Source organism: Symphodus melops (genome assembly GCF_947650265.1).
Source record: "Symphodus melops genome assembly, chromosome: 7".
NCBI classification, from domain to species: domain Eukaryota; kingdom Metazoa; phylum Chordata; class Actinopteri; order Labriformes; family Labridae; genus Symphodus; species Symphodus melops.
In genome coordinates this window covers 10,308,243-10,594,826 of record NC_136697.1, presented here as the reverse complement: position 1 = coordinate 10,594,826, position 286,584 = coordinate 10,308,243, and the positions used below count along the sequence as shown (strand labels likewise).

Here is a 286,584-nt window from a genome sequence, read left to right as displayed (position 1 = left end):
TTTTAGAGAAATGCCAAACACACATGAACTTTCACAAGCCAAAGCGTTGATCATTCGGTCTGCCCAACATGTAGCCTTTAAGGAGGAATTGAAATGTCTTGAAGAAGGTAGACAGACATTCAGGAAGGGAAACCCACTTAAGAAACTCAATCCAGCTGTGGATAAAGATGGTCTGCTGCATGTCGGAGGTCGTCTCTCCTCCGCTGACCTGACAGAAGAAGAAAAGCATCCACTGATTATTCCACACGGCCATCATATTGCTACATTACTCGTGAGATATTTCCGTGAACAAGTGGCTCACCAAGGTCGACACCTTACTGAGGGAGCTATCCGAGGGGCTGGATACTGGATAATCGGAGGCAAACGTTTGGTGTCTTCTGTCATCCACAAGTGTGTTACCTGCCGCAAATTGAGAGGTAGGCTGGAGGACCAGAAAATGGCAGATCTGCCTGCGGACAGGCTTACTCCTGAGCCACCGTTCACTACTGTTGGCATTGATGTCTTCGGGCCATGGACCATCATGACACGGCGCACAAGAGGAGGAAGTGCGGAGAGCAAACGCTGGGCCGTGCTTTTTACGTGCATGTCAACCAGAGCAGTGCACATCGAACTGATTGAAACTATGTCAACTGATAGCTTTATTAATGCTCTAAGGAGGTTTTTCTCAATTCGTGGTCCAGCAAAACTTCTGCGGTCAGACAGAGGAACTAACTTTGTAGGAGCTTGTAAAGACTTGGGTATAAACACAGATGGCACAGTAATCAGGAAGTACCTCCAAGAGAAAGGATGCTCCTGGGTGTTTAATCCTCCTCATGCTTCCCACATGGGTGGATCCTGGGAGCGGCTTATTGGGGTTGCCAGGCGCATTCTGGACGCAATGCTGCTACAAGCAGGAACAACACGACTCACACATGAAGTCCTGAGCACCTTCATGGCGGAGGTGACAGCGATCATGAACGCAAGACCCCTTGTGCCCATATCCACTGACCCAGATAGTCCTGCAATACTCACACCAGCGATGCTTCTTACTCAGAAGATGAGTGCTATTTCAGCCCCCTCTGGAAACTTTGGCTCGGCGCAGTTGTATGGAAAGCAGTGGAAGCAGGTGCAATGTCTTGCTGACACATTCTGGAAGAGATGGAAGGGAGAGTATCTGTCTACTCTACAGAGCCGCAGGAAGTGGACAAAAGATAAGCCAAATGTAAAAGAAGGTGATGTTGTCTTATTGAAAGACAGCCAGGCCCACAGGAATGAATGGCCAATGGGTCTGGTTGTGAAGGCCTTGCCAAGCAGAGACAAGAGGGTTCGCAAAGTGGAGGTGCGGACTGTGAAAGATGGGACAGCCAAGTTGTTTCTAAGGCCGGTGTCCGAGATTGTAGTCCTTCTTTCTGAGACTCAACAAAAGGACTTGTGTTGATGTTATTGCCAGAGAACGTTCCCCTTTAAATTTGATTGTATCTGTTTTGCCATGTGTTTGTGGTGATATAATGTCATTATATCAAGCGGGGAGTGTGCTGTCCTTAAAGTTAATCAGGACATAATTATAATTAATAAGTTAAATAAGTTAGTTAAAAGTGGATTAAAAAGTTAAAAGTAAGCTATTGTCAGTTGGGATTTAAAAATAGCATCGGAGTGAGTACTCTGTGTTTTTTGTTTCGTTTTTAGAAATAGCGACAGAGTGAGCGCTCTTACCACTGTTTGTTTTGTCGGCCTATCTTTGACGTAACTTCGTTTTCTTGCTAGTTAACTAAGTCTCTGTGTCGAGCACAAACAGACAACAGAATTCATGGAGTTGCTACTGTTTTTGTGATACGCTTTTGCCTTGGAGAACATTTGTCTGTAAGTAAATATGTACATGAGCACAATGTTTGTTAAGTAGTAAAATTGTGTTTTATGTTGGTAGAAATTTTGCATTCAGTCGAGTACACGTGTGATACTTACCTTATGTGCTGTACCGTATGTGAATATGTCAGTGCTTGAATACTTACGTATTTTATTTTCTCTGTAATGTTTCAGTTTTACAAAAAAGAACCATAACGGTCAAGACTCAGTAAAGGACAGGAAAAGCAAGCCCTGTGTGTTTATTGAAGACCTACTGGATGTTAACTAGCTGTCTAGCTACGCACAAGTTCACGCGCTGTGAGGGCAGCATAATATGCAATGGGTTTAGTCCACTAGTGGAGAAGGCAGACCAGCAACGAGCGTACAGAGTTCATGATGCGTTAGAGCCTTGAGACTAGTAAAGAACGTCAATGCTTCTTGGTATACTTTATCCAGAGATTAAGGCATTGAGAAGATGCATGCAAATATATAATATCACTGTAGTTGCACAAAGTCATAAAAGTGACATCAATGGGTTTTTCTTGCAGCAGTAACAGTAATTGAGAAACCTGATTCATATCTGGGAAAAAAAATCAGGATGCTTAATATACAAATACAAACACAAAAACTCCTCAATTAAGAATCCAAGGTACATAAAATCATTGTCTGGATGTTACGTCAGGGAAAACTTTGAAGAACCTGCGATATGCACATTTTTAAAAATCCAGGACATAAGCGCTGCCTTACTGTACCTGTACCTAAACACACAAAAAAAAAAACACTTTCTGCAAATGCCAATTCTTTTTTTTTTTTCACTCTGTGGGCTTTTGCAGAGCTTTTTATCACTGCCCTGGACTGATAACAATACAGCGCCAACATCACATTGGCATAATGCCGTGAATGCAGTTAGAAACGACAAAACATGTGCTGTCCTTGGATAACAGGATTCTTTACGAAAACACCAATCAGGCTTTGATGGCGGAAGCATAAAGGTGCTTTGTGATTTTCTACGTAGGAAACATTTCCTTTAACAGCGAAGTTTATATATTCTTGTTACACAAAGGTTCACAAGGACAGCATGGCATTGCATAACAGACAATCATTCATCTTTCAAAGCTGCAACTTAATGTGGCTGGCAGTTCAATTTGACAGAATTACCACTCAATATTCACAGGACAAGCAGGACAACGTTTAGCAGCAGTGTGCCCTGGAAATAGCCTCATCAGCAATGGGATTGGCCCAAAGCCTTTTCTTTAAAATTACAAAACAAACTGTTAAAGGGTTGACTTTAAGTTACATTTGGGCCAGTGTTTTAAAAAGATCACTGGCCCCATTATTGTACACTGGCCCATTACTTTTGATTTTTATAAAACAGTCAATAATTTACTCTTGATATGAAGAAAATTAACCAATCTTGTGAAAAAGTAATATATGTAAAATCTTGTTACGACCCTTCCACCAAGCTACTTGTTTGCTGTCTGTCTATCTGTCGGTCTTATTGATGGGGTCGTGTCCTGGCTGCAGGATTATCAGCAGGATCAGCTCAGCTGCACCATGGGCCTGGTGAACTCTGTCTGCAAAGATCTGCTGGTCGCCCTCATTGACACTGACTCACCAGCCCTGATTTAATGGCTCTCTGACTCTGGTTCTTGTTCTGACTAGTGATGCACCCATCTGATCCTGGTATCAGATATCGGTCCGATCCTGAGCCAAAAAGGTGTATTGGGAATCGGTGACAATGTGCCGATCTTCAAAAATTAGCTATTCAATAGAGCTTTGTGTTGCTGCTACGAGCCCCTACTACATCATCATCAGTGTGCCCACAGCTTGAGCAAGAAGGAGAGCTAATCGGTGCTAACATAGCATGGAAAAGGCTACAATCAAAGGCTCCAAGTAGTTTGGAGATATTTTACACCAACAACAACAAAACAAAGATTCGCAAGATAATACGATTTATGTGGCTTAAAAGTCAATGTAAACTTTATAAACACAAAAAAAACACACATTTGGCCATTTTTCTGAACAGTCAAAACCTTTTGTTTTATTCTGAAAATAAACCAGAGGTTTCCATGTTGTTTCAGTGTCTGACTTCCCATCCCACTTGTACTTTGCAGTGTTAAAATAATGCATCATGCTCGGGGACCTTGCGTATCTGCTCCAGAAGGCTCCGGACTGCCAGAGCTGAGACGCAGCACAGCAGAAACACGCACTAAGCTGGATTGGTGCATCCATACTTCTGACTCTGGTTCTGGCGTTCTTTCATATCCTGTTGGAGAGTGTTGGTTTTCTCAACATCTGGCCCAGACTGTAAATCCTGGAGTCAACAGAAATATAACAAACAATTTTGCTCACCTCTCAGGTTTTTACAAGAAGGTCAAAACCATGGGGCAGAACATTGTGTTTTTGGTTTTGTATTGCCTGAATTATCTCATCACCTCTATGACTGCGGTCCCCTCACGTAGCAGGATGCTCTGGCAATGGTGGAACAGGGACAGAGATTTTGATATCAAAGCTTCACACATTGAGATACCGAGGAGAGATTTTTTGCCATGATGCTCTCAGTAGATAACAGGTCTGCCTGTCAATAAAATCTGAAAATCAGTAGTCATTCATTTATCACTAAACCTGTGTCTCAGCTGCAGATGAGTCTGTGGAGGTGCTGTTGAGCTCCATCAATCTGTAAAGCTTGTCATCGCATAACCATTACACAGGATCTGAAATATATTTGTCATAAAATGTCCTATCTACTCTTGTAATTCTGGATCATTAAAGTCAATTGTTGAAAAACTACCAGTTTTTCCTATAGGATTAATGGCATCTCTAAAGTTTGTAGGCTGGAAACCTTCTACAACATGGCCTTTTACATCACCCTCAGACCCCTTAGTGGTGTTACGAAAACTGCAGCGTCATCATCCTCAAATGGTCTTTTATGGAGCTACATATTGTGGTGTTTCAGGTGTCTCTTCTTTTAGCTTTGCAGTCACACCATTCCTCTTCCCAATATTTACAGCCTCACCGTCAGTGACCACCTCTTTCCAGTTATCCAGACCTGTTTGCTCAAACACAGTAATTAAATGGTAAAACTGTATGACACTTTATTAAAGCACATTTTTGAACTGGCTTACCTGACTATTCTGCAGAAAGCATCATCTGCATGTTTAAATTCCTCACAACCAACAAAGGACTGAACCGGTCCTCTCTACTCATTAAAACCAAACTTGCAAAAACAACCTTCTTCTCAAGGTTTCTACAGTAGTATGGCCCTGTCAATCATTTCTTCATGTCTGAAAGGAGTTGCTCCCTCTCTCCATTATAAATATCAATACTGAATCTGAAGGGATACGAGTGAATTTCATTAAAATTGGAGAAATTGTATAACATGATTTATTTGTGGTTCTTACCTCACATATGCTTTATCGGACAAGTAATAGTTAATGCAATAATGCAATGGTGCATTTTGTTTCCCAGTCCTACTGTGGCTGCAGGGGATGGAATAAAATCCTTTTAGAGACAACAGACTCTACCACTGAGCCACAGCTGCCCCCTGTAGATGTGTCCGTGGGCAGGACAATTTACCCCAAATTCCTCCAGCAAAAGCGTGTGGATGTGTATGAATGGGAATAGTTATGGACTCTTTACACATCACTCCCATCAGTGTGTGAATGAGTAGGTTTGACCTGTGGTGATAAAACCCTATTACTGCAAGATTTGCGCAGAAGACACATTTTGACCCTTTCTTCCGTTGTATTCCCCGTTGCTAGTTTCTCCCTATTATCTCCCCAGTTCCTCTCTCTAAACTCAGCTAGTGTCTCTCTCTCTCTCATTCTGTCTGGATTGCTTTACCGCTCACTCACTATGCACTCCACGACAGCAGGAGAAGAGGAGAGATGTCAGAGCATTCATATCCGTGCAGAAAGCAAAAACAAAATCAGTCTCTTTTGATTGTTCCAAGACAGAAGGTAGGTAAGAAATTAGACCCTCAAGTAATATAAAGAATGTTGATTAATGACATTGTTTCTTCACGATTGCTGGCTGCTATTGCAACTGACAGGGCCCTGGTAATGTGCTGTGCGCGCGCTGGTTTTCGTAGCATTATGTCGTAATGAACCCGATTTTTCGTGAATTACCACTGTGTTATTCATCAGCAGGCCTTAGCTTGGAGGGTTCTGGTTTTTTCTCATATAATGCCAGTGGTGGACAAACTGATTAACTCAATTCCAGCAAAAGGGCTTCAGCACCGTTGAAGACGTTATTGGATGAGCTCGATGCTGGAGACCTAATTCTCCTCGCTGATGTCCGGTGGTTTAGTCGTGACAAAGGGCTGCAGGGTTTTGTTGATTTGCTGCCAGAGATAAAGACTTTTCTGTTTACAAGGGACGATGAGCACAACAACCGTCCGATGATGAATGGCTACTAGACCTGGCGTTTCTGACGGACCTAAAGGCAAAACTGAACACACTAGACAACAAGCTCCAGGGTAAAGGCTGACACCTGCCGAACATAATAAGCACAGAGATAGCATTCAAGGCCAAGCTTGGTGCTTGGCCCGCACATCTAAAAAATGGGACGCTGAACCTGGATAAATGTCAGAGGCCATCAAAGACAATGATGCTTTTCACCCTGAGCAATACTGTGCTCACCTGGACAAAGTGGCAAAAGAACTCACTCAGTGTTTTGGTGAGTTAGATGTCATGAAACATATTGCTGCATTCGTCTTAAACCTCTTCCTACCCATTGATATAGAACAGGTACAGTAGCAGCCAAATTTCAACATTTAGTATTTTCTTTGCCAAGTGGAGTTGCATGTGAACTAACAGTGAATGTCTACTTTGGACCCACTTACCTCTGTGAAATGTCTTTTTCACAAATGAAAATAATTAAAGAAAAGTACAGGAGCTGCCTAACTGAAAGACACATCACTGACTGCATCAGAGTAGCTCTCTGTAGCTATGAGTCCAGGCTCTATGCAGACAGTGTTCAGTCACAGCCGTCCCACTGAGTTGAATGAGTAGCACGACTGCAACAGTTTTTCCTTCTGATTTTGTCAAAAGTGATGCTGCATAAGATGGGACACATAACTGTACTCATCTTAATTGCACTTACTGAAAATTGTGCAGCACATTTTACTGTTCTATTTTCTAAAATGCGAAAGGTAAATGTGACTTGCATGAAGCTTCAATTGATAAGCAAAACATTCACATTAAAGGCACTTGTAGACCTGCGAGAGGTCACCAACTACAGGAAACCCTCCCCCCGCCCTGTAGGTAAGAATAGACTGGCTGAGGGCTTGGAACAGGTTTTCACAGGTGAGGCTGGGGAGCATCACATCCAGCACCCAGACAATTAGCACTGGCGCCATCCAGGGGTGTCTTCCCTGCCCACTGCTCTTCTCCCTCTATACCAATGACCGCATCTCAGGGGACCCTTCGCCATGACCACCATCATTGGTCTCATCCAGGACGGTGTCTGTTCTGTGCACCTTCATCACTGTGTGGTTCGGATCTGCAACCGAACTGGACAGACAGACTGCAACAGATAATCAGGACTGTAGAAAAGTTCATTCGTGTTGACCTTCCCCCAATCCACGACTTATACTGGTCCAGGGTCAGGAAATGGGCAGGTAGCATCACTGCGTACCACTCACACCCTGGACACAAACTGTTCAAGCTCTTCCCCTCTGACAGACGTTACAGATCACTGTATGCCAAAACAAACCGTCATAAGAACCGTTTCTTCCCCCAGGCTGCCATTCTGATGAATGCTGAACAGAGAGTGTCAGACCTGTCGCTGTGAAATAACTCTGGAACTGAACTGTAAATTTACATATACGTATATTATTTAATTTAAATTATCATCTACGCTCATTCTATAGTATGTAAATACTGTAAATATAACTACTTCACGTTTACTTCATCATCCTTTTGCAAAACTCACCACTGCACTATTATCTTATTTAGTCTTGAGCATATTAGTCTTTAATTACTTTTTTATATTTTATTTATTTTAGTTTTTTAGTTAGTTTCAGGATTGTTATTATTTAATGTTTACATTGTACAGAGAGAGCACATTCTACAGAAGTTAAATTCCTTGTGTGTTGAACATACCTGGCCAATAAAGATGATTCTGATTTTGTCATGAAAGTGGAAAATGCGCCATATGCCTTTATTTTTGTTTTGCTAACTTTTCTTGGTGGAAACAATTTGAAAGTTGGACTAAAGCATTGAATTTAATTTAAATGCAATAAATAAAAGGCCTCAAATTGGAAGTGCAGTCTGGCCTGTTTTTTTTTCCCCTGAATGCTTCAATAGGTAGACGTTGTCTTTCACCAAGGCTGAGGTCAGAGATCGTGGGCTTAAAAAGGTTGGTGACCACTGTTTTAAGACTAAATTAGATTAAAATCTAAAGATACGATAAGAATCAGTCAGTGAATGACACATTTACAGTAATGAGACTGCAATTCTGCTTTTTCTACAACAAGAAGTACTTTCATTAAACCTTGGTCAACAAAGTTCTTGATAGACTTGATATATTCTGACAGGCATGAAAAGATTATTGATGTATGTCTTAATCTGTTGTGTTGGTCCCTTAATGCTCCACTTTTAGACCTGGCATTGTCAGGGTTAATTACTGTATTCAGCTCTTAAACTCAGGTGACAGTTTGGTCTATGAGTTTCGTTAATGTAATAAAATATTAACAGCGTGGGAATTTCCCTGCCAAGGTTGCACCCAACTGCAGAATAGCCTGCATTAAGCTGCTACAGTATATACTGGTAGCTGCTGCAATGCTGATTAACATATTCAACCATTTTTTCTCATGAGGAAAAGGGAGCCACACTATGATCATGATTAAATGAACACCACAGTACTGCATGGTGTGTAAAAAAAAACACAAATGTGAAGATGTCAATTGCTAAAACGACTACAAATGATCTTTTCATAGTTCAAACATAGTTTCATAGTTTATTTTCAAGCCACACAAGCAGATCTTTACTCTCCCTCTCTAAGTGTTCTTGTGTTCATGTCAAAGTGTGTTGCCATGGAAGTCCTTTTTTGAGATAGTGAAATACCATTTCCAGGGGAATTATGTTAATTATAAGTCTAAATCTTGGCTCTCTTGGTGTTAACTACTAAATGTGTGTGTGGGTAAGCAAGAACACATAGCACAACTTCTGCATTGTTTCTCGTACATTTTTAATTTTCTATCGTGTAGTGTAGAATAGACACAGAGAGTGAGACATGACCCCTCCCCATAACAACCAGCTCACACACTACCACTTTCAAAATCAATCAAACCTGCTGTGACCAAGTGGTGTTCATGATAAATACACAACCTTACCATTTCTGCTTTATTCAGACTGACTTTAGAGAACCATTAGCTGTAAAAAATGCAAACTGTTCATTCTGCAACTGTTAGTCCACGCCTTCCTTTTGACATATGTCATTCAAATGCCCCTGTATGAGATAGGTACATTGACAAGCTTGAGGCACACTTAGCTTTTAATGACTTTTAATGGAATTCAACATGGAGGCAATATAAGGTAATTTCCCTATGTGAAGTCAATGATTATCTGCAAATAACCCCCCCCCCCCCCACTAAGTCTTCTCTCAAGAAATTATTTTTGAATCACTGTATATCATCGTTGTATATAAATTGAAAAAAAGGTATCTTCTTATTAAAACTAATAAAAACATTGATAGTTTATTATTCTACATTAAAAACAAACAACACAATCTTTCTGAAATGTGTGTTTTCCCCTTTTTATGGTATTTGTAAAAACACAGTCAGTTTGATTAATACAATAATAGATCAGGCATTTGTAGACCGAGGAAATGTTAGGAACAAAATCCATTTAAAAGGGAAAATAAGTGAGTCAGCTTCCTTTGTGTGCGTGCCACAGTGATTTATGTTGAGGTTGCACTGTCTCTGTAATTATCCACAAGTACGGGCCAAGCCTCGTAATAGGATTGATTTACTCAGAAAGTGGCTGATGGGGATTAACTGAGAAGAAGTGACAAAAATGGAAGGTTATTATGCCACAGGAAGATAATTGCCCTACCTGGTATTATAGAAATCCTAGAGTAAATCCAAGACTAAGGAAGGAAATAAAACTCCAATTAGACGAAAGTGAAGTATGGCACCATCCTCCAAACTCTCCCTCGAACTTGTATACAACAGATGGATGGATGGATGGATGAATGGACTACAATTTTTAAGCAGATAGATAGATGTAAATGATCATGAATGGATGGGCTATATGGGGATATTTCCCATATATATAATATAATTGAGTGTCTTTAAGCTGTCTGAAGACAGACGTTACTCTTAGGACAATGGGACATTAAACTTGGGAGACATGCTTCCAGCATCAAAGTAAGCTATATTCAAAACACATTTAATTTTCCAAGAGGATCATCTTACATGTAAAGACTGGTCTTAAATGCGTCGTTTGTTGTATTACATTTTACCAAGTATCAAGACGAAGGTTAGGATAAAAGCCTCCGCAATACACTCTACACAATAATTGTACTTGACACAAAAAGCACACCAACAAACTTCAACAACCAGAACTACGTTTTACTTTTTGCGCAACACATAACACACATTTTGTACTCCACAGCCACAGTCTTCACCTACAGTCTCTAAAAGTACTATGGGAGGTAGAGCCTTCCGCTATCAGGTGCTGCTCCTCTGGAATCGTCTACCAGTCGGGGTCTGGGAGGCAGACCCATTAGGTACTTTTAAGAATAGACTTAAAACTTTTCTTTTTGATAAATCTTATAGTTAGGGCTGGCTTAGGACCAGCTCATAGTTATGCTGCTATAGGCCTAGACTACCTGGGGAACTGGCACCAGGAACTTTTATCGCTCTCTCTCCCTCTTTCTCTGCTTTCATATCTTATTACTGCTTGTCACTATCTTTATATTCAAGTTACTAACCTCTCCTTTTTCTGGGAGCTCCTGAGCTCTCTTAGGTTCCTTGGGACTGTTGATGAGGATGGCCTGCCCAAACAACCACCCGCCCCCACCATCCTATCCTATCCTACCCTTCTTTCTGCATCTTGTCCCATCTCCCCCATCCCATTTTCAAGCCTAGCACAGTTTAGCAGACGGCTGTTCCGTCATGAGCCCGGGTCTGCTGAAGATCTCTGCCTGTTAAAAGTACGTTTTTTCTTGCCTCGCTGTGACGGATTAAGCTGGGCTCTTGTAATATAGCCATAAGTAAGTTCCTTTACCTGCTTTATGTAAACATAACAATGAGCATGGTCTTGTTACCTGCTCTTTTGTTAATGTTAACAGACAAACAGTAAGGTCCTTTACCTACTTTTTGTAAAGTGTCTCGAGATAACGCCCGTTATGAATTGACGCTATACAAATAAAGATTGATTGATTGACAGTCATTCTTAGGAAATACTTACATTTTGTGAAGTATCAAACTTATTAGTGCCACAAAGGAGAGAGGTTCATGTTTACTTTAAAGGGATACTTCACCCATTTGCATTAAGCTTTGTATCATTAGAAATATGGTAGTAGTGTTGAATGGTTGTCAATCCAGCCCTCATTTTGCCCAGAGTCTAAAAGTTTTCTCCATATGGGGCAAAAATCATCATATGGCATCATGTAAAGAATTTTAGGCTGGCAGGGAAGAACTACAAGTCTAGTTTCTCATGTTTTCATCCACTGAAGCTACAGAAATATATTCTTACCTCGGGTGTCGGTTTCCTCTGCTGCCGTATCCACCTGCAGCCAATGTAAACATTGCATCGCGTCCAAATGTCTAATCGGCAAGTGGTGAAAACTTACTTCTTGTCCTTTTTCGGATTAAACAACCGGTACAAAACAATAATTCACCATTTCGAAAGAAAAACAAAGAAAGTACGTTCAGAAGTCTTACTGGATCTGCAAACAAGTTAGCTTATAGCTTGTAGCCTAAAGGCTCGCTCTGGTGTTCAGTGGGATCAGTGAGAGTGGCCTGCGGCGCTCTGCATTCTGGAGTAGTAGTATTTGACTCAAATCAGTTTAAAATAGATTTTCCTTTTTTTTCGGTCAAGAAGGCACCAAAAAAATAAAATAAAATAAAATAAAAAATCACATTTCTACTACATATATGACCCAATTTCACTACAGATTCATGTTTCAATACGTGAAGTATCGCTTTAAGAAATAAGGGTTATCCTGTTATAATACATGGTTTCCCCTTATTCTTGCATAATAAGTGGGGGATGTATTCAACGGTGTGTTTAATATGATTTACTGGTACCGAGGTATTTGGTTTTTTTATTGCGACTGCCCTTATCCATGCCATCTTTAAGCGAGTTAATCTGTTTGCTACAACCGTATAATCAATGACTAGTGAATGTGATGTGAAAGGGTAACTAGTTTTGCGAAACCAATCGAAAAGTGTTAAACCTTTTCTGACAGTATACTACTTTTACGAGTTCACACACACACACGCACTGCTCCCACCAACTCTTACATACAGTGGTTTTTAAGCAAACTGGCTCCGACAAGCAAAGTGAACAATAACAAAAAAAAAGAGTACAAGTTAAATCATGGCTGGGGAAGAACGTCAAACATCTCTGAAGCTGAGGTGCACATTAAAACTTTTCAAAGAGGACATGGTAGCTGCCCACTAGCACACTTTAATCCAAATATTACAGCAGGAGGGACTGAACAGCACCTATGGAACCCCCTATTTAAGAGCTGTAATATCCACTTCTGGCAGTATTTCTTTCATGGTGATACAGTTGAGGATACTAATACGTAACATGTCTGTATATGTGCAGCCACTCGGTGCCACATTCCTGACAACTGAATTAAAAGGTGTATGACAGTAAGTCTCCTTTTTTTTTTAACACAGAAGCAGCACAGAGCTGCCAATTTAAAGCAAAAACATTTCACAAAAATCTGATATTTAATTAAGCACAAGAAATCCCAACGATACAGCATACTGAGTTCTCCTGACTCTCATTAACTTTAAGCACATAAAAGCAGTGTAAAGCAGCACAGTAAAGGATTCATTAAAAGTTATGTATTTTAAATGGATGCACTGGCTACGTATCAATCTGAATCTGAGGAACCAAAGCATCCAGCATGTGGCCAAAATCCAACTGGTGCAACTTATTACAAAGACAGCATCCTTCACTGCTGACTGGATGTCCAAATACAGATGTTACTTTAGGAGGTTTGACAGTCAAATCTTTGCATATTTGCATTTTTTGGGTGCTGCCTCATTATTGTTGCTTCATTTAAAGTGGCACTGTTTTCAAAACGTAAATGCACCTCTGTGCTTCAGAACTGTTTTGCATTTATGTCATGATCTAGTTTTGACTTCCTGTCTTGTCAGTCATGTTTTCTCCAGTGTTTCCCTGTGTTTAAGTGTTTTCTGATTTATATTTAGTCCGAGTCTTTAGTGTGTTCTTTGTCTTTAGTGTTTCCCTGTATCCTTGTGTCCTTCTATGTTGTAAGTTTGTTTCCTGTGTTACTTGTCTTTTACGGTTCTTAGTTTGGTGTTAATGTTTCTTAGACTAGTTTTAAGTGTTTCCTTTGTGATATCTTGTTTTAGTTTTAGTGTCAAGTTTTACTTCGTACTTGTCCTCAGTTTTCTGGTCTTGTGTTCTTTGTTCCTTGTGTTTCCTGTCTGATTGCCCTAATTGTCCTCACCAGTCTCAGCTGAATCATTAGTCTCGCCTGAGTCTGATTATCCTTCGTCTATTTAGTCTGTCTTTGTTACCCTTTGTGTCAGTCCGTTGCAGTTTGTCGGCGTTGTTTGTTGGTTGTAGTTTGCCTGTAGTCAGTCTGTAAGTTTCTTGTCTTGTTTGAGCCTGTTGGTCGTTTCCTTTTGATCCCTCGAAGCTTTTGGACATTCTGGATTATTATTTGAGTCAGTTTGTTTTTGTTTTTTGTGTTAATAAATTAGCTCCTTTTTGTTTTACCTGCAATTGGATTCTCCCTCCCTGTTGTCTGCCCGCACTCGTGACAGAAAAAACTGACCACACTGTGGACCCAGTTACATATAACCTCACATGCATTAAACAATGACTTTAAAAGGACAGATGAGGAAAGAGTGGCAGCTCTTTCTGAGGCTCAAAAGGAGATAAACTCGAGGCTGAAGCATATGCTTCCCGAATGGACAAAAGTATTTTTTGATCCCCGAGTTTTTGCCTCTGAGTCAAGTCATCCACAGCAGCCTAAGCTTCAGTCCAGGCCTCAACTTGAGCCTCGGCCCAGAACTCAACCAAGGCCTCAGCCCAGGTTCTGCCTGTTCCTGGCTCTCCGAGGGAGGTTCTGCCCACTCTGGTGCTTCCATGGAAAGTTCCGCCGGCTACTGGCCCCTCATTGGTGGTCCGGCTGGCTCCTGGGCTTTATATAATGGATGTCATGCTGATATCTAAGAAGGATTCATGACAAGAATTCAACCTTTGTATGTCCTAAAGTTTGAAAAATACAACAATGACGCGTCAGGGTCCTGTTCACAGGGACGTGATTCCTTTGCATAACAACCCACTCACTACACATTTACTAGCTTGATACACAACTACTTTTTTACTTAAAACAAACAGATCCGCAAATGAATTAGAGAGGTCCCTAATTAGAGCTTAATGACTTCCTGGATCTTGATGCTGCCTGTTGGGTGGTCCTAGAATCCACATTGACCATTATAATCTGATAACACCACATCATGCCTTATTCCTCACACATTACCATACACACACAGTTTGGAACAGTTTCAATGTTATGTTTTTATCACCTTCACATTACAAAAAACAGACAAAGCCAAAATTTAACAAATAAACTGCTGAAGATGTTAATTTACTGCCATTCAAACAGAGACAGCTGAGTTTCGAATTGTGCTTTAGATGTTCTAAATACAAAGGTCGCCTTGCCTTTGTCTTAATTGCCTTGCCTGTTGTTCAGCGACACCTCTAGAGGAATGAACCTGCACACCAGATGGTGGTATCCGCGCTCACTGCAAGGCCGCCACCTAATGCTCATGCAAACAAGTGAGAAGATGATGCTTAGACTCCCTGCTGAGTTTGCAAAGTGGAAACGAAGCAGGTCACTTTGACAGTGGGGTTTCTGTCTTTTCCGTCTTAAAATCGGCAATGTTGTCACTGGATACCAGTTTAAAACCTTCACTGCTGTGCAGTAGCTAAGAAAGTTGGATGAAAGGCAAAAACAAGAAACAGCTATCATCCCTTGAAACTTCAGGGCACAAAAAAACAACAGTAACTTTTACCGAGTTTCTACACAGTAAGGAGGAAAAGTAGGAGCATTTAGTTTAGCTCACATACTCATCTAATGCTCAGCCTGCAGTAGAGAAGTATCTGGGATTAACAGAGGGCCTTACCTGATGGAGCAGAAGTCTTCCACATTATGAGTCCTCTTTGAGATTTTTAGGATGCCTATGAAGTGGGCTGAAAAGGCAAGAAATGTATGCTAGGGTTTGAATTGGACTTGTCCAGTCAGCAATGTATTCCTAAAGGTATTTAAGACTAACAGCACTAAAGGAAATTGGGTCTTTCACTCATAGGTTTCACACAGGTTGTCTCTGTGCTATAAGACTTGTTTTACATCTCAGGGATATCCCCATGTAATCAGGATGTACTACATCTATGTAGTGAGAGATAAATAAAAAAAATGTTAAAGCGTTAAAAAGCATGATCCTTGTGGAAAAAAAAAAATTTGTAGAGTCCAGTTAAAGGGTAGAAATGCAGACTCAAGTAAAGGTTAATTGAAGTTACAATCTTAAATCTGTTGTCTGAACTGGTATGCAGAAAACTATGCCTTGTCTGTAGCGAGGTCTTTGTTCTCCAATCTTTTTTCTCCAAAGCCGTTCACTCCAATCAGTGAACGGCATGCTTTTTGTTCAATAAAATACTCACGGACAGAAAGCTAAACATGTTATTGTTGAAAAGGTCACCTCCTTCTGCAGTTGGGGGGGAAGGAGTTGCACTCTGTAGTTTTAATTGTAGACTGCTGCCCAATAATTCAGTGAAGCTGGCAGAAGTGTATGCTCCTCCACCTCTACTTGTCAAAATACACTGACATATTTTCTGTGCAAATCAATAAAAGGGGCCTCTAAATCAAGTGAGAGAAGTATGAAGGCTGAATACGCACAAAGTTCCAAATCATAAGGTAAGGCCTGGGGGATGGGTGGGCATTGAAGTCTAACACTAAATAAACTATAGGTAGGTAATTTGGTACTTTGTACCTACAGTGGGTATGGAAAGAAAGGAGAAAGTTGCACAAAGTCAAGTATCGCTGCAGCCCTCCACCAGTCGGGGCTTTATGGCAGTGTGACCCAACGGAAGCCTCTCCTCAGTGCAAGACATGAAAGCCTGCATAGAGTTTTTCAAAAAAACATATGAAAGACTTCCAGACTATGACAAAGATGATTCTCTGGTCTGATGAGACCAAAAATGAACTTTTTGGCATTAATTCTAAGCTGTTTGTGTGGAGAAAAAAAGGCACTGCTCATCATCTGCCCAATACAATCCCAACAGTGAAACATGGTGGTGGCAGCATCATGCTATGGGGGTGTTTTTCAGCTGCAGGGACAGGACGACTGGTTGCAATTGAAGAAGAGATGATAAGTACAGAGATATGATGGAAGATAACCTCTTCCAAAGTACTCAGGACCTCAGACTGGGCTGAAGGTTCTGAAAAAACTTCTGTCATTTTCTGTCTTTCACCAGATTTGTAAACAGGAACAACAATAGCAGTCTGCAGAGTGTGAGGGACTATACCTGCATGCAGTGACCGGTTTATCCTTTGAGTGACAGAGGGAATTAAATAATCCTTTAATTGGTTTAAGACAAACTATCAATTCCCCAAGTGTTTTTAAAATCCAGAGCTTTTGATTCATTAGTTAAACTTGTGGGGTCTTCTGTTTCCACACTTCACTCCAGATGTGCCTGTTAGTACACAGATTCAGAAAACTCTTTCAAGTGGTTTTAATTCTCCTCTCAAAAGTGTACAAATATGAGCATATACAGGCTTAGAAATGTGAAATGGATAAATCAAAAGAGCAAAGAAATTGTTGTTAGCCTTCCCGAGCTGTTACTTTTAGCTTTATTTTAGAGATTGTTCTAGGGCTGCATTTCCAATGTTCATTAAGTGCCATGAGGTGTCATTAAAACAGGGCAAAGTTTGATTCTAGACCTGATCTAGATCTCAGCTTGTACTCTGCCTGTTATTTCGTTAAAGGGCATGCTGTATCATTAAACTTTGATGTTTTGTCCTACCACTTTTTGAAGTGTTATTTTAAGTTGTTTAAAGTCAAAATGACTATTCAGATACCCGCGTACTTAAGTTCACTCAAAGTGTTTTATTAAGTTGTTTAAACTTAAAATTACAATTCAGATCTACTGAATTTCACTATGTCATCAAAAAGGAAGGAGCAGAGGATCCCTCAGATGGCGTGGGCATTATAGGTTTTGACAGACCTAGAGATGTTAGAAATGCATTTATAATGCTGTTTGGATTGATGTATTATTTTATTCTTTTAACTTCAGGTACCTTAAAGACCGAAAATACACATTTGAAGCTCTGCAAAAGGTAGTGATGGAGTTGGATGGGAGCAAGCTCTCAACAAAGGTGCAGGTGCTGAAAAACAGACTGTTCAAATGAACATTGCATCTCAAATTTTGAACTAAGACCTGGAACTTTTGCATCTCTACAGTACTGATGCACCTGTATGACAATTGTTTTTGTAGTTAAAGGATATTGCACAAGTAGTTGCCCTTGTTCTTCTAGAGTTAGTTGCCTGTTGAGTTTTTTTCTAAATTGAGGACACAATTGGTTATAAGCATCTAAATTAAACAATTTGAGATGCACAACATTAGCATATGAATTGTGCAGTGGCTTGTGATTGTAATGCACTCCAAAGATTGTTTTCAAATGTGAAAGCTGTTAAATGTTGAACTTACAATCAACTTTGTTGACTTAATAGGTGAAGTTGTATTCCTGTTGTAATGTTATTTTCACCTGCCATAACTATATGTTGTATTACCGTTTTAAGTGCTGTGGTGTTGAGATAACCAGGTTGTGTAAATGAAATGATTATTAAATTCTGTTAAACTTAAGTGACTGTGTTATTTTGTATTTATAACTCACTGAAGTTAGCTGAAGATAACATAACAATGTTGCTTAGAAGAAACCTAACCACATTATGTTCTTTACTCAATGCATTTGTGCTATAAATACTTAACTCTATTTAGTCATAATTAATAACTTTAATCATTTATCATATACTCAACTGAGTTTTGTGGAACCTGTTGACAAAACTGTATTAAACAGTCCCTCCAGGACATTGCAGACTTTTGGGGCATTCAGAGTAAGCTTCCATTTCTCAACGTCACTTCTACAAAACGTGAAGCAGGGCGCCAGGCTTGTTTGTGTGTACCGGTAAGGAGGTAGAATTGCTCTTAAACGTAGTTTTGGAATATAGACTGGTGTAGTTTTGAGTCCTAAAACCAGGAAGTGAGTTAGCATTTTAGCAACATGGGTTCCTAACTCTAAAAGTCAATGGGGATTTTGAATGGGTTTGTGTTTAGACGCCTGAAATAAGGTCTGTGGTTAACACAAGCTGAAGAGATGTTGACATTTTGTTAGACGAGGAAAAACTACGTTACCTAAGACCCCACTTGTGACTTTTAAAGTTTTTACGCAAACTTTAAACGGTGGTTGCTAACGAGTAGCTAACTGAAACTACAGTGGTTGTCACAGACATTAAACGTCATCACGCCGGGAACTCTCCCTAATCCTCCTTACAGCCTCTAGTCATGTTTTTCAGTGCTCTTGCAAATATTAGGTTAATAAACAACTTATTAAGCTAATGTTTAGCTATCTTGTCAAATCCACTGATTAGATCGATGAAGCATAACGGTTGTGACGTCATTATAAATCGACCACGGTGTAGTTTGCTAGCGCATAACGTTAGCTTTTTACTTCTCTCGACTTCAAACTTCAAATAAATGATGTTCATCTATAAAGATTATCCCGCTAAACAAAACAACAACGCACAGAGCTTATTTTCTGCAATGATCCAAAATCCAATGCAAAAATCCCATAGACAAATTTACGTAGGAACCACTGGCGCCATTTTTTCGGGTTGGCCTACAAAAATACGTCATTACTATACCAGTCTATAAAGTCAACAAGACACAAGAAACCTTTTTTTTGGGAGTCTTGCCAAAGCAAGTTCATGGACATATTGATGCTGTTTTTGGAGCAGTATCTTAAGGAGACCTCCAATGAGTTTCCCAATGGAAAGCTAGCGCGGGCTACCCTGACCACAAAAATTAAGGCAATCAGTGCCAAATATCGCCTGGCTGTTGACATCAGATGCAGGAGCGGGTATAGCAGAGTCATTCTTCTTTATTTTGAGTTGTGTGAACAAATATGTGGTGGTTCCCCTGCCACTACAACCATGTCGTGTGGCATCGAAACAAATGACTTGGATGATAACCTCCCTGTTCCCTCGCCTTCTACGTCCAGCCACGGAGCCATCCAGCACTGTGTCAGACACTGAGGAGAGCAGTGTGACAATGCAGTAAAACAGAGGAGAGACCTGCATCAGGCGTGTATTTACAGTGAGAAATTGTTATAATTTTTGGCAGTTTAGCTTAGCAGTGTATGTAAAAAAAAAAAAACAGTGACTAATTTCTTTCTTTTTTTATAAAGGCTAAACTGAAGGGACACTGGCATGAACGTTTGAAGAGAAAGCTGCCAGCTGAGACCCAGTGGCTTAATGCACTTGAAGAGGACCAACGCGTAAAGAATTTTTTTTTTTAGACTTTTTGGAAACATCATAGAAACAAGCAGCTAATAATTTTGCTAAAATTACAAATATACTTAGCATGCTCACTACATCCATTGCTGAAGGCTTTTCTCTTTTAAGACAAGTCATGCAGCCTCCTGCACAACCTTCACATTACATACCATACGAAGCACGAGGGCATAATTGGTAGTGCGTCTGAACCAAAACCGGCGTTGGTGTCTTCGACAGAGAACCTGCCTCGGGTGTGGAATGGCAAGGTGGCGGACAATAACCATCCTCAACGTTGTCCTTAGCCTGTGTTCTTGAACATGGAGCAATATCTGGGCTTGTAAAAACAAGCCAGAAAAAAGCGCATGGGCAAAAAACAGCGCCAAAAACGTTGTGAGGGCATCCATACTGTTTCCGAATGTAAACACAGGTCGCACATGTGACGTAAAAACACGCCATTTTGTCTCAGGCAGTGACGTTTTGAAACGCAAAACCCCGGCTATTGACGTCCACAAGCAAACACATAAACAGAGAATTTGGTTGGAGGTTTTGAAAAGCTTCGTTTTTGATGCCGCAAATCTGCGTTTTCGTGTAGATGAGAGGCCAAAATGAAAAAAATCTTTGTTTTGTGAGAAACCCGGCTACGTGTGGACGGGACCTTTGATGTGATTGAGTGATATTTTAACCTGAGCAGAGTGATTTACTTTATGAAGCAATGATTCTTCTGTCTCCCTCAGTGACATCTCCCTCTCACATACGCACATGAGCACACACTCACTGTCAATTTTGTGTGCCCGCGCCGAGCTCTTTCCTCTTTTCACGAGGCGCTGTTGACTTCACAGGTTGCTCTTTTCAGAATGTCTGATATTCCCTGTATTTTATATCTCTCTCCTAACTATAAACTACTCAGATCTACTCATGTACTGAAGTTCATTTGAAGTGTTATCTTAAGTTGTTTAAACTCAACATTACTCTTCTACTCATGCCCTCATGGATATTTAAATTGCACTTCTTGAAGAAAACCTTACTTTCACCGGGAAAGGTGTTGTTACTTCAACTTCACTGCCTATTAAAAGTTTACCCAAGTTTGTCGCAGAAAATTTAATTCTAATACACAACAAAAAAGTATTCCAAACGTTAAAATGTTTATTAACAATTATTACTAAATATTTGCTGCAGAGGGTCACAACACACCCGTAACACCTCGATTTCCAGCACTTTAAATCCAATGCCACACATAGAAGTTCTGGTGTGTGAATGTAGAGGAATCATTGTGTACCAGTCAAAACAGAGATTACGTTTTTGTGTTTTAGTTATCTTCCTTTGAGAACACAATTTTAAATCTAAAAAAATTTCCAAACCATGAGATGAATTCCCTAAACAGCCTTGATGGTGAGAAAAAAAACCAAAAAAAAAAACATTTTCGGTTGTTTATCACACTTCACTGCTTCAGTTATCCCTCTGGACGGCGATGGCTGTAATGTAATGTTTACAACAGACAATGTTCTCAGTTTTTCCCTTGTGCCCTGTGATGCTCATTTCATCAACGTACCCTCTGTACCTTCTCCACCTCTGTCTTCCAGTCTCTGAGTTTTTTTCCCTCTTGGCCCGGTAAACTGCCTCCAATTTCTCATCAACGGACACAATTGTGCTCAGATATTAGATTGGGCTACCCCAAATTACTGCAGCTGCATTGCGAGACACAGTGGTGTAGGGAAAACACAGAACCAGTGGGAAAGGGGTGAGCTCTAAGGCTGAAGGGGAGAAATTCCCAGGGAAAACAGATGGCATCCCATACATCATTAATCTAGAGTAGGGATGACAGCTAGGCTAAATTGGAAAGGCAGGGGACCTTTATTCGGTCTACATCAGCCACCCATCCTTTTTTTTTTCATTCACCTTTTTCTGTCTTCATCTGTCCTTTATGAGCCTTAATCCTCCATTTCCTTGCCCTTTCCCTCATCCAATTTATCGTTGCTTGTTTTTAATTTACATTAAAAAAAAATCTTTTTCCCTCAGAAGGTCCATTCCATTAACAATAATATGGTGTCCCATTTTGCTTTTGAAAAACTCCACGTGTACCATTTCAGAAAAAAAGAAAACATGAAATGCTTTGCATAGTTGGAATGCGACCACATCCTTCCCAAGTGAAGAACATTTTCTTATTTCTGTTGATCACTGTAATGTCTAACACATCGCAGAATTCTGGCTAGGAGTCAATAAAGGGATGGAGTCAATTTTGTGCAACCCGTACGAAATACAATGCCTTTGTCCAGCATTGTCAAAGTAAGGGGTACATAGACTTAACTTTGTGTAGTGCTTAGTCCTCTGACAGCGCTTTTACACAGCAGGTCACACCTACACATTCACACATTGTTTGTTGTATGAACTAAACGGGCCTGTACTACGAAGCAGGATTTGGGGTTAGCGAGGTAATTTAAGCGGGTTTTCAATCCTATGAAGGTCGTTCACTTCTTATCAGGGAATCGCCATGGTAACTTCAGGTGCACACTTAAGCTGCTCCAGAGCAGGTTATGTTGGAGATAAAAGATGAACCTGTAAAAATCTCAGCCCACTGAGCAAGCAGATCTTTTTGATCATGGAGCCCCCGGAGCTGATCGAGATGGGAGGACACTTCATGTGATCAGCATGATTTTGCATTATAGTCCATGAAGTTAATGATTAGTTTACAGTGATAAACAATTATGTTTATTTAGTGTCATCCACATTCACAGCAAAAAACAAGTTAATATAGTCAGTTTGAAGGTGAACTAACGATGGGAGGAAAATACAAGTTTGCACATTAGTTGACCTACTGACTGATTTTTTTTCCCTGTAGGTTATCTATTTGTGCTTCCTGCATTTGTTCCTGCAGTGTTTCAACTTTAGTATTTTGGAGCTGGCAGTTCGATCTTAAATGTCTGTATATTATTAATATAGCTGGTTCAGAGTTTGTTAGGTATAATGATCTGCCAATGGGCAGACTCAGTGATGATTGTGATGGGTTAAATGAAGCTAACTGTGAACATGCTCTCTGAAACTCTGGGTCTACCTATCAAGTTGAGAACCAGCTTCATTTGACTGTTAAGCACGATCTCTTATGTTTGGATAAGTGAATCCAGATAACCCAAAGAGACCCTAGGTATGTGGATTTAACTCACTTCGTTGTACAGGCCCCTGGTAACAAATGAGTTTCCCCGCTGGGGATCAATAAAGTGCTCTAATCTAATTAATGTAGAGGTGACTATGTAAAGTAACCATCAGAAAAAACTATGCACATTCATACACGATGGACGAAGCTTGGGGTTAAGTGTCTTGCCAAAGGACATGTCACACGTGGATGTAGGCACATTGGACCTTGTGATTAAGAGACTACCGACTCTTCCAACTGAGCCACAGCTGCTCCTAGAAAACATAGTCAAGCGGATGTGTAGTTATTCAATTGTTAAGTGAGGAGGACATTCTGCATGATCCTCAATTGATACTCTCAATTGTTTTATCAACTTTATTGGGGTCATTTTGTTTGATTAGATTAAGCGTTCTTTTTTTTTTTTTTTTGAGCGGGACATTCATTGCAGGAGTAAATGTCAATCCTGAATTGGGGCTATCAAAGTTCATATACAAATACTGTCAGTTAGATCCAATCCTCATCTACAATAAATCTTTCTGCATGAATGTCATGTGAGCGGCACACTTCCATCCTTTGTTTCTTTTGGCCCTTGAGCCTGGGCCGATGACGAAGACATGCAGATCTTAATCGACACATAAGTGCTGGCTGTTTGATGGATTAACACAGGGATTTTAGGAGACCCTTGAACCTGAGGTCCTTCATCATCCAGACATCCTTTCTCCTGACCAAGGAAACACCATCTCCCACAGTGTGTCAGTGGTGGTCATGATGGTGTTGATGGCTGACTGTGCTGATGGTGAATGATCTTTTTCTAATTGTATGAAATCCTAAAAGTTCACTCTGCTGATAGTATCTATACATGATGTATCATGAGCGACGTGCTGTATTTGGACAAATAGGGTTCGTCCTGCAAATGTCCATAATGTGTTTGAATTCAGGACAACACAATGCGTGAACGTTATCTTGGAGCAGAGAAGAGAACAAGATTTCACTCGAACCTTTAATACCACTGAGCAGAGGATGGGAAAGCGTAAAGCTCAGAACACGGTCACAGATTTTGTAATGACCCAATAATGTATCAATTACACACTGACATGTTCTCTCTTGCCTGATAATGGATGACGAAGGCATGTGTTGTGCCATTTTTCCAGGGTCTTTTTGAGGTCGCTCTGAATTAATTAAGAAAACAAATGGTTAATTTTATGCTCTGTTTACCTCTGAAATGAGGATGTGTTAATGCTGTTGTGCTTCAGCGAGTTCGTTAAAATGCTTTTGATAGACGTGCCATTTAGCTTACATCGTGGAAAGATCAAACAGTCAAAACATAGCAAATTAATTTAAATGAAATTAATTTATCTCAGGCTGTGTCAAGTGTGTGCTGGGGTGTGAATATACATTCCTGTGCGTCTAACTAGTATGTTAAGGTGTGTTCAGAACAAAAGGGGAAGGACATTTTTCATGTAAAGACCATTAAACATACAATGTGCAGAAATGTTAGTCTAAAAGATCTTTTAGAGCCCAAACAAAAAATAAATGATATAGGGGTTTTCTTTTACCCTTCAGATGTTTTAGGAGACCTATGGTGTATAGATGAAAGAGGTTTCACATTTTTTATTTTTAGGGAAATGTGATATTGCAACATTGGGCCTAGTTGGTAGCAGAATTTCTTTATTTCTACTCAAATTGTCTGATTAAATGCATTAAACAAACTTTTTTAAACTCAGATTGAATTTGCTTTTCTAACTCCCTGCAAACACTTTGACACCTATGGGTGGGGGTTGTGTTAGACTCTGACACTGGCATATAAGAGGAAGGAGTAGGATTGTAGCTCTGCCTCTAAAGTTAAGCTTTCATATCGATAACGCATGGAAGCATCAGCTGTGGTTGGTGACTTGATTTCTTAAAAAAGAACATTGTTAATACATTAACTGAGGAAAAACAGTGTTACTCGTGAAAACTTGGATAATGAATCTCACTATAGCCACATTTCCAGAAAAAGATGAGTGAGTCTAATTTTTAAATTAAACATTTTTTCTCATACAGTCCATGGACTAAGCGATATACAGTCTGGTAGGAGCCTACAGAAGCATGGACGTCTTCTCTTCACCTCCTCCCGCCAAAATACCCCCGCAGGCCCTTACATATTGTGCCAGTGACATGAATTTAAGCTGCAGTCTTACAAGGTAGGGATTAGCAAACCAAAACACACTTAACTGACTGATAAAACAGCTCAAAAGATTCCTCGGGTCATTACAGCCCCCAGCTGATCTGTGTCCATGCAGACAGTTATGGGGAGGCGAACTACTTTCATGTTCGTGTTCATTACATTTTACTTTCGCCATTTCAACTCTTCTTAGCTTTTCGGTTAAACATTGTAGTAGAATCATTTGTTAACCAATCATGGCATAAAACTCATTTTTGTTTGCAATAGATAATAAATGAAAAGTTCTCAGGAATGTGTACATTTAAAATCAAATCAACATAATAGGAACTTACAATAGTAACAGAAAAATGTTGAATGTAAGAACGGGGAGCTGTCATGACACCCATTTTTTATTTAGTCAGGTTACAACCCTGAAACTCGCAGTAGAGAATTCCTCTTTTGTTCATTCATGTATTAACCTTATGCAGTACATGGGTTAGAATGTGTGTTTATGACTTAATCAGAGAAATATTGCTGCTGCTCTAAACACTTGACTGTGACTGTTCAGATATTGATGAGGTCCACAGACCATTGGATACTAGAGTTTGTCCCAGTGAATGGGTTCTTTAAAGAGCATATTGCAGGTTAAAAAAAAAGGTGTAAATTAACACTTCATGTTGTCTGATAAAGGCTGTAGAATAAGTACATCAATTTTCTGTATGTTCTTCAACACATAAGTGCTCTAATTTAGAGGAGAAAGTGGCTGTTTTTAGCTGTTTAGAACTCGCTTTTTTTTCAACAACGCGTCATATGACTTAACATAAGGGAGTCGTGTTCTGTTACTCTGCTTTGATGGGCTTTATGCATGCGTGTATGAATGAATGAATGAAGCCTTTTTTGCCCCTGGGGGAACTTGTCTTGCACCGAGAGCATGAAACACTTTACAAACAAACATTTAGAAGGCAGCACAAAAGAATTAAAGCACAAAAAAACAGGCTAAAACATGACATGATTAAAGAGGAGTAATGATACGTGGTAGTGAGTGAGAACAGATCCCTCCCTGCAGCACACACTCTTCACTGCAATAGTTTGTAATTTGCGCGGCGCACATTTTGGTGCACAGTGTAAGTGGACTGATTATTCATAGTGTGTTTTGGTGAATTATTCCCTCAACCTCAGAAACGATCGAACAGACACGTTGAATATTTTGTCATCAGGCGCAAAAGCGTTTCCTTATTAATGATTTAAATCTCTGGGTGTTTAACATCAAATATTATATACGCAGACAAGCGTTTAATGATTTGATCTGCTGGAATCCTCTGTTATATTCTGTAGTTTGCGCGTAATAGACACCGGACAGTCTGTTTTAATATATGTAGTCATACGATTTATTATAAATCCAACTCTGTTGCAAGAGAGCGTGTGTGTGTGTGTGTGTGCGCAGTGGGGAAAGACGGAACGCGCAGTTTGGAAACAAACAGAAACACAAGCTTTATGTCTGTCGGTCGTCTATCCCATTAAAATGTTAAACTTTTTGTAGTAGCGTAATATATGTGCACGCATTAAACTGTGGAGTGTGTGCGCTGTTGTGCATGTTTGTGTGGATTACGTTCAGTGGACGTGTGCTGTGAACTCACATCAGGAGCATCCGGCACCATACACTGTATTTTCTATAACAACGTGAGCACTGGGCTGCATCAGGAATAAAAAATAAAGATATAGTGCTGCATTTGCACAGGCCGTGTAATCGGGTTCTATGTCTCTCTCTCTCACGCACAGCGCGGCACCGTAATACGTTGTACAGATTTGCCGTTTTTATGAGCAACTCCCATACAATGTAAAGGTGAATGATCGGCACTTGCACCTTCTACAAATAGTTTTTTAATTGATTGAATGTGATTACAAACTTTATATATGCTGATGTGAACACAGCACTCGCCCATATATCACGAGCTGACACCTGTCACTCAGCAGGACGCCTGCTCCGGGTCTCTACTCACACCACATCTTCACTTCTCTCCTGAGGCCGTTATTCCTCTAATCCTGCCTGTTTCTGCTCTCTATCACATCTAACAGGTTCATAATAGTAAGCCAGCGGACCATTATATGTAAAGGAATACATATTTTCTTCCTCTTTATTGACGGGAGTGACACTCTGATCCATGATTTTCAACAGATGGGGATTCAGCGGGACTCCCTCATGTTACGTCACAGCCGAATGCGGAAGTAACGTACTAAAACGTCTCCAGGAGACCCTGTGGGTTATTAATTTCTGAATTTCTTTAAAAACAGTATTGTTAACGTATTTTCCTATGATTAGTTAAGTTTTGTCTTTAACCTGCAATATGCTCTTTAAATGAATGTGGCAGACCATTTTAGTAAGATAAGCGAATAGCATCTTGAGCTGTTTCTAAAGACTGGAATCTTATCTGCAGCTAAATAGCAGGACCTGAAACTCCTTCAAACAACATCCCTTAAAGTCTACACAATTCTTTCCATTTAACAACTTGCTGACTTCTCTTTGCAGATGTTTGAAATCTTCTTCAACGGAGACAGATCTGTTCAGTGCTATGATTGCAGGCGCTGAAGTTGTGGACATTTCCAGGGGCAAAATTGTCTACAGGAATTGTGAAGAGTTATTTAGTCCCTCTCTGCAGAGGGAATCAGCCATGCTGTTTGTTTGATTTCTATCTGAAATGAAGGACAACTTGTTCTGTGGCTAAGTGTTTTTTTTCTCTGTGTAATATTAATAAAAGCTCTAACTGTGAAAGGATGCACAATCTTCAAACTATTGGATACACTGTACTTGACCTGGGATTTCATGGCAACAATTTTTGTCAAATGATGCCAAACTTGACATTTTTTTTCAACCTCAAACAAAACTCTTATCGTAGCCTCCCTGAAATGTACATCAATCTTTCAGTCAGACGTTAAGTATATTTTGTCTAGAATAAAGGGACTGATAATGATCTAAAACTGCTTTACTACTAATTTCCAGACAACGGTGCTGTCGCTGCCACTAAGGTTAATGCTGCTGTTTCCACATACAGGCACCACATTCCTTCTCTGCAACAAGCCAGAGGCGCTATTTCACTTTACTCTGCTTCTGATATGCAGAAGTGTATTTGTGGAAAAGCTTTCTGCAAGTTATCCCTAAATTCCACCAGATCAGTGCGCATTGCGTGTCCTCTCCGGTGTATTATGGCTCCTTGCTCCCTTGTCCGTCAGCAGCAACGAGAGCACAGCCAGTCAGCTGGAGTGCCAGTCAGATTCACTCGCAAGAAAATACCATGTATGTGGTATAAAACTCTATGTAACCCTTATTAACACATAAACAAACACGTATACCGGGTGTAATCAATAGGCCGCATCCGGGCCTCCTAATTGTGGCCAGTAAACTGTTATTCCTTCAATATGTGTTTTGGTTGGGTCAGATGGGTGCGTGTTTACCGGGACTTGTCTCCATCACAACATTATTACCCAGATAGCCTGTTACTGGGTCACCCGCTGCAGTGAGTGCAATTTTTAACTTTCACTTTCGTTGACATTTTGCCAGCTGTATGAGTACTAAATTGCATGATCACTCCAAATAAAAGATGTTAGTGGGAGGCCAATGAATGTACAGTATTTTAGCGTTATAGCAGATCAATTTGAATATAACAAAAAGAAAGGGAGAAGAGTATGACAGGGAGAGAAGCGCACTGGAGAGGAGGAGCTGGAGGAGAGAAAAGGGAAACATACATGTTCTATTATGCAGACATACATTCATGATTGGACAAAATTGCAAGGTTGGTTGGTGGTTGAATTTGCGTGAATTGTTGTGATCGCGACTTCCTGGAGGGACTGCACTGTGCATTTCATTGTCTGACTTCCTGTGATATTCTAGCTTGACGCGAATCTGCGGCAGCCTAGCGCACTCTGATATTGCATAGGGACTGCAGTATCACGCCCTTGAGACGCGCCCAATGTGTGAAAGAGAGAATGGCACTGAACTACGGTGTGGTGCGCTGACGGACCACGGCGCACACAGAGTAAGCCAGTGTGGGAATTGGAGAGAAGTGGAACAAAGGTCAAAAGTTAAACGTTTGCTGTGCCCATGGCCAAATAATGTATTTATTCACCAATGTGTTTGTTGTATTTGTTGTTATGTTGTATTCAAATAATGACCTATGACCGAGAATTCACATATCGCCTTGTTAAAATAATTACCTCAGTCATTTCAAGTTTGGGGCGGGGGGGGGGGATTCCCCTCTGCTGTCTGATGGTTTGTTAGACAGCTGGGGGCGGCTCTGTAGGACTGTGTCCCAGATGTGGGGAAAGTTAGAATGCTTCTTCATCCCGGTTTACAGTCCTTGGTGCACGTTTACTAATTTTCCCTCTTGCAGTGGTCCGAAATGGCTGATTTCAGATTCTCCTGCATTGCTTTCATTCTTGAGTCATCAGTAGCCTTTCATTCTTGAATTCTTGAATTTATTTTTAGTGATGCAAATAAAGGGGTTTAATGTGCGCAAAAAAAAACATGGGTTGGATTTGATACAAGTGGCGGGATGGAACACACTGTTAGGTGTATTAAGACAGGACAAGACAAACACACTACAGGCAGATCCGACTTTGATGTAATGTCCTTAACACAAGTCAAAGTGAGGCTGAGATGTGTTTGTAGCCTCCACATGCCTGTGTGACCTCCCTACAACGCCTGGGCATGCTCCTGATGAGGGGGCGGATTTGTCTCCTGAGGGATCTGCTCCCAGACCTGAACTAAAGCATCCGCCCACTCCTGGACAGTCTGTGGTGCATTGTGGTGTTGGTGGATGGAGCGACACAGGATGTCCCAGATGTGCTCAATTGGATTCAGGTCTGGGGAACAGGTGGGCCATTCCATAGTATCAATCCCATAATCTTGCAGGAACTGCTGACACACTCCAGCCACATGAGGTCGAGCATTGTCTTGCACTAGGAGGAACCCAGGGCCAACCGGGGTCTAAGGATCTCATCTCGGTACCTAATGTCAGTCAGGCTACCTCGAGTGAGAACATGGAGGGCTGTGCGGCCACCCAAAGAAATGCCACCCCACACCTTTACTGACCCACCGTCAAACCAGTCATTTTGGAGGATGTTGCAGGCAGCAGAACGTTCTCCACGGCGTCTCCAGACTGTCACGCCTGTCACATGTGCTCAGCGTGAACCTGCTTTCATCTGTGAAAAGCACAGGGCACCATTGGCGAATTTGCCAATCTTGGTGTTCTCTGGCAAATGGGCTGTAAGCCAACACCCACCTGTGGACGTCGGGCCTTCATACCACCCTCATGGAGTCTGTTTCTGACTGTTTGAGCAGACATGCACATTTGTGGCCTGCTGTAGGTCATTTTGCAGGGCTCTGGCAGTGCTCCTCCTGTTCCTCCTCCGTCAAAGGCGGAGGTAGCGGTCCTGCTGCTGGGTTGTTGCCCTCCTACGGCCTCCTCCACGTCTCCTGATGTACTGACCTGTCTCCTGGTAGCGCCTCCATGCTCTTGACACTACGCTGACAGACACGGCAAACCTTCTTGCCACAGCTTGCATCGATGTGCCATCCTGGTTGAGCTGCACTACCTGAGCCACTTGTGTCGGTTGAAGACTCCATCTCATGCTACCATGAGAGTGAAAGCACCACTAGCATTCAAAAGCAAGCAAAACATCAGCCAGAAAGCATCAGAACTGAGAAGTGGTCTGGGGTCACCACCTGCAGAACCACAACTTTGTTGGAGGTGTCTTGGTAATTGCCATTAATTTTCACCTCAACAGCATGTGAAATTGATTGTCAATCAGTATTGCTTCCAAAGTGGACAGTTTGATTTCACAAAAGAAGGGTACTGCTACATTTGGTACATTTGGAATTACATTGTGTTGTTTAAGTGTTCCCTTTATTTTATTGAGCAGTTTATATATATGGTTCTGTATTTCTTGAAATATCACACCTCCCTTTTTCGCTGCTTCAGGAAAAACATAATTCTTTGGAAAACACTGTATTTTACAGACTTAATGTATTTGAAATCTCTGAAAATGTTGTCTCATACCTTTGTCACATCTAGTTTTAGTTCTACAGCAACCATATACTAAAATGTGATTATGGTATGCTCATGAAGTCTCTGTTGGATGTTTCCCTCCACTGAATGACCTTCCAAACTGAGGTGGACACACCCCCCCTAAAAAGAAGCAGAAAGGGGAGTGGACCTCATGGCAAAGATTTGATTAACAGCCCTCTCAACTGACTGGTTGCATCAGGCACACACCAAAATACTGTAGCTAAATGTATGCACAATCATGGCAATGCCACCTGTAAACCTGCAGCATCAGATATTTTAAACACTTCATGTTCATTTTTCAACTTTAGTTCAGTTGAGTTCAGTTTAAAAAACCCAATCAAGACATGACTTGAGTGAATTGGACAGCAGGGAAATCAATGTGCTGTCCCTGAATAAAGGGGTTCTGTGGTTGTTGCAAGTGTAGAAAGAAAGACTTGTCATTTTCAGACATCAATGTCATTTCCCAAGTCCCCGAGGTTGAAAGCTTCAGGTGATAGAAAAGGCCAGGACTGAAGGATGGATGATTAAACGTGAACAAGTTGCATGGTAAGGTTTGAATGATAGTTCTATCTACTAATAGAAAATATATTGTCTTCTGAGAAACAAATCTATGCACCTTTCTTAAAGATTCAAGTCATGTATGAACTAAGGCAACAATTAAATGTTGAGTGAAATTTAACATAATTAGTTACCTACTAATGCTTTTCCAGCCCAACTGTTTTTTCTTCTAGAAAACATTTTACAAGCTTACTTATGGACAGAAAGTGATGCTAGGGTTGAGGGAGAGAGAGACATTTATATTAAAACTGCTGGTACTGCACAATAAAATATCAAATTACACTGATGCATTTGTTTTGTTCTCATATCACATATCCTACATTGAAAAAACTTTAAAAATGACCCTGTGTGAAGCATTTTCCCTTTACAAAAAAAAGACTGCCCTGTGGTAGATCTTTCAAACAAAACCAAAGCCCATTTCTTGTTTGTCAAGTGGTACAATGGGTATAGTGGTATAGGGGTCAAATGCTCTGCAGCTGATAAAACGACAAACATTTAGTAAAACACGCTGCACATTCAAAAGCAAATGCAAACTCACAAAACAGATCCGAAGACACAAACATGCTGCAAAAAGGTAAAACAACTGCATAAGCGCTGCAAGTACAGAAACTAAACTTAATTCAAAAACACACATTCAGCTGGTGGCGCAGTGGCACTGCACTCATCTCCATGCATCGGAGCTCTGTCCTCGCTCATGTCCGGCCTACGGCGGTCCCTCAGGCAGAAATTGTGGAGAATGGCACAACAAGCGACCACCTCCACAGAGAACACAGGGCTCACTTCCACAGCCTTAAAAAAAATGGATCACCACCTAGTTGTCATTATGCCAAAGGCCTGCTCAATAACGGAACAGGCCCTTGCATGGTGTCTGTTAAACCTGGCTGCCACTGCACCTCTCACAGACTCCCTGTATGGTGTAATGACGGTGACTGGATTATCCCCCATCACCCAAAAGGCTATAACCTTCAGGTGGGTAAAAGCTGTGGACATACAGAGGGCTATTTTTTAAAACCCTCGAGTCGTGGACTGACCCCGGGTAACTAATTAAAACATCCAGAAACTGAGTGGTATAGAGACTTTCTGATGAACCGCCAGAGGTTGTGCTCCATCTGATGTTGGCAGATTAATACACAGACTGGTGTATAGGTCCTAAAGTTAATGTTCTTCTTTGAAGTGGATTACTTCTGTCTATAGAGCATATTAATTAAGTGTTGAGATGATGAACTTAAAGTCTGGATATTCATCTACAAAGACACAGGAGTATACTAGTTTGTTGTAGTTGTATTCAAATTCCTGAATACTAAAACTGCCAAAATACATGTTCCATTTCTTTATAATATTAAATTATCCTACAGATTTACTCTATCATCTGCAAAACTCTACTTGAAGTGCTTTCTATTGGGATGCAACCAAAACTGCTCACAAATGTTGTTCATATAAACTGAAACATTAAACGTTACCCTGTCTAAATTAATTTGCCTTTTATGGGGTGAATATTTTGCCCACAGGATGCTTCATTTAAATGTCTTATGTCACTGGAATTAAAAACAACAATTTGTTTTCCGGTAATGGTCAAAAGGTACTTTAAAGTCTCACAGTCAAAACTGCCTTAGTTTGGGCACCCACATGTCAGAACATTTGTTTGTGCAGACTAACCAAAAAACCTACAATAATGAACCATGATTTCCTTTCAGAAAATTGTGCATTGGGTTCATTCATTTATTTAATTATAAAGATGATTAGCCTCAGCATCTCACAGAACATTGGCTTCATTTAATCACATGAATGTAGTCTGACACCCCCCAAGACTCCTGATTTGCATTTTCATAGGAGTTAGAATGAAATATCCTTTCAGATCTCATTGTGTGTCACATAATGGCAGAGGCTAATTGAAGCCCATGTCCACTAATTCCTTTTGATTAGACATTAGAAGAAGGCGTGTTAATTGAGAATGTAATGGTCTGAAGAAAACACCTGACAAACTGCCACACAGGGAAGAACTGGATCAATAAGCCATCTACATACTGATCAAAGTAAGGCAATAAACATGGCCATATTTTCCCCTTCCACGTCACTGTAAATCAGGAATGCCTCACAAGGGTCAATCACTATGTTGCCACAGTCACACTACATGATCATATAGCACTACATCACTACATTTATGTTGACTGTTTTCACATAGACTGTAAATAAGAACATGTTTTATATTTAACATTTGGTTAATTATCATCAATCATGAACATGTTGGGGTGTTTTTTTAATATTTAAATCAGCTACAGGACAGGTTGTACCTTTTCACTGTTATCTGTCCCTTTTAGTCAACCTTATAGAGCCCTCCCATGTTGTCCTCTGGGGTGCTGAATGACTGGCACCGTGAGTGTTATAAATGAACTGGGAAATTGGAAGTAAATAAAAGCTGGGTGCATGTCATTCGTCTGTTCTATCACCATGCAGTGGAGGGTGGATGCCCGTGGAGCTGAAATATGGAGCTGTCAGACAGAGGCACACAGTAGTGGAGAGAGGACACAGTGACCCAGCCGGGGAGTGAGGTGGAGATGCGGCTGCTGTATGCCTTAATGTCTGTGCTTTTATCCCAGTCTGAATTAAACAGCACCTTGGTCACTCTGTGCAACATACAGCCGCCACAGCTTAAGAAACAGAGATAGGACTGTTGAAAGAAACCCCATCAACAGTCGGCCCAAGAAATAATGTCTCAGTACCCGCACAGTTTAATTGAAATGAATAATGAAAGGATGGAGTAAACCTGCTGACTGCAACCACCTTACAAAAGCTGGCGACTCCTTTAAAGTAGCATCCTGTAGCAAATAAATCACCAGTTTGATGTCTTATAGGTATAAGGCATGGGCCATACTCTTGTAGAAGGTGATGGTTAGCATCTTTTCAAGATTCAGCTCCCCTAAACAAAAACAAGTTACATAAAAAAAGGGGGAGCTGATAATACGAATTTCTGTGTATTCGTTCAGTTTGGGTACACTGTAAAGAAATTATCTTGTTGTCAGCAGAGTACAATCTATTCTGAGTAGCTTTGACCATACTTGAAGAAACAAATATTATACGGAATGTCTCTGGAACAAAATGTATAGACTCAGCTAGCAGTGTAATATTGTTCTAAATAGATGCTTGACATTCAAAGAGTAAAGGTAATATGATTTTCCATACCATGTATAGAGGAATCTAAAGCTGGAAGGAATTTGTGATGTATGTTGTGTGCTGTATTTAACATATGCACAGAGATCATTAAACATGTCTGTTCTACAACTTACACAAGTCTCAGTGCTCTCTGTCGGACCCCCAAATGGGTTATGTCATGGAATTTCTATAATTCCTCAGTTAATGTGTAATGTTAATTCACTGTTGCTGATGTCAGTCAGAGCTCAGCTTTATCTAGACACCAAGGACAGTCGTCGGCTCTTCCTGATATCTGTGAGGATGTCTGGGAGAGTTGTTGTTCGCTCCAGGGTTCTTGACGTCGTAGATTAATCTAGCTGGGTCAATGTGGCATGACCCTGATAATGGTAAAGTCTTTTCAATATATGCAGAGTCTTTGGAAGTGTCTGGCAGTTATGTTTGAGCATGGCACTGAACCACAAGTGTAATGTTTGAATCATGTCTCCTGCAGTATTCATCTGATGTATAAGCTTTCATCAATGTGAGCCATCTGAGTCTAAGGAGTCTCATTGTGTGGAGTCAACTCTTGATAATTTCCTCGACAGGTTATGCCGTCTTCTATGATCCAGTCTGTTTTATAGATTCAGCATCAGCATTTGGCTAAACCCCTTACAAGTTTAACATGTCAATCATTCACTCTGACTGTATGTCCTCAAATTTAACTTTCCCCTTTTTTAACAAACTGCACTGTGCACTTCTCAGACACGAGGTCAGAAAAGGGGTTTAAAATAACTAAGTGTGGGGAATGACATTTGCCTTCTTTATCCACTTTCCTTGTGTTTTAGTCAAACTTGCTCTAATAATTGAAGCAGTAATATTAAAAATCTATTCTTAATATACTTAACATTGTATTATGCTTGGCCAACGAAACAGTTTTATGTGTCTGTTATTTCTATAGAGTCAATCTCAGAACGCTTCAGCTATCACCTTGTATTATTGTCATGATGTGATTATGTCTAAGGGAGCCCTTTTTTCAGGGCTGAATCCAGAAGCATTTCACAAGATCTGTTTCAGAGACCAGGTTTAGAGCAAACTCTGACTGTTAGCCCTGAAATCAGGGAGACTGAGAATTTCCGTTTCAGTCAGGGAGGTCATTCAATCATGCATGTAGTGCGGGCCTATGATAGAAAACACAGGGGGTGGGGGTTGTTCAGCTGCGACACGAGGAGGGAGGAGACGAGTGTGATAGGTAGAGAAGCGCACTGAATGGGACAAGCTGGGGGAGAGAGACGCAACCCGGTAAAAAGGAAATCCTCAGTTAAAAATGTAATGTTGGCGAGAAGAGGGAAATAGTAAGACATGACGTCGTAGAGCCTGTGAATGTTCAGTTATGTTAGTTTAATCATGTTTTTTTTTTTTTTTTGAGCCTATGTCTCCTCCTAACTCTAATAACAGCACACCGTCAGTAGCTTAGATAGCATGTTTGTTTGCAGGTGGTATCAAGCTTGCACAAGTTTTAATACATGCAAACCTTTAGTAAATCAACACATTGCAACGTATCGCACAAGGAAAAGAATGTTCCTTTTTTCTAATATTATTTAGCCCTAGATAGCGTACCTTCAAAGCATCGCCTGTAATAAGTCAGTGGTAAAATGTTTTAATTTCTTCTCTCACAAAAAGGCCATGTTATTCTACACTTTAAACTGGGGCCACAGTTCTCTGTTCCTGATCTGAATCATACATTAAACTGGACAACACAGTGATCTCTGCATGAATCACTGCAGCACCTGAGTAAGCCTTTCTGTGCTTAAACTGTTAAGAGTTGTTACATTATCTCAATTATTCACTGGTCTTTCTTCTTTGAGATAGCCTGTACAAGTTGTAATAGCTGTATAATATAGATTATATTGCCATACCGATGTTTTTACTTATAGCGGACCAAGGGACAGAGCTGTGTTCAGACGTGATCTTGTGATAACATTTAGTCATATCAATCCATAGACAGAAGTTTGGCACATTTAATATTTAATCTGTCAGAGGTAATACTTCTCTGAAACTGTGGACATAGTGAACTATATCATGAGGGAAATAAACTCCTGACTACTCTGTTGTATAATATCCTCAGCCTGCATATGGTAAATTTTAAAATGTAAATTACATTGTTCATTATTATGTTAATGATAAAAGGTGTGATCACGAAAACAAATTTAAAGACTGTATAGCTATGGCACACAGTTTGCTTGGCTATAAGCTTTTTTCCATGTTTTATATACCTATGTTTGCAAATTGTCACTCCTGAATCAAAAAATTAATTGGGTTTTTTTTCACTGCTAAATATTCACCAGTTTATTTGAAGAGCCGAGCAGCTAACTTTAAGCTTCATCTGAATAAATCAAAATAAATCTTCAACCCAGGCCTCCAACAGAAAGTTCAAATGTAGGCAGGTAGTGTGAGAAAGAACTTTTTACATAAAATACAGTATGTGGTCTCATGTTTTGCAATACGTTCAGAGTTCTGCAGTATAGATTTAGTGAAATCTCATATTTAAATGATGATGACATTGTGGATTCTTTTTCAGCCTAACATTGACATCATAAAGAAGATGTTTTGTTCAGGTTTTGCTTGTGTTTTGATGTGAGTTCCTGACTGCCATGAGACCGTACCCTTAATGAGCGTCTGGACATGCTTCACACACATAATGAAGCTCATTTTCAAGTTTAGCACGTTCTGAGCCGATGGTTCGTAACACAAGCCAGCGGTCTGGAAGGAATGTAAGTGGATGCTGAGAGAAGAGTGTTTAATTCATCTCCTAATCAGAGCAATGGCTTAATCAATATATAGAACTGCTGAAATCAGGTAATAAAACAGTCTTCTGCAGTGCAACTAGCAAAGGGATTAATCAATACCGAGGTCCAATGAGTCAATGAAAGCTCCAGCTCCAGTCTGTGTGTGTTTGTGTGTGCAGTAGCTGAAACTGCTTTGCCATGTTATATAGTATGTGTTTCTGATTGCTTCACTGCTACTAGCAATGCATATTTGCAGGTTGAATAATTGCTGTTAGGAAGAATTACAGAGGACTTTGAAATTAAAAAAAACGTGAATTAGAGAAAGCAGGACCTATGAAGCAGGTTGAGTTATCGGTTGTGCTGAATGGCCAATAAAGAAAACTAAAGCTTCATCTGTGTTTGTGTGTCCGTGCATGACCGTGTCAGCTGTGCAAAATCTGTGCGAGTGTCTGTGCAAAGTATAGATTGCGCAGGGGCACACTGTGGCCAGGCGATAACAGCGATGAATGGCCCCGCTGAGTATCTAATGAAGCATTAGTGACAGACTGAGGGAGGACACTCTTCGCCTCCTCTGCAGCCGATGTACTCTTACCCATTTTTCATCCAGTATGTAGGTGGGGACTGGACTGATAAAGGGATAAATAGAGGTGTACAGAACAGCATGGAGGAGATGCTTTTGACGAGCTCTCACCTTAAGGCGGTGGAATGTCAGCTCAGCAAAAGCACGGAAAGCCTGCAAAAATGTGGCAACTCATTTATTATGTTCGTTAGCAAGGAGTGTTTGCTGAATATGCAAAGTGCAGGATGTCCGCATTTATCAGGAGGGTCATTATTAGGTGTCGGATGTGTGTAAGAATAGCGGTTATTGAAAAAGCATACAAGTATGTCACAAGCTGGTACAGCAGTAATGAAATATTGCAGTTAGGTCTAGTCAAACTAACAGTCTGAGGATGTGAGGATGGAGCAGTCTTTTCCTCCTCCATCATGTCAGACAAGAGTAAAAGTAAAAGAAAGCGGCAGACCCCAGTCATTTTTGCTGATACAGTGAGAAAAAAACTGAAACTCCAAATCACTGAAAGGTGCTTTGCAGTTGCTGTTATTTGTGTAACCTCTGGAATATTATCACATAAGAAATCTTAAAACATGTGTTATTGACTTGAGCTTGTATAGTGCTTTTCTGGTCTTCTGACTACTCAAAAGTGCATTCACACCGCAGGTCACATTTACTGCTTTGTAAAGTGACCACATCAGTATTAACATATACCATTCATACACATTCACACGCCACCGTTGAGGCAGCCGGAGCAATTTTGGGGTGTTAAGTGCAAGGACATATCGGACATGTGGCTGCAGGTGATGGGGTTCGAACGCCCAACATTCCAATTGAAAGACAACCGACTCAACCATTTAAGCCAAAACCGCCCGAACCATGCTGTACTAATATTTCCAAAAGAAAGTTTAATGTCATGTACACACATTAATACAGGTTTGTCTTTTCCAGCAACACTTACATAACACTACAGATATCTGTGTGAATATAAAATGAGTTCTACATCTACATCTCCAAACTTGCTGATGGTTTGCCATTTTATCCCCTTCACATATAAAATCAACATCCTGGAGATCATGTTCTTTGGGTTTTCGGTACTCTACCGACTCAATTAAGTCAAGTCTCTCTCTCTTTTTGACTTTGAAGTTGTGGCTAGAAATAGAATAGAATTGTTTTCCCGCTTTTTTGACAACCTCTTCATTTTCCACCTGCTCCTCCTTCTCTCCTGCTTCACCTCCTCAGATTCTCCTCCAGCATGCACAACAGTCAGTTCAAATGAGTAACGGCGTTCTGTTTCTGCTGGATCGACATACGTTACCAAACGATCCATCAAGCCACCGACAGCTCGCCCGATGCTTTCTCAAGAGAAAGAGCCCATACACATGTGCAAAACACATACACTCAATCCAAATTCCCATCAGCCATTTTGAGTTACCTTACCCAGCATTACTCTTGCAGGGTTGGGACTGAGGGAGAGAGCAGGCTGGATAGAAAGCTGTGAGTTGAACTGTAACATTTCTTGGATAGGGAAGCTGAAGTTAAAATGTATCTGTTGGAGATGCTGTTACTCCGAGAAAAGATGTGGGAGCTGTAGCTATTTTTTTCCTAAACCGGGAAAGAAAATCTGGATGTTTAATTCCTGGTTGACTCCAACAGTTCCACATTAGTGACTCTTATAAAAGCTGGAGATAAACACAAATGAGATTTTGTGACAACCCCTGGTGTTTAAAAAAAAATGCAAAAACTGCATTCATCAAGCGTCCACTAAAGGCTGTTTGCAAGAACTAAATAATGCCTAAAGAGTGTGAAATGCTGATTTTGGCAGTATAAACAAACTTGCTCACAGTGTGGACGAAATAAAAGATTTCACACTCTTTAGCTTACAGCTGTGTGGAGGATGAATTCAAACAACTCACCCGTTTTTATGATGTGAAGCCTTAAAGTTATACGGTGTGGTTGCTTTAAGTGATGGATGGATCCTGCTGGCTTGTCTGCTCAATGTCAACAGAGACACTGAACTAAAATACACAGCTGTTTGTGTTTTTGATGGCATAACATGGCTTTCTCTGTGATTTATGGCACAGATTGACCATCCATGAAGTCAAAGCTTTTTGGGTAAATTAAATCCTTGCATTATTCTTTTAATATTTTTGTACCAAGTTGCAGGTCTGCCTGTGCTCGCCATATCTTGTCAGCTTGTCCAGGGTTTGTCCTACCTTCACTTTCTTTTTGGCCCTTGGCTAGCATTCAGGATTATGGTTGCAGAGATTACGGTGGACCGGTGGTTGACCTGCCGTCCTGTTCACAGGCATACTAAATAAGCAGCCAGTCCACTGTTCCAAAAGCTCTCTTAACGTCTCTATTCACATCGATCGTAAAATAATGATGGGAAAATAATAAGTCTTATTTCAGGCTATCTACAGACACAGTAAGTCCCAGCTTTCCTCCCTGCATTTGTTGCTGTGTTGATTTCAGAGTTATGTTTTGAATTGTTCAGATTTTTCAAACAACATAGTTTGCTTTTAGTTTGTAAAAATATGATGCTCTGCTGACAGCAGCTGTCCGTGTTCATAGCTGCTCCACACTTTCAATGAACATATAAATACAGGCTTTACCCATCATGTTCATAAACCAGCTTTGTGTGACTGCTTTGAATGATGTCCTCTAAAGTTGTCACAATTGTTACGACAGCCCCACCACTCCTTCACAAATCATTCACTACTTACATTAGTAAAGTCAATGTGGTGTATCATACAGTGCACGTTGCATTAGTGAATCATCTGGTATGATTTGGTCTCGGCCTTACACAATGATTGACATCATGAAATGTTCTGGACACAGCATGAAAAAGATAAGTTTTTCTTTATTATGAGTGATAAATCAGATTCAACATTAAGAAATGTATTTATGCAAAACTAATTTTCCCAGTTTTCGGTGCATGGGACATTTATTTTTGACACCATGAAACTGATAATGATTGATTGATTTTCTTTTACAAGTATTGAATGGAACTTAACATTCTTGCATCCTGATAATCCTTCTCCTTTAATAGTGAAGCCAAATAACCGGAGTATGGTGAACCATGTCTCCAGCTTTTGATAATGTCCACTCATTCTAAACAGTGAAAAGGCTTAAAGTTGTCTGAACCACTGACCCAGTAAAAATTGAAAGTTGTACTTCATTCATTTCTCTAACTCACAACCTTGCCAACCATTTCAGTCTAGGGAAGAGAAAATGATTGACTGTTATGTCTCTACTTTCTACACTTACTCACTAATGTGCAGAGCTCCTCCAGGCTTTTCTTTTCATCGTTTGTTCAATCTCCCCCTCAAGCACTTTCACCAAGTGTTACCACAGAGAGCTATTTCAGCTCAATAGCCCACAATGTGCTTTTTCAAGATCCTTTTCGTTTAATTTCTTCCTTACCCCCACTCTTTAAAGTATAATAGATCACATCTTCCAAAGCCTCGGAGCCCAAAGCGAGTGTCAATAGTATCAACCCTCACTCACCTCTGTGCTTCTCTGGGCTTCAGAGTATTTATCTAAAGTGTTTCATGTATACAGTGTCATAAAGAAGGTGCTTCAGAGATACTAGAGTATCTCAAAGTGGCCATTAAATTTAACCTTAATCTGCAAAATGAATGGACTGGAAAAACATACTTAGCAATAAAAGAGAAAAGCAGACTATTGTCATGATTTGGTTCTGTTAGTGTCCTCCTACTTTTCTCCATGTCTGTCTGCTCCTCCTGTGTCTCCTCCCCGGTCTGTAAGAAGCGGCAGGTGTGGCTTCCAGGTGCTTCCACTCTACTCATCAACGCCAGTATATAAACCAGGTCTCGACACTCGGTCCCCTCTGGATTATTGACTTCACCAGTGCTGAATAGTATCTCGATCCTCGCGTTACTCGAGTGATTATTCGATGTCTGATTATATCCGTACTTACCTTTCTCGTGTTTTGTCTCCCTGCTCGTCAGCACTCAACAAGACTCACCTGTTTACCTGCTTACCCGTCTGCCTGCTGCTGCTCTTCAGCCCCAGCCTTAACTTCACGTGTGTTGGGGTCCAAACTCTATACACAGTGTGTGTATCGTAACAACAATTGTTCTTTGTGATGCAGGTTACACTACACTTCTTTACTTAAGTGTAATGTTCCTCAAAAGGCAAATAATCTAAGAATTTGAAAAAGTGGAATTGGCAGTATGTCAAGGCCCTTTAACAAGCAAGAGTTATAAAAGAGGAAGATTTTTTGCACAGTTGTCAAGAGATAACACTGTCTCCTGAAATAATATTTGAAATTGATACAAATTGATTACTTATTGATCATTTTCTCTTGGGTCTGTGTTTGTTGTTTTTGCATGGAGGTGCTGAGTTTGTGTATTACATTTAGAAATTATACATTTTACTCTACATCAGACTTTCAATCAGAATAACATGTTCAGCATGATGAGCGATTCAAGGGCTTCCTTAATTTTATGAGCAGATACTGATTTACTTTGAAAAAATATATACATTTTAAGTAGAAATAATCACTGCCTGCCTTATGTTTGATGCCACAAATGTTGTTTGATGCAATAATTCCAAGAAATAACAAAACAGTCCTGACTTCCAGTCTATTGTCTTTTTTTTCAAGATATTTACACAACTTACGGTCAAATGTTCCTCCTTTTAGAAAAGTCTCAAAACTTGTGTGAATTTTTTGGTCCTAAATCCATTCTGATCCTGTATTTGATCATGTCTATAAACCCCTCTATTTCAGCCCTGATTAGAACAGGCTGTTTCTGTGCCTGTAGCTTTGAATGTAAATGAGCTGTCTGACCACACCCCTTGGGTGGTTCTAGCTTTCTAGCACCATGACCTATTGTTTACGGTGAGAAGGTAGACTCAGAGGGCCAAAACACCTCGCTGTGGCTATGTCACCCATCTGAAGGAGGGGTTACTGCCCTTTGTGATGTCATGAAGGGCAACGATATTTTCTGATAGTGGAGCAGATAAGACGGAGAGAGTGGACTTTTCTCATATTTGGGAGGTTTATAGACAGCCTATATACAAATATTAGAGTTATAAATCATTGATAAAGTGTGTTTTAAATAATGTGAGCTTTAAGTAAAAAACGATGGAAGTTCTAAGGAACATTGGAGCTTTAATTTCCACGTTTAAGTTTCACAATTTTGACAGTTTGTAACAGACTCAGTGCTGTTCTTTCTTTAGCATATTTTAGCCAGGACTGAAGGTATAACATAGTGTATATTCTGAAAATATACATTTAATGTCTTTATCAAGATAAATCTAACAAAGAAATCGAACAAAACATTTTTTGACTACACTTGAATTAAAAACTGTGTTTACTGAACTGTTCATTCTCAAACACTGAAGAATGCAGCGGACTCAGACACAGTTGAAAAATTAAAAATGGATAGAGTTCTTGTTTTTGACGCATGCTCTTTCATATTTCTGAAGACTAACACATGTGTCACAAAGGAACAAAAGTGTTACTGATTAAAAGCTGAATGAAGCGGAAGAGATCTAGTGTTTTAGACATTTCACATCCTATTTTGACAACATCAAATGCACATTCTTCACTTCCTCAACGGTAAGGTAACATTACTTTTCTTCTTTCCTCAGAATTATTACCACTCTTGATATGAAACACTCAGCCCTGCTGCAATTAAATAACAATCAAACAGAGGGAAATGAAATGTTGTGAGTGATGCAGAACTTGAATCACTTTGACAAAGCAAAACTAATGATTTATGGTGAGATATATCATGTCGCTCTGGCAATTTTAGTGTAAGAAATTGCTAACCCCCTCACTCCTCTCCAGCTCCTGCATCAACTATGGTCCCTTTTGAAAAACACGATGGTGATGAGCGAAAAGCCAAAACAAGGTTCAATAAAGGCCAAAATGAGTTACTGTGCAATGCCAATGTCCACCTACAGTGTATGTTCTTATGGCAACGGTTGTTTTTTTCCTAAGCAGGAGTTGCAATGCTTGAAGCATCATGAGTCCCACACAAAGTTGGATTTAGGCTACAAAATCTGTAAGCAGGGAACAGATGGTGGTTTCAGTTGAATGTTAACAGAATAAAAACACCTCTCCTCGTGTATTAATCCATTGGTTCCCAGGCTGATCTCAGAGGGGGCACGAGATTCAGTTGTCAAAATTTGATTTGCACAAATTAAATAAAATCATATTAAAACATTACTGGGAATATTATACAAATTTCTTTTGGTAAGAAATAAAGTATGTAGGCATAATCTGATATGATTTTATCAATGAAAACTATTCAAATGTATGTTAATTTTGTCACACTTTTTGGGTTGTTTTTTTTTGGGGGGGGGGCTAAGCTTTTCTTAGATACAAGAGTGTGTTTGGATTCGGGGGGCTACAAGGAAAAAGGTTGGGAACGACTGCATTTATCGATTGTCGATGTTTAAAAAAAAACTAAAAACAAACCTTTGTCCTTATCTTTAATCGAGTACCAAAAGGGAATAATTATAGAGTGGCAAAGTCCCACCTTTTTATTTCCGGTACAGCTAGAATTAATTATTTTCTGGTCCCGTTTGAATTGTACCATGAATTTCACATATGTTGTTTCTGGTTTTTAAAGATACATTTTCATGCAAAAAAAACAAAAAAAAACGATGATTCATCACGAAGAAGTTTGACAATGGTGGGTTTTGTGTGAGGCCAGTTTGTGAACAACAGCTCTTCGGTGCTCTCGATGCCAATGTTGTACATCACCGATGGTACCACTTGGTACGCTGGTGGTACAGATGTGGCGATTTCTCTGCTCTACCGCTTTCTTCCAAGGGGAGGATAATTGCATAGAGAGAGTTGAAAACCATTTCAAGTCAGGGCATGTGGAGAGTAGAGTTAGATCGGCACTGTGAATTGCTGTGAGAAAGCGTGATGACATCACATACACAACATGTAGTCTTTTTCATTGTGTACAGCTTTAAATTAAACAATTGCAAAATAAATGGTCACACTCTTGATGTGAAAAATTACCATTTAAATCCACAAACAACATATTGCTAATTCAGGGCAAATACTGAGACCAGCAGATAATAATATTATCTGTAATGAGACCCATATAGTTTCTGCGATCTCAGAGGTCCCATGAGAGTCAAACGGAAGTGGAGTTTGCCACTATACTATGACATTATATACATTTAAACTGTGAACACCAAACAAATGTATAATAATAATACAAATTAAGAATGAATTGAATTGCATTGTCTTTATTGTCATTGTACCAGTCCCACGAAATTTGCAGTACAATCCTTTAAAATGCAGAAATTAAGAACATTTACTCATTATTGTGAAATCAAATAAAAACCAGACAGTATTTTTTTTCTCAATATTTAACATTCTAGAGACATAAATCATGTTTCTGAAGACAGGGGGGATTACTTCCTTTTTGTTATCTCTTCCATTAAACTCCTCTCCTTTATCAAATACTTTTTTTGTTTCTATGAGCCCATCCTAATGGCATGTCCTCTTAGTGCTCAATTAAAGGGTGGATTACTTAGTGATCCCCAGCTCCTGATGTCAGTTTGCTCCTACTACTACAGCAGCAGAGCACAAACGTGTGATTGGAGCAGTCTTGAGCAGTTGGGCGCACACCCAGCCTATCAGGCTATGCCGTACGTGTTTGAATACTGTGTGTGAATTGACATTGTTATGTGTTATGTAAACAGTGTTGGACGAGCTTCTTGTGACATGTATTGCGCTAAGCTAAAGCTTTACTACTCTAAAGCTTGTAAAAATGTTATGTTTAGGAGCTCTGTAGAAAAAAAGTCAAGGAAGAAACTTTAAAGTCCAGATAAATAATTAAACATCACGAAGTGTATTACAGGCTCATTTTGATCCTCTTTCATTCTTCTTAGCAGATACTCTTTATTTTGCACAAAGAATACATTAAAGATTACTCCGTCTCAAGATGTTCTTCAGAAATCAGGCAACTAATTTGCATTCAGTTTGTATTAAAATGTGGTTACTGGACCATTCACCACCTAATCCTGAGTGTGCAGGATACTGACACTGCGAGAGCAGTTTCAAATTATTTAGGTAAAAAGATATTTCTTGTTTCTTCATCGTCACAGTCACTCTTCAAACGAAGCACTCAGCTCATAGTGCAATTAAGTAGGTACAAGTCAGAGGGAAGTGAAACGTTTTTGACTGATGCTATTGTTAAGATTGCAGATCCTGACAAACACTGACAAAGGCAGATTAAGGATTCCTGTTGGGATTTATTTTTCCGTTTTAGTCATTTTTAAATCGGTTTTTAAATGACTTTTCATGTGTGAAACATGGAAGAGAATATGTTCTCCTTTCAGCCCTGCTTCCTCTCAGTGTGTTGAAATGTTTGAAGATGCCTGCTCAGTCATTGTTGCTGTTTCTTTACTCGTGCCTTGTCCTGCTGCCTTTAATGTCAGATCCTGGCAGTAAAATAAGCATTTCTGTACATAATCCTCTTTGTTTGTGAAAATCAAAGATGGTCTTCAAGAAGATAACTGTTTTGTTTCTTTATTTGAGCCTTTATTCTCCTCTTGAGTTAATGAGTTGTCATATTCTTTCCAGAGCAGACTGCCAAACAGCTTTATTGTGCCATGTTGGCTGTGATGTTAGTAAAGTTCTCTTCCATTGTTGTTCTCCAAGTTGCTGTTCTGAATTTTTTTTCCTCCATTTCTTTCTTTGTTGTGCTCCTCAGTTTCACAGGCCTTTGTTTTTGCCAAAGTGTCTTTGTTTGTTCAAAGCAGACTGTTGCTGATTTTCCTTGCATGTTACAGCATTTTACACATTGTTACTCATTTGCATTTCTCCGTGTACTCCGTCTCTGTTCTCCATTTTCTTTAGTCAAGAGATTTGTGTAGAGAGGACCGATGTCTCTTGAGGTGATTTGTGTTAAAAAGGAAAGAAAGAAATGTAAATTCTGTCATAAACACACCTAATTTAAATGTTCTCACCATTAGCTCTCTTATGAGCTTTATTAGTTTGTCTTTAATACTAATACTACTCACTTTTTTTTCTTTTTTTTCAATTACTGTAAAAACCTTCAGTGAATTTTACAAGCATGGCATTTGTACTTATTTTATCACTCGTGCCTCCTTTAAAAAGTCTTTTGTGTCTCCTGTTGGTCCTTTTCTACATGTCTTCAAAAAGGGTTTAAGGTCAGCTTCCTACTCTGTATGTGTGATTTTTTTTTGCATCCACAGAATGTAAGCACCGTAGATAAAGATAAAGACTCCATACACTGTCTTTAAACCTCAGTGACACCAGGGTCGAAGACAACTCTTCTGCTTGTGCTGGCTTTAGAGATGAAAGGACATGTAAAAATGTCATCCATATTGTATTGATGTCACATCGCTTCAAACAGTTATTTGGCACATATGGTCTATCATACAATCAAAGATCAAATTAGTGAGTTCTTTCATTTGTTCATCAAAAATACTTATGTCGTACACAGTTTGAAACCGATGAAGGCCTGTCTCAAATTGACGCCTAACTCGATACGAGGCTTCCAGATAAAGGCAGGTATATTTCACTGAAGTCAATGAAAGCCTGTGCTACTCAATTCAACGTGACAATACTAATGATGGGCACTATGCAACATGCCTTTTATGAGGTGTTGATGCACTTCTCTTTAGTTCTGATGTCTTCATTTAGTTTGCTTACAGCTCTGTATGGACGCACTTCATCAACCCTTGATCACCCCTCATTCAGATTTGTGAGTAGAATCCAACCTGTTGATATTTGGAATACTTTGAAGCTTGTTGAAGAGGTGCATAAAAAAGATATTTTCACGTATATACTGAGCGTTTGTGTGAGTCCCTCTGTGGCCTGCATTGAACCTCTGCCTTCCCCTCAGACATTGTAAGCACTTTTGTCAAATGTGTTTGTATTCTGTTCAGACACATCTTCAGTCAACCTGGAGGGAAGTTTTTTTTTGTCATGATTCCATCCAGGTCAGAGTCTACATAGTATAAATTAAGCCTGGATACACTTTAAAAACAATACAAGGTCAATGAAGGTTGAATGTGTACAGTTCTTATTTATGGACAATTTATTCACTCACATCCACTTTAAACAGATAAAAATATATTTAAAAAAAGGCTGCCTAAAAGGTCATTCTCACTTGGCTTAGAACTTGGGCACAGATGTCTGTTTTTTTTATTTTATGAATAATAATGATGATGATCTTATCCATCATCAGGTCCTATGATTGACATGTGGTAACGGATGTGGAGAGGCTTTAGTCCCACACAAATACAACCATTTTCTTCAATGTGAGTTAACAACGTTACACGTGTTAACTTGTATGTGTTGCTGCGTCCTACTGTCATTATTAGCTGTTTTTGAGAAGACCTCAGCTCTAAGCCTGTTGAGAGTGTGCCAAAGCCAGTCCTATGTAGACTGACTTTGCTACAGTCAAGCAAAATGAACACATAGTGCTGATATGATATCGTTGTTAACTTCTAAATCCTTTCATATGTACAGTAGCTAACAGGTGTTCAGAGTTCAAATTTCATTTTAAATTGATTTGTTTCTTCATATTCCCAGCCTTGTTTCACCTTTGACTTGAAGAACTCTATGACCTTAGATCTCTCCACCAGTCACAGCGGCCTTTACTGACTTTCTTTGAGAGGAAAAAAAGACGCCATTAATCTCCCGTCTTACCTGTCAGCCTCACAGAGGGCTGTTTGTGATGAAGCCAATATGACCAACAAACTCTCCCTGTCTCCTAGGAGCGCATGTTTCTGCTGCGGCAGCTCCGACTTGTCCTCCTGAATTAGGACAGCGACTTTCATAAAACTCTTCGACAGTTTTCACACACTCACAGTCGCGCTGTGCTTTTGGGTTCATTTAGAAGGTGACAGATAGACACCTCTCTGTGGGTTTCCAAAATCCTCAATAGAAAAGAAAAAACTAACATAAGGTTTTAAACCGCAGTATTAACTTTTAAATATTACAGTCACAGGGCTCGGGTTGGTTCCTGCAGGATCAGATATGAAGGAAATAAAAGAACAACAGCGACTTTTTTAATTACACTGGCAGGTCTCCAGCACCACCCAGCCAGAGGCTTCACCTGAAACACTGCCTGAATAATTTAAATCATGTTAAGTTGAAGATATCAGATATCCTTATATGAACTCTTTGATTCTCTCGCAGAACCCAGACAGCAACATCAAGTGGACAAACTGGCACAGCCTTGACCGCAGTTGCCAAGAAACTCTGATAGCCGCAAGTTCAGTGTGTGGCGGTTTGTTTGTGAAGCCTTAATCTTCTTATGGTTACCATGATAAACAGAAACTGAAGTTTCTGTTTATCCCCTTTTTTCACTTTACTTAAGCCAGCAGTAATCACTTTAAACAACACAGGTTAGGGCAAACAAATCATTATGGAAAAGAAAGAATTATATACAAACAAATGTGAGAAAAAATGGCGTAGGTTACTAAAGGAGCCATAAGGAAAGACATTACCTGCCACAGGGGAACTGTACAAAAGGTTAGAGAGGAGGGACCAAAGTTAATTTATCGGAAGTACCACAAGACAGTCATTTTCAATTAAATTGTGTGCAACTGAGAGATAAGATACAATACTACTTTAATGATCCCCAAGGGGGGAAATTCGGGAGTTGCAGCAGCAATACAGAAATCAAAAAGTCAAAACCGAAAAGAATAGTAACATAAATACAATTACGAAAAAAATAGTAGTAGAAGATATGAACAGAAGATTGTACATAATGGGGTGAACTTAACAGGACTATGAAGAACAAGGACAGAGAACAGTGAGATATGAAGTTACATTGCCAATATATGAAGAGTTCATTTGCAAAACAGTTGACAGCCGTTTTGAAAAACACTGGGAGTTTTGATTAGCACTTTAAACAAAGCTATTATGTGATCTAAAATCTTCTTTTTTTCTGGTGCAAAAAGCCAATACAGTCCAGGGAACTCAGTTAAAGCAGCACAAGTTCCCTCTGAATGATAATAACTGAACAAAAGAAAAAGGAAAAAAAGAAGTTTTATGACACTTTTTAAAACAAAATATAAAATGTTTAACCCTGCATTCTCAGAATATTCTGAGGCCTAATACAGATTCATGAATACCTGAATCTATATTATATGACTGTCGCGTGTGCTTCTTGACAAGTAGTCAGGTGCAATCTCAGTGTGAATTATTTTTTGGTTTTTTTTCTGATTTTATTGGACAGACGCTGGATGAGAGCTGAAGTGAGGAAAATGTGTGAAATGATTGCAGCAGGGCCGGGGTTTTTTGTTTTGTTTGTTTGTTGGTTTTTTACGTGGATAACATTGAGCTGGCATCTTCACACTGTGACCTCTGGTGCGCTCCGGGATGGTTTGCTGCTGAGTGTGAAGCTGCAAGGGATGAAGGTCGCCTCCTCAAAGTCTGCCAAAAACAGAGATTGCCTCTTTCAAGTTGGGAGTGACAGATTGCCAAAGTTAAGGAGTTCCAATATTTGAAGGTTTTGTTTATGAGTGAGGCTAAGATGGAGTGTGAGAGCAATGGGTGAATTGGTGTGTTGTCAGTTATAATGCATACACTTAAGAAGACCAATAAGGAGGACGTTGAGCCTTGAACCTTAGATTTGATAAGTTGGTCTACACTCCAAACTTCACAAGGTCAGCAGGTTTTGGAAAACAAAACAATTACGACAATCTGGTCTAGCCTTCCTGATATTCGGCGCATTATAGGATCATTTTAGTTTGCATCATTATGTTAGTAATAATGTTATTCAGAAGATGAATGCTTTTTAGTTGAAAGCAACTGAAAACATTCTATAATCTGACGCTAACATTAGCTTACATACTAACAGAAACTAAAACTGACAGTTAAAATCTCACCACCGGTTCTCACTAAAGAATAGAGCTGACTCTCTCAACTGGACTTGTTTAGTCGACAACCTTTTTTTCCCCCATTCCAGAACAACAGTTCATCAGGTTGTTGCTTCAGTTCAGTGTCAGTTGTGTTTATGTCCCACTGCCTCCTCATCCAATAACCTGAGATCATCCAAGAGAATGTAATAGACTCCAAGCTGAAACTAATCTGAATAGTAGTAAGTGGTGTGCCTTTTTTTAAATCTTGAATTTAGTACATTTTAAGTGCAAGATGCACACCTTTTCAAAGCAATTCAGATGAAGCTAAGAAGAAAGATATACAACCAGATTAAATCAAAGTAGAATTACTGCACTTCTGTGTTGAAAACAGTCAACTGGTGGTTCTGCCATCTGATCCAGATGCAACCCAAATACAAACCATTGGATGTGCTAGAGAGCAGAGTAAGGTCTAAAGTCCCTTTTACACAGCTTCTTCAAGAAAAACTGTTGAGCTTTGCTATTAGTTTAAAAGGTTTAGATTGTTGGGTGAAGATCTATGGATAGGAAAAGAGGTGAACATGATGTCTGTTAACCAGCAGAGCTGTTGGCCCAGAACAGAACTTTGTGTGAGATTTCCAATGTATGATTACACTCGGGCTGTTTGAAAACACACTGGGACACTATAGTTGGAGGTCGGTGTTAGGTTCACTTGTCAAAGAATCAGAGTATTGTTAGCCTTGTTACTGCACTGATGCTGACTTTCTATTGAAAAACAGGCAAAGGGGAAGACAATGGGACAGAGCCTGAAAACAAAACAGGTGTGGATGAAAAAATCTATCTATCTATCTATCTATCTATCTATCTATCTATCTATCTATCTATCTATCTATCTATCTATCTATCTATCTATCTATCTATCTATCTATCTATCTATCTATCTATCTATCTATCTATCTATCTATCTATCTATAAAAAATGATATTTTACTAAAATTAACTAACAATACCATATTACGAAATTGTACATTGACTAAAGCAGCATGAACTACTTGCCACTTCAAAATCTCCACTCCTCGAGGCAGGGCTGGTTGGTTTTTCAGCCTAAAGGCAAAATATAGCCTCTGTGTTGTAATCCCCATTGTGAGCTGATTTTGATGGCTACTTGAATATGATGGGTTACATAGGAAATGCACAGACTGATGCAAGAATGTGTGGGTCAACAGGGGCCCACAACTTCTCCTTGCCTTCAGGGCCCCTGCAGGTTAATCCACAAAAATACAGGAAAACAAAGGAGCAAGAAATCCACGCATCCAATTCTCTCTGCTCCGTGTGCTCACTGTATCTGCAGAAGATCTCAGTCATGAGCAGAGTACAAAACGAAACAGACAGATCCTGCCATTAAAGAAATCCTGCAGATAATAGAACAGGCTCTGCAAGTAATGAGCTCCCGTCTCCTGTGCTGTCCTGAGTCTTATACCTTCAAATGGGGTCATGTTTACCCTGTTCATGAGGACAGACCATATTAACTCCCATAGGGTACTCACAATGTCATGAGTCAGATTTTTCTGACAGCTTTGTGTTCACGAGTTTTAACATGTTTGATGGCATTACCAGAAATGGCACATCTCGTGGACATTGAAACATTGACATCCAGGAGGAGCACAATCATTCTTTTTTGTGTCCATGTTGCTTTTACTTAACAACAGGGTTCCCATACCACATGAACGCAACAGCTGCCCTGTACACAACTTTACAGCATGACTTCACAACTTTATGAGTTTCATTGAAAGGCAGCATATGCCACTGCCAAGCCTGTGACTTTCAAACACAAATGTAAGAATCCAAGCAGACATTATCCTTTATGCCGAGTTGATAACATTCTGGAGTGACTGTTAGTTCATTTAAATGACTGAGAGAGGGGGAGCTGATAAGTTTCACACTTCTCCTTTGCTGACATAATCCATCAAACTTAGAGGTGTGGCATACCAAGATGCTGATTAGACAGCGTGATTATTGCATATAGGTGTGCCGGGCTCATCACAAGAAAAGTCCACTCTAAAATCTGCAGGGTTTTTTTCACACAGCACAATGCCAAAGATGCTTCAAGTTTTGAGGGAGCGTGTGATTGGTCGGTTGACTGCAGGGATGTCCTACAGAGCTGTTGCCTGAGTCAAATTACCAAAACATCTCTGCACAAACTGTAAGAAACTGTCTCAGGAAAGGTTGTGTGCATGCTGGGGGTCGTGACCTGACAGCAGTTGGTCGTTATCGACTTGAGTGAGCAATTGCTCACCTTCAATGGCAACTGGCAATTTGGAGAAGTGTTTTATTCACGGATGAATATTGGTTTCCACTGAACTGGGCAGATGAAAAAAAAAAAAATTCAACTATGAGCATGAAGCGGCCCATGTTAGTCAGGTGGTCATGATATGGGCATGTGGGCTGTATTAAAAGTGCATTTTAATAAGCATTTTGTCAATCAAATCAAATATCTATTAAAATATCTCCTTGAAAAAACTATCACTTTAACTTTACACAACACATACAGTATAAACCTTCAGGTTAAGGCTGAAGAATTGACTTGAATTGAATTGACTTAATCAATCATTTACTTGCACTTCAATAAAACAGGAAAATTTTGATTCAACATTTAAATCCTGAGACAAAATCTGTATTATAATATCTTATACATAAATATACATGCCTTGGTTCTTAATCATATAACACCACACACAATTGTGGCTTAAATTAGTTGTTTTCAAAGGGGGTTCTGTATGAGTTTCTGCACTTCCCGATTGAGAAAAAAACCCACAGCAAGCTGGAAGGTGTCTTACATAATACACAAAATAAGAACTCACCGCTGAGTGCCAATTCATCTAATTGTTTTCCTGTCTTTGACAATCAAACAATGTTGTCCTGCTGTGCCAGCATGACTTGGATGCGTTAAGAGGAAGTGAGCTTGTGAACCGGATGTTTTTGATAAGTATGGTTGAACTCTGTTTGGGTAATAGATTTAAGCAGACTTCAGGTGAGGTTATGGAATGTTAAGAAAAATAGAAAAGTTAATAAAATAAAACTAGAAACAATTGATCATAGTTCATGTTTACAGAGGTCACCCAAGTGCACAGAATAAAATACCGTAGAGAGCTTGATCTTAATTCCATTCTTTAACCTGCAATGCACAGATGCTTGGTCGTAGTGGTAAGGCAATAATAAATCATAAGCATTGTATTCCATGGGTCTTGAAGAGATATCAATGTTGGTTTCTATTATAGTCAGTGGAAGTCTTATCAGACTGTTTATCTTTATGTGTTTAAGATTTATCTTGGTTCTTTTTGTCTGAGTAATATGAGAAAGTTTGAGTGATGACTTGCAAGAAAGAAGCCACATGTCAGACTTAAACAATAACATTGTTATAATGTCTCACACTATAACAATGAATTGGCTGCTTGGACGAGCAATTAAAAGACATAATGCAACCTGACATTGTTCCCCAAGAAGAACAATCTGGATGGTATTGACAAAATTCTGATATTGAAACAGCCAAAGTAAACAGCACATTATGTTTAGCTTTAAAATGAGGCCTGATTCTGAATCATTTCCTGATAGATACATGTGATGTGATGATAGTATTCAGATTTTAGGAGCATTCTTTGGAAACGTGCAGTAAAGTGAGACCTAAGGCCTCTTGCTTATTCACAGTTAGCTCAGCCAAAGATTTGCAAGTCTGAAAAGAAATGGCAGCAAGCCCAACTAGTTTTATGTTTTGCATTACCTTTTATATGGTTAAGATTAGCATATAAGCCATTTACAGGTTTATACCACACCCACACTGGTGCCTTTAAATCTCCTTTAAGTTTCTTGTATGTATCATATTCTTGATTCTTGTGTGAATTACAGAAATAAATGAAGACATTTTAAACATTATGAAAGACTTGAGGATTAACAGGTTATTCAGTGCAAATATCCTAATTCAGACCTTTCTGAGCAGATGAAAGGTTTGTTGTGTTAATTGGAGCGTGCACTGCTGCATGTAAACATAAATATTTATTAAATATATTTTCATTAACCATGCAATCAGCTTAGTGTGGTCTTTTTTTAAATTGAGGGCAACAGTGAATTAAATTGTCATGTAAACATAATCTTAAAGTAGTTTCTCATCTCTCAGTCACAGGGTTTATTCTCTCTCCTGCAGCACGGAGACTTCACATGTGCTCCTCTTGTACAGAAGTGTGCTCGCCTCTTCGGCCCTCCAAAGATGAAAAGACAGCCTTGAAATTGGCAACAGGTACAGTATGTAATTGAGAGATGGTCTGTCGACCTGTGTTAGCCCTATGATGGACATGTGACATCGCCCAGAGAGTTCATATACTTTCATGCCCATTGTGTGCTGTGGCTGGACTTTGTTCCTGAAGAGACACACAAAGGTTGTGTGCATGTCTCTCTCTCTCTCTCTCTCTCTCTCTATATATATATATATATATATACACACACACACACACACACACACACACACACACACAGACACACAGATGTATACATATATACATACATACATATATACATGTTTTTATGAACAATTGTGAACCAAATAACGGCCTCCTACTATAGTGTCCCAGTGTGTGTGTATATATATATACATACATACATACATACATACATACATATATACATATATATATACAGACTGGCTATAGTCCCACAATTCCTTGCGTCTGCATTTGAGGACTACAGCCTCCATACATGGCGATGCGCGCACTAACCACTGCACCACCAGAGGTGAACTCTTAAAGTAGTTACACTATATTCCTTTTATTTTAATTCCAATCTTGTGGTAATCAGGATTATTTCACCGCTATAGACACAGGTAAGAAAGTAAGAGTAAGAGTTTATCAAGCTTCTATGAGGTTTATCATTAACTGTGTGAGCCCGGATCCATCATTGTGAACTTTATTCCCGAGTGGGAATTTCTTGTCCACCAGGAGGCTGGGACACTGGTGCACTTTAATTTACAAGGCCATGCTCGGGCGCCTCCCCTCCTCCATCTGCAACCTAATCACACAGAGAAGTGTGGATTCTTACAGTTTAAGGATCAGCTGTTCCTTTCGGTTCCATTTGCCCACACAGAACTGGGGAAAAGGGTCTTTGTCCTTTCGGCTCTCTGTATGTTGTGAGTGTAACTTCTGCAGGACTCCCTTGAAAAAGAGGTTTTTAACCTGCATAAATAAAGGTTAAACAAAACAATAAAAAAACAAGTGAATGTTTTATAGATGAGCTTTTAGTAGTCCATTTTCTGAACATTATGTAGTTCAACCACGGCAGACCCACATCATTAACCTCCGCCGCCGTCGCATTATTATGTCGCCTAGTGAAAATGCGAAATTGTCAGATGACAAAAACAACGTGAAAGCATTTCCTTAAGTCCTTCATGAATTCTCCTTATACCTTTCCTTGACCCCACAGGATTCAGGTAAAGTGCATAGTGAAAGATGATTGGATCTGCAGAGTGCTTGTTGTACCTTTAAGAAAATGCTCAAGACCCAGCTCTTTCATGAACACCTACTCACTTTATAGTATTGATGATGATGATGATGATGATGAAGATGCTGATGGATTTAGTTTAAGCTGATGACATTTCGGTTATGTTTTTGATGCTGATTAGAATGCTCTAGATGTGCTTTGTATCTGTGCTCCGCCTGTCACCACAAAGCGGCAACCTCCAGTCTTAAAAAAATGAAGCTAATGCAGAAGTGCAAAATCCTGCAGTTTGTCGAGTGTCTGCTTGAGGGGAGCTCCAAGGAACACAGGAAGTCACATGCACATGACTGGCATGTGACAGCATATCAATGTTCAGCCTGGTGCTAAAAACAATAGATAGGTTTGATCAGTAATTGTAATCACTGGCACACAGGGGGAGATTTTTTGTTTTTTAAAAAAGGAGGTCTGTTTCGTTTTTATGAACGATACTTATTATCCATAGTTAGGTACATAGCTGACAGGTGGGCAGATAGATAGATAGATGGATAGATGGATAGATAGATAGATAGATAGATAGATAGATAGATAGATAGATAGATAGATAGATAGATAGATAGATAGATAGATAGATAGATAGATAGATAGATAGATAGATAGATAGATAGATAGATAGATAGATACTTTATTGATCCCGAGGGAAATTCAAGCATGATGTAAAGGTTGATGTAAAGGTTCAACAAGAGGCATAAAAACCCGCCTCTGTTTTTCTAGCTCTCAGCCTGTCGTTAGGTTGACTGAAAGTTAGGCATTCAGCATGGCAGCTGCTGCCGATGAGCCTCTGGAGCCCACTGCAGCATCATATGGCTGACGTCACTTTGGCCTCGTCCATTGATATTTACTGTCTATGGTCATCTGATGTTGTTTAGTCCTTTCTAGTTCTTTGCTTGGTTGTACTCTTTGGATAAAAGTGTCTGATAAATGAATTGTAGAGTATTCTATCCTTTACCCTCCAGCTGAACTGAAACAACCTAAGAGACAGTCGACAACAATCCCCTGCTACATCCCCTCTGCCCTCACAACACAGGCTGTGGGGGGGAATAAAGGCTGTGTCTTTCTTTAAATAAAGGCCCCTCGAGATGTGTGATTCTTGTAGCTCCTGCAGTTGATGATCACATATAGGTGTCAGGAGGAGACACTTTTTGGGGATTTATACGCCTGTCATCTGTCAGACGCGGACGAGCTGAGACTGGGTGAGGACACAATGTTGTTTAAAACTGTCGAGCTTGTTTGTTCTCAGTGGTTCGAGACAGGAATTATATTTCATGATACCCAGACAGACATGAACATAAATAAAGATACATACTCTCAGAGCTTGAAACCCATACACTTCTGTTCACACCTTTTATGGCATTACAAGAATATATCCAAAATTAACAACAGCAATAAAACATATTCAACATATCGACTTACATTTTATAGACATCACGGAAAAGTCTGCATCTACAGGCACTCATTTAATCTTTAGTGAACAGATGAAGTAAAATAAGCTTCCTGACTTATAACTTTCTTTCAAAGGTCAGAGTTTTTGGACACAAGAATGAGTAGCTACTTGATATATGCTTAAAATAACTTACTTACAATATCTCATTCATCAGGTCTGATATTCAGTAAATCCCTACTTGTTGTATTAAAGGGACGTACTCAAATAGAAATCTTAAGCAGAAACTCTTATACACATCCAACAGACATAGGGGAAAACTATTCATTGGGATTCATGATTCTGTTCGCCTCACGAATGAAAGTTTCTGCCCTCTTGTTGGATCTCTGTTCTAGACTTCACCAAATCCTGAGGAACTGTTTCTGTGCCAATTTGTTCTACCGCTAATTGCTGACTTGTTCTGTCTGCCGCCTGCAGGCTGGTAACTAGGCTATATTTATTTGGTTTTTATGTATATTTTTATTAATAAATGGAAGTTCTATATTCGAAATTATGGTATGCTGTAAACTGTCCGGACTTGCCCAGTCATTTAGCAAAATTATATTTTACAATTTATGTGAACAGTTTCATCCAGTTTTAGATTATTCAGTTTTCCAATACTGCTTTGAGGATGTTAGATAATAAACTCGAAGTGTTGAAATAAAATGTCACCTTTCAGGGTTTGAAGCAATTGTTTAAAAGGTGACTAGAAAAGATGAATGTAAAGCCGATGTATCACAATGTGTGGATTTGCTAAGGTATGAGTTAATGTGGACACTGTCCTGAAAAGATAAAACATGAGCTTGAAAACTGTTTTTCAGGCTTATTGTATCATGTAAAAGGTGCAAGGAATAACAACCTTATTTTAGTCTGTTGTTGGTAGCCTTACAGGGAGACAAATATTCAGGTTAAAACATTGACTATTTTTTTTGGCTCTAGTATCAATAAAGTTACATAATTCAAACATGATAATGAAAATATATACTGACATTGGGTTTTAAAATTCATATGCACTATAGGGAGAATCAAATTAAAAGACCAACCTCGCTCCAAGTTTGTGTGCCCTTCTCTGTCTGACATTAGGACAGTGAGGAAAAAACACTGTTTCAATGAGCGCTCTCAAGGATGCTCCAGATATTTTGAAGGTCAGTTGATGGAAGGCCTTGAAAATCAATGTGTGCTGGTTAAATTTCCCCCGGGTGATGCTTGGGAGTGCTGCTCATCAAGTAACTAACAACCACAGGGCCAGAATGTATATCACAGAATTACTTTGAGAAAATGTGAGTACCCTTAAGTGTCCGTGTTGCCCAAAAGTGCTCCAGTAATGATTATACAGTGAGAGAGTGTGGAACGAGCTGGATTTACCTGCAGGCCTTCATACAAAGGAGCTGGATGAAACACTGACAAGTGACGGTCAAAGGAACAAATCTCAAAGTCAAGAAGCTGCTCAGGCTTAGGTGTCTAAATATTAGTCCTGAGTCCCTCCTGTACCAACATTTATATTTTTATTTATTAAGATGTTACTTCTTGCTGAATCCTAAAAAAAAATTGTTTTCTATTTTTATTTTTCATGCCATAGTGCAGAAGAATTTTGATAATGTCATTTTCAACAGAAATACGTCCTAAACATGAAAGGGGGTTTCAAGAGAGTAGACTGGGGGTAGCATGGGGGTTGTGTGGTCCACTAGGTCTGTTTGTCAACTCTGGGTGCCATTCAAAGTCCTAACTCTGATTGGCTGTAGCCTTTTGAGAGGCAGGAATTATGTTAAATCAACTTTTTGAGAACACGTTAGTAAATTTGATGGAGAGCCTTTTTGGACATTTTCTTAAGAACAACTTGTACTGTATGCAACACAACGTGCAACATCATCTAACTTACAATCATAAGTTTTTAATCAATAGTAAGTATTTTAATCAGGATTGACTCTTTGTTGGCTTTTTGAATAGTCTGCTGACCCACCAGAGAGCCCTTTCTCATAGCAACTATTGTTGGGCTACAATGGCTGGGCTACTTGTGGTTAGACAAACTTTCATCTGTCTTTTCAGAGCTTCACATGGAACAAGTGCCCTTAATATTGTTACTGTAAAACGGTAAAAGATGTGCTTTTGATATCTGCAAGAGAAACTCAAGGTAGCCCAATTGTAATCCGGGAGTATTTTTCATCCTGTTCCCTCAACCTAAGTTTATTTATGAAAAATGCCTCTTTGGATTTTACTCGATGGATGACCACATAGGCAATTCAACCCATCGACAAACACAGTATCTGCTGCATGTTCGAGTGTCAGTGGACTGCTGCCTGATGTTGTATTGAATTCTTGTGACAGTGCACAGGGAATATTCAGAGATTTACAACACACTGCAACATCAGCTGCTGCTGCTTAATTTTGTGGAGATGAAAGGTTGACAAGTGAGACCTGACATTAAGATTTAATTGAAAATGTAAAAGACAGGCCATTCTTGGAGAGATATGGGGACCAAGATAGAAAAACCATGTTTGAGACTGAACTGCATCTACATAAACAAGAAATTGAAGCTAAAAAAGAAAACAAATAGAAATCTCAAGCAAAATCCAAAACCCACTCCATGAGGCAGTCAATGAAAGTATGGTACTATTGTAGATGTGTTTGTCTTTTTATATTCCCAACAGTAGTTTATCCCATAAACAAATGTACCTGTGACATAATAATAATGTGTCAGACAAATTGATACATTAATCCAATGCCCCTGTGTCAGCTGTTACTGATGAGTCTCATGAAGCTATGCCGCAACTGAGACTGCGATTCACACGGAGCTGTGGATTGCATTTGTGCTATTTGTCTCCCCTCTGTTTACAGAAAAAACATCAGACCAGAAAAACTTTCACAAGGGTTAAATCAGCATATTACTTCACATGGGCAGGGGACCCATTGAATGTGGATACCCAGAGAAAGGGGATACAGTTATTGTATACAAAGGCTCCTTAATTGAGAAAGCTGTTGGGTTACTTTGGTCTCAAATTGAACTTTACTACATTTAACAAATCAAAACAGAAAGAATATTAACACCCAGAGTACGCGTTGGAAGGGCTTTGGCAAACATAAAGATGATGGTTTCTTCCTGAAATTATTTCATGAATCCCAAACCCCAGGCTTGATTTTATGAATTAAATATAGTTTGTTGTCTTTATGTTATCAAACTTTCAAACACACATATTGAAGAAATAGTTGATTTTCCCTGTTAGCTTAGGCCACTGCCAAGAGGGTAACTCTCTTCTCCAAAAGTCATGTCCAAAGGTGGTAGGTTAACAATTTAGAATATTGGACAATCTGACATGCACTTCAGCAGGATTAAGTTGTGTCTCATCTGTCAGCTTGAAATGTTTCCTGGGAATGTATATGCAGACATTTACTCAGTAGTATCTAACTCATTTAATCAACGTACTTCAGAGTGCTCCTCTTCTGCCACAAGTGTAAAAACACATCCGTCACACATTCACAAGTAAAAACTAAGAGCAGCCAGAGATCTATTGTGTGCATGATTCAAACCACGTGCTAACACAGCAGACTCAAACAAGCAGAACAGATACAGTAAGATGAACTAGTCCCAATGTACAGTTAGGTCCGTAAATATTTGGACACTGACACAAGTTTTGTTATTTTGGCTCTGTACGCCATCACAATGGATTTGAAATGAAACAACCAAGATGCAATTTAAGTTCAGAATTTATTTCAGGGGTTGAACAAAAGTATCATACTGTAAATTGACATACTGTAATCATAAATAAAATGTTCATTCTTAATATTTGGTTGAGAATCCTTTGCAAGCAATGACTGCTTGAAGTCTGGAACCCATGGACATTACCAAATGCTGGGTTTCCTCCTTTATAAAGATTTGCCAGGCCTTTAATGCAGTTTTCTTCAGTTGTTGTTTGTTACTGCTTTAAGTTTTGTCTTCAGCAAGTGAAATGCATGCTCGATCAGGTTGAGATCATGTGATTGACTTGGCCATTGCAGAATATTCCACTTCTTTGCCTTTACTCCTTGGTTGCTTTCACAGTATGTTTTGGGTCATTGTCCATCTGTAAAGTGATGCGCCGTCCAATCAACTTTGCTGAATTTGGCTGAATCTGAGCAGAAAATATGTTCCTATACAGTTCAGAATTTATCCGGCTGCTTCCGTCTTCTGTCACATCATCAATAAACATTAGCGACCTAGTACCATTGGAAGCGGTCACACTGCCTCCACCGTGTTTTTCAGATGATGTGGTATGCTTCGGATCATGAGCCGCTCCAAGCCTTCTCCATACTTTTCTCTTCCTATCATTCTGGTACAGGTTGATCTTAGTTTCATCTGTCCACAGAATGCTGTTCCAGAACTGGGCCGGCTTTTTGAGATTTTTTTGATTTTTTTGCAAAGTCTAATCTGGCCTTTCTATTCTTGAGGCTAAGCCACACCTGTCATGAAACAGCTTTTGAGTCAATTGTCCAATTACTTTTGGTCCCTTGAAAAAAAAGGGGGGTACATATTAAAGAGCTGTTATTCCCAAACCCTTACTCCAATTTAGATGTTAATACCCTCAAATTAAAGCCGAGAGACTGCACTTTCAACTCATTATTCATTATTCATTAGTAGTTTCAACATATTTTGGGAAACAACCAAAATAACAAAACTTGTGTCAGTGTCAAAATATTTAACAAACTGTATAAATGATGCGAGGACAGCTAACGCTAACTGACATTATTAGTGTGACATCAGTTAGATTTTAAACAATTTTAACACAAGTTTAGAGATGTTGAGTCCTTGTATTTATTTATTCAAGTTTTAAAAAGAATCAAATTAATTTAATATCACTAAAAATCAATTCACAGTGTGTTTTCAACTGCTACAAATGGGAGGGAACCCAGAGCCCAGACATTTTGTCTAACCTAACAACAATAACCAAGAAACGTGAGGCTTGACAAAGGGTTGATTGTGTGGATAAGAATATCCAAAGGCCAGCCGCAGGAGGTCTGTTTAAAAAAGGGTTAAATCCTGTGTTTCATTAATTTAGCCTACAATTTATGTTCAATTTAACTATCATAGGTCTCTCTCTGAGGTCATTCTCTTTCTGAGTTTCTCTCAATGCAGTGTTCCCTCTCTCTTGATTGTCTCTATCTAGCTATCTCGTTTTCCCTCTCCCTCCCTCCCTACCTCACTTCCTGTCCTGTCCACTCTGTACTGGATAAATGAAAAAACATCAAGAAGATATCAAGATAAACATAAAAGTAGTCTGAGGTAGACAAGAAAATAAGAGTCATCCATCAAAGGCCCCGGCTACTTACACAACATGTCACAGAAAGCCTCTGGGTGCTTCACACGCTGCCCGGCTCTCTTAAATTCAGGACACTGAACCGGATCGCTCACATCAGATAGCCGGACAACAAGCCTGAGAGAGAAAAAAAGGCTCATGTGAACATTGCTGACCAGTCAAATCATTCAGAGATACATTAGAGGGGAAATAAAGTCTTCATATCAGACCTCTTGAATCTACATCATCCTTCTTTCTCCAGGTTTCCTCTGACACATGTGACGTCAGACGTTATCGCTTTTTCAAACCATCAGGCCAACACTCCATTGTGTATGAAAATTGTAAGATCACTTCATTGCTATGTCACAGATAAGCCCTTGTTTATACAGTTTTGTCCTCCATATTAAGGTTCACCACTGTTCCTATAAACTCCTCACAAATGAGACCTTGTCCACGACTTAATCTCACTTTTCGCCACTCATAAATCTCACTTTGTTCTGTGTAAAGCTACAATGTGCTTCATCCTGTCGCTGCATTATTCACTGGAAACATGTAATGGCACCCAACGTGACAAAAAAAGACCACTCTCCTATTTCTCACATTTTAATTCAAGGACAATGACACAAATCAATTAAGAGGGTAATGATGCAGTAAATTAAGTGTGATACCTGTGAATTCAGTGTGAAACAAGGAGGTCATTAAAGAGGATGACTTTGCCCCAAGCATCTCACTGTCATATTTATGAATCTTTTTATTTCAAGTCAATACTTCATCACGAGGCAGTGTAAATAGTAATCCTGTGAACAAGATTAATGTTAAGCTTCAGGAACCGGTGATGAACTTCAGTTCTGGTTAAATTACATACTTATAGTGCTGCAAAAGATACAAAGCAATAGCTTCATCTGCATGAGGCTGTCTGTTCCCAGGAAACAAATTACACTTGGCTGTGATTAAAAATGCCTCCAAATGAATCAAATGAATGCAGGGTTGTATGTCTTGCCAATAAAGAGACTAAAATAGAAAAGGGGTTAAAAGGAAGTTTTTAGAAAAGCCTAGTTCCTGTGTTTTACTATCACTGATAAAATCCAGAGGCTTAGGCTCTATGGTACATCTCAGAAACTCGTTTTTCAAAACAAAGGTCATGTACATTTAAAAGATTGTGTTACTCCTGTTTACTTTGGCTCGATAGTCATAATAAATATATGAAGGCCCTACGTCATGCTTGAACTGCCTACTACTTATTGGGGAAAATAAAAACAATCCTCAATACCTGTTCAAATGCATAGCTCTATTGAGCAATGTATTCCTTTAGCTCTCAGCAGTAATGATGCTTTCTCTTAGCAAGCAACACTATATTAGATATGATCAATTAAATAAAGGCTATTGACCTATATCTAAACCACCATGTGTGTGTGTGTGTGTGTGTGTGTGTCTGTGTGTGATTAAAAGTATATATATATATATATATATATATATATATATATATATATATATGTACTTTTAATCACACACACACACACACATATATATATATATATATATATCATTAAAGATGGCTCCATGTCCAATTGTGTTATATATATATATATATATATATATATATATATATCACACACACACACACACACACACACACACACACACACACACACACACACACACACACACACACTAGTCTAGTTTAACTACAATCCATCATCACTGTCTTCATTTGTATCTGTCTCTCTGCTCTCTGATGTTCCTCCCACAGAGTACATGTGACTGTTAAAGCACTAGAGCATCTCCATGCTTGGGATGACGTCTTTGCAGCATATACCTTGTCTTCTCTGTCCATGTTTTATGTGGAGTATGCTGTTGAGTGTGTCCTGTCCCATTCTGTTCCCCACTTTGGACTTGATGAGGGCACATTTGTGAAAACATTCGTTCCACATCAGCATTGCTTAAAGACGTTGAAAGCAACAACAGAGCAAAGACAGAAAGTTCTTTGAAAGTCTGGTCTCCACTGCTGTCTTTGTAATTGAGCACCCAAAATACCCCAAGTGTCCTTGTTTGTCCATGCGTCATATGTAACAGCCTGATACTGTGTGTAAAGAGCTACAAGATTGCCGGAGTAAGGTTTCAGAACTGACAATGATCTGAGCTGTTGTTTTGCTTGTGACAGAATGACAGTTGGGCTGAACACACAAAGATTTCCATATCTGGATGTTAACCGGAAGTCTCTGTTGTACTTGTCTGTATGCTTCAACCAAGACGTCAAGACACTTGCTCATCATATTTCTCTCAGCTGTACTCTAATTTTGAAGGTGTGCCCATAACAAGCTGTTTTAACATATGGGTAACAACAGTCTGCTGTGTCTGTTGGCCTGTTAAACTGATTGCAAGCCGTTGTTCCCTGATGCAGGGATTTTATGAGGCCTCGCCACTGTTGAGATGAGGGAGTGAAAGAAAAGAAGCAGTTTGAATGGATTGCCCCCGTCCTGCAGTGTGTGCTGATCCTGTTGAATTCTTGCAGAAATGGCATGAGAAACAGCAGGTACAGTTTGTTCATGGGATCACTGTAAATCTGGTGCAGCATTTCAGCGTCATAACATTTTTGGTGATCTTTGCTTAGCTGAAAGTGAAGCTTTAGTTCATCCCACTCCTAGAGTATGTGCGAACAGCAGTCATGGATGGAAAGCCACTGTGTACCTTAACAAGCATCAAAGGAACTTCACCAGGATTGACAAGGCTGTAGAGCTTTGCATACTCACAGCAGCGAAGGGCACTGTGTAAAAACTAGTGTTTAAGGTTGCATGGGAGTGTCTCCACTGCCTTACTTACACACAGCTGTATTGAAAACACACATCAGCAACTAAATATTATGTTTTTTCTGGAGCAGGTGTGTAAACAGAATTCTTACTCCCCACCATAACACTGCAGCCATCTGTACCTAATCCAATGCAATGTTTGATATACAGTGCAATACTCTGTAGAAAACAGGCTAGAGTGGAGATAAAAACCTCTGCTGTTTCACCATCCGAGCTAATCAGCCCCAAAAGGTTGACACAATTTTGATCAGTTTAACGCTGAAGTACCAGATTACTATGAGGGGTGAAAGTAACAAAAATGAAGTGATAAAAATGGGTGTGATGAAATTGTACACAACCTGATAAATTGAGTGTTAAAAGTGGATGTGAAGTGAAATGATCAAGCTATGTGATGACTTTTAACTTGATTAGATTAAAAAAAGTGGTGTTATGTGATTAGTCTGCAGTATTTATCATTCACAGAACAAATGTGTATTTTATCATTCAAGGAAAGTTACTATAGGGGTTAAATTAATCGACGAAAATGGACGTGATGAAATACAACGTGAAGGGAAAAATGGAGTGATAAATTTGAATCTAACATGAAGTGACATGTGATGAAATATTGCGCAAAGTGAAAAATGCTGCAATGTGAAATTACGAGTGATAATGCAACATCATCGTTTGCAGCACAGAATTTGTGTCAATCAAAAGCCAAAAGCCATACCCACAGCAACCCAAGACCAAAGATATTTGCAAGCAACTTTACAGAAAAACAAGTCACTTATAACAAGCGGACTTGGTAACACTGGTGGGGATGTATCCTGCCTGATCTGGAGAGCCAGGGCCAGGGCTGGCAAAATCATGTAAATTGCGATCATGATTTGTGTAAAAGATTATCAGTTTGTTAAAACTTCATTTCATTTAGTGAAGAGAGCTGATGACTTATTGAGGACTTGAAATTCAAGGTTAGGACTTTTGACTCGACTAGGGACTTGCCTGTCTTTAACTGTGACTCGACTCGAGACTTGCCCGTCATCACTCGGGACTTGACTCGGGATGCAAGACCAAACACTTGAGACTTACTTGTGACTTGCACACAATGACTTTGTCACACCTCTGGGAGTAGTGCACCTGACAATGATTTAACTTCTTTGAGAAGTTTGAGACAGCACTATGGCACTCGGGGGTCCAATGGTAGGAGATCTTCAGACTGGTCAAGTTTGTCAGGGGGAGCTGAGCTTGAGCAAAATTTCGGTTGCCAGCCATCCCCAAAAACTGTATGAGCTTCCTGCAAGTGGTAGGCACAGGGAAGTTTACAATGGCCTCTACCTTGACAGCCACAGTTAGCACCTTACACTGTCCAACCACTTTTCCCCACTGTGACCTCCAGTGCTTCTAAGGAGCTATTGCTAGGTTTGGCTATGCCATGCTCTGCCAGAGCAAAGCGCATTTCTCTGAATTAGCTCTGTAAGCGTGATTTTTTACAGGTTATGCATCACCCATTTCCATGTCATGCCCTAACACATTTGTCTTAGAGGGAACATCAGAAAAAATACACTAATACTAGACTAATAAAGACGTTAAATCAGCCATTTCTTTTGGGCCTAGATGAGGCGTCATTTGCACAGATTCTGTGTGGTCATCATCATGCAGTGTTTTTCGAACTCACCACAGTACACTCCACTTGGGTGCTGTATGGCTTAATCATATTTACATGAAACAACCTTTTTTCAACGTGCGCTCTACGGTAGAGACTTCGTAATCTAGGCTTCCAACCTTCCCTTCGATTGTGTAAGGTTTTTTGGTCACACCACACTTTCACTTTTCCCGTGTATTTAACAGTGACTTTAGCAATGTTAGATTTTCTTGGGTTGACAGTTTGGTTAGCTGTTTTAACCTTTAAACACCGCTCTGACATGCTTGAGGTTGGTCAGACAAGGATTCGCTGAATACTACGACATCATCAATATAAGCCTCTGCATTGTAGAGACCTTGCATAGCTTTGTGCATTAGCCATCGGAAATGGCAACAGTATTCCTTAAATCAAATGGCATTCTCAGATATTCAAAGAATCCATCTGGAATCCCAAATGCAGATCATGGTTTTTGTTAGACCGACAGAAACTTAACAACTGGGGACTCGTTAAGGATCTGTAATGCTTTCTTTGTTTGTGTTGATCGTTTATGGTATTGTCGAATATGCTGATAGCAGCACCAACACATGGAATTTCAGTTGGAGTCATTTGTTTAAAAAAAAAAAACACAAAATGGGAGACCGTTCACACTCGTAGAAAAGTGGAGTGGAGTCCCCATAGCCACCAACTAATACTACTAAAAGACAGTAGACGAACTAAAGAAAGTGGCCTCAAACCACAAGTGGAATCACTTGGCACAAAGTGTAAAATCCTCTAACAAAAATCTACCCTTTTTAAGCCCTCTGTCCATCCTCTTCCCCAGCACTTAAGCCTCTTGTTGGCTCTCTGTTTGAAGCAGTTTACAGGCCCTTATACTGTGACTGAAAAAGTATCTGACCTTAACTATTTCATTGCAACACCAGGACAGAAACAATCAAAACAACTGTGCCATGTACATTTGCTGAAACTGTACTACACGTGTGAGCCAGTTCCTGGAGTGTGTATTCGATGATGATGTGATAATGTGTGCCCTGCAAGACTGATGCATGTTGTCTGGTCGTTTAAAAAATTTGGAGTCCCTCCTTAAGCTGGACAGTATTTTGTCTCATTCGTCTGAATCGAAACGCAGCGAGTTGTCAGAGCTTGTGTGTTGTCTGGCGATGCACTGATTTGTACTCACCTGATGGAACATGACATTGATGTTCATAACGTGCCACCTATTAAACAGAGATTTTTTTGTATGTCACCTGAGAAACGTAAAAATCTTGACTCTGAAATTGAGTACATGTACTCAGTACTTTTTCCAGATGGGCGTCTCCTTGCATGCTGGTTCAAAAGCCGGACAAGAAGCCCAGGTTTAACACGGATTTCAGACAGGTTAATTGGATAAGTCACAAACTCTGATTTGTTTCCATTATCCCGAATGGATGGCTGTGTTGACCAGGTTGGCTCTGCAAAATGTGTAAGCAAATTTGATTTACTTAAGGGATATTGGCAGGAGCCACTGTCCAGGTGCGCACAAGAAGTCTCTGTGTTTGTGCTAGGTTTGTACTCTTACAAAGTGATAAGTGATGAACTGTACAATTTTGTAAGTATTTTGTCCTTATATTGATATAAACCTGTGTTTCATTTCCAGCCTTAAAACCCAACCCATTGGATAAAACTACAGTCTACTTAATGTGCCAAAGAATGCAGCACTTGAATCTCTAGAAAGGTTATTGGTTTCCTGGAAAGGTTCCTATTTAGCTGTCCAGTTCCATTTCAGCTGTAAGCCTTTGCATGACTTCATTTCTTCACTATCTATGATATCTGTTTCTTTTTCTCGAGGGCAAAGTGTAAGAAATTGTGTAGAATAAAAGTTTATGAGGAATGCAACGAAAGGGAGTTTCACTAATTGGACAAATCCTGGGACAGACAGGTCAGGATAATGAGCATAAAGAAAAAGAAGAGACAGAGGCAGGCTGTTCGCATCGTGACTCTCTGGCAATGGACAAAAGGCTGCAGCCCCTGGCAGGAGAGGATCTTGGCAAATATTCAGAGGACCTTTTGACCTCCACTTTGTTGTACTCTCAACTGAACAGAGCTTCTCTCACCATTTTATACACATTTAAATTTCTGTTAGGTAACACCTGGATTAGTCAAGTCTTGCATCATAACGCACCCAGAGCCCTGATGATAATTAAATTGACTTTCAGCTGACATGGAGCAGAAATCCTGCTTCCAGTCATGTGAGGATAACCTGGCTGGTTGCCATGTTGACCCAGTGAATCACAAGAGGCTGAGCAAAAGCCCATATAGCCATGCAGGGCTCACCAGCCCAGCACATGCTTGAATGTATCTCAGCACACTTTGGACCTCTAATCCACAGACTACACAGTGATAATCCTAAAACCACAGCAAGGACCTTCAGCTCCATTCATCACTGCCAGGTTCGAGACTACAAGTCATTAGTTAAAAGCAGTTCGCCCTCAGCGAACAACACAAGCTGTGGACAGTCGGACTGCTGTGTGTGATAGGACAGGAACTGAAAACTAGAAGAAGGGCTGTTGTAAACCGCTCTATTGTCCCCCTTTCTCCCCATAGACTGGAATACTGATGACGTATTTTTGTAGGCCAACCCGGAAGTACGCCGGTGGTTCCTACGAGAATTTGCCTATGGGATTTTTTCACTGAATTTTGGATCATTGCAGAAAATAAGCTCTGTGTCAAAGACTCGTTTCTGATGCGTTGCTGTTTTGTTCAGCTGGATAATCTTTACAGATTAACACCATTATATGAAGTTTGAAGAGTAAATGCACCTGAGAGAAGTAAAAAGCTAACGTTACGCTACAAGCAAACTACACCACGGTTGGTTGATTATGACGTCACAATCATTATGCTTCATTGATCTAATCAGAGGTTTTGATAGGCTAGTGAAACTGTAGCTTAACAAGTTGTTTATATTAACCTAATATTTACAAGAGCACTGAAAAACATGACAAGAGGCCGTGAGGCGGATTAGTGAGAGAGTTTCCGGGGTGATGACATTTAATGTCTGCATCAATCACTGTAGTCTCAGTTAGCTACTTGCTAGCAACCGCCGTTGTAAGTGTACCGCGTAAAAACTTTAAATTTCAAATGTGGGGGTTTTAGCTAACATAGTTTATCTCTTATTAACAAAACGTCAACATCCCTTAAGCTTGTGTTAATCACAGACCTTATTTCAGGCGTCTAACAACAAACTCATTCAAAATCCCCATTGACTTTTTCCTGTGCCAGTCTATTTAGTAGCCAATTAAACCAGACCCTAACCCTATTATACTGTATTTCTTATAGTGATTGTGACGATTTCTGCTGCTCATCAAAACAAAATGACTCATTCATTCATTCATTTACTATAAAATGCTTCCATATAATGTTGTGGGAGAATAGGGCTTACAGTGAAAATAAATGTAGGAACTCAAGTCCTCATTTTGAAAATGTTCTAGAAATGAGGGGACATAGGGTTTTGTTTGAGAAAAATCTTAGAAATTTGGAACTGTGGGAATATAGGGCCTAATTTTTAGAAAATTCTTAGAAATGTGGGACCATAAGGGCTGACCCTCTCTGATCAATAATCAATAATGCAACAGAAAATGTGTTACATTCTATGATGACCAAGTTCAGTTTTCTTTACTCAATGAAGACATTCCATCACGCCAAAGTTTTTGTTATAAGGATTTTCTCGTGACATAAGACAACTGAGTGTATGTTTTTTTAACTCAAATTCTTGGGAAAACACTTGTTAACACCTCTGACAAGTCCAAAAATGATCATATTGAACATTGCAATACAATATTTATTGATGGTGTCTTCACTTGACAAAATCAATCAATCAAATCAAATCAATCAAAAATCAATCAAATAAACTTTATTTATCCGTTAGGAACTTCGTTGCAGGGAAAGCGCCAGTACAGAAACACAAGAGACAACACACAACATTCACACATTAAAATTCTGATGGTCATGAAGTCCCTAATAAATAGCTTAAAAAAAGAAAACAACAAAACAAAAGTAGGCAATCTTAAAATAAAATGTACACATTTGGTGAGTTCCGTATTATTATTATTATAAAATTCATAACTCAAAAAAGAAACAAATTTTTCAACAAGCTTTCTTCACAAAGTCCTAACTTGTATCGCATAACTTCATTCCACACGTGTTGGCTTCATTGATGAAAACATTACCATACCATATTGATTACTGCTTGACCACCGAGCTCTGCATTTTCATGCTGCAGGGTTCACTAACAGTCACTTAACAGTCATATTTTGAGGTGTAAGGCCAACGTTGTTGCCACCACAGCATTATTAGGAAATCACTTTAGTAAGATTCACTCATCATTTTCCAGGAACCATTGTAGAAACCACGCTGTTGCTACAGCAGCATCTAAATCCGTTGATCACTTCCAGCAAAGACAAGATATCGATTATAGAGCAAGCCATGCAATCTTGTGTAATTAAATGTCTAACATAATTACTTAAGATACAGGTCAGAATCATTCAGGATCAATTAATCAACCTTTCCTTTATTTGTCTCGTTGCACAAAAAAATGTTGGTGTGTAAGCTCATTCAGGCTCCCACCCACTAAGCTATTCTGTTTCATGCTGCTGACATGAAAAAGCCGCCATAGAAAGAATGAAGATATATGGCTTCTATTAGCTGTTGTGATTTGTGGTAATACATCAAAGAAAAAAAAGAAGTGTGGCATTTTGAATAAGGAGCAGCCAAAGGTGACATTATTTAACTACAGTGATCATTAAATGAGGTGGAAGCTGCACTTTTTCTTCCCGCCCGAGTGAGCAATGGTCCTGCAAGCCCCCTCTTTACTTTTCTTCTCTTTCGCTATAATTAATTACCTTGAGTAAATTGGACAGAAAAGGGTTGTTAGGATATGACACAGGAGCTTCCTGTCTGTCATTAGAAGTCTTAAGGTTCTTTGACTGAAGATTTAATGAAAAAAACAAACTCAACCAATCCGTGAGTGGATAATAACCACACAAAAAAGTAATCTGCTGACATTGCTTCATTCAGTCTTTGTTTGTATAAAAGGTGAAATAACATAAATATGGAGTATGTATTTTCTATTCATATAATCTTTTACTGAGCTTTAGTGCAAAGTGGGAGATAACGTATATGAACAGTACTGTATGTTTGATATTCATCCTCTTGGTCACAGGCAGTACTATAATTGTTTGTGTTGTGACTGATATTGAAACCTCTGTTTGTAACATCCGTTTATTTTGGCATGTAATTAAACATGTTTAAAAAATCTTTCTCTTAAAAAGATTTAGAGTCACAACAGTTACATATAAACAACATTAAATCTGATGTTTTAATAAAGTATAAATAAAAACGTCATTGTTCTTAATCTTCATGAATAGGCTGAAACATTTTAAGAAAATATTGAAAGTGTTTCCACTAGACTTGGCCATTTACAAAGCTATACATATACTGAGTCCTGGTTAGACCTTTTCTAACTCCGATACTCATGTAATACTTCCATTCTGTTGGCTAAAATGAATTGGTTGAAATTGTCAATCATTCATTGATTTTCCTTTTGTCAGTTACTGTAAAGAACCTGTAAAGGGTTTTTTTTTTACTGGTTGGCTGTTTGTGTGTTGCAGGTGCCAGTAGGTGTGGCAGGGTCATCATGGCAGGGTCATCGTCCGAGAAAGAGATGGAGAGACTGCTCCTCATCTCTTTAAACTTTAAATTGATGTATTTTCTTACATATAAATAAATGGGAATGTATTTCTGAGAGGAACTCCTCATCTCTTCAACTTATTGTTCATGGTTTTGAGCCGGCCGTGAGAGTGCATCTAATACAGTCTATCAATATTGATACTTCAGTGATACTTGTGGTAATCTTGCATTGTGTGAATGGCAGAGTCTTCTGACTTATTCTCAGTCAGGTAAGATCATATTTCCATTACATCATTTAAAAAAACTAAGAATATGTCAGTTCAGGTAGGCTTTATTTTTGGCTTTATTTTTGGCAGAAAAACAGTAGGAAACAGGACGGTATACATTTCATTCTGACAGGATCAAAGATTGTTGCAGGAGTGTGGACATCTCTGCTACAGTGTAACGTGTGCTGTCAGAAGGCATGCCAGGTTCCCAAAGTTTTTCAAAAGTTCTACTCAGAGAAGAAAAAGGCCAAAAACTATGACTGAGGTTCAAAAATGAATAATTCAATATTTGTTTATTGTTTATCTGTTTATTGCTGCGTTCCTGCTAAAACTTATTAAGGTTTGATCATAGACAACATTGAGCATCTGTGCATTAAGACAGGACATTTGTCCTTGTCAAATACAAACAGGGGCTTTGTATGTCAACATCTGGATGGCACTCTGTGGCTTGAAGTCACAAAGTCCAAAAACAGTTTACACAAGTAGTTTTCTCCGATAAATCTCAGTCTGCAACTCTTAAACTCTGAGGCTCTGAGAGCCTTTTGGATGGATGGATGGATGGATGGATGGATGGATGGATGGATGGATGGATGGATGGATGGATGGATGGATGGATGGATGGATGGATGGATGGATGGATGGATGGATGGATGGATGGATGGATGGATAGATAGATAGATAGATAGATAGATAGATAGATAGATAGATAGATAGATAGATAGATAGATAGATAGATAGATAGATAGATAGATAGATAGATAGATAGATAGATAGATAGATAGATAGATAGATAGATAGATAGATAGATAGTGAGATGTACAATGACAGCCAATGGAGAGGCCTGAAGTTGGTATATTTGCAGATCTGTACATGTACTTGTGGATCTGTGTGAGCATTGGTGGATCTGTGCACGGATTTTCAAATAGTTTTGCCACAATAACAGCTTCATACATGTCCCTTTGCAGCATGTCACCCCTCACTCTCTCCTCACAACAGTTCCTGTCTCTCTACAGTTGTCTTATCTATTCACAAAGGCAAAAATGGACATAGAGCTACATTTATTGTAAAGGTATTGAAGTAGGTTTTCCTTAAAGACACAGTAGAGGTCACCATGCAATTAAAGCTGAGCACAAGCAGGGATGTCTTCGGCAGGCAGCTGCTGACTGGATTTGTTATGAGGACCTGTAGGGAAAAGAAAGCGTTGGGCAGAGTAATTTATTCCTCACAATGATGCCCTTTTTATTTATTCAGCAGTGTGTCGAGGATAAAGAACTAAGCTGCTCACTCCTCAGGTCTCTGGTTAAAGGATGAACTGCAAGGGAAAAGATATGAAGACATTGTTTAACAGAGAGGTTTTCTCTTGTTGCAAAATCCAGGTATAAGTCATTCATCCTGTGGCTTTTCTTTAGCTGTTTTTAGTTGTATCTTTCTTTAACAGAAAGGCAATACAGATGCAAAACAACACAACCTACATTGCACATTACCCATATTGCACAAGACACAGCATGAGGGATAAAAAATAATATACGAGCAGGATCCTTTTGTATTGGGTTTAACCACCATAAAGAGTTATGACAAGAGAACTGTCACAATTAGATCTTGACGTCACAGTTTTAAAAATGTCAAATGCTTCATCTCTTACCTTCTCTGGTCACTGTCCTGTGTGGCCAGATCTTGTAATCGATTATTTAAGTTAATTCAGAAATTGTTAAACTTGTGTAAACAAAATAGACTGTTGTTTTGTCAGCTCCTCACCTGTTTCGGACCCTAAGACAGCGTTGGCGTCATAATAATAATAAATTAGAGTTATGTAGCGCTTTTCTAAATACTGAAAGATGCTATCACAGGAAATAACAAAACCAAAGCAAAACTTGTGAGAACAACACTGGCACATTGCACTCGTCCAATCTCTCAGAGAGTCTGAAGCGGATTCATATTTCACAACATTTGAGCTCATTGCTGATACACTACACTGGGCAATGAATGTGTGGCCTCTCTTGCTGCAGTGTAAACTAGTAGGAAAGGCACAGGAAGTCTGCAATTCACTAAAAGTCTTTATTTTGCAACGATGTAAAAACTACTACCCAGCGTTTGCCAGAGAAAAATCCACCCTTTTTGATAAATGATACCAGGCTATATGGTTACAACCTTTTACTATCAGTGTAAATGTATGTTAAGAGCTTATTGAGTAACATGGAAGCTATCAGGATTTTTCTTTTACCAAAAATGTCTTTCACACAATTCCATTAAAGATATATTTTATCTTGCCTGACTAAAATTCTCAGCTCAAGAAATCGTTCCATGGAGTTAGGAATAATGGCTCAGGTAGTATAGGCTTGCTGGGTGATAAGGTTCACACAATTAGCACCACCATGCACATATGGTGGCTACTGGCTACGGGCAAGTGGCTACTCTCTCTAAATGATGGCCTGTACCTCTAAATATTTACCATCATCGTTTGCAACTCTATCACAAGCGTGGCCGCGTAAACCCGTGATGGGCAAATTGAGTAGCAGCAATACGTCCTTTACCATCCTGAGATTTTCTCCAGTGATCTACGAAACCTCGTACAGACCAATAACATATCCCCATACAATCAAATCATGGTCATCTTTTCCACACTGATATTTAAAGTGCCATCTTTCAATATGAACAACTGCAAATGGACAAGTGATCAAATGTTGTCAGCAATGTCCCTACCATTGGAGGTGTTTAACAGGGTAAGGAATTCCTCCTGATGTGTAAACATCCTTTGTGCTTGCTAGCCACCTGGCAAGGCACGAGTTTACCTCTGCTTTGTAATTAAGCAGTTGATCAAGATGTCCCTCTCTTGAGTCATGGCCCCTGAGAGCAAACCCGCATTCCCAAAAACTGCATGGCACCAATTATTGTTAAGATACAGGTCCTAGCTTCCTCTTGCTGAAACTGGCTAATTGACATTGATCAGTTTTCATACAGACAGGTAGTCAATGCTTTCTGTGAGACAAACTTTTCATTTCAAATTAAACACTCAGTGGCCTTTCTCCAGTTCTCAAAAACTGCTGAATAAATGCAGGTTGTGTATTCTTTGTAACAGGAAAAACAAACCAGGGTTAAAATGGAGCCATGGATTTTGGAATCTGTTCCTGTTGGTTTTTACTTTCCTGCTAACTGGTTAAAATGTTTTTAGGATCTGATGTTTTGGATTAGTTGCTGGAAATGTTTGACTAGAGACTGCTGATTCTCTGTCCTACGCACAACACAGCAGTAAAATCAATTAGATGATTTTAAAAACAAACAGGTACTCAAACAAGTTTCAAGCTAAAAAAAAAGACAGAAGAAGATACATAAATAAACACATACAATACATATTTCAATATAGCCAACCAATATGTTTGAATCCCTCTGTAAAAAAGTTATTTTTCAGTAAACTTGACTGAAAATGAGTCTGTTATCACAGACTTGTGCAAATTAGGCAATGGCATCCTTTGGTGACTTTTAGGACAGCCAATAGCTACTTTCCATACTGAGGAGTTGGCTACACTGTGTGATGGTTCTCATTTTCAAAAACGGGGACCGGAGGGTGTGCTCACCGTGTCAAAATTCTCAGGATGCTAGAAAGGAGGCTCTGTCAAGTTCAGATACAGCAACAACAATGTGGATTTAGTCCTGGCTGTGGGTCAGTGGACCAGCTCTTTACCCTCACAGGGCTTATTGGGGGGCCTGGGAATTTGCTCATCCATTCTACATTTGTGTCGTGGACTTGGACAAGGCTCAGGACCGTGTCCCTCGGTCCCTGTATAACCAAAGACCTACAGGGTTTTTCCCTTGTCACCAGCTCTGTTTGTGATTTTCATGAACAGGCGCTCAAATACCTCTTACCAACAAATATTTGTTTGGGGGGGAGGTGTTATGACCCTGTGTCATATTTTTGTTTCAATCATGTTTATGGTAAAAGCCTGTCTCCTCCTCTGCAGCGTATGGGAGTGTGTCTATAGGTGGATCAGGTGGTGATGCAGAAGCTGCAGAATGGAGGGAGCAAAAAGAATTGCTGCGACCAGATTGACCAAATCTTGATAAGCTCTTCATATGAGCAATGTGTCGTGTATGCACACTCACAGCCAGATGGCACCTTAGGTTTCAACATGAGCTCCAACTGCAATTAGTGTTTGTAACAGGAAATGGATAAAGAGTACACTGTAAAAAAAAAAAAAAAAAGATTTAAGATGTTATTTACATTGACTGGTGTGTCAAGTGACAGGGACATTGATGTTTGGTTCAGGTCATCAACATGGATTATTGGGGAAAATTGCACAGGAGAGGAAATTCACATCAGCTATCTAGACATACGGCCTCTCCATCTCCCCAAACTAGCATCGTGGGAGTGATGTAGTGATGTAGTGGACAACAGAGAGGGAGCCGATCAACGAGGGAAAATTTGAAAAGAAAGCAAACCTAGACACAAGGGACAGCTGCCACCCCCTCCTCCTCTGTCTCCTCTCCTCTTTTGTCTTCCTCACCTCCTTTCACATGCACATTTGTTCTGCACAGCTCCCTGCTCAGGGGAAATCAACACTTAATTTAATTGAGCATTCAGCCATTTTTAAGCATCAAAACTACAGATTTGATTACCAGTGTCTCATTTCAACATTGTGACTCCTTGCATCCAAATTACTCGCAGAGAAAACATTTTGTCTCTTTATCTACGTCTGAGCTGTACAGAAAGACAGCATATTCAACACCCCCTCAATGTAGCTAATGGTTGGTAGAAATTTAAAAGGACAGATTAATATAAGCACTGTGCATTAAGTCTTTAATAAAAAAAATTATGAAGACCCCAGATGAAAAATCTAGGTTTTTTGAGCGCTTAATGGCTTTACTTGCCTGATTACATCAGCTTGCTCACCTTTTCTTTGTACCTTCACAATAGTCATAAACAGAAACGATCCTTTCAGTCTCTCTTCTGACACCATCTTGACCTTCATCCTGACAGTGATCGTGACATTGGCTAATCAGAGGTCAGGGAGCGCTTCAAATGTAGCTCTAAACTGCAAGAGTGTTGTTGTTCTGGTAAGTATTTCTCACAAACAAATGGGCTTCATCAGACTACTGTGGTGGAAGCCTTTAATTTGGCATCAAGCCTTCATGCTAATCCATCCCACTCTGAATAAGACTGCTGGAGCTGCAGCTTTACAATTAACATTTGTCATTTGTCAAATGAACAGAAACGCACAGGCGAGATAATTATTTAGTACTTTATTTCTATTTCTATCAGTGGCCTTGGTTCAGCCTTGCCTGGGTATAAATTACAGAGGTACAATAATGCCAGCAGGGCCAATGATTCTTTAGTGGAGTGCAGTGTATCATCATTATGACCTACACAGACTCCTGGCTCGCTAACATCAATAAGTTGCCAAGGCCTTTCTAAAGATATATTCTCTTAACAGTTTGTGTTTCTCACCAAGAAATATGTTACATTAATAACAAGAAGGGGTGGAAAGAAGCCGGTCCAGGTAAAGGCAAATAAAAGGACCAAGGGAAGAGCTGGATAACTTTGTTCTCCAGTAAACATGGAGGGGGAAAAAACATGTGAGAAAGCACGAAGTCAGAGAACAGCTGCTCAAGAGCCATGAAGTACGGTCACAGTTCTCAGCAGAACTTTTGACTTACCCTTAAAATAAACGGTTTGATGATTTAACCTTAAATCAAATCTTTTATGTTTTACAATCTGTCATTTCTAAAATCTCTTCAATCTTGTTGAATGGTGCTGAAGGATAAAGCCAAAACACTCTGACCCATAAAACACATGAAACATTGCAGACCAGCTGTAAAACTTCAATCACCCTCTGTTTGCTGATGATCAAACAGGTGTAAGTGGGAGTGATCTGCCGACTGACTGCACATTTTACAGCTCATCTAGGTTTATTTATGTAGTGATTTCAGGCATTGTAGGCATTTTGTGCCTTTGTTACAGTGGTGGGATAGTGGATGGAGATGGAAATCAGGGAGAGAGAGAGAGTGGGGAATGACATGCAGGAAGGGAGACATTGGCCGGACGTGAACCCGGGCCGCCAACGTGAGGACGATAGCCTTGATCCATGGGGACGTGTGCACTGACCACCCAAAACCCAGAACTCGCGTGCGCCCAAAATAATCTATATTTACAAAAATTATTGTACACACATCTGCTCATAAGGTTTCTCATAAATGAAAGAAGGTTTCCAGTGCTAGATCACAATGTCAACTGGAAGTCCGATGAAGGAAATAAACTTTCGGACCCAGAAATGGAGGTTCTTGTGAATGAAGTGAGGTTAAGCAGGAGGGTCATAAAAATCTGAGAAAAACACCACTTTGCTTGTGCATTCACGCAGTCCCCCTGCTGTGCCACAACTTCCACCTTGATTACACACAAGTATCTGAAGTTTGTGATTTCTCCATATATTTTCAGAGTGCTCTCCTCATTCTATAATATGAGTAATCAGAAGTTTGATCTCTGAACACATTTTAAATGTTATGCACATTTAATTGCGGCAAACTCTGCACTAAAGATTGGGATATATGATGATTGTGTGAGAGAAGCTCTGACTTCATTTCAATCAGGAGAGATAAGAGATGTTAAGAAAATTATGTATTACAATTAATAATGTGGAAATGTGACTTGACAGAAAGTCTTTGGCACTTGGACTCTATGGGGGGGTTGATGTGTTTGGAAAGTGAAATTCTGAGCGTCACTAGAATAAATCCCCCCATGGAGTCCATGAAGGACCTCAGGCAGAGAAAGTATCATATTTAAAAGGGGAGCAGAACGATGATAGGCTGAAAATAAGGGAAGAATGCCATGCCATTGGTTAGCCGCTGACGAGCTAGCTGCTCACCTAATGACAGCCCAAAACTGACAGCTTGAGAATGACAGCAAGTTAGTGTGAGAGAAAAAAAGAAAGGGTGAATGAGAACGACCTGATCGTGAATCACTTACTGCCTTCCAGACTGAACTTGTGCTGGAGCTTCATTTAAGCCACCGCATGTCTCTGTGTGCTAAGTCTTTATGTAAGCTTAAAATCACACTTGATGATGAAAGCACAATTGTAGAACATAGTCATAAAAAAGTGGTGGCGTTATGGTTTTTTGTGTTAGTCTACTTTGGATCTTAATATCAGTGGTCATGTAAGGGTAAAGTTGTCCTCTGAGCTTCCTCTGGTATAATAAAGGTGAGCCAGCGCTGATGAAGTATGCCTTTGCGTTGAAATATTTATATATTGAAAGTTACTTACTTTCAATATAAAAGTTACTTACTTAAGGGAACGGCCCTTGTGTGACAATTGTGTGAATGAATGAAACTGTCTGTTTTAATGTCGATGATGACGTGGATCTGTCAGTAAAGTTTGATATTTATTCAAATAAAATGTGAAAGACATCAACGTACGATCAGGTTTAAATTCACTACTTTACTGTTTGTCGCAAATTTCTCATGCCTCAAGAATGTAAGTCACGGTCAGTTTGCCTTTACAGTTTTTTTCTTTTGATCACAAACTTTGCAAGCGAACTGGCAGGCCCCACTTTCTACATGTGTGACTCGCATTCCCTAATACACTACTCTGTATCTGACATTAAAGATGTCCTTTTCTGTCATGCCTCCTCTGCTGCTGCTCTTACACTACATTTAACCATTTTTAGTTTTCCTGTTCGCAGCTACATTTTACATTGGTCCCTGTTTAAAAACTAAAGTTGGGAAAGACCCGTTGGTGAGGCTGCAAACTCATTGCCTGTGTAGCACATAATTACACTTCTCCAAAAGTAAAACCTTCCAATAGTCACACTGAGCAACTTGGAGCCCAAAGTGCTGTAACTGTTTGAAACAATAACGGGCTTGCAGAGCAATTATCCTCCAGCTAATTGGCCATTGTACTCAGAAGGCTAATTGGTCCAGTCTAAAGTCACTCCCAGCTGACTGAGGATCTCTTAGCTATTTATTGTTATTAAGCATTAACATTTACAGTCCGGCTGTTGGGGACAATGGTGTGGCATTTTCAGCTCCATTAACGTACCTCTGCGGAAGATGAGCACAGGACTTTTTTCGAATGACTTAAACACTTATCTCTCTGCTTGGAGTGGAATTACTTTATCGCTACTCATTGAGTTTTAGGTGGATCAACCTGTAATAGAAATAGATTTTACACTACATTTGATGCTCTTATCCCTGTACTTCTTAGATAACAGTAAAATGATATCAATGAAAGAAGATAGAAGTTTCCGTATGGCTATACAAGCTGGCGACCTGTGCACAAGACTGTGCATGGAAGACAAAAACTACTGCTGTTGTTGTCCAACATTTATTAAAAACAAAATACACTCGACCTTCTTATGGACCCTTCAAAAGGTCGAGAAAATGCCACTTCCCTGACCTGCAATTAATCACACTTATACTGCCTTATACTCAGGAGGTACCACACAGCAAGTGTGGCTCCCCTGTGTGTGTGTAGGTGTAGGTGTGTGTGTGTGTGTGTGTGTGTGTGTGTTATTAACTTTAACACACACGCAGGTAGTGCTTTGGTGGCTTTGCGGCTTACCTTTCCGGTGATAACGACACCATCCTACAGGCTCTACTTGGTGAGGAGATGACAACATGCAGGCGGATGCACCTATCGTGTTCTAGATTGTTGACTGTGTGACTGGAAGATCACAGTATGTGTGCCTACCACACTGCATGTCATAAAGAGTGCTCAGCGCCAATGGGGCCCAACTGGGGACTGTCCAGTCTCTGTTCTTCTTCACCCTCTCTATACACCAATAACCTCACAGACATTACTGAGTGTTTCCACCTTCAGAAGATTTCTGACAACTCTGCTGTAGTTGGATGCATCAGCAAGGATGAGGAGGCTGAGGACAGGGCAGTGATGTTTAACTTTGTCAAATGGTGGGAGCGCAACCATCTCCAGCTCAACGTGGCAAAGACCAAGGAACTGATTGCTGATCTGAGAAAGAAAAATGTGCCGATGACCCCTGTTTCTATCCGGGGCTCAGTGTGGATATTGTGGAGGACTACGAGTACTTGGGAGTGTACTTTGATAATAAACTGGACTTGTCCAGAAATACTGAGGCTGTCTATAAGAAAGGCCTCTACTCCCTGAGGTCCTTTAACATCAGAAGGAGTCTGTGGTGGTCAGTGCTACCCTGTTCACTGTTGGTACCCTCTGCGGGCTGAACGTAGCAGACTCCAACAGGCTTAACAAACTGATTCCAAGAGCCAGCAACGCTTTGGGGGTGGAGCTGGACTCTTGGTGGTCCCAGAGAGGAGGATGCTGTCAAAGTTGTGTGACATCTTGGACAATGTCTCCAAGCCACTCCGCGACATGCCGGTCAGATACAGGAGCACTTTTAAGTGCTAGACTGATTACTCCCACGATGCACCACAAAGCACCACTGGTCATTCCTGCCTGTGGCCATAAAACGCTATAATTCCTCCCTTTGAGAGAGTTATATACTCAGTATACAGAACATTCACCAGAGGCTGAACAGAGGCTATAGTGTGTACTGGAGTGGCAGTGGGATCGAATTTGACCTCAACCCTTTGCTGAATGCCATTCCCGACTCTCCTCCCAACACGTCTCTCTTCAGCTATCCAATCCAATAAAGGCTAAAAGGCTTAAAAAATAACATTTTTAAAAATGTATTATTTAATTAACATTTTATTTGATGTACATAATTTATGTTTTTGTTTTTTTTTAATTTACAATATTTTTGCAGAAAGATAAACTATCCAATTTGTCCAGGATTATTCCCCAGTGTGAGTGAGGTGATAAGAGCTGTGAGAAAGTCTTCAAAATCCTACAACACCCTTTGAGAACTTCTGATTTCTTAGCCTTACTGTTGACATCTGTTTTCATGAAAATTATATTTACAGATAGTCAAACATCTTTGTAGATTTGTAATTCGTTCATGCTTCAATCTGCCTTTTATTTCTTTAGCTCATAAAACATTGAGGATTCTTAGTCTGCCCTCAAGCCAAATACCATGATATCTTGTGAAAAGCGTTTTGTTAATAGCTTTTTTACTACCTGGTTGAAGCACTAATTTCTTCTCTGGATGCAAGCCAGACAGTAATTTACTCATGAATACGTGATCAGCTCATTCACGGATCACAATGGCACACGTGGAAACTTTCTCAGTAGGTCTGACCACTAACTAACAGCACTCCCCTGTGGTGAGTGTGTACTGTTACAGTTACTGAAAGTTTATATGACAGCATTATTGTTTTCCTTTTTCAGCCTTTATCCTTTTCTATGTGTCTTTGCAATGTGTTGGCACATTTTTTTTTTTTGTCTCCCATATACGCTATCCGGACTAAGAGAAATGCAAAAAAATGAAATAACAATAAGTTTAAATCAGGTCATATTTGAAAGGTCATGAACTCATCTGCAGTTCATTTCACAGTAATTATGCAGTGTAGCTGATGTAATTTATTATCCTGAGAGGTATTTTCTAAACATCTTGACCTGTGTCAAACTCACTGGACATTTATGTGTTTTTATTCAGCAGGCCACTTAAAACATGCACATACACATATACATACACGTAAGTTTAGGCAATTCACAGTGCTTCACAGACATAAAAACAGAAAAACAGAGCTTAAGGAAAGAATGCAACAGAAATTAAAAAAAAGAAGAAGAAAAAAAATAAAAATGTAATAAAACATGGCAAAAGAAAGATCATACATCGAACATAAGAATAGTCAAGGTTCAGTGTGTTTTTCGTATTTGTGCCACATTGCTGCAGAGTAGTCAGGATCTGAATACTTCATGTTTATTTTTAATGGAAAATCTTTTTTCCCGAAGCTTTTAATGTATTTATACAATTGTACAAATGTATCTTGTGTCTTGACTATTTATCCATAATAATAAAAAAAAAAAACAATGATGAAGGATTTAAATCAAAAACCCACATTGACTTTATGAGCCATAAGCAAAAGCGCAAGCCACAAAAACACTGAGATAATATTGGCATATGTTTTTAGAAACAAATTCAAAGAAACCACAGACTCAGAGCAAACATTACATACTGTAAATAAGAACAGTGTTGACAGCTGGGCTGTCAAAACGCAACCAAATTCCTTCATATTTATGTTTTACCAAACATTGAAACTAGTTTGTTTCTAACTTTGGCAGTTTCATTGTTTGGTTGCACCGTGGAGATAAAGGTTCATCTGAACTCGTAGTTCACATGTGAACCAAATCCTTTGTTCTTCACTTTGGACTTCAGATTCATGCTTTTCTACCTTTTCCTTAAGGGAAACATTGTCTGTATGTTTATGACAAGTGTGTGAAACAAACCAAAGCAGTAACATACCATGCAGGAATGTATAATTATTTCTTAGAAGGATGAGATGTATTTCCTACATCAGCAGGAGTTTTACAGTAAATTCTGTCGGAGTTACTGAGATATTCCCCTTTTGCCCACGAGACAGCTCAAAACCATTGCTCTCCATCATTCTTTAAACCCTGATAGGCTTGATCACTGTCACCTTATATAACAACCAATATATCGCCACAACAGATGATTGATGGATCCCATCGCTCCTGACTTCGATTCTTCGGTTCTCTTCGTACAGCGTAGGCCAAAGGTCATCTTCGTCTACTCTTACCTTCTCCTTGTTTAGTTTCTTCTCTCCTGAGGATTTTTACAACATCTTGTCACATGTTGAACCTCAATCAGCCGCTCATCAGTCAGGTTGTGTGCGACGCTGGGCAGTCCCTGTGTCCCATGGCCCCTTTTGCTAGCAGTGTCCTTGGGGAACTTGGGGAACCGTGCTGATGACCTGCCATACTATATTTATCGCTGTCACACATTTATTTATGGTTCCCTCGGATCCGAGTGAGCCAGCTGTGGGCTCAGCTATTAGCCCTGTTTCTCTATTCACCACTGCTCCCTTCTGCTCTTCAATTAGCCCGTGTCTTTTTATCTCACCCTTTGTACATGTTGTTGTTCTTTCACCTGCTCTTTCTTTGTCATCTCCTTCAACTTTCCTGTGACCCCTTACACCCCGGCAACATCACCTTCCCCTCCCTGCTCTTCCTCTCCCGTGGTCTCAGCCAGGGGGGGTTACATCAAAGTGACCGATCTCTCCTCAATCTAAACTCTACTTTGAAGACGGGTGGGGCTTTGGTTGACTTTGTAAAACTTTTGATGAATGACAGAGCTGATGGCTGCTACCTCACATGGTTCGTCATTGAGAAGTGATGTTTATTAGCAGCCTCTAGATGATAAGATTTGAGTACACAGTCGTACATAAGGAATAACACTTGTTTATTTATGGATGCAGGAGGGATTGGCAGTCTAAGACTGTGTTGTACATTTGGTGATTCATATATACCAGCTCCACGGTGAACCTGGAGGCGAGCCTTAGCTGCTTTGTGTTACAGCAGGCATGGGCAGCAAAACCTCTCTTAAAGATTTATTTGATTTGGTTTGTTTATATATGGACATAACATCGGTGCTATAACATGTAACCATGCACAAGTCTCAAATTTGTTTATAGCGAGATGCCAATTGAAGGCTTTCTTGATTCCAAAAGATACTGACTTTTTAAAGAAGAATAACATTAAACATTGAGAGCACTGTTTGTGGTGATTTTCAGCCTGTAACCTGTTCAGTGACAGTTAGGCTAGAGAGGCAGCACTATAAAAAATTAAGGAAAATGCTTTTCTCTTTGACCCAGAGGAAGTGTAAACATTTCTGCAACATTTTGGTTAGTAGTTAATGGCTAATTTGAATTAGTGAGAAGAGCATTGCTAACATTAGAAAAGTTCTTTCTTGGGGGAAAAAAAAAGATTTAACAGGATGGACAATATAATTTAAAAACAATTACAATGCCAATTCAATCTATTTTATCATAATGTACAGTAATATCCTATATCCTGCTCTCAGCCTCATTACTCACACAGATGGGGACTAATCTCCAAACACGTGGCACATTTATCATCCTTTTCTTTACTTGTAGAATAAACAAGTTTTCACAGTTCAGCTCATGTAAGAGAGTGGCATGAGCCACAATGGATTTAATGAGTAATGACAAAAGAACAATTAAAAAAGATAAAGAAATACCAACTACAAATATATAATCAAATGTAACACTGATGATAAATAATTATGAATGAGGTCTGAATATGATCAATGAAAAAAAAGAAAAAAACCTCCTATAGGTTACACTGCAGTACAGTATGTTAGCGGTGGCTACATGTCATTGCATGCTGACCATGTTGCCATTGAAACCAAGGGAGTGGTAGAACACCAACATGATGAGGATGAAACATACATGAGGTTAATGCATAATGTGTAAAGTCCCTGTCAATAGGCAATATTCATGTTGCTGAAAGTAGCACTGGACTCTCACTGGGCGCCTTGATATAGAGCAATAAAACTAATCAGACAATGTTTGACTTGAAAAAATAAAAGAGAGAAGACAAGGCATAGAGCACATGTTGTACTTTACTCTGTATGTAACTTAATTAAAACAATTAAATAACCTGCCTGTCCCAATACTATAGAATCAATCTGATTGGTTAAAGTTTTGTTGTGCAAAAATAGAGGTGATCATCACAGTTTTCAGGAAACTCCTAGTTTGAAAGGTGCAAAGGGTATCTGAAGTTAAAAAAAAAATAGATTACTTATTTGTTGTCATGGACGTGACACCTGACCAACCTTTAGCAAGCATGCTCATGCGTACTGTCATTGCCCATGATTGAGGATTAATTTCTATGACGAGTAATTCTACTAAAATGAAGAAAGCATCATGCACCTATTTGTTTACATTGTGCCTCCCAGTTTAGCAAGTGTTATGAGTGACAGAGCTGCGATTATGACTTCACAACCAGTATAATTATTTGACTAGACCTCGGCCTCTATGACACAGACGCTGCAGGCGCTGGAAAGGGAGTCTTGGCTGCAGACCTATCAAGATGACGAGTTCACTATCTGTCTTTTTTAACATCAAGAAATAGCATTTGAATGCACCACACTAAGTGGACTTTCGTTATCAGCTTTGATTTAAGAGCTGAGTATAAACACACTCTACTTAAATCAGGCAACTGGGATCATATTATTACAACGGGCCTGAGCCTCTGAGATGTGTTAAAACAGTTGGATCGTTTAAATCAGGGCTCAGAATGTTTCTGTTTACTGTGGCGAGTAAAACTACCACGTCTGTTATTAGGAACTATTTCCTGCTTTGCTTTGTTTTGCTTTACTTACTGGTTTTTAATAGAAACACAGTCACTAATCAATAACTGTTTTAACTATTTTATCTGAATATTATTTCCATTAGCTCCTGCTTATTGTTTTACATTTTATTTTGTGTTTGTGTGTACATACACTATATACATATACATTATATGCCTGCATGTGCACACTTTTTTCGCCTGTGCATGGTCACACGTTTGTGTATGTGTGTCCATATACTGTATTTGCACATTTGACTGTGCACACCTGTCTAGTTTGTGTAAATGGTGTTTGCATTATGAAATGTGTTTTATGTCTGTGTAAAGCACTTTGTATTGCCTGGTGTCAGTGCAATGTAACTTGCCTTGCCTAACACAAATACTACTTTGTAATTGACATACAGTAAATAGTTGAAAAAGCTTCTATGACTAAAAACTCAAAAGTGTTCTGACATTACTTTGTCTCAGCACATCATTTTCTTTGACAGTCAGAAAAGATAAATGAGATAAACAAAGTCTTTATAATCTCAGGTCACACCATTCCTTAAACGAATGGGTCCATTCGGAGTCATAGATCACATAATGAAGTGAAGCAAAGTTAATTGTGTTTGCTGCTATGCAAGTGATGAAGCCGTAATAGAAACCGGAGACTGTTGCAAATTGGTTTGTAATGAGAGCGGCGCTCTGCCATCTCTCTATGCCCTCTGATAATAATGTATACGAGGACCAATGAAGCCATTCAGGCACACAGTGTGGTGATCTCTGCAAACAGAGCTGCTGATGCATCGAACAGAAACGTCTCAGGTGTTGAGCTATGATTAAATGAAAATAAAGGAATCTGAGGGGAGATTTTGAATAAGTCATTAGACATTCACTAGAGTATAAAGAAGATAAAGCGGTTCCAAGTCTGAGCGAGGCCAATGCTGACCAGTGAAAAAGTACAAAAGAGGGTTTTTTTTCTGCTGTACATGGCGCAGTAAACTTTCCACACAGCAAAGCAGCAAAGCATTTACAATGACACTTTGCTTATATTCATGCCAAACCTTTAGATAATACATACATGGGAAGATTTAATCTGGATAACTCTGGATATCAACGGTTTACAAACTTATTCATTTAATGAACAAAACAAAAACAAACACTTTCTAAGGTTCTCAGATGGGATTTCAGATGTTGCACAATATTGAACTATTATTCGAGCATAAAGACAGGAGCAATATTGACTTTCATTAAAGCAGACATTCAGTTTGTGAAGTAAATATTGGAGCAACACCTAAATATGTAGATTGGTTCCGTCTACAGAAATGGTAAACGCTTTTATATTCTCAGTGGTATTAAGAATTGTGTGATGTTTATTTGTCGAGGCTTTCACATTTTGGTCGCACAAATTTTTGCCAATACTTCAATATGATTTTGCTAAAAGTTATTTAAATGGTGATCTCATAAAAAACTGAAAAGCCAATTTATAGAAAAAAATATATGCTCCAGGTTATTTATCAGAGGTGTCATCATTGATACCTGTTCACACAGGAAACTGGCACAGTAAAAATTCACAGCTCTTCATCAGGGAATATTTATCTTTAAAACGAGATGGACTTTTTTGTTGAGCTAATGTTGCTAATAGGTTGTCTTTTAAAAGTCTCTCAGTGGAAACTGAGGTTTAACAGGCGATCAGACAAACATCAGAACTGGGGTTTGTGTGTTTGTCGTAGTGCTACCCTTCCAGATGTGCTCAAGTGGCTCAGTGCAGTAAAGGGATCATTATTTCATAGGTTATTCATCAAGATATTCTTCCTCTTAATGTGAAATACTTTTTTTAAATCATTGAGTGTTAAACAAGTGGCAGCATCTGGTGTTGAAAAATGAAGCTACTATGGAAGTGCAATAAAATCTGGTTTATCATAAGGCTTGATCCAAGACACTCAGAAGTCACATATACAAACCTCAACTTTCAAAAAACTATTTTATTATACAGCAGAAATGAACATGTTTATAACATGGTAAAAAAAAAATATATATATATTTCTTTCTAGGGTGTATATCTCAAAAAAACAACAGCAGGGTGTGTGTGTGTGTGTGTGTGTGTGTGTGTGTGTGTGTGTGTGTGTGTGTGTGTGTGTGTGTGCATGCGTGCGTTCATGCGTGTGCGTGTCTACAAGCAGAGCTGTAAGGCATTAAAAATAATCACACAGAAAAATGTCCTTTTTTCTCTGGTCTTGTTTGCTTTTGTAGCTCATAAAGAGGGAAAAATATTTATTTTCATCCATTTCATAACCAGCTCAAAACTCTTCACAGGAGCTTTAATAGTTGTAACGGGGGAAATAAATGTTCATTTTATCTGTTGTAGAGGCACAGGTGGGGCTCTATGACTTGACACTGGTTTAGAGGGCTGATGAAGAAGAGGACTCACAAGCTCAGCGTGGAGCTGTGCAAGCAGGAAAGCTGCTGACGTTTCCCATCTCAGAGGCCAAATCAATGTCATCACACAAACAGCAAAATGCTGAAGTACTTTGACATTTTGAACCCACAATTTAACTGCTTTTATCATGCTGATGTCATCAATCAGCAGCTCTTTTCAATTATCATCAATCATATGTATACACTGTGTATTGGCTCTAGAATGGGCCCAAAATCATAACACGGGTCAACTCTATTTGGATTTTGTCCAGCAGTCTGCTTTTGTTTAGACTACATTTTACACATGACGTGTACAGTAATAGGTTTTTAATCTGATGGAGGGAAAATGCACACATCAACAGAACTAGATTCAAGGACAGATTGCTCACCGTCGCCATCGTTTGGCCAGAGCAGGAGCTGCAGATGAACTCAAGTACCTCATTATTAATGTGGTGTCTGTGTGAATGGATGCAGACACCCACACACCTGATGAGTCATTGACAAAGTGCAGTCGGCTCCCATTGCACATTACATTTCCCAAAGCTGTCAAACTAACCCTCGCCCCCCTGAATAATTACACTTTAATTTAGCAAAATCACTAAATGCATAATACAGCAGGAAGTATTCCCAAGGCACACAGTAATTAAAAAGCAACACAGTAAGTAAAAGTCAAGCAAGACTTGTGGTATAATATTTTATTCTCATATTTCATGGAATACAAAGTCCCCCCCCCCCCCCCCATCCCCCCCGCCCAAAAAAAAAAAAAAAATTGTGCACATCAGATGTGGTGGAAACTTTTCAAGGACAAAGAAAAGAATAGTCAAGAGACAAAGGAAGTTGCTTCATGGGTGAAGAAGTGTATGTCTGCAGTTTAATGTATAAAAAGTATACCCTCTCCGCATGAATGGAGCCTTTAAAAAAAGTAGCCACATCTGGCTAGAGTCAGTTGATAAAAAGGGCTGCAGCCACGACAGCTGAACAAACGATGAAACTAAACATGAGTTTCCTTTTTGAAAATATAAATCTTCTTTCCATTGATTTGTTTTTTTTTGTTCCATTATGACTACAAGGAGGTAATCAATCGTGAGCAACAATAATTTAGTTTTACATGACTGGGAGTTCAGTCACTTTTCTACTCTTTCACACAATCTCTTGCTAAGCTGCACAAAAGGAATGAATTACTTTCCCCCGTCAGAGTTGGGAGAAAAAGAAAAAGTTGACAACTATACAAAGAAAGAAAGACAAAGAGCAGAAGGGAATCAGAGAAACAGAGCCAGCAGGGCTACAAATGGATATAACCTCATATCTAACAGCAGCCAATCTAGGTCCAATAATCTAGGCTTTTTTCAAAATGGCTTTGAAACATCTGGGGTGGATCTAGCCACAAACGCCTCAGTGAATTTGAATCACTGCAGAGATTCCCACGAGCTGGGACAAAATAAGTGAATTACATCAGCGTGTTTTCAGACAGGTCTGGAGCAAGGTCTTCGCTAATCTCTTGACATGAAAAAAACCAACCAGCACAAAGACTCGCTGGTCTGGAAAAACCACGGACAGGTATAGTGAATAAAAAATAACATTAGTAACATCACTGCCATTGAATCCATACATTTCAATGCATGAAAAAGTCTGTTTCAGAAGATCGGCGAGCGAACGAGTCTGTTCAAACAGCCACCGAAAAAGAACAAAATATGTCACACTGATTATTATGAGATGGTTTTGTTTACGATGATTTTCCCAAGAATTAATTGTAAAATTTTCCTGACCACTAAACATCAAGAAACACACCAGAAAACAAAGTTAACCCAATACGATACACACAATCCAAGGTTCACAGTCCGAGAAGGTGCTGTTTGAAAAGAGCCTCAGGTCCTCTGTGTCCACCGGGTAAAGTGTCCGTCTCGGTGAACTGACAGTTCCACCTTTCAGAGAGTATGTGGTGGACACTGGAAAAACAAATTCTTGAAAAAAAAAATAGAAATGAAAAAAAAAAAGGACAGAAAAAAAAAGACGTTCAGGATGATGGAGCTTCACCTCTTCAGCAGCTGACTCGTTTATTTCTAAAAGCTCGTTCAGAGAGTAAACAGGTCATAGCAGACGCTGTCCATGTTTATTCCTCCCTTTATTCTAGCGCTTTTTCAATCCATCCATCCCAGTCCTTTCTTCAGCGGTCTGCTCCTCACACCATGTACGAGTTCTGGTTCTTCAGCTTGTCCAGCTCTTTGCTCTGCTGCCTCAGAAACAGGATTCTATAGATGAAAAAAAAAAAAAGAAAAAAAAAAAGGTTTCTCAATGTGGCCTGTCCTGCTTGGTTATTGTGCATATCTGACATTATGTGATAACATGTCCCTCACCTCTGTTCCCTCAGTGTGGCCTGAATCTCACACACTCGGACCAGGGAGCGCAGGTTTTTCATCTCTGTGCAGATCTCCGACATGTACAAGCTGCCCATGTTGTGGATGTCCTCACGCAACCGAGCAGCCTGGTGGACAAATGAGGTACGAGAGTGTCTTGTTGATTCATGCATATTGCTTTTTTCCCCTCCAACAAACATTCAGTTACTTCAGAAATGAGAGGAAACATTTCTCTCACTGAGTGTGTGAACAGATTAAAGGTACAGTACTGAGAATTACATATGTTTACATTAACATATCTAACTTGAATTAAAAATGGACTAAACACACCTTATGTATAGTTTTTAGTTCTTACAGTACTTACATCAGCTCACATATTTCTAAACGTTATCAAAGCCAGAGAAATCTGTAGTTTTATAGCTGTAACAGGATGCGTCTTGTAGACATGAAATGTTGATCGTTGTCAAGGAAACAGAGGATGTTACGTCAGAAACCACTGCAAAAGCTAGAAAGCTTATGAGGGTAGAAAGATGAAAGGTAAGAGTTTGTGCTCGCTGCCCCTGAACCAATCAAGACACTGAAAAAACTACATTCAAGGACGGAATTAAAAAACAAAAAAACCCAAAACAAAACAGGCCTTTGAGATTCATCCATGCTTTACTACAAGAGGTTAGACAAGTGTAGAGTTTGCCCTGAAGATGGCGCCAGAGGAACGACTCTGTTGATCTGATCATTTCTAAACTAGACGCCTCAATGAAACCTGGACATGAGAATACTGGTACACCTGCTGGGACATCCCAACCTGCTCTGGAACACGTTAAGCCTCTGTGTGGGACTCTACCTGTTTCTCAGTGTTCTCTGAAGGCCATCCTTGGATATGTCTGATGAGGTTCTCGTCGAAATGAGCCGCCAGGGTGGGGGTGTAGGAGCCAGGGGTGTCGCCCGGTGATTGGCTGGTGCTGCTGGAAGAGACATGGGGCAACGTAGCACCAGGTAGGGATGAACCCAGACACAGAAGCTCCTGGCTGCTGGAGGGAGGAAACGGATAAGAGTACATTTGGTTTGAATCAAACGTTACCTCAGACTCCCTCATAGTTTGACATAGAAGACCCTGTTGTATATTATTTAAACTTAATCCTTTATCTGCCCCCTTTGTATCAACACAAACACTGCTCATCATATTGCATTCAGTCTGTGTGAATAACAAAACTCCTCTCTGTATTTTACAGATGTGTTTTTAAATGTGAAAACTGTAACAAACATTGGACAGCTCTGTCTCTGTGCACCTGCACAGCGTGTTCGATTGCTACTCCCAACATGGACTCAAACGATAAAGAGCCCAGCAGATTGCCCACCGTTACACGCTCTGCATACATAAAGGCTATTTGTGGGAAACACTTTCATGGATTTTATCGGGTTGGATGAAAAAAAAAAAAGACATCTTGTCAATTCAGATGCCTGATTTTAACACTGCCAGGTGCACAATGTAATCTACTTCCAGTCCAGAGAGAAACAACTAAGTGGACAGAGTAAGGTTCTGTGTTGTGATGAGTCAAACTCAAAACGTTTCAAAACGTCCATTCGTTAAGATAATTCTCTCTGCAGAATAATGATGCTCCTTGCATAACCGGCCCGCATGGACACCTTTTGGGTCACGTGTTGAGGTCTCTAAAATGTTCATGTGTGACTGTGATGTGATTACAATGCTACTTTCTGTTTGTTTGTTTTACTTCCGAAAATCTCTCCGTCGAGCGCCGCAGCACCATAACACGATAAGAAACCACAGAGGGACAGCAATGTGACGCCGCTGTGGGGATTAGTCAGAGTAATGGGGAAACTTTTTTTAACAGCACTTGCTGCAGAATCTGAATGTTAGAAATGTAATCTAGAGAGTATTCTGTTATCTTGCTTAAGTACATGAGATTCACTTTTTAGCGGTTAGCTTGAAATCCTGTGAGGAACTTTGTTTTTTTTTTTCTGCCATCAAGCTAATATCAAGTGTTAACGAAATGTCTTCGACTTCTACCTTCTCTGCTGGAGAGTTCTGGGGTCTTCTGGACGCTTCTCTGCAGCCTGAGACAGGGGGGCTGATCCTTTCCCTGAAGACATGCTGCCCTGAAGAGGAAAGACGAGCATCAGATTAAAACACAACATCAACATGTTACAGTCAAGAAAACTCTGAAGGAGGAGAACAAAGCTGTGAGACGGTGGAAGAGGAAACTGTTCCCTTTCCCCCCCCCCCCTTTTTGGTTCTGGTCGGACTCACCCTTGTTTGTGAGGATGTGACGCTGCCTTGGTGCCCACCCATGGTGGGTTTCTGGTTGCTCTGTGGCGTGCCGTTCCGGGGCGAGACGTACGGTCGCGGTGACGATGCATCTGATGTCAGAGAGACGGGGGACTGACTGGAGTGCTGGGCTGAGAGAGGAGAACAAGAAGATTAGCACAATGTTTGTCCCCTATTGGATTTATTTGACCTTTATCGGGTTTAAAAAAAACAGAACTTAACCCTTGATTCATTGTAAGAGTTGATCACAAAAGTCCTGCGATAAATCATGCTAGGAGTTCACATCAGCACACTCTGCACATCTGTACGACAGATTCACAGCAGAGACGCAGAATAAAAGGTTTTTAAACTATGCTTTATTTAGATCAGACTGTTATTTCTTATTGCTCTTATGTTGAACTAAATCCACTGTTCTGAAAATCTCCACTCCGTGTGCACATGTGAAGGACAACCTGACCTCTGTAAAGACTTCTGCTAGTGAAGACAGTGTTTGCCTTTTGTAATAACAGAGAACAGGTGAAAGTTTGAGGCACGACAGCGGCGGAGAGAGTGAGCCAGCGGAACAGGAGACATGATGTCAGATTTATGGACAGCTTTGACCCTGCTCATCTTCGAGTCAGGCTTGAAGAGCATCGAGGAGAGACGCACAGTCAATGTGAACCTCTACTTTCACAGGACTCTCACGGACTTGAAGAGAAGACCTCTGTGGAGAGTTCGGCTCTTGTTTAAGTAAACAACAACCAAACTCCTCAGAGGTAAAGAGTGAGAGAAACTTGTGGTTTTCGTTGTCAACTTTAGATCCTTCTGATGGGATTCTTCTAACAGTTGACTTTTTGACTGAAGCTGGTGACAACAGGTTAGGTTTTACCATTTTTCAAGGACAGGGAGAGCAGGAACCTGGGGGGGGGGGGGGGGGGGGGGGGGGGGGGGGAAGAGATACACGTTTAAATGAGTGTTTGTAGCAGATGGTGAGAAACAGCGAGGGGGCCGTACCTTGGTTGGAGTGCTGAGCAGCTGAGAGCAGAGCAGTGATGTTGAAAGCAGGTCCAGCAGTGAGGAGCTTATGAAGCACAGACCGCAAGGAAGCTTGGGTGACAGCAGCTGCCAAGACTGGAGGGAGGAAAGAGGAAAAGTGTACACACAGACACACACACAAACACACACACGGGTGAGTTAGCAAGGACACAGGTGAGTGGCACAAACACAATCACATGGGTTGGTCAGAAGATACAGTGAAGATCAGAATCCCATCAGATCTTTTCTGGAGCTACATGAGATAAACGTCGAACGTCACACGTTAATAACACACTCCGATTGGAAAGAAATCCCCCACGGGACATTTCTTGCTACTCACGTGATCAACTACAGCGTGAACATTACATACCATATTGGCCTGATCGCAAAGACGACCTTCATGCTACACCGCTGCCGAGAAGTTTCACTGAGATAAGATGTGAAAAGAAAACCTCGCCCTTTTCTCTGCACTTACTCTCAAGAAAGTGAAACATCCAATCGGTCTGACTCTTTACAGCGAGCATGTTAGCATTTATCGTGACAGCAGTAACCTCTCTGCTTGAGACGGATGGTTTAAACCTCCTTGGGTTTCTGCACACAAAACATCTGCTCAGAGCCTTTAGAAAAGGCTGTAGGTTGGTTTGTTTTTTTAATGTAAACATTAACCTTTCTAATATATCTTCTCTGAGAATCAAAATCCTACGGAAACAGAATTTATATCGTAGCTTCAATAACCATACATAAGATCAAAGCCTGTGTCGTCCTCTGAGCTGCACGGCAGAGGAGACAAAACCATCCGAAGATCGAAGGATGGACTCAGTCTGAGTTGGTCTGTCGGATTTGCCAATCAGTGTGCAAGAGCATACTGCCACCTGCTGTATGGGACTGTGTACTACTCAGGCAATGAAGGGTGTTACTGAAGTGAGCACAGACCGGCAGGGGAGAAATACCAAACTATCGTACCTCATGTGAAAACACCGTTAAAGACGCTATACATCGTGAACACACATAAGGGCAAAAATATGAACACTATGAGGGTGTTATAGTGGCTCTTCATTCAAAACATCTCTCTATAGTATTTTTATATAAAACATTTATAAAACCCAAACAGAGCCCAACGTTTCCTCGGAGATAATACAGGGTGTGCTGATGCCGTTGAGGGATGAGTAAGAATCATTTGAATGTTCAGTGATTTCTGACTGAATGGTTCATGAGATTCATCTCTTCTTAAAATAGATTCTATTATTTTTACAGCACCTGCTTTGAATGGGGTTCTCCTGCCAGACAGTGGCCGTTTGTTTAACCGCCATTAATTAAACAGAAGAAGAGGAAAACGTTAGCGTCAGTCTTCACAAACAGGAGATACAGACTGAGACGGTGCTGACAAACACCTCGGCTTCCTCTCCCTCCCTCTCAGTCGTTCGACCAATCGCACGCTTTACCCCGCAAGTCCGATACGAGGCGGTGAGACGACGGAGCGCTCAGGTACAGCTGCACTGACTTCTCATCTGAATTATATGTTGTGCATTTCTTTCTATCCAGATTGTTGATTCCGTTGTTCAGTTCGCGGGCCGATATGAGACAGAGACCCGACACATTTCTTGTGTGTTACACAGACAGACGTTACGAATGTGAACGGGCTGCGTAAACGTCATCGATGTTTACCGTGAAAATGTCTCTTGTGATTGGGAGAAAAAAAAAAGGTGCCTACCCCTCGACTACGGAGACCACAGTGCTCTATCTTCTGTCAACTCACCCTCGTTGAGTTTAGCCATGTCCATGCTGCCGTTGTTCATCTGCAGTGTGGCCTGCAGCGCCGGGAGCAGCTGGTGTAGGAGGGCCGGGTCCTGCAGCAGTGCCGTTGACGGGGACTGGAGAGACGGAGGCCCCTGTCCTGAGGCGGAGGAGGAAGAGGAGGAAGACATGGTGGAGGGGGTGGAACCTAGAGCAGCAGAGGCAGAGTTGATGCTCTGAGAAGTAGAGGAAGAGGAGGAATGGCCGGAGTTGGATGCAGTGGACTGGTCCGCCGATGTGGTCTCTGTGGAGAAGAGGCGGAGCCGACAACACAGCATTAAGAAACGCTGCACGTCACAAACAGGGCTTTAAATGAACACACGCAGACCGGCCAAGTGCGGGTAAACATTTACTTTGGCGGGTTACTCGCCATTTATGCAGGTGATGAATGAAATTAACGAATATCCGTCCCGTTTTGTTCACAGCCACTTCCCCCTGAGCTCACCTGTTGTTATAACTAAAACGAGAATTCACCTCGGCCTAGGCTACGTTACGAGACGGAGGGAGGTGAAGAGATTGGCGAGGTCCGGACCGCAACTTCCTCCTTTAGTACGGACAGCAGCTTACATCGGCTACATTGTTTTCTTTGCCAGCCACTTGAAGTGTTTTCAGACAGCTGCTCTTTCTCCTCTCGTTCAGCAGGCAGGTGAGAGTCAGTCACCATGGTGACTGTGCGTCTGTCAATCAACGATGTACCGCCCCTCTATGCATAAAACTCTTTCAGTAAAACTTATTTGATCACAGTTGGTCTGGAGTATGGTTGATTATATGAAACAACTCCAGAACAGGAGTTGACGTGTTTTCAAATGAATGCATCACTGTATAAAAATGTACATGATGAACACTCAATTAGATTTGGATTTTAAGGGCAGAAAGTGGAAAACAAATCACAAATCACAAGATGTGCATAAATGGATCAGCATGTAGAGAAAGACATTTCTAGTTTTCGTCCAGAGATGAGAGAGGAGGGGAACAGAAGGAGAAAATGAGGAAACTTTTCATTTTAAATGGCTGTGAGTGGCTCGTATTTGACCAACACAAACCTTTGGCTGGTGGAAAATGTGTTCGGCTGGTAACTGTACAAATCTACGAGCCATGTTGGCTGCTGAATTTAAACTCCCTGGTCATGAACTCTTGAGGATCATTTTGTGTGAAAGACGGATGTAGTCAGTTCAATTTTTAAATGATCTGTAGCTTAAATGTTTATCCCAAGGTTTTTTATTTTATTTTATTTTTTAAAAAGGAAGGCAGTTTTTTTATTTACTTGTCGTGGCTTTGTCCTGCAAGGCCTCTTGTCTGTAGTCCATGTCCCTGGGGAAGCTGTTCGCCGCCATCTTGACTGGGTCTTTCTGTCGTTGCTCCCTGAAACCGAAGAAACAAAAAGAGCAACGGTGAGGTTGTGTGCAGGATGCATTTGAAGCGTGCGCACTCAGATAATAGCATTCTGTAGAAGGAGGTGCACTGCCTGCACTGAGGATGTATGACTAAGCACGAGGCAGATGGTTTTTCTGTGCATCTTTATTGATACATCATGTAAGCGGTCTTACCTCTCCAACAGGTCCTTGGGCTTCTCCCATTGAGAGACCTCAGTTCTACAGTTGTAGTAGTACTTCTTCCCAGAGGAGCTGATGTGTTCTGTCCAGTCATCTGCCGGGTCCTGGTGCAGACAGAGAGAGAGGGATGAGACACGAGATGTTAAGGGTTTGAAGTGAAACTCTGATGAGTCAAAGAAGAAGTCTGACGAAGCCGACGGCCGACTTTATAATCTCGGGGATGAGGTAAAAAGTTCAAATATAAACCTATTACAAAGAGTTTGTCAACGGTTATGCAACAGTCCCAATTTAAAACCCAGACCTCTAAATGACTTTAGAAAGCAGAACATTAGTGAAGAAGAGGATACTAGAATACCTCTTAAAGCTACCACACACTGACCAAGCTTTTACATTTGACTGGAAGACATGTATCCTCCTATAATAGCTCACATGCACGTACAGCACAGGACGGGACGAGTAAAGAGGCTGGAGAGACAGCGCTGAGTGAAGGGGGACGTAAAGACCAACAGAAAATAAAGTCCTTCACACATCATTCAGTGTAAAGTCTAATTTATACTTCCGCGTTGCGTCGACGCCGTAGCTACAAGGTTGTAGTGGACCCCATACACGGACCCTACGCAGTGGCCCTATGCACACCTCCAAAAACTCCAGACTACGTGTCGACGCGAACCGCAAGGACTGTGATTGGTCCGCTCAGAACGTCATTTCCAGCAGTTACTTTTCTGGTCACAACAGAAATATTAAAAGGCTGTATACGGCGAAGAAATTTAAAAGTAGCAAAAGTGCATTTCTTCATCCAGGTTCCTCAGCGAGCTAACGAGTGTGTTATCAGCCTCGGTTGGTTTAGTTGTCAGACAGACCACCGCCACAAACGTCTCTTTCGTCGCCACTGCCCTCTAGCAGCTTGGCGGTGAATTACAGAGCAACGCGTTCACTCGATGCAAAACTATGAACGCTCAATGACGGCGTCAGGTTTACACCGAGGGCACGGCGTTGACGTGACGCAGAAGTATAAACTAGGCTTAAGTCTGCCATCCTTTAGAGAGGAAACATCCCTCACTTTCCACTCTCCATAATGGAGAAGGTGTTTCCTGTCTGTACCCGAGCTGGTCTGTTTAATATTAATGATCATGTATACACTGATAATTGCTGTTCTCCTCTCTACCACTGGACAAAGTGGACATTAGTCTACAACGCAGATTTAGGAGAGGGGGCACATTGTGTCTCACTTTGTCTCTCCATGAAGCAAACACTAGAGGGCGCTATTTAAGATAAATATGGGCGGGTAAATGACAGTAGATTACAGCTGCGTACGAATGGAGATTCGCTTCACAGCATCAAGAGATCATCTTCACTCTAAACTCATCCTGCAGCTCAACTGTATCACGTCTCGCTTTCTGTTCGGCTGGATGGAAGGAAAAGCCCGGGGCTCTCATTTAATGAACCTCGTGGGCTGGCTGGCGTACGCCGCTTCACATGCAAAGTGTCTGACGATAAACAGAGCTGACTTTAAAAATGTGCGCCGCGGTCAGCAGACTCTGAACCCTGCCTCGCAAACATTCAATTACACAAAATATCAATGCGGCTTTTTCCATTTCATGTTCAACTCTAACCTCTTAATATGAAAAAATATATACGCTTCTACGTTTAAATACAAGTCTGCAATAAAGTTTTTTAGTATTGTCTCAGATTTAATCAGCCGAGCACAGACGGACTCATTAACTTCATCGCTTGATGTAGGAATCCAAAGTAACAACAAAAGACAGAAACATTGGCCGACCAGAGCAAACTTGATCTTAACTGCTTCATTCATAATTGGATTTTTATCCAACGGTTACGGCTGTAACCTTCCCGCTGTTACAGCCTGTCAGTTACAGGCCCCCTTCACATCTGTCAGTGATAATAATGTCCTCTGTCTTGATGCCTGGATGTCTTGGTCTTGTCCCAGTCTTGGAGCTCTCTGGTCTCGATTAGTGTGGTCTTGACTGCAGCACTTTCTTCGTCTCTTACTCTGCTTGTGGCCCAATTCATCCCTTTAGATGGATTGTGATTAATAAGAGGTTTATAATTGAATTCTTTTTTCGGCATGCCATTTTAACGTTTGTATACTTTTCGTATAGAATGGAAACACTGTTTACTTTTATGGTACAGGTTCGCAGAGTCAAGCTGCCGCAGTAACCACAACTGGACTTCTCTTCCTCAGGCCTCGTGTCCACCCTGTGTCGCAACCACACTCCCTCCAACCTGTTTGCATGACGCGCTCGTTCGCTGAGAAGAAGAGCGCTACAAGTCCGCCCCGTCTCTATGGCAACAGTGTGTTGACAACGGCCGCTGTATAACCGACACATCTCTGCTACTTTTGACTTCACGTTTTATATTTGAGATTGCTTTCCTTCCCCCGGCAGACACGGAGCATAGAGGATACGGATACCAGACTCGACCTGCAGGAGGCTAAACTACGGGGAATATAAACGGCAGAGCGTGTTTTTTTTTTGTTTGTTTTTTTAAAAGGCGCTGGGCTCTGCGCTTTTCATCCAGATGGCTGCTTTCTGCTGCAAACGCTCTCTACCCATTAAAAATAAACAGAAAAAAGACGCTGGTGCTGAGAGAAAAACTCAGAGGACACGTGGCGTTAGTCATCATCATTGCTTTGTTTGTAAAACGTCAGCGATAACATCAACTGGACCAGCGCTAAACTGCAACAATGCGTCATTTTTTCCTCTTGGTAAAGAATCTAAATAACCAGTTTGAAGGGACGAATTCATCCTCAGTCTATCCCTCTGCTGGCTTCTCTTCCTCAAATTGATTTCATTTCACATTTGAAAGGAGAGCTGCACATTTTTCAGCTGATAGTAGATTTGGTAAATGCTGCCCCACGATTTCAAGGTATTCTGAGTATGTGATTGTGCATATGACTTTCCATTGATTGTTGTTTAATTCCCCCGTCATGATCATGAGTTTCCTGTATACACACTTAATACGATTGGAATGCAAGTATGTGCTAAAGCAAGTTCACGCAACATTACCCGTCTTCATCGTGTGAATAAACCGCTGACGGTCAGTCATCCTGCTTCTCGTCTTCATACTCAATCCAACTTGCAAAACACGAATCAATAAATGATCAACTCTCCATAACGAGGAGGTTTGAATCCGATCCGACAAGCTTCTCCGTGCAGCGAGCATGTTACATGAATACGATGCTTTTAATCCCTCCCTGGTGTTCAGACAGAAATGTCAGCACATGGAGAGAGCGCACGTCATACTACGATCCAAAGTAGTGTGACAGCAAATTGTAGAGGAAAGATCAGTGTGGACAACATCTTACCCTGTCTGCAGGCTTGCTCTGAGTGGCATGGGAGTCTGAGCCGTGGTGAGAGCTGTTGTTGTGCGAGTTCTCCTGAGGAGAGCCGCTGGTCCCTGCAACAAAGCCATCGATGAAGTGACAGGATATACACAGTGTCCTGTTTGTTTACCTTTCAGTAGTAATAGCCGTCATGTGACCAGATGAAGAAACTTAATTCTGCTCTCAATAACAGTTTATAGGTCGAGGTTTGACTTTTGCACCCATATCTGATAAGGGTGAGTGATTTCATAACCTAAAAAATCACAGAGGGTGCCAAAATTCTCGAGAAAAATAAGTCTCCAAAGGAAACTTGACACGCTGATATTCATCAAAACCACACGGTGAGTTAACTATATGATCCAATGTAAGCTAAAGCTAGGAACCATGATTTCACCTGCAGCCACACGTATCTGATGTTTTACTCTTTTTTTTGTATATGCAGGATCATTGAGAAGCCTTCTCCGTGTGCTAGGCCTTCAAGATTAAACCTAATAATACACACATGCGTATGACCACCAGATCTGGACTTACCATTTTTTCCTCTGACAGTGTGAGAGGTTTTTGCCTTGCCGTGTCCTGCTCCGTCTCCGTGCCTGCTGACAGGACTTTCGTCTGAGCGCCGCAGCATCTTGTAAGGCGGTGTTGGGTCAGAAGAGCTATCACGCACCTTGTCATACCGGTGAAGGCTGCTGGACTGGCTCTTTGGCTGAGACTTATGGGTCTGGGTAAAAGAACACATGGAGAGACCCCTTAAGAATTAAGAGAAGCTTTCTCTCTCATATGCAGATAAAACTTAGATTAACTTATCAGATGAAATATAGTGCACTTTTCACTGATGACGATGAGTGCATTCAGCACTGAGTCAAATAACAGACAGAAAATAACTGATAAGGGCACAGATAAAGTACAGCTCGGAGATGAGTGGCTGAATGTAACATCTGATGACTCATTCCTCAGAGACGATGGATTCACAAAGATTACGTCATGACATTTTGCGTCCAAAGAAACAAATCAGCACCCCTGATGTATCATTATGCAGCTTCCACTTACTCTTATTAGTAACTAATTAACTGTATATAAGTGTTCAAATACGCCATTTTGCATTTCAAGTATCTTTTGTACAAACTTGTGAACTGTGTTGATCAGAACTTTATTATGGTTAGATAATCATCACATTGTGGAATTTTTGTGTGAAGAATGATTAAACAGCCATTGGTTGGCGTATTGGTTGGATGGACATAATTCGGAAGTTGTATAGGGGAACTCTAACTCTAGGTTTACTGATCATGTCAAGTCTAATCTGTACCAGCACAACGTGATTTTAAGAGTAAATGAACCTCTCTCTACGAGGGCATTTTACAACCTACCATATTCTCTAAGATACTTTCATTAATATGTAGGTGTGTAGTATTGTTGTTAGATATTGGATATTTTTAGTTTTAAATTGTTCTATTCCATGTTATTATGTTGTTTTAGACTTTAAAGGTGCAGTATGCAGATTTGGTCGTGAAACAATTCTATGCTATAGTTTCTGAACTAAAAACAGAAATGTTTTTCAGATGAAAAAATGGGTCCTTGAACTCTGGAGCTACAAAAGCCACCAGGAGAGTTACAGTTTCACTGTTGCCGCCCCTTCACCATCATTTCTCCTGTAGTATTATTTTATCTTCCAAGTATTTCAGGGTGCACATGTTCCTCTGAGGACAGTCTGTGTAGAGAGTTATAAACATACATCACAGAATCTGTACATTTCTCTTACGATCTCATTTCTCCATCAAATCTACTAAGTGCACCTTTAACTAAAGTTGGATTAAAGAGACCAAACTCATCCAAAAATAGTTTAACACACACTTTTTATTTGTATATAAACAGTACCACACAAAGACTACTCCCTGACTGTGTGACAGTTATGACAGGTGACTGTTTACAGGTGTATCGTGACTTACCTGATAGGATTGCGAATCCCTTCTGTCGTTGCACCTTTAGGGACAAACACACACATCGTTAGTATTTCACCTTTTTTTTTCAACCGTCGCAACACACTTTAGGTACATCTCAGCTAATTAGCCGTTAGCTAAGTTAGCTTTATTTTCCTGCTTAGCAACCACTAATATGTCGTTATGTCGCTGTAATGAATAGTAAGTGATGTTTTAAACATAAACAAAACAATCTCCTAGTTTGTGCAGGGTTTTATAGAAACTTTTAGTAAGCTAACGATTCGGCTAGCTACAGGGGAATAAAAAAGGAGAATCGCAGGCTAATAATGTCAGGCTGTTAACGCTAGCTGGTAGCATTTAAAAGCTAACGGAGAGACGTAAACTCATCAGCCGACAGACGAAGTCAACAGTACGCATAAAACACTTCTCAATGTTAAGGTTTATGATTAAATTACCCATCGCTGACTCTTGCTGGTTTCCTTGCATACATCACCATCAAGGCCGAGGTGATGTATGTATGTGTTTGAGGGGGAACCGTGGCCTCCTGTCTGTCTGTCTGCTCTCTCACTTCTCTTTTCTTCAGCTTCCTGATGTCTTACTCTCAGTCTCTGCGGACCGACACACACCTACAAGCCGAGCACCGAGCACCAGCACTGCATAGCGGGTGGTCTTTATCACAAAACCACCCTCAGCGCATCGTCTGACATGTAGTTACGGTATGCGCGCTCGGCTCGGTCGGTGTAGCTCAGCGGTAAGCAGCAGCAGAGTTTAAGGAGGAAACGGAGGAGACGAACTCAGCAGTGATGTTTAGATAGAAAAAGTGGAAGTTCCGGTTGAACCTTTCAAAGTAAAAGAGCGATCGTTACGATCAGAAGAATTAAACCGATTAGTGTTTGAGTTCAGACGAGGTTTCAAATTGCTCTAAATGTCTATTGATGTAATTACACGTTTCTATATCAAAAAAGGGAGGACCAATATCAGTTGAACACATTACTCATAAGGTTGGCTTTCTGAATGAATGGTGGATTCATGTTTGTTTTCTCTAAGTGATATCACAAAGAATGATCAATTATCGGTGTAGCAGTGTGCAGCAGCCCCACTCTGACACCTGTCTACTAATGCATGTCCACAGCTCCTGTTTGTGCATGCGTGTGATTCGGGCCTATTTATGTGAAAAGCATGTCTCACAATAACGTAGAATTTCCCCCTCGGGGATTAATAATAACAATTAAACATTTCCATTGTCCCAGAGATAGAAATGTGCTTCAAACTTTGTCTGCTGCCATTATTTGATTGTATCAGATCCTTGTGCTTTATTTGATCCCACGTTCCCCATTTGGAACTACTAATCCGTTAACATCGATATAAGCAGTCACTTAATCAAAGAAATTAACAACATATTTGAAAAATAGCACACATAACATTCAAGAAACAGTAACCATATATTTTTATGTTTTTCTTTTTTTTTTACGATAATATCTTTTGAATACGCCAAAGCATACGACGAATACAGTATGAGATTTAATTTGGAGGTTAACTCTACACTCTTATTTTGAAGTTAATAGCTTCATTACCGGTTTCGCTGTCTCTGGATCACGTGACGCATCTGAAAAACGCTGGTCGTTGTTACGACAGACTCCTCCTCCGTATTCACATCTCGTTGGCTGACTTTTACAAGGGACACACCCACGCTCTGCTCTGCTGTTTCTGACCCAATGGTTAAAACTGAATAGTCATATCATATTCTCTACATAAATAGTTTTCCCTCTAGTTACGTGCTGTCATCTCCTCATACTATTTCACGAGGCAGGACAGAAGTCCCTTTGGTCAGTGGGCCTTCTAAACAGGTGAAGCATTTGATGCAAATAAATTCTTAACGATTTCCCCCTCAGATGGGTCAAAGGACAGGATCATACAGAACAGCTTCTTTGGTAAGTGTAGTGTTAACGCTGTCTCATTAAAATTAGATTAGATAACCATCTTTATCGAAAACACAACGCTGTACAAGTTACTATGAAAGAGCATAACACAAAACAACAACCATAATACACATCAAATAATGCCTTCAGCCAATGATGGAAGATACAATAATGTGATATGATACAACCACTTTATTTTATTTTTTTTACTTTTTTTTGTGATAGATCATGAACATCACTAAAACTTGTAATTGGTCTTTTGTAGTAAAAATAAAATAAAACCAATAGGATAGAACTGTTGACCTCAGATACAGCCCATTAAATCTGTGTGAATGTAGTATTAGTGGTAAGTGAATTGGTTCAGCTAACATTACACCCATAACTTTTGAGTGCTGTATTGATTGTCTGCTGGCTTGATTTGGGTCAGCCCCGAATCATATTGACTAAATAAAACCGACAGACCAAGCCCCTACAATCTAAACGGTTGTTTCTTTCTATTTATAAGTGGATGTTTGATAGCAGCTCATATTAAGCTGGAGACATTAAGTGGTATGGCCTGGCTGAACGTGGCATAAGGGACCTTGTGTGGTGAGTGTAGTTTAAGTTGTTTTACATTTTTCCACTCTTGAATGTTCCTTTCTCATGATCTGTACCTCAGTATACAGTTGTTACAGCTGTTACCAAACGTGCTATTGTTTTAACAAAATATCTTAATTTATTAGTGCGTTCATGGTTACCTGTTTCTAAAGCTTGAACATAAAAGTCTGCATATTTGCACGTTTATTATACAATGATCTTATTTATAAAATAAAAAAGACAAAAGGTAAAATACACACTTTGTGTAGGACATCTGGTATTTATCCTTCAGTGAGTCATGTTTTTTTTTTTTTTTTTTGCCATTTAAAGTCAGCAATGAGCCATTAATCCTGCAGATACGTTAAAGTCTAGTGTCATCAAAAAAAAGCCCGTCATAAGCCTGAGTATCATTGATCATTTATTGATTTATTCAATTTGTTACTGACATGGCATAGAGGTTAATATTCAAATAGCTTCTTCTGCTAGGAGCTTTTGTGTAAAAGCATATGTGCGTACAGTTCACATACACAACAACAGACCACCAACAACAACATGTACATGTAAAACAGTGTGTGTTGCAATATCTCATTCCAGCAGTAGGTGGCAGTAATATCTCATAAGAAGCTGCACAACACATTTTTCTCCTATCGCTATCGCACCGTTGTTTCTTATTTCTGTCTGATACAAACAAAGTCAGTATCAAGAAAATAAAGATAATTTCTAGTATGGAATTTGTCCAATTTTTGATCAGTTTTTTTAGATCAATGACGAAGCTGTGCTGAATGAAAACACATGCATACCTCAAAAATATATTTTTGGTGAATACATGAAGTTTAACTTGTCACTTCCCTTATCCCCAGAGTGGATCAAATATAGCCTACTACCAAACTGGAGCATGAAGTCATGATACTCATAACGGGGGTCTTTTAAAGGCCCCCCTTTCCGCTTTCATCACACCTTCAGTTTAGCCTTTGACTTCTCTCTTCAGGTTCTTGACCTCCTACCCTTGCAAACAGACTCTGTAAATCACTAACAGGTGCATGTGGAGCTGTTTGTGTCTGTGGGGATGTGTGTGTGTGTGTGTGTGTGTGTGTGTGTGTGTGTGTTTTTAAGTGCGTGTGTTCCCTGTGTCTCCTCTTCCAGGACGGTGCATTCTATGCTCATGAGTGATGTCTGAACCAGAGTTTCTCTCAGACAGAGAGGACGACTATAAGTTTCTCCACAGCATGCTGATGGAGAAGAAGCTCCACCTGCTCTTTAAGGTCAACACACATTTGATGATTTCATGTGATATATTTATGAAAATCACTAAAAAACAAAAGTCTGCAGGTAGGATGTGTACAAAGATGGTTTCATATTATAATTATTCAAATGTAATTATTATATTATAATTATATAATATAAAGAGTTTTAAAAAACATTTAAAATACTCCATAACCGGATAAGCCAGTAAAAGGTAAAATACAGAGAAAATACAAATGTAATAAAAGTAAGATTACAAGAATGCTTTATGTGAAAGTGAATCCCTGTCAGAATAACACTATTGATTCTAACTATTTACAGTTAATACATTAATAATGCATTCACATGCAAGTGGTCGCAGCTCAAGATTGACCTCATTTAAACTGCTGTATCATATTCACTTCCTGTTAGTTATACTTATAACATGGTGCATATTCTAAAGGATGATTTAATTGTTAATAATTACAAAAAACAGTTACATCAACATTAATGAAAGTAATAAATTCATTAATTAGTTTAGTCAATATATGGAGTTTATGCTTTAAAAAAAAAAGTAGGCTACATAAAAGACGTTGTACCTGATTTGGAGCAAGTATTTGAAACAATTGCATTCTATTAAATTAAACGGATGTTGCCAGCAGCAGCAATAGCAGAAGTAGCTGATTTTGGATAAATCGTCAACGTAAAGTTGAAAGGGTATTTTTACTGCTTTAAACAACGTTACTGTTATTGGCTTCTTCTTCAACTTGGCAGATCCATGAGCGTTTGAAGCGCTTTGAGGAGCGAAGCCCAGTACCCGTCCAGGAGAACGCAGCGAGTCTGGCCTCAGATGTAAGAGACGCCCTCCAAACGTCTTTTACAGAAAGACGCAGACAGTTTGACAGCAGGGGAAGCAGGGAAATGTTTTTGTTTTTTTGTCATTTAAAGTGATTCTTCAGATATACTGATGACTTTCCTGTCATACAGAATCACAAGTGGAACATACATCCTGTCTCATGTGATGAAATTTTCACTCAAATCTCTATTACAGTTTGAAAGGCAGCGTTTCAGAGCAGATACCATTTTGTATGTGTGTGCCAGGAGTAAGTCACAGACAGTATAGCCGAGCAAAGGTTGCTAAAATCATTTAGTGTATAGTCCGCACGCTTAGCTTCAGATCTAAGATGAAGTGACAGTAGAGAGTACTCCCACTGATGCTGCAACTCTAGACCAGTCACTGTTCCCCTTAGATATGCATCATATTCATTTACCAGTCTTCATCATTTCTGTTAGCAACCATTGCTCCATTATTTCCATTTTATCCCACTGACTTCTTTCTAGCATTATTGTACTATATTTATTTCTGGATTTTTCCCCCCCCTCGTAATCCTGGGCCATGTGTTAAAGAAACATGTTCTTCTTACATTTTTCCCTTACTCTCTGCTTCCATCCTTTCACCAAAAGTCCCTCTCCCATTTCACATTTCTTTCCCTTAACTCTCCAGTTTTCCTCCTGTTGCACTCTTCTGTCCTCTGACTTTATCCAGTGTCAGGCCTATTCAAATAACAGAAGGGTCAGATTTGACAACGAGTGAGGTGCCAAGGGTTAATTGAATTATCAGTGTCAAACTGAAAAAGCTATAAATACAAACGTGTCACGACCTGACCGATATGAGGTTTTTGGGACGGATACAACATCAATATTAGCAGGAGAAAAAATATGGAGATATGTATGATATCGAAATATCGGCCGATATCTTTCTTTGATAAAACCCAAACTTGATAGACAGACAGACAGACAGACAGACAGACAGACAGACAGACAGACAGACAGACAGACAGACAGACAGACAGACAGACAGACAGACAGACAGACAGACAGACAGACAGATAGATAGATAGAAAGTTTTTACATGTTTACAACTGCAACCGATGACTTTTCTTTTTCAGAGCACATGAATTATTATTTACTGTCAGGTTTATTTACAATTTCAACCAAAATCTTAAAAAGTGTATCTAGAGGAAATTACCTACTCTACCATTAATGTTGCTCTCTAACAAGTTTTTGTAAGTTTGACTTTCCCAAATAGTCTTTCTTTTTAACACTATCGATTGTGATGAATTGCCTAAAAACTTTTTTTTTTTTTTTTACTAAACCATGTATGATCAAATTTGTGTTCTCTATAGCTGTGTTTAGACCATGAGAAGTTATCTCTCTCAATAGAAGAAAGCTTCATAATTATTATTTTTTGTATGTCTTCTTCTCAATTCTATTTTGTAATATTTAGGGCTAGATTGAGGTTGTTAAATGATCTGTTTTAGTCAGTGGCTGCCAATTGGATAGGTTAACCATTTGTATTGTTACTCTTGCCATGTTCCCATAGTGTCTATTCACCCCTCTCCTCTCCATCTCTTTACCCTCTCCTCCTTTGCTCTAGATTTGGTTTGACAGCAACTCTCCGCCTGGCTTAAATCATCAGGACCCGCTGTTAGGGCCAAACCATGCGTCTGTTTCCTCTCAGAGAGGCTTCTGTTTGCTCACAGTGGAAACTAATGACCTTCATGCATTGTGTCTCTGGAGTGTGCCTCCACATCTTGAAGCAGTAGAAGTCATTACAGTTATCTGCTTGACAAGATGGGCGACTACGCACACAGTCCCTCTGCCTCTTCGCTTTCTGTCGATGGTCAGGGCTGCTCTGTTTTAGCTGTCGCCGCAGTTGTCGTGTAGGCTTGAACATTAGGGAGTATTTTTTTTCCAACAGTGACTTAATGACAAAAACCAAAGAAAGTAACATGTGAAGTGAAAAGCATGATAAGGTGAAGAAGTAGTTATAGAAATAAAGACAGTAATGTTAACATGCCCCGTCAAATTTGACTCTTGTCTATGTCTGCTTGTTTCTCTGTATTCGCTGTTCTACAGTAACCTCACCCAGACCATGATATAAATGTTTTCCTCTAATTATCAAAAATCTAACCATCACTCATTTCCTCTGCTTCCAGTTGGTGGATGAGCTGTTACACCAGAGTTGCAGAGATGAAGCCAAAGAACTGGTTGACCTTGTTTCTAAACCCCATTTTATGGTGAAAAGTATTTTCTTTCATGTTGATGTTATGTTGTAGAAAATTTGAGCAGCTCAAGAATCCAAATGACAAAAAAAAAAAAAATTAAGGATGATTTGCTATCAAAAATGATCATACGTTTTAATTGAATTCGTTACAAATGTGGCAGACGAAGTAGCCTGATATTTTTATGTGGCATCTTCGGACATTTAATTAAACTATCCAGTAAGTCTGTTATCCTGATTTTGGTCAATCTAATGTGTACAATCAATCACAGAGCTAGCTTTGTACTCTGCTCCTGTTTTCAGCTTTTATTCAACAGTAAGAAATTCCACACCCACTTAAATGTGGTATCAATACTGTCATCCAACATCTCTTGGCAACTGAATACATCATAATATTTCAAAATATGCATTACTTCTTAATCCATTTAATATTACTACACAAACACAATCTCCTGTCTGTGATGATACTGTTAGACTGAGCCTTGTTGGGTTTTGTGACATTGAAGCAGATCACTTAATTGCTGTTCACGTGGATCATTGTTTGCTTCCTTGTACTTCAGTGCCTCAGCAGATCATTATAGTATAAGAAAACACCTGATGAATGGTGTGGTAACATGTTTAGTCACTCTTATAGAAATAGCTAACACTAGAGCAGTAATTTCAGCTGCTAATTCTCCTGCTGTCATGCTCCATCGGAGCTGTTCTGAAGCTGTTAAGACGCCCGAGCACATTAAATGTCTCGTAGTATTCTGTTTCCTACATTCTGCTCTTATATGGGTCACACAAAGTGACAAATTCGTTCAACTGTAAATTGGATTCAACTTGATTTCACCTCATCATTCTGCCTGCTGAGGGGTGCTGACATCTTTTAACCACACTGGCACTGAAGCTAATCTACTCCCTAGCTATGTTTATTAGTGTTCACTCATGTAGAGGCCGAGACTCCTCAATGCATTTTTCCTTTTTTCTGATCTGCTGACAGTTATATTTCAGACACACACACACACACACACACACACACACACACAGCGTAGAGTTTTCCAGTGAGCTGCAGAAGTCGTAGCGTTTCATAATGAGGAGCTGAGGCCCTCCGAGAACTAACAAGTTTGTTTAAACATTTTAATGACCAGTTTGTTCTTGGCTTAAATGCAGGAGCTCACACATACTTTTTAAGGCTCAAGGTTTAATATTCTGTAAATTAATGTTTGTTTTTTTAGAAAATCTGTCTCTGAAAGTGGCCAGAGACACATTTCTCACGCGTTGGCAGTTTCTAAGCAGATCCACTGTTGACGGACCCGGGATAACAAGTAGACTAACTGACGGATGGATTGGCTGATTGTTAAAATTAAGCTGATGAGCAGATGTTCCAGTCCCTCGTCTCCTTCTTTCTTATTACAGTAAATTCACTTTTATTGGATTTGCACTCTTGTCCAGAAAAGGACTGATCCAGAATATTGTTTTTCTGCAAACAAACTTGGAGTTTTGACTCTGCCAAAGTTAACAAATACTGAACTTAAATGAACTGTCCGGGCATTGATAGTCAGTCATATATCACTTGACAGTCCTACTTTGGAGAGGTATATTTTTTCCAGACGTGTGATGTTTGTGTCGAGCCAGTGTGACTGCAGACAGGCCGAGTTAGGAGGGGGTTGCTTTCAGGTGGCCCACAGGCTGGCAGTACTTTGAAAATTAAATTAAATTTGGCATTTTTGTACGGGCAAAAAGTAAGTCTTTGACCATAAAGAAAGTACTGCTTTGGATTAAAATGCTTTAGTGAATGCAGGCCCACCAAATGTTTTACTATTTAATCATTTTTACAATGTCAACCAGGATTTTAGGCTTAAAACCTAAAATGTGGCTTGTAAACGTGCATCTGTTGAAAGATAAATGTTGTTATTTTGTGAGCTCCATGAAGACAAGACACAGATACGTGATCAGACTGTTAAAAAGATTACTCTAGTATTTGATCGTAATACCTTTTTTTTTTTTAGGAGGATACACTCTCCAATGCCAAATCTTTCCCCAAAGACTCCTTAATGCTAATTGTTGTAATTCCTTTTTTCATGTACAGAGTGTCCTGTTTGTCCATGACGCTGTAGCTCAGAGAGACTTTGAGCCTACTCTGCCACCCATACCTGATGACGTCCTGGACAGCGACGAAGATACAGTCAAAATTGTCAGTCTGGTCAAAACCAAAGAACCTCTGGTCAGTGAAAACAATCTCACACTTCGACTGCAAAGGCATTTTTTTAATGTTATTGCCTGTATGGCTAACATCAAAAGCTGCACAATTTACAAAATACACTTCTTTGACTTCTTACTGAGTGTTGAGTAGATCGGCACACTTTCACTGTGATTTCTGATCAGGGTTAAAGCTTACATGAGGTTATCTTAGCATTACTAATGACCCATAGACTGTATAAAACAGTCTCATTGATGTCACCCATAAGTTTCTGAAGCGCACTTTTGAAGCCCATTGATGCCGGTCACAATTTTGTAATTGCTTAACAAAACTTTTGATCAAATAAGATACAGGCAACGAGCTGGACATTAGGCGGGCCCTCGCCTCCTAGGAAACAGCTACAACCTGTTCCTTAAGTCATACCAGTGACACCCCTAATTATTCACAACTCTTAGCTTTCATCAAAACTAAGGAGTTGTGAAAAATAGTGTGTCTTGCTGAAGACGTGAACTGTTCATGCCAAATGAATATATCGAAGCAAGCTGCAAACATGTTTATTTCAACTTTAAAAATTTAAATATTAAAAATGGGTGTGCTTCTGACTTTTGGAGCTAGCCTCAAGTCAACACTCAAGGAACTGCACTATTTCTCACTTCCACATAGGCTTCAGTTTTCATAATTGGTGGACCCCTAGCCTGGCTATGATGGTTATTGGGTTCAAACAAAGATAACATGTTCTATCTTGTATAACATGCAATCATTGGAGCCGTTCATACACATTCATTTATTTATTTTTTCTTTTGAGCGAGGCAGAGGAAAACAGGGAAACATATTTCCCTCATTTCAAATCATTTCGCTGAACTACGATAATGATCTGCCAACTTCTGTCGTATTTTTATCAGTGTACATGCAATCAAACTTCTCTTCTATCTAAATCTCACCAAATCTGATGAACAGCAATAATTTTCCGAATCATAAACTACGTCATAAAGTTAAAACCTCTCATGTAGAAAGCCTATAAAACTGGGATAAATCTTTGCAAAACATTTTTTTTGCCATTGTCACACATCTTAACTCAGCTTTACAAACTATGACACGAACTTAAAATATTTTTTCACTCTGTCCATCAGAACAACTGACATGGCTCTGTAAATAGGAACAACTGTACTGCATGTCGGCCTGTTTCTAATAGGTTCTGTGTAACAACTTACACAAATGTAGTTATTTCAGTGAAGATTACCGTGAAATAAGGCAACTGCATTCACAGTATATGTGCAATTTGTCCTGCCACAACATCTGACCAGCACAGGCAGTTCAAAGCAGAAAACCTACCCTGAGGTTTCTCTAGCGACTGGATTAATGTCATGTTGTCAAGCAGCGTGACTGCTAAAGATGTGAATGCCAAGGTGTAGCAGGTCTGCAGCTCTTGGACTGGATCTGTTCCTGCAGCAGCCTGGATCCCCTTTGTGTCTGGACTGCTGCTCACTTTCCTTAACCAGGAATTTACAGAGTCAATTCTTCCACATCTTTGTTGCCATATATCTGTTGTGACACACCGCATCATTTCAGAATGGTGTGTGCGTATGTTTTTTGCACTGCGTTCAAATGAATTGGAATAACATCCCAGGATATGCTAAGATATCCCTAAATCTCACGGTCCCTTATCAAACCTAGTATACTTGATACTACCTGACTTTTCTGCCTGATTCCACCTTAATCCAGGCCATTGTCCTTTATATCTGGGATTTCCTGGATCAACAGAAACTAGACTGGAAACTAATCAGAGCACAAAGGTTACAAACGATCGCCAAATATGCTAAATCCTTCGATTTTCTATTTTAGTAACAAAAAAAACGTTTGACAAAGCTTTTGTATCTGCATGTGGATCAAGGTATCCATAAAATACGTAAAGTGACAGACAGCTGTGAGATGCATGTGCCAGATTGTTTTCCACTAAAGCCGGTCCAGCAGTTTATTAGAAAATATCAGAAATAATCAAAAATGCATTCACACACAGTTAAAATTCGTTTTAAAAATTCCTGGAGGAACATCAAAAAGTAAGCACTCATTTCTTTGCATGTGACCTCAGTTTTCCACCAAATTGAACTGAAATGCTTGAGATACTGTATCTTACTGACAAAGCGACCATCATATCCCTCGCAGCAAGTTGACTGATTCATAAAATATGATCTTAATAAAATAGAAGCATCATTTATCCATGATGGAGTATTTTCGACAGTGTATACTGTATGTGTGTATGTATATGTGTTTTAGCTTTGAAGGGGGATTGTGCATGAGGACCAATAATAGAGAACATACTTTTGTATTGATCCCAACACTAGATTGGACGGGGGACTGACCTTTTTCTGACATGCTCTCTTTGATTGATCCAACATGTTCTAGTTTTCCAGACAACAGAGTTACACCCGAGCGTGCGCTGATTGTAGCCATCTCCATAAGATGCTCTTTCCATTGCGATTTGCTTCACATCAATAACATCTGTTGAACATAATGCTGATTTGGGTAACCTTTTCCAGCGCTTTGTGTTTTACATGAAGGCAGTTGGCTGAATGTGTCCGTGCTGATACAATAAGCTTCCCCTGGACTCAAGTGACTCTGAATATATCTGGACTGTAATGAAATCAACATGTTATTATGTTACTGCCCAAAAATTCCCCTCTTGTTTGTGTGTTTGTCTTTCTATCTCTTATTCAATAATCTCTAACCCCAAGGGGGCAACCATTAAACGGGACAGAGCCACTGGGGCTATTGTTGTGGCGAGGATTATGAGAGGAGGTGCTGCTGATAAAAGCGGTGAGCTGAAAAAGTGCTGCATGAAAGTCGCATCCATTCCTGTGCCTTTGAATAAAATTGTACTAATGTGTGCATAACAGATTTGTTTTTATTTTATTTACATTTGTATTCCCAACATTTTTAAGGCCTGATCCATGAAGGAGATGAGCTGAAAGAAGTAAATGGAGTCTCGCTGGAGCACAAAAAGCCAAAGGAAGTCCTTCCTCTTCTGGTCAGTCTCACCTCCATAGCTTACCTGATTGAGTGTCTGTTCCTTTTTTCTCTTCTCTTCTCCTTCTCCTCTTGTCTTGTGTCTTATAGTCTCTTCTTTTCTCTTCTTATTTCTTCCCTTGGCTATGTTTCTGACTTCAATGTAATCGTATCAAGGATTATGTTGGCAGTATTTTATAACTTCAATTGTCAGCAAATACAGAACGTCCAGCCAATCTTTCAATTTTGGAGAATGTTCCTCACTTTTATTCTGCTGCATTCACACATCAGCTCACCCCGACTTCATGCAGAAAATGTTGCTCAGAAGCTGCATTAAAAAATAAGGGGGTGAAAAATGTGGCTGTTTGCATTCCTGACTAGTTCAGAAACTGCTTCGGGCTTTTGTGTGTGTGTGAATACGGCGTCCTGTAAAGCTATAACCATGCACTTTGCTTAGGTTAGCATAAAGACAGAGAGAGTGCAACAGAGAGAAAGAATATACCAAGAGTGTTTCTTTCTTTTTAACCTTTAGCACTACAAGTTTTGTTGTGATTAATTATTAAAGTGGCTGGTAGGCTGCTGTTATTATGTTGGTACCAAACAAAGGTAGACATTTCCCCGTGCTCTCCATCTTTACATCATATCATTGCTATCTAACTTCACATTTAAACTATACAGGTATCACACTTCTCACCCAATTATCTCCAAGAAAATAAAAAAGATTGGAACTGAATTATTCCCCAAAGCTTCAGACTTCTCCTTGTGTTGTTCTTGTGCAGGATTGTTCTCAAGGTGAAGTGAAGTTCGTAATCATTCCAGCCTCATCCAGCAGAGAAATGTCCCCTCATAAGAAGAAGGTACAGTAAGGCATGCATAATCTGTGACGTGTGTATTTTAATATGAGCAAGCAACACTGCAGCATGTGCCCACATGGTTTCAGTAAAAGGGGATAAAATCAGTGGTATTTTGCATGTTTGGTTTTTATTCTGTATCTTTGCTACAATGCTGCCAATGCAGCATGATGTCAGGGAGTACATTTACATCAGATCAGTCAAATGAGACACATACAGTACTTTTATAATATCAAAGAAAAACTGATCATTTTACACTTCTCACATGTTTGACTGCAGACACTCAACAATAACAATCTATTCACCTTATGCTGAATCACTGAACTAACAGAATCCTCTTTTGTTTAGATTTCTGGGCCACTATCATCACATACATGAAGTGGATGTCCAAGACATTCGAAACAATCAGTGCAGGGAGAATTTTTAAAGGATCATGATAAATGATTGTCTTTCATCATGGTCATATTTCAAACGTCTACACTCACATGTGCTTAAATGCATCTCTAGATGAGTTCTCTAGCTGCAGAACAGAAAGACACAGACAAAACATGGATTGTCTTTGTCAACTTCTAGTCATCTTTTAAGGCTAAAACTATACAAAATATTTTTTCCTTAGGTGTACTTGCGGCCTCTTTTTGATTATGATCCTCTTGGGGATCCTGCAGTTCCCTGTAAAGACGCAGCATTAGCCTTTAAAAGAGGCGACGTCCTCCAGATTGTCAGCATGGAGGACGACACCTGGTGGCAGGCCTGTCATGTCGGAGGCAGCAGCACTCAAGCAGGACTCATCCCCTCCAAGCAGCTTCATGAAAGGTTGCACGTCTTGCTCTTCTATAAAATCTTTATGACATAATGTCTGAATGCTATTTAGATGTCTTGTGTTTTTTTTGCGCAGGAGAGTTGCACTACAGCGACCTAAAGCTCTGTTCAAGCCTCGACGAGTCAAACCCCAAGGTGATGAGCCAACGCTGTTCCATAAAATCAGTACATGAAAGGAATAAAACCTTTTAACACTTTCCAATAAACACATTTGTGGTCCGTTAGTGCTGAGCTGAGAGGTGACAGGTCACGTCTCAAGATCAGGGTCATGGTTGAGCTCTACTGCTCTGCTGTTGCACTCACCACATTTGTTTTCTCCACATGCTGCACAGATGAGGGAGAAGGTAATGTTTGTCTGGGTTAATTTGCTCTGGAACACTCACCTTCAGCATAATTCTAATAACATGAAAGACATGTACGTTTTTGTGTTTTGGTTGTTAAAGATTTACAGAGGTGTATTATCTAAAAACAATAACAGTATTTCCTCAAATGCATCATGTTTTGTCATCATCATGTTTAGATATAAATAGTTTTATTGTAGTTTGAGCGCATTATTTTCGAACTGTCCTCTCATGTTCTTACTTTATTTTTTGTTTTCCAGTAATGGAGGATGTAGACTACAGAGCAATAACGGGGATCCACATTGGTGAGATGCTGAACTTGTTAAACATCAGTTTCACTGATACTGGGAAATACTGTAGATCGGTGAAAGTAAAATTCTATTTGGACATAACTGCTCAAAGCATTGATCTTTAGGAAACTGTAGTTTATTTCAAGTTTAAATATTGATGAACCAGGTTTTATGTTGATAGTTTTGTGGTTTTTAGATTTATGGGAGAAAACGCAAACAGCAAATGTGGTTTTAGTCTTCACAGTGTTCTGTTGGTCTTGATCTCATGGATTGGATATGATGTATATCAGCAGTGTAGGATGTTCATATGGTTTATATGGGTGTATGCATTTCAGACTGATTATTAAAGGGTACTTTACATCTGTTCACAGGGTCATTACATATTTTATCAGTTCAGTCTAGGCTTTAATTAACATGCATTTCATTTTATCTCAGGCCAGTTTCCAGCTCACGACATGGTTCAGACTCTGTGTTACCTCATTGTCTGGCATAAACTTATTGATGCTGCGTGACCAAACGACTTCATGTAGAGCACTCAAGAGAGAGAGAGAGAGAGAGAGAGAGTGTGTGTGTGTGTGTGTGTGTGTGTGTGTGTGTGTGTCTGTGTGTCTGTGTGTAGATAAACCAGACAAAGCATTGTGAAGCACTTTCTTGTTGTGAGTTAGATGACGACCACCTCCTGCTAAATAGCTAGAGCTGCCACAGCTAGCATAATGCATTTGTCCCCTGTAAAACAAAATGTATTGTTATTACACTCTTTTTTTAATGAACAAGCCATAAACAGTGATAGCCATCTTTTTTTGCCACAGCCATAACTGTTTTCTTCTGCTTGCAAGGCTTTGCACTAAACTAACCTGTAGTTTATAATTTGAAAACCCCTGTGGATTACAACAAAAAATCAAACATTTTTCTTGTCTGTCGCAAACCCCACTCATTCCAATTTTCTTCTTAAGTGTTTTATAAGACAAGCCAAACAAATCAAGAGCTAATCAGCTCTTAAAGCCACAAATAATGAAATACAAAAAAGTCAAATTCAGATTTAATCTCTCTGTGTTAGTGACTTAATTTCACTCTAAAAAAATATATCCCACCATCAAAATCTTTTCAATGTACCACAAGCTAACAATTCTCATGTGTGCATTTGACTATTTTCAGAATTATTAAGCTTGTTTTAGGTTTGAATGTTTCTGTCAAAAATTGTTGGTTGATTTTAATGAAGTCCATTGGACTTAAAGAAGAGCTTACAATAAAATCAATCTCCTTCAATTACTACCCTAAATATATATACCATGAGGTTAAAGACAATCTAAATTTTCATCATCACCAATGAAGAAAAGACAGAGTGGAATCAATTCAATAGTTGTTTTTCCACTGTTGAACTATTTCTTCTGATGTTAACACTGAATCATTAGGTGCCTCATAAATGCCCTAAAGATCTTGGTGAATTTGTGGAGGATTTATGATACTTCTAAGAACCAAGGGTTTGGTTCTGTATCTTATAATCTTGACAAGAAAAGCTCTGTCGCAATTTTTGCTGCATGTCATCCTCTCATTTCAGTCTTATCTCTTGTCTACCCGTTATGTATTTAATCCATGGAAGAAAGAAATCTCATGTAGCCTTGCCAACAAAAGTACAGCTTTTATGGATGAGAGCGATGACAGAGGAGGAATTCATTGCCAAAATTACTTAAGATTGACAGCTTTTTTTCTCTAGATAATAGGAGAGGATTTTTTCTTGTCTTACATTGGTTAGTGTATTACCTTTTACATTAAGAGTAAAATCATCAGTAAACTCTAATGTAAACATAAGTTTTTAATCTTCAATCATATGGCCGTATTCCTAAAACTAAGCGTGGAGAGGAAATTAACAGATTTGCTTACAAAATGAAATGGCAGCTGACGTCAATGAAAGCCTGGCAGCATCACTTAGCAGCAGTTAACTTCATAAAAGAGAGCAAGCCTGCCAAGCCAGGCCAGACCGCAGTCGCATGGCAGACGATTGCTGTCAGACAGCCTTCAAGCATTGCGAGACAGACTGTATTGTCATCTCTTAACAGGGTTTTGTGTTGCTTATTGTAGTTTTTGGGTGTTGATGGTTTCTTAAATGATGCTGTAATCTTTTATTCTGCCTCTCTTTTCAATTGCAGCACTCAATTCTTTCTGTTATAGTAAGTGGTGCTTTTTAAAATGGTTTCAAGTGTTGCACTTTCAGTCATGTTAAAAGGACATTGATCATGGAATTACATGAATTGCTGAGTAACTTAAGCCACAAATGTCTATTGCTGGAGCACATGAGTGGCATATGCTGTTCTGGTCCCCTCTCGCCGCAGCATATGTCCTCATCTGTGCTGTGTCGGGCCTGGTCCACTCATGTGCCTTGGCATATAACGCATATGAGAGGCATACACCGTTCTGGTCCTCGTGTGCAGCGGCGTATCCTGCATATGAGTATAATATGGCGTTCTTGTCCACTCTTGCTGTGTCAGGCCTGGTCCACTCATTTGCTGAAGCATATGGCGCTCATATTTGTTATGTACTGGGGCATATGCCAAATATGAGTGAACAATGCGATTTGGGTCCGCTGATGTACAGTGTCAGGCCGGCACATGCCCCAGCATATGCAACATACAGTATAAGTGGCATATGCTGGCACATATTATTATTATTATTATACCCTCATGAAAAGTTTTGTTTGTAAATGACTATGTTAAGCCCCTCAAATAACTTATTATATTGTTGGTGAATGACGTGTAAGATGACGTGTACACAGACCTTTGAACTTGGAAGCATAATATTTCCAGTGTCTTCGGATAGTCCACATAAATATTCAGGGGGATATGAGCAAATGTGTCTGAATGGCTGGTGCTAATTTAGAAGTAGTGACTTCCTTGTCAACAGGTGGGGCTGTGACTAAAAAATTAATTTTAATCGTGGATGTACTCAGGGCGGGCCCCGTATCTTGCATGACCAATTTGGTGATGATAGATTACTGTATGTTAGAGTTACAACAATCATTTCATTGGCGGCGTGCCAAAACGTTATCAAACTTTGAGCTCATCACAGTCATGTACTGTGGTGAAACATTGTGGTTCGCACACTTTTAAATCTTGAACTTGTCTACTTTTCTTTGATACCAGACTTGAATTGTTCAGATGATCACCCTCAGACAAGTGCCTTCAAAGAGGGAAGAAAAAAGCCAAAAAATGACTTTGACTGTACGTAGCACACTTCCTGCCCATTTAGTATGGGCATTGTGTTGTTTCTTTCTCATCAAGCTACAAATGGCTCACCACTTTTTGTGCATGTAAGTTAACGACACCCTGAGTGACATTTTGGGGCGCTGTGGATCCATTCAGCGACGGCCATGCACTGAACCTCTTTCATATGTAAAATTTATATAAGGCTGAATTTTGGGTAAAGCTTGGTGAGTTTTTGTGCATGTTAAAGCCCCCAAATAAGCAATTAATTGTGGAGAAGGAGAATAATAACTCCTTCAGTTTCAATAGGTTCCTCACTCTGAGGTTGGTGCTCGGGCCTAAAAATGATGTTATTGCCAAGTTATTGGTCACTGTAAGGATAATCTGTATTGGCTTAAAAATAGTAGAATCTGTAGACCCATACATATTCTGGTTTCTAATAGTTCAATTGGTGGTCACTACAAACTGGTCTATTACCTTGACCTTCTGTCTACACTGAAAGCCCTTAAAAGTTGGTGGCTTATAGCAGAGGTTACATCATCTGATGTTTTGTGAAATTAAAAACACTTGGATAAGTCAGGCAATGCAGTTTAATGAATGTTGTCCCTGCAGTGGTTTTAACAGTTTCTAAAAATGAAAAGCCTCATCGTGTTTGTCCAAGTGAGAGACATGACCAAGTACAAATGGGTTTGAGTCAGAGACAAGACTGAGATATTTAAGTGGTCTTGAGACGCAGGCAAATCTTCAGTGCTTCATAAGCCAATGGTAGGCCGGATATTCTGTTGAAATGCAAAGATGCAGGTTTAATTTAAGACTATTAATGACAGGAAACTTTGGTTTATACGCAAAAAACTTGACTGGTTCTTTGTTTTCAGCTGGTTTAAGAAGAAGCTTTCGGCTCGGGAGAAAGAGCAGCTGGGTCAGAGAAGCAGCACGGGCCAAGAGGTGGAGCACAGGTGTACACAGCACATTTACTGCCCCTACCTATATAGAGGTGATCCCACACTACAGAGACCCCACGGACAGACACCGATTGGTTGTTCTGGTTGGTATGTATGAGCTGGACTCAAAGAAAACAAAACAAGTTCACCATCTTGTGAGGAAAATTTTGCTTTGGAGTACTATTCAAAAAGTTTAGTTTGACAGGTTTCTTTGCTGTCAGCCAGTCCAATATATAACATTTTTAAGAAAATGCTTTTTTGTGGTCAGTTATATCCTGTTTAATGTTATCCCACTGCTTTGCTTTGCCCTCAAAATCAAAACAGTGATGACCCTATTCATTAAAGGACAACATTATTGAAGCTGCAGTTGATCAAAAGGAAAAATAAGTATTGCATAGATGAAGATTTATGCTTCAACTCTTCAGTACATGAACAATTATTTCCCATCAGAACCACGTAAACACTGTCAAAAAACTCAAAGGCAGAATATATTATGTTCTCTTATGTTACTTTGTGGCCCACCCCAAATTCAGTTCTCTGCCAACCCTGCAGACCTGTATTTTGGGCTAAAGCTATCCCCATGGAGTTTTACATTTAGCCTGTTTAATGTCAGATTATGATGCAACTGTTGATCACCTGTGACTGAGGGTTAATGAAGAAAGAAAAGAGAAGAAAAGAAGAGATGTAAGACAAGGGAAAGATAGTAAAACTGAAGGCTGAAGGGGAGAGACACGTTAAACTGAAGAGGTGTTAAACAAGTCCAGATAGAATAGAGATGAATGATAGACGAATGGAGCGAAAGGGACGGATGGATTATGAATAAGATCCCTAATAATGTCAGCCAAGTTCTCCATCATCAAACTAGAACAGTAAAGACAGCCTGGATTTACATGTAAACCTCCTTAATTGCTTTTGAGCTCACCCCGACTCTGCAATACATTTTACTATCTGCTGTAAAGGCTCTTCATTGACTGAAGTTCATTATTAACAACAGTCAGCTTATTAATGATGAGAGCTAGAGACAGGGAAACTGTGGGTTGCTATAGCAGGACCTGCTAGATAGTGTATGACCATGAAGGTTAGAAATGTAACCTTCATCTGGACTTTAAAGCTCCTGTGAGGAGTTGTAAGCTGCTTATGAAACAAACTCAAATGAATACTGATGCCTCATAATGACCTACTGTACAAAAGCAAAAGAGAACATCAGCATAAAGACTGACCACTTCTTAATTGCCGTAAAGGTTCCTACTGTAGAAACCTTAATTTACACTTTTGCACAGCAAATGTTGACAGTGAGTGATACAGTTGACTACATTTATTGACTCTTTCTAACACATTTACAGGACACAATTACTTTGTCTACAGGGATGCCACGATCAACACAAAGGAAAAGTTTCTCAAAGGAGCTTTAAATTAAAAAAAAAGAATTATTGGTGGTAGTGACCTCTCTAAGGCAAACAAACTGAGTAAATGTAAAAACTTTAAAAGTTGCCAAAGAGCCCTTCTCTCTTTTCTCAGTTCTGTGGAGCAGCTGTGGAATTCATCAGCAGTGTTAAAGTGCAGAGTCCATAAACTTGATATTTTGTAATGTATTGAGCTTATGCAACGCTATGATGGAAAAGGCAGGTATGTAAGGAATCCTACTTTGGGACGGTGCTCCATTAGAGTCTGATGCGATCTCATAGTGCACAAATCTGAAAATCCCATATCCTACAAAGTATTCAAGTGTGTATATTGTTGCTCCATCCTGTGCATCCTACACTTAATGACACTGATACTGCATGTGTGGCTTTGCAGATGTCACATTTAGATGTGATGCTATGGAAAAAAAAAATTCAGACTGAAATCACGCCAAAATCAGACCTCAGTCTGACTCTCTTTCACTTCTTCTTCTCAAATGATAAAGACAGACGTGTCACCAGATCGCTAAGCCTATTCGATGTTAGACTTGTCGTGAGGAAAACATTAGTGATTTTGATCTTGGTCTCCAGGGCCTAGCGGCGTTGGCGTAAGTGAACTGAAAAGGAGGCTGCTGATATCCGACCCTGACCACTATGGCGTCACAGTGCCGTGTAAGACAGACATCCAAAACCCTCACCTTTACCTCTTGCCCCCAGTAATGGTTTCTCCTCATTGAAATCTGTGTCAGTCCCCTGTGTTTCTCTTTTTCAGACAGCACACGTGAGAAGAGGAGGCAGGAGAAAGATGGGGTGGATTATCATTTTGTATCCATTCACATGTTTGAAGAGGATATTCTCAATCAAAGGTGCTGTTTTTTAAGGTTTCCATTCCCAGGATGTTAAAAATAGTCCCACTGGTGCTTTGTTCACAAACTCTTCCTCTCTAGCCATTTATGAGGGTAATGTCCTCCCTTTCTGGTAATGTCTGAGTACCATTTCTTGCTGTCTCTCTCTCTTTCCTGTCGGTTTCTGTTTCTCTCTTCCAGGTTTATAGAGTATGGGAGACACAAAGGACACTACTATGGCACTAGTCTAGACTCTGTGCACAGAGTGATGGCTGAGGGCAAGGTGTGCCTTCTGGATTTGCACCCTAGTGTAAGTATTATTTCATCAGAGATGCTAATTAAATTTGTTTTATGTAGCCAACTAAATTTGGATTACTTTTTTCCAATGACATTTTTGAGCCAAAATTATTCATGTGTTCCTGGTAAATCATTCAAACAGGTTCTTACAAAGCTCAAGGTCTCTATGAAACGTAATAGTTTTTATCAAATGACTTGTGGATGATTAAATAAGAAAAAAAACAACGTTTCAGAGGGCCTGCGTGTCACCACTGGAGTCTTAGGTTCCTGGCAGCAGGGTTTCCAATTGACCTAGCGCTCCATCAAGCACGGAATTGGCAGTAGTGCATGGTGGGGAGACAGTGTAGGATCTCAGGCTTCATCCGAGTTTGTTGAAGTGCCTGAGTAAGGGTGGAAAGCATTGACTTTTACATGTGGTACACCCTTAGAATTAAGGTCCACACTTACAAATAAGGCCTGTTGACTTAATGGCATTTTAACACTGTAATGAAGCTCAGCATAAACTATACCTTCAACAAAGACTGTCGTCAGCCGTCAGGATTTGCAAGTGTAGAGTTGACAGATTAGGCCTAACGTTGTTTGTCAATGTAAATCAGACAATCTTTGTTGTTAAATGTTGTTAAACGCATGATTAAAAGTTGAAATTGAATTGGTTGAAATTTCAACCACTGACTTGGATCTGATTCTGCAAAATTCATTTTTTTTTCCTGTCCAAACGTTCTGAACCCATTTGAATTAAACCTGGATATGGTTTGTTCAGCAGTCTAAACAAGGCCCATGTGTAATCAAAGAGGCACATACTGTTCTTTTCCCTCCTCAGGTCAGTGCAGGGCGAAATCAATGTAGAAAGGGAAACAACAGGAAGAACAATAAAATAACAAACATACTGTATCATGTCTGTGGTCTTTGTTGATCTGTTGCATATGACAGCCTGCACATTATTAGACAGCATGGAAAGTAATCCCTCATGGTTTAAATTGTTTTAATCAATTTAACCAGTCTTCAACATTCCTCCGTCAATTTCAATATTTAAGATTATTTAAAATAATGAAAGAATAAGTGAAGACCAAGTCATCTGATTGGACAAAATGCATTCCATGAGTGCTGAGATAAAGAATAACAACACAAGGTCCATTCACCATGTGCATCACCAGGTGTTCTGAATACTGCTTATTACCATTTCACCTGTTGGCCTTTATCTTTAATGAAAAAGCAGATACCTCCAGCTCAAACAGGCCACCAAAGCATGACTGATTAATCAATTAAACCACATGTGTTCAGAACTGGTTTCTCTTGGTTGAGTCCAATGACAAAATGATGAATGATATTAATGCTTTTTTTCTATCATATGCTGCATGTAAAACTTTTCAAAAGCAGTATCACACTGAAGGTTGAATAGTAACAATGACTAATAATTGGTCATTGTTTTTGGTTTTCATTGGTTTGTGCTTTTCTGTTGACATGTGACTGTTGTTGTTGTTTTGTTGAATTTGATGATGTTTTTTTATGGTGGCAGCTAAATGTGTGCAGCATTTGGTCCCAAGAAGAATTCCTCCAAAGGGATAAGAAATTGTATCCCCTCATATCATATTGAATTGTATTTTTTTTTATTTTTGTGTTATTGTATTTTAGCATGAAAGGTCATTCAAGTTTTTTCTTCACAATATTGTAATGTAATTCTAGTAGATCCACAAAATCAACAGATGTCAAAGACCAATTATGATTCTGTTTTGTGATCTTCTTTAAATGTGTTTTTGCCTTTAATGTTTGCAACTATTTAGAAAACTTATTGTACCAAAAATGATTACTACTTACTCTTGATGTTTGGGGTGTCAGATAGCCGAGCGTTTATGCCACATGTAAAATGGCTGTGGCTTCAAAAGAACTCTGATACCAGACTTTACTGCAAAAAGAACTCTATTAACTCCTCCTATAACTTTTTTCTTTGCCACAATAGAAAATAAAGCGCGTGTACATGTCGGAATTCAAACCCTACGTGGTGTTTGTGAAGCCCCCGCACATCGAGGAGCTGCGCCTCACCCGAAGGAGAGCTAAGTTCATCAGTGACGAAGAGAGCAACTCAGTGAGGATCCTCTCAGTAAGAGAAACCTGAACGCAACACACATCTGACACAAGTTCATGTGTGAAGTCAGGTGCTTGTTCCATGTCTTGTAACATGCAGGGCGGAGTGAGGTAAAACTCCCTTACTCATGCCCACACCTTACCTTACACATGGTTGACCCTGTGGTTTGCATTTAAGAGACATTTAAGAGACAGGGGAGTTACAAGCTGCTCGGTGGGTGGCTTCTTGTTCCATAACTTAACGGGAGTGAGTGAGGTGTTCAGGTGTCTCCAAACAAGCACAATTTGTTTGATGGTCGACATATTTCAGACATAACAAAAAGATGCCAGATAACTCTCATAATCCCCATCTGGCTTCCCTCTCACTTTTTGACCCTTACTGCGCATGTTGCCCTTATTAAACCCATCAGGTCACACACCTGGTTTGCAGCCTGGATGGAGTTTGCCCACTGCTAAATACCACAGCCCTGAGATATTTCGAGCATATCTTACAGGGCTGTGCTTTCAACCCATACTACAGCTGTTGTAAAAAAAAGTCCTGCTCTCCGTGACTGACTCCTTGAGCATGTAACAACATTTTATGCCTCAGTATTTACAGTTGAACGGTCATGTGGATCCGTCCCATGTTGTGTTACGATACAGTATGTGCAGATTATGGAGAAAAGACTACTCAGGAGATTTTTCTGTCAGCATATGGTGAGACTGGTGAGACTTCAGCTGCAGTATTTGTTAAGCCCCTTTCATGCACTGCACTCCTGAACATTTCCTTATCCCATCACTGGCGCGGTGCAAACAAAAATGTGTTCTTTTAAAGTCATGGAGAGTTGATGTTTGAACACAGCCGGTGATAGTCGGGAACACAAATGGGCAGGACAATGAAGGGCACGGTTAGCTCTGGTACATAACGTCGTAATACAAAACATACGTGATCATGAAGCTTGCTCAGTTCACAAGACAGGCAGATTTTTTCTTTTTTTTGAAAAGGACGTGTGGTTTGTAGTAATTTTGATACATCCATCACACTCCGGGATTTCTTGAAAAGAGAAACATGGTATTGATTATACTTCATGTAGATGTTTGGCGCATGTGTTGGTGCCGTGTGCTGACTTTGGGGGTCAATCATGTTTGGGCACGGTACAGATTATCTCGTGTGAGCGCACCCTTTCATGCACCGCCCCCTTCCCAATCAGAACCGAGTATTTCATCTGTGCTTTTGAGTTAGGAGAACGTACAAATCTCACACTGTAAGTTTAAGTTTAAATTTTAAAGTCTACATCTGACACTTTTAGGACAGAGACGTGATGTAAAAAAAAAAAAATTAGCCGAAGTGGTAGATTAAGCTAAAGTGTCTGTTATTCAACAACATAATGACCTTTGATATGAAAATGAAGCATTGGCATTACATGGATAGAGGTTGCATTAGTCCTGAATGTATATTTTACTCAACACACTAATCAGATTATAAAATCAGGTTGATTGACATAGTGGGACCTAAATGTAGCATCATGTTTCTAAGTTTTGTTTATCCTGGTTTTCTCGTGTCACAGGAGGAGGATTTCGAGGACATGATTAACTCAGCTGAAACCATGGAGAGCCAGTGCGGTCACTTGTTTGACAAAGTGATTGTCAACGGTGATATCGCTGTGGCGTTAAGAGAGCTGAAGGCCGACCTGAAGAGGATGGAGGAGGCAGACATCCAGTGGATTCCTGCAGAGTGGATTTGCCCCTCTTCTCCAACAAAAGCACGGAGAAGTTGCAGCCATTTGGGTGGCTGGGTTTGAATTTTCTAACCACAAAAGAAAAAAGAAGAAGAAAAAAAAAAAAAACGAGCAAAAGAACAAAAAGAATTGTCTTAATTTCTCCTCATAAACATTGAATTTCTATAATTTTTTTTTGCCATTTGTAATTAAGTCCTGCAACTACCACAGTTTTCCATAGTGTCTACCAGTATGTATAGAATTTGCCAAACAGAATCCATCTCTCCCTCCGTTTGTCTTAGCGCCAGTTTTTCTGTTGGCATCAGGCTGAAATAACGTTGACTCGCAGGATGGAGGAGACGAAAAAAAGTAGGAAAAAAAGGAAACTCTCCAGAGTTTGTGGCTGAGTGTAATCGTCCCCTGCCAAGTCGCAAACATCAGCATGTAATTATTCTGACAGCTGCTGCACTTCAATTAACTGTAATGTACACCAGAGAAATATTATTAGTAGCAGCCAGGGAGACATGCTGCCAACAACAAGCTGAACAAAATAAGGACAGACAGAAGATAAAAGTCCATTAAAGTCTGTGCAGGAAAAAGGAGGAATGCCTGTTTGTTGGCTGCATGTTTCAGGATTGTCCACAGCAGGGGGCGGGGGGGTTTTCAGGTTCCCTTCGGACAGATAAAATGTTATCAAGTTTAATCTCAGGTGCCATTCCAATCAGGGCTGGAAATGTACTTTTTCACCTTCCTGCCACTGTGGCAGGTGGATTAAAAAATTAACCAGCCATTCATTTTATTTTTACAAACTAATGTAATGACGTATAATATTATAATGACTTTTATAGTGTGTATATTCCCATGTTAATGTGTGACGACACCATCCACCCCTCTCAAAAAGAAGCTGTTTTCGAAATCAAAGAGTAAACGAAATCTGAAATGCTGCAAGAGTCAGTTCTTTATTAAAAGGCTTGATCTATCCCACTAACATGACTGAGCTCACAAATATGTACGTGTGTCTTTGTTTAGCAAATGGTTTAATGGTTCATCGTTGTCCATGCGTTTGATCACAGAGGTACAGTAGTTAAAACAGCATTTTAATAATGCACTATTTTGAGTTTTGACTTTCCGCATGTTGAAACCCCATGTCATGCAGATGGTGCCCTTTTTATTTTCTCCACCCATTTCCTTCAAACAGCCCGAGTACGCTACTGCACTAGCTGCTTAATCACATTTTTTCTTAACTGCATTCCTGTACACGCATGGTGTTTCCTTCCTCTTTTTGGACGCTGAGCTCAATTGGGTGTGAAGGAGTGTTAATGTGTCTATCATGTTGTGTTTGGGGTGGAGGGGGGCAGCATGATGTGGGGAGACAGTAATAGCTATCCAGGGATTTTTGGCCTTTGCAGACGTATGGAGAGAAAGTTACGACGGAACATAAAAGCTTACTGTTAAAGCATGTTGAGGCTCTACACAGTCTATTAGGCTGCAGGGATAAACAGCATGCCCTAGTTTGTTTTATTATACTTTAACATGCGTACTGTCAGTGTCAAACATAACTGCATACTCAAAGAAGACAGAAGAATAAATGGATGAGTGGAGATGCAATCATTAGTGTGTCTACATGTTTCCATGTGCAATAAAACATAAGAAACCAGACAGTCAGGACGGCAGTCGCACTTCTGCCAGGCCCGAAGCTCGAGCTCTGCCAAAGCGTGGCAGTTTAATTTCATCACACCGCTGAGAATCTGCAGGCACCATCTGAGATCATAACCATGCCTTTTAAGACACCGGAGTGGTCCAATGAAAACCCGCCATTTTATGTTCGCTGCAGCTCCCGCTTCAAACATTACACAGAAGTATGATGTCAATTGGTCTCGGATAATTTGGCTCACTCGTGTAGCCGTCTATCTCAAGTATGTGAAAATAAATATGAGTGATGTTAAACCATATCTTCATCTTTCCATGAGAAATTCATAACTTTTAAACAATCCTGGCAGTAAACCACACGCTGACAGTATATGTGAGGTACATATACAGACCTAAAGAAGGAAGCGGAAAGGTCTACAGCTCATTTTAGAGAACAGTTCATTAAAAAGTCCTGAATTAATCCAGTTGAATCCAGACTATACATTTATTAAGGAAATAACACAGTCTTATAACAAATACAAAGTTCAGTTGATTCCACATTAAATGTTCTCTTGCTCAACTTAATCCCCTCCTGAGTTTTGTTGAAGAGCTTTAGAAGTCATAGGACGAGACGAATGACTCAACAAAATGACTGTTGGGAACCAAAACGACTTACTTAGTTCAGGACACTGTGTAGTTTATCATTGAATGTGTCTGTTTTTGTTTACTGTGAGGGAATGAGCTTTTTTAAGTGAGCATGTTTCGAACATTTTTAAGTTTAATTAGAAGAACGAGATAACAACCAAAAAAGTCCTTTTTGTTGTCTTCTGTTTGACGGATACAGTCGGGTCCTTTAAACGGCACTTTGTTTTGAGTAGCAAAGTGAATGTGCAAAGTCATTTTTAAGACAAGACCAACATTTTAACACCTTGCAGATGTGTTATAGTTTTAAAGTGTGAATAAAAACATTTGATTCATCCTTGTGTTATCTGTGAACATCATTTGTTTCAGCTGTCACTCACATCTTTACTCTTCTTTGAGCTCTGTTTTGGTCCTCACCAACTCCTGAGGAAAGTGTCTCCTAGGTTGACAAATGTTTATCTGTCTTTGATTAACGTCATGAACTGTTTCAGTTTGTTGTGGGGTTTGTCATAATTAGCAGTCATTTTTAGATCTTTAAATGTGTATATAAAGTATTTGTATATAAATATGGGTATATAATAAAATGTGCAGTTGGATTTAGATAAAGGATGCTAAAATACTTGTCAGGGTTAAGTATAGAGATGTGTCAGTACACTCATACATACGAAAATTAAGCAGTTGAGCAGTTACACCCCATATTGAGGCTATAGTCCTCATCGCAGTGTTTGTGGGTTTGCATCTTATCTCGACTTTTTTTCATTTTTTTTTCATTTTCACGCCTTTATTATAGAGGAAGGACAGAGAATTGACATGGAAATCAGGGGGTGTGGATCGACATGTGGAGCTGGGGGGGGGGGGGGGGGGGGGGGCGCCCACGTGAGGACTGTGGCCTCGATGCATGGGGACCTGCATGCTAACCACCACTGCGCCACCAGCTGTGCTATCTTAAATGTGGCAAAGAAGGCTGAAAAAATAACTCTTTAAAAGATTACCTCTTTTATCCTTTTTTAACATTCAAATGTAAAAGTTAACCTTTTAAACCTCCAAACTCCTGACGCTCCTTTGTGTTGAGACTACCTCTATGGGGTCACACTGTAATCTGTTCATTTAGAGCAAAAGTGTTTTAACATTATTTAACATTAAAGGATGAAGTTCTACATTTGGCTAAAGCTTCCCTTTTGCAATTAATTCTTCGAACACACACTTTGTCAGAGACTTGGCTCTTTAGATGAGCATGGAGTTAACAAACCTTCAGGAGCCACACACACTCACACACACACACACACACGGATCAATCCAAACAATAAGAGATATATACCATCTCTGTTTTTTAAAGCTCTCTTGGCTGCAGAAGGAGGGTGTGTTTCAGCTAATATCAACAGTTGAGTCGGTGAACGAATCACAGAGGGACCGGAATAAATGGTGTGTGATAGCATGTAGCATTCTCCTACTGCTGCGGAGGAATGTGAGAGAGGAATTTACTGCACCTAACGGGGATGCTTCTGCTCCATGTGTTTTTCAGCTTTGAAATTGTAGAAACCCAACCTCTGTTCTGATACAGCTGAGTTATGAACAGAGGAGAGCGTTATGAAGACCTTTAATATGTTTAACCACTGAATAAGCGCTGCTCCAACTTCAGCAGTCCCCTTCAATAGTTTTAACTCTCTCCAAGAACAATGCATGCATGTGTTTGCTTAAAAAGGCTTGAGTTATTGTGCAAGGCAAAGCAATTACTGAAGATCCAAATAGATGACAAGGGAAGACATGCATTGATGACGGTTAAGTTAAATCAGTCCTCTAAATAATGGGCCCAGTGCCCGCATGCTGTCATGCAGAAAATGACGATGCTAAGCTTCTGTCAAACCTAATTTTTTCTAAAAGATCACATTGACAAATATTAGCATTAAGGCTGGATTATCCAAGCTTAAACTGCACATAGAAAAAAAAGCACGATTCTGACACTTGAATGCACGATGACACACTTTCTGCTTCCTAAATCTGTGAAATACACGAGCAAGGATCTATTTCATTTTCCAGTTTTTTTTGGACTTTATAATGAGCCAATTTGTATAAAAAAACATTTCAGCTCAACAGGACTCAGAGCCTAACGTATAAGGCACAGTTTGGTGGTTTTAATGGTTATTAGCAACCATGTCATTACACCCATAAATTTCCAGAATCCCCCCAGTAAAACATGTATGATTTGCTGACACGATTTTTGGTAAAACCACTAAAGAAATGTATAAAATATGACACTTCTAAGCACAGACTATGGAAACACCAGACAAAACTCCTTACGAGTAAATCTGTCGACCACATTCGCTGATGTTCCTACATGTGCAGGATTTTTAAGAAGCAGGAAAGGGGTGCGACAGAAGCGGCTGCCCTGCATGTTTTTCCTCACAAAGCTCTCGGAATAAGTGATTGGATGTTGGAAGAGCCAATAGGGGGAGAAGCAGCAGGTTATTTGAACTCTCCTCACATAGCCCAACAGAACCAGACAACATCCTCTGACTTTCTAACATTATTCTCCCGTAAGAGCACAAGGATCACTTCTTTAACCCTTTTCTTTTTTTTAATACTTCAAATAAGAAAAAGAAAAAAAAAACATTTCAATAAATTCATCCAGGATGGGAACCTGCTGCTTCTATTTACATCTGGTTGGAGTCTACAGATGCACCTGTTGATTGAAGAAAACTCCCTGTGTTAAAAAATGGACAAAGGTGCTGCGATGGAGTCTTGCACTCTGCTACATTTAAAGGACGAAAGGAGAGCCGAGGAGAGGAACAGACTGAGTTGTGTCGACGTAGCTCAGAGCAGTTTGACAGAGGAACAGAACACAGATCTGCTGCGATGCAACAACACCTCTGAAGACAACTCCACGACCAATTACAGAAGATATGGGTATGCAAACACTTTCTTTATTGTTTTATGACAAGATCAAAACGGATTCTGTAATGTGTAAGAGTTGTAATTTTGCTCCTAAAGGAAGTTTCAAGGTTGATAGATTTAATTAACAAATCAGTGATGCTTTCAGAAAACGGCCAACTCAAAACAGACTTACACAACATCAGTATTTAGCACAAAGAGATGAAAATACAGACATCTTTCTTGTTCTTTTTTTGAGAAATAAACCATTCTGATGTTTGTTTTTTTATCTTAGAGATGTGATTCAACAGTCTATTGCAGTTTTAAACATTTTATTAATAGAGATAATTTAACACAGTCTCAGCAGATGGCTGTTCAACATGATTTCAGGTTTCAGAGTTCAGGTTTTGTTTTTTTTATTCTTACTTGCTAAAGTGTTTTGCACATGGTGGAATGATGTTGGATCTCTGTAGATAACATGAGTAGAGTCCAGATCTGCTTCTATGTCTCTTGATGACATTTTTTGTAGATTTGATAAGGTAACTTCTGATAACTCCAGGTCTCGCATGGGTGGGGTCAAAGTCCGCCACAAGAGGCAGGTGCTGCAAGACATGGCCCGACCTCTGAAACATTGGCTGTACAAACACCGGGACAACCCCTACCCCACCAAGACTGAGAAGGTGCTGCTGGCTCTGGGCTCACATATGACTTTAGTACAGGTAAGAGCAGGCTTAGAAGATGAAACAACAGTGATTGCAGCTACATGTTCATGTTGAGTTTAGTGCGTTCCATAACAAGGTGCATCTGTGCAGGTGTCAAACTGGTTCGCAAATGCACGGCGCAGGCTGAAGAACACAGTGAGACAGCCAGACCTGAGCTGGGCACTCAGGATCAAACTTTACAATAAATACATCCAGGGAAATGCTGAGAGGCTGAGCGTGTGCAGTGATGAAAGTCACTCAGATGGTAAGGCTACACTATATCATCCCACCTCCTTCTTCTTTTATTTGATGGAAATGGAAAGAGAGTAACTATTATCTTTATCATAATTTATAAGTTCCTTTCCAAACGTTTTGTTTCCTTTTTTTGCAGATGAAGATTGTCCCTTAGAAGCTCCCATCAGCCAATCAGATTTTGGCAGAATATCATCCCACAAGAGTGCACTCCAGAAACATGGCAGCGTCCTCGCTATGGCGGACTCTGCCAGCAGTTACGACAGTGTCTCACCTCCATCCAAGTACAAGAGCAGTTTACTGAACCGGTACCTGAACGACAGCCTGCGACACATGATGGCAGTGAAGTCTGATGGCGTCACCTCAACCCACAGGGGGAGGAGCCACTCTGAGTCGTTCAGCTCCAACGACTGTGACCGAGATGTTGTTTCTCCGGCGTCGTCATACGAAACAGAGGCCAACTTTGTCTACCACATGGGTGAGACAGTTTTTTGTTGTTGTTGTTGTTGTTTTTAATCTCTATACAGGATAATATCACTCATCAGCACAACTTTTTCACAAAATATTATCACATGTTTAGGAATGCTTGTAATTAAGACTGATATTATGTACTAAATCAAAGCAACTTATGTAAGTAAGCACAACATCAAAGGTAGATGTGGAGGAAAGCGCCCTCAGTGCACAGCAACCATCAAAGCTTGTGCCTTGCTAATTGCAGATTTATGTTGAGTTTGAGTTAAAATGACACTTTAACCACCCTCCGTCCCCTTGATTCCTTTTAAACACACCAGTGTACCGTTAAATAAGAACAGACTGTACAGAAATGTTCACATGGCTCCTCAGAGTTCAATGACTTTAATAAATCTCTGGCATTTCACTGAAAGTCAGCAGCGATATATTCAATTATAAAGTTACAGCTAAACTTGACACCTGGGTGCCCTTTCAGTCCTAAAGGGAAACCAGCAAACTGACAACCCTCAAATCTACTCAGGTACAGGAGCCAAACCTTTACAAACATTACTAATAAAGACCAATGCAAACGCTAAAATCCCTCATTTTAAAATTGGATGGAGCTTGTGCTGGCTGCCGCTGCACACCACAAATATCATTTCCATCTACGAGAATGTGCCATTTGTTCCGCTTCAGCTTCTTGCCGTGGTGGAAATGTCCAGTACAGTCTCAAGGACAATTACAGAACGTCTGAGACTTTATTCTTCCCGGGGTGAGAAGAAGAAATCTCAGCCAAACGTAGAAATGGACCAGTCTGTCAGTACAACGCTGAGGATGCCTCGTAGAGCGGGTGTCAAAGCTGCCACTCAGCTGTGAGGAAACACAGAGCAAGAGGTCTAATATCCCTCTGAGGCAGTGGCTTTCCTTCCTTCACTCTTGTGTGCTTTGGCAGGCGGAGACTCCCAAGTGTAACCCTGGAACTCCAAATCAATCTGCATTTACATTATGTCATAAGACCTGTGAAAAGATTTTTGAAACTGATTCTACTCTTTAGCCTAACAAATACATTTCACAAATCTAGCACATCTTTTCAGCCAAACATAAAACTTTGAGGGGCTTTTTATCAGTACTTTTAAAGGCTGTGACGAGGCATCTTAATCAGTATATCTGTTTGAGTCAGTCCACACTGAGTCTATCAGACACACACTTTACACTCAGTTTTCACAAACTATGAAATATGGGCGTAGTCTCAATGACGTCACCCTTTTGTTTCTCATGAGGCATTATGAACCCCAACAATGGTGCTCACTGTATTGTAAAAGCCGACTCTACGTAACATTTGGTCAATCTACTAACAGCAAAGAGGTGGAGCTGAGGTAGGTCTTCAGTGTGGCCACCTGTTGTCATTCAAAATGGTTCAATTATAAAAATTAGGCAGTAAACATCCTTTTCATCTGGGTTTAATCTTGTGCTGGTCGACAGACTGGGATCACCTTTTCAAACTTTAAATAGGCTTATATTTTATGTTTTAGAAAATAGTCAATGTGTAACAAAAAATAATTAAATGGTGATTGTATAAATAAATAATGATAAAATAAGGATTATCATTGATTAAATTCTTTATAAGAAATTCTATGACTGTTTTGGACAGCTTGTTTGCTGAATTTAAGAGTGGAAAGAGCTAAAAAGACTGATACCACTATTGCACCAGCTAATCTGAAACTATTGGCTTAATATTTCAAATGAAAACTGAGGGGCTACCAGCTTGTTGGTTCTACAATAAAGATGATTTAACTACTTTGAATATTTAGTTTATTAAACACCTAAAATAACTGTGTTGTCCATTTAGAAAGTTCAAAAGAGAAGTTGTCGCTTTGCTGGGGGTCACTGTACCGTATGTCACCATCTTTTTGTTAGCTGGGTTCAGTTTCTTTCCTTGAACTTAATGAGTGAAATATAACATTGATATTTGCTTCTTAGAAGTACCTGTGTGATTATACCTCGTTCTTTATTTTCAATGGAGCAAAGCTAGCTGTTTTTCTGCCTTTAGCTTTTATGCTAGGCTGATTGAAAAGTCATTAGCTTCAGGCCTGTATTCAGGATGCAGCCATGGGGTATCAATGGTATCAATCTTGGCATCTTTCTTACAAAGAAAGCAAATACTCACATTTCCCAAAATATTACACTCTTTCTTCAAACATACTATTACTCTCTCACTTGAAATTATTTTTTTTGGAGAAGCTGGAGGTTTTTTGATGTCATCATTATTCTGTATGTGGGCAGCTGACAGTGTCGAGATGTTTGTTCTAATATTTAATGTCTCCCCTCTGGTCATATTAAGGGTGTTTGTGACCTACAGCGGCTCCTTAGTGGAGGTGAGGTGGAAAGTCAAGCTGCCAAATTCATGACAGGCACTGACACCATTAACACGTTTATACTTCGCCCGCGAGACGACTTAAACAGTCACTAAAACTCAAGAGATGGATGAATAAGTGATGCCACGACACAGTGTTTTTACAAGAAAACACAAGACATATCAGTCTGAATCCCACAGACAGTAAAAGTCTAGTGGAATAATACGTGTTAGTTATATTACAGCTCAATGTTCAGAAATTTGGGGCGGTTTGCACCTAACACTTTTCCTGCATCCCCTTCTGAATTTTCTCTGAAAGACTAGAGAGCCATAAATGTGACCAGAGCTGCCTTTTACGGAGCTGTGAAAAACAGATCTGGCTCTCTGCATTTTCCGCCAGTGTGTTTCAAATGAAAACATGTATGCTTAAAGGAGACTCTCTTATTCACAAACATAAACCCCTATCAAGCATATGAACTGTTCAATTATTTTCTGACACATACTGTATCTGAAAAGGTCTAAACCACGGACTTTAGGTAATAAGGGTATATGAACCCCTGTAAATGATGTAACACCATACTAGTGTACATAAGTCAAGGTTTTGTGGCATATCCTTGGTATTAAAAAGAGTCTAGATATTACCATCAGCTTAAACCTACCAATAGCCGCATTGTCCAAGTCTCATTTGTGTCCAATTACACTTTCAGTCATTGTTTTAGAAGGAAATGTCACGATTAAACGACTTTCATCTCTTTCCATAAAAAGCAGATTTAGACCATGTTACATGTGGATGTCAAACAGCGGCGATTATTTATTGTTCTGATGATAAAGCTGAGATATTCTGCTCACAAAGTTGTGTTAGCAGGGATTATATCAGTATTATTCGAAAGCTACCCCTGTCATTGAAACTTGCTGAATCTCTTTGAAAAAAATCAAAGTAAGCTTCACTTCAAAATGTACACTTTTACAAAAAGATAGGTTTTAGGAGGGAGGGACTGGCATAGCAAAAAGACTGGAAAGAGGGATAGAGCTTGTTCCTCAAAGTGATCTTTGGAGGAACAGCTAGATCAATCTCTGCTATCTCTCTCTGATTTATCCATCAAGCTATGTCTGTTTTTTCAACAATAACATGTAACTTATAGTAAACCCAAGTTGCACTTTTATCAATTTATTTATTTATTTTGTCAGAATTTGTGATAAACAGTTAATTTACTTTTTTTATGACCATGCAATTACAAGTTCAACACTTCAGTTTTTGGAACAGTTGCAGTGAGTTATAGTCATGACTGTAGGAGAATTTTGTCACCCTTAGTTTGTGCAGGGACATGCTAGCTTTTTGACACTCTTTGTAGTTGTTACGCTAAGCTAACGAACTCCTCCATTTATTTCTATGTGTGAAGGTATATCTCTGTTTTCGAACTAGTTACTATTAATATCAAAAGCAGGCAGCTTTATTAAGCTTTAACATTTTGTTGCAGCTGATCCCTGCTATAAATTAGACTCACCAGAGGTAAAATAATGTTTTTTCTTGGTAATAAAAATACGACAGAGGTACTAAAGTACTTTCTTGGCAGCTAGTCACATGGCCAAAGAGAAAAAAATCTCAGGGCCGTTCAGTAGCAAAATAGCATGAAACAGAAAAGTGATTTACTATCAATAAGTAGTTTCTTTTGGCTTCATATAGCCTGAAGAAATCAGAGATGGGGATGTTTCGGGCTGTTAGCGTTGAAAGACTGTGTTTCACTGAGGGCCTTTAATTTCCCCGTCTTGTGCTCGCTGAAAAATCCAGTTTGACCAACTTCTATCGGCTCCAATGAATAAAGGCAATAATCCAAACCAGAAATGGAAAATATGCTTTACATATAATGCACGCTTAGCCATTGACCACAAACAGGAATTGTACAAGCGGTTTAATATTACTCATAAGTTTTATTTACTCAGCTCCGGCTTCTGATGCTGCCAGAGATACTGAGTGTGATTTCAGGCCTTTTAAGACGTAGACTGACCCTTTCTCCAGAAAGTCATTTATGGGGAAAGTGCTTTTCAGGGCTTTAGAAAAAGAGATGACGGTCTGCAGGGAAAGTTTATGGAAAAGAAAAGAAAGGACTAACTTTGCAGGTGCTAGTAGAAAACTCAGGTTCAGTATGTGACACGTTGCAGATATCAGTTCTTTTCAAAAGAGAAACTCTCCATAATGTTTGTTTTGTGAGGCTGAGGACAGACACATCAGGGAATACAACTTCTCTGGCACTTCAAAAACATCCAGAGAGACATTATTGGACATATAGATACTGGGTAGACAAAGATGCACTAAACATGCTCACATGCACAATACCTAACACGCAGTCTTAAAAACTCTCATATTTGTAATAATACATCGGATCAGTAACATGAAGTCTAATCCGGTCTTTAATGTACGTTGAATATACTCTGTATGCAATTTCACTGCCATCACGTCAACTGATTTGAGTCTTTTTCTTCTCTCTTCCAGACACAATGGACTATTCTTCAACTAAATGTGACAGGTGAGTGTAATTTAACATTCACAAACCTTTTTGGATGATGTTTTTTGAAACTTAACCGCCACTTGTGATGCATCGTTCTGACTTTATATTAAGATTTACTCCTGCTTAAGATTTATGAAACTGCTCTTCAGATGGTTTTATCCTGCCAGTGTTCAGCATGAGATTCAACAATCAATCAACCTTTTTAAAAAAAAATCAACTTATCGTCAAAGGGCAACACTTATTTGCTTATAAATCAAGTCAGTTTTAAGTATATAAAACAAAAACTAAAAGAGATAGTCGAAAAACTAGTTTGTATACAAATACAATACAATAATAATACAAAATGTTTTAAAGCTCCTGAGTGATTTTCGTTTTTGTCGATAAAAAGTGGTACATTTTATCTCCATGCTGATCAATAGCAATGCTTTCTTCCATAAAAATCCTCCTGTTGTTGCTTGACAATGAAGTGTCTCAATTATTACGAGTATGTACAGTGGATAATGTAAAATCAAAAACGCTGACACTTCAGCATACTGTAAATCGTCATGTGTGACACCCTTGCAGCAGCAGTTACAAACACAATAATAATGTAGAAATAGTCAGCTTTTATACTGATGATCAGGGTGGTTTGATGTTCCGGTCATAATTTCAGTGTGTTTAATTACCAGCATAAAACTCCACACAGCAGCTTCAGCTCATGAGAAACTTTCAGTTAGTGCTGATTTTGGCTTCACCTGCAGACAAGGTACATTTCATCCCCTTAGTGATCGTGTCCTGTCCAGGCAGGGGTCGTGATTTCCAACATATAATATACAGTATCCTCCTGTTTTCTTTGAATTGTGAAATGTATCAGTCATTGTGAGTATACTGGGTGGAAAATTAAAAATTAAGTTGTTTTGTCAGCGTCGTGGTCGGACATCTACCACTTGGCAGCAGTTATAGGCACAAAAAGGTTTGATTCAGAAATATCAATCTTGTTGCTGATGGTGTTTTTTGAGTAATATAGTGACGTCATTGTTCATTTCAATTGGTTTAAAAATCAGTTAAAAATTTATTGCAGGTGCTCAAAACATTTATAATTTTAGTTTTCTATATATTTTTGATTAAAATATTAAGATAATTCAAAGGTCACATAAAAAAATATAGGTATTTTAAAAAAACAGAAATCAGGAAACAGCTGGAAAATAATAGATAAAAATGTATTTTTCTGAAAAATAAGTTTGAATTAAAAATGTAATTGAAGTGAAAAATAAAATACAGATAGGCCTAAGTGAAATGTTATAAATAGAGGTTGAAAGTTTAAAAACAGCTTCTAAATTGTCCAAAAGGCAAAAGTTTATTATATTTGAGAAGGGGTTTTGTACAAAGAGTTAGGTCTGGTAAAAAAAAAAAGTTTTATTGAGGTTCATAGAGTAAATATATGGATATTTAGTAACATTTAGTAAACTGCTGTTTTTCTCTCATACATTCGCAGTGCTCAGCAGCAGAAGCGAGTCCAGCAGAAGCGGGTCAATCAGGACTGGAGGGAGATCCACGCCGCTGTCGCTCTGACCAACTTGGCCCGAGGCCAGAGCTGCACAGCAGACCCGGGTTGCCTAACCATGTCAGGCTTGGATCAAAACTTCCCCAGAAAGCCTTTCTCCTTTACAAGGACGACTATCATAGACACCATGTGTGTCACTGGACCCACAGCTGCCCTGAGGCAGAGCTGCACCGTGGGGCCTGCTCTCACCAGCCGAATCATCCAGAAGTCCTCTCACATCTCTGAGGTTCAGACTGTCAACGGCCCTGCCTAACACTGTGTGGGCATTTCATTTGAGCATCTGGCTTTAAATCCATTTGTATAGTTATACCAGATGTTAAAGTGCCTTGCAATTTATGAACAGCCTCTGTTTAATTTGTAAAGCTGATAAACTTTGACACTTTTAATCCTTTTTACCTTCTAAAATGGAAACAGTGACAGTATCTTTTCTACACTTATTGTAATGTTTGTAATGTCTCCCTGTTGCAGTAAGTTACATTAACTTCATGAGACTGGATTATCATCCAATGCTAAACTTTGACAGCAGCTATTTGAATAAAGTCAATGTGAAATCTTCTGACCGGTCATTTGCTTTCTATCTTTGGTTTAAATATTGGCTGAAACAGCACAGACATGTTTTCTAGAGTTGTATTTGTTTGTAGATTTCATTTGGATAATTGTGGGTCTTGTAGTTTTTTTATTTGTTCAAATTATTTTGGTCATAATAAGGGCTGGAGGGTGGCTTCAAAATGATCAATGATCCAGATGACGACGGATTCACAGGGATAAACTTACAACTCAAATGGGACACATCGCAGTTGACAGAAAGATGGCAGCAAGAACGTATTTTTAGATCAATGGATCAAATAATGTGCATGTAGAAATGACGGTTATGTGAATTAAGAGATAATTATCAACTGACTACTTCTTACCATGGTAGTCTATATGTGTTTCTAAAACAGACGCTAAGCTAACCGTCTAATGCACGACAGAAAGTAGCTAGCCAGTAGACCTGAAGCATTTAGACGTTTAGATAAAAAACAAGGCAATACATTCGTCATGTGGTCCTTCAGAAGCTTCAACCTCAAAATAAGAGACTCAATCTAGGAGTTTAACACATTATTATAAAAAGGCACTATAGTCAATCCAGAACTCCTCAATAGGAGAAACATTGTTAACCGCAGACCTTGTTTGTGGATCCATAACTGTTGACTCGTTTATATGTTGAAGATAGTGTGTCGCCTATAAACACTCACTGTTGCTCATTAGCGCACTAGCTTATTAGCTAAAATAAATAAATAAAACAAAACACAAATACAAAAAAACAAAAACAACTTCAATTCTCTCTGGATCAATAAAGTATCTATCTAGCTAATGGTTCCTACTGTATGGCTTTGAACCAGTGTGTTTCCTCAGAGCTTGGATTGTTCCCACAGCTAACTAAAAGTGAGGTTTGTGTTGTGCTTAAAGCCCCAAAGTGACTTAAAGATCAGTTATTGCAGGTTCGATAAGTACAGACTACTTTATATTTGAATATGTTGTGATGAACCGAGGGGCAATGTATTTCTCTGAAGAACAAAATATTTTGTTCTGTATTTTCCTGATCAGCAAATAGCACTAGGGTAGATGAGAAACACAACTGTCATCTGTTTATGATGTTAAAACCCAATATAAATGCCAAATTAGATCTAAGGAATTTCCAAACCTTAACGAAGCATCGACTGCCAAAAAAGTAACGTTATTGGAAATAAAGAGACACAATAAGCCTCAGGGGAACGTTTGGTTCTGTGCCTCTGCAGGGACAGTTTTGTGGGGAGCTTTCAGCTCCATGTGGGGACTTACTGACACCAAACATAAGCTTGTGATCAGATTTCCTCTGGGACTATTTTACAAAACATGATTAGAACAGGAATTTTCCTCTCGTGCCCCAGCTTTGGTCGGTTTCTGACAATTTGTGCAAAGTATGTCTTCAGTCTTGCATGTAAAAAGACAAGTCATCAACGAAGAACTATGGAAAGAGGAGCTCAGTCCTGTTTCCACTGTTAGCCTGCTTTTCATTTCAAGTGTCTTCTACACAACTGAGAAAGTAAATGGCAGTTCTCGAATGACAATGAAGCAATAATCAGTCATCTTGAGGTTGTCATTTATTTCAGTTTGAAACTTTACACTCGTTACTGGACCATATTCCTATGGACTGACTTTTAATGTTAAGGCAATGTAACATATTGCTTTTTATGATTCAAAAAGATGCACAGCAAAAGCGACAGGGAAAAGTACAGACATAAAGGAGGGAAAAAGAACCTTTGAAATAATTAAAAAGGAATACAAATATGAACAACACTAGGAATGTTCTCAGACTATAATGTGTGAGAAATGCGCTCAACAAGATAGCACTATGTAGACCACACCGAACACACACAAACTTAAAAAGGCGGGGGAATAAAAACATGTACAGAGTGAAGCTTGACTAACTTTATGGTTTTTAAGAGCAGAAAGGCAAAAATGTACTGTATTTTATTACAATAGCTTTCCATACTGTAAAGCTGGCACCTGCATCTGATATGGTCCAGATCCGACATGAAAACCAAAAATAAACAAGTTCGGGCTGCAGAAACGATAAATATGACAACTTGTCTCAGGTTTTTGAAAGAAATGAAAAACAAAGTAATAAGTTCTCTTGGAAGCTTTCACACATACATGAAAATTGGTGGAAACTGCGATCGACAAATACTTGGAAAACAGTAACTGTGGTCTGTAGTGAAATGTGTTATCGTCGCAATCACAGTGTTGTGTTGAATTATGATGTTAAGTGAACACAATCTACACAACAGGTCTCTTTCAGCTCCATCCTCAACCCACCTCTTTTGTTGCATATGAAGTAAAGTTTGGACTGAAGACATGCACAATATTAAATGAATTAAATTTGCAGCTGCATAGCAGGGAACTGTTTTTTCCCCCCTATGTACTGTTTCGGGGACTTGTTTATTGATTATACTGGATCATGTTGTTTGACAAGCTTTGCACTCTAACCTCCAAATTGGTACATGTCACAGGTCGATCACTTTTAACCTGCTGCCTTAATGTACAATACAATCACTGTTAGCAGGAAAATTAACTCAAATCACACGTGTATCCGTATGAAGAACACTTGGAGAGGTTATGTCAAATTAAAAACACTTCCTAAGACAAGAGGTTTTTTTCTTCATGATGTTTCATTCATGTTTTAAATAGAAAGTAAAGACAGGTGACGGTTGAAAATGAAGTGTGCAAACAGCAAAGTCCTCTTGACACAGAACTACTCCAGCTTTTTAAAAAGGTACTTGTCTGGTTCCTCTCTCTTTTCCCGTTCTGTTCCTGGTCTTTAGTCTTTCCTATCAGGTTGGTGCTTCTTTGGTTCTGTCCAGTTTCAAGGTATTGAGCAGTATCCTCCACATGCCCTGCCCCCACCTTGCTCCTGCTCCCCAAGACGGACCCTTGGACTCTGGTTTTCACTCTCCCAAAGACCTGGAGTCTGGAGGATCTTCTCCACCAGCTCCTCAAAGGCACACTGGACACCATCTTTGGTCTTTGCACTAGCCTCTGTCCAAAATAAACAGGCGAGAATGATGAGATCAGCCAACAACAACACCGGAGCACTTTCCAAAATGTAGCAAAAGCTAAAAACGCCTCATCAGCTTCTTAATCCAACACATCTTTGTTTTTCGTGATAGTTAAACTTATGAGAGGGAGAAAAAGAAAAAAAACCTCCACGTGGTGAAAACAAGACATTCAAAGTATAAAATGACTTCATTTAAAAGCACAAGACGTCAAGAGGGATGAAGACATCCACACAACAGATTTATCCTTAACATCTTCTTGCCCAACCCTTTTTTTAAAAACCTTTCATTTAGCTGTTCTGAAATGGAAACTCCACAGAAACGTTAACCTCATTTCCCAGAGAGCTGCAGATTAGCGATGAGAATCAGGAACACGTGTAGACAGGGATCTGTTAAATGGCTTGATTGTAATGATAATGCTGTTCTGCTGGAGTGGCTGCATCTTTCAGTGCAGATCTGACAGTAGAGACTCAAAACGCAACCCCCCCCCCCCCACCCCCAAAAAAAAACGCATAAACAAAACCTAAATGCTGCGTCCTGACTTTCTCAAGCAAAGCAATAGAAGCTCTGACTTTGGAGTCCAGAGTGGTGGTTTTCATGGCTCCAAGCTACATTTGATGGCTCTGTTAGTTTAAATGGCCATATCTGATGTCACTCCAACATGAATACTTACCAATAAAAAGCATAGAGTGCTTTCTAGCAAACTTCAGCCCTTCATTTCTGTCCACCTCATGGTCGTCCTGGAAACCAGACAGATAAGTTATAACCTTTTCTACACGCAGGATAACACAAGGAAGTTAACAACAGAATTGTAACACCGAAGCCTGAGGACATTTATAAAAGACTTTTGAGTACTTATTTGTTGTATTTCCTTCAGTATAAATCATTTGAGAAGTGCAGGTATGAATCCATCTTTTAGCCATTAAACTGCATGAAGTGAACATTACTGTTAAGAGGATAAACAGTGACATAAACTTGAGCTGCATCACTCACCTTATCTATTTTGTTCCCGACGAGCATTTTTACAATGTCATTGCGTGTCGTGTAGGTTTCCAGTTCATTCAGCCAGTTTTCAAGTTTGGTAAAAGTGTCGCGCTTTGTGACGTCATAAACTATCAAAAACCACAAAAACAGAGAGAATCACATTTTGAAGGGGTACAGCTCTACTTTGAGGGGGGCTTGGTACTTTAAGGAAAGGGACTTTGAAGAGGAAATCTGACTTATCTGATGACTGCTTGAAAGTGTAAACATTAATCTGAAGCCTCTTTACTAGAGTGGCTAAGCTTCTCTGCTACAGTGTGATTCATTTCAATGTGAGACGCTTGTTAGAAGCAGGAGGTCCGAAGACGTTTCTGTATCCTTCAAACTGTCGTGTCTGAAGGAAGAGCTACAAAAAGCAGGGAGTGGATGTGGGTCTGGTGCTTCTAAGAGAAATCTGTCTCTAGGTTTGGTAGTGAAGGGTTCAGTGGCTTTATAAGCATGACATTATACCGAGTATGACTCCCTGTGCACCACGGTAGTAGCTGGGCGTCAGGGTTCGAAACCTCTCCTGTCCAGCCGTGTCCTGCGGAGGTAAACACACTCATGATCAATGGGAGCAAACCGCTCTGATAGAAGCAGACTTTTAAGATGAACAGGTAGATTATCAAAGTCTGAATGTCTACTCTTGTCAGAACTCAATTCAAAGGCCATCACACGCATTGCACACACAATAGCACTGGACATCACCCACCCTCTCAACTGCCACCTCTCCATCATGCCCTCCGGACGCAGGTACAGGTCCCTGTTGTGCAGGAGGGCGCGATACGGCAGAAGCCTGGTGCCTACAGTCATTACAGCCCTCAATAAAAATCCACCTCAGTCCCAATCCCCGGTCCCCCCATAACCATATGCACTGTATGTCCTGTCACTGTATGTCCTGTTGTCCCACATGTATCTCCCTGTGGTCACCCTCTGTCGGCGTGCTGCCCTTAAAACTGTATACTGGTGAAAAAGAATTTCCCCCTCTGGGACAATAAAATAAAAAGTCTAAAGTGTTATGTTTTCCTGTTCAGTCCACACACGCTCAGGACACTCCCACTGTTGGACTGTTACCTGAGGACTCATCACTATGACAAAGACAAGATTTCCACCTTAAAAGAGTTGTTTCACAGTCGATGTAACGGTGGCCTGTGTGGCCTGCTATTAACACTATGTAACTTTAACAGCCACCTCTGTACTGTTTGATTCAATGGTTGAGGCTAAGAGTCAGAAAAAGACTTTGACAGATAAAGCTAAGACGAGAAAGAGAGTGAGTGACTGAGCAAGAAGCCGGACTAGAGGAAATATTGGACAGGCTTTTACACTTCAGAGAGAGCTTTGTGAAACTGCAGAAACGCATAAACCAAACCTCCGGACAGCTGCTGACGCACTCCACATGCAACAACGGGCTGAAGACGCTAACAGAGTCATATTTGTGCAAAATATCATAAACTTTACTTTACCTTGTCAGTCGATACGGTTATTGACTTCTCACAGCAATTATCCAACATGCTTGTCAACATAAGCAAGTTGTATGTGAGGGGGAGGCAACATCACTGTGTGTTTGAAGACCTTTTGGGCGCAACAAACCAAATTCCTACAAATTGTTTCAGGCTCTTCTAGAGGAACTATCCACACGACATGTAATACAAATGTTGAAAACAGGAAGTCAAGTTAATTAAATAGCTTCAAACTCAGAAGAGTGAAAAAGCTTTACGTGTTTTAAATGTAGGTGTGGTGTTTAAATAAACTGAATTAATCTGGATTTCATTAAAAATACTGAGAACATTTTGTTGGGGTTAAATCCATGTCCATAAATTCTCCCCCTCGCATAATTCCTGCACAAACATATTTCTGCTCAGTCTGTGACTTGGAAACATTTCTCCCTCTTTAAAGAAAGTTATCTGTTCTTTAAGTTTCCTTCCTTGCTTCAAGCTACGCAATGTCACCATCTAGTGGAGAGATCCTGCAGTTCATCATATTTTTCCTGCCAAGACAGATAAACAAACAGCAGACAAGAGCTTAAAGACTTCACTCTTCTTACCCATATGGCGAGCTTTGCTTTGTTCCCATCTACTGCGAGAGTCTTCACTTTGAAATCCACACCTGACCACAACAGAGGGAACAAAGGGGAAATTAAACTATCCTTATATAGTTCATGTGTATGTGTACTGTATGTCCGTGTGTGTGTGTGTGTGTGTGTGTGTGTGTGTGTGTGTGTGTGTGTGTGTGTGTGTGTGTGTGTGTGTGTGTGTGTGTGTGTCATACCTATTGTTGCTGTTTGGTCTGGATCAAAAGTGTCATCTGTGAACCTCAGGAGGAGACTGTTAAGGACAAAGATATGACAGAATAATCCTCCACATCGGGCCTCTGTAGTTTACAGATTCAGGATCAAAACAGTCTGATGTTGACACACTTTTATCTTCATCGTAAAAGAAAAACCTTTAAAGTCAACAGTTTCCTGTGTGACGTACACGTCGTCGATGACCTTAATGTTCACACACAGAAAATATTCGTCCTGAACTGGTAGAAAAAGCAACAGGACCAAGTTATATCTGCATCAACAGCTGCTGAGCTGTGGAAACTAAACTTACATAACCACAACAAGCTAACCAGCGAGATCTGTACAAACATACACACACCTGGATTTTCCGACTCCACTTTCACCAATAATCAACAGCTTCAGGGTCGTCAGCACGTCGTCGTCCATATTCCCCTACGAGCTAGTTTGACTTGGACTTGTCAACACTTTTAGCGATAAATTTCACTTGTTTTCAGGGTGGCAGGCGGCTAACAGCTCCGATGACAGCCTGCAGCTCAACTTCCGCCCAACCTGCGACGCGTGACGTCATAGAGGTTAACGTGGTTTCAAAATAAATTTGATTCAAAGTATTTTATGTATTTATTTATATTTATCACTATGTATTATTAATCTTAGATATTCAGTGGATTTTTTTTATTGTTTCTTATCCCTATGTATGTACATATTTTAAGTATGAAACGTAAGTATTTAAATGTGTATGGTATTTAATTTAATTGCAAATACTACATTTTGTTTACACATTTGATTTTGTGTCTATAATTTAATGATTGTCCTGAGTTTAGATATTTTTTAACATCAGTGGGAAAAAAGTAACTAGCAACTATACAAAAACATTTAACCAATCAACAAAGAATATAGATGTCAAAGAAGAATAATTGTCTTGAATCTTGAAGTGTCAAGGGTGTTTGTACAGGTTAGAATACAACCACAGAGTTAGATATGAAGAACAGCAGAGAGTAAAGTGTCTAGATGTTTGTGAGATAAAACAAAAAACACAAGTCACAGAGTTAGATTCTGCGACTACGTGAGGTGTAAAAGGGCATGCATGTAACAGATGAAAGCAGACATGTGAACAGATGTATAGTATTTGTATATTCTCTAAAACTTTGCTGTGCAGCTGACATTGTACTTTACTGTTTGTTTTATTTAAATTAGTTTGAATGTTTTTCAATTGTATTACAATAATATAACAAAATAAAATACAGGATGAGATAAGTGATACAACCATTTAGAGGTTAAAATATTTTGTAAATAAAATTATTATATATAAATGATAAAACCGTTATTCCGTTTTTTGTTTCGTCACATGGTTCATAGCAGATCCAAAGTGCACATTAAATAAGTCTGACTGGTTGAAAAATACCAGAAACTTAGGGTTACAATCTTAAAAAAAGGAGTAGACGTTGGATCCTGAGTCTTGAACAGTTGGTCTCAATAACCTGCATCATAATACCTCTTGGTTTTTTTTTTCTTTGCTACCTTTCATTTACCTTAAAGCACCTACAATTTTAACGTTACTTCAACCATGAGAGGGAATCACCTGGGGGTTTAGGCTATTGTTGGCCAGCAACAGTGAGTATTGAAGAGAACCAGTGAGCCATACTACACCTGCAGTTTTTCAATGAGCTTTTTGACAAAGACTTTCCTCAAACCTGTGTTACTTCTGTTCATTACAGACCAGGCTGTCCCTGTATGCAGATGTTATCTAAAAGAGGAGCTGACAGTGTCTGCAGCAGTATAAATACTGAAGGTTGGGAATAACTACAGCTCTCTCTAAAGTCAGTCTGAAATTTGTAGAAAAACCAGAAGGCCAGATCTTACGTTTTTGCAACTATGGCCAGATTCCACACAGACTGCGTTGAGAGACCTCTACGCATCTGTTTCAAGCTGTTGGGTCATTTTATTGGATCTCATCCTTGGTGGTTTTTGATCGTCCCTCTTGTTCTCTCAACATGTCTGGGAAGCGGATTTTATTTCCTCAAGGACAGAATGTCAAACAACATAGAGGAGCAGTTCACGCCTGTCGATGGACCTGCCAAGACGGAGAGAAGATATATCCAAGAAACCTTTCCAGGAAATGATTCCATGTTTTCACGTCTAAGACTGAGTACAGATGGGAATTATGCAACTTTCATAGCTACAAGTGACAGGAATATTCTGACTGTGGAATCACTTCAGCACATCCTAGACTTGGACCTGAAAGTTAAGAGTATGGTTGTGCAGTTTGACAACAGGTCATTTGAATATGTGGATGTCTGTGCTCAGGTGATGGGATCCTGCTCCTCAAATGATATTTTAGAAATTATTGAAAACAATGCAAACAACATAGAAGCAGTAAATTTGACATTCCCGTGGTATTACTCTAGTTCTAAAAGCTTTCCTTTATATTTAAGTCTAGGAAGTGTAACACTGGACAAAGAGAACTCATTTGTTAAAAGTGCGAAAGCCATACAGCTCCATTACTATTTACTTGAAGACAACAAAACAAAAAATGACATTTGGTTGGAAAGCTTTGTCAAATTGGTCTCAAACTCTTCATCAAATTCCATTCAGGTAAGCATAACTTTAACACATGCAGGTGATCAAATTATTATTCTTTTTTTTTGTAAGAGGATCTTTTTCTTGTTTATGAATCATTTTTCAAGGTGTCATACTCAACCTCCATGTCGATGCAGTGGGAATTTCAAAAAACTCCAGCTTCTGTCATCTTTTTATTCTCAATCACATACGCCATTGCCATCACATTTTCAATCCTATCATGTTGGAGGTCAGTCAAACTTTTTCTGGACGTGTATTTGATGTGCAATCTGATTCACCTTAATGTTTCCTTTTTAAGCTCTGATTTCCTTTTTTTTTAGGTTGGATAATGTAAGGACTAAGGTGTGGGTGGCCTCCTGTGGGGTCTTCTCAACAGGTCTCGCAATCCTGAGTAGTTTTGGGATGCTGTTGTTGATGAATCAACCTTTCGTGATGACAGTTGCTTCCTGTCCTTTTATGGTTTTAGGTAGGTTAAACATCCAGATAAATGTGATCTGACTGAATCTCGTTTAGAGAGAGAGCAAAGTTGATATCAAAAAGTTACTTTTCACTTTTTTCTGCCCCCTTAACATACTTTTTTTTAGCATGTAATGTCACATAGAAATGTTTAGTCTAAGAATGTTTCTAACTTGGCCTAATTGTCACAAAATATGTTGTTGTTTCAAAATGATGATTATCTCTGTGAATGTATACTTCTCTTTTAGTGTGACATCAATTATCAGATTAACCAGTGAGGTCGCCCCTTGCAAAATTTTACCAGTTCATTTCCCAAAATGACTGAAAAAAAACCTTCACAATGAGGTTTTACAAGTTCAAAATGTTACTTATTTTCATCATCTGAAGTTAACAAATACTTTGAATTTTAGGAGCAACATTAAAAATAAACCCAGACAAATTAGTCTTCATCTGCAAGAACTCTTAAAATGCTTTGAATTCAAAACATAAACTGTACTTAAATCCACTAAAATGAGCTAGTAGTCGCTAGTAGTGAAAAACTTGATACCTTTATAAGAATTTCAAAATGAAACAAGACAATCAGAAAGAAGATTGACGTACATGACAGGATCAACAATGATATCAGACAAACTGCTAAAATCCACACAAAAAAAGTTCTTTGTTGGTATTTTAAGGAGCTTAAATTTACCTAAAATAGAACCACTGTGTATTTTAACCAAATGTAAAGAGGCATTTCAAAACAGCAGAGCCATAGGATTAGGACCAGCTCTAACTGATTTTGTACTTAAGAAATGCAACTTCACCTGGTTTCTCACAGCACAAAATCTGTACTGTATGGGTCAAATGTTTCACTGTGTAACCCTGATTTCCCCTTCCATGTACCTATAGGTATTGGCCTGGATGACTTGTTTATCATGATATCTTGCTGGCAGAGGACCCGTGTTCTGGACAGTGTCCCTGACCGGCTAGCTGAAACCTACAAGGAAGCAGCTGTCTCCATCTCAATCACCACCATGACTGATGCTCTGGCTCTTTTTCTGGGCTGCAGCTCGCCCTTTGGTTCTGTCAGATCTTTTTGCCTATATGCCGGGATTTCTATCTGCTTCTGCTACTTGTACACTATTACTTTCCTTGGGGCATGCGTGGCTTTGAATGGACAGAGGGAAGCAGGAAACAAGCACTGGTTCACCTGTGCCAAAGTCCCAGAAGACTTACCATCGAAGAACTCCAAAGTCTACAGTATCTGCTGTGTTGGGGGTAGCTACAATCGAATCTCAGAAAAGGAAGAACCTGAGTCCATGAGTCACTTTTTTGAGCGGTTCTATGGCCCATTTCTGACCCACAAATCTATGAAGGTGTGTGTATTTGTAGTTTACGCAATCTTTCTGGCTGTAAGTATCTATGGCTGCCTAAACTTAGAGCAGGGACTTGATGTCAGGAATCTGGCTTTGGACAATTCCTATGTCATTGATTTCTACAACAATCAGAGGGAACACTTCTCTGAATACAGTTGTAATGTGATGGTAGCAGTCAAGCAACCCTTCAATTTCCATGATGAGGACCAACTGAAGCATCTGTGTCTTTGCATTTCAAAATTTGAAAGTTTAGACTTTGTCAACAGTACATTGGCTTGGTTTCTTTCCTTTCAGCAGTATGCAAATGTGACCAATGTCAATATAAGTTCTCAAGATGCCTTTCAAACACATTTGCACCATTTTTTAGAGCTCAACTTCATGTTCACCCAAGACTTTAACTTAACAGTAGACAATGAGATTCAAGCCTCTCGTTTTTTCATCCAGACACTAAACAAGACACCAATGCAAGACTTGATGACTGCACTCAGGAAAACAGCAGAGGAATGTCCAGTCAATCTCTTGGTATACCATCCTGCGTTCATATACTATGACCAGTACACTATCATCAAGGACAACACCATTCAAACAATACTGGTAGCAATGATTGTGATGTTTGTCGTCTCTCTCATCCTGACACCCAACCCTTTTTGTTCGGCATGGGTTGCTTTCGCAATTTGTTCCGTCATTGTTGGTGTGATTGGGTTCATGGCACTGTGGGGCGTAAGCCTGGACTCCATTTCCATGATTAACCTGGTCATGTGCATTGGATTTTCAGTGGATTTCTCAGCACACATTTCATACTTTTTCAGCTCCAGTCCAAAGAGTGATGTCAATGAGAAAGTGAAGGATGCCTTGGCACATTTGGGTTATCCCATACTGCAAGGAGCTCTTTCCACAATCTTAGGAGTGGTTGTGCTGTCCATGTCTGGGAGTTACATCTTTCGGACCTTCTTTAAGATTGTGTTTCTTGTGATTATGTTTGGACTGCTGCATGGCTTAGTCTTTATTCCAGTCTTTCTTACATTGACTGGGGACAGTTGGTAGAGGTTTTAAAGTTGATTTTAAAGTCAAAAAGTGCTTTTCTGCTGCACTTGATTGCTTAGTTGCAGTATACTCCTTTCATTGCATTTGTTGAGAAATTGTGTTTGCTTTGAATTTGCATTATTTGTCTTATTTCTATTGTGCATCTCTGAATGGAAAATCTTTCAGTCAGACAGGAATTTTTTGCATCTTCATTGACCTTGTTAGGCAAATCATTGTTTGAACCACTTTCAGTGCCCAGCTGTATACATTTCAAGTTAGTGTTTTCATCAGTATCATATTTGACATGCTTTATTTGTGGAAAAATACTAAAGATTTTAACTCCTTTGTGTGTGTCAGTGTCACACTAATGAATTTGGAGAACAGTCTGAGTTGATTGTTTTTCCAATAGGCTAAAGTTTAGCCGCTAAACGATTAGCATTTTGAAAAAACTGCAAAATAATGCTTTACATGTTAAAGTTTTATCAGAACAAATGTGATGAAACTTTACAGGACTCCCCCCCCCCCCCAAACAAACAAACAAACAAACAAACAAACTCCAAAACGTCTTTTATTTTGGATATTTATTATTTGTTTCAGCTGCTCAAACATTCATTGACCACTGCTGGCTGACCGCTATTGGATGTGTTCATAGCATAAAAGCATTTGCTATAAATCTATATACAATAATCTCACTTCACCCTAATCGTATATGTACAGTTTAACACATGGGTAAAAGGCCAATAAACAGAAGTTATGGTGTCTCCTCTTGAAGCAAATATCTGCAACAAAGGTAATGCTATGAAGTTGAACATGCTGGTGGTCATCACAACAGGAGTTATAGTTCAATGAGTTTCATGTTCAAAAACAAATTTTCGGTACGCTGTCATTTGAATCATTAGACATTGAATGTGTATACAGAGAAACAACTACCAAAAAAATAATCTCAGATATAACTTTCAGATTTTGGTTTGATAAAGTTTAAATTCCATTATGCACCTATCAGTGCTGGCAAATCCTAACCTTCCTTTAAAATGTCTTCAAACAGAAACGTATAGACTCAAAGAGGACAGAAATCTTCCCGTTTTAAAGTGATGACAAAAGAATAGTGTCAAACTGACCTTTTAGTTTGACCAGGATTAACATTATTTAATCCACACATTCACAAGAAATAAAAATCTACACTGTTCAGAATTGTTTTCTATTTAAAAAGAAAAAAAATGGCGCCAAGAGAAGAACTTTAAAAATCTATCCCCAGCATTTGAATGTGGCATGCTTCTTAAGCTAAGCAGCAGGTTTGAAACCATCTGTACATACAGATTAAATAAAATAAATTACAAGAAGTTTACAAGTGCATATTCAGTTCATACACTTCTCTAAAGTGCGGAGACATTGTGTGTTCACTTCTACTTCAAAAGGGATATTAACCTAACAGTACATTCCCCAAAAGGCCACCTTTAAAATGAGCAGGGTGCATGTCTTTCAAATCATCCTTAACACACAGTAATCCGAGTCCAAACACAGCACATAATAATGAAAGCTTGATCAAGAGCAAAGAGTCAGAAATGAATACCACCACTAAAGGACAGCTGAAGTACGTGTTGAAATTCTAGGTGCCTTCGTAGCACAGAAACATTGTGACCTAAAATAAGCATTACATTCAGATATCCCCTATAACATAATAAAGGGGGGAGGGGGGGTTACAGTTTCCCAAATATCTCAGCGAGAAATGTAACCCTGTACTCTGAATCTGTGCAACATAAAGTACACCTGCTAACCTCTGAACACAGAAAAGTTGTTTGCCTTTGGAAATATTGATGAGCTTACATGAAGGTGACAGCATGAAGGTATACTACAGACCCCTTGTACTTTGCTGCTCATGATCTCTGTTCATGAGCAGCAAAGTCAGCTCCTCCTTTCTTGATTGCTGGGCTCTTAAAACTTGACACCTCTCCCCTTTTTTTCTGCCCCCCTCCGATTGATGGTGTCCCTGCTAGTTTCAACTGGCATTAAGGGTCTTTCCTTCCAGGACCAGCTGGATCTCTTTGGCGTCCAAAGTCTCGTACATGAGCAGAGCATCTGCCAGGTTCTTGTGCTCTTTGGCATGAGATTTCAGCAGGGCTTTGGCGCGCTCATAGGACTCCTGTAGAAAGCAAAGAGAAGTGAAGGCCAGAAAAGGTTTTGATGAAGATTTTTCTTGAAGTTCAAGATCTAAGCGATCTGAATGATTTCCATACAGCCTACATGGCAGCCCCTGGTGGACACATTTGTCACTGCAGCTACATGTCTTGTTGCATTTTTCACTGCAGACAAGGTGTGTCTGCAGCTAGCATAAAATACCTCAAATCATAGCAGTAGTGCCTGAAAATAAACCAGGGCTTTGGATGGGAAAAATATCTTTTAAACTGAAAACTCTGCCATTGTCCCTTTAATGTTGGACTCTTAAGCAGCCCTATCGTTCTTAAAAAACGACGACATTTGAATAGGTTTTCTTTGTGCTTGAAAAAAACTAAACAAAGAAACTGCAAAGAATCTCCCTGAGCGGTATGATGCAAATGAAAAAGATCAGATTTGTTCTTGCTCTTCTTTTGTTTCCTGTACCGTTCAGTCTGTTTTTTGTTGTACTTGTTTGGCACTGTTTTGTGTGCGTCTGTTGTTGAGTTGTTTGTATTTAAAGGGCAAGCATTGTGACGCTTTACTTGCACAAATAAAAATGGAATAATTACCTCTAAATTTAGTATTTGTAGATGAAAACATTCAATAGATGGGTATATAATGGTGTTTTCACACATGCACGTAACTCCTGAAATCCTCCTGGTGAGCTAATTCACACCTGTCGTCCCTGAACAGGAGGCCGAGTCTAAACTTTTTTTTTAAATTTTTTATAGGGATTTCAAATAGATGTGTTAACAGTGTGAAAGCCTCCCACTGTGACGTGCATGTGTAAATAGGAAAGTACGGAGGACTTGTCAGACTTTGTTCAGTGTCCTTAAAATGATCCCACAAACCTTTAATAAGACCCTGATTTCCTCCTCCACAGCCGCTTGTGTCTCTGGGCTTTGTGCCGTCATGTCAGGATAGGTCATCACTCCCAACTGCAACACAGGAAGGACAAGAAACATATAAATGTCCATAAAATACAAGGAAACAGCCTTGGCTTTTAAACGACTTTACCTTCTGACTCATTCCAAATCTGGTCACCATCATCTTGGCGATCTTTGTAGCACTGTCAAAGTCGCTTGATGCGCCTGGAGAGGTGGAAACCACAACGCAACATGTCAGGCCTCTTCCAATGAGATTCTGCTTTTTGTTTGGAAACATTTTCAGGGTTTCATCTGACCTGTAGTGATGTACTCATGGCCGAAGATAATCTCCTCTGCGACACGGCCGCCCATGCTCACATCCATCTGAGCCAGAAGCTGAGAGCGAGTCTCACTCCAGCGATCATTCTCTGGGAGCATTGACACCTGAGAAAACAAAGCAGTGACGAGAATTAAAGCAGCAGAGAGGATTTCCATGAACTTAAAGACCTGATGTTATAGTTAAATGTGCAGAGTCTAATCCTTCAGGTTCTCTTACATGTCCCAGGCTGGGGCCTCTGGGCATGATGGTGGCCTTATTGATGGGCATGGCGTCTTTGGTGTAGTAAGCTACAATGGCATGGCCTGATTCGTGGAATGCTGTGATTTTCTTGTTCTTTATGTCTATCACTGCACTCTTTCTCTCAGGCCCTACAAGAGAAGAGAAAACACAGTCAATAAAACACTAACATGAGGAAAGAGAAGGATTTTAAAAATGCGACACAAATATTGAAAACACACTATTTCAATACTATTTCTATACATGACGTTTGACAGTGATCCGAGCAGGTAAGCTATTTCCATACAAGAGGAAGAAGATCCATTTCATGCTTTTCACTGCAACTGACAAATGTAGAGAGACAGGAGATGTCGAGAGGGGAACGACATGCATCAAGTGGCTGAGGTCGGATTCGTACCCACAGCCGCTGAGATGAAGACTATAGCCTCTGAGCATGAGACGAACGACAAAACCGCTAGGCTACCCGCAGCCCCATTTTTTTTTATTTTTTACATTTTTGCACAGTCACTTGCTTTTATTCATCTTTGATAATCAGACATATCAGCCGTGATTAGAGGAAGTGATTGTAGCTCACCGTGGTTTTCATCAGTAAACACATGAAGTATACATTTGTCCGGTCTTTGATCATCAACATCTTCAACATCTATTTTGTTTCAAACATTAAGGAAAGAGAAGGCCCGATCATAAGTGAGGAGAAGTGCAGGAAGAGGTTTCTCTTTCGTTACTCACCCATGAGGATTTTGTCTTTAGCAAACTCCAGCTCCTTCAGAGTGACCATGTCTTTGCCATCGACTGCTGCCTTCAAGGCGGCCTGGTTAACCAGATTTTCCAGGTCAGCTCCTGAGAAGCCCACTGTGCCGCGGGCAATGATGTTTGCCTCAATAGCTGCAGAAATGACGCACAACGTCAACAAAGACCACACATTGATCACAAACAGGCACTTCAGCTTTAGACTAGGTAACACCTAAAGTACAGTAAAGACTCCCCATGATGTGCAACATTGCTCTGTGCTGAATCAGCGATTCACGACCATCAAACAGGTGAGGGTATATTAAAGAATAATAAACATACAAGGATCAACTTTGATCTTCTTCAGATACCAGTTGAGGATCTCCGTGCGTCCCCTCACGTCCGGTTTGGGGACGGTCACCTGCATGTCGAAGCGTCCCGGGCGGATGAGGGCACTGCAAGAGAGGAACAGTTCATGAAACACGGCTGTGACTGTGCGGGCTATAAACAGTGACATCTGTGTATACTGTATGCACGACCAGTTCTGACATTTGAACAGGCTTAAAGAGACGTGTCATGACGTGCAGGCAAACCTACTTATCCAAAGCCTCGGGGAAGTTTGTCGCTCCAATGACGATCACGCCTTCGTTTGTTTTAAACCTGAAACAAATCGAACAGAATCACAGGAACCATGTTGATCTGAGTTTGCCATTTCACGTTTATCACTGTGGCATCCTTTGGCACTGCATTACATCATTTATAATCGACTGTATCTGTGTTGATTAACACTGTCGCGTTCATCAGGACAAACGGATTCAGAACTATGGTCATTTCCCTATTCCTTCCTTCACAGACAAACATCTTGTTGTTCTTATGTTTCAAAATACGTGATAACGGCTAAGTTTAAATATTACCCATCCATCTCAGCAAGGAGCTGGTTGATAGTCTGTCTGGAGTAAGGGTGCATGGGAGACTCGATCCTTTTCCCACCCACGCTGTCCAGCTCATCGATGAAGATCACACAGGGAGCGTTGCCTTTAGCCTCCCCTGGGGAAAAAAGGAAAGAAAAAACAAGCACAATCATTATCTGTTTGTACAGTGGAAAACAAACGGATATAAAGAGGCTAAATGTCAGAAATAATCGTCGTACTGAAAAGGTTCCTGATGCGGCTGGCTCCCACTCCGACAAACATCTCATCAAACTCAGAGCCAGAGGCGTAATAGAAAGGCACGTCTGCCTCTCCTGCCACTGCTCTGGCCAGTAGAGTCTTTCCAGTCCCAGGAGGACCGACCAACAGGACGCCTTGGAAAGAAAGGGCGACGCAGTCATTTAGAAGTTATCATAGTAAGAAACAAAGACCCCGGGCGAAACTGCAGTGTGAGAGGACTCTACCTTTCGGCAGTTTTCCTCCCAAAGCGGTGAACTTCTGAGGGTTTTTCAGAAACTCCACCACGTCTTGCAGCTCGTTCTTAGCCTCGTCGACGCCTTTGACGTGTTCGAACGTGACATTTTTCATCTGGACTGGGTCCACCGCCGAGTCCAGGCCTGTTGTGGTTCGGAACCGCACTGTCCAAAATGGTTAGATTAAAGTTCGAAATCACGCTGCATGACAAGGTTAATGAACTCTCACACACACGCTGCCTGCGACTGAGAGTTATGAAAGCATCACATCTGACTGCAGATTCAACGCTGCAGCTTAGAGTGAGTCCTTACACCAGGCCTAGTTCTTCTGTTAGAAGTTACTGAGTGTTTAATATGCATGCATCGACTCTGTAGGCAAATGTTAGTTTCATTAAAAACACGTGTTAACATATTAGATATCATCTACAACGCTCATTTCAAGGAGAAAAGGAGCCTTTACCCGATATAAAGGGGGTCTTAGAAAGCCCATAGAGTCCCACAAGAAGCAGCACCAGCAGGATGAGACGAGTCCTCCTGAGAGAGTCTGAACAGTTGGGACCAGGAAAAGTGGAAATTAGCACTGTTGTATGGTTAATAATGTTGCTGGTTCATTCAACAGTGTTTGTGTCAAAGCATGCCTTGCGTGCGTTGAGTCAGGGCTTGGGCCTTCAGGAAGCCCTCAGCGAAGCCTCGCTTGAAAGCATCTTGCTGTCCATTAGGAATGTTCTTGTTCTTCAAAATGCTGTCCAGATTTTCAACGTCCAACCCCTTATCACGGGACAGAAAACCCTGCAGCACAATGTTAGATTTGTCAACGTCGTCCACACAGTCACAGCGCGGCTTTGACAAACTGTGTATGCATCATCGTAATGCTGAGAGCTAATCAGATTCAGTTGCAGGACTGAGTATTTGGGTTGCAAATAAACCACACAGGCAGTTGCATTACTGATAACATGAGCTAATACAATAAAAAACAGAAGACATGACTTTCTTGAAAAGATGTATTTTGGGGCTTTTTTTATGTTTTTATGTGAGAGACAGGACAGTGGATGTCATCATAAATCAGAGAGAGTTTGGGGAATGACTAGCTGAAAAGTACGGGTCAGATCTGAACCCGGACCCCCCATCCATAGGACCGCAACCTCTGTACATGGGGTACAAACTAACTACCTGGCTGCCAGTATCCTATTCCTCTTGTTTCATGACATCACAGGCCTTTTTGATAAACATGCAAATGAGTATATAATATCAAATACGTCATCCAACGAAGGACCTGGAGACCGTGATTTCAGCCTGAAACAAAAACAGTGTCGAAAGATTCACTCTCAAGTTCAGTCATTTCTGAGGCATGTGAACTTACCTTCATAAAAGAGGGTGTGAACCCTTCAGACTCCAGGGGGCGCTCTAGGCCGGACTGCAGTCGTCTGGTTTTGGTCCTTAATGTTTTAAAACCTCTGCTCTGGACCCATACTTGAAATGCAAGAGGAGCTTTTATTATCAATGAGGAAAAACTAATCATTGTTCTGTCATATTACTTTGCTGCAGTTGCACAAACATGGCAAAATAAGAAACCACAGATATCAAGAATATGGTCTTAGAGTTATTTTAGTCTGTAAGGTTTCAAACTAACATGTAAACTTCTGTCAATCCCCGCTCAAAGTTCATTTTAAAGCTTTGGATTAGTTTCCTGTCTGTTATCTGAGAAAAGGTTCTGATTTACAGTTACCTGGCCCGTATTGTTGCTCAGTGACGACACATTTGAGAGGCGAGGAGAGCTGCTTAGAAAAGACTTGGGCCGACACAGGCCTCCCAGCGTATGAGAAACCTTTGGAACAAAAGACAGATTATGAGTATCCGGGTTATCTTTCTATAAAACTGAAGGAAAAGATTCAGTAAAGGTTCTTGTTGCTTGTTAACAAGTAGTTTTTAAAAACCAGCTGCCCAATCTCACCATGTTTATTGTAGAAAAATGAGTGCGTAGACAGATGCGAGGTCCTCCAGGCGGTCTGTGCCCCCAGGGGAAGAGACGCCTCCTGTGGACTCGGGAACACGCTGCTCACCAGTTCATCCAGCTGCTGTGCTCCCAGGTCTGATAAGCCAAGTTCACGCATGTTCCACATGGGCTGAGCGCACGCACACACACACACACGATACCATTCAGTGCATTATTTCACAGGACACTGTCTTTGTTAATAAAAAAAACTAAATCAGAGAATAAGATCTTTAAAACAACAGAAAGGAGTGTCTCATACTCGATACTTAACTTGCAGCTTGAGTCCAGCTAACACATACCTCTGTGCAGTGTAGTTCAGGGAGCGAGACATCCTCCTTGTGTTTGCTTGACTTGTAGGTGACACTGCTGCTGCTTCCCACCGTGCTCTTCATTGAGTTGAGGACATTGATGAGATGGCTGAGTGGTACAGTCACCTGTGATCACATCGCAATGAAACAGCACGTGAGTAACATTCAAGCACGGATTCCAGAGATACCAGGGAGGTAAAGCTTAACTGAAGAATCATTTTTAAAAAAACGATTCAAAGGTGTCATATCCTTGTGAGTGTCAACAGCTGCAGATCAAGATTTATAAATTGAGGACGCATCACCGTCTTTTAAATCGTCGGTGTGGACGCTTTTTGACTTTAAGAAGAAAGAACATGAAAGAGGTGAGAAGATAACAGACGAGACAGAAACTGTGCAAATATCACAAAAAGAACTACACAAACAGCACAACCAACATGATGCAGCATTTAATGGACACCAACGAGAAGCTTCAACCGCCTCCCTTGATGAGAGAAAAAAAACACATGAAGAGATCCAACCACACTGACAGACAGGTGAGCAGCTCCTAAAGAAATCTGTTTCAGGCTTATTTTCTTTAATTAAATGGTATGGTGAGTGAAAGTTAGATACAGGCTGTTATTAGAACAGTTCAGAAAGGTAAACAAGCTAACATTAATAACAGTCATAATCTAGACAGCAGTAACTAAAACACGTTTTCTTAACCTTTAGAGATCAGCAGTAAATGATCCATAAACAGAAAAGCTACCTCGCCTTGACTTATCTGACCGCAGGTTAGAATCCCCGAAGATTACGTCTGAATAAAAGATAATGTTAACATTAAAGTGCCCACTTTAAGTGTATTTACAATAAAAACAAATCTTAATATAATTGTGCTTCATAAGTGGAGAAGAAGGTTAACTTAGCTGACTAGCAGGATCAAAAACAACAACAACAACAATGCTAATGTTAGCTTGGGCCGACGTTTCTTCTTTTCGTACCTGAGGTTGGACCGTGAGAGAAAACATAGTTTGAGTCTTTGTGGTACCAAACTTCGTGAAATTACTAAATTACACCTCTATTAGTTAAAGGTCGGTGTTTCCTTCACTTTATCTTAGCAGCCATAGCAAGTCAAACTGTGCACTCCACAGCCGACACACCGGAAATGACGTATTTTTCTTCTTAGTGGGTTTTTTTAATTATTATTTTTTTGCAACCAAATGCATTACCGCCCCCTGCAGACAGACATATTTGTATTTACCGTAAATAAAACAACTACAGTCGTCATTCATTTCCCTTCAGGTTGTCTTAAGGTCTATTGAACAATAGACGTGGCTACGTATATTATGTCTATGTATTGAACATCTGAGATGCAGAATAGCAGCACCGTATTGACTTTCTGTGCATAGTGCTCACCTTTATTTATCTGAGATGCATTCAATGACTTAATATTATTTAAATTATTTAAAGTAGTGTTGCATCTGGATGTGACTTATTACTTGAAATGTATGTGGTTGGGTTACCATGGTGGTGAATAAGTCTGCTCCAGACCAGGTTAACTCTATTATTATATATTATATAATTATCAGACACTCCTGGATAGATAGCCTTTCAACTTATCTGTTTTAAAGAGGCAGCCCGTTGTTGGATAATACATAACACTTAGGCTACATATAAACAATGTACATGCTCAATGTAAATGTGCATCACCTCCATTCAGACACTGCTGTACCTTTACAATGCTTCTGTACAACTGTAACAATGGTGTATGTGTATATATTTTTTTATTGTAGGCTAGTGTCACATATTTATCCCGCTTATTTTTTTATTTATTGATTTTTTTTTTATTGCAGATGTTACCTATTCTGGATCCAAAAAGGCAAATTTCACTGAAAGGTGACGAGTCTGACCCCCTGATATTTTAAAATGTATATATTTTCAAATTTAATTTTGTACCTTCTTGCTTCCTCACTCAAAATATTAGAACTGGGTATTATAGAAAACAAGCTTTAATTATTGAAACAAACAATTCCGTCATGGGAAAGTGGATGTCTTGCTCCCTATTGAACCTCAAAATATGTTATTCAAATGAAGCTCGACTAGCTCTTTCATAGTAGTGGTGAGTGTCGCTCCAATGATAACACCCTTTCAAACTTCAAATATTTTCCCCAACACTTACTACTTTACTCACCTTTGTTTTCCACACATGGGTTAATTTTTTTGTGTTTTCAATTTGTCCTGAAGTCACTGTTAAATCATCCAATGTGCACATTTCCCTCACCCCAAACTTGACCATATATTTTACTTTTCATTTTCATTGGCTCTGATTTTTTTTTTTCACTCAAACCTGACCACCACATTTTGTTTAATTGCCTCTGTGTTGCTCCTTGATTCTCTTGAGTTTTCTTCCTTTTTCAGCAGCTTGGAGGATGATACCTGACAAAAGTATAAATAAATAAATGTATAAATAACCTTTGTAAATACATAAATGTGGAAGTAAATAAATGTATAAAAAAATAAATGTCAAAATAAATAGACATTTAATTACTTATGTCGCATTTATTTTGATTTTTTTGTCATATTTATTTACGCATTTAATTATTTATGAATTTATTTAGTCAGTCTTTTATTTATTTATTCCAGTATTTATTTATATATTAATTTATTTATTAATTTATACTTTTGTTAAGTCTCCTCCATACTTTTCTTGCCCCTTCCCATTTAATTAATTCCCCTCCTTTTCTCTTCCTCATTGCTAAATAAATATTGCTTTCAAAATATTCAATATTCAATATTAACAGCTTGAATTATCCGCTCTTCCAATGAAGTTCAACAACCCCGTAGTCTATCGCGAGACTCCGACCGAGGCTCCTCTTTCTCTTCCGGTCGTAATTTGACACTCACACTCCTGATTGGCTAAAAACGGAAAAATATTTAAACAACTCCACTGATTGGTGAGAAGCAGCGCGCCAAAGATCACGTGTCCAACTTTTCGCGCGAAAGACTGTCTCTTGTTGGGACTTCAGCGTGCTGCGTGTGTGTGAGCTGCAGACTGCGTCTTTGTCACCTTCATCGCTTTTTGGACCTTTTATCGCAGTTTGACGGGTTTTTCAGGATGGACGTTGCCACAGCAACAGCGGAAAATGCCGGAGAGATTGTGAAGGACGAGTTGGCCGAAAAATGCCAGAAATTATTCCAGGCTTTCTTAGAGGAGTGAGTCCGGCAAATTCAGGCTGTACAGTGCACGATGCAAGCTTTTTGTTTTCATGTTAGTCGTCAGTAGCGATCGGTAGTCGGTTGTTGTTTTTGACGGGCTGTAAGACGAGAATAAATAACGCGTGTTTCCTCTACTGCCTGTGTCCCATGTGCAGGTTTCAGACCGGGGATGGGGAGGTGAAGTATGTCCGGGAGGCCGAGGAGCTGATCCGGCCTGAGAGGAACACTCTTCTGGTGAGCTTCACAGACCTGGAGGGCTTCAACCAGGAGCTGGCCACAACCATCCAAGAGGAGTACTACAGGTAAGACAACCATCTGTCGATCAAAAACCCCTTTGATGTCCTTGTTTTGATCTCTGTAAACTGAAGGATGCAGGTGTGAGTAGGTCTCACTGTTAACCCTGACACACACACACACACACACACACACACGCACACACACACGCACGCACGCGCGCGCGTGTTAGATGTAGATGTGCTCCCATATTTCCCTTTCCTGTTCCAAGCCCTATTATATGCCCAAAAGCTTAATCATGTAAATACTGAATTATTATCCTCTTCCAAAATCAATCTATGTATTGTACATATTAGTCTTGACTTATTTAGTGTGTGTTGTTGATCATTAATTTAATTCCTTTGTACATAGTTCATCACATTGCAATTCCTTCTGTGCGCCTGTCTAACAAAGCAGATTCTGTTTTGAGTATTTGTAGTGTATGTCTCTGATGCCAGAGGACAAAACCTGCTATAACAGCTGTCTACTTAATTTAAAATAATTTAAGATTAGATGTTTTAATAAGTCACTCTTTCAGATGGGGATTGTGGACATCACAGTTTGTATAAAATATTTTGAGTGACCTAGAAGTCTTTACAAGCCCCACACTGTTTATGTTTTATTTTTACCTAAAAACCTGTCATTCATAAGCAGAAGTTTATATTGGAAGCCATTATAAAAAAACGTTCTTTTTTTTTTTGAGGGGGAAAATTAATCCAGTTTTTGTAACTGCTCATCAGCTGTCAGTCTTTCTGTTCTGTTTTAACCTTCATTATTGGAAAAAATATAATAATGTTCCTTTGAGTTACAATGTAATTTTATTGTAATCTAATCGGTTTATCAGCAATATTTTCAAGGAAGTTAACAAATAATAGATCAAACTAAAACACAGGCATCACACATACAATGAGGAGACTGAATCCAGTTGTTTTTATTCTAGACGTATTAAATATCTGCCAAATGAGAAGTCGATACCTTACGTGAAGCACTATCCTGAGATCTGTGCAAGAACAACTGCAGCTCCATAAACGACCTGCAGGAACATTTACATCCCTCAGTGACGTGAACAACTATGTTTCTGTTTTCAGAGTCTACCCCTTCCTTTGTCGGGCAGTGCGAAACTTTGCTCGGGATCACGGCAATGTTCCTCTGAACAAAGAGTTCTACGTGGCCCTCGAGGAACTGCCAACCAGACACAAGTAGGTCATGTGATCATGTCTGTGGGAGTCCTTCTCTCTCTCTCTCGCAGCGTGTACTTTGTTTTCCTTTAAGGACCGCTTACTTTGAAATGAATTTGCCGCATTCAGTTGAAATTCATGAACTAGTAGCTCTCTCAGAGGAAATGATGTTTTCTTGTCTAATTTAGGATCAGAGAGCTGTCTTCTATGCGGATCGGCACCCTGGTGAGGATCACTGGTCAGGTGGTGAGGACCCACCCGGTACACCCTGAACTGGTGAGCACCTGCAGTGTAAAGGATACGTCAAAATGAATCCTGAGATTGATTCAATGTGTTCTCTTTCCAATGTGTAACATAGATGGTCTGTATTACAGGTCATTGGATTAAATCAACTGTTAGCTGGTCATGTCAGTCTTTATGATATGAGGAAATATTATTCTGTATTTCATTCCAGCAGCCAGAGCTTCCAAAATCAGTGTGGTGATGTAGAAATGGATCATTGTCTCTTCATGGTTGTAGGTGAGCGGTACGTTCCTGTGCATGGACTGTCAGGCGGTGATCAAAGACGTCCCCCAGCAGTTCAAATACTCTCCGCCAACCATCTGCAGAAACCCCGTCTGCAACAATCGCGCCCGCTTCCACCTCGACACGCACAAATCCAAGTTCGTCGACTTCCAGAAGGTAACTGAGAGACGGTGGCTGTATTTAAAGAGGAACGGATGAATTCTAACTTAAGAGTGAGCAGTTTCTGATTTAACTGCGATTCTTTGTGTTCAGGTGCGTATCCAGGAGACGCAGGCGGAGCTGCCTCGCGGCTCAATCCCTCGCTCCTTGGAGGTCGTCCTGAGAGCCGAGGCTGTGGAGACGGCTCAGGCTGGGGACCGCTGTGACTTCACTGGGACCCTCATCGTTGTGCCGGACGTCTCTCAGCTCAGCACTCCTGGTATGTTTGGTCCACGCGCTTCCATATTGACCTCGAAAAGACGACGTCCTCTGTTTTTGTGACCGCCTGTATGTCCTTCCTCCTCTCAGGCGTGCGAGCAGAGACCAGTAACCGAGTGGGAGGTGGACGGCAGGGTTTTGAAGCTGAGGGTCTGAAGGGCCTGAAAGCTTTGGGAGTCAGAGAGCTGTCGTACAGACTGGCCTTCTTGGCCTGCAATGTGGCCCCGACGAACCCACGCGTAAGAGACGCACATGAAGGAATTTAAAAATCAAATGATGCTCCACACGTGCCGAATGTTTGCTTAAAAGTGTGTTTTCTTTTCTCTTGTAGTTTGGAGGTAAGGAGTTGCGTGAGGAGGAGCAGACTGCAGAGAGCATTAAGAGTCAGATGACGGAGAAGGAGTGGGAGAAAGTGTTTGAGATGAGCCAGGACAAGAATCTGTACCACAACCTGTGCACCAGCCTCTTCCCCACCATCCACGGTCAGTGCCACCACCGCCACTAAACGCCACTTCTCGCGTCTGTGGAGGCTGCAGGTTTTCAGTGTGACTGTGTCCCTTCAGGGAACGACGAGGTGAAGCGCGGCGTCCTGCTGATGCTGTTCGGAGGCGTTCCCAAGACGACGATGGAGAGAACCTCTCTCAGAGGAGACATCAACGTTTGCATCGTCGGAGACCCCAGCACAGCCAAGAGCCAGTTCCTCAAGTATGCAACCGGACGCAGACGCATCGAGCTGAAATCAATACGTTCACATGAGACCTGAATGTGGCACACTGTGCAGAGAAGTGTCCGCTAATATAAGTGTGTGTGTGTGTGTGTGTGTGTGTGTACAGGCACGTGGAGGAGTTCAGCCCTCGAGCCGTGTACACGAGCGGTAAAGCCAGCACTGCTGCAGGTCTGACGGCCGCTGTGGTCCGAGACGAGGAGTCCCACGAGTTTGTCATCGAGGCCGGAGCTTTAATGCTGGCCGACAACGTGAGTGCAACGACTCACAAGTAGAACACGGGAGGGAGTCTTGCATCTTGCATACATTTGTTTCTGTTCCTGAGTCGGATGAAATGAATACAGGAACTTTATGAAACTGTGAAAATGAACCAAGTAGTGTTCGTGCCGAGCTTTTAAAAGGAGAAAAAAAATCTCCCCTCCTCAGGACCTGTCGGTGCGACCTGACCGCTCTGAGCTGATTCTGTGGCTGCTTTTCATTTTTAATCGTGTTAACTGCGCATTAAGACAAGATGGCTAACTGGTTTAGGGACTAATGTTATTATAGAGGAGTGGACCTCTGAAGCCTCCCTCAAGATGATTCAACAGTGATGATGAGTACATGTGGCAGTGAGATCATCAGAACAGTGAAACAGCCAGGATGTGAAGTCGGCTGATGTGTGCTGTGCTTCCTGGTTTTATCCTCATCTGGACGAGTTCACATCAGAATAGCATTACTCATAAATCTGTGTTATTATTTTTGGACCAAGCCACCGAGTACTTTGAGTGCATGGTTGAGATTCCAATACTTCTCTAATCAAGCAGATTTATTTATTTTTATCGTATTCATCCCACACTGACATGTATTGCTGTGATGTTGGCATTCAGCTTCACAAGGTCTGAAGTGTAACCTGGAGAATCTTTGGGGTACCCCGACAGTGGTATTGATGGTGTTGTCTTCTCAGGGCGTGTGCTGCATTGATGAGTTTGATAAGATGGATGTGAAGGATCAGGTGGCGATCCATGAAGCCATGGAGCAGCAGACCATCAGCATCACCAAAGCTGGAGTCAAGGTAACACAGGCAGATCGTAGTGAACTGAAAACAAGCATTTGGACACTGACAACTGTAGAAATGTACTCGGAAAGGTGCCTTCTCCATTGGTTTTTAAAAACAAAATTTTAATTGGAGAACATTTTTTAAAAGGTTTGAGCGTTGTTTTCTGACATTGTAACTTAACATCATGATGTGCATTCAATCAAACCAAAAATAGAAACTACACTGTAAAAAGGCTTTTTATATCAGCTCAGAGGACTTTACATAATCTCCTCAGTTCACTAACCAGACGGTGCCTCTATCTCCTCCAGGCCACTCTGAACGCTCGCACCTCCATCCTGGCGGCCGCCAACCCTGTGGGCGGGCGCTACGACCGCAGCAAGAGTCTGAAGCAGAACGTGCAGCTATCTGCCCCCATCATGAGCCGCTTTGACCTCTTTTTCATCCTGGTGGATGACTGTAATGAGGTGTGTGTGTGCCTTCCCGCTCCTCTCAGTGATTATTCTTATTCTGGCCATCCTTGTAATAGTCCAGCGGTTAAAAATGAGACGGGTTTGTTTACCAGGTGACGGACTATGCCATCGCCAGACGCATCGTGGACCTGCACACTCGCATCGAGGAGTCTGTGGACAGGCTGTACTCTCTGGATGAGATCCGCAGATATCTGCTCTTTGCCAGACAGTTCAAACCAAAGGTGTGTGTCTGGAAATGTGTAAATTGTGTGCGTTTGTCTGTCATGTTTGATAAGTTGTCCGTGTATATTAATTAACCGGTGACTTTTCCACTTTGTGTTTTCGTAGATCTCCAGTGAATCCGAGGAGTTCATCGTGGAGCAGTACAAGCGGCTCCGGCAGCGCGACAGCTCCGGAGGAATGTCCAAATCCGCCTGGAGAATCACGGTGCGACAGCTGGAGAGCATGATCCGCCTCTCGGAGGGCATGGCCCGCATGCACTGCTGTGACGAGGTGAGCACAGAACGCAAGCTACAAATGTTTCAACATGACTTTAAATCAATAACAAACAAAAAAATCATACAGTGTTGACCTGCTGCTTTTTTCCTCTTAACGTCCTCAGGTGCAGCCCAAACATGTAAAGGAAGCTTTCCGTCTTCTGAACAAGTCCATCATCAGAGTGGAGACACCCGACATCAACCTGGAGCAGGAGGAGGAGCTGGAAGAGGAGCAGCAGGAAGATGGTAGGGACACACTAGCACATAAATACACGTGCAGAGACAGAACTCTAGACCTCCACTTTGCATGCTGTGGTGTCTTCAGGTTGATTAAACTTGGACTTGTCTTTGCAGCAAACGCTGTCCCTGATGCAGTGAATGGTATAAACGGCCATGTTAACGGTATAAACGGGCATGGAAATGGAATCAACGGTCACACCAATGGCATGAACGGACATGCTGAGCCTGGCGGAGAACCCAAACCTTCTCTTCGCCTGTCATTCCCTGAATACAGACGCATCTCCAACCTCCTGGTGCTGCATTTAAGAAAAGTGGAGGAGGGTAAGAAATGGCTTATACGACTTCAGAGACTCCCTGTGCCGGTTTTCTTTTCCTCTATCATTCAGTCTTAACTCTTCACCGATATTTGTTACAGCTGAGGAAGAGGAGGAGCTGAAGAAAAGTGCAGTGGTGAACTGGTATCTGAAGGAGATTGAGTCTGAGATCGACTCTGAGGAGGAGCTCGTCAAAAAGAAGAGCCTGATAGAGAAAGTCCTCCACAGGCTGGTGCACTATGTGAGTATAAATAAAACCTTGCTTTTAGACCAGCAGACAAAGAGGAGTCCCTTTTTTAAGAAAGGAGAAAAAATAAAAAAAGAAGAGGTTCAGACATGACTGATGTTGTAACTGTGTCTGTCACCTCCAGGATCACATCCTCATCGAGCTGTCCCAGGCTGGTCTGAAGGGTTCAGTGTCTGCGATCACTGAAGAAGAGGCTGTTCTTGTCGTCAATCCAAACTACACCCTGGAAGATTAAACCCACATCCCTTACACCCTGATTGAAAATGTTTTTGGTGTTTTGTTTTTTTTGTTTTTTTAATGCTCATATGTAACACATACATAGTGGCAGAATATGACATGTTACAAGACTTTTTTTGTGAGATGATCAGCTCTTTGTACAGACTATTCTCGGGCTCTTGAAGAAAAAAGGTGTTTCTTAGTCAAACCAACTTTTTGTAAATAGACTGCTCTCTTTTCCCTTCACTTGTTTCATGTTTGGCTTGAGTCTGTCTGGCTCTTAGTCGAGAGAACTGGCCTGAATTGTGTAACTGCTATTTCTCCATGACTGTAAATTAAAGGCAAACATTAAATCTGACCTGCCTTGCCGTTTCAAGTTATATTGAATGTGTTTTTGTAAAATAAGGACAAGAAGCGAAAAGACATGTTTCAATAAATAAAATGTCATTAAAACGAAATTGTGCCTGACTGAGTTTATATTCACTTTTTTGGGGGCAGAGTTTATGAAGCTTTGATAAAGTTGTCCAGTAGGTGGCAGCAGTAAGAACTCTGCTGCGCATGCCCGAGGGAAATTATTCAACAAACATGGCGGCGCCCTACGTGACAGCAGTCAGGACAATACTGTCAGGTAAAATACAGATACACTTGCTATGTGATATTAGTAATTATAGAAGACATTAAGATACTTGCACAATAGAAATGTTTGTCAGCACGCAGTTTCATGATGAAGATTGCTCCTTCATATTTACCTCGTAATGAATGTCTTTGATAGTCGCCATTTCTTCCTTTAGGTTTGGGGCTACTCACGAGTAGGAACCACAGGCCGGCACTGTGTCAGTGCTTGCGGCTGCATGGTGCTCGGTGTCGGTCTCTCCATGTGTCTCCTGCTGCCTCCCTGTGCAGCTCCAGGACCGAGACACAGAGGAGCACCCAGCCTCACATCACCTCCAGCACCCAGCCTCACATCACCTCCAGCACCCAACCTCACATCACCTCCAGCACCCAGCCAGCTGAGAAAACAGCAGCTGAGGAGGAGGAGGAGGAGGAGGGTCCTGAATACATTCCCAAGAGGAAGGCAAAGAACCCCATGATGAAGATTGGCTATGCTTGGTAAGTCTACTTTCTTCATCCATGTGCACTTTACTGTCCGACAGAATAACACTAAAAGTCCCTCATATCAAACCAGCACATGCAGGAAACATGAGAGCTGTTTCATGTTCACGGGTTGAATTAGAGTTTATGCACATACAGCAGCAGCAAACTGGCAGCACTTAAATTACAGATCTTACAGCAATGACCAAACACTGCCTGGTTGTTTTTGTTACATGTAAATTTACAGTGGACATCCAGCTGAGACAGTTAGTGCAGAAAACAACATCTAAGTTTTTGGCAACTGAGGGACTGTTGCTGAGTAGTGCTGAGCAATTGCTATTTTTTCTTTCCACGATCACGAGAACCTGAGGTAAAGAGAGTACTCTGCAGCATGCCATGCTACGCTCGTGTTTTTTGTTTTATGTATGGTAAGTGTTTCAAAGTGTTTGACCACTAGGTTAAGTCTCCATTACCTCAAAAACATAGCTAATTTGATTTTAATTATTCATTGTAGTTGTAATAAATGTACTTTAATAACATGTTATTTTCTTTTTATTTATATTATTTCATTTATTGCTCATTTTTCAGTCTTCACAATGTTTAAGTGTCTACAAATTGGCATTATGATAGCAGTCCGAGTACATGTAGGTGTGCCAGTCCATGAAGGACCTACGTGTCACAAAATACTCATACATTTCCCAGAGTTACACGCCATAAATCAAAGTAAGAACAAGTTAGGTATTTTGAAAGGACGCCAAACACCTAACTAGATTGTAGACGTTTGTGCAGGACCTTTTTGTAGCAATGCATTTTATTTTGTATGGTGTCATTAAAAAATAAAAAAGAAACTGTAAAAGTGACTGTTAACCTTTCCCTTCCAGGATGATTGGCCTCCCCACGGGTATCATAGGCTTCGTTCTGGCTAAGAGAGAAGTGGACAAGAACCGCCTGAAGCAGCTCAAAGTTCGTCAGAGGATGAAGAGGTCGAACGAGGGAGATTATGAAGGGAGCCGCTACCGCAATCAGCCAGGAGAGGAAGTTAAACTGGACAGATAATGTACACATACATGGCTGCTGGGATTTGCATCAAATCCTGATGGTCACTGTAGTGAAGGCGACTTCTGCACCGCAGCACTTCAGACTGATAACACATGAGATGTGAACTTCATGAGAAGAGTTTAAATATCCAAAACTTCTTTGATGTGTTCATAGACTTTGAATATTTCTTTAGTGGTTTAATGCAAAAAATCAGGACAGCTGAGTCCCACTCTTTAAAGACAGTTCTGGTGTTTTTGAACTGTGGACCTTCTTCAGTTTTTGTTAGTAAATTACAATTATGTTCAAGCTGTTTAACATTGTCCAGTGGATCAGCACTGATTAGCACACAGATCTGCAAAGGCCACGAAGGGAACTTGTGGGGAAAAGGTAGTCAAGACTACGTGACTACTATTAACTAGTCATCAACGTGATGACTTGTTAATTTTGGATATGGCAGTTTGAAAGTCACCTTTAATGATGGATACTTGACGAAAGTTTTGAATAAAAATAAAAACTTTAGTTTGTTTTTTTTAAACAAAAACCTGCCTCAATCGAAAGAGAGAGCACTGTCTAAATCACACAAATACTTTGTCAATGTATTTGTGCGACTTCGACAGTGGACCGAAGTTTGCCTTCAGTTTTTTGTTAATTAAAAACAAGAAATTATATTGTGGTTCCACATCTTGTATTTTTCTTCTGTAGTCTCATAACTTTTTTTTGGCACTGATCGGCTCAAACTGTAGTTTGAGTCAACAACTCACAGTGCAGAAACGATCAGTGCAGAAAAAGACTTAAATATTAGAATTATATTGAAGCGAGATCATTTTCAAACCAGAAAGAGAAGTAACCAGACCCTTTGAGAAATCCACCAATTTAACCCCACAGTACACAGCAGCTGCTGATCTGAACCGATTACTCTGCTTATGTTGCTGTGTGACTTTTATCTTTGAGATGGTTAGTTTCTGTCAGGGATGCCAGCATTAACAAGTTAAAAGCGATTTAATTCAGGTATTACGTTTTTGCATTTATTTTTTTTATTTAAGATAAATCATGCTATTTTGTCCCTTTAGGCGCACTGTAGATAAGCCTACACAGATTCTCCCTGCAAACCTTTTTATTTTGTGAAAGTTCTTTTGAGCTGCTTTCATTTAGTCTTTGATTTGTAACGATTTTCCAGGAGGTAGTTACTTTATTTCAAAATAAAAGCTGGTAGAATTCAAACAGTGAGTAAAGTAATCCCAGACTATCTACACAAATTCTAAATAAAAGCCTAACAATTCTTATTTTTAAATGCAAAATAATGGAATTTCAAACGTGATTAAAAATGTTATTTATCACATCCAGCTTTTGAAATTTACAGTAACAATTTATTGCCATTCAAAATGTTTGTCCTTAGTTTGAATCAAAGTATTAGTGAAACAGACAGTTACATAAAAAAGTGAACATTTGAGGAAACAGGAGACAAGGAGGCAACCCCATTATGCTGTGAGGGGAAAATTACTTTACTTTCTTTGGTTTTATTTTAAAAGGAGCGTATCTGTCGGTCGGAATCCTTTCCATAACTTTGTTAGAGGCCGTCAGTAACAAAAACAAATACATTTCGTAAATGTACCTTGACTTGGGGCATTTAGCTTAAGGATAACTTTGCAGGCTGAGGAAAACTACTGGAACAGCTTGTTTGGAAATCACTCTTTGAGCACTTCATTGTATCATGAAAAATATAACAAAGATAAGACATGTTTATTGGTGATTGTAGAAACTGTAAAAAAACTACAATAATGAGCCACATGAAAACTCACAAATAAAAATCTTTATTTGATTTATAAAAGGCAAATGGATTGTCCTCATCATTCATGTTTATTCTGACAGACCACACTGACCATCTGTACTAAACATTTGCAGTGTTTGCCTTTGAATTTGCGTTGTGGTTTAACTGTATGTAACTTAAATATGAATACACGTGGAGGAGCAGCGCCACATCAGCTGAAACTCCGACATTCAGGAATGTTCCAATAATTTAACACCACAGAGTTTATCGTGTTATCGTGTGTGGAACAACTCATCCTGCTGACGCTCGGTGTCTGACCACAATCTGACTAACACAAGACAACAAACAGTATGTAACGTTCCCCAGAAGACTTCGACTGCACCTGAACTTCAAGTAAAAAAACTCATCTCAAGGCACTGTAGTGATTAAGGATGTATATAGTTACCATAACAACACTATGAGTAAATGGTTGATTATGAACACAGAGCAGATCTGAGGGTGAGATGTATATCAGGGGTTAATAATCATAGCACTGATACCCAGTGTATTAGGGTACATAGATGGTCACCATAACTATTAGTACATGTTGCATCATGGTACATGTAGTTTTGGCCACATTAACACTTTTTAGTGCAACTAAGTCTTTGGTTCAAACAGTTTGCACAATGAACACTTCTTGCCCTGTAACATGCAAATAAAAAGTTATTTTTAATATTTTACTATCCAATAGTTTAATATTGTTTTGTCTTGTTAAGAGTTAGACAATATTTTCAGTACCATTAAAAATGTGTTCAGTGAATATGAAGCTATAGCCAGTCAGCAGCTTAGCTTAGCACAAAGACTGGAGGCAGAGGGAAACTGCTAGCAGGTTCTATCTAACTAAAGTTTTGAAATCTCATCTCACCTGTTTAATCAGTACATACTATTGAGGTATAAACGTTAAAGGTCCAGTTACAGAGATTTTAGAAAGTGATTGCTAGAGTCTAACAAAAAAATTATGAAAAAAAAAAAGTTAGAAAAAGTATTTTAGAGGTGTTATGAAACGGATTATTTACCTCAAGACAAAGACAAGCTAGCTTGTTTCCCCCTCACTACCATGGTCACTAACACACTGAACGCTTTATGGTAATTTACAGTTAAGACATGAGAGCGGTATCTGTCCTAATGTCCAACTCTTTACAGAAAAACAAAGAAAAAACATTTTCTTGAAGCAACTTCAAATTACAATTACAAAAATGTCAAAAAAAAAACATTTAGAAGAAGCTTTTTAATGATTCATGCACTTCATGAATCATGACACATTTCTCCATTCTGACAAGACAGAACACAAGCAGCATGTAAAAAAAAAAAAAAAAAGATAATCTTTATCAGAATGGATGCGAGGTCTGGTGATGTCGACCACATTATGATTTACTAGTCACCTTTACTGTACGTACAATCCAACAAGCCAGGTGAGCCTGTGAGCGGGAGAGCGAACAACAGAGCGATCATAAATGCCCACTAATCTTATTCATCAATAATACAGAAGGACCGAGTTTATGTGAATGTTTATATATATACATTTACATGCAGAGGAACATGTTTGATAAAATCCAGTGAGAGTGATTAAATGTCACTTTCTTTCTTGTGTCCATAAATATTTGTGGTATTAATGTCGTTGAATCAGTAATCTTTGATAACTGGCAAGCTGCAAATGCAGATACAAACAAGTATGGACTTTGGAAAAAGTGCTTTTTTTGTTCAAAAGATTGACCTAAAAGTTGACATCTCTTTCAGCCCTTAGATTTTTCTCCTGGAGTGCATCAAGACTTTTATAAATGTTGTTATCCATAACAAAGCAATGTTGGTTTTTTTTTCTTTTAATGATTCTGCACCCAGGTGACCGCAGTTGGTCGTTGCGTCTTTGGTCGACCTATTTGGTTGAAGCACCGATAATTTGAAGCAAGAACAGGAAGATCTGGACGATGTCGACGTAGATGGAGAGAGCGGCGAAGACGTACTCCTCCGGACTGATAGAGTGCTTCCTGTTTCCTATCAGCAGCTGTGTGTGGTACGCGAGGAACTACAACACACACAAGAGCCAGTCAGGACGACTTTCAGTGACACGCAATACAATGAGAGCCTTTATATAAAACACTCACCATAGTGAAGGCTATAGCTCCTATGGCTGCATAAAGCATGTGCAGCCACAGAATCTGCAACATAAAAAAGCCCCATAAGTAAGGTAACGATGACTCAAATTAAAAAAGGACTAATAAACCATGTTGCATTAACAGCAGATTAACAGGTTAAACTCACATATTTGAAGGAAAGCACAATGGTTGTAATGATGCCTGTCACAAAAACTACAATCCCCAGCACACAGAAGAAGCCCTGGCACTTTGTGAAATCCACCTGGAAGAGAAAACAATAAGATATATTTCACACATTTGACTAAACAAATACACTGCACCCATATGTAAAAGATCAGCACTGAAACACACACACACACACACACACACACACACACACACACACACACACACACACACACACACACACACACACACACACACACACACACACACACACACACACACACACACACACACACACACACACACACACACACACACACACACACACACACACACACACACACACACACACACACACACACACAGTGTACCTTTGTCTGGAAGCAGAAGACGGTAACGGCGATGCAGACGACGGCAGTGATGCCCAGAGCGAGAAACACTGCTTTTGTGTTATAAAAGCTAAAAACAAAGAGCAGCATACGGTTAGGCCTGCAGGATACAAATGTTTATGTCATCCCAAACAAGCTTTGTTTTGTTTACCTAGAAATGGATCCAGTCATGTAGGACAAAGCCAAAGTCTGTCAGAGATAAAAAAATAAACCATTATTCTTCAGTCAACGAAACTCAGCATTCCTAAAAGTGGCATAAACTGTTTTCTTATTATCTATAAATAGTACTGTGGAAATGTATAATAACTAATATAATGTGATAAATAAATAAATTGCCGCATGTTCAAAAAGTGAGCCCCAAGACAAATGTGAATAGAAAAATGTGTCAAATGTTGTCTTCTGAAGAAATATATTTCATCTGCTACGTTTTAGAAACAGGTTTGTAGATAGACATGAAAAGAAGACAGAGCACCTCATAATAGAGCTGCTGATCCTTCAAAGCTGAATAAAAACAGATCTCCTCTTCTGACACGTATGTAAGTAGCTCTTGAAGTAATACAGCGTAATACACGGAGCCATTTTAGGCCACAAATCTGATAAAATTCACATCAACAAAGTGTCAAAGCTGTTATGCAAACACAGCCCGAGACAAGCCAGGTGACTCACTTCAAAGTAACGTAAGCTACAGAGGTCAAGAAATAGATTTAAACCAAGTTCAGGGTGCGGTTTGTGATGATGCCTTTCCTGGTTAACAAGGCAACTACAAAACATGTGACTTACAAAGATGAGCAGCAGAATGACGTTCCATGGAAACTTCCTCCTGCAAACAGATTAAAGCTGCTGTGAGGAGTTCTTAACCGTTTATGTAACAGACCGAGATGTCTCTTCATGGAGGAAGCAAACACGGCCATCAGCGTCACAATGACCTGCTTTCCATCTTGTTTTAAATGTTGCGTTGTTAAAAACACTACATTAGCAGATTCCCCTTTGTTTTCAGGGGACACTGTATTATTGTGATTTACTTCTTGAACTGTCACACTCACCTGGGGCCCTTACAGCAGACCAGCACCATGTGGGTAATGAAGTACACAGCACTAAAACAGACATTTCAAGGTGACAGGGTTAATATTCACACACGCGTTTTCTTTCAAAGAGCGAGCATCACCACACGGTCGGACTTACTATGACGCCCAGTAGATGGCTTGGTTTCTCTGTACGAAATATCGGACAGGCTCGCTGTGAGAAACAGAGACGCAGTTACGGCGTGATACACACACATACACGCGTACAAACAGATACACACACACACACAGACACTCACACAAATGTGAATACTGCCACGATGGCCGTGGTGAGGAAGAGCTGAGCTGCCAAAATCATGTACACCTGAAACACACGTGCAGACAATACCAGCGTTTTAGTTTCATCGACCACATCGGGCCACAAGACTTACATTTATGTGAATAACAGGTGACACCCAGGGGTGCTGTAACGTCAGCCTCGCTCTGTGACTTGATATGTGCTTTACCTTCCTGATGAAGGCGTGTCGAATGCTCATACTGTCCCAGCCGCTGTCACTCGCCGCAAACTCATCACCTGCGACATCAGCAGGACAGAAATATGAGACAACTGACCACAGCGAGACTGAAGGAACATGTTCTTTAACCAACATGCTGCTTAAGTGGAATTCATCTGAAGCTGAATAGAGACATTTAAGGTGTCCACAGATGTTGTGTGGATTAAACAAACGACATAGCGTGTCAGCAGTTGAGCACGAAGGTTCAGCCAGAGAGAACTCAAAGCAGATATTTGAATTTTGGAGCTGACGGCAGGATGCATTTATCTGATTGAACGCCATCTGTGGCCAATGTCTTGTTAGCGGGCTGAGCGGCAGGATGTCTCTCATCAACACCGGTGACTGACGCTCCGTTTCAGCTGCAGCGCACCTTGTCTGTCTGTCTCTGGTCTCTAGTGACCTGCAGCTCCACTCTCTCCAGCGAGTTGCCAGTGGATAAGCGTGACTCATACCAAGTGACCAGCAGGATTTACATTGACTTTGCATGTTATTTCATCCTTTGACAAAATGCTTTGACTCTCCTTGTCGTCTAAACCTTTCTTCAGAGGAGTGGGCAGAGGACAGAATCAGGCTAACCATCTCCTGTTTCTGCCCCTCTATGTGCTGTGCAGATACGAGTGCTATTGATCTTCTCATTTTTTAAAATAAATATAAAGAGGTTATTCAAATTTCTTTTCTGATAAGGACTACATTAAAATGTGGTGGAAGTTTTGAAGCCCAGGTCGAAGATGTTTTTTTCTGAAAATAGTACAAGCCAGTGTAAATTCTGTAATGTCACAGCACAGTATTAAAACACGTCATCCTTCAGAGGTTTATCTGAAGTGACAGAGCAGAGCACACATACCTTCTTTTTACTTAAACACACCTTTCCCCTTTGATAAACACACATCATACATCATGGTTCCAGTCTTACCAGAGCTCAGGATGTCTGATGGGATGGTGGGTGGGATGATAGGGGGCATAGGAGGGGGGTTGGGGTAGCCGGACCCATGGGGCCCAGCAGGGTGAGGTTGTCCTTGATATGGGCCAGGAGCGTAGCCTCCAGGCTGGCCTGGGTACAGGGGGGCGTTTGGACCGGTGGGGTAGGGAGCAGGGGGCTGACCTGGCTGCGGACCTCCATAGGATGGGAAGCCATACGCAGGGGGTGCTGGGTAATTCCCACCCTGAGGCGGGTACAGCGGGCCCCGGGAGTCATCATACCCTGGAGGGTAGTCTGACCTGGACATGTCACCTGTGAGGAAGGTAGAGAGTGAAAGAGCAGTCAGCGTGTGTTTCATGTTTGAAAGCTGAGAACAGAAAGTAACAAACCTCGACACCTGGAGCGAGCCAAAGATATTACTTCTGACTTTTAGAACCTTTTTTTTTTGTCAATTATGTGAGGATGAAAAAAGGACAGACATACACATACAAGAATACACCACATGCAAATAAATTATAATTCACAGTAACTTCTGTACACATGAACTGTCCCGACACAAAATCTAACTGAAATGAGGAAGAAATCACAAGTCAAAACAACAAAAATTTATTATTATGGCACTTTTGACAACAACCCCAAAAATCGGGGGTTTTTTTTCTTTTTTTCCTAAAATACAATTTAATTCACTATTCTAAACACACATTTGACTTTTATTATTATTAGTATCACTGGCTGACCCATCTGAATAATAAGAGAGAAGAGAGAATTTTAACAGTCCCAATGTAACAACAACATCTCACAAAGTCAAAATGTAGTGGGTGTAACTGTGTGAAGTGAAGAACACACAGTTACACACACACACACACACACACACACACACACACACACACACACACACACACACACACACACACACACACACACACACACACACACACACACACACACACACACACACACACACACACACACACACACACACACACACACACACACACACACACACACACACACACACACACACACACACACACACACACACACACACACACGTTAGCCGTATCAGCTGTCTCTGACATTAATGGATCAATCTTGTTTTATGTCAAGTTGGGCTGACCAGAAAGATTTGGAAAAAAGAAGATGGAAAAGATGTGTGTGAGCTCATAAAGAAACAGTATCTCTCCGACCCTACGGCTCTTAATTATTCAATATTTAAAGGATGCAGTGACTGCCTCTGTTTGTTTATGAGGGAAACATCTGGAACACTTTAGAGCTGTTGGTTCTTTTTTAACCAAGCTCTGACTTTTCAAAATTCAATAATCCAGGCTTCAGTAACCTACAAGAGTCCCTCGCTGTCTTCAGGCCTGAGTGCTGAGCTGCTGTGAACGATGTGCTCACAGATGTGTCCAACACACGCCTTATATTATCAGACTTACAGAACTCATTTGGGGTGAACATGCAGTACGCTTCGCCTGAGTAAAGTGGTCTCAGGCCCAGAAATCACCACGAACACTACTGAGGGAAATGTCTAATAATACACCACTTATTGACGCACACACATTCACACAATATAGTCCAACTTTTCCCTGTTCCTGCCGTGGTATTTTTACAGGATACTCTTAAGTGCTTTAGCAACAAAACAGTCCCACTTCAACGACGTGACTCGTTTTAGATTTGAAACACATTTTCTCCCACAATGGACCGAACATTTCTCAGATGATCTTTTCTATTCGCAACTTCACACAAAGTCAGCCTGCACATGTTTACAGACGTTTTTATTCATATTTCTGAGATGGTTCCTCCGTCTTGTTAGAAGATGCAAAATGTTCCCTGAGCTCTGTGTGTTTTTTTTTTAACTGGGACGTTTATGGGTTAGGGGACTACACACAGTAAAAGAATTCAACAGCTGGCTCCACCTCGTGCTGCAGTTACATCAAATCCAGAGCACCAAGCAACAGGACCCAAAACACTGCACGGAAAAAGTGTTTCAGAGTTTGTGCAGCCAAACATTCTCCCAACAAGACGCAGGGCTGATCGCTGCTCTGGTCAGTGCGAGCGCTCAGCAGACAGAGGACTTAAGGCGTGTTTGGAAAGGAGGGTGTAACGCTTCTTCAGGAAAGCTGACATTTAGAGGATAGAGGTCATAGACGATGGAAATGTGTTGTATTAAATACATAATGTGGCTTTTGTTTATTTCCTACTAATCTCAATCCAGCCACAGAGTGATTACATTATGAGTCACTGCTGCAAAGTTTTTCCTCTTTCACGATCCTTGCCGAAATGAGTTTAGTCCACGTAGCGTCTTAAACATGTATTTACACGTCACTTAAAGAGACCCCTGCCATGGGTTTACTGTTTAACAGAAATACCACACATAAGAAAACCAGAAAGAACCAGTTTGACAAGGTCACTTTCAAATTGTGTTTAAGTCTGTTTTGAAGTTTTGATTTGACTCAGAAATATCTGAAGCTGTTGATGTATACATAACCTACGTGTTTCACCGTCTTTATAATAGCGAGTTTGCATTGTTGCAATCATTCTGTTTGCCCTTCGTCATCATGACACTTCTCCTTTCCGAATCATGTGATGCTGCCACATGTCAGAGCATTATGAGTTTATAGGAATGCTTTTCATTAGTGTGGGGTCATTTATGTTGTTCTCAAACATGTTTAGGGGGAGAAGAGGTTCTTACATTTTATGTTGTTGTCTATGGTTTATATCTGAATCCTGCTTTATATTGCAAAAGACTGAGTTTAACGATTTCAGTCATTCAGTGACCTTCAGGCTAAAAAAAATAAATGTTACCAGTATCTGTGAGAACTCTGCCAGCAGATAAAACACAATGAAGACATTTTGAACATGTACTGAAATACTAAGAGGGTAACACATATTTTATGCTTTCTGATGAAAACTATTCTGATCGAATGATCACTTGCGATAAAAAAAAACCTGGCATATGATTGAATAAAGACAATATTAGTTGTGTGGAGAGACCCTACGTTTCATCAAATAACCTTTACATCAGTTATTATATAAATCATTTTTTATGGTTACACACATTATAAGTTCCCCTTGAGATTAAGAATTGAATTGAGTCGTTTTTAGCTAAGTCTTTCTTCTTATATTCTTCAGACATGCTCGGTATAACGGCCTTTTTAAAGCTCCTGTGAGAAACTTTAGGTTTGTGTTGATTTTAGCGCCCCCCTGTGACGAAGCTGTATAACTCCAATTTGCTCATTTGTCCTCTTTCTGTGTTACTCCGGATTTTTCTCCACGCACTGTGTGTGCTGCGCTCATTCAGCACTGCGCACTACGCTGCCGTTCGCTGCTACTCAAGTCAATGATTGTGTTTCCACAGCTCCGCTCCATTTTAAATATGCTGAAAGCCTATTTTCAACAGAGCAAGTTTCTGGACAGGAAGACAGCCATGGAAACACACAGTGTACGTTCAATTTTAGAATAAAACACAATAAGGATTGTATTTTTTTCTATCAATCAAACATGTAAAGACAAAGAAACACTTGTAGTTCGTCTGTTGTGTGTTCAGCTGATCATGGCTGCACTAAGCTGCTGATGGACTGTGGCGTGCATGGAGTATTTGGAAATTGGGAGTAGGAAGTATTTTTGTTTCACATTTTTTCCAAAAGGCTTTTATGCACCATCCTGTTCATCTCTTCATCAGCCTCCTTCTTCTCCCTGCTACGGGTTTCAGGCAGAGTGCTTTTACTCGCTGATGTTCATGGCTTTATGGAAATAAGCATCTGCAAAGTGAACTCGAAAATTGTAATAGTAACAATATAAAAACAATGAATGTTATTACTGATTGCCTTATTTGCTTTTGTGAGTTTTAAAGAGATAACAGTAATTATTTCAGTCAGTTTAATAACCACCTATTAATGCCACACAGGAGCTTTAAACATCACATTCAGGGGCGGAAACTAAAAATGAATAACCTCAAGGATGTCAAATATTTGATATTAAATTAACTAATGCAGCTATGTGTATTGTCTCATGGAGCGCAGCCATTTCAGCAATGTTTATATTATGGGTTTCACTGACTGAATGAATGAACAGAGAAATACTCTCTAACCATGATGACACAACAAGACATTGTGACTACAACCCCGTTTTATTCAGTCCCATTAAGAATTAAAGGTGATGATCGTGTGTCTCAGGAGGAAGGCCCTGTGGCTCACTCAGTTGGTGTTATACTCTTTAAGTGTTGTTCTTACTCATGGTTACTCTGTACTTCTCGTGCTGTGACAATATGTCTGCCATACATTGAGTCTATAGGTTATAGTGAAGTTTGTTGAGATATGCTGAGATATAGTGCAATAGTGAACATATAAAAGTAGCCTTAGTTAGATATTTAAAAACCACCACAGTTGTAAGCAGGAAGCAGAGCTCAACAGGATGTGCAACCCAAAATAAATTATCATTACATCTCTATATTTCAGATATAGCCTATACAGACATTCAAAACAACAGTTTGTTTAGATATAAAGAAAATCCAACGATATTCTACAGTTTACTGAAGTATTAAACTGAGGTGACTGAGCTGTTTCCAGCCTGTTCACATGTCCAGACCACACACTGTTCCACCCTGTTCACCAAACCTCCGCTGACAAAAAGCCTTTTCAGGTGTGACAGACGGAAAAAACTGCACACACCCACACTGCTATGAATAGACATCCCAAAACACACGGTCATCAACACACCACCAGCAGCAACAGATGAAACCCATATCACAAACATGATATATATAAGGCTCGTTCCGCAGCTTTAAAAGAAGATAGAAACATTTAAATTAACTCAACTTACCAATTTAGAGACACCGAGGTCAGAGGCAACCTGCTCGTTTTTATTCCCTGCGACCAAATGAGAAGGCTGTGAGACGTTTTCTCAGACACGCCCTCTTCTCTTCGTGAAAAAAAACCCCCTCAAAAGTGTAGCAGAGGTTTGGTACAAGGGTTAACTTGTTCAGCTGCCTCTCACTCTGTCCTCAGGTCTGTGTGCTGCTGGTTGTTGATGTGAAGCGGCAGTGAGAGGAGCGTTTCCTGGAACAGTGAAGAGCAGCAGGGTGGAGTCCGCAGGAATCTGACACACACACACACACACACACACACACACACACACACACACACACACACACACACACACACACACACACGCTCGAAGACACACAAACAAACGCCCAGTATGTGCGCGTCTGTGTTGGGAGCAAGGCCTGCCGAGTTTAGCTGACTCATTTTCAACAGGCTCTCCTCATGTTACAACAACACACTAGGTGCGTTGACTCTGTACACTTAACTGTGTTTTATTTATCTAAACACACATCTCTGCTCTTGATAATTTAACCTCACTATGTGTCTGTAAATTACACATTTGTCTTCTTTTTAATGATCATTCGTTGATCTGACACTAATGTTGTTTTTAAACCTAATGTAAATGAACCCGTCTGTCACATACATTGAACCTTTTTATTTACCATTTCAGCAAGTGTGCATTTATCATTTTCACATATCATTGTTTCTGGCCTGTAGGCCTCCATAGTTTATGACTTTATGTTTATTGCTTGAACATGTAGAGAGTTAAGTTAATCAGTCATATTATTTGAAATACATTGTTTATCTGGGCAGATTTGCAATCTTAAACCTTGAAATTACATTTCATTAAATCAACATTAAATCACCATTAAATTACATGAGACTGCTGCTCTTCTATATAGTAAGTTGTATTCATTAAACATGCTCATTGAGTTTTACTTCTACTGTCTCTTGCAAATATTTTTGGATATTGCACTCATCTTTTTGATTAAATGTAATTGTATTTGCATTGATTGATTGGCTTCAAAACAACCTTTCAGGTTTTTACTTTACAGATGGCCTCTAAAGTGAAACGTTCTATTGTATTTTTAATTTCTGTGCTAAATAATCAAATCCCAGATGAGAGGTTATTTAAAGGCCTGTTTGCCAGTTAAATGTGTGTGGAGTTGAGATGGGACAGATGGATGTGAAGAAAGGACTTTTATCTGTACCTGTACTTTTATAAATGTCTGCTTTTACTGAAGTGAAGAATTTTAAATAGTTTTGACTCCAAAAAAACACCTTTTTTTGTTTTGTTTGTATGATGACTTTTCCTTAAATGACACAATTTTAAAATACCAGAAATTGGATTTCATGTTTTATTGTTTGAAACTGAAAAATAAATGATTACATTCATCAAGTTTGTTTAAAGCATTAAGTGTGCGCTGTAGAAATGTGGTACAAATTTGCTTTTTAAATGAAAAAAATGTATGGCAATCATATCATTATGTATCTTGATTCAATGTTTTTGATTGGCACTCATACAGTTTCCTTAAGGTAACTACATTAAATCAATCAATCAGATTTTATTTGTATCGCACCTTCCAAGATCCATACATCCATATCATGAGTCCCTTTCACACATGTATAACACTTGTAAAAATGTACCCCCTTTGTCCGGGAAGTTTAATAATGAAGCCCTAAGCACACATTGTTTTTCCTGTGATGGAATATGTGTAATTAATGGTTGTTGTTTTTTTTAGATCACAACTTATTTTGCTTGTTATCTCAAAATAACTTCGCTGGTTTTCTACTGATAACGGATCACAGTGAGAGGCCAGACCACAACATGTCATGCTGCTATTGTCCACAGTTATGAGGCAAGTTAGTGAAATGAATCCAATGAGTTCTCAGTACTGAGATTCTGTTGTGATATCTAAGTCCTGGGTTCATTGTTATAATTCCAAGGCTTCTTGATTCATGACAAGCAAAAGAAAAACAATGAGGAGTAAACCAGAGGGACATGTGATCATATTTTCAGCTTAAGAGCTTCCACACATGTAAACACTTCCTAGCTTAATAACTTGGTTTTGATAGCTAACATTACCCTGTGAAAAAATCTAATATTATATGACATTAGATAGAAACATCTTCCTTTTGAATTGTATTATTCAATGATCATTGTTAATATTTTAAGCCACTTCCAAGCTAACTGTAATATGAGCTATAAAGTGGCTAAATGCTAACTAACTAATTAACTAAAAATCTCTCCAGATGTCTCTCTAGGTTTTCTCTTGAAAGAAATGATCATGATGTCAGACACCTTAAACATATAAAAACTTGCATCACTCAACACAGCAGTTTCAGATTTGACCAGCACTTGACCTTCCCACCCTGAATTTCACTTGTGTCAATTCTGTTTTTAAGTCGTCATATCTATATTTACTCGGAGACAACCATTGTAACGGAAACTACTTCTCCTCCTCCACGCAACATCCAGGACTTAGATGTCCTGAAACAATCTGGTAAACGTAATCAATTCATGTGTGAAAGGGGCTGCAGACAAATATTCATCACACATACTCAAACACACAGTAAACAGGTCTGGTATGTGAATCCTTAACTTGGCACATAGGTTGCGTTGCACTTCATCCCAGTCGGCTCAAACATAGTTGAGGTGGAGCTGCTTGGTGAGGGTGTACTTGGGCTCGGGCATTTGCTTGTGGTTTAAAAAAACTCCTTTGCTGACCTCACTGTTCACACGTGTCAGCACAGTGAGTATATTATCCATCTTGGAGCTGCACAGAAAAAACATCAGAAACATACATTTAAAATTTTGCTCAAAATAATCAGTGGTTTATTGAAATAAAATAACATCATAATAATAATATAACATGTAACGACATGTTCCCTTTAATCCTAAAAGTTTTAAAGACTGACTTAATTTTCCAGATTCCAAACTAATCCATAGCTCCTGAATAAAATAAGTCAACATTCAGAAACTCAAATTCTGTGTCAGGTCGTCTCTCACCTCTCTGCGGATTTTTTAAGCTGCTTGCACAGCTCCTGGATGTAGATGGATCCTGAGCTAGTGTTTCTAAACGACTTGCACTCCTGCACTGTGGCCATGCCCAGAAGGAAGTCGGCATCCGAGGGCACTGTCTCTTCAGGCACACGACCAGCATCTTCCTCCAGGCGGCTCTGTTTGTCCCCGTCCTCCTGTCTTGGCCTGGGGGGTAACGGCACGGCTCCTCTCTGGTAGCCTTTTCCCTGGCACGCCTGGATGAAGAACAGTTTGGGCTTCCCTGTTAAGGTGGGAGCGTTCTCGCTCGTGAAGGGCAAAGTCAGCTTTCTGATGTACACCTCCTGCCCATCAGACCCGTAAACACTCCCCTTTTCTCCATGAGACAGCACGCAGATCACCTGAGGACAGAGGCAGACAGGTTTTAAATAGTGTTTTACTGAATTTAATATGATCCCGAATGACAAAGCTGTAAGCGTGCAAGCTATCCCACTTAACCACAGAAAAGTAAAGATGTGATCTGCTGGACAGGAGGACTATAAATACTATAAGTCTTTAAGGAAGGAGTATAAAACTCTTGATGATAAATACAAACATGTATCCTACTCTCTTTAGATCAATAGTGGGGCTTCTACAGTGTTTTTCAAGCAGAACATAACAGTGAACTCCAAGTACATGATTATGTAAATCAATGTGATCTGGACCTGAAACAACTGTTAAAATGAATGAACTCTGATGGTTCTCACTGAAACTCTTCAAGGACTGAAAAGCTTCCATTGGCTCTGTCTAAACAAACTGTGCAACGATTCACTGAACTCACGATACGATTCTCTCATGATTTATTTTGCAAAATGACACTGAAACAGATTTCTTTAGGAGCTGCTAACCTGTCTGTCAGTGTGGTTTGATCTCTTCATGTGTTTTTCTCTCATCAAAGGGAGGCGGTTGAGGCTTCTCGTTGGTGTCCATTAAATGCTGCATCATGTTGGTTGTGCTGTTTGTGTAGTTCCTGTCTTCTTGTGATATTTGCACAGTTTTTGTCTCGTCTGTTATCTTCTCACCTCTTTCATTCTCTGTCTTGTTGAAGCCAAAATGCTTCAAAACTAATGATTTAAAAGACGCTGACGAGTCCTCAATTTCTAAATCTTGTTCTACAGCTGTTATTATGAAGATTCTTTTTTCAGATGTACAGATGTAAATCTTTTCACCTTTTAATCAATATTTCCACAATTTTAGGTTGAATCTTTACATTCCTACCTCTAAATCATATGAATGCACATGTAATGGGCTGCTGTCTGTATCTTCATATTCAGTTCTCATTCAGTGGTAATGACTGTATCTCACGCTGTTTACTAAGCTGTCAAAGTATTCCTTTAGATAACTCTACATAAATCACATAGTGACAGTGATAGTGTTGTTGCTGATCTGGAGGTTTGTGTAACTGCTCACCAACGCATCTTCCTCTAAAAAGTTCCTCTGGCTCAGCTGTGTCACTTGACGCTGCATATCGTCTGCAGTCAGGTTGCGATGAACCACCACAGTGAAGCCAAACTTGCTGAACAAGTCACGCAGAGCCACTGCATGACATCAGAGAGAAAAAGAAGTAAGGACAAGGCTGTGTTCACTCACTCTTTACCTACTCACTATATAGTGATTTTATATAGTGGACTCAGTCAGTAACGTTTAAAAACATTTTGATACTATTTGCCGGCCACTGAAAGTGACATCATTGTTGTCGCGCAACTAAAACGTGCAGCTTAACAAAGGCTGAGGGTCAGGAAGAAGAGTAAATTTAACTGCATGAATTTCAGTGAATTATACTGTCTTCACTAAGCATTGACATATAATACATACATATAAAATATTGAAGTTTACTTATAATGAAACATATTTTGGACTAAAACTAATTTATTAATGCTCACAGACTCCGGCTTATTGTCTGTCATTCATCATTTGGAAAAAGCAAGGTTACTAACGTTAACCATCTTTTACTCTTTATTCAAACAGATCATTCATTTCAGTAAAAACTCTCCAAATATGAACTTTATTGAGTGTCTGTGTTCACGCTGGTCGCTCCTCCCGTCTATCTGAGAGCAGCTGAGTCAAACGCCACTCTCTGCTCCTAAAAATCTTTTGAACCGCAATGCATGATGGTACATTTGTTCGGATAGTGACCATCCGTCATACACTACTTTTCAAAACACATTTTGGGATACTTTGAGTGAACTATATGGAGGCTCATTCGGACAGCACTACAAAATGTCATGTCCACTAGAGAATAGTGAGTGATTTCCGACACAGCTTAAGAATTTATTTAATTTATTTATAATCACATTTGTGTCTTTAGGGACTAAAGGGATTTCTTATTACAGTTTTTCGTATCTAGAATTAAGATTTTTTCATTCTTTTTAATGTATATAACAATAAAACAATCTGTCAAATTGTTTGACAGTTTTTTTAAGTTATAACTAAAATAATTATTGTTGTTGTCCCCCCTCAACTAAAGGCCTTTAAGTGGAGGTTAGAGGGCACAGCCTCCATTGCACCTGGACATTATTGAACCGAAGTTGATTAGTGAACACAAACTTTCAATTTTGTTTAGTTACCTTTGAAATGAAGAACACTTTGTGTTCATTTATATTCTTTGTGTTGAGAAACAGTGTTAATCCATATGTCACTGTGTGCCAGGAATCCTCCCTGAAGTTTTAACAAAAGTGAGTCACCTTGAAGGAGGGGTTGACTGAGAGCGACCTGATTAAAACTGTAACCAGCCCATTAAGTTTGGATAAAGTCCGCTCTTCTGCGCTCTGGGGGAATTAGGTGAGGAAACACTTTTTTAAAGAAATGTTCCTGTCCTTTTTATTTTTGAAAGGTACTTCTGGTAACCAGCTCGCTTCAGGCATACATATGGAAGGAAACTGCCGGTTTGAAGGATTATGATGACGTTGATCTGCCAGTAAAGTCTGATATTAAGTGAAATGAATTGTGTGAGATTCAATTCACATCGATCTAAATTCCCTCCTGACCCCGGACGCATGGATATGAGTTTTCACTTTCACCCTCCAGGTTTGTTTTAAAGATCACATACTTTATATAGACTATATAGAAATGTTGTACGCCAGTTTCAGGCCCCATTTTGTGTTTATGTATGAGACCTCATGTATCACACGGCCGTGATACAAACCCTCATCCCTGTCAGACCCTCCTCTTGTTCCCAGACTCCCTTCGAAACGCTCGTTGTTGATGACCACACACAGACCTCGAGGGTTATGAGTCAGGGCGTAATACTCCGTCTGAAAGACAATTCAAAACATTAATGAAACAAAATGATGAATGACCGCATGTGGACATGTGGCTGTGTGAATGATGACCTCATCAAGAAGAGAAGAAGACCCAGTCTCTGGGTTAGCGTCCGTGTACACTCTCTCTCCTTCGTCTGAAGAACAAAACAGCAGAAACACACCTCCTTCTTTACGGGAATGATGAAATATAAAAGTATGGCATTGAAAATCCTCAGAGGAGAGGAGAGAGTGGAGAAGCTAAGTGAAGCAGCAGTCAGTTAGACTTACAGCTGGGATGAGTCTCAGACACAGAGAAGGAGGGTTGAATCGAATGAGGGGGGTCGTTGGACCTCTGTGGGAAGAGAAAGTCCTCAGTAAACTCACTCATTATAGGATCTGGTGTGTACACACACACACATTTACACACACACATACCTGGTAATCCATGCTGGAATGAGGAGGTACTGCAGGCTGGGTTAATCCTAAAGGAGAAAAATAATTTCAATAATTTAACAACACAGCATTAACATTTGTGGTCTCTATAACTGTGTGTATGAGAGAGAGAGGGAGAAAGAGAGAGAGAGAGAGAGAGAGAGAGAGAGAGAGAGAGAGTCTTAGTTTGTAACACACCTTCCATGTGGCGCTTCACAGTTGTTGCCAGTTGTTGGTTAAACTCCTTTACTACTGAATGAAGCACGTCAAGATTTTGATCTGACAGTAGACCAGTCCTTTCCATTTCAGCAAACACATCCAGTGGTGTCTGAAGTAACAGAGAACACTGTATGTGTGTAGAAGGCCACATCTGATACGATCATTAAAGTTATTAATGCGATGTAAAAAGTGCTAAAAGAAGAGTATTCATGTCATCTAAATACTCCTGATAACAGAAGTAAAACAGCATACTTTTTTAGCTTTATGGCATCAATCACATAGTATGAACAAGCTAACATTACAACATGCAATGAGAAGTCAAAAACATGGTAACTTGATATCTGTGTTGTTAATCACTCACAGCTCTGAAGCATGCCGATATTTAACAATTGGTTCCCAATAAATGAGATCACATTTTCCTAAATGATCATCAAGTGTGTTGAAATGACTTCAAACTAGTAACTAAGAACATACACTGATAAAGAAGACCTTTGTTGAGGTCATTAATCAACACGGAGCATGTAGGGTCATTTTCTCATCTGGTATGGATACAGTCTCAGAGATGTCAACCCTTGGTTTCTGAAGTCAAATGATGGCGCTTGCCATGTTGGAAATGCTGTCTCTATCTAATCTTCAGTCAATCTAGTAACAAGCAAGGAGGTGGAGCTGAAAAAAATGTCTTTAGCTGACTGACAAACAGCTACAATGTGTCAGTCCACTCAGCCAGCGCATAACTATCAGCCTTAAAACAAAACAAAACATGGACATGTCTGCTGTAATAATTGACATGTTTTTCGAGCTGGCAGACAGTAACAAAAACAGCTGACTCTGTGGGCTGAAAACACTGAACTGCATTGGTTTGGTATTGAAACTGGGCCCTGCAGGTACACAGGCTGTTATATGGGCTCTGATGGGGATTCCTTGCCTAGTTTAAACTATTTTTTTGAGCTTCAAATTTGGGTTCGATTTTCGACATCTGATGTTACAGCTTGATCTGGTTTCACGTCGTTTAATTATTTTTTGGAAAGAGTGGAGACTCCCCCTGCTGGCTATTAAAAAGAATGCAAGTCAATGTATCACGTTTGTCTACTCTCAAAGTCTTTTAGGAAAATGTCTCTGCCTTTCTGTGATGTTGTTCAGACAGGAGAGAGCCTTCATTTGAATATCCTCAGGCAGGAGCAATGTTTCCTATTATATACCACATGAAATCTATTTAAATCTTTATATGTAAAAACCAAAGTGGATCTAAGACAAATGTAACAGCACCAAAAATTGACATTTTGGAACCAGTTTTCTGGGCGCATAAGGGTATGTTTCTGTCACTTTGGACCTGTGAAGACTTTGTGTTTATACTACATAAGAAGCTCAGATCAACCCTACAGATATCATTAGACTACACATGGTTAACAACAAGTGTTGGTTTTTAAGTAGAAAGTTCTTATAGTGTGGAAAGAAACAACTAAAGTTAATCCTTGATCGATAGAACCTGTGTTCAATTTCTCACTTCAAGGTCAATAAACAAACACTGTAATAAATGTTCCAAGAATACGCAACTATCCAAGGTAGAGTCATGTTTGTAAACATTAAAGATATATCCAGAAGATTACACACTTTATATTGAAATATGTACATGCCATCATTTCTTGTAGGACTGTGGGTGTGGCAGTGTACGAAGGCATGTTCTCACCTTACAAGACTCAATTTGTCTTTGGTCCAGCTTTCCGGACATCAGGAACTGAATCTTTTTAAAGTTCTCGTCAGTCATGTTCTGATGTACGTTGTACAGCATCACACTAAAGGAAAGAGTAGAGGAGTTGAAACCAGACAAATGAGTCTATTTGTATCAACGGCCCTGTTATGTCTTCTGGCGACATTTCCTTTCTCCCTTCTTTTACCTGTAGGCTGACAGAGAAGGGTTTGCATCTGTTTCTTCGGGTCGCCTGCTGTCCGTCTCCAGCAGGTTGAGGAGGTCTGCTCGACGGATTGTATTGAGCAGCTGAGAAAGAAAAGCCCCGTTCTCCAGTAGACCATTTTCCTCTAGCTTCAGGAACAGATCTTTAGCATCCCGAACCTGTACGAAAGAAAATCTGTCAAAACACAAACACTGAACGGACAAAGGTGCAGTTGCTGATAATAGTAGCAATGGGAGATAAATGCTTTCATTATATGAAGTGGTTAAACTACTTTTGGTATCACAGAAACTGAATTCTGAGCTAATAGAAAGGATTTGGCCGATGTCACAGTTACGAAATACATGCAGCTGAATTGGAGGCCCATTGCTACTGTTCTTTTTCATACAATTTAATTATTTCCTTATTTTGTTCCCTTGTTTCACTCCATCAATATCGTTAGTTCTGAAGTTTATCTTTGTGTTTTTTTAATTGCAAAACTAGTGTGTGTGTGTGTGTGTGTGTGTGTGTGTGGGGGGGGTATATTTCATCTATGGAACACTGTTATGTTGGAGATTTGGCAGGATTTCTATATTATAAAACTAACCTTTACCCAGATAGGCCTATGGGTTTTAAAAAAAGGGGAAAAAGGTACAAGTTCTGTGGCTCTGACCTTCTCCAGGCGTTTCCTGGTGACAACATTGCGACACAAGAAGCGGAGAGCCGCCACCTCAGAGGAATCCAGCTCCTCATCTATGCGCGACAACTTCAACCTGTCCATCACAGACCCACTCCCACCAGAACAGGCCTGGAGATCAATGTGCTGTTAAGGCAGCAAAACTTCAGGACACATAAAGTCATACCATACAGCAAATATCACTGTGAGACACTGGCACCTTAACTTGCTATTAAACATCTTTCTTGCACTAGACCACCACTTTATTTATCAAGACTACATAAATATTGAAAACATGTTCATTAAATGGTGAATGTCTAAATTAAAAAAACTGGACAATATCACTGACATATTACACTGTTAGGAAAGGTTCAGTGATAAATTGTTTATCATGTTTTAACAGACTTTTGATGAGTATATAGTATATTAGAATATGGACATGTGAGAACACTTGTTATTTACACTCCTGAAACATATTTAATTTGGTCTTGATGGCATATTTTTATTTCCATTAATGTGCACTGTCCGTATTTATACAAATAAAAAATATTACTAAGTGCTTTGCCAAGAGAGATCATTGTGGTGGTATATCTATGGTTTTGGTTTCGGTGACGTAACAGGAAACCCCAGCAGACTGGCTGGCTGACTTCACTTTTCGTAAATTGTTCATTAGTTTGAAAAGTTTTAACAAGACATCCCATGAACAATGTAACGTTAAGTTGTTTAAACATCACAATATAGTCAACATACTACCTGTACTGACCTTAACATTACATCATGTACAGTAAGTCATCCAGGCTGAAGTCATATTACTAGTCCGACATTTCACAGCGTCAATTAAAGAGGTAAACACTTTAAACTTACCGCTGACAAAATCTGTGTCTCCTATAATTCAGAAAAAAACTTCTGTTTAAGACCAGTACATTAAAAAAACATACGCCTTGCTTGAGGTACGTGTTTTCCTTGTGAGCTGCTCTCTTCGTTTCACTTTCTGAAACAAGTCAGTGCAGTCCTATGTCACCTTCAGAATAAAAGACTTTACTGGTAACTAAGTACAAAAACAGATATTTGAAGTTTTATTCTAGATTAGATTTCTTCAACACATGTGATGGAGTAAGTGACACACCTGCACACAATTATTATTCAGGTTTACCTACTTTGAGGAGGCCATTATCTTTTCCCCTTAAAAAAGATACCTTTATTTTGAAGACAGATTCACTGTATCCTTTACTCAGTTTGCTTATGTGAACAGGACAAGATCAGAAAAGAGATAAGATGGAGCTTACTGTAGTAAACAGTTATGTCTATGTAGTTCTCCAAAATTAACACAAACCAAAAGTTCCTATCACCTTAAAAAGGCCGTCCACATTGCAAATACTCTGCCCACACTTGAACTATGGGGTCCCAAGATAAAACAAACAAAGCTATAACAATAAATTTTATTCAGATCTATAAAGTGAATTTGAGCAAGATCACACAGAACAGGTGAAGTCTGAGGTTTTAAAGTGACAGTTTATCTCTCCATATTTAAGTTTAGACCAACAGTTATCTATCATTGAAAAAAAAGAACAAATGCAAATGCCAAAAATATTCTGAAGTGAAAATGAGAAATCAACAGGGACCTATGAATTGGTGTTTTGAACAGGTTGCTGCCTTGGTTCTCTTTCAGAGTCACAGGGGTTTCAGGCTTGCTTCTGGTGAAGGTCCAGAGGCAAAAGGGAGGAAGTACTCTCTGGCAAACTGGACAACATCATCTGGTTTTCTCAGCAGCAAGAACTGCAGGAAGTCAGATATGAGTGCACGGATCTCAGGATGCTGTCTGAGGTACGAGCTGTGGTTGGCCTTCAGCTCCTCCTACCATAACAAGACATAAACACACATCTGTAATGTTCCCTGGCTTAATGATTTTTGACATTGCATTACTTTCAACATGATCGATTACCTTTCTGTCCAAAAACTTGGAGCACATCTGCATGTCTTCCTCCCAAACAAGTGGGATCTTCTCAAAACCTGACACCATCAAAGTAAAAAAACAAACATAAAGACTCCATTACTGCCTCGGTTTCCTTTGAGAAGGTTTTACTTAGTGTTGACTTATTAACCTTTTTGAAGCTGTGACGGAAGCTGCAGAAGCCTCATGGTGACCGGTGATCCCACCTGCACTCTGCTGGCCAAGTGCCTGATCAGAAAAACAAAAGTGCTCATGAACTTTGTAAAATTCAAATTGTCACTTTTTGCGGTAATGTGTTGTACAAAGATTTACAAAGCATCAGGCTCATAAATGCACAGATTTGTGAAGAATAAAACAATGTTACTAGGATTGCCAAAGATAACACCATGCACATACACAAAAAGAAGATTTAAAAAACAGAAATAACGTCAACATTTCTTTTCTCCTTGCTCGCTGTTTCACACACACACACACACACACACACACACACACACACACACACACACACACACACACACACACACACACACACACACACACACACACACAGAAAAAATCTTCTACAATTAAATGCTTTTTACTCATGGCCACACAAGCAGGTATCACAGGTGGCTGAATACTAACCCTGTATGGGACTGAACTTGATTTATTTCAGTATGTGTATTTCAGGTTTGACTACCTTGGAATATTTGAAAGTAGCCCACAACATAAGATCTCAGGACTCACCATAGCTTGCTAAAGTGAACAAGAAAAACCTCCAACATATCTGAGTCAAGTTTAAATAACGTCATACTATTGTGAAGCTATTTTATTATTCACCAAAGAATACCAACATGTGGGGAACAATAATCTAGTTTATTATACTGGTCTGATGTGGTTTGATCAATTATCCTCCCCCACAAAAAAATTCTTACAGAATACATGAAGACAACCTTCAGTATCGCGTGTGAAATTATTATTTTAACTGAAGCCAAGCTGTCTGCTGAGGTATCATATAAAGCCAGTGACTGATGCTAAAGAAAAAACCCTTGTACCTGTTATAAGGTGCACATATGGGCAGTGTTGCATTCATAAAAATAAAATTTTAAATGGTCATATTTCACAACCAAAAAACCCTTAAAAGAAAACAAATGTCTCTCTTGGTCCTCCCAGCTAAAATAATAAGTTCATACAAATGTATTGTGGGATTAAAAGCAAAGAATTGCTTCAAAGTGGTAACTCTAAGTGATGAACATCATGTGACACATAGAGAAGAGATGATCAGTCTTTGAACTTACACTGTTTTTCAGATTCTGACATTGTTTTGTCTGTCATGGCGCCTGTGATCTGTGTTCAACAATGTCCTTAAATCAACCAATATGATCCAGAAATCTCATCATGTGTTTTCAGGAAAGTCCTTCAGATACCTACAGATGCTTCTATTGGTCTGGTCGAGATGCAGGACTTCAGTAAATCACCTCGCAACAGCATAATTTGATTTTGTTGGACTGTGCAGCCCTTGAAGTTGCAGCAGATGCTCAAGTAATTGGCATCTGGCTTACCCATCACCCAAGAAGTAGCTCTGCCAGGTTGTGGGGCCGTCGTCCGCAGAGTGAACTGTCCTCTCCACCCCAAACACCTCCACTGTCTCACCTCCAACCTCCAGCTGCTTCAGCCCCAGCTCGCTCTGACCACAGAGAGATAAGTAATCAGCATTCAGCTTCAAAAGCAGAACTAATAATAGGTTTTATATAATTACTCACAAAGGTGGTGTTGATGATGTGCAGTCCTTGGTCTAAAGATGTAAAGTTCATGTTTTCTGGCACTTTCCTCCTCAGAGCAATCAGACGCATCAAGAGTAAGTTTGAACCCTCGGTTACCAGCCCTCTGAGGACTGACATGGGATAGGAAACACTCTCCTTTGTCACCTCCTGCTTACACCCAAAAAACGATAACACAATATAGCTTCATCATATCAGCATTAGTTTATATATCTGTGCTAGAGGTCCATGAATAGTTGTGTAATATAGAAATACAGAAAAGCAACTTCGCCATAAAATGATGTCACTCCAATCTTGTTTATTCTCTCACCTCTCCTACAGTGGTAACTTTATCGATCACCATACGACTGTCTTGTTGCACCATGTGACACCTCTTGTCCAAACTGTTGCCCTCGAGCTGAAAAAGGAATTTAGATTTTAGGTTTAGAGAAAAGCGTGGCATCCCAACAGGATTTGGGCGTCTATTTAAAAACACAAAGAGGCTGGCCTCTCAGATTGGAGGGATGTCAAACCCAGTGATGCCTGGATTCAAATCCTAAAACTGTAATGATATCAAACAATTGACAGACGTTAAATTTTGATGGGAAAATTGAAAATGAGAAATCTGAATGTTAAGTGTCTAAAGATGCCTTTGAGAATCCTATAGATTTTATATAAATAAAAAGAAAAAAATTGTTGTTTAATTGACTGATCAGACTCAAATGTTGGAACGGAAAGTTGTTGACTTTTGTCAAGATACAACTTTGCAAGACTTTGGATTCTAGTGACTTCAAAACCAACACAACATTTACATACACAATTGCTTGAATTTCAAGTTATGTCATCAATAATAATATAATAAAATGCAATGACTCACCTTTATATACTCATGGTAATCTTCCTCCAGCACCTCCAGCTCTGTACTAAGACAGGCTGGGTAGACAATAAGGGACGCATAAAGTGTGTGATTACAGAGACTGAGCTGTAAATAGACAAAATCAACCTGTTCAAGCAGTGCTGGCCTCTCCTCACCTGTCACTGTTGTTCCACATGGGTTATCATCGATGGCCCCCTGGCTCTGAGCATGAAGCAGCATACAGTGCTGCTGGCCCCTCTGTGCAAACTCCACTGTAACTGAGAACTTCCCCAGATCTCTGCCTCCCTCTGAAACAGTCACCAGAGAGTCTGCAAACACACACCTCTGCAGCTCTTCAGGCTCTGGAAAGAATATCAGAAATCTTTAATCATGATACACCATTTCAACGCCGAGATCACCTACATACTTGTGTGTGTCTGAGGCTATACTCAAGAAGTGCCAAAACCAGTTGTTGCTGCTGGCAGGCACTTCCAGGCAGGCACGCACTTTCTACAGGGGTCGACCATCCACAACACATTAGCCTACAGTAAAGACAACCTACCTATGCTGGACATGAAGGCGACAGCTTCTTCAGACACTTTCAGGTCCTGTCCGCGGTCTGCGCCTTCAATTCCCATCAAAGCACCTGGAGGTCTCGCTTCTTCCATCATTGCCGGTTCCGTTATTTCACGTCAAAAAATCCTGATAAAGGAGTCTATACGTGACGGGGGAACAGCCTTATATGAAAAACGTTTGTCGTGACAGACGGGTTGTTTCGGTCATTTTCCTGTCATTAATCCCTTTTCTCTACTTCAGCTGCAGCCCCCTTTTTCAACACGGAAAAGCAGACGGTCAAATTCGAGTTGTTATGGCAACGACGCCGCATTACCGTAGAGTCGCTTGTAAGTGCGCAGCCGAACCAACCCATGTGCAGCATACACTGTGAAGCACACGCACATTAATTTGATGAATTTACCCATTTGTAATCACATCCTAAAATGCATAGAATTTAGATAAAATAAATGAGTCCTATCATTCTTATGGTAAAATGAGATTATATTTTACTTCACTACTTTGGTATGGGCTATTAGTTCCTATTATATTTGGGGAAAGGTGTGGGAGAAAGCAAAACTGCCATCTTACAATAGTAAATCACGTGTTATGAAAATGTCAACAGTATTCTTCTATAGTGTAAGATCGACTTCTTTAAAAACCATAGACTTACAAGTGATCAAAAAAAATATTTATTCTGCAACAAGAATCATCTGACATTTAAAAAGACGTGATTTAGTGAAGGTCCATTAAAAAAGAGCATAATAATTAATGTTTAAAAAAGGGCTGTATACATTATGAAATCATCTTTACCTTTATAATGTGTCATCTAAAATATGACATGAATGATAAAGCTCAAAGTTATGATTCACAAATAAAAGATTTTGAATCACGAGTTTTGAAAGACCCTTCACCTAAGTTAATGACCCAGAGTATTATATGTATACATTAGTATACGTCCACATCTATGACTACATGAAGTATACACAAAGTGTTTGTTGATGGGGATCCAGCTTTAGTTGTGATGTGGTGACAAAACAAGTCTCTTCCTCAGGGTGAATCTGACTTCAGGCATCTGTTTTACACTGCCAGGTTGAGTGGATCCTTCTTTCTGGCTCACATCATTGTTCACATGGTGGAGGATGGTGGTGATGTCTTCACCACTAAGAGAATAAACAGTGAAAAAACATACTTTACTAACCAATTATAATTCAGTTGAGGGTACAGTACTTAATCCATGATGGCAAGGATCATAATGTCAGACACACTGTCTACTCTTGATATTATTATGTTAAAGGTAGTCAGTAGCCTTGTTTGTTGAAGCTTGTAAACACAACATTTAAATTGGGCTCCTCGTCGGCTCGTCAACACCAGAACAGTCAGTCAATCTAAAGTTTACCCTCGTTTTGGAACAAGCTTTATCCACTGTAAAGCTCACCTGCACACTGTCATTGGCTAGAGAAAACATCCACTCCCCCCCCCAGAAACATCCCAAGACAACCAAAACATCAATTTTAGTTGGGGGGCCTCCTAAATCTTGTGTCTGGTTTATTATATACTGAAGGGAGGGAGGAGGGAGGGGGGAGGGGGGGGGAGTGGTTGTTAAATGTTCACTGTTTATTGTAACTCATATATTGTGTCCTGCATCTATCTGTCCATCTCTATCTATCTACGGACAGAGGGTCTCTGCAGAGACCTTCACCACCACACAAGTGATGATTGAGTAACTTATAACTTATATCTCTATCTTTTATTTATAAGGAGAAAGCCACTGACTATCTGTTAAATTAATTGAATCAATTAAGAAGATATTTATATGACCCACAAGCTAGAAACTGTAGTTAACACAGTTACTGTACAGCACTTATATTTCCCACCCTTAGCAAAGCACCTAATGAAAATGGTCACTAATTTTGTTTATGGATGAACACTAAAGTGAGTACATTACCTCGGACAGCGCTCCTTAAGCTGCTCGCACAAAGACTGAATGAACCAGCTTCCATCTATTTTGTGCCTTATTGCTGCGTGGTCTTCAACAGTGGCGAGGGCGACCAAAAAATCGGCCTCCTCAGGGATGGACACAAACTGAGCATCATCAGCCTGCAGGTCTTGTAATTGCACTCCTCCCTGTATCGGACTCCCCTGGCAGGCCTGGATCAGGAACACTTTGGGCTTTCCTGTAAGAGGTGATTGGTCTGTGGCCTTGAAAGTTCTAGTTGCTTGCTGGATAGAGAGAGGCTCCCTATCAATACCCAAGACTTCACCTTTTCTTCCGTGACTCAGAACACAGCAGATGAAGGCATCGCCGTGCTGAGGAGCTCCCTGGAGATCAGTAAAAACACCGCTGGACCACTCCTTAACGCCCAACTGCTGCAGTTGAGAGATGTCTGTCAGAGAGGCAAAGTACGTCAGGGTGTGATCCATCTGATCCCTGGTTTGGTCTTTACACATCAGCACTCTGAAGCCCAGCCAGCTGAAAACCGTTGCCAGATTTTCTGCAGGAAATGTCATAGAAAATGTTAGGCTCCAACGACTTACAAAGAGAACTGAAGTGTAACTTATAGATGAGTTTAACGTGTGACATACCAGCATCTTTGTTGGTTCCCCTTCTCACATCACCACTCATGAAAGTCTCATTGTTAATTATGACACAGAGGCCGGTGGGTTGGCTGTTCAGCTGATATTGCTCGTCCTGAAAAGCAAAGTAGAGTAAGGGTTTGGAACAATTTCACAAACTACCAAGGTGTATGGAGAATGAAAAGCTTAAACAAGTTAAAAAAAACCCTCCAGCAACACTTTAAAAATCCTAAAAACAAACATTTTTTGAGAAAAAAAATTCGATTGTCTCCTTTTTAAAAAAAAGATAAAATCTTTTTATATCCTTATAGTGTCATATTTTCCCAGTATTTTTTTTCTCCACCCTTGCCTTGTTTTTACACTTTTGAGGCATAAAAAACAACAAATGGTGACGCTGCATAGCTTCCTAGGAACCTGACGCTCAATGTTTTGAGACACTGAGCACAAAAGACCTTAAAAATCTTCCTTGAATTCACCATTGAGGAATCAGGTTCACTTTTCCTTAAGTGTGAGCACACTGTAACTAAAGGCTTAACTCGCTTTGTTTATGGTTGTATTCTCTTCATTGATTTCACACGTTTAGAACATGGTCAACTTGACCTCTGGCAAATGTTTGTACATTTGCAGTTCTACTTAAATATGTGCAGCCTCTGATAAACAAAGACTTTGATGATATTTAATATGATGTCATCTGTCTATAGATAGTGTTCGGTTAATAACTCTGACTGGCATCATGCTGAAAGTGCTTTAAAACATTTTTTAAAGAAAATGTGAAAGATAAATTTGAACATTGAGATACTGCTAGCAAATAAAAAGCTAGTTAGCGTGTGTCTGCAGGCTGTGATAGGAACATATGTTCTCTGTAAATACATTTGTAAGATATAAAGACATTATTTAAAGCACATTTAAGACCTCACCTGCTTTGGCCTCTTGCTCTCTGGTAACAGAATATCTGAGGGAATCAGAATGAAATGGAATTACACCTCCCTAAATTAAGCTGTCATCAAAACCATGTGGACAACCCAATAGGCTTATCTATCCAACACAGTAAACAGAATCTCTGTTAACACACCTCTGTCATTATTTGAAGAAGCTTGGATAGGCAGAGGTAACGGCCGGGGGACGTTCAGCTGTATGTCCTTCAGCTTAGGATAAGTCTCTTGAATGTCTTCGTCAGTTTGCAGCAGGTGGAGGAAGGCTTGGCAGCTCTCCTCTCCTTTATTCATGATCTTATCCACCAGCTCGACAACATGCCCCTCCACGTCTTCTTTGTTGATGCTCTTCAGGTTGTTGTACTCACGTCCAGTGATCAGACTCTTCTCATGAACCTTGGTGAGGATTAGTCTGGGATCTCCGCACAAAGTCGTCAGAATGACTGTTTTATTACGTCTCACTGTGTCTTTGGCTGACATGATGAATCTGAAACAGGGACAAAAATGGCAACGTTAAAGCTGAGACGTTAAAGCCCGTTTACAATCATTTAATAAACCCGTCCATTCACCAACATAGACTACAGCCTACATGAAAAGACTGGTACATTTTGTGTTTGGAGAATATGGCAAGTTTATGACTAAGATAAAGAGCAACAAAAGACGAACTGCAAATTGAAACGAAAACATTTTTAACACAGTTAATGTTTGCTTTTTCCCTAAATAAATTACCTGTTTATATTTTTCTGACCTAATGGCCAGAAAGGTCAACATTTCTTGCAGAACAATTCAAAATGTAGTTGTGAAAATAGCCTACGTCTTATGGAGTCTATAAAACAATAAGGACAAGAAGTATCCATAGGCTACTTTGTCATCACTAGTAAATATGCTCTACTTTACAAACATCCGCGAGGTGCAGGCAATTCTTGGCAGGGATACATTTCTCGGCACTACACCGGGATCATGCCTTTACCATAGGCTACAGTGTAATCATGCTATGCATCACGTTGGATTTAACCTAGTTTATTTCAGGTAAATGTAACTTTTGCAATAAAGTTAACAAGCTAACTTCATTAAAAACTGATGTACTCAAACTGAATAACTCTTGAACCCTTCTACGATCATAATAATAACAATAGGCCGACACCAAGGTAGGCTAAAGTGAGTAAACGACTACCATGGCCGTGCTAGACAGATACATAAATACAATGAACTTACACTTTGTAAGTTTACCTTCCAGATAGTATTAAAGTATTTTAACCCTCCTGTTGTGCTCGTCACCACCGCATGGCAGACTGCTTTCGTTTTCACAGATGTCTTTGAATGCGTCTGTCCACACCCAGGAAGATCTCAACTGCGGAAGGATATTTCAAGTAACTATATATTTCTCAATGATCCATTCTTACGCCTGGTCTCACCATTTTAAGGCGAACAGTTTAGGCTACTGTGTAAAAGCACTGACAGACAACAATGGGAGTGCGGGGGACTGAAGTGTCTGCACCACCTAGTGGAAGAGGAATATGTTGGCTGTGCAGTAGTAGCTTAAAAAAGTAGAAAGTAGAATAAAATAAAATGTAAAATACCAACATCCAGATGCAAAGACCTACCTTGAGACCTGAGCAACAGTGGTAAGCACACAATGAGCATACAACCTACTTTTAATAGCGCGAAGGAGGAGAGTCACCGAAAATAAAATTCTCTTAAAAAAAAAAAAAAAACCTAGATGACATTGAGATATGAAATAGAACTGTGTATTACTCGCGTGTACAGTCCCTGGTGGTCTAGTGGTTAGGATTCGGCGCTCTCACCGCCGCGGCCCGGGTTCGATTCCCGGTCAGGGAACTCTCGTTTTGTAGGACATCTATCTACAAGACTCTTCATATACTCCCTTATTAACTGGACCACTGATAAGTATTTTGTATCTTCTACTATGTTATGTTTGAATAAAAAGAGTAGAATTTTAGCAACACTTTCCAGTTTTCTAAAATACCTTCATTTGGAAGTTTATTTTCAGAAATCCAGGACAAGTTAAAATAAACTTAATTTTATCCGAATCCAAGCAATTCAGTGAAAACAAAATCCTATTAGTTTTAACGGAATATTGATGTCTTAATTGAGGTCTATAAATCAACAGGTACAGCTTTCATGCATCTAAACATGCTCTCCATCCTTCTTTTATGACATTAAGGATGACATTATTATGGGTCTCTTGGCACAAACATTCAAGCAGCTCGGCTTTGGCTCATGGCTTTTCAGGCAAGCACCAATTCAGTACCTCATAGAGTTGATCAGAGAGCTGTGTCTGAGTACAAATTAAACAGACACTGGGATAAAATGGCTTCTAATTTAATTAAATATGTTGATATGAGGTTTATTTAAAATTAATTCCTAATTCTTTCAGATGCGGCAGACACATGACAAAGCAATATCCAACATCACTTCACATAGTCAGTACATGCAAAACACAGGAGTACTTCTGTTTTATTTCTAATAGGCCCAACATTAATTATTGAGGCTGAATTAACTCTATTAAAAAAAACACTATTAAGGTAATGAGAAATGTCTAAATGAAATGTGTAAATAAAATTGGTTATTGTTAAGAACTTATTTTTTAAGTTTGACTACAGATTTTTTTTACCATTTTATTGCAAAGAAATACACATTTGTTCGTTTTTTTAAATAGTAACTTTTAGAGGAATCAGTCAATTTTACCTAAACTCTATTGACCATTAAACGTTGCTCACAAAAGCTAAACAAATAGTGTTTAAAATCTTTTCATCTATTGGTTGCCGTCTGTCTGACACAAGGTAAATAAAGAAACAGGAACAAAATGTGGTTTCCTGAAGCTCTTAGTTTGTGACGTCATGCTTCTTCGTTTCCCTTAAACGTCTTTGTCTTTCTAGTGAGCGACGAAGTGAAGGGCCAGCAGGAGGTAGTAGCTTCTTGTACTGTAACCAGTAATAATGTTATTTTACGTTATATTGGATGAATTAATGTAATGATGAATTTAAGTCATAGGAAATATAACATCTTGAGTAGCTTGTATCATGCTGTATATTCATTCATTTATTTACCATAGTTTTTGAGTTAGAGTAAACAAAACCAATAATTGATAACTTGTTTTTTTTGGGGGGGGGGGTTTCTGGTGGTCAATGTAACAGCTTGGTAATAGTATTAACCCCACAATGAAAAAAACATGAGCTGAATTAACCTTTGTGTAAGAAAAGTTGTTTTTTGGTTGAATGCCAACTCAGACGTCTTACCAGAAGTCAGAGTACATATGCATTTTAAAAGGGGAAGTATGACTTCTCAGGGAAATTACCAAGAGTGGACCGATGCAACATGGTCTGTACACCCCCAGTGTGTCGGACTGTATGCGTGACTTTTCATGTTTGTGTGTTTCTCTGTCTTTGGGTGTGAAACATCTAGACTTGGTATGACGTCTCCAATCCTTCCAGTCCTTTGGATCACTTTGCTGTGTATGTGGTCCTCAAACACAGGTGAGTTGTTGCAAATGAAAACAAATATTTCATTTGTTCATTATTTTAAGCAATCTATAATTTGTTAGGATGGGGTTGCAGTTTGAGTTTTTCTTTCTTTTGTACAGCATTAAAACTATCCCTGAAATGTTGACAAATTAAGAGTAGGGAATGTACAAGTTCTTCAAAACTACATTTCATTTTCAAATTTATGTATCGGACATTTTATAAATTATAAACTGTATAAAGATGGAAGTAGCCTCAAACTGTAACAGGCAAAGCACTGGAGTTGAGGCGAGCTTTAAGACTCCTGACCAACAACGACAACACAGTCAGCCAAAAGTCAGTTCAGTCACTCAGATAATTATGACTAACTCTTATATTTTATGAAATTAAAAAATATAACATATACAAAAAGTGCTCTCCTGTACATTATGTGCTAATCAGTAAATTAACTATTAAGAGCAATTTTTTTTTAAACTGAGCTGTAAATGTGTTTATTTCTGTGGTAAAAGTTTTTGAAGGGACTGCCTCAAGTCGACACTCCAGGAACATCCGTTTTTTTGTACCTCCACATTCATTGGAGGTTGCCACTTGTTAAGAAATACATTTTCTAAAACATGACTTATGTTTTATTATATTTTTTATACATTTCTATCACATGAACAATGTACACTTGAACCCCTTTCTTTACAAAGACAATTAAAATGATGTTTTTTGCCTTAGTTAACAGAACCCGTGTAGATCATAGTTTTTAAACCTTTACTTTGAAAGACACATCCTCATGCTGCAGACTGACGTTCATTTCCACTGTTTTCTTTTGATCTTCAGTAGATGTGTTTTCTCTTTTAACAGCGCTAGAGGCCTACAACACAGAAGTCTGTGATGAACATTTTCTTGTAAGAATCAAGATGTTTTTTTATTTTTATTTTCATCTTTAATTCAGATATGAGTTTGTCTATATGTTGCCTTTAATGTATGAGACTGTTTAAACAGGTGTTAACAGATTGCAGTGATGAGGAGTATACAGAATCAAAGGAAAACTTCTCCTGCCTCCTTTACCCAACAAATATACTCAACTGTTCCTGGTGGTTTCCCACTTTAGAGAAAGATGCTCAGCTCTCTGTAGATATGAGGTGGGAATCAAAACTAAACATAAAAACTTTGATAATATTGATGCATATATACACCGCAGATACACAATAATGTATGAATGTTTGAAGCCTGTCTGTCTATTTTTTTTGTTGCAGTATTTGTGATGGTGGCATAGTTCACCTTCTCAACCGTTCCTCTGAGGGGAGCGTTGGCTCAAAGGCAATGACAGTGTTGGCACAAGATGTGTTAAATGTCATCGCCCGGTTAAACATATCTTTGCATGACGAGCGGACGGTCGACACCAAAACAATAGAATACGATATGGCCACGCTAGGTAAGACCACAACTCAAACACCTTCAAGAAAGGAGAGTGATCTGGGATTCTTCCTCAGGAGATGATTCTGAACTATAAAAGATAGATGCCCTACCAGTGTTAAGATGGAGCGATCTGGGTTTCTTTTTCAACTATTCTTATGTCCTGAAATGAAAAGGAAAAACCCCAGAATAAAATAAAGTGCATACTAACAAGCTGCACAGTGGCATAATGACAAAGACTACAACCTCCACGCCAAGAAGTTATCCTTTAGAGGCGTATTAATATCAACCATATCTGTCTGTTCAAAATCTTGGGCCATTACTAAAAGTAGATGCTGAGATTTACACAACTCTGCTACTATGACTAAAAAAAATACCTTCTGAGTGATATGTTAACAACCTTTGATTAATTCAGCATTGTATTTGTTTTTTTAGAGGTATTGCCTCCACCAGAAAACATCTCTGCATCAATCAAAGATGGAGGCTTGCTGGTGACATGGAGTGAGCCTAAAAACCGTAAAGACCTTCCTCTCCATTGCTTTGAATTCCAGGTGGATGTGGGAGACCAGGTAGAGCCGAGTGCCTTTCACACGTGAACTCCTGTCATTTGTTTTAGACTTCTGAGATCTCACAGTGGGAGACTCTCTGTTTCAGACATACTCTAATGTCTCGTCTACATGTACATGTGTATTTTTGAAAACTTTTGTTTGCATGCGAAAGCAGACGTATCCACGTATAGTGCGGATCTTGACGCTGCTAACTGGACTTTTGACATGATTACACACATATACAGTGACTCTCACTCTGTTGTCGAGCAGAGATGCCAGAATGGACTACTTTGTAAATGAAATGGTTTTTGCAGAGGAGTGGCGAGAAAATGTAAGCATGTCATTGTCATTGTTTTTTTTACTTCAGTGAATCAGTCCTTGTTAGTAGAGCGCCAATTCATAACAAGTGCTATCTCGAGACGCTTCAGAAAAGAGCACATGGAAAATTATGCAGGGGGACGGCACAGTCCGATGGTGGAGACTGGACATCGGGCGGTGGTTGAGGGGCGACACAATTCGATAGCATGCTCATGACAGCTTTAAAAGCGCTTTTTGAGTTTCCATGTTGACAAAGCCGTTTTTTAAAACTTGATGTGTGTGGACAGAAGAATTTTTGAAATGAAGCACGAAAGCCTCTGTTTAAAAAAAAAAAATACCAGGCCACGTGTGGACAAGGCCTAAAATCTGTGAAGTAAGTGAGTCACCTGGGTGGCACCTGCAGGGAGAATTCTTCAGTACTGCATGTTGTATCAGGATGTTTCAGCAACACAAACACAACACAACAACGCAGGTCACACCTACCCATAGAAATGCATTATCCAAGCATTTGCCGTTTACAAAGACATTAAATCTCAATGTGGTCAAACTTTGGATTGTTTGCTGATGAATCTTTTACAAACAGGAAAAACCAATAAACCTGACCAACCAGTTGTCTTACACGGGGCCAAATGCAGATCCGGGCTTCACCTACAGGGTGAGGATCAGGACGAGACGGGACTGCGGTTGCAATTCAAACATGATATGGAGCGACTGGAGTCACACCGTGAGTGAGTGCAGTTTGTTGAACACATCTCAAACATGTTTTAACCAGCAGCCATTAACTTTTCAACTACTCAGCACTTAGATACTTTTATTAAATGAATACATTATCTTCATTCAAGCACCATCGTTATGTTTGTGTTTGTTTTTTGCAGCGGTGGAACGAACAAACAAACTGAGCATTGTGATCATCATCTTGATATCATTTGGAATACCCATGATCCTCCTTGCTTTTCTGCTATTTGTCCGTCATCAGAGGTACCATGTTTGTATAACTGACTACCTTTCTTTCACCTGTTATACTTTTTTAATTCTTTTGAATGAGCTGTTTGTTGTCTGACAACCTAAAGTGTCATATAAAAGAGGGCATGGTGACAGAAAGGAGCTAAAGATCAAATACAAAGTGCAGAAAGGAGAAGTGAGAGTGTTTTTGAGGGGTGGTTTTCTTTTTTTTGTTAAAAATCACCACAAAACATCCACCCTGAACTTCCTTTAGGCGTAGACAAAAAAGCCCCTGTATGAGATACAGACTAGGACCCAAAGCGTAAAGAAATGCTGAAGACGCTTTTCTTATGTATTTTTTCACTTTCACCACGTGTATAAAATGTTCTGACATTGCTTGTTTGTTGTTGCAGAGTGTTTGAGGTCCTGTTTCCTGTGATTCCCCGCCCCCCGCAGAAGTACAAAGGTTTCCTGGAGAAAAAAGACACATTCAATGTAAGCATGCCCAAAACTACCCACATATCACACTCTGTACCACTCACAGAATAACACTTTACATCTGCTGTGATCATGTTTTGCCTTGTGCTTACAGTTCTATCCGCCTGCCCCATCAGCTGAGCCTGTGGAGGAAATCACAGAGGTGGAAGACACTGAGCAAAACCTTGGGTAGAGCTTTTAAAACAGGAACATGTTTTGATAAAACACAGACCTGAGACAACGTCGGACTCACCGCAGAGTTAGGCTCATTTCTACCAAATATGTAAATTAGCATGAAATACAAAAGGCTTTCAAAGTGTGTTTAACAAGGTGTGTATCTGTGTGTAAACTGTAGTTTTATTTCTCTTGAGTATTTCAAGTCATATATCCATTTTTACATCATATGGCAACAAAAACTATGCTATCAGGGAGGATTTTTTCTGCTAAGTCATGCATACTAAGGTCCTTTTTTGTTTTTAATTTAAATAAAACAGACATCTATGGATGTATTTGAACGCAATACAGTTTTACATCGAGATTTGCACAGGTGTGCCGTAGATTTAGTTAGCTTAGCATCAAGAGCGTAGAGGGGCATACTTGTCCGTGTTGGTCAGACCAAAAAACATCGTCACTTATAAGATCATCTCTAAGGCTCATCATTTACAAAGAAATTGCAAAACATCAACCTCATCTCTTTGTGAGGAGTGGGTCTACATTATTAAAAATTGCTGCCATTTAATGATGATATTCTGCATGTTCCTTGACACCAGCTGGAAGGACTCTGCTCTTCAGGCAGCAGGCCTTTTTACAAACATGGGTTACAAAGAGATAAAATGAAACAGCACCTTTTCGACTGAAACATTTAGAGCTGTAGAAAGGGAGATTTCTGTATTCTTTAATTACGCTTTGGCTGTTGTTTCCATCTGTTACCTTTATGCTAAGATACTCCTCTGCTGGCTGAAGTCAAATATTAAATGTATAGAGACACTTTTGAAAATAAATCTTGTCAAAGACCAAAAAACCCACAAGTAAAATGTATTAAAATCTTTGAAAGGTGAATGTTTGATTCAGATAAGAGATAATGGAGGAGTCTGTCCTTGATCTTCATGTAGTCCTTTAGGTGTTCCCAAGACACTCAGAGCACCTTGTTACTTATTCCTAACTAAGAAAGAGATAGGATGACAACACTGATAATACTTTTTACACATATTTTCTTACACTTTTTTTCATTCTTGGTTTTACTGATCTCTCGATTTGTCCTTTTGGTTCCACTTGACTGTCCTTTGGTATTGTCTTGATATGTCTGGCCATGCTGTTTGGATTTGTTTAGTTGCCTAATGTTTCTTGATTGCACTTTGTTTTTATCCCTTGTGGTAAAGGTTACAGAAGTTCATCTTATTAGATTTTAAATATTTCCAGAAAATGTGGCGATCTGAATCTGATCCCTGCTTCAGATCTGAGGAAAGCTTTGAAAATGGCATTTCCAGAGTTTAAAGAAAGTTCTCTCAGAGAAGCTTTACAGATATATACTGAGGTCATCTGAAGACAAGACCAATGCCCATACTGCTGTGCAGTCATTGCTTGAAAGGAATATCAAAGATAAATGATCAACCATATTTTATTGCATCTGAGTTGTTTTGTAGATCTAAGTAAGAGATGATCAAATGAGCCTGTTGAGACTGTGAGTCACAGTATCTATATAAAGTGTGTTATTAGTGGATCTACCTTTGTGCGGCTTTGTGCTCCTTTTACTGTTTTGTGTGTTTGTGTTGTGCTCGATGGATTGAGATGCATAACAGTAAAAACAAGCAGATCTACTGTAATAAATACAGAAAACTAAAATAGCAGGAGTTATAAGTCAGACAAAACGTGACTTTTTTTGTTGAAGAATTCTGGAAGTAATCAGATCACTGAGTAAAGGTAAACATGGCACTTGCTGTCTGACATTGGCCGGCTCAGGTTTCAAGAATAACGTTAATTTAGCGTGTTAAAAATGACAAAATGTAACATAACGTTCAACGTTCAACAGCTCGCCATTTTAAGTGTCAGAAGGGACTTTCTGAGAAATGTTTTCGTCTCACTCATCGCCTTATATTAAATAAACACAAACAACCTCTAAGGTGGGAGAAATTTCTGTTAAGACAAAAAAAAATGCAAATACAATATAAGCCACATGTGGAAGAAGTTTGCCCACAAAAGATGATTAATTTCCTGCATTTCCGTTATTTTCTACAGAGTTTTAGATAAGATAAGATGTGTGAGTCAAAAAGATCAGATAAATCAGAAACAGGTTTGTTGTCAAACAGACCACCTGCATGTTTGTAGGTGTGAAAAAAAACACATCAGCCATGACCACATTTGTAAAACATGAGGATTGACATCGTTAAACCACACACAGAGATAGTGTGCAACATAAAAACACTACATCAGCTTTTTTATTAAAAAAGATGCTCCTATACTCACTCTGACACAGAGTTGAAAAAGACACAACATTGCAAAAACTCCTTTAATCTTTTTTTTTTTAAATATACATGAACTTGATAAAGTTTAAACCCACAGTGACATTTTTGACAATAAAGACAAACAATGTACCCAATGTGATAAAAAAGAAACAATAAGGTCCACTCCAAGAAGACAGGAACAGGACAGTAGTCAGATCCTTGATGTTTTTTGCCATCTTGTTTGTGGCTTCAGTAAACGGAGCTGCTGCTGCTGCACGTTTCCATGTAAGTAAACTCTGAGGACGATACACTGTGTTAGAGTTCAGCTCTTTAATGCACCACAAATAAAAACAAACAAACACTGAATTCACCAGTGTGAGTATCTGTGTGAGCATGGACCAGCTTTAACTGTTTGGGGAGTGTTGAAACAGTGATAGCCTTTCACACATGCACAAAAAGTCCTGATATTTCAGGGTATACCAACAGCCAAATTCTCTTTTTGTGTGATCGAGTTTTTTTTTAATTGATTTTCATGTTCAAGCAGCATATACATTTATATATCACATGTCTGAGGGATCAGTTTTTCGTATTCATCAATCGTGTAATTGCAAAGCAAAAATTAATTCTGGATTTTCATCAGTTATCATGTGACTAGATTTATGTATGGCTGCACATTCCCCAATGCGACAATAATACACAATTTGTTTGTTTTTTTAGTTATTGAAAATGAGTATTGTTTTAATTTAGCTCTTTGTTGAAACAACTCTACTTGTAATTGGACATATTCTCAGAGTCATTCAATGAGTAGAAAAGAACATGAAGCAGCAAATTCTCCGTCTCTCGACTTGACCCAGAATTTTTTCCTGCCAGTCTCCTGCTAAAATTCTGGCAGTAAGTTGTGGTGAGCCAATGTGGGAATGCAGCATAGTGTCTGACTCGATTGCTTTTGGATATGTTGCACACATTATGCTGTGACGTCAGCAGCATCTTTTACGTCATGTCCTGCTTTTTAAGAACCCCTCTCCTCTCATCCTAAAGGAAAAACCCCACTCTAAAGGACATGTGTGTAAACGCAACACAGGATGAATTCAGGGACAGCATGTTGAATAGAAATTGAATAAACAAAATCAATTTGTTGATTTGTGCTTTTTTGAGATTTGAAAAGTAGATCAATATGTCAGTATATGCTTTCATTGCTCAATATTTCAATAATGATGTGAAGTGCAGTTAATACACAAATACTCAAATTGAAACATGCTTCACAGCAAGGTCGAGCTATATCATGATCAGTTTTCTTAAATGTCAAAGCAACACTAAAATGTGTCTGTCTACAAACTCACAAATTATGAGGAATTTTCTCCCTTTCTTTGTAAAAAAGTGTGCTCAAAAAGGCTGATTGAAGATTGTCTATTCATGACATCACAAAGGGCAGTAACTCCTCCCCCTGGTGGTTGACACCCCCACAGAAAGGTGCTTTTTATGCAGTCACAGTCTGCCTTCTGACCGTAAAGAATTGGGCAGGGTGCAAGAAAGCCCAAGCCACCCAAACTCTTCCAGAGAGGGGCGTGGTCAGACACAGCTCATTTACATTTAAAGCGACAGACACAGAAACAGCCTGTTCTGGGCTGAAATAGAGCTGTTTTTAGGTATGATCAAATACAGGATTAGAGTGGATTTACAATAAGAAACTTCACAAACGTGCTTTGGGGATCTCTGAGACTTATTTAAAACTTGTTGAAAATAAGTATATGTGTCCTTTAATGTCTCACATTAAATCACCTCTAAATGGTAACATACTGTTACGTCATCAGAGAGGTCAGAATGTGTACAAAAATGTGTACAAAAAAATGTCTCTTGAGTAAACAGAATTCCAAAATTGTTGCAGTTGTCCCTAGTCTCCCCTACCAAAGCTAAATCAATATTCCTCATAATTGTGTGTTTTGGGGTGTGTGTGTGTGTGTTTGTTTACCTTGTCCAGAGCTGATGTTCTGTATCTGTGTTTTGTCCAGTGGCTCTGTGAGAGGAGCTATACTGACATGACAGATAGCTCGTCTGTAGCTCTCAATCAGTGTTTCCAGAGTCCTGAATGTCTGCTGCCTGTCTCGTGATTCCTGATAATCCCACACATACACACACCATAAATTAAAGTATAGCCTATGCCAGTGATTGCGTGTTGACTGGCTGCTCACCCACCTGGAGTTGAAGAAACCAGCCGTCAGAGGACTGAATAAGCCTGTAGGTGTGCACATATGGTGTTTCTCTGCAAGACAAAGTTTAGACATTTGAATGATTTTCGATGGGTGTGAACTCTGACTGTGTACACGTGTATGCACATGTTCCAGATCGATGATTGAATCTGCAAGAGAGTGAGCGTGCCTGTGTGGCAGACGGTGACTGATTTCAGTCGTGTGTTTGACACTCAGGGATGAAATGAAACTCACTGACTCCCTTCATTATCCAAACATGAAGCATTATTTCTGATCGGGGTAATGATTCTTTTATTTGAAGGTATAAATCATATCATCCTTTGGGGTTCACCATTTTTCCTTTTCTGTCATGAACAGTCTTGTTTCTCTTTCTTGATTGTATTTAAAAAGTATTTTATATTTATATTATATTAAGTATTATACGATTGTTTCAAAGTGTGATCTATGAACATTTTGACTTGAGTTTAGTCACATTACATACACAATGTTTTGCTCTTTGGGAAAAAAAAATGATTTACCGTTGCCCTCCCCTAAGTTCAATCCCTTCTTACCTGCTTTTACTTAAATCTTTTACTGTAATCACTTTATATTTACGTTTCAATTGATCTTATAGGCACATATAGTTAGTTTAATTTGAGCTCCTATTTTCTGATTGAAGCATTTCAATCACAATAGGTTAAATGATGTGATGTATAACTGTGGGTGGAAGTCACTGCCGCAGCACCCCTGCAGTAGCTGTGCCGGACATAAATGAAGCAAACCGAGAGACAAAACCCTCAAGATCCTCTTCGGATTGTTCTGATTGTTGTGGATTTTCACAAGACAAGTCTGTAAATCAATGTATGTTTGTCCAGTCAGTGTCTTCAGATCACTAAAACACTGTAACGCATGCAGAGACCAGTGTTTTAAAACATCCCATTTTGTTGTGTGATATTTATTTCTATACTTTGATGTTTGTAATGTTTAAACTCTGTAACTTTGTATGAAAGGTGATTTATTTATACTTGCTTTGATGAACTTTAACTCTGAATAATCTCAGGTTCCCATGCTTTGCATATCAAAATATGTTGATTTGATTCAACATTCAATCTTTAGTTTTTCAGGATTTTGTTTGTCAAAGGTTCAATCAGTTCATGAAGCACATTATTTCAGTGCATACAATAAGCAGCACACACTTGTTTGTTCTCACGGTGTTGAGTGCAGAACTTCAACTTACTGTCACTAACTATAAAGCTCAGGTATCCAAAGTATAAATATAAAACATGTTTTGAAAAAAAGATACAAATCTTATAATTAAGTTACAATAATAACTTGGAGTTTTACTGTAAAGCATTAAAGTATTGTGGTTGTATCGACACCAAATCATAACCAAGGTGAGATATTATCTTTATATTCAGAGCGAGTGTCTTTAAAATTGAGTGATTGGCCGTTTATCACTTAATAAGTTTCGTTTCAAGGTTTGACCTATTTGAACTTAAACTGCATTTTCTTGTCTTAGAGGAGAGAAAGCTTGAGATCTGTGCTGTACTGTATAAAAGTCATTGACATACTAATGAAACTCAATGAAGTCATATTTGGTGATGTAGAGGGGATTGCTTGCGCTGTAGCCCCTCAACAGATGGAGGTCGGCGCTCTCAGAGAAAGACCTTAGACGTTCAAAAGATCATTCAATGGATTCCTTCACAAATGCAGAATCCACAGGAAAGACTGGAGCACACACATGAAGGCACTCAGCTTCCTTAGAGTCAAAAGTGTTTAGTCCTTTGTACCTTAATAAATTGCCTGGAATGATATGTGCCCCAGTATTTATAGTGTGAAGGAGTCTATTACACCATCATATCTTGTGATATTTGCCATCACAGCTCACCTCACACACAGACAGAAGGCCCCCTGCACCGTCTCACTGTCTCTGAGCAGAAAGCTGCCGTCGTGTCCGAACCTCTCCAGCAGCCTCTCCGTGGCCTCGCTTCCGATCCTTCCGTAATAGATCGAGCGGACCAGCATCCCCTCGCCTTCCATGCTAGCTCTGAGGCAGGCACCCTTGTGTGCTGAAGCTGTGAGAGTGCAGCCCATTTGTGGCAGAAAAGCGTGAGACACAGAGTGAGGCAGGAAAGGCTTCTCGACCTTGGTTTTCACACTTTTCTGTTTTGCACCTGCAGCATGTTAAACTCAGTGTAACCTGCATAATGCCTTAAATCTATGAGAAGTGAAAGTTTGTTTTTGCCTTGTTGAAATGTTTCCACTTGATTTTGGTTTCTGATGTGCACGCAATAAAACAAAAAAAAAAAACACCTCACCAAATGTAGCTAATTGCACGTTTCCTATTGAAGCCCCCCTTACAACTGCTTGTGCCCTCTGATAACCTGTGTGTGTAGAAAGGATGTTTAACTACACTACATTATGAAACAAAGCTAAAACAGGTAAACAAGATCACACACAGTTTTGTGCTTACAGCAGGATTTCCACACTGTGCTTTTATACATTTTTACATCATAAAAAATGTTCAGTTTTGGTCAAGGACAAATAATTATCAGAAAATGTCATTGTGCTCTCTTTGTATGTCAACAGACTCAGTGTGAAACTTTGCATGGGATCATTTTATACGAATACATTTAGTCTTTTACCTATTGGGCTCACTTGCTTTTGTAAGCCATACAGAGACATCAATGTGTCTCTATAGACGTCCAATGTTTATTGAAAACAGCAAGAGAGGGGCCTTTTAATTATTTTGAAACTAAACAGTGTGTACAGTAAAGAAGGGAAAGACCATAAATAGACAGGAACACCAGACAGAATATTTCCCTTCTTTATTTTATAATTCTTTACAGAATGTTCTGGACACATACAATGTGTGACAAAAAATACTGGTCGAATCAAACTCTGACATTTATCCTGTCTGAAAGATGTTAAACGTGTTTGTTTGTCCGTTTGTTGACGGGGAAGTGGGTATGGTGGTTAGGAGTGTTACAAATGTGGACGTGTCAAAATTCAGAAAGTTTGAAAGAAAAAAAAAAATGTGTGTGTGTATATGTGTGTGTGTGTACAAAAAATACTGACAAATAAAAAACATCTGTATTTTTAGAATGTATCTAAAATTTACCAAAACAGAAAAAGAATGTCAGAATGAATGTGTGAAGATTAAAGTTAAACAAAAACATCAAGCCAATTCTAAAGCAGCAATGAAGTGTACACTGCAACATTCAACACTTTCATAAGATTCAACATCAGGCCCCGTGTCCCCCTAACGTTTCTTCTCTAGCCAGAGTCCTTTTTCAGTTCTATCATGGGTAGAGAGCGTTTGCAGCAGAAAGCGGCCGCCCAGAGAAAAGCGCAGTACCCAGTGTCTTTTCAACAAGTGCTCTGCTGTTTTTGTGCAGCCGATCAAGTTGAAACTCCTTCAGCTTTTCAGAAAGGCAATGTTGACGTTAGCAGCACTCTAAATGTTTGATAAGGTCCTTTACCTGCTTTTTGTAAAGTGTCTCGAGATAACGCCTGCTATGAATTGACGCTATACAAATAAAGATTGATTGATTGATTGATTGATATTCCCTGTATTTTAGCCTCCTACAGGTCATATATTGTACTCTCAAACGCTCTCAAATATTAAACGTGAGTCGTCCCTCCCAAACTCACTTAGAATTACATCCTTCTGTGACTTATATTAGTATATTTGGTAAAACAAAAAGTAAATCTAAAGATATTGCCGCGCCTACATCTTAAAATACTTTACATAAAGAAGAGCACAATTTCATCTTTATTGTCTTCGCCGCACCTTCACTCTTCTTAGTGTCTTTCCCCCAGAGAGCCGATGGTTTGAAGCTCTGCAGAAAACCTCTCACCCAGATCTCTGTTGGCCTGCAGGAAACCAGCCAGTCTCTTCAGCTGCTCAGAGTCCTGAGGACGAAACACAGAGTCGAAGCCATGTCACATCTTTTTTTTTTTTAATGTGACAGCACATGGTTATCTTAGTTATTCTTCTCACCTGTGCCTGTGTGTCATCAGCAGCATGTAGGAGCTCCTGCAGCCTCTCTTGTAACAGCTCCGCCTCCCATTGGCTGATTAAATCCGCGCTGGTCTCCCATTGGCTGACAGTATCAGATTCTAATCCATCCAGGCCAGCAGAATCCAAACTGTCCAAACCAGAGACCCATATGGACAAATCAACGGTCAACATCTGGAAAAAAAAACACACACAGGACGCTGAAACTAGAGAAACACACACACACACAAACACAAAGATACACTCATATACACAAATATACACAGACACACACACGCTCACCTCCTCGATGTGTCGTCCAGCTGTTACCATCTGTGGGACGTGTCTGAACTGAAGCAGGAGGTTTCTCAGAGCAGTCTGATAGTTCCTCATCCATTCGTCTTTCACACCCAACTCACAAGAATGCATCAACTCGTTCCTGTGACGGATCACCTGGAACCACACACAACAGAACCGCTAGGCCATATGGAACCCCAACACAGCACTTTTTAAATGGAGGGAAAATACTGATACTCAGACTATGAACGTAAGCTCCATTTCAATCCTTAAAGGTTGTTTTCTTTTTCAACAAGTTCAAAGTCTCAGAGGTTCTTGTGATGTCACAAAGGGACAATCTCCAAACGGCTTGTTTGAGCACACATTGTCTCAAAAGTGGAGCAGACAAAAGACGAGAAGGACTTTTCTCATAGTTGTGGGGGTTTGTAGACAGACAGACACATTAGTGTTAGTAAAACAGTGAATTGTAATATGCATATGTGACCTTTCTGTCAGAATGGGATCATTGGATTGACTCATTATTGTACTGCTCAAACCTCAGACGTTTAAAAAAAAGGTTTCTTTAATTGATGGCTGTCACTGTGAGGGGATATAATATGAAAATGTCTCCCCTTCCTTTCAAATAATAAATGTAAAGACGATCAATCTTGGTTCAAGTTAACTAAAAGTTTCAAAAATTATTGTTAAATTAGCATAAAAAACACATTTTGTTCTGGTTTAACTGCCTGTATTTATTAAAGTAAAGGAAAAATAAAAAATGTAGAATGTAGAAATTGTAAAATATCAGTTTTCCAAAGTCGTACAGCTTTTCTTTTTTCAACACAATGAATTTTACCTCTCTCACAAATTTATGATCCACAGACCGGAAATGATCACAGCAGTTGATGAGGTTAAGCAGAGCAGAGGCATCACACTGGTCAGCTCCCTTTAACTTGCCCTGACCCCGAGGCATGTAGGCCTGCAGGAGGGAGAGGGAGAGAGAGAGAGAGAGAGAGAGAGAGAGAGAGAGAGAGAGAGAGAGAGAGAGAGAGAGAGAGAGAGAGATCATCATCATCCAGTTCTCCATCCATCGTTTTGAGAAGATTACAGTCTTTCATATTTTCCATTAAGTCACATTATACTCACCTTAAACATATCTGTATAATACATTGTTTACTTGTGATGAGAAATGTACAATTCCTTGAGTTTAATTTTCAATCACAATTCTGGTTTCCACATTCAAGAAAACCAGATCATGCCAATGATCGATTACTGCTGCATGTTGTGTTACACTCGTTTGGTCCAAAGATTTTCCATCCATCCATTTATCCAAGGTGGGGTTTTTTAAGTTTAGGTATTGAGAGTGTTTGAGTTTGATGTGATGCAGAAGTTGTACAATAATAAAATAATCCTCCCATATTCTTATGAAGCCAAAGCTGAAGTAACTGCAACGTGTCCACTCTCACTGAACTGTGACTGTCCTCTTGAATCCTATGAGATCTAGTAAAGGCCTGATGAGGTTATTTCCTGTCTTTGCAGATTAAGGTTCAGTGAGGCGAGTGTGCAGTTGTGTGTGTGTTACCTTGGCCAGTTCCCAGTAGTCTGTTCTCCAGTGTGGAGGGGAACAGTTGTCCCAGTTCACCGTGACATCTCTCTGTCTGTGGTGTTTCAGGATCTCTGTCTGCCACTCTGAACACCACCTGCACACTGAGGAGAGCTACACACACACACACACACACACACACACACACACACACACACACACACACACACACACACACACACACACACGCACACGGGGAGAATAAGTTGGAACTATCACATAACATTATTGTACAAACACATGAAGGGGGTCAGAAAACCACCCATGAGCACAATCAAAATCTGATTGGTTGAATGAATATGCTATGCCTTCATTTTATCTTAGTAGGATAAGTAGCCTACATTTCGGACAACAAGATTCAGGCAGGCACCAATAATGGACGTCTTTCCAACACAGCACCAATGTGTTCCTATACAACATTTTACAAAAAGGCTTTGAAGACCATTTAACTTCTATTAAAATGTATGGACGTAGGCTATAAGGCTAATGAGATTTCCGTTGTTTCCTTTAAGCTATTTTAAGTGTGTAAATCAAATAATGAGTAATCTGTGTCACACATTCAACTTTGTACCCTACTTTATGAAGTAGAAGATCACACTGAGGTTTAAACACGTCTCCTATCCCTGCACATCACTTACAGACTTGTCTGTCCTTATTCCTTCTCGGTGTGCAGGCCGACGTGTCGCACGGTCTCCTCAGCCGGGTGTTGTTGTTAAGAAGGTCTCCGTGGAAAGCTCTCATGTGCTGGGTGATGAGGGGATGAAGACCCTCCTTCAGTATGAGCAGACACCGACCTGCCTTCAGCCAGTTCTTATACTCTCTGTCGTTCAGACGGTTCGCCAGCTCCTCCAGGACCATGTCGGCATTAGTTTTCAGACAGAAATTATCATTACAAAGAAATACAACAAGTTGAGACAAAGTCTGCGTCTTTAGCTCCGCCCCCTCTGTGCTAACAAAGAGCGGCCACTAGATGGCGCAGTATACCCGGGAAACACTCGCTGCTGTGGTGGTGATGTGCGAGAGAGGCGTTAATAAAGACCGAAAGCCTTAAAAACAAAAAGAGCCATGTATAGTATGAGATTTAGCCTACAGGCTTTTTGGGTGAAAACATCTGTCCAACACCTGCTGATCTAATAGTGAAGTCAGAGTTTGTTTGACCCACAGAGTTAACTTCTGGCAGAGCAGGAACAATGATAGTGTAGTGCTTGACAACAAGGATAGGCCTATAGATTACTATATCTGACAACACAGGGGTTTTTAAATTGCATTTTAGGTAATGCACTCAATTTAAAAAAACAAATATCTGACAAAACTGTATTTGATCATGATGCATTGTGGGTTATGTAGGCCTATATGGGACGTATTTAAGTCCTATATTAAGCTTGTAGCTCTGTTTAAATTTCCAATAACAATTAAAGCAAATAACTGTTTAGATCGTGTTAATGATATGATCAATACTAGTTGCTACCCTTGTCTGTTTGGTGTTTAGCAGGTGGTGGAGGCAACAGTTTGTCTTTACAGCTTAGCTGAAAGGTCTATAGCTGAAGATAGAAAGAGGGAGAAGGGAGTCAAACTTGTTTTTTTTCCCTACGTGTTAGGAAAATAACACTATTGAGCTATGGTGGTTTAATGCTAGAGCTGACGAACACTAGAGACAATAACTCACTCTGTATTAACTCAGATTGTCTTCATGGGGGGTGTTTTTTTTTTTTCAAAAGCGTGACCTTTTTTTGTGCAGTTTTCCCTATTGTTTTTCAAATGTATTTTGTATTAATTATGATGAGTTATAGGCTTACTTATTTAATGTGCACCTGTTCTCTGACAGTCAGCTGCTGCATGCTTTCTCTTCAGAGACCCTCCAACCTCTCCTGGCTACGGGCCTGTCATCTGTTGTTGTTATTGTTGTTAATATAAAGTCTTCATTGTAGCTGTTTCAAAGCTCCTGTCAGGACTTTATAGTTGATAATGAAACACACTGCAATTAGTATTATGATACCTTTGAATGAACAACTAAAAGCAAAGACGACCATCTATTTTATAATGCTTGTAACGACTGTGAGGGTCAGTATCAGAGGAGACGAACAACAACCCGCTACCCAAACATTACTGCCAAATAATTCATTGTGAACTCCACATAAGACATTTTAAATAAAGCAGGATGAGATTGTGTCATCATAAAGCACTACCTATAATAATAAGGCCATAAGGTATACCACTTTGTCCACAGTGGTCGCGAAGGTCAGCATAACCTGAAATTTGTGACGGGAATATTTGTATAAGCTTGATTTGTTTTTGAGGCTTGTCTATCAGCCTGCCTCTGTAAGGACAGATCTCACTCCATAACCCTACAGAAAAGGCACATTATTCTGCCCGGAGGCAGCCCCCTGTGAGAGGTGGCATCACCAGGCTGCTTCATGTGCTGTGCTGTGAAGAGGAGGGGAGGAAAACCCAGCAGATGTATGCTCTGAGGTCCCTAAGGCAGCTGCTGGAGGTGTTCATCAGGGAGGAGCTCAAGTTTCTGACAGTCTCCATGTATCATTTGAGACTGGAGGCCTACAGGAGGAGGGAGGAGAAACTACACCCTGACTATTTCAAGCCTGAGCAGTATGGATAAAGTACAGAGAGCGTTGGAAAAAATCCTTAAACTCATAAAAAAAGATATTGACATAGCATCATCCATTTCTGAAGCTCCAGTTTGATTGTGTATTTTTTTTCATTGCAGTAGATAAACGCCCAAACTGAGACCGGTTATTTCAAATCTATTATCACAGCACAATAACTAGCTAAACGTAGAAGGAAGTTCTGCGTACACAATTGGTCTCAGACAGTGAGAAACTCCAGTCACAGGCAAATCCATGACAAAAAAAAGATCAGATGAAGATCAGTGACATTATAGGTGCTCTCAAGTAAAAGAAAACTGCTTAAGGGCTTTGAGTGGTCAGAAGATAGCAAGATACACAACAGTGTCAAAGAACAATAGGTTATTTTGTTTTTTACTGAGAATATGTTAAACTACATGTAGTAGTTTGACTTATTCAATACTCTACCTGCAGTGCTGTATTGCTGCCTTGTCCTCGTCAGGCTCTATGTTGCTTTGTCAGCCATTTTGGAAATGTTTTAACATTGTACTGATTCCCTCCATAGACCCCCCTCCACTAATCCACTTGAGGGAAAAACCCCTGCTGTGAGGGACAGGTGTGAACAAGAAAGTGTGCAGGGCCGGCTGTCCTGAAATTTGTTAACTTTGGCTTTATTAGCATGGGCCAAAAAGAATCTTAAAAAACAAACAAACAACTTATGATGAGGGGATTTTTTTTTCCATTTGAGTTGAAACATCTGTTTGCCTGTGTTCTGGTTGGCTCTTTGCTTGGTGGCCTTCTTCCTTGTGCATGCTTGGATATGCTCCAGCTTCAGTGTGCCTGACCTGGAATAGTCATGGTTTGATACAAGACGGAAAGGCAAGTGAGCTACTGTATAATTCTGTGTTTTTTTGCGTCTAATTAAGTGGTTATGAAGGATAACAGACCTTGAAATGTTGCTGCTGCATTAGGCAGGAACATCACAGGATCTCCAATTAAAACATATTACATTACAATTATGAAAATGAAAAGAAGTTTGTGTTTTATCAAATAATTTCATCTTTACATGAAAATTTAATTAGTCTTTTAGAATGCACAGAGAAAAACAAATATCCCTCTATCTTTGTAATTGGATCTCTATGGATTTGACGATAGTTAAAGTAGATTAGACGCCCTGGAGTAAGTGTGTGACTCAATGTGTGTGATTGTGTTCAAGTGTGTGTGTGTGTGTGTGTGTGTGTGTGTGTGTGTGTGCATAAACGTGCCCTGCTCAGCAGTCAGTCGAGGGGACGCAACAATATTATTGCGGCGGTGTGTGCTTGCAGGTATACGCGGGCGTGCGCTGACGTGTATTAATACATATGTACATTTGTGTGCATGTGTTAGAGTCTGTGTGCGTGCTCACAATCCCAGCAGGGTTTTTTTTTAAGCAGAGGAGATCAAAGAGACATTAGTATTCTGAAATAAATCACATGCTCGGGCCTCACTGTGTGGGTCCCCAAACACATACACAAGAGACTCATACTCTCTGTCTGTGTGTCTCATTCTCTCCGTCTCCTCCTTTCTCTTCCCCCTACCATCGCTCTCTTCAAAAGACACCATCAGCCCGCACCACCCCTCCCTCCCTCCCCCTACCCGGCCCCTAGCGGCCTTCAGAGCTATCTGCTTACTGCCTCTGAATCCTTTGTTACATCCTTTCAGTTTCTCACGTTCCGACTTGAGCCTCGTCTCCTCCCTCCGTCTGCAAATAAGCAGGAAAATGCTTTGTCAGAGGAAACTGTTGTTCATCGCTGAGAAAGTCAGAAACGCAAAGTAGGGGGTTTTGACAAGTATATCCTCAGGGAGAGACCTCCACCCCCCCTTCCATCCTTCTTTCTTTCTTCCCCCCTTTTTTCACACCTCTCCTTCACTCTGCCTCTTTTCTCCAGCTCTCAGAATATGTTTTTGGTGCGTGAATATCTTTTTTGGAGCACTTCTGAGACTTTTAAAAATGTTAGGACTCGCTCACAAGTTCTGCAGTAATGAGAGAGCCGTTCTGCTGGGCAGCCAGCGACGGCCGGACTTCACTTTGCTCCCAAAAGAGATGATCGCTGCTATTGCCAGAGGGGAAAGAGGGGAGCGGAGGAAGAGAAGGGAAAGGAAAAGGAGTAAAATGATTGACATGGTGCAGCTTGGAGTGGAAGAAGCTCATTTTTAGCCGCAGAATTAGAATAAGTTGAGCATAAATGCCCCCTGTGGCTCCCTGACGGTTGCAATATCCATGAGATTCAGGGTTTTCTTTGTGCTTTGTGTGTGTTTATGTGTGTGCATGTGGGCACGTGTGTGGGATGGATAAGTTTAGGCCAACATGTACATGCATGTACTGTACTTATTTATGTGCGTGCACGTGGCAGTGTGTGTCTACTTGTGTGTGTGTCATTCTGATAGCCACCCACATGAATATGCAGATCAGTTTGAGAGAGCGTATGTGCTCAGCATTAAAGCCCACTCTCCACTGCTGACCCAATTTCACACACTGCAGTGTGTGTGTGTATGTATGCGTGTGGTGCACTTGCTTATCAATGCATTTTGCCAGGCTTGGAATAATTGTGTGGTTAAAAAGCAGGCATATAAGTGTGCCTGTTTGTGTGTGTGTGCCTGAATTTTCCAGTGTGTTTATAGCTTTTATAGTAAAAAAAAAAAATCATTTAAAAAAGTAGTAAGTCTCATCCAACATTTACACCTTCACAGTCGGTTATGAATAAAACAAATCACTACAGTATGACCAAACCTCAAACCTCTAAGAACAACTCCCTACTCGTACTGGTTCCTTTAGCACCACGGCATGACTCGCTTTCAACAGTCTTTAAATTTTAACACTGTACTTTCTAACACACCACCAAAGAATAGTCTGAATAAAAGAAATAGACTATTTAGATATTGGGATAACTCTAACTAACTGGGTTTGGAAAGGAATACTTGACATACTTGTTTACATTGTGATCTGGGATAGTGTTTAAAAGGCACATGACGTTACAGGACATTCCCATATCGTGTCGAGACACTTTCAACTTTTTATGTTTACATTAATGTTGATGTATTTTATTCGTTTTTGATCTCTGCTGAGGCTATATGCAGGTTACCTGACTTTTTCCTTTCCCACAGATCTTCATGGAGAATGTTTGTCGTCATCATTTCGCAGAGGTTCTTCTGTTCCTAAAGAGTCTGCTGTTCTTCCTCCCAGTGGTGGCAGTCCTCTATCATATAGACCTGTTATTGTCCTCCAGCTCCCTGGCATTGGATCGGCTTCATGATCCTTCCGCTCATAGACCTTCTCTAGTCATGATCACAATAAAAAAAAAAGGTAAAAAGGTACAATTTGTTAAGTTTTCGGTTACATAAAAATAAATAATTTAAATGAATCTACTCTAACATTTGGTTTCACACACACAATTCCCATGGTCACTTTGGGTGAGAGCCCCCCTCCCTCCCTCCCAACACCTCTCTTTGTTTGACGTTAGCATTTGTTAGTAGTGCTGTCACGATACTCTGCTTTTATTATTTCACGATGAACCAAACAGCAGTGGGTTTGATTCATATTGGGTTGTGATTTTTCTCAGCGACAGTGTTCCTGTGTTGTGAGAGCATACAAAAAGCTTAAACTCAGACACACTTACAGTTCAGTCCTGCTATCTCTGTGTTTTACACGTGCATTTCTCCTTTCCTATTACCTTGACAACTTTGCTCTAACCTTTCTGCTTCTGCAGAAATCACTGACATAGATAGCAAAGTGCAACGGTCCCTTCTTGAACAGCATGTGTGAAGAGGACTGAGGGACGTGGTAAGCCAAAAATTGTGGATCAGCATTTATACACGACATTCAATTCAACTTGTTTATCTTCATTTTTAACTGAGTTGTTAATTGAGTTTCAACAGCCAAAGTAACAGTAGACCTCCATGTTGTCGACTCAGCAGTGCCAGTCAGCAGAACCGTCCAGGACATGCCTGCAGTTTCTGAAGCCACCAATAGATGGAGATGTTGTGAAGACGGAGAGCCTGAGGCAGAGCTGAGGTAATGGCTTTCTGCTCTATTGTTCCCTGCGTTCATCCTCTTCACCCTCCACCCTCTCCTACAGTCCAACTCCCCCCACACGGACTTCAAAGGAAAGGAAGGAACTAGAAACTAAGGTGAATTAATTTGCCTACATGTTGCAGCGGATGTGCTTTTTAATTGCTTGTGCTAAATACATAATCTATTTTTGTATCCTTTACAAAAGCCTGAGTGATGATTTGGGGTGGAATCTATGCAAATGCTGGAAGCCCTCATAAAACATTAACATTACCTCATACAAGCAAAGCACCTTGAAAACAAGGAACCTGACAGTGTGCAGCACGGCTTGGCCCTCATATGGCTTAATAAGAACTGGCACCCGGCACTGCAAACCCTGACAGACATTCCTCGGCATCTTTAACCCTCGGCCCAGCAGCCTCGGCGCAGACTGAACTCTGTGAAGTAGATCAATGGGAGGATTATCGCAGGACCAAGATGCCAGTTACAGAGCAGCTCTGTGCTGCCTCAGTGAGGGGAGAAGATTGAGAGGCTTTCCTTTGATCTTGTGCTGGCATATCTGAGAGGACCCGCTGCTGATGATAATGATGCTGAAGCCCAGAGCAGAGAGAGTCGTACTGGGGCTCGGCCTCTAACTCCCTCCCATTCCTCTACTGGAGGAATAATAGACCGGGCCTGTGGAGAGCTGGACGGGACAAACGGATTTAGACAGATTCATGTGAATTTATCCCAACAAATGTTGTGCTTTTCTTCCGGGAAAGGGATGTTATTGATGCAACAGTGCTGTGTGTGTGTGTGTGTGTGTGTGTGTGTGTGTGTGTGTGTGTGTTAAAGTGAGTGTGTATGCTCCAGTTGTTTCCTCCGTCACATTAGCTCCAGCTGAACACCTCCGTCCTCTTTCAAGGACACCCCTCCCTCTTGCAAGTCTCCGTCCCTCAGCCTCCTTCTCTCTCTCTCTCTCTCTCTCTCTCTCTCTCTCTCTCTCTCTCTCTCACACAGACACACATACACACACACACACATACTCGCACCTCCTCTCTCTCTCTGTGACAGGCCACACTGCTGGAGACGGCTGCTGACATTCTGGACAGTAAAAGGCTTAAGGTGAAATATGTGTGTGTGTGTGTTATAGGCAGAGAAAGCAACTTCACACTTCTTCCCTTACTGTTGTCACACACAGAATCTCTAACAGCAACTCTGGTCCGCTGCTGTCATTTTATCGACTCCTTTCTGTTTCTGTGTGACTGTTTGCCAAAGCTCAATGATTATGATAATAGGATGTTAGGTCAATAATCTTTTAATTAGTGCTAAGTGGGAATTAGATTAGGCTTTAGTTCATTTCTGAAACAGCTCTAGTTAACTAGATTAGAGAGTGCGGATTAGGCTGCGGATGAGGACGGAGCAGCAGAGGTTAGCAAGAGAAAGAGTGACAGGTCGGCCTGAGGTCATAGCCATACTGACCGGGAACACATTATCTGATCTGCTGTCAGTCAGGCGTGGTGAAAGGTGTCGAGACAGCCTTTGTAGATAGTAAATTAAACCTTGCCCTCAGTGGTGGGTAAAAAAGTTGATGCTCTTCTTTGACTTTGAACTTTGTGAGGTGGCTTCTTATTACTTTTGCTCGCCATGCTTGTTGTATGATTGAAGCGCTACCAGAAGAGATATCTCTATCCTTGTTCTTTATTCAATGTGTTCCCCAGGTTCTAGATTTCAGCTTGGAAAGAGTGTGTAGCCATTTATAAAGCAAGTAGTACCTCCAATGTTACAAGTGATGAAAGTAGTATTGACCAATCACATATCAGCAGGTTTTGGTGATAGCAAATGTTTCTTAGTCCTGCAGAAATAATATTGACTACCTGGGTCCATAAACAGAAACATAACATTATGTCATGATGAAGCCTCTGTGTAACTTATATTTGCAGTTTAATGGAGACTTATGCTCCTCTGGTTTGTAATGATCAAGACAAGCGAATGATTATACGACAAACAAGTCTACCATCACTACCATAAGTAAGTTGTCATGCAATAGATGATTGATACTGAGATTGCCCACAGAGTAAAACAAGTGAATCAGAAATGTTTTTGTGTGGATCAAAAATTTTAAAAAAGACAAAAGTATCAACATAAAACATCAGCGGGTAGGACGATGCTGACATTCAGCATTTTGATCAGAAAAACTGTAGAGTTTTAATCAGGGACTGGTTTTGATTTTTGTTCAGTTCAATTATGAGTTAAGAACTCAGCAATAGTCACCTGGCCATCATTTTCCATAAAGCTACAGTGGCTAATAACATAGGCTAATAATATCTTTTTAGCTAACATAAGAAAATAACAAACAATGGCATTCAACCTCAGGAGACCATTAGTCATCTTGTATCTATAAAACATGTTTATGTCCTGTTTTTGAACATTCACTGTCCTGGGATTAACCAATTTAAATACCAAAACAATAATCCATGCTTGCAAAACCATTTGTCTTTAGGGGTGGGACTTGATTAAAAAATAATAATCCAATTAACTCAGGGCTTTCTAATTAATTAATCGAAATGAATCACAGTTTTAGTGCATCACAATATTTGCACTAAAAAGCAACAATTGACAATTTAAATGGATTGTGAATTTGTAAGATAATCAGACATTGAATTATTAATTCTGGTCCTGAAGCCAGCCATTTGGTCAAGTTTGGGCTGAAAACGCTTCTTTTTTGTACTAGTAGCGCTGAGCTAGCGCGGAGCTATGAAAAACAGTTTTGCGCTATTTATGAGGAAAATTGTGATTAAATGTGTTAAAAAATGTAATGCGTTATTTCAATACTGATTTGTCTGTACAAGTCAGTTAATCTCTGAGTTGCAGCTGTTCTTTAGTTAGCCTAGTTTATCATAGGACCTGTTGTTCAGGTAGGCTACATGATGAAAAGTAAGTCAGCGTTTTCCAATGATCATCTCCAGGACAGTAACATCTTCCTTTGAAAAGTACCAGTAATGACGTTTGCTTCGCCTGCAAGCCCTATTAAAACAAGTAAACAAACATTTGGTATTAAGTAGTCCTGTTGGAAAAAGGCCAATGACAACCAATCTTAAACTGCATGCTCAGGACGACACTTTCCTAAACTAAAGCTTTGCTCCTTTGACTGTACAGCAGGCTTTTTTTCCCAAATTGTTTTAATTTTTTAAGGGTTTAACATGCGCCTGCACTAAAGCTGAGGCTATTTTGACAAACACTACTGCCCCTGCTATAGAGTTGCTGAAGGCAGATTCAGTGATGTCAGCCTAGTTTCTGTTGCGGTTGATGCTTCAAAGCACAAGGCAGTGAAGCTTTTCCTTGTTGTTATCCTCTATTTCCAATTAACCGAGGGGGATCATGTCAAGATACTGAACTTGACATCAATCTTAGGTGAGCAGTATGCAGCACACAGTGCAGTAGGCAGCCGACAGTCTCCTATATACAGTAACACTGAAAGTCTACCCTGGCAGTGAGAAGCTATGATGGAGAGAAGTGTTATCCTCTTGACAGTAAAGGTGAGTTTAAATATTATGTAATTAAGCAAAAGGCAGATAACTATTTTTTGCCACATGTTTTTTTAAACTTTAATTTAATTTTGCACTGTTCTTCTGCTATCTTGATTTGCTGCTGTGCCACTGAAAATTTCTCTATATGCGAGATGAATGAATGATTATCTTTTTTTATTTTTTAAATGAAATCTGAACCTTTATTCGCCCCTCTCTTAAATGTTGATTGATTGATTTGTCGTTAATATATCAAGATGATCCACTCCTGCGCCCCATTCAAGTGGAAGAAAGGCAACAGCTTCATTATGTAGTGTAAGCTGTCAATGCCAGGAACCACAGGGACTCAAAAATGCAGACTCCAAATACAGTTTCCAAAAAAGGGTTAATTTATTCCAGTCCAGGTCGGTACACAGGTCAATCCAAACAAGCAAACAAATCCGATAAGGGGCAGGCAGGGAATCAAAACGAGAAACAGGCAGAAGGTCAAAAAACACTAAACACTAATCAGGAACAAGAAACGCTGGAACGAGGGTCACGAAAACACACTACGAACTGGCAACATGAGGGAAGAAACACCAGGGATATAAAGACAGACAATCAGGGAATGACGAGACACAGGTGAGGGTAATTAGGGCGGAGTTGACACACAAGGCAGGAACATGAGGAGCAGGATCTGAAAGACAGAGACATGGGTAAGTACCAAAATAAAACAGGAGGAACAGGAACAATAATGCAAAATAGCAAAATAAACATAACTTAAGACTACACAGATGTGAGAGTAAGCTGTGTTTGTCCAGAGACACTGAACTAGCAGCTTATACAAAGTCAACATCAAATGTGTGCAAACATGTAGAGGTAAGTTAAATAATACTGTGCTGTTGAATTGGTAGTTCAAAATAAGTTTTGTAGTTCAGTAAAAGGCTTTGCTCAAATTAGCCCAAAAAAAGGAGCAGAGCGCAGTGCAGAGACAGAACCACATCGCTGTGTTGAGCACAGGGACAACAACAGAGCAACAAGTGAGACTTCTTTAAGTTCGATAAAATGTTTTTGTTGCTGTTGTCAGTGACTTTGTGTCAACAGGGAAGCTAACCCTTGAACCACCACACAAAGGAAGCTAGCAAAAATAACTTATGTGAGGCCAGTAGGTACACGTGTGCCACAGGCAAAGGTTGACAAGCTCATGATTCCCATAACTTGTTCGGGTTCAGTTAATTTTCTGTGGTTGAACAATCTGAAAAGAGATTTTATTGACACCGAATCCCCAATATAAGGTCATTTCCAGACCACAAGAGAGGTTGCTGCCAATCAGATGAAGAGGAAGGATCGCACCTCATTAAAGTCAGCTATATGTTTCCACCACCACAGATAGAACATACAAAGAATATATGAGAATAGATAAACAAAACCTTTGCGAGGAGATCCGCTGCAGTGAGGTTGAAAGGGTCCCACACCTGTGTTGTCCTAACGACATGAACTGTCAATTTAGAAAAAGGGAGGAAAGTGGTACAAACCATTTGAGTTTGGTGAGCAAAGTCAGTATGAGGAGACAAGGTCAAACCAAGACTTCTCTAAGTAACCCAAAGCTGACTACCTGGACATATTCAACATCCTGGAGCAAGATAATGGTCTTAAGTAACAGCTTCCTCCATAGCAAAGGTGAGCATGCCACATTTGAAACTTAGTCGCAACAAGAGATGCTGCCATAGCACAAGAGAAGAATGACACATACAAGCTATAATGCAGCTTTCCAAGCAATCTGCATTTTCGATGGAACTGGACTTTCAAAGTTGGAGAGAGACTCCTTCGGATCATACAGGAAAAGGGGAAGGACACTATCAATAGTGTCTGTGAAGGATGTCTAGAGATAATGTGAGTTTTAATCACATTTCTTAAGTATGAAGTGTTAATGACACAAATTATAAATGGTACCCAAAGCAAAACTCTTGCGAAATCGCAAAGAGACGTTGCCCACTGCTGGCCATAAGAAAGAATGACGGTGTAATGCACTTTCAAATTGGCTTCACATTTAAAACCAAGAGGATTCATTTACTTCTTACATACAGGTTATGGCTTGGAGGCAACACAGTTTGTCAATGGCGATTCAAGAGAAAATCAGTTTTTCTTCGTTCTCTAACTCTTCAGCCGCAGAGCCGAACACCTCTCTCAAACATTGTCAGGCTCCTTTCCTCTTTCCTTCGGCTTTCTATTTTTCCTTTACGCTCCTTTCTCCCTCATCCTTTTGCTCATAAAGAGCTTTTCTGTTCAACTGACCTCCTATCCACTTCATTTGATGGGCCCCCGCTAAGAGGACTCCAGCCCCTCTCTCTTCTTCCCTCTTCCTGCCTCTTTTCTCATCGTCTTTTCTCTCTCTCTCTCTCTCTCTCTCTCTCTCTCTCTCTCTCACTCATCTTCATCCCCCCTACCGTCCTTCCCTCACTGCCCCCGTCTATTCTGTGGCCCAGCGTGGGTGGCTGAGTTTAATGAATTCTCTTTTCTCTCTGCAGCCAGGCTCTGATTTCTGATTGTGAAGAGGTGTGTGCGTTTGCGAGAGTGAAGCACAGACACATGCACACATACTTATGTGATCATTGTGTCACACTAAATAAATTGCGGCCTTTATTCTGATCGCGGCTTCAGGTTGCACATCCTCTTTCTTTAAGGAGAGACTCGCAGACTGTCACATTTAAAATAGATTTGCCCCGGGACGTGTCTGTTGTTGTGAACGTTACCTGCTGTCTCCTGCAGCCAGAAACATGAGTCTCAAGTCTGTTTGTCCTCTGTGATGTCTCACTAATGCACAGGAAACAGAAAACAGCTGATGACTGCAAGAAATGTTTCCAGACAAAATCCTGGATGATTTATAAATGGCCCAGATTGAGCTTTGTTGTCCCCCACTTTTAAATGTAATGATTGTATTGTATGAGTATTTATTGAAGCCATGTATCATTTGCACAGACTAAGTGTTTATTTCTGTGCCAATAAAGCCCCCATTGCTGGCTTCATGCTGGTGTGAGCATGTTGGAGGGTTGTCAATTTGAAGTAGTCATACGTTGATGATCTGACACAGCTGTAATTACAGCTAACGATCTAAACTACACTGTGGGCAGTTTATACGGCTGTGCCTGAGGCAGGATGGATGATATCTGTTTGTATTGGTATTAATAATAATAATAATAGATAAATAAATAAAATAATTGGTGGCTAAAGAGAGGAAGTCAATGATTTTTCAAAGCTGGACTGAATGAAGAATCTGTGTGAGCGACAGATTTAATTTCTGTGCACTAATTTGTAGCCAGGGACAAAAAGTGTCTTCACACCTGGAACGTTTGAGGAAGTTGATCAAAAACAAAACTCACCGTCTTCATCCTCGTCAGCATGAGCAGAGCATCACAGACAACATCAACTGATTCAACAACTTAGTTCTCAGTGGACGTTTCTCATCACCGGAACCTCCACTTTTGAGAAGCTGGTCTCAGACCGAAGTGTTTCTGCTAGCAGGTGTTACGGTTTAAAAAGTGACCATGTTCACTGGCGAACATCAGCTGCATGAAAACAGCAAAAGTATCAGGAAACTCCTCTTTGTTTCTTTTTCAAAACAAATCAATATTAATTTAACAGATACAAACTGTATGTATTCAATGAAAACATCTGCAAAGACTTTTCGTTTTTTTTAACAGCTGTTGTAAACAACCTTGGAACATTTATCAGGGTCTCATGTTAAACTAAAACTTGTGTTTAAAAGTGTTTTAATATCTGTATTTTTGTGAATGGTGTCAATATGCTCATCTGCTTAAATGTCGATGAGATATTTTTCCCACGATTCATTTCATGAGCTAATGTCACTTGCATTTCTTCTGGTCAGTTTGAAAGACTGAGAAGAATATGTAAGAAAGTTGGTGACTTTAAAACTAAGGCACGAGAAATGTCTTTACAATTAAAACAAAGAGGATATGGCCAGACACCTATAAACCAAGATATAGAAAAGCCAGACCAAGGTGTACCCTTGAATCTGACTTCAACTTATGTCAGTGAAAAACACCTTGGTTGTTTGCGCACACAAAAAGCCTCAAATGTTCTCTGCATGTTTCATCATTTTAATAAAGCTGCTCAGTGTTTGGTTAACAGTTGTGATGGGCAAACCAGTTTATGCTGGAAATCTGCCTAAACTGGAGCGGGACAAGATTCATCTGACTGAACACGCTGAAATGCATCTGTGCCATGTGTCTGTATAACAAATTATAGCATGACCTAAGATGGAGTACATAGTGAATGTTACACCTGCTTTCTCACTCCATCCCACTTTTCAAGCCCAGCACAGTTGCGACAGATGGCTGTTCTGCTCAAGGTTTTTTTTTCTTCTTATCACTGTAACTTTATGAAATGTTCCTTATAATGCTGTGCTCGTGATGGATTAATGTTAGCTCTTTGTTAGGTCCGCGCGTTTTTTTTTTAAATTTACAAAGATAACATTGGTCATGACACACAAAGCGGAACGTTACCTAGATCTTGATCCTCATGTTTCCTGCCTCCCTGCCCTGATTGTGCTCACCTTTGTCTCGTTACCCAGATAGTCCGTGAATTTAATCCCTGTGTTTTCTCCTTCATGTTGCCAGTTCGTAATTCCAGTTTTTTCCTTTCAGTGTTTTTTGATCTTGCCTGCCATCGTTTTTAGATTTGTTCACGCCCATTTGTGATTACCTGTGTAATGACCTGCACTGTATTAAACTCTGTTTTACGACCGTACTTTACCTTGTGTGAGCCCTTTATGGTTCTGTTAGGTTATGAATTTGCAAGGTGCAAATAAAGATTGATTGACTTTAAAGCAACACTGTGTCAAAGGGCAGTCCCACAGAGAAGTTTTAGCCATATGATCTTGCAGCGCAAAAGACAAAGTGGCTGTACAACAAAGGGATGCTGGTTCAATTCCCTGTCCTGCCCAAACAAACGGGGCATGGGAACCTTGAATAAAATCTGTCCCCAATTTTTGGGAACAGACGGCAAAATACCCAAGTGAACCTGACTGTGCCTGTGATGAAGCAAAAGAGAGTGGCTCTACAGTATGAAAACAAATCAGAACTTTGTTTGGAAAGAGTGGCGAGCTCGATCTCCTCTCCAAACAAACTGGGTTATATTCCCATTTTCATGCCAAATGCAGGACTTCAAACGGATGAAACAATCCTCCCCCGAATCCTGCTCAGCGGCTCTGAAAGTGGATCATCTCCACATCTGTCAGAGGTCAGGAACAGGAGCCCCGCTGCCTTCTTCCTGCCTGCTGATTGGACGGATGGATTAGGCGCTTAAAGAGGTGAATTTGTTTAATCTGATAATTGTCTCTGCGATGAAAACATATTCAGTAATTCTCTGTTGCCTCGGTTTTTCCTGTCCTCCTGATTAAAGACACTTTCAATCTGGCACAAACACAGACACACAAACACAGAGACACACACACAAATAATGGAACAGTTGTTATGACCAGAAGACAATGCTGTGAGGTGTGCTGGAACATACACACACACACACACACACACACACACACACACACACACACACACAGTAACACACAGTCCCTAGTGTGTAGGCCCCCTGTGGTATGGTAATAAGCTGCTAATCTCTCTGGTTTACACAGCCAGAATGTGTGTCTGTGTGTGTGTGTGTGTGTGTGTTTTGTGTGTGTGCATTAAGGTGCAGTGTGGAAAAGCCGGAGGAATTCTCTTAGGCCGTCAACCTTCTGCTCTCACTTGGGCGCAGGCTGTCAACACATTAAATAGCGGAGTCTCTGTGTGTGTGTGTGTGTTTGTGTGTGTGTGTGTGTGTGACGGAGGAAATAGAAAGTGAAAAGTTGACAATAATACAGTGTTAAAACGAAAAAATGGGAGAAAGGAGAAAATTAGGGTAAAAACACAGCAGCAACAGTGTGGCTCAGGCAGCATCAGCCGGTTTGTTTACTTCTCTTGTAAATGTGCACTTTCTCCATCTGATCTGTAAATCCTTACTCTCCTCTAACTCTCTCTGCTTTGTTCTTTTTTTGCGTTTAGATGCCGCATTGCTCCCACACACACATGTGATGTGTGTGTGTGTGTGTGTGTGTGTGTTTGCCTGTGCATGTGTTTATTTATTACTCCGAAGTCACATCACTAATTAGTCCCTGGGAGAAGCCCGAGGCCATTTGCAAAATCCCACTGATTAAAAACAAGTCCAAATCCAACCTTGTGTCGCATACACAAATGCACTCACTCTCACACACACACACAATCACAAACAGAAGCACATGTGCATTAGCGCACACACTGTATCCACGCAGCCATGTATGTACGTGGAGGAAAGCTACTTACTGTCAAGGCTGGAACGCGTGTGGGCGAGGGTTTGCATGTTGAACGGCTGTTGAACGGGTGTTAGAGAGCTGTCAGTTCTTAAGGCCAGTTTAATATTTAAACTTGCCGTCTAAAGTTATCATACCTCCAGGGCTGGCTCCTGTCACACACAGACACACACACGCACACACACACACCTACACACACACACACACACACACACACGCACACACACACACCTACACACACACACACCTACACACACACACACACACACACACACAGACTCGGACGCACACGCTCAAAGCCTTCAGGAGCCCCAGCTTGTCACAAATCACACTCAAGATGTCAAGGGCATCATGCTTTAGTGAGTGTGACAGACAGAGGAAGAGACAGACACACAAGACAGAATAAGAAAGTAAAAGGGGGGTAGGGGAAGGTTGATTCCACTTTATTTTTTTAATCGTTATTTTGGAAATATTTACATTTTACACCTTCTGCAACATGCTTTAGCCAAAAAATTTAACTCCAACCGATTAATCCTATTTGAATTTTAATTCCAGATAAACAGGGATGTGTTGGATGGAGTCAGAGGAGTGAGATTGGAAGAAGGAGGAGAAGAGAAGGAGGAGATAGTGACAGCACGTTGGGGGGAAGGAGGAGGGAGCGGGGGTCGACGGGAGACGAGGAGAGGAAGAAGAAGAGCAGGAGGAGGAGGATGGTGATAAATTGCTTTGAACTTTAATGGACGTCTCAGATGCTCCTCTGGTGATGTGTTCGGACAATACACAACATTACTGGCACACGAGAGGGCTGATAGTAGCTGACAGCCAAAGAGGCCTGTCCCCGTCGACCTACAATGCACACACACACACACACACACACACACACACACACACTTATGTACGCACGCTCACACATGCAGGCGTGCACAAGCTGCACCACAGCTTTTCCAAAAGTCAGCTCAGGGAAGGAGGCAGGGAGGGAACTTTTACGTAGCAGAAAGTGTGAGAGGAGGATGAGGAAGGTGAACAGATGAACTGTTGGTGAAGGAGGAGAAGTGTAGGAAAGAGAAGGTGTGAAGTCCAGAGGGAGAGGCAAATCAAGAAGAGGAGGAAAAAGTAGAGGGGAGGAAGAGGAGTCGTCACCATATGGTCAGGGTTGGGTTCAGACAAATAAAATGTTGCTCTCTCTCCACAATGGTTAACTACACACAAATGAATCACTAATGGAGCTCTCATTCACAGCTACGCATACACACTCATGCATGCACGCGCACACACCCTCACACCCACAATGGCCGACATGTGAATGAAACTGGGAGACATTCACACAGAAGGAGCAATAAATGTCCACAGAGGAGGGCGGACAGGCGAGGAAAGATGCAAGGTTGTTTGTGAGGTTCAAGCTCTGTGTGTGTGTGTGTGTGTGTGTGCTAAAGTGTATCGTTGAACCCGCCCCTCTTCCCTTCCACTCGGCTGCTTCTGTGTGTGTGTGTTGATGTGTGTATGCAGGGTTGTCTTTGTGTGCATTTGAATGGGGGGTTTGTCCCTCAATCTGTGCGCTTCTACTTTGCCAGATTTCTAATGATTTTCGAATGATGATTCAGTGTGTGTGTGTGTGTGTGTGTGTGTGTGTGTGTGTGTGTGTGTGTGTGTGTGTGTGTCCAAGCATTTACTCAATCTCTCGCTCTCACTCCATTCTTTGCAGAGCTATTCTTCAATGTGCTGCTTTGTGTTTCTGTCTGAGAGTGTTTTTCTCTACAACAATGTTACTAATACCTTCTAATATCATGTTACTTAGCAACAAACAGCATCGATCCATATGTCTGTCTGTCTGTCTGTCTGTCTGTCTGTCTGTCTGTCTGTCTGTCTGTCTGTCTGTCTGTCTGTCTGTCTGTCTGTCTGTCTGTCTGTCATTAAATTAAACTCTTTCCAACTCTAGTTTGTGTGTGCAGCCCTTTGTGTTCCTGCTCATCATTTCCCAAAGTTTACTGTAAGATTTCAGATTAATTTCCTCCCTTCCCTGACACAGCTGTTGTTTTTCTTTCATTTTAAATAGAATCCAGCTTGCAGAAGCTTAGCAGCTCGAGAAAAGGTAAGCTATTACAGGGAACATTTTGTCACCCATTTTTTCTCAGGTAATTTAAAAAACTTTCTATCGAACTTCAAAAATGTGAGTTTTGGGGCAACACAATGAAGCTTCTTCTGACAATGCACAAAGGATAAAATGAGTCGGATCTATTTCACTTAAATGGTGAAAAATGTGTCTCTAAAAGATTTTGTAGTCCGTCTTAAATATCTCATTCATTCTCCGCCTTTAATCAACTTTCAAGGTCATCAGAGGGTTGACTTTTTTTTTTTCACTAACAGTTTAAAGTTTTCATTTACAACCTATGAAACATTTCAACATCCACAAGATACATAAACACAGACGATCAAGGTTTCCAGAGGCTGGATCCTCTTTTCCTCTATTGACGACCCCTGACTCTTGGTACTCATGGAGTTAACTTTTGGGGTTTTGATCGATATATTGGATTTTTTTTTGTTGGTCTTTTTTTTGCATGATGTGCCCTTATATATATATGATACCCTTCACAGGCTGGATTGTTGACTTGTTCTATTTCCCACTAATCGATTATATACTGTTTCTTTAGCTCCTATAAGAGAAACAAAGAATCTGAAAACATTGGGCTTCTTTAGGACATGTTTGGTTTACAGACGATTTCCCCTCCCAGCTGTGGCAATCCCTGATTACATCTTAAATGATAGCATGAAGTTCAAATTAGTTGTTTTAAGGGAAATATTGGATATTTGTTAAAGAATTGTATTTCCACCAAAGAATGAAAGTGTTTTAAAGCGTCATATAGCTTTAGGCTAAATTGTACTTTTCTTGTACCTTTAAATTTACATCATTCCCATCAGGATATATCTTAATAGTGATAACTAGAAACATCAGCATGCTAACATTTCAATAAGATGACCTTGTTGGTAACAAGTATCCAATTTTTTGGAAAATTGACTTTAAGGTGTTGAAATGTATTTTACAGCATTTATACAAAGATTTGCAGCAAGTGAAATATATTTCGCGGTCCCTGAAAATCTTCATGTTTTTGTGTGTCCTGAAATACCTTTGCGTGTTGTGAAATGTTTTTCGCAATCATTAAATATTCGACCTCCTGTGCCACCGTAAAAACCACTGTTACAGCTCTTTTGGAAGCATGGACTGGAACATGTCTGTGTTTATCCACAAGTAGGTCAAACTTTGAGGCTTTTTAACAGCAGATTAAACAACATGGGGACACAGCAGGACATTTGTCAGTGTGTGGAGGTGGCAGACCGGCCCTGAAGCCTCAGCCACAGGCGAAGGTTTGGTTTCACGTGAATCGAGGATAAAAAACAACATGTATCAGTCTGAACAAGAGACTGAATATTTCATATGAAGACAATAGGGATATATTTGTGTTAATGTTTCATCAGTGCACATTTATCAAGGCGTGAAGGCCCCCATGTGTGCAGGCAGGTGTGTGTGTGTGTTTGTACCCGCCCTACTTTTAATGTTTAATGAAGGTTTGAGAAAGGATGTGTGTGTGGTTGTTTATGCCTCGATGCATCCTCTTTGGGTGTTTATTCACAGGAGGATGACCTGTGAGCTCCAACGTGTGGCATAGCATGTGTGTGTGTGTGTGTGTGTGTGTGTGTGTGTGTGTGTGTGTGTGTGTGTGTGTGTGTGTGTTTGTTTGTCTGGGTGGGGCTTTTGTTGGGGGGCCAAGGGAGCCATAAAATTTTCAGCTCCTCCGGCAGCATTGTTGCGAGGATAACAAATGTTTCCATTTAGTGATCATGCATGAGTTATAACTCACAGGACGTAGCTTATGCTGTTTGGTTGTGCGTATGTGTGCGCACGTGTGTGTGTGTATGTATATATGTGCATGTCCTCACACATCAGCCATCCTGGTCAGATAATGAAAAAATGAATGGAGCCGAGTGAGCTCATTGTGTGGCCCCTGTACAATAGATCCCTGCATGCTGTGATGAGGGGCTTTTTTGCCTTAGGTGAGCACAAAGCTGTATCACAAAGTTCTGTCTGATTCTTCACACACAGATGGACACATGCAGATAAAAAACAGTCACACATACACACACACACACTCTATTATGCTGGAGACCTCTCCATCCAATTGATCACAGGCATGAATTTCAGAACAAAAGGGAAATATTCCTCCTCAAAGAGCAGCCAGTTTCTAACAGAATGTGTAAACGTGGCATACTGTCCTCACTGCACACTTCTGAAGCCTTTGTAATACTGAATGAGTCATAAAGACAGGGTGAGACAGTGTGTGTGTGTGTGTGTGTGTGTGTGTGTGTGTGTGCACGCCATAAGGGTAAGCTGCTGAGCACTTCAAACCAAGGGCCTAATCAGCACCCCATAGCCCACCCACACAACCTCTCTGCTCATCTTACTTTCATTCCCTTGCCCCCTCCCACGGACTCTTCCTCTGCATTCTTCCGCTCTCTCCCTCCTTTTCTCCCCTTGTCCTGCTCCCTCGAGATGGCAGCAGCAGCGGAGATGATGATGGTGGTGGTGGTGGTGGGTGGGGGGGGGGGGGGTTTGGGGGACTCCTGGGAATGTTGGGGACAGTGCTGGAGGTCAGCTGAGTCCTGCCACCGATGTTGGAGGCTGAGGCCAGGCAGGCTGATCCAGGATCTGCATCCCCTGAGAGCGGGCGGTGACAAGGCCACGGGCGAATGCTATGACGCTGCTGAAATATTAAAGCTAATGGGATCGTGGCACTGCGTGTCGGCACATGAGTGTTTTTTGCGTGTGAGTGCATGTGAGTCTGTCAGAGCGAGTGTGTGTTGCTCATGAGCTGCAGCTACTTGATGTGAAGTAGACTGAGGAAAGTGGAATGGAGATGGATAACGCATCAGCTTCCAAACAATGAAGGTTTGAGGAGGAAACTGCTTTTAAGTGTGAAAAATGAAGGAAAAGAGGAGGGAGGAAGGTAGGAAAGGAACGCAGGAGATGAGTTAGGAATGATAGGCGGAGACAAGAAAGTAAGCAAAGGAGACAGAGGAGGCAGGTAGAGAGAAATGAAGTACATAAGAGAGCAGGAGAAATTAAAGTAAAGAAGTTAGGAAGCAAAGGAGGAAACAAGAAATGAGGAGTGGAGATGTTGAAAGTGGAAAGGAGATAGGAAGGGGAGAGGGGATATGACAAGACTATTATTGGGAGAAAGAGGGGAAGATAGAAAGGAAGAAAGAAAGGGTAAGCAAGGAAGAAAGGGACAAAAGGAGTGGAAAGAAGAGGAGAAATAAAGAGTAGAAGAAAAGAAGACAGGAAAAGACATAATAATAAAATGAGGCATAGAAAGAGGAGAATAAAGGTAAAGAAAGGGAAGGAGAAGAGGAGAGCGATGAGAAGAGGAAATGAGAGGAGGGGAAGAAGACATGAAGAGAGAAGAAGACAAGGATAGCAGATTGGAAGTTAGAAATAAAAGGAGAGAAGACAATAAGACAACCAGAAAGTGAAATGGGTGAGATAAGGGATGAGATAAGGTGACAAGGAAAGACAGATTAGAAGGGAAAGAATAGGAGAAAGTAAAGGGAGGAAGGACATTAGGAGAGGAGTAGGGAACAAAGGAGGGGGAACTTTGGAAATATAAGAATATAGAGAGAAGAGGAGAGAAGAAGAGCAGACATGACGAGAGGAAATTACTTAAGGAAACAAGAGAGAGGAAAGAAGGAAATAAGATTAAATATATGGTGCGGAGGACATGCAAAGTGAAAAATAAATGAGGAGAGAAGGAAAGGATAGGATACAGGGAGATAGGACAAGAGAAGATCGAAGGAGATTACAGGACGAAAGGGAAGAAAGGGAGAGAAGTAGAGAATAGAAGTAGAGGATAGTAGATAGGAACTGAGGAAGGAGAAAAAGGAGACAGGAAAAAGAAGTTAAGAAACAAAATAGGAAACAAGGGAGAAGAGAAAAGAAGGCTATATTGGAAGGAGAGGAGAGAAAAGAAATGGGAGGATATAGGAAGAAAGGAGAGGAGGCGAGGTGAGGGGAGAGAAGAAGAAAGGAGATGGGAAATGAGGAAAGGAGAAGTGATAATAAAGGGAAACAAGAGAGGAGAAGTTAGGAAACCAGAGGAGAGTGGAACTTAAGAATTAGAAAAAACAAGAGAGTTAAGATCCCTCAGCTGCCATAAGTACACACATACACAGAGACACACATCGAGCGGCTTGAAGCTATCATACACATCGCCTGGAGCACAATACAGCTCGTTAGTGGGAACACGCTCTCCCTCTCTCAGCCCCTCCATCTCTCAAGCAGTTGTCAATGTTATTATTTCCAAATGAATACACACAAATGCAGCACATTGTCTGACAGAATATGCTATAAATACCCTCTGTGTGCCGTATGACAAACACACAGAGGAGGAGAGAAAGGGAGAGGGACACACTGCACACATACACACTCCACTATACTTTGTGGGATACAGTGTGTTTGGGGGAGGGAGAACACGAACAACAATTAAAAATACAGCAGCAGGATGAGTGTGTGTTCATGTGAGACCTGAGAGGAGCGTGTTGAAATCAGTGTTGCAGCGTGCAGCTTGTGGGCATACACTTAAATTATGGATTTCAGCTCACTGTCTTTGTCTCACATACACACACACGCACACGTTCTCACACAGAAGGCGGATGCTGGATCCCGTCGCTGTAAGATATAGACGGAGCGAGAGGTTCTTTTTTTTTTTTTTTATCACAACCACTGTGATGTTAATTAAAATCAGACAGACGTTCGCAAAGAAATAAGTTGAGCTCATTTCCATTCTGTGTGAGAGAATGAGAAAAAAGTAGGCCATGCTTTGGAGGCATGCCACCTTCGCCGTCCTACAGATGAGAAATGAATGACAAACCGAAAGAGGAAAAAGAAGCGAGGATAGAAGAGGAGGGGAAGCAGAGAAGAAGGAGACGGCCTCCTCTTTATGTTATCCTGCTGACAGTTCGCACAGCAGACCGCCATTTCTGTGTGTCACGCTCTGGTCGTCACCTATCGAGCCTCTAAAGGGAAGAAGAGGACCACACACTTGACTGAAGTTAAAACAGAAGTTCTAGAAAGTTCCTTGAGTGGCCACTAGGGGTCGGCTCTAGATCTGAGTCACTTCCCATTAGATCCTATATTATAAAGATCAACTTCAGAGCAGATTTAAACACTTTAACAGCCATGTATAAAAAAAAACTACAACTGGAACTGGGGACATATGTACACAAGTAACATTTAATTATATCAACTTGGTTATATGGGTGTTGGTGCTTTGACTGGCTTGCAAACACTGCTAGCTGTCTGCTATGTGTCACATCAGCTTCATAGCTAAATGTAACTTATCAATTGTGTTTTTGTTGTTGGTATACCAGAGCTTCTCATACTTTGTTATGCAAAAGACCCCCTTATATTATTAACCTATTGGAAACCCTCTCTTGCAAAATTTCTCGTCTTTGTTCTTCCTTCTAAGTAATATTAAACATAGTCAAAACTGAGTTGGGGTAAGGGTTGGTAATCTTAACCAGTTTTGTAGTCAGTTTTCAGCGGTACAGAAACTCTGTGATCTCTTACTTGAAGCAGCTGCACGGTTGGCCATAGGGTGGAGTGTGTGTTTTCTATTTTCAATTGAGAGATTGGTCTCTGAAAAGAACAGGTAGATTTTGATATGCAATGAACAGTAGCGTAGCCAGAAAAGAGACTTTGTGTGTGCATCAGAAAAACTGAGTGTGCCACTGTCAGATTGATGTGCACCTCTAATACAGTCACAATAGGCGGCTGTCACCCTAACATTTAATTCTCCGTTTGTTTTCAATGAGTAGAATGCGTTTACAGCCAAATGCGGCCGCCTGGATAAATAGCGCAGGGCCCAGTATCTTTTTTACGAGCGCTCTACTGTTAATGGTGTCAGGTATTTTACTGGCTGTTTTTTACTTATCTATTTATTTTGGGCTGGGCTGAACTGTCTTTATCACCTCACATATAAGGCCCGTTGACTCGTCTAATGGTTGAACACCTCTCCGTCCTGATGGCGCTCTGGTTTGTTAAGCAATGGTAAAGCTGCACTTTAAAACTGCGTGAGGTGCCGTCGTCGTCCCTCAAGTTGGTCACATCAGCTAATTTGCATGATCTGCCTTTTATTTTACGGCACGCGCACACATTACCATATACAGCAAGCACAGTTGTACAGCACACGCAACCCTCAGATCAACCCTGAGGGAGACCCACACACACCTAATTTCTCAAAACCCACCTCTACATGCCTGCTGAGATGCAAGGATTTAAGGGAATTTGCCTGCAAAAGGGAGTCGTGCTGGATTTCATCATTCAAATATGTTATTCCTTAGCCTGAGGACACTTTGCAGTGTATTTGTGAGCGTTCACTTGTTTCTATTGCCAGAAACTAGACAGAAAAGTTTCCACACCCGTGCATCCGTGAATTCCCCCTGATGGAGGAACTAAAGTGGAAAAGGTCACTATGGTGATATACTGGAGGATTTCTGCAGATAAAAGTGTATTTTCTGGTTCACAAGTGATAGCTGATGTCAATTTCATTCAGATAAAAACAATCTATTATTACACCTAGTTAGTTTCTCCTGTGCTTCATTAAGGAAGTGCCTCCATGAGGTATGCCACCTTTTATTCTTCATAAAGTTTCAGGGTTTGCCAGAGACCTTGTCATATTATAAATTGTATTTCTTTATACAAAATACAAGTTAATGTCATATTAAATTGCTTGACCTGTTTAAATATGGGATGTGTTGGGTTGGAAAGTTACTGCCTTTAAATATAAATAACTGTACTTTATTTTGTTCTAATGACTCTCTATGGAAAAGAACCATTCAATTGAGAAACAGTTTGTACTCCACCACACATATCTTGCATCTTGTTATCTACAAATGAATATTTTATAGGCCTAAAAAGGCATGAGCATTTTAAACATAATGGATTGTTATGATTAAACTACACAACAGTATACATTAATATTCATAATATAAAATGGCTTGCTTGCATTATAGAAAGATGATAACATTGACACTTATTCATATATGGTGCATTGATGAATCAACAGCAAGCAGCAGCCTCCGCTGATTAAAAAAGAAAGTGAAGGTGGTCTTGTTGGTCTCTTCACGTGGCAATTTATTATCAGAGCAAGTCCGTCTGAACGGGAACAGAATAAATGCTGGTCATTCATTTGTTTGGCTCGCACACAGGCAGCACACTATAAAACAAATTCAACACGAGGCGAGTTAGCTAGCTTGTTGTCATAGTAACTCGTTTTCTCAAAGAAAACTCCTTTAACAAACAATAATCTAATAAAAAAAAATACATACACATCATATGAAGATTTTATGAAACCACAAGTGTTACTGACGACCTTAATACATAATATTCATACATTGTGCTGCGCACAGCCACTTACCTTGGCACGTCTCTCAAAATGGTACCCTCTACGGTTACCACTGTGCATTTATACTTCAAAAAACTGCAGCTCCATGAGTGTTCACTTGAGACTGACTGCAAAAGCGCAGAAATCTCCTGAGTCTGATACAAAAATGGTTTAGTCTCCTGTAACTCTTTTGCTTATCGGTAAAATCTGCACGGGAGGTTTCTTTGTGTTGTGCAGGCTACATCATGCTAACCATATGACATGATGGAGTTACATTGGAGTTCACTTCTTTGCCTGTTTCTACAAAACTTAATTGGATTTTAGTGTTTCAAATAAAGTGGCCACCAAACATCAAGAAGTTATGTTACTGACATGTCCATGTTTTATACAGTGTACTCTGAAAACAGGGAGACAGGATCTGTTTGTTCAAAAGTACCAACATCCACCTGCCTCATAGGCTGGTTAATTTATGGATTACATCGTCTGTTAAGTCCATACAAAAATGAAATGTAAAATAAACTCTTTACCTTTTACTATTGGTTGAATTTGGAGCCATGCCACCTGCTCCTGTGTCTTTAGCTCGCTGTCTTATGTATTTTAGCAACTCAGAATACAACTAATGCAAACACAACAACAAAGGTAGTCAAGTGTTCTCTTACATTAATCATAAAATAAAATTATCTTATAGACTTAATGTGGGTTGTTGGTTTTAAATGTTGGCTTACATTCCTAAACTTCAGGCCATGTTTTTAATGAGAAAAGCACATTTTAAACTTTGACAGACTGAGACTAAGACACCCCTTCTCATAATTTGAAAAGTTGAATGCGTAACAATGTTACAGAGAGCTATTCACAAGAAGATTCCCTGATCAACATCACCATGCAGCACTCTGTCCAATAGCTGAGGCTTCATCTGTCTCGTTAGAGTCGAAGTGAGGACTTGTCTGGTTATCCTGCTGCAGTCCGCGGGGGTTTCCATCCACAATAAAACTCCCGCTGCTCGGACTCATTCTGCACCGTTTAGCGAGGAAAACTCTCCGATGGCTTTTGTCTAGTATGGACTAATGGTAAAAAGGCTCAGCACGACGCGCCTTTGATGCTTTTGATGCGGCTCATTAACAGTTTAAATGTACACCTGCCTCACACATTCCTGCGGGATCCCTGCTCGCATGTGAACGCTGTTTGTTCTGTTTAACGAGCCTGAGGAGCAGCATGGCTCTCTGATGTCTTAATGAAGTCGCCTTCGAGTTATTTGAACATTTTTGTATTACGGAATTCCTGGATGGCTATTTCTAACAGTGTGTGCATTAATCGTCTATAATAGGCGATATAGTGGCTCATGTTGGTGGCAGGGTATTTCACGGTCTTACTTTGACTTATGGAGTTTCAGAATCATTGTATAATTAAGAAATATTCGGAGTCTGTCTGTGTGGAGGGTAATTTGACATGATTGATGCAGATATAGACTCTCTTATATAGATTAAATTGACGGTAATTTCAGTCCCTCACTAAAGAATTCACCCTGCAGGGAAACCCTGGCCGCAGTTCACCGCTGGGAGCTTTTATTCTTGGTTAATGAATGCAAACATTTGTTCCTGATGGCTCACTTAACCTCTTAATTTATGTATTACCACCAGAGCCCTATTCAGAGCAGAGCCATCGGTCAAACAGGCTGCACAGAGAGGCCCCGCATGGCTTCTCTCCCTCCCTTTCATCGCTGCGTGTTTGACGCAGTCGCGAGCGCCGCCGCGCAGCCAGAGCTCGCGCTCAATCGCGTCTGATTGTCCCCAGTATTGATAAGTCGGTTCCGGTGTGTTAGTGATTTTCCAGCGCTTCGTGACGGAGCCAGGCCTGGGTTTGAGACATCTGTGGGGGGTCAGGGGTGAGGGCAGCCCCGGAGCTGCGTCCATCTGCCCAACAAATACCCTCCACTTCAGACACAAGCGTGCTAAACACCTCTAATAGGCTGTATTACATTTGCATTATTAGCCCCTAATGAGCTCCAACCTGAATACACATTAAGCCCATTAGGTTATCAATGGAACAGCCCCTATAATAAATGATTACTACAGAGAGAGATGGAAATAATGACACTGTGCACATTCCTCTCCATGAACTGGGCCCAAAGCTGTGTGGCTTGTGCAATCAAAAGATCTGAGTGTGAATCTGGGACACAGACATGAAACACAAACTTGGAGATGGTTTCCTAATCCTCTAATCTTTTTTAGGAGGACAACTCCGAGATGTGTCCTTAAACTCAGGCTGTGGATTTAAATATTCTCTGTGCCTGCTGGACTTAGTGCCACTCTTAAACATATAAATATATGTGAGAAAGAAACACTCTGTGTACTCTCATTTAATCCTTCTGATCATATTGTTACAGATGCATGAACGCTGTGTGAACTGAATAGAGTTGAAAGGGTGGGTTTCATTTAGCAAAAATAATTATAATTCAAGTTATTCAAGCTGTATTATTATCATACAGTGGGATGTAAATTAAAAGTAAAAATATGAGGGCTGTGTGTGGTTTATTTTGTCTCAAACTTGACAACATGTAATGTATTTTGCTTCGCCATGGACCTTTTAAAGAGCCCTGACCTTTAGAACTGAAAGACACCTGACATTATCAGAGGTGACAGCATACGGCGGCCTGCTACATTTTCATGATTAAAGTAAAACAGTTTGGCAGGTTGCACAGAGCAAACAAGCTGTAAAACAATGTTGTCATAACCTAGTCTCATTATGAGCATGATTGCACCAGTCATTAACCGCTGACATGGGTGATTTTCCCTCCATATTAGATGTCACACATATGGACTAAACGGTCTAAACATGGACATAGCCTTGTCGTGACATTACCAACTGGTTTTTGAAACTGACTTTTTAAGTCCATAGCGGGCGGACGCCACATTGGAAATGTTTTCTTTAAAAAAAACAGAAAGCTGACTCTGAGGCAGGCTTTAAGTCCTTCAGGCAAACAGCTCCAAAGTGCCTGCCCATCAGGCAGATCAGCCACACCCCTTATTATGAAAAACTCTCACCTTCATGTCATCAACAGGGATGACATCTGATTTGGAAATGGCTTGTAAATTTTGCATGTTTTGAATCAATGCTAAATTTTTTATTTAATTTATTTCTTTGTGACCTCTGGGGGTCACTCTGGTGGTCACTCGAGGAACTGCAATTATTTTGCATTCAGGTGGAGTCATCTGGTAATTAGGTTTATTACAAGACATGTGTTTTACATGGTGATAAATTAAAGGTGCTCTGGTCACAAAATACTGAAAGAGTTTGTCTTCATCTTTTGACACAACACTTTTCAAACCACTTGTCTGTTAGTGGGTTGTCTGAAATCCTTTGACAAAGTTGTCAGTCATTGCTTTCAAACCCTGAAGCTCCAGCGGAAGAGCTTCTGCTGCTTCTTTAGTGTGACAACAGGAAATATAACACCTGTCTTCTCTCTTCTTTGTTAGATATCAATCTGTGTCTGTGTTGTGATGTTACAGCTGGATTAAATCATTTAAGGACAAGCTGTGGGACTTCAAATCCTGCAGGGTTTTCATATGTAGTGCGTTTTGTTCTCTCTCCTCCTCACAAAATCTGCTCAACTGTGGTGAAATCCAGGTTTTTGAACGACCCCCGACAACCCCACCCACCAAACACAAACAAAAGGGCTCTAGCTCTGGCGGAACGAACCGAGTTTGGCCCACTCATTGCGTTTGTTAGCCCCACAGAGACCCTGAATATAGAACAGCTATTCTATCTAATGAGGCAGAACTTCATGGCTGCCTCTATAAAACTTTGTCAGCCTTCTGTTCTCTGGCAACAAAGCTTGAATTTTTTAAAGTTTCACCCATTTTTTTCCCCAGTGACACACAAACTGTTAAGATGAATCGAGCGCGGGTTTTTTCCTCTCAGTGACGCTAGACAAGTGTTGCAAACAAAGATGACTATGTGGAGAAATAGGGCGCTTAGACTGGAGGAGCGATCAAGAATAACGCCTCCACAGGGAGCACTTTGATGACACAGGGTTGTAGTTTTATGAAATAGCCTACATTTGGCTTTGTGTCGAGGGTCTGTGAGGAATTCTGACTGAGGATGTTTTCTTCCACTTTGTATATTCTCCTACATGAACGTACTTCCAGACCTGATACTAATATGACTATTCCTCATTTACTGTGAGCAAAGATAATTGGGTGATGCCTGCTGTGTGTGTTAGTGTGCCTGCAAGGGTCTCTGTATATACTTTCCTTTTTTTTTTTACTCTTTGATGGCCATGGAGACACAAGATGAAGCCTGCTAAAGGCTTTTTATAACTTTAGACCTTCGGTTTTTTTAGTCCTGCAGCCTTGCTTCTTTTTTTATTTAAACGTTTCATAAAACAAGTGTGAAGACAAAAAGGTTCTGAGTGAAGTGCAGATGTGGGATCAAAGATTGAACTTTACATTTTGAGGTTGCATTAAAATTATTTAGGTAGTGAAAGAGGATAAAGATGTAAACAAAAAACAACACCCACTTCAGGGTTAGAACTACATAATGACATATCAAAATAACATAATAGTGTTAGTATGCACAATTTATATGGCCGGGTATCTCAATAAAAACCTGTATAGCTTTAGTAGGAGCTCCATTTTATACATCAAAGCCTGCTCTCGTATCTTGGGGAGTTCCACTGCATATGTGAAAACTGTTGGATGAAGCCTTTTGTGGCTCCAGAGGGAGTTTTGTGAAATCTTGCAAATAGATGGAATCCACTCACGCTGCCTTGAGTTACATTGAGTCAGCATAGGTTAAAGGCTATAAAAGTTTTGTAATTTACGAAAAGACGGATGTGTGAACAGCGAAAAAAAGTGTGAGCATTATAGACAGTATATAAAAAGTGGATATAGCCAACAGGAAGTTAACCATCGATTTGTGGAGTGCTGTTTGGAAACCTTGTCATTAGCATTTTGATATTTATGGAGGCAGAAGTGACCAGATTTAGAGATTGAGAGAGACAGTAAGGCTCAGCAAATATAAAGTGTTTGACCATGGCTAATTTACATATAATTAATAAAACAGTTAAAGTCGGTGATTCAAAGAAAATTAGATTAAATGTTTTAGTGGAAATGAAGAGGAGTTAATACAGAGAGGGCTTCTGGTAGGGATGGAACCGGTTTGGAAAAAATACAAGAGTAAATCATCTGCATAGAGATAGACCAAATACTCGATTCCCCCCCTTCATATCCTCTGTATTCTCTGATCTGAAAGGGGCATTGTAACACCAGGGAAGAGGAGAGGGCTCAAAGCGACACCCTATTTTCCCCCTGTACATTGAATTATTTTGAGTATTGAGTATTTGTCAAAACAGATACTGATTTGTTACAGTTAAAATGGGGCTACAACAACAGGGCTGTCTGACCCATCATGCTTTTAGGAATCTACATTTTGAAAATAGTCAGCAGGAATCGCAGCAGGAAAAGAATGAAAGGTGATTTCTTAAAAACCAGAGAGAGCCATCTCCCTCTGCCCCCTCCTCCCTATAGTAGATGTGCACGCAGGTTTCAATGTCGCAGACCATGAAGCTTCAGTGTTTAGCCAGCTCTGTAAACCTAGCTGCGTTCTAACCTCTCTCCTTTTCGTAAAAGCATCTCCAAGTTTTATCCTAGTTCTACAACGTTTCTGGTTTTGGAGTTTATCAGAAAAATGCTGAGGCTATTTAGGTCGGATAGAATTAGTTAGTTACCAGTTCAATTCCCTGCTTTCATCATTACAACACCTGTTGGTGTGTCGTTTGCCTGGCAATCTGAGGGGCGAAACCTTTCTTCTTTGTCAAAACAAAAACAGATCTTTCTGCACCAGGATCAAACTTAGGAGGAGGACACATAATGGCTGCTGCTTTGTTGACAGAGAAGTCAACTCTTCAGCTTCAACATCCATCATGTCTGATGATATTGGAAGATCATTTAATAATTTAATTCAGTAAATATCTCACATATTGGAGCTCTAACATTTAAATAAAGAACAATTTTTTTCCCAGGGTAAAGACAAAAACAATCCTGACTCCTTCAGCACTGTTGTTTTTCAAGGCTATAAACCTTTTTTATTATTATTGTGTAATAAAGTTTGCCATTTTATCATTAAGCTAAATGGGGATTGACTCCTTTTTGGATCCAGTTTAAGTGGCCAGTTGAGGAATTGCACTTTCACAAGTTTTTTTGGCCCTGAAGGTTTCCACTTGGTCAGTATTATCGGCTAAAACACCCAAATCTACAACAGAAGTGTTTGCTGTTTATTTGCGTGGGGAATAAAGTTGACAGCTTGTACATGTTGAAACTCCCTTTTGTTAACTTGAAAGTGGAAATAACATTCATATTAATATATAATAATGTTTTTGTTGATACAAGCATTTGAAGTCCACTAACAGTTGCAGAAGAACATTTTGTAACTGAACCATGAAAGTTAACTTTATTTATGAGTTCTAATGCACATAATGTACAAATCCCTGACACAACCACAGAACGGCTGTCCTCCTTATTAATTAAAGTGTTTCACTTGATATGTCTTTTTCTATTATTCAACAAGTGTATCCTAAAAGAGCACTGAAATAAAATACAAATGGGAAGCCTTTCTACAGGAGCCACTTGGACCATTGTTGTGCATCAGAAGCTGGTCAGTGCTTTGTCTGATCAGACATAAATGACCGAGCAAGAAGTATTGAACACGTGGGTACAAGCAGTGGTAATGTCTCCCAATCCAAGCGTGCTACTGCAGGCCTGTAGAAGCAGGACATGATCACGATAGGGTAAGGAGCACATCGGAGAGACGTGCAACCTGAGAAAAAGGAAATGACCCGTTTAAAATGTAATGTTGGTGAAAAGAGGAAAATAGGACAACATAAGTGTCAGTGTTAAAATTCTTTATAAAGCAGAGGCTGTGAATGTTCAGTTATGTTAATTTAATCACAGTGTTTCTCTTTGTTAACTATTATTGATGCCAAATCCAAAATAAATCTTTATGCCTTCTTTTATTGAGCCTACGTCTCCTCCTAACTGCAGCCTGTTGTGCGTAAGCCTGGGCTCTTGGATTAGCATGTTCGCAGAAACGTCTCATGTTGCATATTCATTAATGTACTAAATGGACAACACGTGTTGTTTTGCTGATGAAAGACACAATCCTCACTGCACGATGTTAGGAGATCAGATCAAGTTTGCACATGTTTTAAGAAACACAAACCTTTAGTAAATCAGGCCCATAGTCTTCCAAATATTGAATGCAGCATTCAAAGAGCCTGTTGTGGCTGACTACATTTTGATTTAAACCTCATGACTTGATGTCATCCATCAGGTGTAATTTATTTGCATACCACAATCCCCACATAAAGTGCTTTTCAAAGTGTGCTGACAACAAACAGCATATGAGGTGTGAGGACTGTGACACAGCAGATCAGAGAGAAAACCAAATCTGTGCTCTCTCACTCAGGTATGACTCCCCGTAAGCTGTCATGCGGAAGGTCTCGAGTGGTTTACTTTGGTAGCTTCTCATCCTGAGCGGAGCGTGACTGATCTGGCAGATGTGAAGGATAATTTTGTCCTTTAGCTGATAGCCTACTTTGGTGAGAACATTGTCTTTGCAGCTCCGCCTCATTAGCCCTCTCATGGCCTGCATGAACAATCAGGGCCAGCATGTTGAAATATTGATTAGCTCTATAGTGCGAGCAGAGATCCTTTAGCTTTTTCTTCTTCTTTGGTCCGAGGCATTTTGATGCATATAGACTATTTGTTGAATATTGTTATTTGTCTTCTGCGGTTGTTTTTCTCTCAGGGGAAAACAATGCCTTCCCTTCAAAGTGTTGCAGAGAGGACACAGTGAGTGTATGAAACAATCTGTTGTTTGTGTATGTATGCATGGGTGCACATGGTGTCCGCTCATATTGTGCGTTGTTTTATATAGAGCATGTGCTGTAACGTTCAAAGGGAATGATATAGTGTTATTTATGGAGGGTGACTCCATAAACAGGGGAGCTTTAATGCTCTGTGAGAGAGGCGCTGCACTGCCGAGTTTACTGCCAGCTGGACCGGTGTTACCTGTACAATCCTCTTTACTCACATTAATACAGCCCTCTGCCATGCTCTAAATAGAACTGCAGCACGGAAATGTGAAGAAATAGAAAGAGAAATAAGAAAAAAAAAAGTCAGATGGAAGAGGAGTGGGAGAGGAGATAAGAGAGAGGAATTACAAAGTAAGTGAGAGTGGGAGTTCAGTTGCCTATCAAATAGAAAAGGAAGCGTTTCCACCTTGGCTGCTAATGCACTCAGTGATTGTCTTGTGTGACTCACATAGTCTATAAAGTAGGTTAGTGGGTTACTGCTTAAAGTTAAAGAGCTAATAAGCCTCCCAATGTTTTTTACTCATCATGGGAACCAAGTCTTCGCAAAGTTTGTCGATGATAATGAACTATAGCATAAAAGCAAAACACTTTATGCACACACAGCATAAAAAAAGATGACTTTGTTTGAATCCAGATGAAGCATTTATTGTCTCTGATCAGGATGAAGAACACAGGTGAGCAGGGTAATGTCTTTTTGTGTTGTTTTGTGTATTGTAACTGCAGTATAGCTCAGTTAAAGTATACAGTGAGGAGGCAAAACAACACTCACACTGCTGTTTCCTATCAGATGTTGTAAAGCCTCAAAAGCAAATAAGTGGGCCCTTGAGCACGGGTATGCTGACACCAATGGTCATAGTGATTTCTGTAGGTTGGGACAGCCCTGACATGTGGTACTTTGGTACTGGACTACTTAAACATACAGATATTTACCCAGATGGTCACGGTTTGTGGGATGTAGCAGCACATGCTGCATTCAATTCTCTGAGTGTATCTGTGAAGCTGTTTCTCTTCTTCTTCACTCAGGAGGCCAGTGTGTCCCCTGTGAGAATATAAAGCAAAACATAATAATTATGACTATGCATCATTAAAGCTCAGAATGTGAACCTCTACAGACCTTGCAGAGAAGTGTGGGCGTCTTGACCTGACTAAACTGTGACTTAAAACAAAAACAGGTGCAGTGTTGCAGTCTACATCTCCTAAGAAGAAGGTGAAAAAGAAGGCTTGAGTTCCTTATCGGGAAAGATTAGACTATTATGAATCATTTACAGTTGTTTATCTCAAGTTGATCCAAAAACTGAAGAAACAAACCCAATGCCTACCCCACACAGCACATGTCATATATATACAAACAGCTCTGTGAGGGATTTGGGAAAATCCAGCTTGTTGATTTTTAGTTTAGTTTAGTTTAAGAGTGTGGGATGACATGCACAAAATGGTCACAGCAGGAAATGGAAACCAGCAATCATAGTGTGGAGGGCTGAAGTCGCTGAACATAGGGAGCCTCCTCCACCAACTGAGCTAAACCAGCCTCTTTAAGTCCAATGACTGACAGCGGTGCTCTTGAAACAGTCCAGGTACAACTAAATCTGTGAGGACTTTTCTGAGCACCATGAATACCCGAACCATACAAACCCTCAAGTGGTTACCTGTCTCCAACATATAATTTAAATAAAATGTAGAGCTGACAAAAGTGGAAGAGGTTCTTCACATTATAAGGCTCAAGAGAGTTCATTTTCAAATTATACACTTTAAAGATTGATCAATATAGAGAGGTGGGATAAGGCAAAGAAATTGTCTGATCGGTGGAAAAATGAACATCTTCATGAATGCCAGATTCAAACTGGGCTTCTTCAAAAGCCAACCCTCGGTGTTATATCTGAGGGTTGGCTTGACCCCTGCTTCAGATGTGGAGGGCTCCATGGAAATGTACAAATACAACTACTCCTCAAAACACTTTTACGCCACAGGTTACATCTACACATTCAAGCACAATGACGGCAGCAGTTACTGTGTAAAGAGTTTTTCCTTATCCCATTCATACACGCGTACATGCCAGTGACAAGCAGTGGGAGCAATGTGGGGTTAAGTGTCTTGCCAAGGACACGTCAGACAGAGCTGGGGATCAAACCCCCGACCTTGCTATTGAGAGACGACCATGTCTGCAGCCACCCCTCATCATTCCTAGATCCACAGTTTAGTCTCATGGGAAACACGACAATCGTGGACTTAAAGAACAGTTCTGTATGTTACGGAACCAGAATAGAACCCAAGCGCGAGACCAAGGATCAGGTAACAACAACAATTTATTATAAATAGGGAAAGTGACACTGGTGACAATAATGAGCAAGAGTCCAAGCTCAGGTGCGTAGTGTAGACAATAATCCAAGTGACTCTCAAAAAACCCTAATCCAGCACGCGTGAGGTGAAATCCAAGTGAACACGATGAGACGACAGGACACGAAGGGGCAGGTAGGTCTGGACTGGGAGCTGACGAGGAGAGAACACGAAGAGGGTAAGTACAAGTAAATCACGAGGAACATCAAAGTACAAGGAAGCCTGATTTAGAGGTTTGATACCACGGAGGGTTGACAATACTCTGGCGCCGGCTGCATGTGGAGAGCCGGCTTAAGAGGAGGAGTTGACGAGACGTGGAATGAGTGACACCTGGTTGTGCAGCTGAAACAAATTGTAATCAAGGGGAAGGGGAGCACACAGGAGGAGAAGACAAACAGGGAAAGCAAACAACAAAAGTGCACACTAACAAAAACCCAAATCATAACAGTACCCCCCCCTCAACGACCGCCTCCTGGCGGTCCACCCGGCTTTCCCGGATTGTCCCGATAAAAGTCACGAATTACTGAGTGATCTAAAATCAGAGTTCTAGATATCCAGCTTCTTTCCTCTGGACCATAACCAACCCAGTCAACAAGAAATTGAAAACCACGTCCCCTGCGGCGAACGTCCATCACCTTGTTAACCGTAAAGGCCGGATGGCCATCGATGAGTCGGGGGGGTGGAGGGGTGACGGCCGGAGGGCTAAACTCACTGGTGTTAACCGGTTTTAGTTGTGACACATGGAATGTGGGGTGGATCCTGAGTGCAGGAGGAAGTCTGAGACGTACCGCTGAGGGATTCACTATCTCCAAGACCTCATAGGGACCAATGAACCGGGGGGCCAACTTTTTAGAGGAAACGCTAAGGGGAATGTCTTTAGAGTTCAACCAGACCCTTTGGCCTGGCGTGTAGGTAGGTGCCGGAACCCTGTGGCGATCAGCCAACCTACGATTCCGTTCCCTAGTCCTCAACAATGCGGCTCGTGTCTCCCTCCAGGTCCTGCGTAACCGTCGCAGGTGACTTTGGACGGAGGGAACGTTAATGTCTTGTTCTTGACTGGGAAATAACGGGGGTAAGTAACCAAGAGAAACTTGAAACGGTGCCATACCTGTGGCCGAGGATGTGTGGGAGTTGTGGGCGTATTCAACCCATGACAGATGCTGGCTCCATTTATCTGGTCTCTGGGCGCAAACACAACGGAGCATAGCCTCTACGTCCTGATTAGCCCTCTCAGTCTGGCCGTTGGACTGTGGGTGGTATCCTGAAGAGAGGCTCACCGTAGCTCCCAGTGCCTGACAGAACGCCCTCCAGACTTGTGATGTAAACTGGGGACCTCGATCGGAGACAATGTCAGAGGGAATACCGTGCAACCGAAAGACATGAACTGTGAGCAGTTCAGCGGTCTCGGAAGCAGAGGGTAATTTAGGGAGTGCAACAAAATGAGCAGATTTAGAAAAACGGTCAACAATGGTAAGTATGACAGTATTACCTTCTGAGGGGGGTAAACCGGTGATGAAGTCCAACGCAATGTGAGACCATGGTCTACCCGGAACAGGGAGGGGATGAAGCAGACCCGCCGGCGGCCGATGTGACGCCTTGCCCCGGGCACACACAGAACAAGCCAACACATAGTCCTTAATGTCCCTGTTCATGGATGGCCACCAGAAATGTCTTTTGAGCAGGTCCGTTGTCCGAGAAACACCCGGATGACAGGCTATCTTGGATGAATGTCCCCACTGAAGAACCTGAGAACGGACAATAACAGGAACGAACAAGCAGTTATCTGGGCCCCCACCGGGGTCGGGGTGATCCCTCAAGGCATTACGGACAGCTGACTCGATCTCCCATGTCACCGAAGCCACCAGGCAGGATGAGGGAAGAATCGTGTCAATAGTTTTTTGTGTTTCTTTGTCTCTATCAAACTGTCTTGATAATGCATCTGGTTTTATGTTCTTACTCCCAGGTCGGTAGGTGACCGTAAAATGGAATCTGGTAAAAAACAACGCCCACCGGGCTTGACGAGAATTCAACCTCTTGGCTGTCTGGATGTAGGAGAGGTTCTTGTGATCGGACCAGACCACAAATGGTGTTTCAGCACCCTCTAGCCAGTGCCGCCACTCCTCCAAGGCTAACTTCACCGCCAACAACTCCCGATTTCCCACGTCGTAGTTCCTCTCAGCCGGAGATAGTTTGCGGGAGAAGAAGGCGCACGGATGGAGTTTCTGGTCACAGGAAGACCTCTGAGAGAGAACTGCCCCCACTCCAATGTCTGACGCGTCCACTTCCACGATGAATTGTCTCTGGATGTCTGGTTGCACCAAGATAGGTGCTGAAGAAAACCTTCTCTTTAGGTCAGCAAACGCCTCCTGTGCAGCAGGAGACCACAGGAAAGGTTCAGAGAGAGAGGTTAGTCTTGTGAGGGGGGCTACAACCTGGCTGTAGTTCCGGATGAAACGTCTATAAAAGTTAGCGAAGCCCAAGAATCTCTGCAGCTGCTTGCGAGAAGTTGGTGTCTCCCACTCCATGACAGCTTCGATCTTTGCAGGATCTGGTCTAACCTGACCACTCTCCAGAATGTATCCTAGAAAAGAGACTGAGGGGGTATGAAATTCGCACTTCTCAGCTTTCACAAAGAGTTTGTTCATTAATAGTCTTTGCAGAACCTTCTGCACATGACCAATGTGTTCCTCCAGTGAACGAGAAAAAATCAAAATGTCGTCTAAATAAACAAACACAGAGTGGTTCAAAAAGTCTCTCAATACGTCATTGATAAGGGCTTGGAACACCGCAGGAGCATTGGTTAAACCAAACGGCATTACGAGATATTCGAAATGTCCTAGAGGAGAGTTGAACGCTGTCTTCCACTCGTCCCCCTCCTTAATACGAACCAGATGATAGGCGTTACGGAGATCCAGTTTGGTGAAGATGGTGGCGCCTTGAAGCGGTTCAAAAGCTGAGCTGATGAGAGGTAAGGGATATTTGTTTTTCACTGTTATATTGTTCAGGCCTCGAAAGTCAATGCATGGTCGGAGAGTCTTATCCTTCTTATCGACAAAGAAGAAACCAGCTCCGAGTGGAGAAGACGAGGGACGAATAAATCCTGAATTGAGGGACTCTGTTATGTAGCTCTCCATGGCCTCTCTCTCAGGACCTGACAGATTATACAGGCGACTGGTTGGAAACGGGGCACCCGGCAGTAAGTCAACTGAACAGTCGTAAGGCCTGTGAGGAGGAAGGGTGAGAGCCCTCTCCTTACTAAACACCTCTCCTAGATGATGGTAAACTGAGGGCACTGAAGATAAGTCGGGGGGTTCCGGAAACTTAGTACCACCAAGAGTCTTACATGAGGGTGATGCTGAAGTAAGGCATTTAGCATGACAGTACTCACTCCAGCTTGTAATTTTACCCTTGGACCAATCAATCTGTGGGTTATGGAGCTGCAACCACGGGAGGCCTAAGACGATGGGGGCATGAGATGAGGGCATAATGTGGAAAGCTAAACTCTCCCTGTGATTACCTGCCAACAGCAACGATAGCGGGGGGGTTTCACTCACAACTTGAGCTAGCGACTGGCCATTTAAACCATCAACTCTTAGTGTCTGGGAAACGGGGAGAACCTGAATACCAGCTTCACGAACGAACTCGCAGTCAATAAAGTTAGCGTCTGAACCTGAATCAACAAGAGCTAACAATGACAGTGGTTTATTGTTAATTAACAGGGTAGCTTCCAAATTTACACGTTTACGGGGAGAATTAAGAACAGTTGCGCTACTCACCAGAACCCCGGCTGAAACTGGTGAGTGGCCTAGTTTAACCGAACCGGACAGTTAATCAAGCGGTGTCCCCCTTCACCACAATAGATACACAATCTATGTTTGAAGCGACGGTCTCTCTCGGCCGGAGTTAGCCGGCTGCGTCCCAACTGCATAGGGACCTCTGGTGTAACAACTGAACGAGAACTATCTCTCAGAGTAAAACTAGTGTCAGGAAGAAAAAGGGGTTTAACAGGGGTTTTACTGGGCTCCTCTCGTTCCCTATCGCGGATGCGGTTATCGATCTTGATAGCCAGAGTTATTAATTCCTGTAAGTTATTAGTTTCAGGACGGCCCACCAAACAATCTTTAACTGCTCCGTTTAACCCCTTTGAAAAAATCGCCTGCAAGGCCTGATCATCCCAGCCTACCTCTGCTGCTAATGTGCGAAAATCAATGGAATACTCCGCAACGCTTAGTGAACCCTGGCGAAGGCTGAGCAGCTGATCCCCAGTATCTCTGCTAGCCACGGGATGATCGAAAACAGAAATCATATCTTCGAAAAAACCTTTGTAATTGACGTGACTAGTTAGCGGGTTGTGCCAGAAGGCTGTTCCCCACGCCCTAGCTCTGCCCGATAGCAACCCGAGAACATAAGCTATCTTGGAACGATCGTGGCCGTAAGTGAGTGGCTGAGTCTCAAAAACAAGTGCACACTGAAATAAAAAAGCTCTACAATCACCCAACTTTCCGTCGTATCTCTCTGGGGCAGGGACGAACGGTTCACGAGGCTGGGCCTGGCTGGGAGAGGGAACAACAGGGTTAGTAACAGTCGGTTGAACGGGGTTTAGCTGCGCTTCAACACGACTGAGGCTTGTCGATATCACCTGCAGTGACTCGACCATTTTGCGCAGAGCCTGGTCATGCTGCCCGAGCATGGCTCCTTGAGAGGAGAGAGCGAACTGAAGGGAGCTAACACTAATCTCTGAATCCTGGTCCGCTGGGTCCATGTTGGCCAGAGTATTCTGTTACGGAACCAGAATAGAACCCAAGCGCGAGACCAAGGATCAGGTAACAACAACAATTTATTATAAATAGGGAAAGTGACACTGGTGACAATAATGAGCAAGAGTCCAAGCTCAGGTGCGTAGTGTAGACAATAATCCAAGTGACTCTCAAAAAACCCTAATCCAGCACGCGTGAGGTGAAATCCAAGTGAACACGATGAGACGACAGGACACGAAGGGGCAGGTAGGTCTGGACTGGGAGCTGACGAGGAGAGAACACGAAGAGGGTAAGTACAAGTAAATCACGAGGAACATCAAAGTACAAGGAAGCCTGATTTAGAGGTTTGATACCACGGAGGGTTGACAATACTCTGGCGCCGGCTGCATGTGGAGAGCCGGCTTAAGAGGAGGAGTTGACGAGACGTGGAATGAGTGACACCTGGTTGTGCAGCTGAAACAAATTGTAATCAAGGGGAAGGGGAGCACACAGGAGGAGAAGACAAACAGGGAAAGCAAACAACAAAAGTGCACACTAACAAAAACCCAAATCATAACACTGTAAAATGTATTGACACAGCTCTGACTGAGTCCAGTTAATTAGTTGCATTGACCTGGAAGTCAGTTTCCCCCATTTATGTAAATCAAGGTAAACATCAGAGAAGATGTTATGCTGTTGAGGAAATGAGGATTGCGAAGCTTTTCTTGAGAATGAAACATTAGCTTTAGTAATTATGGACTTACTGTAAAGTGACTCAATGTAAGTTAATATCAGTGACCTAACGATGATGAGATGTCTGGATGTGTAGTTTGCCTTTTTTTCGATCTTACCTTCTTATTGCTTGTATAAGTATTGCATTCGTAAGATTTCAGAGGGCATAAGCTTGTATAGTTTCTTCATAATTAAAAACTTAATAAAGTATTTTGAAATGAAGAGCTTATATTAAATGTCAATGTCAAAGCATTCAAAGGGCTTCATCCTCTCGGGGACATTAATGTCTTAAAATTCACAGCAATCCATCTAGTACCTAATTATTAAGATATTTCAGTCTAGACAGAAGTTTGTCTGGCTGTCTGACATTAAAGCCTCGCTCTCTGAACTGTGTGAACACAACTTTCACAGAGCTGCTTTTTTTAAGTGACTGACTCACACGTGTCAGCTATAAATAGCTGAATGTGATAGGGCGGATCTGTCTCTGGAGCTGCTGTTGCAAAGTTAAAAAAAGAGTTTTTCTTTAAGACTCTTACATAAACATGGATATAACACTCACGGTTTAGCTGTTTATCCTTCCTTAATGCAGTGATTCAGAGTGTTGTGTGTCTGTTACTGCTGTGTAGGCAGGATGTCACATTTCTCATCACAGTCAAGATGTGATTGAATCGTTTTGGCTTGTAAAAGTCTGTCCTATAGATTTCCTATGAGTCTGAGAAAAAGCCCCATTGATTGATGAATTATCACAGGCAGTTACTGCTGCATCTACCTGACTTTGGCCATCAGCTCCACACATGAGACACAGCTCAACTTGCTAGGGGACTGTTTTTTTTTGTTTTGTTTTTAAATGCACGTGGACCCAGGGAAGAAAGGGAGACATAACTTCACATGAAGACACCCCCCCCCCCCCCTATACACACACACACACACACACACACACACACACACACCCCTACCCCCATGCTCCTTTTAACTCATCCTCCGCCCATCTGTTCATCCACAACACGGCACAATCTGGCGCACTGCGACCATCAGGTGTGCGCACACGCCGCCCCCGGGCGTCATAACCTCACGCGCTAACTTTAAGTTCCTTTTAAAATAAGACGCAAGCTTCTTATTCTTTCCTCCCCCTTGTCTCCCACTGCTAGACCGAGTCAGGACCGGGTAAGCCCCCCACTATATATGTCCCCTTTATTCCTGCCTGATGTGTGAATCTTTGTGCGCTCCTCCTGACCTCTCCTGAATCCAGAGTGCCAGTGATGGAAACAGCTCCAAACAAAAGCGGTTCTGATTCAAAAGCAGTGAAAGGGGGAGGTGGGAGGAGTTTTCTGGAGGGAATCGAGCCTGTGAGCTTTTAAATCATCATTGGAAAGTCATTACAAAGCTGGCGGGGCCGGGCGGAGACGGCCGCACAGATTGCGCGCTCACGAGCACAATACCGGTAATGAAGTGGAAGCACGGAGGGAGTGTCCCGGGACAGATTTCTTTGCACTGGTTACTCCTCCGACCCTAAAGTTTCCCCACAATCTGTGTCTGCTGTGTAAAAAGCTGCATTCATGAGATGTTAAGCGCTTTGTTTGTCGGGAGGAATTTATTCAAAGTGTTGCAGCTCTCACCGACAGATGGGTGGAGGGTGATGGATCGGGGCAGAAGTTAACTAAAAGAAACAAAGGTGGAGGGAAGAGAATAAATGTTTAATGTAACTGGACGTTATCAATCTGGTGGCATTCTGGTGCCAGTCCAAGCCTGCTGCTGCATTCAGATGTGTCTCACTGCAGCACTGTGATGCAACTTTACATATTGACTGTTGGTCTCCTGCTGCTGACATCACAACACGGACTAGACTGTTTAATTGAGCATTGCCAATGACGAGTTCTTAATCTGAGCATATAGTCTGCAGTTTGGAGCAGCCTCATCTGATACTTTATTGGAATGCAATGATCATAGTATAATTTGAGACTGTACTGAGTGTAGAACAATGATTAGTCGGGTTACAGTTAAGACTGATTATGTTGGAGAGCACAGAAGCGACTCTAAAAGTCCCAATTAATTAGAATAACGTTGTTTGTGTTTGTGGACAGTTTAAAACCTTATTGGTACAACTATCGCACAAAGCATATCGCAGTGATGTGTTGTGTCAACACATTGCATGTAATTGTTTTTCTTATTTTTCATCAACTATCTTTCCTTGATTCCGCTTTTAAAGTTATGCAATTAAGTGGTGGAAAACAGCAACAGAAAAAAAAGAGAATCTGACTTTACCAGAGTGAAGGTGACGTCCTAAAACCCTTCATGTGTTGTTCTGTGTGACCAACAGTCAAAAAGCCCAAAGTATAAGTATAAAGAGAGATTACATTTTGAAAACAGCAAAATGTCTAAATGTACTGTATCATCAAAGTTTTGGATCCACCAACCAATAACTAGGTTCAGGTAAAAAAAAAAAAAAGGAAAAAAAAAGGAAAGCACAACTATAAGGCATTTCTCTATATAAATCTAAATAACTTTCATATTCCCAAAGAGTAAATAACAGAAAGACCTGTAGTATGTAAAGTATAAAGCAAAACAGTTTTCTGTAGCAAACAATTAAGTGCTTGCTTTAAAGTGAAATGTTGTGACCCTGACTTAAGTGCTAGACATCATACAACCTCTAATTTGCTAAAGGAAAGTGTTCAATCGACCTGAATACCACTTAATCATGTTTTTCATTTCCTATAAGAGATCAGGACTATTAAAGGAGAACAGATGTTGACTATGGCCATGGATTAAGAATAAAGTGTAGTCAAAGAAAGTAGATAGAGAGTCCTTTATACGATTCATATAACAGCACCTGCAGCTAGTAGTGTTGTAGTGGTCTCAGGACCACTTTTTGTATGTCTCTTCTCTGAATCACAACAACTTTTAGTCTGTCTTGTCTCGGTCTCAGACTGGACGGACTCAGGATTTTAAATATAGACCGGTCTAGACCACCACAGACTATTTAGGAGGGACCAAGGCTATTTTTCCATGTAATTAAGAACATGTCTCTTTCTAAAAGAACAAATAACTTTTCATGATTCATTCAGTTTTTTTTTATCTCACTATGGCAGCAACCTCCCAGATGTTACTGTCTAAGTTAGTGACACGAACACTGCACACAAGATGATGATTTTTCAGTGATATTTATCGTCTTGGCCTGGTCTTGAGCTTGTGCTTCCTAGCCTTTGATCTTGACTTGGTCTCGATTCCTGAATATCTTAGTCTTGTCTTGGAGCACTCTGGTCTCACAATTGTCAAAATGATGGATCAACAGATAATTGGTTTCAGGTGAGGAAAATATAGATAACCCCAGGGAAATTATTGCTGCTTTAAAAGTAAAACAGCCATGCTCTACACCTCCCTTGATAACTCTCACACAGACCTGCAGGGAAAATGAAAGAAACAACATCTAACTAACATTTAGCATAAAAGAAACTATTGTCTGTGAAGTAGGCCCTTCACTGTGAAATGTTGTGGCCAGAAAGGATGTGTCACACGTCATACAACCAAAGAAACGCATCTCTTTAACCTGACCGGCACTTCATCATGTTTTTCATTTTGCTATAAGAGAATAAGGACAATACAGGCTTGCACTGGATTTATGATCACTGGTATAGTGCAGGGTATACCTAAGTTTATCAAGTATACTTGTTTTTCAGCCTCCATACCCACTTCTAAATCCCATTTTAGTCACATTATTGATTGATTGATTGATTGATTGACTGACAATATTCAGTATGCTGCCCTTTATTTTCTCAGACGGTGAAGGGATGACCCTCCCTACTCTGTCTCTAATTGGCTATCCACTCTTATTAAATATGCAAGAGTAGTCTTGCATGTCAATATTAATAACAGAGACTGTTTATCCTCTGCTATAAAGCCACTGAAAAAAACACATGGGGGAGAAATGAAGACTACTGTGACATGTCGGAGGGTTCAAAGGAAATCTTGCTTGTCAAAAGTAGTTACACAACCATTGGTTCATGTGTTTGTTTTCTTATTGTGTGGATAAAAAAAACATGTCAGAAAAGAGCATTTTTCATTATTTAAACATCCCATTTTAACAGAATTGTCTTTACATGGACTGTTGGTCAGACAAAACAACACCCAGTTGTTTTGTCTGAACAACAGTCCAAGACTTGAAGTTATATTTAACTAGAAAATAAAAAGTATCAGTCTACAAGCTTGAACCAGCCAAAATATCAACCTAATGTCAAAATGAGGGATTTTTAAACAGTCCCTATGAGAAAACAACAGAATCACTTTGTAAACAATGTTTAGCCTAAAGGAAACAATGTTCTGTAGCAAACAGTTGAAGAAGGTACTTTACTGTGAAATGTTGTGACCCTGGAAGAGCTGTCTGTTTTACCGAAGAAAAGCGCCTAATTAACCTGAACAACACTTGATCATGTTTTTCATTTTGCCTTTAGAGATGAAGGATAATGCAGGTTGAATGAAGGCTTCAGCCCCGTGTGACTGAAGTGCGATCTTTCTCTATTAGGCCTCTAAACAGAGGCCGTGACATTAGTCTCTCGAGTGTTGCACTCCGGAGCTGATGGACGCATTCAGTCCTAATCATCTTCATCAATAGTGTCGAGGACAAGACCATTAAAGAGACCAGATGAGCCCTGGAGTGCGCTGCTCCGGTGCAGAGGCGATAATTGGATAATTAGTGCTAGGAACCAATTAGTGCTTGTGATGGCACGCGAGTTAAGCAAAGGTTGGCTGAAAGGAGGGGGGGGGATGCTGATCGATTATCTTAGACCCCCTCTTCCTCACACAAACACACTATACATCACTCCTTTCTCACCATCTTGCTCTCTCTCCTTCCAGCGCTGATCTGACGGACAAAAGAGGCCAAATCGCCTATTTCCATCTGAAAGAGATAAGCCCCAACAAGAGGCAGGGATCGGCCGAACGGCTTCAGACCCCAAATACCCGACGATCACTAGAGCAAATGGGCGCACAATGGAGAAGAAGAGAAAAGAAGAGAGAGAAGGGGGGCTCCTCTAAAGATGTATTATATATGTTAAAGAAAATGCTAATATGTCTCGTGAAGAATAGAGGGGATTTTGGAGACTCTCTCTAATTCTGCTTTTGTTGAACTCGCGTGCAGACGGGCGAGAGTGACACGGTGATCACGTGAGAGTATTATATTTTCTTTTTTAGGTCTGTGTGTGTCCTTTACATGACAGATTTGCATTAGGGGGGATGGTGTGGATGCAAAAGCCTGTCAAACATCGTATAAGAAAGTCTCCCTTGCCTTGTCTAATGCGCGCGCACGTGCACATGGCGAGTTTTTAATCCGCGAGGCGAGACTGAACATATAGTGTGATGTGCCTTTGATTGCTCTGTGATTGTGTGTGTGAGTGAGAGAATGCTGACAGTGTGAGAATAGCGTCAGACTGAACATAAAGAAATGACAACACAGAGATTCTCACGGCAGAGTGCGGGATTATTATCATCCAGGATTAATCAACCTCTGAGAGTTCAGTTTGGACAGAAAAACCTCCTCACAACGATATAGAGTGTAAGAAAGAAAGAAAGAAAGAAAGAAAGAAAGAAAGAAAGAAAGAAAAAAAGAAAGAAAGAGATGTTAGATGAAACTTTAGTGCTATCTTTATATTATCCTAAGGTCTGCATATACGCCCTGATAAAAAAGTAAATAATGCCTTTGAGAGCAGTTACAATCACAACAACAGATTTGTTTCTACTTTATTGTGCAACAATATATTTAGTATTTTTGGGGGGGGGGGGGGGGGGGGGACAGCATGTGTATACAATTATACAGCCCAATTTTTCACTTCAACCTACACTGGGAATTTTTGAAGTTTTTCCGTACTACATTTGGGGAGAGTTGATGTGAATACAGCAGGAGATATTGACATTTATATCCTGTAACTGGTTCATGACCTTCAACCATACATCTCTCACAAGTAATGAATATTTTCTTCATGTTCTTTGTTTGACAGTACTTTCTTTTATTTTGTTATTATGAATAACTTAATTTGTTTCAATGTATAAACTTTTTTCATAGGATTAGAGAGCAGCACTCACTTTTCCAGTGTTGCCCTTGATGAGTCTCAGAATGAAGTCTTGTTATAGTTTAGGACAGGCCAAACTGTGTCTAACTCGGCAAGCTGCTTGACTACATGATGTCCATTCAGGTGTCTCCGGTCTGACTTTCTGTGGCAGATGGGTTCTTTATAGAACATGCCAACTGATATTAGCTTCTACTGCAAGGCAAGTGTTGCCCCTGAACAAGTGTGTGTGTGTGTGTGTGTGTGTGTGTGTGTGTGGGGGGGGGGGGGGGGGGGGGTCCAATGGGAAGAATGAGAAAATCTCCTAAAGAGCCGTGACGGGCCCCGGCCTCTCTCTAAATGTATTTTAATAGGAGGGACCCTGATGTCGGGGCCAATTCATCTCCCATCTCCCAGTAATGAAAGGAGTCGTGGCTGGGACCGGGGCAGGTCTGGGGAAGGTGGGGGATTGAAGGACGTTACAAAGGCTACATGTGGCTCTGCCTCATTATGCTGCAGTTAGGCGGAGGCCTGCATGGAGGCAGCGGGGGTGAGGGTCCCCACAGACCGGCTCAGGGGCCACAATACCGGCATGGACGGCTGCAAAAGGGAGACCCTGCCATGCCATTATCCCTCCGCTGCTAACGAGGGCTTCATACGCCTTTGATATAATCTCACCATTCAAATCCTGATAAATCCCCCCTGCGTTTACAGCCAAATCCCATTTGTAACGGCTACGTGATGGACTATGGTGAGTGCGCGCGTGATCGCCACTGTGTGTGTCTGTCGTCTTCACCTGCGCCCCTCTGTTCTGGCAGCCGAGGCCAAGCAAAGTCTCATGTTAAACCGGGCCGTTACAACGGCTTTAATTAAAAAATCCCCTCTATCTCTCTCATGCGCACAAGACATCTCGTGAGCCGTTCTGAGCGGAGACCGAATTTGAATAAAATCAATGTTTAAGTGGATATAGTCTTTTTTCCAGATATGATCTCATGGGCAAACAATTACTGGATTACATCACACTGGGGGGATGAATAATAAAAGACAGAGCAAATTTATAGAATTTATCAATGAGAATAAAATGACGTTATTACAACCAGTTAGACCACTTTCCTGCCATTAAGCTGCGTGTTACGCTGCCTCAGCACTCTGTGTGCTCCATCATGAGTCCATTATATGAAATCTTATCTGTGTGTGCAAGTGGATCAGGGCGCTATAAGGATAGAGCAAAGCACAAATCATGTCAGATCCGTGCGTGCATGAAGTTATTTCTCGATCAGAGGTGGGGAGGTCACCGGGACAGCTCAGACTCACCCTGACTGCTTTTACACCAGAGCAGGACACGCGCGCGGGGAATCAACCGAAAAGTGTGTAAGCATAAATCTCTTTACACTCAGAGTACTCCTATAGCATCCTGAACAGATACCTCTATTCAAATGCTTTGTCCTCTAGCTCAGGGACACTGCGCATCTCAGTGCTCCCCCATGCGCCGGTGCGCAGACTCATTTAACCGCCCGAGGAACATAAACAAGCAAAGGAAACTAGTATTAAATCAAGCCGCGCGTTTAGCCCATATATTTGGTGCCAAGTTTCTGCGCACAGTCCAGGAATCTCTAAACAGGGTTTAGAGGTCTTTTCGAAGCCCCCCTTTCCCCCTCTAAAGCCCGGATTGGTCACAGTGCGGCTCATTTGCATGCCTCGCCGTATAAACCCTCCTGCAGACACTGCAGCCCTCTTGCGCTGAGAGCAGCACACCTCCAGTAGAGAGAGAGAGAGAGAGAGAGAGACAGAGAGAGGGAGAGAGCGGAGCGCATCAGAGTGCGCATTGAGAGACATATGGAATATTTATTACTGGCTTTATACAGAAAATAAACAAGCAGGAGAGTGGACAAAGAGGAGAGAGGAGATACTTTTTTAGATGCTTTTTGTTGAAACTTTAAACCGGACTCATCACGGACAGTTTACTGAATTTCATATCATTTTGGAGTGAAGGTGTCAAGATGGGAGGAAAAGGGTGGAACGGGCGGCTGGTGCTTGTGTGCGTCTCTTTGGCGAGCCTGGCTGCTGTCACACAGGCAAAGACGGTGAAATATCAGACGTTTGAGGAGGACGCACCGGGGACAGTGATTGGAAACTTGGCCAAGGACATCTCCTCCTCAGCCTCCTCCTTAGGCGGCTCCAGGAACAATTTCAGGATGATGAAACAGTTCAACTCGTCTTTCATCCGGCTGAGGGAGAGCGACGGGCAGCTCAGCATCGGGGAACGGATAGACCGAGAGAAAATCTGCAAACACATACAGTACTGCCTCATCGCCTTTGACGTGGTCAGCTTCTCCAAAGAGCAGTTCAAACTCATTCATGTAGAGGTGGAGGTCAAGGACATCAACGACAACTCCCCCGAGTTCCCCCGGAAAGAGTCGAGCATGGAGATCTCCGAGAACACGGCGGTGGGCACGCGGATCCCGCTGGACTTTGCCGTGGATGATGATGTCGGCGTAAACTACATCCAAAGCTACCAAATCTCCGTCAACAGCCACTTTTCAATTGACGTGCTGAGCAGGGCCGACGGGGTTAAATATGCGGAGCTCGTGCTTATGAAGGAGTTGGACCGGGAGACGCAGGGTTCTTACGCGCTCGAGCTGGTTGCCATGGACGGTGGCAACCCGTCCCGCACCGGAACCACGCGCATAAACATCAAGGTGAAAGATTACAACGACAACAGCCCGGTGTTCGAGAGGAACAGTTTCTCCGTGGACCTGCCCGAGGACGCACCGGTCGGATCCCTGCTACTTGACCTGAACGCGGAGGACCCGGACGAGGGTTTGAACGGCGAGGTGGTGTACGGGTTCGGAAACCAAGTACCTACAGAGATCCGACAACTCTTCAGAGTGGACCGGAAGACCGGACGGCTTACTTTGGAGAGCCCGATTGACTTTGAAAGTAAGACCACATATGAGTTTGATGTCCAGGCCACCGACCTGGGTCCGAACCCGAGTCCGGCCATCTGTAAAATCGTAGTGCAGGTGCAGGACGTGAACGATAACGCACCAGAGATATCTATTACCCCCATGACGTCCATCACTGCCGGAATCGCGTACATCACGGAGGCTGCGGCCAGAGAGAGCTTCGTTGCTCTGGTCAGCACCTCGGACAGAGACTCTGGCGCTAACGGGCAGGTCCACTGCACGCTGTACGGACACGACCACTTCAGACTGCAGCAGGCGTATGAGGACAGCTTCATGATTGTGAGCACGAACCCTTTAGACCGGGAGAAAATCCCAGAGTATAACCTGACGGTGGTGGCGGAGGATCTGGGCTCACCCCCGTTCAGGACCATCACCCAGTACACCATCAGGCTGACGGACGAGAACGACAACGCGCCGGTGTTCAGCAAACCTGTGTACGAGGTGGCGGTGGTGGAGAATAACGCACCGGGCGCGTATATCACCACAGTGGTGGCGCGCGACATGGACCTCGGGTCAAACGGGAAGGTCAGCTACAAACTGTCGGACACATACTTCATGGGCTCTCCCATCTCCACCTTTGTGTCCCTGGACCCCGCCAGTGGCTCTCTCTACGCGCTGCGGAGCTTTAACTATGAGGTGGTGAAGCAGCTGGAGCTCCGCATCACGGCCAGTGACGGAGGCACCCCACCCCTGTCCGGGAGCGCGAGCGTCTATCTACGGGTCGTTGACCAGAATGATAACGCGCCGGTCATCACTCAGCCGCCGCTCAACAACGGTTCCGCTGAAGTCCTGCTGCCCCGGGATGCACCGAGCGGCTACGTCATCACAAGGGTGGAGGCGCGGGACGCAGATGAAGGCGTGAACTCGGAGCTGTCTTACGGGCTGGCCACCGGTGAACCCTCAGTGTTCTCCGTTAACAAAGTCACGGGGGAGATCTACCTGAACCAGGTACTGAGCCACGACGTGGATGAAACCCTGAGCGTGACCGTGACAGTGAGCGACAACGGGAGGCCCGCGCTCACCTCAACCGCCACGCTCCACTTTCTCATCATCGCGGGCTCCCCACCGAGCGACAGGACGGTGTACCAGGCCGGCAGCGGGGACGAGACGCACGCGCAGTGGGACCTGTCCGTGGTGATCATCGTCGTGCTGGCGGGGAGCTGCACCCTCCTGCTGCTCGCCATCATCCTCATCGCCACCACCTGCAACCGAGGCAAACGGGACAAGAGCGGAGAGGACAGCGACTCTTACGGAGAGAAAGGCACACTAGAGAGGGGAAGAAATCACGTGGCGGACAACCCGCTGCTGCCTCTGCACGCGGCAGGTGCGGCAGGTGCGGGAGTATTTGATGGACACTCGTTCAGCAGCCAGGCCGGAGGGTTCACCTCGGCTCATCCTGGGGGCGGTGACATGTGCTCGGCCTCAGAGGACGGCAGCGAGGTGCCTTGTGTGTACGACTCAGACTCAAACAGCAAGCTCCGGGGCAACAAACACGAGGTAAGAGGCACCTTTGGGACACAAAGGAGGGTGGGGGGGGGGGGGGGGGGAGGCGTAGCAATTTGTTTTCACGCAGCAGACTCTAACCCTCTGTCTTCTCTCTCTTCTCCTGCAGGGATACTCCACTCTGCCCGGATACGGGAACGGTAAAGAGGCAGTCAGGCCCATCACCATCTGGAAGGGGAACTCTTACACCACCATCTCCGCCCGGGACCCCGCCTTCAGCGGGAAAGACAGTGGCAAGGGGGACAGTGACTTCAATGACAGTGACAGTGATGTCAGCGCAGACACCCACCTCAAAAAGGATGGAGTTGTTGTTCCTCCCATGGGCGGACAAAATGGTAAGAAAAACATCTCTGAAATTACATTACCGACATAAAAGGATGTGACCTTGATACCAAATCTAAAACCTCTTGTTACTCTATTCCAGCTCTGTGGGCGTGTACCAGTGAATGTAAAGTCCTGGGTCACTCAGATCGCTGTTGGAGCCCCTCAGCAGTGAGAGCCAACGCAGCCCCCTCTCCGGCTCCAACCCTGTCCTCCTTTAGCAGCCTCTCTAAGACTGCATCCCTGCCCCGGGACCCCCACCGCAGGGACAACTACTACCAGGCCCACATCCCCAAAACAGTGGGCCTTCAGAGCGTGTATGAGAAGGTGCTGCATAGAGAGTACGACTACGTGCTGGTCACCCCACCCCTGCCTGTGAGGGTGCAGGAGATCAGTGAGGTGACCCTCCCTGTGTACACCCCCACCCCATCACACTGCCCCAACGATGACGTGTAAAACTAACTCTGCCCGCACACACACCTGAGCTCACTCAAAGAAATGTACAAAGTTTTAATTTATGATCAGCGACAATGAGAATAGTGTAACTTTTGTTCCAGCGCAGGGTGGGCATCCAAAAGTTTAACTCCTAATATTTCTGTGTGTTTCTGTTTGATTGTAAAATCCACATTTGATGTCCATTCAATCACTTTATGAAAAAAAAATTTCTGGACATGAAGTGTATCATATGCAAGTTTTGTACATAAAGAGATTATATTTTTTATAAAAGTAAAAATTAAATGAAGACATGTAAATATAAATTGTAATTACTGATCTTTAAGCACGCTGATTATTTAAAAAAAAAATGGCCCCAGAAACTGTGCAGTTAAAAGGGCTGGTGACCCAAGATGTATCAAGTTGATAACTAATGTATGGATTTATTTGAATGCAATAATATGTCATTGTACAGATTATTTTTTATCATCGCGGTATTCTGAGAAGAAATAAACTTTGAAATACACTTCTGAAAATGTGAGTTGTGTGTTTGGTTGCCTGAGTGCTGAGCAGCACGTTTGTTCAGAAACATCCGTCAGGTAGAAACGAGTAAAAACCAACAGGCGTCGCTGTTATTGCAGCAGAGAGAGAGACTGTCCTTGCAGCCCACCGGAGAAGGTCAGTCAGTTTTTTCTTTTGAGAACATGATTTTTCTGGTGACATGCCAGAAAAATCGTCAAGGTTTTCCAGCAAATCACTCTCTCTCCCCGTGCACAACAAGAGAAAACCGTTGTCTTCCCCTTTGCTCATTTTCACTGACTTGGTAAGTTTAATGTGAGGAGATTAGACCAGTAAGATAGTAAAGATTTGCTTCTGTTCGTGCAACGTACTGTTTTCCTTCAACCATGTACACAAAGAAGAAGCGTGTCCTTGCGTAAAGACGCATCCGCTGCTCGTCTCCAAAAACAGCTTACAAGCAGGAGAGGAAGTTTAACTGAGGATAAGTTTGATATGCATCCAAACTCAGGTGATTCTTGTCAAAGAACACGAAGTCCTTGTGAGCAAATCCTCCTGCTGTCAGGATGTTTTTGTCGATCTGCCAAATGCGCACGCTGCGCCCCTTACATAATCTCCCCATTATTATTCACGGATTTAGGGCATTTCTGCAGAACAGAAATTCAATTCTGGAGTCAAACATAGAGATATAAGAGGCAAGTCTGTCCAGAAAGATGCCGTTTTGTTCCTGCTCACACTGATGTAAAATGTATACTGTCTACCTGCTGGAGAAAACACGCGACATTCCACCAGTCACCTTTGACCTGCAGCCGTCTGAGGAGGCATTGAGAGAAGGTGGAGACAGTTTGGAGGGAGAGATGAGGAGTGTGCGTAAAGGGGATTTTGGCAGACACCATCAGCTTTCATTTATCATCGTGTTAATACTGAATTGATTTTAGTGAACCCACAGTGGTTGTCATAAGTTTTAGGCTGTATAAAAGTTACACAAGCAGCTTATGTGCTCTTTAAAGGGAAATCATGATTAATGCTTTTTTATTATTATCAGTGATTAAACAAGTGTGTGCTCCCATTGTTTGACCCTTACCCTTTTATTTGATTTCACAAAAGTCTCGTGCGCAATGTCAGCAGCAACGACCTGCCCTCTGTAAGTAAGTGTCCATCCGCCTCCTAGGAGAGAGAGGGAGGGCGAGAGAGAGAGAGAGAGAGAGAGAGAGAGAGAGAGAGAGAGAGAGAGAGAGAGAGAGAGAGAGAGAGAGAGAGAGAGAGAGAGAGAGAGAGAGAGAGAAGTTAGTTGAGTTCCCGGGGTCTCTTCAGGTGTTTGGATCCAGCCATGGCCGGGAGCTTAGAGAAAGTACCGATCGCCTCTGCGGGACCGGAGGACCTGCAGCAGTTCATGCCCCCGGTGAGTTTTTAACCAGCCCAGTACAGTTCAATTATCCCGAGTTAAGGTGTTCTATGCTGTAGGGAACAGTCAGTAGGTACATCTGACTTGGGAAGTTATGTGTCAAAATCTTCAATATTGAGCCGTCATGTGCTGGACAAATGACACAATATAAAGGTTACAGTTCAACAGAAATCTAGGTTGATAATAATCATGGGTGTTTTCAGTACTTTTGAGTGATTCTGTCAGGCATCATGGTAAAATTGTCGTTTGTTTGTTTTACCTTAGGCCTACTCCGCCGTTGCCGTGAAACCTGCAGCCACCGGCCGCCTCCTGAAGGCCGGCATCGCGGTGCTGATCGCCGGGGCTCTCCTGCTGCTTCTGGGGGCGGTGGGAGCGTTTTACTTCTGGAACAACAATGAAAAACATGTAAGAATCTTGTTTTGCTGTTTCTCTTATTTACAAATCTGTTCAAATAAGGGACTGACTGCAAAACGCTTGAAAGGAGAGGAGCAGTATACACTTTCTCTTCACTTAAGGTACAGTCTAACTGTTTTGAGTTTGTTCAAAGTTGACTTGTTTCCTTTATGCTTTATGTCATCTTTGGATATTGTAAACATCTACATTTGTTTAAAGATACATTTCTCTTTCAACATGGTTTATAAATGCCCCATTAAAGACAATGTTTCTGTTCCTCAATGAGTTTATATATATATATATATATATATATATATATATATATATATATGTACACAATATAGGTGATATACATTGGTTGTACCTGGAAGTGTTCAGGTTTGCTCTTAATCAAGTAGTTCAATGAAAAACTGTGATAACTTTTCTGACAAACTGACTCCAAATAATTCTCATACTCCCTCTAGGAGCTGTAATCAAATCAGATGCAGTCTGATCTGCTCCAGCCGTCCTTTAGTTTCATTGTAACTTTGAAACTCTTCGAAAATAAGTCACACTCACAAAAAGGACAAGCTCTTCCACTCAAACACTAGGAAATAATGACACTGTTTGAGTCCTCAACGGTAAAATCTTTTTAACTTGCTTGAAACACAAGATTCTAGAGGAAAGTTTCTAGAGACCGACTTGTTTTTACAGTGTGCAAACAGTATAATGTAAATGAAACACTCCAGGCCCACGGTGCAGTCTGTTTGGTGAATAGAAGCGTTGTGTGTGAGTGTGTGTGTGTGTGTGTGTGTGTGTTGAGGATCCTGGAGAGGATGGTGGAGTGGTGGTGGAGGGGGGCTCTTGGGTCCGGCTGATGCTCTGGGGGCAAGAGGTGGAGGAGATGAGAGGGAACATGAAGCTTTCTGAGTGTTTTTCTTCCAGTATGAAGTTAGAAAAATGCTATTAAGACATGATGAAAGAGCTCTGAGCTGCACAGATTGTTTTCTTCTGAACAAGTTTGAAAGAAAGTGTCGTCTGAAAGAGAAAAACCTGAAAAGAGGAGAGGTGAATGTATGAGGAAGAGTCAGAGGGGGAGACTGGTGGAGGAGGGTTGGAAGAGAGAAGGCGGGGGTGGGGTGACTCTCATACCTTACATGCCAGTCTGAAACCCTGTATGTGTTTTTGTACGTGTGCGTTTGTGTGTGTCTTTGTAGGTCTATAACGTTCACTACAGCATGAGCATCAATGGAAAGGTAGAGGAGGGCACAATGGAGATCGACTCAGCCAACAACATGGAGAGATTCAGCACGGGGAGCGGCGCTGACGAGGCCATGGAGGTCCACGACTTTGAGATTGTGAGTCTGATCTGAAATCATCACAAACATCAGGATGTGCAGGTTAAAATGAAGCACAAACGCAGACAAATCGACTCGAAATGGTTTCAGAGGAGCAGGGAGAAGACTGTTGATGAACGTTACTTTAAATATTTAGATTTAGATTAAGAGTCTTATTTAACTCAGTAGAACAGGTGTTGTGACTTCAAACCTTACTCACTGCTGAATGTCATCTCCCACTCAAAAATAAAGGATTGTTAGTTATTGTAGTAGATTTAGCACTAAAAATGCAAACAAAAACAGTGTAAAAAAATGGGACATTTTAAGCATATTGGGAACTATTTAACAAACCAAGGGCTCAGTATTGATTTTTTCAGACATGAGTTACCATTAAGCAGTTTCTAAAATAACCAGTCAGAATGCATATGGAAACAACAATTCAACAGATCTTTGGGAAATATGCTACACTAATCTTTTATTACAGAGCTACAGAAACAAACAACATACATACCAATGGTGTACTGTGAAAACAATACACCAGACACAACTCAGTCCTCACCTCTAAAACGTGTCAGTGAAATGTCCCAGATTTCATCCACATCAGTCGTATATTGATGTTTAAATCAATATACGTTATAAATGTACATGATCTCATTATGTTTTAAACCATTAATTACAAACACATGTCAGGAGTTCATTTCAAAGGCTTTTGGTTAAATCACCATTCCAAACTAAACACCATTTGTTCCCATTTGTTGGTAGAACAAACAAGAACCTGAGGCTTCAATGATGGCTCAGGGCTGATCAGGCTCCCAACAGTACCAAAAAGTCTCAAAGGAACATTGAAAGATGCTTTTTTTCTCTTGACTGGTGCTAAATGTGACCTTCAAATGACTTTGAAAGCATGATCCAGTCTGCTAGTATTCTACCTGGCAATACATTATTTTATGGTTTGGCTTCTTCGTGATTTGATGAATTGATTGAAACAGCTCAGAACTATGCAAAACTTTTATTATTATTATTTTGTATATAAAATAAACTTTACAAAAAGTACATTTAAGCAGTCAGTGTTTAACTATCAAGCAGCAGATTGCCTAAATACCACACTCACACAACTGACACGACACAGCTCCTTCTGTAAATCTATAATACAACACTCCAGGAGCATCCGAGAAACTGTCATCATTATTATTCTAACTTTACATTACAATGAGGTTGTGCACATTTAAAATACTTTCACATCTTTAAATGCTTTTGAATGTTTTCTATAAACCATTATCCAGCTAAGATCTGTGGATGAGTATTAGCCTAACATTAACAGTGATCTGCTCTGTCAGAGCACGATGGAGCGCCACAGAAGAAGTCCATCAGATATGTTCAAAGTCAAAAGACCCTTGTGGGCAGATAGGCTCGCTGTAGCAACCTATAAATTAAGAACAATTGGATATGAGATCTCCCTTTGGGCCAGTTAGTGTCAGGATGCATGGTCCCTCCAATTTTCATTACGTTCAGACGGGTGGTTTTTGGTCTTTGATTAAAAAATCCATCAGGCCAATCAGACTAGTGAGGCAGGGATTTTGACATTTTCACCATTGAAATATTGACCTTTAGTGAGAGGGCCCTTCTCACCCCTTTCACACATGCACTCCTGAAGATTTCCGCTACAGACATTTCCCAAAGTTCTACTTTTACACACGCCCCTATGTGATACTGGAAGATGTTAAAAGGACACTGCTGTAGCACTGATAGCAGAGTGGTTATGACGTGCGCCCACAGGAGGCTATAGTCCTTGTCGCAGCACCCGTCGGTTTTTGAATATGACCTCCGCCCTTTGCTGCATGTCGTCCCCCACTCTCTCCCTCCAACATTTTCTGTCTCTCTTCAGCGGTCCTCTAATAGAGGCAAAAAAAAAAAAAAATATATATATTTTCAAAAAGGACACAGCTGAAGTAACAGTGAAAGATAGCGGACAAAAGAGTTGAAAACAAACAGGTGAGCAGAAAGAAAGCGCTTCATCACGTGTATGCAGATCCCACCAGTCACATGACAAACATCCTCACCCTGCCCCCTCATGGTAGATTTGACTGACTATTTATTACCCAGTGCATACACACATCTATGATCTGCTCACCCTGACATCTTGTGATAAATTTGATTGGGAGGCTGGCAGGAAAATATTTGTATAAAATTGGTGTGAAAAATAATGCCGCAGTTTTCTTTAACACATGCTCTAAAATCTCATGCATGCATAATCATCAAAAGCATTGAGATAGTATTACATTGAATTTACTTGAATGTAGTACTTCAAAAACCAACTTGAGTATGATGAGTATTAACTTCTCTGTGTGTCCTCTTTCTTCTCCAGGGGATCACAGGGATCCGGTTTGCAGGAGGAGAGAAGTGCTACATTAAGACACAAGTGAAGGCCCGTCTTCCTGACGTGGAGGCCCTCAACAAGGACTCCATGACATTCGACTTGGTGGGTCCATCCTGTTCGTCTTAAATGTCTTAAGAAAGTATGCTTACCTCAGGCTGGAATTTACTTTTCAGGGCGTTCATCAATAGCCTCTTTATACTGCAGGAACTTAAGATGCTCTAGTGCTTTCCAATGAACCATGTTTGGAACAACCAGAACATTTCAAGAGACAGCGTTTGGCATTTTGGGAATCTGCTCCGAAAACGTAACTTTGAAGAATTAGATACATAATTATACTACATTCACATCTGTATGCTCATATAAAATTAATGTTTGCAGCTTAGCTTAGCATTTTGTTGAAGATAACAAAATGGACCTACCAGCATCAGTAGAGTTTATTTCTTGACTATTATAAGGCATTTTTCATAGTTCTAGGAACTGTTGAAACCCTTTTTTATTGGTTCAGTACTGCAGGAGCAATGAACTACTTTATTTCCTAGAACCCTGAGTAGAGGAACCTTTTTAGCTTTTAGACAGAAAAAACGTCCCCATGGTGTGTAGTTCTCAGGGAACTCCCTGGTGGAAGCTTCCTCTTCAAAAAGTCCCAGAACTGTTTGGTTGGAAAACACCTGTTGTTTCTTTTGTACATACAAAACTAGTCAAATATATTGTACTATTAAAGGCACACATTAAGACTTATTAAAGTGCATGTATTAAACAAAGATGAACAAGATAGTCAATAGAATCAGAATCCACTTTACTGGACAGGTATGTGTGCACATACAAGGGACTTGACTCCAGCTTATTCTGCTCTGTATATACAAGCCTTTAAAATGTAATGTGAAACTATCCAACTACTATTTGCACTAAGTCTAAATGAGACAATGTGCAATAGTAAAGAGTGCAGAAGATGCTGAATTAAAAATGACAATCAGTTACTTAATTGTGTAACCGGCTAATTTACAGGAGGTAGACACATTTGACTGTGTTTGTATTAAATCAGTGTGCATACATTGATGACTGATGACCCACTTCTTAAAGAAGCTCATGCAGTTCTGCTACTTCCTTGTTCACTTAAATGTCCAAGTTTTTCCAATTTCCACTCAGCTGTGCACATCATGATCCTTTATTTCTCCACTATCTTGTTTAATCTTTCCATTATGTCCCTGTACTTGCTGTGTGATATTGTTATTGTTGCTATATAATGAGCAACTGCGTGTTTAACGGCTTCATTTCCAGCCAGAGACTGTATCTCCCTGAGAAGAGTGTCCTCCATCCAAAATAATCACCAAGCTCAGATATATCAGCCAATACAGTTGCAGTATTTAAGAGGACAACAAAGGTACCTGATGAAGTTGCACTGCGTATCTCCTGAGCTTTGGTAGAATGTAGCTCCATGAATTTATCCCCACAGCAGGCAGAGAGCTGTGGAAATAAAAGCAGAGTCCGTGACAATGGCTGCACATTATGTTTGGCCGGGTTCCTGCTTGGAGAAGAGCTTTAAGTATGGCTCCAGGGAGAGACAACGTCTGTCTGTTCGTTCTTCACTCTGCTCTTAACAACTATTGGATGGACCGCCATCAAATGATGATGAAACTTTATGGTCAAACCAAGTGTGAAATGTTGTCGTGCATAACAGCAGCTCTATTTGTAACATCACAGAAAAGATAAAATATAAAGTAAAGGCACATTAAAATACACATTAGGAAAAAAATGTCTGTAAAAGTTATGTTTAGACATTATTGCTCTCAGCAATTTTGGTCATCATTAAGTCGCAATATTTTACTTGTCCTGGATGCAAGTTCACAGAACATTATCTGACAAACTTACATATTATGAGCTCCACACTGTCCAAAGAAAAGATTAGCATGAAGACCATTGAGCCTATGGTAACGTTAGCATGTTAGCAGTACAATGCTAGCATTTAGCTAATTATACTGGCTACCTATGTTTGTGTTATCAGGACTGGGATGAACAGATTGATCACTTACCTTTTTGTAAAGCACTCAAGAGATTCTGTGAATTTGTCCCAGAAACTAAAGATTACAAACTATAAAATTTAATACAGTGACCATTTAACGCTGCAGAATGTCACAATATTCATTTAAATGTTGGTTATAATTAAGTATGTTGATCATTGTACGTCACTTACAATAGTAAGTGGTAGCATGTAATTAGTGGACTCTGTGAGGAGAGTGTTTGGGGTTGCTTGGCAACAGTTGAGTCTCAAAATAGCATCAACTAGCTTCTCTGGCTATGTTAAACCGCATACTTTTATACTATTCATGCTAAATATGGCATTAACTGAATTATAAGTTGGGAAGTCGTAGTAAACAATTTTGTGTTTGTGATAAATGACCTCATGTTTACTAAACTGGCAACATTTTAGTAAGTATCACGTCAGAGTGAGGAGGTTCCTGGTTTGAATCTCCATTTTATAGAGCCTCTCTGTATAGAGCCTCTCATGTTCTCTCTGTGTGTACGGGTTCTTTCAGGGTACTCCAGCTTCCTCCCACAGTCCAAAAACATGCTTGTTAGGTTAATTGGTGAGTCTAAATTGACTTTAGGTGTAAATTTAGAGTGTGGCTGGTTGTCTGTCTCTATGACCCTGTCTCCACCAAGCGGTTTAGTTCAGTATTGTGGTTCAGTTTGGTGAGGTAAAACCTTGATCCTGCTTGCTTTTCGACAGCCAACTGTACTCTTATTTGGTAAGTATAAGTATGGTATAAGCCAGATGGAGATGGCAGCCCACCATGGTTTAGGAACAAAAGGGTCGGATTGTTACCCTTGGCATCCAAGGGAACCAAAAAAAGTAGGATGGCATGGCTGCCTTATTCTGGTACCATTTTTAACTTTTGAGGGTGGAAACGCCAATAAATTGATACCTCACCAAACCGAACTGAACCAGACTGAAGCAGTCCCGTATGGCTAAGTACAGTTTGGGATGGATTGGTTCGGTTTCCACAGCCAAACGTGCCCTATTTGGTAGGCAGCATGTAAGCCAGGTGCCCTATGAACAGACTGCAGTGTTTAGTTTCACCTTTTAGGGTCAGATCGATATTCTTGGCGCCTCAACAGAAGGGTACAAAAAAGTAGGATGGTACGGGTCGGTAATTTGGGGATCTTTCCCGGCTTTAATCTGTGGAAACTCCACAAAATGTGTGCCGTACCGAGACGAACCGAACTGAACTGCGTGGTGGAAATGGGGCTTTTGTGTCAGTCCTGTGATTGCCTGGCAAACAGTCCAGGGTGTCTCGCCCAATGGCAGCTGGGAATGGCTCCATCCCCCTGCCACCATGAACAGGAAAACAGTATAGGGTAATTCATATGTAAATGACCGAATTGCTGTAATAGTAACACATTCATTTTCATAAGCATTTCCTAACAATCTAATAAAGCATTATATATGAATATATGGGAAACATTACAGTGTCATAAAACAGCTAAAACTACTCAAATTAATTTGAAATATGCCCTAGACATGCTAGATGGGACAATTCAAAGTTGGCAACCAAATAATTAGCAAAAAACTGTAGATTGCAGATTTGCAAGGTGAAAATAAATTTAGAAAAGCTCCTTGTTGCACCTTATAAATCCTATGTAAAATATTCTTAAGCAGTTGCGACGTGTTGTGTTACTGTGCTGTTTTATTCTTTATATTTGGCGAAACACTTTAAGGTGTCAGAAACTGTTTACATGAATCACTGCAGCTGATAATCTACAAGTAACACCTAAGTGATTTTTATGTGTGGGTTCCTGTCATTTAACAGCTTGGTGGACTGAACACACCGTGTGTGTGTGTGTGTGTGTGTGCGTGGTCTGCTATCACAACACACCAACCATACGGCCAGTGATTGTTCAATTGAGGCTGTGTGATAATTAAAATCATTTAGCTCTGCATAAGCCTCGCATCCACATAAATCCACTTCACCAGAATCAGCATCATGAATGCACACACACACACACACACACACACACACACAATTAATTATCACGCAGGGCTGCTCTTATTGCCTCTCTCCGCCTCATAAAGGATCATTTATTTCACGTTAGCTCTTTTCTGTGTGTTTGTGTTATTGCCTCTCTTTGCCTCATAAATGATCGTTTGGTTCAGGATAGTGTGTGTGTGTGTGTGTGTGTGTGTGTGTGTGTGTGTGTGTGTGTGTGTGTGTGTGTGTGTGTGTGTGTGTGTGTGTGTGTTTTGAGAGAGAGATTTTGTGTGTGCAGACAGGGAGATGTTATTATAATGGTTGCTGCAGGCTGGTCATTTGCTATAATTTAGAGTGATGGCAAATATGGGTTAGATAAGCACGCGCTCACACAGATACACACACATCCAGCAAGAGAGTGGGTCAGAAACTCTTATCATTGGAGCGGTGCAGAAGGACCTCACTTTTATTTGTCCCTGCAGCAAATCATTTGAGCAGGGAAAAAAAAATAAAATCGGAAAAGGTTGGAGGATAACATTCCCTTAACATGTGTGGTGAGTGCGGAGTGGCCCACAGGAACAAATGCCTCTGGGCAAAATCCTCCCTGCAGAATTCCCTTTTTTACCTGCAGGCTGTGGATTCAGAGTCTGCATGTTTACACTGTCTCTTCTCTGAAAACCTCATTAGTTTCTCTGCAGAAACCTGCAAATTTAGGCCATCCAATCTCTCCTCCCATTCAGATCCTGATGAGTCTTGACATTGTGTATACAGTTAACCGTTAGTGCAAGGAGAATCTGTATACTAAAGCCTCTGGGGCTGTTTTTTACTACTTGATTTTATGTTGTTGTAAGGAGCATTAACAGCGCAGCATTAATGCAGATTAGACTCGGACAAGATGCAAAGACTGTGGGCTATTTAAAGGGAGAGGCTGGTAACAAGATCCATAAACAAGTGTGATGATACGCCGCCAGCAGCCGGGTACATCTTCAGATGTTTTGTTGTGATGTTTGTTTTTCTCACTTTCTTTCCCCTGAAGGAGGATGAAGTGATGCCGGCCAAATTTGAGGATGATCTGATCTGGGTGGCGGCTGACGCTCCTCTCTCGGACTCGGCCTTCCTCAGCAGTAAGATAAAGGACCTGTGTGGAGATCTGCCAATCTTCTGGCTCCGTCCCACCTACTCAACCAGTAAGTCATTTTCTTGTGAAAAAAATGATAATTTATTTTATTTATTTATTTTTTAACAAAACACAGAGAATGCAGGTCAAACGGGCTCAATAATTTCCATTTAACATCGCCGCTGTTGAAGCCGCAGAAGGAAAAACAGACTCAAAAAAGAAAAGCTGAAGCCCTTTTGAAGTTTCAGAACTACCGAGAGTACAATTTTTAGCATACTGGGAGGTCAAAAGTTCTCAAAACACAATTTTTATTCTCTTTCATCAGAGGACTTCAAAAATGCTGCCAGAGAAACAGCAGTGCAATCATTGAGCTGAGCAACATTAGTGGCACTGCGCTCCTAAATTTGGTCTGCTGTCAGATACTGAGAATGTGATTTGTGCAGGCGGCCAGAGAAAGAGGAGGGCCGCCGCAGCCTCCCGCCAGCGCCGCCAGGCAGCAGTGACCGGGGAGGAGGACGTGGAGACAGAGTTGAACCCGGAGAACCCCTATCAGGTGAGTCACAAAAACGCACACATTCTTCCTCTCCTGGTTTGTTTACAACGTCCCAGGCTGTCCGTTCAGATCTTTAAGCTACCTGAGAGGGATTGTTATGAAGAGAGTTTCTCACAGCTGTGTGAGCGGCAGCAGATGCCGGGGTCACGGCGGAGTGGCCCGGATTGTCACTGCAAATCTGAGTGTATGCATGGCTGTGTTTCCCCTGCATGTGAGGCTGTCCAAAGCTTTCCTTTCAGTACTGAGGCAGAATGAATAATACACCCCTCCTCCCCAGCCCCTTTGCCCTGCTGAGCACACACAGACTCCTATACATACACACCCCCATGCCCTCCATCCTCACCCCTTATGTTGAGCCCTATTTTTCCCTTCCCTCCCCTCTGTAAGCCCACATCTCCTTCCACACACTCCTGACAACCACTGAGGGGGGTAAACAGCACGCAGCAGGCTGAAGAAGAAAATATTTGACAACAAAAACCCACATCTGACAACATCCCCTCCTCCCCCATCTCGTCTGTCGGAAATCCATTTTTAATTGGTTTGAAATGAGCCCTCGTCGCTGCTCAACACGCACAGTTTCACTTAGCAGAATGTGATCCAACACTGTTCACACTAACACGGTCTTTTCTGTCATCCCTCAGAGAGGCCTGGAAGGCGAACAGGGCACCATGGACATTGACCCCATGCTGGATCACGAGGGCGTGTGCTGCCGTGAGTGCAGACGTGGCTACACCCACTGCCAGAAGATCTGCGAGCCGCTGGGAGGCTACCATCCCTATCCTTATCACTACCGGGGCTGCAGGGTGGCCTGCAGAATCATCATGCCCTGCAACTGGTGGGTGGCTCGCATTTTGGGGCTGGTGTAGACGCCCATGAACACCTGGGAGATGGTGGAGTGAAGGGAGAAAAC

The 286,584-nt window shown here is 40.5% G+C and overlaps 17 protein-coding genes, 1 long non-coding RNA gene and 1 pseudogene across 26 annotated transcripts in view; 9 read left to right on the top strand and 10 right to left on the bottom strand.

Annotated features, from left to right (window-relative positions):
• Nucleotides 1–338: 338 nt before the first annotated feature.
• Nucleotides 339–2,130, top strand: LOC306827405 (uncharacterized protein). The gene is made up of 2 exons (XM_079349194.1): nt 339–1,839; nt 2,017–2,130. The coding sequence occupies exon 1, from the start codon at nt 437–439 to the stop codon at nt 1,415–1,417; it is 981 nt and encodes a 326-aa protein (XP_079205320.1). The 5' UTR covers nt 339–436; the 3' UTR covers nt 1,418–1,839; nt 2,017–2,130.
• An 89,497-nt stretch (nt 2,131–91,627) lies between these two features.
• Nucleotides 91,628–105,063, bottom strand: LOC306827572 (WW domain-containing adapter protein with coiled-coil-like). 2 transcript variants are annotated; one of them, XM_079349487.1, is made up of 13 exons: nt 104,686–105,063; nt 104,240–104,273; nt 102,825–103,014; nt 102,276–102,367; nt 98,945–99,054; nt 98,662–98,759; nt 97,360–97,641; nt 95,583–95,699; nt 94,572–94,720; nt 94,332–94,420; nt 93,147–93,330; nt 92,306–92,433; nt 91,628–92,200 (listed from the first exon to the last, which is right to left on the bottom strand). In XM_079349487.1, the coding sequence occupies exons 1-13, from the start codon at nt 104,724–104,726 to the stop codon at nt 92,131–92,133; spliced, it is 1,584 nt and encodes a 527-aa protein (XP_079205613.1). In that variant the 5' UTR covers nt 104,727–105,063; the 3' UTR covers nt 91,628–92,130. The 2 variants fall into 2 exon arrangements, with proteins under 2 accessions (XP_079205613.1, XP_079205612.1); XM_079349486.1 differs by having other exon boundaries at nt 93,147–93,333; nt 104,686–105,062.
• An 804-nt stretch (nt 105,064–105,867) lies between these two features.
• Nucleotides 105,868–129,735, top strand: LOC306827571 (MAGUK p55 subfamily member 7-like). Its single transcript, XM_079349485.1, has 17 exons — nt 105,868–106,161; nt 107,869–107,987; nt 108,721–108,798; nt 110,946–111,026; nt 113,082–113,216; nt 115,925–116,006; nt 116,132–116,217; nt 116,975–117,052; nt 117,663–117,859; nt 117,942–118,000; nt 118,467–118,511; nt 122,569–122,742; nt 124,626–124,706; nt 124,807–124,900; nt 125,081–125,189; nt 127,134–127,274; nt 128,806–129,735. Exons 2-17 carry the CDS (start codon nt 107,895–107,897, stop codon nt 129,037–129,039), a joined length of 1,767 nt encoding a protein of 588 aa, XP_079205611.1. The 5' UTR covers nt 105,868–106,161; nt 107,869–107,894; the 3' UTR covers nt 129,040–129,735.
• A 4,165-nt stretch (nt 129,736–133,900) lies between these two features.
• Nucleotides 133,901–142,444, top strand: LOC306827573 (homeobox protein Mohawk-like; annotated as a pseudogene). The gene is made up of 6 exons (XR_013781749.1): nt 133,901–134,130; nt 134,654–134,813; nt 134,907–135,060; nt 135,187–135,525; nt 140,342–140,375; nt 141,832–142,444. The product of XR_013781749.1 is annotated as a homeobox protein Mohawk-like (transcript).
• Nucleotides 142,445–144,005: 1,561 nt separating this feature from the next.
• On the bottom strand, nt 144,006–149,352 carry LOC306826218 (ras-related protein Rab-18-B). Its single transcript, XM_079347405.1, has 7 exons — nt 149,138–149,352; nt 148,764–148,819; nt 148,540–148,601; nt 146,967–147,039; nt 146,469–146,587; nt 146,149–146,215; nt 144,006–145,458 (listed from the first exon to the last, which is right to left on the bottom strand). The coding sequence occupies exons 1-7, from the start codon at nt 149,203–149,205 to the stop codon at nt 145,286–145,288; spliced, it is 618 nt and encodes a 205-aa protein (XP_079203531.1). The 5' UTR covers nt 149,206–149,352; the 3' UTR covers nt 144,006–145,285.
• A 1,299-nt stretch (nt 149,353–150,651) lies between these two features.
• On the top strand, nt 150,652–154,211 carry ptchd3b (patched domain containing 3b; the record flags this gene model as incomplete). Its single annotated transcript, XM_079348865.1, has 4 exons — nt 150,652–151,371; nt 151,464–151,585; nt 151,677–151,822; nt 152,701–154,211. 4 exons carry the CDS (start codon nt 150,652–150,654, stop codon nt 154,209–154,211), a joined length of 2,499 nt encoding a protein of 832 aa, XP_079204991.1.
• A 545-nt stretch (nt 154,212–154,756) lies between these two features.
• yme1l1b (YME1-like 1b) lies at nt 154,757–163,366 on the bottom strand. 2 transcript variants are annotated; one of them, XM_079347339.1, is made up of 18 exons: nt 163,197–163,366; nt 162,211–162,345; nt 161,870–162,041; nt 161,645–161,743; nt 161,279–161,388; nt 160,557–160,707; nt 160,379–160,462; nt 159,910–160,083; nt 159,667–159,819; nt 159,431–159,563; nt 159,114–159,176; nt 158,859–158,971; nt 158,517–158,672; nt 157,767–157,918; nt 157,528–157,654; nt 157,362–157,435; nt 157,196–157,282; nt 154,757–156,330 (listed from the first exon to the last, which is right to left on the bottom strand). In XM_079347339.1, the coding sequence occupies exons 1-18, from the start codon at nt 163,221–163,223 to the stop codon at nt 156,187–156,189; spliced, it is 2,154 nt and encodes a 717-aa protein (XP_079203465.1). In that variant the 5' UTR covers nt 163,224–163,366; the 3' UTR covers nt 154,757–156,186. The 2 variants fall into 2 exon arrangements, with proteins under 2 accessions (XP_079203465.1, XP_079203466.1); XM_079347340.1 differs by having other exon boundaries at nt 159,910–160,062.
• Nucleotides 163,367–163,431: 65 nt separating this feature from the next.
• Nucleotides 163,432–164,732, top strand: LOC306826209. The gene is made up of 2 exons (XR_013779387.1): nt 163,432–163,526; nt 163,566–164,732. It is a non-coding gene; the product is annotated as an uncharacterized lncRNA (long non-coding RNA).
• Nucleotides 164,733–165,132: 400 nt separating this feature from the next.
• Nucleotides 165,133–171,985, top strand: mcm6 (minichromosome maintenance complex component 6). Its single transcript, XM_079347389.1, has 18 exons — nt 165,133–165,408; nt 165,567–165,713; nt 166,773–166,883; nt 167,051–167,138; nt 167,382–167,543; nt 167,640–167,805; nt 167,895–168,043; nt 168,136–168,286; nt 168,368–168,509; nt 168,638–168,779; nt 169,472–169,579; nt 169,873–170,028; nt 170,127–170,255; nt 170,362–170,526; nt 170,636–170,756; nt 170,865–171,071; nt 171,166–171,305; nt 171,436–171,985. Exons 1-18 carry the CDS (start codon nt 165,311–165,313, stop codon nt 171,544–171,546), a joined length of 2,493 nt encoding a protein of 830 aa, XP_079203515.1. The 5' UTR covers nt 165,133–165,310; the 3' UTR covers nt 171,547–171,985.
• A 63-nt stretch (nt 171,986–172,048) lies between these two features.
• On the top strand, nt 172,049–173,963 carry LOC306826208 (uncharacterized protein). The gene is made up of 3 exons (XM_079347391.1): nt 172,049–172,155; nt 172,319–172,637; nt 173,501–173,963. Exons 1-3 carry the CDS (start codon nt 172,086–172,088, stop codon nt 173,673–173,675), a joined length of 564 nt encoding a protein of 187 aa, XP_079203517.1. The 5' UTR covers nt 172,049–172,085; the 3' UTR covers nt 173,676–173,963.
• Nucleotides 173,964–175,452: 1,489 nt separating this feature from the next.
• Nucleotides 175,453–185,820, bottom strand: tmbim1a (transmembrane BAX inhibitor motif containing 1a). The gene is made up of 12 exons (XM_079347390.1): nt 185,428–185,820; nt 180,601–180,918; nt 179,640–179,707; nt 179,433–179,497; nt 179,294–179,347; nt 179,155–179,205; nt 178,892–178,931; nt 178,263–178,300; nt 178,094–178,181; nt 177,724–177,819; nt 177,567–177,620; nt 175,453–177,487 (listed from the first exon to the last, which is right to left on the bottom strand). The coding sequence occupies exons 2-12, from the start codon at nt 180,911–180,913 to the stop codon at nt 177,338–177,340; spliced, it is 1,017 nt and encodes a 338-aa protein (XP_079203516.1). The 5' UTR covers nt 180,914–180,918; nt 185,428–185,820; the 3' UTR covers nt 175,453–177,337.
• A 956-nt stretch (nt 185,821–186,776) lies between these two features.
• casp8 (caspase 8, apoptosis-related cysteine peptidase) lies at nt 186,777–196,174 on the bottom strand. Of its 2 annotated transcripts, none has more exons than XM_079348644.1 (12): nt 195,795–196,174; nt 194,928–195,077; nt 194,261–194,436; nt 194,053–194,158; nt 192,345–192,474; nt 192,150–192,196; nt 192,003–192,066; nt 191,805–191,869; nt 191,618–191,726; nt 189,883–190,010; nt 188,443–188,834; nt 186,777–188,209 (listed from the first exon to the last, which is right to left on the bottom strand). In XM_079348644.1, exons 2-12 carry the CDS (start codon nt 195,033–195,035, stop codon nt 188,074–188,076), a joined length of 1,461 nt encoding a protein of 486 aa, XP_079204770.1. In that variant the 5' UTR covers nt 195,036–195,077; nt 195,795–196,174; the 3' UTR covers nt 186,777–188,073. The 2 variants fall into 2 exon arrangements, with proteins under 2 accessions (XP_079204770.1, XP_079204771.1); XM_079348645.1 differs by having other exon boundaries at nt 194,928–195,062.
• A 249-nt stretch (nt 196,175–196,423) lies between these two features.
• On the bottom strand, nt 196,424–200,350 carry catip (ciliogenesis associated TTC17 interacting protein). The gene is made up of 9 exons (XM_079348646.1): nt 200,039–200,350; nt 199,653–199,838; nt 199,498–199,553; nt 198,952–199,038; nt 198,624–198,791; nt 198,423–198,547; nt 197,033–197,109; nt 196,873–196,940; nt 196,424–196,784 (listed from the first exon to the last, which is right to left on the bottom strand). The coding sequence occupies exons 1-9, from the start codon at nt 200,145–200,147 to the stop codon at nt 196,602–196,604; spliced, it is 1,059 nt and encodes a 352-aa protein (XP_079204772.1). The 5' UTR covers nt 200,148–200,350; the 3' UTR covers nt 196,424–196,601.
• A 357-nt stretch (nt 200,351–200,707) lies between these two features.
• On the bottom strand, nt 200,708–205,227 carry LOC306826143 (caspase-8-like). 4 transcript variants are annotated; one of them, XM_079347276.1, is made up of 7 exons: nt 205,142–205,227; nt 204,768–204,888; nt 203,678–204,024; nt 203,523–203,557; nt 202,615–202,720; nt 201,977–202,523; nt 200,708–201,191 (listed from the first exon to the last, which is right to left on the bottom strand). In XM_079347276.1, exons 3-7 carry the CDS (start codon nt 204,015–204,017, stop codon nt 201,044–201,046), a joined length of 1,176 nt encoding a protein of 391 aa, XP_079203402.1. In that variant the 5' UTR covers nt 204,018–204,024; nt 204,768–204,888; nt 205,142–205,227; the 3' UTR covers nt 200,708–201,043. The 4 variants fall into 4 exon arrangements, with proteins under 4 accessions (XP_079203402.1, XP_079203403.1, XP_079203401.1 ...); XM_079347277.1 differs by lacking the exon at nt 205,142–205,227 and having other exon boundaries at nt 204,753–205,010; XM_079347275.1 differs by lacking the exon at nt 205,142–205,227 and having other exon boundaries at nt 204,768–205,010.
• Nucleotides 205,228–206,443: 1,216 nt separating this feature from the next.
• Nucleotides 206,444–212,628, top strand: LOC306827277 (granulocyte-macrophage colony-stimulating factor receptor subunit alpha-like). 2 transcript variants are annotated; one of them, XM_079348987.1, is made up of 10 exons: nt 206,444–206,466; nt 206,964–207,034; nt 207,869–207,912; nt 208,010–208,149; nt 208,264–208,442; nt 208,859–208,992; nt 209,873–210,017; nt 210,165–210,267; nt 210,645–210,726; nt 210,824–212,628. In XM_079348987.1, the coding sequence occupies exons 2-10, from the start codon at nt 206,971–206,973 to the stop codon at nt 210,899–210,901; spliced, it is 969 nt and encodes a 322-aa protein (XP_079205113.1). In that variant the 5' UTR covers nt 206,444–206,466; nt 206,964–206,970; the 3' UTR covers nt 210,902–212,628. The 2 variants fall into 2 exon arrangements, with proteins under 2 accessions (XP_079205113.1, XP_079205112.1); XM_079348986.1 differs by lacking the exon at nt 206,444–206,466 and having other exon boundaries at nt 206,708–207,034.
• Nucleotides 212,629–213,066: 438 nt separating this feature from the next.
• LOC306827413 (SH2 domain-containing protein 1A-like) lies at nt 213,067–217,403 on the bottom strand. Its single transcript, XM_079349199.1, has 4 exons — nt 217,224–217,403; nt 215,343–215,409; nt 215,119–215,260; nt 213,067–213,445 (listed from the first exon to the last, which is right to left on the bottom strand). Exons 1-4 carry the CDS (start codon nt 217,373–217,375, stop codon nt 213,399–213,401), a joined length of 408 nt encoding a protein of 135 aa, XP_079205325.1. The 5' UTR covers nt 217,376–217,403; the 3' UTR covers nt 213,067–213,398.
• A 1,433-nt stretch (nt 217,404–218,836) lies between these two features.
• Nucleotides 218,837–222,151, bottom strand: LOC306827194 (uncharacterized protein CXorf38 homolog). Its single transcript, XM_079348864.1, has 6 exons — nt 221,848–222,151; nt 221,194–221,328; nt 220,468–220,590; nt 219,639–219,788; nt 219,339–219,530; nt 218,837–219,250 (listed from the first exon to the last, which is right to left on the bottom strand). The coding sequence occupies exons 1-6, from the start codon at nt 222,070–222,072 to the stop codon at nt 219,140–219,142; spliced, it is 936 nt and encodes a 311-aa protein (XP_079204990.1). The 5' UTR covers nt 222,073–222,151; the 3' UTR covers nt 218,837–219,139.
• A 48,344-nt stretch (nt 222,152–270,495) lies between these two features.
• On the top strand, nt 270,496–274,555 carry LOC306826437 (protocadherin-8-like). Its single transcript, XM_079347769.1, has 3 exons — nt 270,496–273,270; nt 273,386–273,611; nt 273,701–274,555. The coding sequence occupies exons 1-3, from the start codon at nt 270,808–270,810 to the stop codon at nt 274,051–274,053; spliced, it is 3,042 nt and encodes a 1,013-aa protein (XP_079203895.1). The 5' UTR covers nt 270,496–270,807; the 3' UTR covers nt 274,054–274,555.
• Nucleotides 274,556–275,614: 1,059 nt separating this feature from the next.
• Nucleotides 275,615–286,584, bottom strand: part of sugt1 (SGT1 homolog, MIS12 kinetochore complex assembly cochaperone) — a 37,278-nt gene continuing 26,308 nt past the window's right edge. The window contains exons 14-15 of the mRNA XM_079347387.1: nt 276,210–276,333; nt 275,615–275,712 (exon numbers count right to left, since the gene is read on the bottom strand). Of these exons, the coding sequence (XP_079203513.1) occupies nt 275,644–275,712; nt 276,210–276,333 (193 nt within the window). The 3' untranslated portion in view covers nt 275,615–275,643. The remainder of the gene's footprint in view (nt 275,713–276,209; nt 276,334–286,584) is intronic.

What these genes read in the sequence shown, in the direction of transcription:
- tmbim1a (XM_079347390.1), bottom strand. Translation starts at nt 180,913, where the DNA reads ATGTCCAGGTCAGACTACCCTCCAGGGTATGATGACTCCCGGGGCCCG. An exon ending in GCCATCTACTGGGCGTCATA is followed by an intron (nt 179,206 to 179,293) that starts GTAAGTCCGACC and finishes TGTCTGTTTTAG; the next exon opens with TGCTGTGTACTTCATTACCC. An exon ending in TCTTCTGCTTCCAGACAAAG is followed by an intron (nt 177,820 to 178,093) that starts GTACACTGTGTG and finishes TTTCTCTTCCAG; the next exon opens with GTGGATTTCACAAAGTGCCA.
- LOC306826437 (XM_079347769.1), top strand. Translation starts at nt 270,808, where the DNA reads ATGGGAGGAAAAGGGTGGAACGGGCGGCTGGTGCTTGTGTGCGTCTCT. An exon ending in TCCGGGGCAACAAACACGAG is followed by an intron (nt 273,271 to 273,385) that starts GTAAGAGGCACC and finishes CTTCTCCTGCAG; the next exon opens with GGATACTCCACTCTGCCCGG. An exon ending in TCCCATGGGCGGACAAAATG is followed by an intron (nt 273,612 to 273,700) that starts GTAAGAAAAACA and finishes ACTCTATTCCAG; the next exon opens with CTCTGTGGGCGTGTACCAGT.
- LOC306827277 (XM_079348986.1), top strand. Translation starts at nt 206,923, where the DNA reads ATGTTTGTGTGTTTCTCTGTCTTTGGGTGTGAAACATCTAGACTTGGT. An exon ending in TCTGTGATGAACATTTTCTT is followed by an intron (nt 207,913 to 208,009) that starts GTAAGAATCAAG and finishes CTGTTTAAACAG; the next exon opens with GTGTTAACAGATTGCAGTGA. An exon ending in CAGCTCTCTGTAGATATGAG is followed by an intron (nt 208,150 to 208,263) that starts GTGGGAATCAAA and finishes TTTTTGTTGCAG; the next exon opens with TATTTGTGATGGTGGCATAG.
- catip (XM_079348646.1), bottom strand. Translation starts at nt 200,147, where the DNA reads ATGATGGAAGAAGCGAGACCTCCAGGTGCTTTGATGGGAATTGAAGGC. An exon ending in ATTACCATGAGTATATAAAG is followed by an intron (nt 199,039 to 199,497) that starts GTGAGTCATTGC and finishes TTCCTTTTTCAG; the next exon opens with CTCGAGGGCAACAGTTTGGA. An exon ending in TCCGTCACAGCTTCAAAAAG is followed by an intron (nt 196,941 to 197,032) that starts GTTAATAAGTCA and finishes TGATGGTGTCAG; the next exon opens with GTTTTGAGAAGATCCCACTT.
- mcm6 (XM_079347389.1), top strand. Translation starts at nt 165,311, where the DNA reads ATGGACGTTGCCACAGCAACAGCGGAAAATGCCGGAGAGATTGTGAAG. An exon ending in GAACTGCCAACCAGACACAA is followed by an intron (nt 166,884 to 167,050) that starts GTAGGTCATGTG and finishes TGTCTAATTTAG; the next exon opens with GATCAGAGAGCTGTCTTCTA. An exon ending in AGTTCGTCGACTTCCAGAAG is followed by an intron (nt 167,544 to 167,639) that starts GTAACTGAGAGA and finishes CTTTGTGTTCAG; the next exon opens with GTGCGTATCCAGGAGACGCA.
- LOC306826218 (XM_079347405.1), bottom strand. Translation starts at nt 149,205, where the DNA reads ATGGACGACGACGTGCTGACGACCCTGAAGCTGTTGATTATTGGTGAA. An exon ending in AGTGGAGTCGGAAAATCCAG is followed by an intron (nt 148,820 to 149,137) that starts GTGTGTGTATGT and finishes TGTCCTTAACAG; the next exon opens with TCTCCTCCTGAGGTTCACAG. An exon ending in AAGCAAAGCTCGCCATATGG is followed by an intron (nt 147,040 to 148,539) that starts GTAAGAAGAGTG and finishes TTACCTCCGCAG; the next exon opens with GACACGGCTGGACAGGAGAG.
- LOC306827572 (XM_079349486.1), bottom strand. Translation starts at nt 104,726, where the DNA reads ATGGTGATGTATGCAAGGAAACCAGCAAGAGTCAGCGATGG. An exon ending in CCAGCAAGAGTCAGCGATGG is followed by an intron (nt 104,274 to 104,685) that starts GTAATTTAATCA and finishes TTGTCCCTAAAG; the next exon opens with GTGCAACGACAGAAGGGATT. An exon ending in CAGAGAACACTGAGAAACAG is followed by an intron (nt 92,434 to 93,146) that starts GTAGAGTCCCAC and finishes TTTGTCCACCAG; the next exon opens with GCTGCTCGGTTGCGTGAGGA.
- LOC306827405 (XM_079349194.1), top strand. Translation starts at nt 437, where the DNA reads ATGGCAGATCTGCCTGCGGACAGGCTTACTCCTGAGCCACCGTTCACT.
- LOC306827194 (XM_079348864.1), bottom strand. Translation starts at nt 222,072, where the DNA reads ATGGTCCTGGAGGAGCTGGCGAACCGTCTGAACGACAGAGAGTATAAG. An exon ending in ACTACTGGGAACTGGCCAAG is followed by an intron (nt 220,591 to 221,193) that starts GTAACACACACA and finishes TCCCTCCTGCAG; the next exon opens with GCCTACATGCCTCGGGGTCA. An exon ending in ATCATAAATTTGTGAGAGAG is followed by an intron (nt 219,789 to 220,467) that starts GTAAAATTCATT and finishes GTGTGGTTCCAG; the next exon opens with GTGATCCGTCACAGGAACGA.
- LOC306827571 (XM_079349485.1), top strand. Translation starts at nt 107,895, where the DNA reads ATGTCTGAACCAGAGTTTCTCTCAGACAGAGAGGACGACTATAAGTTT. An exon ending in TCAAAACCAAAGAACCTCTG is followed by an intron (nt 113,217 to 115,924) that starts GTCAGTGAAAAC and finishes TCTAACCCCAAG; the next exon opens with GGGGCAACCATTAAACGGGA. An exon ending in AGGAAGTCCTTCCTCTTCTG is followed by an intron (nt 116,218 to 116,974) that starts GTCAGTCTCACC and finishes GTTCTTGTGCAG; the next exon opens with GATTGTTCTCAAGGTGAAGT.
- LOC306827413 (XM_079349199.1), bottom strand. Translation starts at nt 217,375, where the DNA reads ATGGAAGGCGAGGGGATGCTGGTCCGCTCGATCTATTACGGAAGGATC. An exon ending in GCCTTCTGTCTGTGTGTGAG is followed by an intron (nt 215,410 to 217,223) that starts GTGAGCTGTGAT and finishes TTTGTCTTGCAG; the next exon opens with AGAAACACCATATGTGCACA. An exon ending in GCTGGTTTCTTCAACTCCAG is followed by an intron (nt 215,261 to 215,342) that starts GTGGGTGAGCAG and finishes TGGGATTATCAG; the next exon opens with GAATCACGAGACAGGCAGCA.
- yme1l1b (XM_079347339.1), bottom strand. Translation starts at nt 163,223, where the DNA reads ATGTTTTCTCTCACGGTCCAACCTCAG. An exon ending in TAAGACCCCCTTTATATCGG is followed by an intron (nt 160,084 to 160,378) that starts GTAAAGGCTCCT and finishes CATTTTGGACAG; the next exon opens with TGCGGTTCCGAACCACAACA. An exon ending in AAATCAGGGTCTTATTAAAG is followed by an intron (nt 156,331 to 157,195) that starts GTTTGTGGGATC and finishes TGCTTTCTACAG; the next exon opens with GAGTCCTATGAGCGCGCCAA.
- LOC306826208 (XM_079347391.1), top strand. Translation starts at nt 172,086, where the DNA reads ATGCCCGAGGGAAATTATTCAACAAACATGGCGGCGCCCTACGTGACA. An exon ending in AGTCAGGACAATACTGTCAG is followed by an intron (nt 172,156 to 172,318) that starts GTAAAATACAGA and finishes TTCTTCCTTTAG; the next exon opens with GTTTGGGGCTACTCACGAGT. An exon ending in ATGAAGATTGGCTATGCTTG is followed by an intron (nt 172,638 to 173,500) that starts GTAAGTCTACTT and finishes TTTCCCTTCCAG; the next exon opens with GATGATTGGCCTCCCCACGG.
- casp8 (XM_079348644.1), bottom strand. Translation starts at nt 195,035, where the DNA reads ATGGACAGGTTGAAGTTGTCGCGCATAGATGAGGAGCTGGATTCCTCT. An exon ending in GACAAATTGAGTCTTGTAAG is followed by an intron (nt 192,475 to 194,052) that starts GTGAGAACATGC and finishes CTGTTACTTCAG; the next exon opens with ACACCACTGGATGTGTTTGC. An exon ending in ATTCCAGCATGGATTACCAG is followed by an intron (nt 192,067 to 192,149) that starts GTATGTGTGTGT and finishes CTCTTCCCACAG; the next exon opens with AGGTCCAACGACCCCCCTCA.
- LOC306826143 (XM_079347276.1), bottom strand. Translation starts at nt 204,017, where the DNA reads ATGTCAGCCAAAGACACAGTGAGACGTAATAAAACAGTCATTCTGACG. An exon ending in AGAGCAAGAGGCCAAAGCAG is followed by an intron (nt 202,721 to 203,522) that starts GTGAGGTCTTAA and finishes TTTGCTTTTCAG; the next exon opens with GACGAGCAATATCAGCTGAA. An exon ending in GGGAACCAACAAAGATGCTG is followed by an intron (nt 202,524 to 202,614) that starts GTATGTCACACG and finishes CATTTCCTGCAG; the next exon opens with AAAATCTGGCAACGGTTTTC.